This window comes from Oreochromis niloticus, linkage group LG17 (assembly GCF_001858045.2).
Source record: "Oreochromis niloticus isolate F11D_XX linkage group LG17, O_niloticus_UMD_NMBU, whole genome shotgun sequence".
NCBI classification, from domain to species: domain Eukaryota; kingdom Metazoa; phylum Chordata; class Actinopteri; order Cichliformes; family Cichlidae; genus Oreochromis; species Oreochromis niloticus.
The window spans coordinates 25409284-25697641 of NC_031981.2; the positions used below are offsets into that span (position 1 = coordinate 25409284).

General features: G+C 39.9%; 10 protein-coding genes and 1 long non-coding RNA gene across 14 annotated transcripts; 8 read left to right on the top strand and 3 right to left on the bottom strand.

The window, feature by feature from the left end:
- The first annotated feature begins 9757 nt into the window (after window positions 1–9757).
- LOC109195057 (uncharacterized) lies at window positions 9758–38753 on the top strand. Its single transcript, XR_002056728.2, has 4 exons — window positions 9758–9901; window positions 10143–10304; window positions 10371–10466; window positions 37841–38753. It is a non-coding gene; the product is annotated as an uncharacterized LOC109195057 (long non-coding RNA).
- Window positions 32346–35143, bottom strand: LOC102081150 (urokinase plasminogen activator surface receptor-like). Its single transcript, XM_019346491.2, has 5 exons — window positions 34933–35143; window positions 34557–34658; window positions 34302–34469; window positions 34035–34151; window positions 32346–32907 (listed from the first exon to the last, which is right to left on the bottom strand). Exons 1-5 carry the CDS (start codon window positions 34982–34984, stop codon window positions 32705–32707), a joined length of 642 nt encoding a protein of 213 aa, XP_019202036.1. The 5' UTR covers window positions 34985–35143; the 3' UTR covers window positions 32346–32704.
- Window positions 38754–48434: 9681 nt separating the features above from the next.
- lg17h8orf82 (linkage group 17 C8orf82 homolog) lies at window positions 48435–52218 on the top strand. Its single transcript, XM_003454038.5, has 3 exons — window positions 48435–48780; window positions 48873–48921; window positions 50978–52218. Exons 1-3 carry the CDS (start codon window positions 48616–48618, stop codon window positions 51463–51465), a joined length of 702 nt encoding a protein of 233 aa, XP_003454086.1. The 5' UTR covers window positions 48435–48615; the 3' UTR covers window positions 51466–52218.
- A 2833-nt stretch (window positions 52219–55051) lies between these two features.
- On the top strand, window positions 55052–63903 carry naprt (nicotinate phosphoribosyltransferase). Its single transcript, XM_003454037.4, has 13 exons — window positions 55052–55612; window positions 56731–56858; window positions 56946–57028; window positions 57351–57481; window positions 57900–58015; window positions 59281–59477; window positions 60749–60889; window positions 61027–61111; window positions 61212–61292; window positions 61386–61488; window positions 61870–62027; window positions 62331–62438; window positions 62576–63903. The coding sequence occupies exons 1-13, from the start codon at window positions 55357–55359 to the stop codon at window positions 62660–62662; spliced, it is 1674 nt and encodes a 557-aa protein (XP_003454085.1). The 5' UTR covers window positions 55052–55356; the 3' UTR covers window positions 62663–63903.
- A 2273-nt stretch (window positions 63904–66176) lies between these two features.
- Window positions 66177–107674, top strand: LOC100711065 (1-phosphatidylinositol 4,5-bisphosphate phosphodiesterase gamma-1). The gene is made up of 32 exons (XM_005468260.4): window positions 66177–68034; window positions 78919–79068; window positions 79816–79909; window positions 84433–84480; window positions 85321–85405; window positions 85554–85634; window positions 87712–87746; window positions 88122–88194; window positions 88284–88379; window positions 88666–88784; window positions 89384–89469; window positions 89631–89751; window positions 89868–90036; window positions 92203–92322; window positions 92431–92538; window positions 92633–92817; window positions 93479–93679; window positions 93923–94042; window positions 94172–94355; window positions 95282–95359; window positions 95996–96099; window positions 96180–96276; window positions 96364–96430; window positions 97905–98071; window positions 100785–100881; window positions 100967–101191; window positions 102187–102332; window positions 102869–102983; window positions 103084–103245; window positions 103378–103466; window positions 103976–104160; window positions 104288–107674. Exons 1-32 carry the CDS (start codon window positions 67764–67766, stop codon window positions 104346–104348), a joined length of 3939 nt encoding a protein of 1312 aa, XP_005468317.1. The 5' UTR covers window positions 66177–67763; the 3' UTR covers window positions 104349–107674.
- Window positions 107675–108810: 1136 nt separating this feature from the next.
- LOC100710799 (alanine aminotransferase 2) lies at window positions 108811–117739 on the top strand. Its single transcript, XM_005468262.4, has 11 exons — window positions 108811–109013; window positions 111922–112011; window positions 112345–112453; window positions 112569–112699; window positions 113753–113996; window positions 114356–114435; window positions 114525–114661; window positions 115989–116163; window positions 116241–116396; window positions 116680–116789; window positions 116885–117739. Exons 1-11 carry the CDS (start codon window positions 108903–108905, stop codon window positions 116988–116990), a joined length of 1449 nt encoding a protein of 482 aa, XP_005468319.2. The 5' UTR covers window positions 108811–108902; the 3' UTR covers window positions 116991–117739.
- A 5366-nt stretch (window positions 117740–123105) lies between these two features.
- Window positions 123106–127453, bottom strand: LOC109195050 (uncharacterized). Its single transcript, XM_019346485.2, has 6 exons — window positions 126929–127453; window positions 125752–126581; window positions 125331–125515; window positions 124916–125068; window positions 124679–124768; window positions 123106–123816 (listed from the first exon to the last, which is right to left on the bottom strand). Exons 2-6 carry the CDS (start codon window positions 126563–126565, stop codon window positions 123508–123510), a joined length of 1551 nt encoding a protein of 516 aa, XP_019202030.1. The 5' UTR covers window positions 126566–126581; window positions 126929–127453; the 3' UTR covers window positions 123106–123507.
- A 129-nt stretch (window positions 127454–127582) lies between these two features.
- LOC102082087 (alanine aminotransferase 2) lies at window positions 127583–137198 on the top strand. Of its 2 annotated transcripts, XM_005468263.3 has the most exons (11): window positions 127583–127711; window positions 128159–128248; window positions 128332–128440; window positions 128529–128665; window positions 129621–129864; window positions 130097–130176; window positions 130823–130959; window positions 131444–131606; window positions 132189–132344; window positions 132922–133034; window positions 134424–137198. In XM_005468263.3, exons 1-11 carry the CDS (start codon window positions 127613–127615, stop codon window positions 134509–134511), a joined length of 1416 nt encoding a protein of 471 aa, XP_005468320.1. In that variant the 5' UTR covers window positions 127583–127612; the 3' UTR covers window positions 134512–137198. The 2 variants fall into 2 exon arrangements, with proteins under 2 accessions (XP_005468320.1, XP_025755274.1); XM_025899489.1 differs by lacking the exon at window positions 128159–128248.
- Window positions 137199–179281: 42083 nt separating this feature from the next.
- adcyap1r1b (adenylate cyclase activating polypeptide 1b (pituitary) receptor type I) lies at window positions 179282–214391 on the top strand. 2 transcript variants are annotated; one of them, XM_019346486.2, is made up of 14 exons: window positions 179282–179636; window positions 194545–194684; window positions 199816–199909; window positions 204128–204241; window positions 204353–204456; window positions 204564–204661; window positions 205510–205642; window positions 205761–205914; window positions 205996–206056; window positions 206141–206210; window positions 206294–206385; window positions 207976–208105; window positions 208795–208836; window positions 209567–214391. In XM_019346486.2, the coding sequence occupies exons 2-14, from the start codon at window positions 194628–194630 to the stop codon at window positions 209954–209956; spliced, it is 1539 nt and encodes a 512-aa protein (XP_019202031.1). In that variant the 5' UTR covers window positions 179282–179636; window positions 194545–194627; the 3' UTR covers window positions 209957–214391. The 2 variants fall into 2 exon arrangements, with proteins under 2 accessions (XP_019202031.1, XP_005468323.1); XM_005468266.4 differs by having other exon boundaries at window positions 209580–209911.
- Window positions 213545–288144, bottom strand: ghrhrb (growth hormone releasing hormone receptor b). Its single transcript, XM_005468265.4, has 13 exons — window positions 287780–288144; window positions 274613–274721; window positions 256938–257048; window positions 251056–251156; window positions 241898–241995; window positions 241633–241765; window positions 225797–225950; window positions 225604–225664; window positions 224051–224120; window positions 220558–220649; window positions 220313–220442; window positions 220169–220210; window positions 213545–218944 (listed from the first exon to the last, which is right to left on the bottom strand). The coding sequence occupies exons 1-13, from the start codon at window positions 287879–287881 to the stop codon at window positions 218738–218740; spliced, it is 1410 nt and encodes a 469-aa protein (XP_005468322.1). The 5' UTR covers window positions 287882–288144; the 3' UTR covers window positions 213545–218737.
- LOC109195047 (uncharacterized) lies at window positions 225959–236932 on the top strand. Of its 2 annotated transcripts, none has more exons than XM_019346481.2 (2): window positions 225959–233946; window positions 234146–236932. In XM_019346481.2, the coding sequence occupies exon 1, from the start codon at window positions 230858–230860 to the stop codon at window positions 233780–233782; it is 2925 nt and encodes a 974-aa protein (XP_019202026.1). In that variant the 5' UTR covers window positions 225959–230857; the 3' UTR covers window positions 233783–233946; window positions 234146–236932. The 2 variants fall into 2 exon arrangements, with proteins under 2 accessions (XP_019202026.1, XP_025755269.1); XM_025899484.1 differs by having other exon boundaries at window positions 236557–236932.
- Window positions 288145–288358: the final 214 nt, after the last annotated feature.

Genomic DNA, 288358 nt, shown 5'->3' on the forward strand with positions numbered 1-288358 from the left:
GAATCAGCTTTGTCTTTCTCAGCTTTCTCACCCGATGGCCCGAACACGGACACGCTGTCGGAGCTTACCGATTCTGATGCGTCGGGTCCGCGCTGTGTTTCCGTCTTTTTTGCGCTAGATTCTGAGCTGCAGGTTTTGTCTCGCCAACCAAAATTCGCCGAGCCAGCAGCAAAAGAAGCAGCAAACTACGCTTCACATTTGATCAATGTCGTCATGAATTCCTTCTGACTTTTGCTGTTTTGCTTCCACCACGATAAAAATCACACTTCATGCACAGCTCTCTCTCTCTCTCTGTACTTCAAGAACAGTTTCCCGTCTCAAATCTCTGTTTTCTGCATTATTCATTCGCTTATTACCCACCAGTCTACCGTTGTTTACAGCGCTGTCGGCCGCTGTCTTTTTCTTTTCTTTTTCTTTTTTTCACTTAAATGACCTCGGACAAGAAAGCCTAATTTCTGCTGTTCAATGCTGAAGAAATTTAAACTTCTTAAAATTATGCAAAATTGCAGAATGTTGCAGAATATTTTTAAGGTTATCTGCGATAAAACGCCAGACCAGGAAAATCTCCTTCATGTTTTTCTGCGTTTTATTCTCAGTTACTTTCACACAAAGGCATCTGCTGTGATGTTCACAATTCTGATGAAGTCTCACATGTATCAGTACTGATAAATGATCAGAATTATAATATTTCTGACTGTCTGAGGCTAAATTGAATCGAATCAGGACTTTGAGAACCAGAATTGAATGGATTATAGAAATCAGTGATGATACCCAGCCCTAGTGAGCAGCCTAGGCCTGACAGAAGTGGATGTAGCTGTGGGTAATAAGAAAAGATATAAAGAACTATTGACAACTTTTTTGTTAAGTTAAGGACTGATCCGTCTGAAATTCATAGCCAGCTCTGACATGGTGCCAACAATCTTTGAATGCTGAAAAAACAGCAGTGTATCCAGAAAACACATTATATGCTGCAATAAATGCACTGCCCAAGTGTCCCCTCTCCCCACTGCCTTTCAGCAGCAGGCAGCAGCAAACAGGTCGTCAGAGGAGCCAAGATGATGATTAAGTTTAACATTTTCTACAATATTGACAAAGCAATTTAAGCACAAGTTTGTTAGTTAATAATTTAGAAATGAATATTGTCTGTATGGACTTCCCCCCAAAGAAAGTGCACATGTAAAACTGCGGTGTTAAGCGATGTGGTTGAAAAATCTGAGTGCGCCTAACTTTTGTGCCGGTACGCCTAAATTTTTAAAGTTAGGCGTACCGGTGCGCCCATGTCAAAAAGTTAGTCTAGAGCCCTGCATTACAGTAACTTTCACACTTGTCTGTAACATTTCACAAAAGAATTTGAACTCATCTTTGATAGAAAACCGATGACACAACTGATACAACATAAAGACTCACTAGTTGATTGGAAGCACAGGTTCTCCGCTCCCTGACACTGTAAAGTGGAGGTGCACTGACTGGTGGAAGGGTCACAAAAGTTGCATACCCCACCATTATTTGACTGAGAAGCAGGATCTGAAATAGAAAAGAACATGGTTTCATTTCAGAACAGAGACCCTTGCAACATCAGAATATTGTTTTTTATTGCTTTATATTATTCTTTTGTTTTCAATGACCAACATAGTATTTAACTTACTTGGCAGAGTTGCTGAGTTGCAGTTATCTGTGTCGCAGCATTGAGCAGAAGCCAGAGCACTTTGAAAACCCAGGTTGACTGAAAATGTCTGAGAGGTTACGGCTGGACACAGGGAGGAAGATGCACATGCCTTGTAGATTTGTGTTGTCGTAGTTCCAGATGAAGTAGCTACAAATTCAAAGTGCAGTTTGTTAATGTTGATGAAACACAAATAGCTTCACAGCAGTTGTAATTTCGTGAAAATATGAAATATGATATGAGAAAACATTACCTAGAATGGTAGCTGTAACACACATTGGTTCCGATGAGGAGCATGGAAGTAGTGCTGTGCTTGAACACGTCAAATCTGTGCAGGTTTGACACTGAAGGGCTCCAGCTGCAATCAGGAGAGAAACACAAAAATGATGATCACAATTTAAATATATAGCAAATATGAGATGTTTTGAAAGTTCATATTGGGTTACAGCAGGTTACAGTTGAGTCAATACTACTCACTAACTTTGGAAAAAAATTCCAATGTAAGATTAAAAAAAAGATTTAAAGCTTTAAATTAGACTCTTTTCTAGCTGCAGGTAAAATGAGTGTAGTTACCTGTGGAGGAGAGTGCCCAGAGAAGAATCAGAGAAAACATCATCTTCATTGTGATGAACAGGTCAGTTCTGCAGATTACTGGAATCCGTGGACTGTGATACTGAAGCTGAGGAGCATCACTGCACCTTATATACTGAACAGGTGACCTCAGAATCGGGTGTGTTTACATTTTTACAGCATCACCATTCATACATTCAACTCTTCTTTTGTCAAATCATTATGTCAGAGCACCTTACCACACCTTTCTTCTTCAATTCAACAACAAGTATTCGTGCATCAAAACAAACAGAGGAATGTTTTTACATTCTTAACCTTTTAATAAATGAGAAAGACCTTGTGTCATTCATTCTTCATCTTTAATTTTGATTTTTGAAACCATAATTGCCTTTTTGTTCATAAAATCCAATTTGTTTATAACATCTGACACTTCCAAATAAAATCATGATCTTTACAATCATGGCTTTACATTAATAAGTATTGTCCACTACATATACTACTAATGATAAATCCTGTCTAAATAGATCAGGGGTAATCATTATATTTGTCCAAGGACCAGAATTTTATCAGCAGAAACTGTGAGGGCCAGATGCTCTCATAAAGTAACAGACTCACATTCCCTGTACTGCAGTAAGCCACTAGAGAGCGATTGCAATATTTTAAGCTTCATATTTCTGAGGCTTATGATGCACGCAGTGCTTTAGTTTGTGGAGTTGTCAGGAGAACGGCCTGAATATATTACATGCATGAAAAAATGTCACTCTTCAAGAGCCTTAAATGTTTTGCAATCTGATGTAATTTCATACAAAAGCTGAAATTTCTTAGCTATTGAACAGCAGAAACTGGGCTTTCTTGTCAGAGGTTATTGTTGCAAAACAAAAAAATCTTTTTAAAGCGCACAGCCACACTGTACACACAATAGACTGGTGCATAAAGCATCTATGCATAACAAGCAAATAAGGCTGATAGTGATTTATGATGAGAAACAGCTTTTGAAGCACACTGGAAGATGGAGCTGTACGGGAAGTGTTGGTTAAGGTGTACTTTTGGAACCAAGACAGCAAAGATAAATTAAAATTCATGCTAATGTTTTTCAGAAATGAAGAATAATTTTGGTCTTTTGCTGCTGTTTGGTGAATTTTGGTTGGAGCCTGGAAAAACTTGCAGTTCTGGAATCTGTGCTTTCAGAGTCAACTCTGGCTTTTCTGTGGAAACAGGCAGAAGTGTTAGCTTTAATGCAGAAAACCATAGCTTTAATGAAGAATGGACTGATACGTATGTACTCATAGTGCAAACTTTTAGAAATGCTGTACCTGGGTGCCTCATTTGCAAACAAAGAGTCACTGTTGCTAAATAATAATGTAGTTTCATGGAAATCATACAGTTATTTGTCATAATGGTGCTTTGAGTTTGTTTGTCTATGAGAGGGACAAAAATCAGAGATCCAACAGAGAACAAAATAAAACAAAAGAAAGAAGTCCAAAAAGAATTATTAAATTGCTAACAAATGTTGTGTTTTTAATCTCAAAATCAATATAACACTATCTGAAAAAAATAGTGATCATTGTAGATGTCTATTTAATCAAATTATACTACATAATAGTTTTCACCCCTACTTGAATGCCAGTTGTTGACCATTTCAATATAAAAACTTGATTTTACTCATTAACACAGTACACACAGTGTGGTGCAGTATCTGTTGGATTTTATGTGTAAGTTGAAAGAAAAACATCAGATTTTCCTTGATGCAAGAACTAACAATAATGACTGGGAGGTAACTGTCTGAATAAAATACAAAACATTGATGTTAATCACTCTTTATTTTCTTGCACCGCACCTGCTTCATTCTTTCCTGTACAACTGGTTTTCTTGAGAAACTGACGGCTTTGCGATCATTGGTGTAAAACCTGCTGCAGGTGTGGCAGCTGCCTTACCTGATCAAGATCCATACTTGATCATCCATACGGGATGCTTTGTACAGTTTGTTCTTAATATGATTGTTATACACCTCAAACAGCCAAGAAATCATCTAAACCTCATTATCTACCATTTCAAGTGTTTTCAAGAACAATCATCAAGCACAGCTGACGTTGTAACTCTGTCACACAGTCTTGTTTTATTCACTGAATTTACCACACCTGCTGTTGTTAAACGGATGTCATTGCCACACTCTCTTTGTAATGTAATAATAGCACTATTCAAATCAAACGTACAACATGCTGTTTCTCAAGTATGATCATGTGTCACACACACCTGACCTACGTACAAGAAGTTCTTTTTGTTCCGGTATGGCTTTCTGTGGCGTAAAAATAACGCAAGTTGTTTAAGATGTACTTAATTATAGGTTTGGCCATTACAGTAATTCTTCAGCTATTTCCCTGGTATGTCACCTGCACCCCAGAGCCTAGTTTTCTTTTAAATATATTCTTCTTTATTACTATTCCTATACTGCTTTACTCTGTTCTTTTTCCATGTTTTGGATGAAACATCTGAAACACTACTGTATGACAAACATAAAGTATAAAAAGAAGCCTTTGATTGAAACTGCAAGGGCAAAAACACAATTTTTATGTCAAGCTTGAAATGGACACTTACAACAAATCCCTTAATATGTTAGATGATGAAAACTACAATATAAATGACCAAATGTTAAAAGATTTATGCACTGTGACAATTTTTTTTAACAGCGAAACTGGGAAAACATTAGGGGAAGAAAAGGAATAGAATAGCGCTTTATTGTCATTGTGCGATGAAATTGTACAACAACTGTGCATGGAATAAAATAAAATGTAAACAGGTCAGCAAGAATAAATAACAGTTAAGACGAGTATATGCATCCTCACATATATGCATTCTGTGAAGGGTGATGGTGATGGCATCCTCTATGAACCGATTTGCTCTGTACACAAACTGATTGTGGTCGAGAGAGGGAGGTAGGCAGACTCTGATGTACTGAGAACTTCTGAGAACTCCTCGTCCTCTAGTGGGTCCTGTGCTCTGCTCAGCACCATAGAGCCCTGCTGGCTAAACCAAACCAATTCTTATGCCTTCAGCATGACTGGTTTGATAATTTGTCAGTGATGGTCTGGGGAGGGGCCTCTACAAGCTAGGCAACGGCAGCCTGACTGCTATTAGATATCAGCAAGAAATCCTTGGGACCATTGTCAGACCCTGCTCTGTTGCTGTGCATCCTGGGTTCCTCCTGGTGCCCAGCGTCAGCATTATTGTTAGCCTCATGCAGGATCTCAGTCATGCCGTGGATCAAGCATGTCTTAACATTACAGGCATGCATACAAGCACATAGGGACTGTACAAACTACTGATACTGATACTAATGCTGCACTGAAATTTCTACAAAATGAACTAGCCTACAGCGTGATGGGTGGGAAATCTACCCACCATTAAATGCTGGCTCTTCTCTGGAACTTAATTTCCAATATTCAGAATTACATTACATTAATAACATTTCAGCACATTAACAGAAAACAAATGTCAGCGCCTAGTAGTCAGAACATCCACATCACCTTTTGGGTAGAAACAAGTGTTTGATGGGTCCAAATGCGCCTGTATTTCCCTAAGTGAAAAAACAAAACAAAACATGGACTTATCACTGAGAGTACAATAATGGTCCCTCTTATTTTAGCTTTTCTTCAAGGTAGCTTGTATCTATGAAATACATTGCAAACACATCACATTACGTTACACATACAAATATAAAATTTGTATTTACTGTTAGTAATATTAGAGACAGTGTTGCTACACAAAAGCGATGGCTCTGCACGTCATGTACATGAAGAAGTTATCATAAATGTCAAGGGTCAATCTCTGGTTCTTCCAATTTGCAAGTCTGTTGAATGGCCTGCGTTACTTTATTTAAATGACATCCACTATTTGTATTCTTGTTTTAATCAGATAGATTTGTAATGTATTATGTCTATTTATATAGGATATATTTATATCGGAAGTGTATTTCTGGCTGGAAAGTAATATGCTATTTAAATAAAGATTTGTTTGCTGTCCTGTATCTCTTTGGCCATTCCTCTACACTGTAACTACAGCAGACGAACCAACCTGTGCACTGCCTGGATTGACTACAAAAAAGCCTCGGACTCTCTGCCCCTTCATCAGGAATTTGATGGGAACGTGGAGAATAACACTAGAGGCCAACTTCAAGCACAAGTCAGCATAAGTGTGGGATCTACCAAGGATATGCTCTGTTCTCACTGCTGCGTAGAACTGAACCTTCTCAGCCATTAACATTAACAAAACTGGCTGTGGATGCTGACTACATAATGGAGGAATTGTTAGCCACCTCCTCTAAATAGATGTCATAAAGCTGTTTGCCAGAAGTGAACGAGATACCAGTTCATTGATCCACACCACTAAGATGGTAAATGGTAAATGGCCTGTATTTATATAGCGCTTTCTAGTCCCTAAGGACCCCAAAGCGCTTTACATATCCAGTCATTCACCCATTCACACACACATTCACACACTGGTGATGGCAAGCTACGTTGTAGCCACAGCCACCCTGGGGCACACTGACAGAGCTACTGCAATGACATGAGAATGTCATTTGGACTGCAGAAGGTAGTCAGAACGGAGGGGATTGCACTACCAGAAGACAACATTGCATACATCGAGAAAAGCTACACATACCTTGGAATCCCACAGGTAATGGGACCCATGAAGAGGCTGCTAGGAAAGCCACAGCAATGAAATAACTACAGAGAATAAGGCCTGAGGGGTCAGCTATCCGTGCAGTTACCCTGCTGGGATAATAAGTTGGCCAAAGGAGGAGACAGAAGCCACTGACATCAAGGCAAGGAAATGCTTTACTATGCATGGTGGGGTTTCACTCCAAGTCCAGCATCCTGAGACTGTACGCTAAGCGGCAGGAAGGCGGCCAGTGACTAGTAAATATGTGAGAACCACTGTCCAGGATGAAACACAAAAGATGCATGAGAACACCAGGGAGATGGCCACAACTGATCACGTGTTTAGTGAATATCTCAGGTTACTTCCATCTAGCCATCTGAGCTGAATTCATCATATATAGGCTGTTTCTGAGGGACATTGCCTAAGGATAATATATGATTCAGAGAGCTTTCACAACTCTTATCATTACTCTTACTCATAACTCTTACAGCTACATTTTGTACCATAAGTGTGTGGATTTTTGTGCCATTACTTTAACAGCCAATTACAGTACGGATTGGAGGATGTGTCAAGGCACACTGTCTTTACCAAACACAGGTTGAACACCATGGAAATGTTTCTGTTTTTATTTCTTCATTTTTATTGTATTTTGTTTGGCCTAAGTATGACCACCAGCATGACATGGAAAAACAAAACAATAAATAAAATTCATATCAGTTTCAAACAGATTTTTTTCTTGTTTTTATTTATATATTTTTGATTTATAAATTTTATCTATTTTGTTACTGGTTTTACATTGAGAGCCATTCATGAAGAATCCCTTATGCAGTAGATTGTTCATGCCTGTAAAGTCTTTAGTATTGTTTCAGTTAAATCTTCATTATTATCAGATATTGATACTATTTTTCCTACTACAAGGAATGCTACAGTTCAACATTTCACACAAGCCTTAAAATGCCTAATTCCCTTGATAATTAAAAGAAAAAAGAAAACATGCAGAAAGTATGATATATCGAGCAAATATTGGTATGTATGCAGTTATTTTTTTATTTGTTTTATATTGATGCCTTTTTATTGAACCTCAGCTTCAGACAGACTCCAGCCTCTTTTATCTAAATTTGGATTTCGTAAGCCAAATCAGGTCTTGAAAAAGGGGTTTTCTGAGCCTTTCTTATGCTTCACAAGGTGTATCAAGCCTTTTTATTTTCTTCTAATAGATAATATATATGAGTCCAAATAGAAGATAGATGAATGTTGTAGTTGTTAGAGCAGTATTACACAAATTGTTATCACAACAGCTGACGTTCCCAAGATTTAAGACGGGGAGACTTAAAAGGCTGGACACTGCTGTACAGATGTTTTCAGACAGGCAGACTGGAACTGAAGTGCTGATAAATGATGACACTGTAGATAACAATCATCATTTCAGATTTTAATATTTATAGAAACGATTTTTTTTGTCATTTTGCAAAAATCAGAAAGAAGTATTTAAAGATGCTTTAACCAGCAGGGTGTGTTTTACCAGTGGGTGTGTAGGTGTTTTTTTGACGTAGCAGCCTAGCTGAAATAGCTTCCTTATTTCGTCAAGAGCCTTTTCCCAGGCCAACCTGGTGAATACAAACACTTTCTTAATGGGTTATTGACTCAGCATACCATCTTGTGGTACAAAGTGTTATTACATTAAACTAAAAACACTTTAACAGAACACAGATATTTTGGACATAAAATCACCCATGTTGTTTTTACACATGCTAGTTAAAGCTTTAGTTAAATTTCCAAGGTTTTCAACAATTATAAAACATATATTTACAATAAGTACTTAAAAAAATCTGTTTCAAAATAGAAACAAAAATATCTAAAAATAGATCAATCTTATTTTCTAAAAATTCTCAAGATGTCCAGATAATGTTTTTCCCTTTTCTTTCTTTCTTTTTTTTTTTTTTTTTTTTTGCAGATTATAACAAGAATTTTGTGAGAAACTTTGCTGGAATAGTATGGGCTCAAATTGTGGTCATAAATATTTTGTACTTGTAAATCAAATGTGTATTTGTGTAGAGTTTTGTAACCTTGTAAACAGAAATATATTAAAATTTTATCTTTGTGCATCTATAGACGAGAATTTGTGTGTAAAAAGGATTTTTGTTTATAAAAATATTTACATGAGTCATAAATTTTTTTGTTAAGGTCTGGTTACAGATACAAAGCAAAAAACTAAGTGCAAAACTCTGCACTCAGGTTCCCTGGCTGGGTGTGGATTTCAACTTACACGTACAAATTTTGACCCTGTCAGCTTCTTGGTCAATGTCATGTCAATCACAAATTTAACAATCCAATCAGAGAACAGATGGGTTTGGCTGTTGGAGGGGTGCTTTACAGAGCTTCAGGTCCTGGAGGAATAAATGCCCAGCATTTCCTTCATCACCACGCGGTGTTGCCAACTTAGCGATCTTATCACTATATTTAGCGAGTTTTCAGACCCCCTTAGCAAGTTTTGTAATGAGTAGTGCGTGCAAAACAACAAGTCCAAGTACAGATTCCAAGCACTGTAGCTCCCGTGGCGATTCCTCCGCGAATCCCACACAGTGCAAGTGTCCGTGGAAGTGAATGGTGACAACTCCAAAAACCCCCAGACCCATCCGTGACTTCTCTCTGTGACTGACTCGCCACTCCCAACTCCTGGTGACACAAAACACACACAGCTCAGCATGAAATCCACAGCAGCGAGGTCTTCACTAATTCACACGGACATCTATACTTAACAGGTTTGAGACTAGGATCCAGCGCTGACCAGAGCTCAGCCACACTCTTAAATATGGCTCCCCTGACGAGCCTGATCTGCTGCAGCTGGCCGCAGATAACGAGCAGCAGGTGAGGCATCCTCCAGCGCAGGAAGACTTCCGGGTCGCGATTCCTCAGGTGACCCAAAACACCTGGGAGCACACACTGAGAGACGGGAGCAAAAAAAGAGAGAAAACAACAAAACACTACACACAGAAAGAAAATAAACAGGTACAAAAATTTATGAGCTCTGGGTCCTTAGACCCAGGCCATGACGGCATTATACTGAGAGATCTATGGTTTGATTTCTTTGCATGTGTGGGTTGGATTGGTTGTTACTTCATATCAATATCACCTTTAGCAAAAAAAATAATAATAATAATTCCCCTCTCAGTTTTGTCGGAAGGCCAGTTGGCTGGTACGTGAAGTGCACCCACAAGTCTGTTTTTAACTCAGTAATTCTACCCACAAGGGCTCGGCAGGGAGTGAGAGTCACAGGTGTCGAGCCTACTGCAACAGAAGGAGAGCCGGATTATTGTCAGGTAGAGAATACCGGAAGCAAGATGAGTCTTTACTAGAGATCATGCTTACTTGGAAAGTGAAGAGTAATGTGCTCCAAGGGAGATGCAACCAGGTGAGTATTGAGGTGAGAGGCGAAATGAATGAGCCCAAGATGTCTGACATTTTCTTCCTGTTGCAGTGATCTGGCTGAGCAGAAGAGCAGCCAGGTAAGATGTCTGAGCATTGTGTTCTTCCAGACCACTGAGGAAAAGCATCCCACAGAGAAATTAAAGAGGTGAGAGTTATTGTTAGGTTTATATTGTTGGATTGTCATTTATGCTTAGAAATATATACTCATATATGCTTAGAAGTATATAATCGTTTGTAGATTGAAGGAATGTCTTATCCTAGGAGGTCTGCAACAACCCTGTCTACCGTGAAAAGGGGAGTACGTTCTCTCCTCTTCCAGAGTGTTCTGGCATAAGTCACACACCTAGGGTCATGAGAGAGGTTGTATCTTCTCTTTCTGATATATGGTATAGCAAACACACCTATATCTGTTTAAGTATAAGAGCCCTTTGTTATGGTGGACCGCTGGGCTCCTACACCAGCTTTGGGGAGTCGTTCACAGGGTCACATCTTGACACACACACACACGCATACCTACACATACACACAAACTGGCACTCTTTGTTCACATGTATGCGTATGTGAGACGTCATATGTTAATGAACCTATACATATTCATGTAACCACAATAAAGAGCAGTGCTACAGGGGAGCTAACTGAGAGTGACAGGGGTTCGAGCATCAGGAGCAGCGCTCGTCACAGCTCTCTCCCTCGTGCACGAGATCATACAAAGAGCTCTGCCTGGTGTCCAATGCTTTTTGCCATTGTAGTAAAATTGTATCTAATTGTTCCAGCAAGGGGTTTGTGCTAGACAGACCCATCAGTTATGTGCATATTCTATCCAAGAGAGCTGTGTAGACCAGAACGAAGGGTTCTGAGACATGACACAGTAAAGGGCCCTCTCCAGTTCCTGATTCAGTCCTTTACTTTGAACATTACCTAAGCTTTGAGCACCTGTGTGTGCTTGTTAATTATGGTACCCTGTTTGGAAATGACGATACAGATTGGGTCTAATGGTTCCATGAGGTCTGTATCCTTCAAGTTCAGGTCCTCTACCAGAGGCCTTGGAGGTTGAAGGTCCTGCGCAGTATTTTTGCTGTGCCTTAGGACTGCCCTCCTTTGGAGGTCTCAGATGTTGTTCCTGGGACCTGTTAAAGCGACTTGCCCACTTCCGGTTACCTCAGAAACTAGTGTTGCCTAGTGTAACCACCTGCATATGTGTTTGGGGGGAAAAAAAGGCTTTGATTTTGCCACCCCATTTGATTTCTTTGTCACCCTCATGCCACCCTAAGAAAATTTCTCTAGATCCGCCCCTGCCGCTCGATCATGAAATAAAACCATAGTTAAACATAACTTCAAAGATCACACATGGCAGAGCAGATTCTATTGAAACGAGCATATTATGACCCATCTCACCCTGGTAGTTTTTGCAGTGTGCAAAAATTGATTAAAAGCGTACAGGATGAAACTGGTACGAAGATTAACGCGCAAACAGCTCAAAATTACCTCGCAGAACAGGATGCTTACACCTTACACAGAGCTGCACGCCTGCGCTTTCCGAGAAATCGTGTAAGAAATCGCAATAGCTGGGTTAAAGCCAGTGAGCTTAAAAACATAACATAACAAACTCCGGACCTCACTCTCACCTTGGTAACCTTGGTAACGGATCAGCATGACTGTCAGATCGCAAGGGTTTGATGTCACATTACCATCAAACGCAAGTTCGAATGTATTTAAAAATAATACCAGCAGCTGCTTCCGTGTGGATCTCGCCCAGCATCTCAATCTCGATGGGGCCTGGGAGGTGGCTCTCACTAAAATTTCATATCCCTATACATGGCTTAATCTCCCGAATGATAAGGCTTATTTTGAATGGAGGAAAAAGAGTGATGCTGAGCAGAGGCCTGATGACGTGGTTAAGGCAAAAATACGCGCTGGTTTTTATGAGGACACTAACACGCTGAGATCAGAGGTTGAAGCCTGCCTTAGGCGTATCAACTCGGATATTTATCTAAAATATCACCCAATTGTTAAAAAGTTTGAATTCACATCTGGAGGCATATATCAGCTGAGGTTTTTCCCACCGCTTGCATATATGCTTGGTGTACCAGCAGGTGTCTGGCAGCGATTCGAGCGCAAATTTGCCCCATATCCTGCAGATATAAAGGTGGGGTGTTATCACCTGTTCTGTGATTCTGATATAGCAGCGTTACAGCTCGTGGGTGATAGCTACTTCCCCCTACTGCGTACTGTCAAAATAGAGGGTAATTACGGAGATATCGTTACACTGTGCTTTAACAAACCAGACTATATTCCTGTCGCTCGCAAACACATCGAAAATATCCATATTGAAATCAAAACCGATCAGAACGAGCCTGTAAACTTTACCTATGGTAAAATGATAGTCAAGCTACATTTCTGGCCTGTCAAGGATCTGCCATAACTCATAACAATATGGATAATAATAGATTTATATGGTATTACGAAACACAGGCTGGTAATGGCCTGCCCCGGCTTTTCAGGTGCGCCTGTAATTTACGGACAAGGAATAGCATCTATTTTCTCAAAATTGTTTAGATTTGTAACCCCGTTCATAAAACGGGGTGTGAGCATCGCAAAACCTCATTTGAAAACGGCTGTGAAAAGCATTGCTTCAGATGTTGTCACATCATCACTCGGAAACTTGACTCGCTTGAACACACCAGAACAGCAAGAGGGGTCGGGGCTGAGCATCATTTCACGTAGACCCTTAAAACGTCCTCTGGGTCGAAGGTTGACAGAGTTTAAAAAGCCGAGGAAAACGGCCAAAAGGAGACAGACTGGTAAAACCGTCAGACGTACAGGACGCAAGTCTAAGCAAGATATTTTCTAAAAAAACAACAACAACAACAACAACTAAGAAACAAGCAACAATGTCTTTACTTCACAAGCGATCAAGCGAATGCACCTTGAGCGAATTGGATGTGTTTACAGCACCACTGACTCAGTTTTCAATCGAGGACAAATGTTATTCAGAAATTTTACCAGTAACAGCGCTCACAGATCGGGGACCTCTGGAATTTTATGTGCCTGGAAACGGGTTGCATTACCTGGATTTAAATGACACACTGCTGAGTTTAAGGCTGAAAATAACGAACCCAGATGGTAGTGATATTGATGCGGACGCTAATGTTGGAATTATAAATTACCCTTTAAGCACCATTTTCTCACAATGTGACGTGAAATTGGGTGACAGACTGATTTCACAAGCCAGCTCAACTCACCCATATAGGGCTATAATCGAGACATATTTAAATTACTCAGAAGAAAGTCTGAAAACTCAATTTAGCGCAGGTCTGTTTTACAAAGATACTGCTGGCGCCCATGACTCCCATGTTGTCACTAACGGACCTAACAGAGGATTAGTCCGTCGCGCCGTGTACAGCGAGCGTTCACCAGAGTTTCATGTGATGGGCCCGTTACCCTCTGACATTTTTTTCTGTGAAAGATTACTGCTCAATAATGTGGATTTGAGGGTTAAGCTCACGAGAGCCAGCGATGCTTTTAGCCTCATGGCGCCTCAAAATGCCAATTACCATCTCAATATTCTGGGAGCGTCATTATTCGTAAGGAAAGTCACAGTGTCCCCCGCTGTGCGCGTAGGTCACGCATCCGCTCTCATGCAAGCCAATGCATTGTATCCCATCTCCCGGATTAATGTAAAAACATTTTCAATACTCCAGAATTCACGGATATCACATCATGAGAATCTGTTTCTGGGTTCACTGCCCCAGTATCTTGTCATAGGCATGGTTAACCATGAGGCTTTTACAGGTCGATATGATTTATGTCCTTTCAATTTCCAGCATAACAATTTAGAGTTTTTGGCTTTGTGTCATGAGAGTAAACAAATACCAGCCAAAGGGTTTCAACCCAATTTTGCTGAGAATCACTCCGTCAGAGAGTTTTACAGCCTGTACACTGCTACCGGGAGAAACCTGAAAGATCTGTCCTTGTGCATTGACAGACAGGAATTTGAACAAGGATATACTCTGTTTGTGTTCAATATGAATCCGTCAGATGACAGCCAGGCCTTGTCACCGATAATAAATGGCAACTTGAGACTTGAAATGTGCTTCAGAAATGTGTTTATGCATGTTATGATTCCATTCTCGAGATCAATTCCAAAAGACAAGTTTTGGTTGATTATTACTGAGAGGTTTTACCTTTTAACATTACTCAAACGCTCGTTTAAACGGCCTACATATATGATCATAAATACAGATCCAAGGAACAAACCTGGAACTCACTGGCTGGCGATTTCATTAGATGAAGATGGAGGTGCTAGTTTTTATGATTCGTTCGACTTCCCACCAGATTATCCCTTTTACCCCAAAAGCATTGTAACGTTTTTGAAAAAGCATGCTAAACGAGTATCTTTCCATCAAAGACAGCTACAAGCCACACTGTCTACAGTATGCGGTCAGCATTGTATATTTTTTTTAGCCCAGAAATCGCGTGGAAAGACTTATGATGATGTACTTGCTTTATATAGCTCTAATCAAAACAAAATTGATAACATGGTCTCTTGTTTTATAAAACGATTTATCAGATGTGTATTAATATGTAAAGCTAGCAATTTTAATCAAACTTCGTGTTCTCTGAAAGCTTTTAATGATTGTCATTTGTGCTAAAATAATTTTCAATAAAACTAAAAAACGTTTCGGGGAAAAAAGTGGTGTATTGTGCTTTTTTTGTCAAATAAAAACATGAGAGATAATTAACTTTAAAAACATAATAATAATGTTTTATTTTTGTTTTTTGATTACATCAGAAATTTAACCATGTGGGTGATAAGGCAATTATCTTGCTTTTCTTCTTTTTTTTCTTAACAATAACATCTTCCTCGGATGATCTGTGGTATTCTCCTGTTTCTCTTGAATCTTTTAGCGCTGCTATTTCCCTTCTGGCCGATAAGTTTCCAACAGTGAGGTATTTTTAGATCCGCCAAAGTTCGTGCAAGCGAACTCCAGCCTGTTGGTTTCACACTTGCCTGAGAGCTTGCTAAAAACTTCATCAAATCGAGCATATGACTTCCAGGTATAGGCTTTTCTCTATGCATCAATTCTCCGTCCTCAGTCCATCCGCTGTGACCTTCTGATGCTAATATTCTACGCATTAGATATTCAGTGTTTCTCTTTGAGCGAGGGTTTATGTGGTTTAAAACGTTATGTCGTTATGATGCCTTGTTTAGCCTGGTAGTCTTTAATGTAAAGCTGTTTAGCCTCCTCACTTACAGCATCTGATGGGTAGCCTGAAGCTTCTTGTTTTTTGCGCAGGAAATGATGTACATAGTCTGTGAATATTGTGTTACTCTGTTTCTCAAAGTGCCATACCTCCATGATTCTACTTATTTGATATCCCTTTTCTAAGGCCAGGTTAAATTCAGGAGTGGTCCACACACCTCTGATAGCTCTCTCCTCGTTGCTATGGTTACACGCCCCCTCTTGGTTGTTCATTTCAGCACAAGTCCGACAGAGAGTAAAGAGAAGCTTTCCTGACTTTTTTTTATAGGGTAAAACGGGAAAATAGAGTCCTCTGGGTGGGTATACAACTGCTTTGATAAACCCAAAGTAGTTTTTAGGGTCCTGAAAATTTCGAAAGATTATTTGAGGATGACCTAAGGGGTAACGACAGGTGCTATTTACAAATGGATACAACGAGGTAACATCCACGTAACTGATTTTCTCACCAGGCCCAGCACTACAACGCAGTTGTGCTGGGCTTGTACGGCCTCTGAAGAGGGCATGGCGAGGATTCAAAGGCTCTGGTGGATCGTAACTTTTGAGAAAGCTGATTACACTCTCATCAGTACGTTTTAACTCGGTCCACTCATGCTCCCAGATTATAACAAGGTGCACATTAAGCTCAGCTCTCAATCTAGCGAGCCTGTCTTGAGTGGCCATGTTAATGTCTGAAAAAGAAGCACCTAACAGAGGGTTAACATCGGCCTGATTTGAAAAACACGCAACACACCCATGGAAGTAGCAACCCAAAAATTCCCACACGTATGTTTTACCGTTAATTTCGGCATATCCATCAACATAATAACTACCGAGCTGTTTTTCCCCTTGATTGAGTGCATGTCTGATAAAAACACCTTGTGTGTAAGAGAGATATTCGAGCCATTGAATTGAGGATGAGGAAAATGATTTGACCTGATTACGGTAATTTAGAGGGCATGGTATTGCTAAAGAATTCGCTGGCATGAAGTTTGTTAAATAGGTTTTTAGGCACTCACTAGCAAGGGTGTTGCGGCTGAAAGGATCTACTCCTGTCTCTTCAATAAATCCGTTTCTGAACAATGCGCAACCCCGAGCTAGAATTTCAACATCGTTTTCACAGTATAAAAGGGCCTCTTTCATGAAATTGAAGGTTCCAGAGCTGACTGAATCATACCATTTGTAAAATTCTTTCCTGCCCTGTGTTGTCATACGCTCGAGACTATAGGCAGAGGGGGGAGGATAAGGGCCTACATAAGTGATGTTTTGTTTCGAGCTGAAAGAATGGGGGGGAAAGCCCTTAATGCTGTCTGAAAAACCCATTGCTTTCGGGATAGCTGACAGGGGCATTGGGAGAAAACAGCTGGAGTCCATATAGCGCTGATTAAAGTCTGGGTCTGTAAAGCTGATCACTTGCGATCCTTGCATGATTAAGTATGGTTTTAAACCTTGCTTAACCATAGCCCTGAGAATAATGTAAGCATCAAAACCCTTAGCATTATGAGGATTAAAGATAGACACCTTAAAGAGGGGTTGTCTAAAATGAGCAAGAAACTTCAGCGCAATCCTCACCCTGCCACCTCCAAGATTTACCATCTGATGTTTTTGTACACACCAGAAAAGGGCTGTGTTCACCGTGATCATTTACAAACGTTTCAAAATCATAAAAAATCAGCTTGTCGTTATGTTTTGTCTTGTGTTCTAAAACCTGCATATAGCACTCGTGCGTTTGCTGATCACTTATTTTTTCCTGACGACAGATTGGGCATTTGCTCTTTTCACATTTGTGGGGTTTACCTTTTACCGCAACATAATAAAGAAGGGAGCACTTGAGACATTTTTTATAGAGTTGACAGTTGCTGACGAGTGTTTCATGCCTCTCAACTAGCTTTTTATGGTTCTGGAAACAGAGCGGAGACCTACAGGTGTGATTACAGTCTGGGCATAATACGGGAGACAGGATGTTGCCACTACATGTGGATTGCATGCAGACAGAGCAACGACCCTCACAGTAATGGGATAGAACATGGTTGTATCCAGTCTGACAATATTTGCATACGAAGTGTGTACCCATAAATCCTTTTAGATTTTTAATAGCGTAGTAATGATTGTCAAATAAAAATAAACACAGAGTTTTTTCGCTAGTTGCTGTACTAGTTTGAAATTTACAAAGGCTGCGATCATACTCGTTACGGTAAATACTATAATTTTACATTTGAGTAGCGTTTCGAATGTAATTATTTGATTAAAGCCCACAGGCGTTTGATCATTTAGACCAGCTTTTTGCTGAATTTCTCTAGCTAAGGCTTGTGCCTGATGGTCATTAAAATCGGGGTGCAGAAGGTGGGCGAGACTTACGGCAAAACATAACTTATTGTCAGGGTTATGGACCACGTATAAAAAACGTTTTGTTTTTTTTCACAATTTCGCTGTTGAGTATCTGACTAAGATGCCTCTTACCGCTACCGGAAGGGGGTCTAACGATCTGAGCTACGAGCTCAAGCGAGCCATCGCACATTACCGACCAATTTGACTGCACGGTTCTCAAGAATAAATCTTCAAATTCAGACAAATCATGATTATCACGTAAAACATTATTATGAAACATTATTTTGTAACTGTTGCCCTGTCAGCTCTAATTGTATAACATCACGTGGATGTGCATGCGAGAAAAACCCTGTTTGTTATTTCATGGGCACTCCCCATTATGCCTTGATAATATTGGGCGTAATTGAGTATATCGTCTGGAGGCGGGAAATTCAAAATTTCTCTAATTTCAACGTTATTAAATTTATTTCTAACAACTATAGACAGTTGTGGTGAATTGCTGGCGCAACTCTGCTCTGGATTACCGCCTTGTTGAAAGGAATGATCACGATCATTGTTTGCGGAGCTATGGTTAAGCGGCTCGTTAGCAGACACATTGTTTGGGGAAAAGACTAACGATTATTGGTGATTAGACTCATTGAAACGGCTTAACGACTGTAGGGGTAGGCTGTGGTTGAGTGGCTCGTTAGTAGATGAATGAACATTGTTTGGGGAAAAGACTAGCGATTGTTGGCTATGAGAATCATTGAAACGATTTTCATTTAACCTGTTTATTTGACTCAATAACTCTAGCGGTATTTGAACCTCATCCTGTATTTCTGCCAAGGCTGCTAAAGCCTAATTAAGCGTTATAAACGGATCGGATGAGGAAATGTTTTGTGTCAGACTCAGTTGAGAATGAACCGCGTCTGACTCTGTTTGGATCTCACTATGCTCCACACCCAAACTTTGAGAGTTATTTTGTAAGACACTTTCACTAGACGCTAATCGGGCTAGAGCTAAATTAAGCATTTCTAAAGGGTCATTATTATTGTTGTTGATCACATCAGGTTGCTCACTGCTCTGTGGAGGTGTATTCTGTGAATGAACAGTATTTTGATTTAACCTAGCTAACGCTATTTCTAAAGCAAGAAATGGCTCTGTAATATCATGTTCCTGGTTATCCATTTTTATTGAGTGACAAGAATATGTTAAAAAAACACCGTTGTTTGAAAAACAAAGAAAAAAAAAAGCTTTTTTATATGATGAGCGGAATTAATTCAGCGACGAGACATATTGCTCGAAGAGCGATAGAAGCCAGCTGATGCCGTCTGCGCGTTGTCCTTGTGGTCCTTATCCTTGTGGTCCTGCCGGTCGTCCTGTTCCTCCTGAGATGCTTAAGTAGACCTAACAGTTTGAGGGTTGAAACAAACAGTTAGTTATGTTAAATACAAAAGGATATTTCGTCTGCCTGAAGCGCTGCTCTGGATGGTGCTCCGGCGGGCAGGAGCACAAGGACCGACCGCGGAGAGCAAATCTTGCCTCTCTCGGGCGGACAGACGAATATTTTTCCCCGAGGGTCGCGGGAGAGAAGAAGCGCCGGTGGGTTTGGAGCTGTGGCCGGAAGAAGCGGGACAACCTAGCGTTGAGAACAGCTCATGCCTTTCCCAATCGGAAAGACGAATATTCTTCCCTGAGGGTCGCTGGTATGGGGGCGTGATGGGCTGGAGCACTGGTGAAGAAGAACTCGGAGTCCTCGGGAAGAGAGAGTTATCCAAATCCGAGATGTCTAAAAAAAGTTTGATAAAATGAAAAGAGTGTTAATGTTATTTTTTCTTGTACAATTAGCTGTTAAGACGGAGAACAAGAATGAAACAAACCTACCAATTTGATCGAGAGAATCACTGAGAGTAGAGGTGAGCACGCTTATTTCAGAGTCTAAAAAGAAATAACAACAAGTATTAGAAACAGGCAAAACAGTAAAAATGTAAGCATAATATGAACAAGAGTAAGAAAATGGGGTACCTGATGAGGCCATGATTGCTGCTAGAGTATAGTGTACTAAAGTACTTTTAACTCCGAATGTAGAGCTTATATATATATTTTTTTAAAGTGTATTCCAAGTGTTACAAACCCTATTTTGCATGGTTTTTGAAGATGAAAGGTTTGACAGAATGGTTAAAAGGAAAGTGCAAAAAATGTAGTTAAACAGGAAGATTAACACTTACCGATTGATATGCACATAAGGAAAGAGGCGCCGGGGGAAGCGGGGCGAAGTTAGACACGCCTCGGAGGCGGAGTTGGTCTCCGGCACAAATTTCGAAACGAGGTAAGCAGCATTCGGGAGCTGAGCCGGGGAGTAGGACAATCGCTTTTTCTCTGTACGCTGGCTCGGTGCGAGTAAGAGCGAAGGGAGAACTTAGACTTTGAGCTGAATTTGAGGAAGGGGGATCGTTTGAAGAAAAAAGACTAAGGGTTTTTTCAGGAGTTTTCCCCTGTTTTCGAATATACTAAGGTTTTTGGGTATAGAGGGTTCCCTAAGTTATTCTAGGGATTTTTTTTGTTGTTGTGCGTATTTGGCTAAAATACGGAGGGTTTTTTCAGGAGCTTATTTTTGCCTAAGGGTTGAGTGGGAGCCGCGAGAGTTTTATCGAGTTATTCTAGGGTTTTTGTTATTGTTGTTGTTGTGCGTTTTTTGGAGAAAGACGGAGGGTTTTTCAGGAGGTTTTTGGTGGGAGCCGCCATGCGCTTATTATGTTTGGGGTAGTTTTTCGGGGATCGCGAGTGTTTGTGACTCGGACTTTGATTCTCATTTTCTTTGTTTTCATATACAGGCTTTTTCTGAGTGGCATTGCCAAAAGATAAAATATGATCCAGATAGCTTTCACAACTCTTATCATTACTCTTAAGGTGTGTTCACACCGAACGCGATAGACGCGAACAAAAACGCGCCAGACGCCCCTAATTTGACGAGTCCACATTCGCACCTCGACGCATGTCCAATGCGAATCAATCGCACGTCAAAATATGCAATTTTGACGCGCGTGAACCGGAAATGTGGGAGGAATGTGGGAGGAAGTTGTGCCAGACGGTATCTTTGGAAGATGGCAGCTGTCGAGCTAGCGTTTGAAGAGAGAGTCTCCCTTCTCTATTTACTGTGGAGAGCAGAGCAGCGGCGTTAAGGACGTCCTCGCCGTACCTGGGTCCATCAGGTCCTCCAGAGGCGTGAGCAGTTTGGTGAGTTTCAACATTTGCTCCAGGAGCTGTGCCTGGATGACGGCCGGTTTTAGCGGTACCACCGTCTTTCACTCGCCCAGTTTGAGGACCTGCTGTCCCGCGTTGGTCCAAGCATCGCCCACCTAGACACCAACTACAGGCGCTCAATCCCACCTGCAGAGCGCCTGTCCATCTGCATGCGGTTAGTAAAAGTGTTTAATACGGTAGTCCTTTATTGATACCTGTGCTAATATATGCTAAACTATCGTTTATACACTGCTAACATGGCTGTGGTATGCTATCAGTGAATGCTGTCAGTGTTTACTGATAGCAAACTGTGGTATGGAGACGACTGTTTATAATATTTGTAATTATACTCGAAAGGTCTCATCAAGTCCTGATTTAATTCGATTTATGCTGTTATCAGTGTTAGCAATGATAGCATGGCTGTGGTGTCTATCAGTGTATGCTCTCGGTGTTTGCTGATATCAAACTGTGGTATGAGGACCACTGTTGGTAATCTTTGTAGTGATACTCACTCCTTTTTTTTTTTTTATTTAGACCTGGTTTAATTCTGGTATAGTTGAATATTTGTATATAATCCCCGCAGCTGTCAGACTCTATAACAGGGGTCAGCAGCCTTTCTTTAAACTGAGAGCTAGATGAAATTGTGAACAGTTTGGTTCATCTTTAGTTATATGGTTCTGTCTAGCATATTCTATCTTCATATGCTATGTCTTATCACAGGTTAATTTTTCAAAAATATTAAGAATGATTTAAGCAAGGAAAGGGCTACATGTCAACATACAACTCTTTATTTCTATTAATGTCTTACTTCATTCCTACCTGATTGACATGTCTAGGAATTATGAGTGATTGGCACACTGTAGGGGTAAAAGTTGCTACTGTTACGGGTTCGAAATTGAGGATGAGAGTAAAACAATGATAGTCCAGAAGAGGTCGTTCAAACAATTGATTTTAATGCATGCACGCCGCGTGGAGAGGTGCAAACTGCAAAACAGTTGTACATCTCTACCCAAAATACACTCTAGATTGCTTTTATAACATCAGGGTATTGTAACGCCCCTTCTTGCGTTTACAAGCACATAATTTGCATGTACAGAACATTCATGTATTTTAAGAATTAAATGCAAACACAGAGGTTCCTCCTTGTGGCATACTCTTCCGAATATGGTGATGACCTAAGGCCTTTGAGGTCACCATGGACTGGACATCCTTCCGTCACCTGTAACTAAGCAAACTCAAATACCACAAGAAGCTGAATACATTCAGGCCTTTGCTCAGCTACTATTTTACTGTAACAATATACTCAGCATATGAGTTATGATACATATATATTTAACTCAATCATTTTAAAGTAGTTATAACTGCACCTGTAATAAACATGTTAATATTTGATTAGGATAACCCCTATAATATAAATTATAACATAATGCCAGCAACTTCAATAAATGCTTGGATGAAATGATAATTAATGCAATGACAAAGATGATGGTTATATAAAATAATCCCTATAATTCTACAATTCCCTCTCTTGACGTCTCTTCCAGAGACGTCACTACACTATTCCCAGGTCCACTACCTTCGCTCTGACCCTCTCTAGCCGCCCCCTGACTCAGCAAATCAGACAACCTCATGTCCTCTAGATGGTCCAGCAATAAAACACCAGCTCCCACTTGAAAACACTTCATGCTTAAGTGGTCTCTGCTCCTTTTCTGGGTCCCTCTCTAGTGGAAATCTTCTCCTGTAAGGGATAGAAAACAAACAACCTTTCTCTGCTATACCTTACTAACTTACTGTGTTCATCTCAGGTTCCTGTCATTATTCAAAGTTGGTTCCCAATATCATATCAGGCAAAATCACAAACCCTACTGCCACGTCTGCTTTGTTAAGCTCTTCAGTTAGACTCTGTACCGGTTTGCCAATCTGTGTGTACATGCCTCTACACTTTTAATGTCTAAATGCACATCTGGATGTATGTGCACTTGTATGTCTATCTGCATCTATGAGTCAGTGGTTTTTCAGAAAAAAGGCGTTAAAGTGAAGAATGTTTCCTGACTATTAACTCCTGATACTGGAGGGACTTTCCGGGTTGCCCAACCTCTTAGGTTTGGCCTTTTACACTTTTACTAAAGAAATTTTAACAGAGCCCAAAGAGATTTTTATTTTGCTCCTGTGCTTGACAGGTTAAGCGAAGTTGTTTTTTGTTTTGTTTTGAAATTTTTCCCTTCTGTGTGTGTGTGTGTACATAAGTAAGAATATGATAATCAACATAAGATCCCTGGTTTGCAAATGATTTTCTGCCCCCGCTGCAGGGCAACATCATGTGGTGGTGAGTCTATGTTGGCTAGTTTAATACAGATATGTAACAGTTGCTTGATTGCATGGCCCACTCAGAGTTGCACAGTTTTAATGTATGTGGAGAGTGTTTTCACAGTTTAAACATAGGTTACTCACATTTCTAGCCTGATTGTTTCCCAATAAAAGTGAAATCAAACATTACATTTGATTTTACTTATGTATTATCCTGTTCTGGGCTCTATCCATTATATTAACTTTATTTAATCTCAATACTCTTTATGTGTGTGAGCAACGCTTTTAGTCTTATTAAACACAACCCAAGTAAAATGCACACCATCCCCATGTCAGCCTAAATCTCCGCTAAAAAGCACACTTCAAAGTTTTCTATCTGGATTTACGCCTCTTTTGGCCTCAAGCATATACATAACATGCCAAGGTTACTGTTAATGCCCGTTAGACAAGTTTCCATTATCTACAACATTTTGTTTCACCCGGCTCACCCTTACACATTTCCTGTTCACTTATTGCATATTTATCTTTAACACCATTTACCTCAGTAGTTGCTAAGCAGAAACAAAGCAACCTGTGGTCCACCTTTACCCTGTAAAATAAACCCCTGTCATGTTTGTGTCTGTAAGCATGTTTTGCATTCATTCATTACACTCCCCGCCATTCCTGCAAGTTAGGAGCTGTAAAGTTAAAAGCTACATCAAGTCCAGGCCTTTGGCCTGGCCTATATATAAATCATGTGTGTTTGTAAGCGTGCGTGCAATTAACCTGCTATGTTCTCATCTTCCCTCAACATGTATCACCTGGACACTCTCACCAGTGAAGCTTAAAACCTGTTTGGACGGAACATCAACTCTAAACAAGCACAGTTACGCATTGTGTATAAAATTAACTGAACCTGTAAATAGAGACATCACTGTTATGACAAACATAAAATAATACTGTACAACACGTTATTAATACAGTCATCCTAAGGCAGATTATATGATAACAATAAAATCTCTAAATCCCCAATCCCAACAGGTCCTGCTTTTAAATCTTCCCTGACTTTCCCTTCAAGTTCTGCTTTCTTAGTACAATAATTAGGTCCTCCTAATCCCATTACATCAGCCATATTGATTCCTTCATGTGTAAATGTCAGATTTCGAGCATCTAAAACTTTACTCTGTTGTGCTAATGATGTCATAGTGAACGCCTGCAAGTTCACATAAGCCACCACACTATGTGTAGTCAGAACTTTTAGTGAGTGTTCTCTCCCTACATGTGCTGTTTCCTATATTATTTTGGCCACCCCTGCTGCATGCTGTGCACATTTAGGGTGCCTTGCTTCTGTTGGACTCAACCTCATGCTAACCTACATAAGTACCTGTCTTAAGAGAGACCTCTGCACAGCTCAGACGCCAGTTGCAAGAGCTCTCTAACATTAGAATCATCAGCTGTGACTTATATAGTGTTATTTCGGTACTTTATACTTCTTTTGGTGGAGTAGCATCAGGAGAGAAGCTCCAGAGAGGCATCTTCCATGTTAAACACTAAATTATAACAAAAGAGATCTTCTCAACGTGTTGTATATTTTTAATATTTCCTTATTATTTTGTCATAAAATAAATCAACCAAATAACTTAAGCTGTGTGACAGCACCTTGCGTTTACGCCAGGCTGTGAGCTGCCCTGAAGCTACACCCCCTTTCACCCAATTTAATTTCTCAATCTTAGTTTAACTATTCCTGACCTTCTCCTTCTCTCGTCTGATCATCTCAAGTACGTCCTGTACCAAATTTGCTTCCTCTTTTCAAGCCCACATTTAATTACAAGCTCTAATACATTTGCCCTATATTGCTGTCTCGACGTGTTTCCTGTCAACTTAACAGAGTTATTCTCAGAACTCAGAGCTGAGGTTCCCCTTTTCTAAGTCTGTATGTTCTACAAGAGAGCAAGTCGGTAAACAAGTTTATCATCACAAAGGTTATTAGGTAAAGGTCACGTAGACATTTGCTTAGTAACCCTAAAAGAACACATTTCATGTAGCTAATCGCATATATTAACACCCCCCTTTTTGTGACACATCTCATGTGTTACAAACTCAAAATCCTTCACTCAGGTTAGGGAATTAAAAGAAAAGTTTAGTCCTATCATATTATGTATAAATGCTCCGGAGCTTCAAACCTGTATTTAAGGAATGAAATCAAATTAATCATCATGTCAAATCCTTTCTTGGCTCCATCCACAGCCTGCATCCTTGAAACGTCCTAGAAACAAAAACCTGTGTGTTAACCAGAACATCACCTTTTATACTCAGTTTCTCCACTTATGATCCAACCTGTGTTATAACAGAAAAGTTAAAACAGAACAATTATCAGTCATGTGTCCAACCTTAGTCCAGTCTTTTGTCAGTGTCCAGTCGGTCCAACCTATGGTCTGCCTGGTCCGTCCAGTCACCATCCATTTACACACATTCACTCACACGCATTACCATCAGGTATTGCTGACAGTGGAGACTATCTCGCAAATATTCAGTCTTCACTCTCAGCAACATCAACTCATTTATTTGTTTTACTTTGTTTTTAAGAAAATAGTTCTTTCTGCTTTTGGACTGGATTGGCTCGCGGCAATCCTTTTAGACAGAGAGTTAGCCTTCTCCTCTGCCTATTGTAATCTGGAGAAGGTCACCGAGAATTTTCAGCGCTGTTATCCACTCTTTTGCAGGCCTGCTTAGAACAAAAATGAGAAAAAGAGAGCTGATTATTAGCTCATCAAAACACAAAACAAAATCACCTGACAGGTTTTTTCTAAGTGCACTGTTATAGAAACTATGGGCCCTTTTAGACATGTCCATGTTTATCAAAACTCCCTCTATTAAAAATAAAACAACAACCTCAAAAATCTTCAACAATCTGAAATTTCACCCGTTCGACACACTGAAAACCTCGCCAAAAGCTGCACCGTTTCGTACACAACAATATCCCCCTTTAGGCACTTTACCATACTCAGATTCAGCCTAAGATATAAACACATTATAACAATGTGTCAACACTAATTTATAAACCTCTTAATCAAATTTACACCTCTGAACAGTCAACTTCTCCTTTAAGGCCTCAATCACACACACACACAGCAAGCTCCTCTGTCCACATTCACACGAGCTCTCAAACTTTTTCCATACTCAGCCATATCTCAACAATTTAACTTGGCAAAATAAATACATGTTTAAACTTTATCACATTATTCGATTATTTTCATTTTCTTTCTATACTAATCACTTACTTTGATCAATCAGTGCAAGAGCACTCCTGAGTCACTCTTATAAACACTTTAATCACTTTATTAAACATTCACACCATTCTATCACTCATACAAGTAGCAAGCTGATCTTCATTGCGTATGTTTGTGTGTGTTATTTTACATATATGGCTTCACAGTCTCACAGACACTTTCCCATTCTCCAGTTAAAGAGTCAGTTTTCTCCTTCCCCGAATTACTAACCCAAACTTTAATTTCCCACCTTAAATAACAGCCCTCCTGGTCTTCCGCCAGCAGTTAGGGCTTGCTTTCAGGTTCCTGGACACATCATGCTGTGAACAATTCAACCAGAAACTTGCCTTAACATATCCATTCATGTTAACCTGTAATTTCTTCCGACTGCTGCTTCTGGAGAATTGGTCCAGGTCTGCTTGCCCCTAAAAATAACAAAACTAAGACATTTTCATTATTATCACAAATGCTTAAATGACCCATTTCTCTATCTCTGGTCAGAAATACCAATTATGCCATGTATGTAAGCGTGTTCTTCCTTGCGTTTTATGTTAATTGAATGTAAGCTGCTTCTTCATTGCATCCTTATGTATTCATTGCATTTTCATGTATTCATATTTAATTTATGCATCTTTTCGCTGAGCTCAACATTCAATCTCACTTCTGAATCGTTTCGAAAATAATCTCACATGTAACAATTTGTATATGTGTGTTTTCTATTCATTAATATAATTGTCAGTTATTTTGATTATCTTTACCTTTTGTATTGTCTACCTCTTTGTTGTGATGTGGTGGACATCCCTAAACTATCACGAGTTCAGGGTTCAATTTCAATCCAATCATCTCCTATCTTCTCGCAGTCAAACTCGTCCAGCTTCATCTCTCACTGGTCCTTTTTCATTCACAGTGTCCTGTTCGGGCTTCAGAGCCCCAGCAAACACAGTGTGTTTCTTCTCTGTTTTGATCTTTCAGTATTTCCTCTTCCTTCAGTCTTATTTTCATTTGCTGTGTTTTCTTCTGCATCCATCTTTTCAGTCTTTTCTTCCAAGATTGCTCCAAGCTTGGCAAATATGACAGTCAGTGCCTTCAAGCAGACATATCACGCTGTTCTTCACCAGCATGCATGTTGCATCACGTGCTTTCTTCCATGCTGCTGGACTCATCAGTCGTTGTCAGTGTTACTGCTTTCGCCTGCACTGTCTTTTAGCTTCCGTTACTTCTTCACGTCCACGATGTTCTATCGGTCTTCATCAGGAAATTGACTGTCCTTTACGTGTCTTCTCGGGGTGAAGGACAAAGTGAGAGCTCAAGCTGCACAATTTCGAGCCAAAGACTGGCTTATTTTCTCCCAATTCTTTTAATCTACTTTTCTGCTGCTGAACTCAAGGTTGCAAAGTTGAAAGACGCCCACCTGTATTGACACACTAAACCATATAATTAGTAATATATGCATTTTTTCTTAAAGGCTTCATTTGCTTCATGTGCCTAGAGTTAACTCCTCTATCTCTCTGTGTTCTTTCTGTACACACTCAGTTCCTTTTATGGGCATGCATTTCCTGTCCCAGACACACACGGTTTCCTGTTTCTACAGCTTCTGCAGAGACTTCCTTTTAGTTTCACAGTCTACAAATAATCAGTAATTCTACTCACAGTAATTTAATCTAAGAGCCTTTGTGTTTTGAAACTAAAAAGAGGAAGGAACAGCGCCCAATTTAAACTGCGCGTGTTGTCACTCAACAACACACACACAGAAAATATAACTGTATATATTATCTCAAACTGAAACAGAACCCATCTAAAAATCCTAAGACATCTTACTTCAACACCCCAAAACACACATCGCTTACAGACATCTTTTTTAATTAAATTATCTCAAATTCAATTTCAGTTCTTCGAACCCAGATAACGGTCTTAAGTATCAACAGTTTATGTATCCTATCTCAAAACCCAGCAAAAATTCATACAGTCATGGCAAGAAATAAAACTTTACTTACAGTCTTGTAATAAACAAAACCAGCGTCTTAAATACAGGCATCAGCCATGTGTAGCAGTCTCTATAAACTTCCTATCAGTCTTACACAGTTTTACCTAGTACAGACACGTGTCAAGCAAACCCCATACTCATATTCTACAGTTATCATGAAATACTTATCATAATCAACAACAGTCACACAAATATAATAAACATAAACTGCATTTCTTCCCTTAAAACACAGATTGAAGTCGTCCTTGACCCTGGCTCTGCAGTCAGTCATTAGCCACTCATTCGTAAACAGGAAATGTCACTCTAAATAAGTCACAGGCATCTCATTTACATAGACACAGACACACTCTCAAAATAAACAGCCTGCTGAAGTGCCCGTGGCAGACAGAGCCTATATACAAACATAAAAATTATAACACAGAGACGTCTGATAAATTAAATAATATTTACAAGGCCTTAAATTGCACAACCTACATAATTTAGACAAAATTTGAATTAACCCTCCAAGGGACAAACTCCAAGTTTTTGATCATCAATGACAGTCTCAGTTCCAAACTGTATCTGCTCTAATCCCTAAATATCCTAAGTAAATTTAAAAGCGTCCAACGCCCAAGCTCCAAGCTTTACTGCCCAAAAAAAGTGCAAACACCGTTCCAAACGGTCAACTGATCCAATCAGTAGCTATTTTGGACCGTCCCCAGTTGTCCACGATTGCCAATCGGACTATCCCGTCCAACGGAAAATCCTGAGCGTCCCCAGGAAATTGGGAGCGTCACCTCCGAACAATGCACTTTCTTAGAACTTCCCACAGTTCCGTTCTACAGAAATTTACTTGTATTTTAAAGACATCCTATGAAACCACAAAACCGACTGTATTGATGTCCAAGCCCAGCTTTATATTCAATTATAACTGTATGACCATATACAGATTTCAAATGACCTATATCCTAAATTCAGTAGTCCAACTACTTTAACTTGTCCTTTTCCTATTTCCGTTACTTTTACCTATTCCTATTCAGTAGTCCAACTACTTTAAATTCTCTTTCCTTAGCAGTCCAACTGCATTTCCTTTAATCAGTACTGTCACTTAACCTTACATTATCATTACTTCAACTTCAATTCTCATGAGACTTTCACCAAAATCAAAACAGACCTTTACCAGTAATTTTCAGTGAGTAGACTTTCAATTTTGTCAGAACCAATTCAGCACTGTTTGGAAATAATTCAACAGGTAGTGCCTTACCTTTGAATAAGCCGGCTTATGTCCACTCACTTCGACCACTGACTCGTGTCTGCCTGTTTGAGCACCTTGGACCCTCTCAGTCTCATTCTCCAACTTTTCTCCCTCAACCTCGGCCAATGCACCAAATGTTACGGGTTCGAAATTGAGGATGAGAGTAAAACAATGATAGTCCAGAAGAGGTCGTTCAAACAATTGATTTTAATGCATGCACGCCGCGTGGAGAGGTGCAAACTGCAAAACAGTTGTACATCTCTACCCAAAATACACTCTAGATTGCTTTTATAACATCAGGGTATTGTAACGCCCCTTCTTGCGTTTACAAGCACATAATTTGCATGTACAGAACATTCATGTATTTTAAGAATTAAATGCAAACACAGAGGTTCCTCCTTGTGGCATACTCTTCCGAATATGGTGATGACCTAAGGCCTTTGAGGTCACCATGGACTGGACATCCTTCCGTCACCTGTAACTAAGCAAACTCAAATACCACAAGAAGCTGAATACATTCAGGCCTTTGCTCAGCTACTATTTTACTGTAACAATATACTCAGCATATGAGTTATGATACATATATATTTAACTCAATCATTTTAAAGTAGTTATAACTGCACCTGTAATAAACATGTTAATATTTGATTAGGATAACCCCTATAATATAAATTATAACATAATGCCAGCAACTTCAATAAATGCTTGGATGAAATGATAATTAATGCAATGACAAAGATGATGGTTATATAAAATAATCCCTATAATTCTACACTACCAATCAAATTATGATATGGTAAAGTTAAAACAAAACACAACTGACTGTTTTATATTATATCTAATATATATCATGTAATTATCCTTATAATTACAAAATGTTTTATGTAAGATTTATGTTTTGTAATTTAAATCTGACATCACAAAAGTATTTTGGAATTTGAATAATGTATTTTGTAACTGCAGTACACATAATACTCATTTTGAACAATTTTGTCCAGGTTCCTTGCCACCGGGGACTCCTTCAGGACCATCGCATTCAGTTTCAGAGTCAGTGTGTCCACGGTGTGCCAGATCACCCCCCAGATAGCGACGGCCATCTGGGACTGTCTAGTGGACGACTTCATGGTTGTGCCTTCACCTGGAGACTGGCGGTCCATCACAGAGGGATTCCAGGAACGCTGGAACTTCCCTCTCTGCTGTGGAGCTCTGGATGGGAAGCACGTCCAGACAAAGGCACCCCATATATCACATAGGAGACACACACATTGATATACACTTAAATATTTATTTCATTTCTTTTTTTGTGGTGCCCAAATTTATGCACCTGCTTGATTTTGTTTAAACAATTATTGCACACTTTTTGTAAATCCAGTAAACTTCTTTTCACTTCTCAAATATCACTGTGTGAGTATCAGTACAAAGATTAACCCACAGTGGTCCTCATACCACATAAGACACCACAGCCATGCTATCATTGCAAACACTGATAACAGCATAAATCGAATTAAATTGGGACTTGATGAGACCTTTCGAGTATCACACCACAGTTTGCTATCAGTAAACAACGACGGTATTCACTGACAGCATAGCACATCCATGTTAGCAGTGTATAAACAGATAGCTTAGCATATATTATTACAGGTATCAATAAAGGACTACCGTATTAAACACTTTTACTAACCGCAGGCAGATGGACAGGCGCTCTGCAGGTGGGATTGAGCCCCTGTAGTTGGTGTCTTGGCGGGCGATGCTGATACCGACGCAGGACAGCAGGTCCTCAAACTGAGCGAGTGAAAGACGGTGGTACCGCTGAAACCGGCCGTCGTCCAGGCGCAGCTCCTGGAGCAAATGGTGAAACTCACCAAACTGCTCACGCCTCTGGAGGACCTGATGGACCCAGGTATGGCGAGAATGTCCTTTACGCCGCTGCTCTGCTCTCCACAGTAAATAGAGAAGGGAGACTCTCTCTTCAAGTGCTAGATCGACAGCTGCCATCTTGCAAAGATACCGTCTGGCACAACTTCCTCCCACATTCCTCCCACATTTCCGGTTCACGCGCATTAAAATTGCATATTTTGACGCGTGATTGATTCGCATTGGACACGCGTTGAGGTGCGAATGTGCACGCGTCAAATTAGGGGCGTCTGGCGCGTTTTTGTTCGCATTCGGTGTGAACACACCGTTACTCATAGCTCTTAAAGCTAAGTTTGTGCCATTACTTTAACAGCCAGTTACAGTACGGTTTGGAGGATATGTCAAGGCACACTGTCATTACCAAACACAGACAGGACACCATGTAAATGTTTATTGTTTTTATTTCCTCCTTTTATATTGTATTTTGTTTGGCTTAAGTATGACCACCAGCATGACATGAAAAAAACAAAACAATAAATAAAATTCATATCCATTTCAAACTGATTTTTTCTTGTTTTTATTCATTCATTTTTCCTTTTTATGCATTTTATTATTTTATTATTTAGTCTTCATTATTTTCAGAAATTGATACTATTTTTCCTGCTACAAGAATTGCTCCAGTTCCACATTTCACACAAGCCTTTAAAACGCTTAATTCTCTTGATAATTAAAATAAAAAGTAAAATATGAAGAAAGTTTGATATATATTGAGTAAATATTGGTATGTATGCAGATTTGTTTTAATTTGTCTTATATTGATGCCTTTTTATTAAATCTCAGCTTCAGACAGACTCCAGACTCTTTAATCTAAATTTGGATTTCCTAAGCCCAATCAGGTCTTGAAAAAGGGGTTTTTTCTGAGTCTTTCTGATGCTTCAAAGGTGTTTCATGCCTTTTTATTTTGCTCTAATAGATAATATAGATGAGTCCAAATAGAAGATAGATGAATGTTGTTGTTGTTGTTAGAGCAGTATTACACAAATTGTTATCACAACAGCTGACGTTCCCAAGATTCAAGACAGGGAGACTTGACAGGTTGGACACTGCTGTACAGATGTTTTCAGACATGCAGCCCTTGACTGGAACTGAAGTGCTGATACCTGATGGCACTGTAGATACAAATCATCATTTCAGAATTTAATCTTTATAGAAATTACTTTTTGCCATTTTGCTAAATCAAGAAGAAAGTATTTAAAGATGCTTTAAGCAAAACCCCTCTACAGTAGGTAGGTAATCACAACATTAAATGGTAAAATGGTAAATGGCCTGCATTTGTATAGCGCTTTACTCAGTCCCTAAGGACCCCAAAGCGCTTTACACTACATTCAGTCAATTCACCCATTCACGCACACATTCACACACTGGCAATGGCAAGCTACGCTGTAGCCACAGCTGCCCTGGGGCGCACTGACAGAGGCATTAACCAGCAGGGTGTGTTTTACCAGCTCCCTTATTTCATCAAGAGACTTAGCCTTTTTCCAGGCCAACAAACATTTTTTAATGGGTTGTATTGGCTCAGCACACGATCTTGTGGTACAAATTGGTATTCCATTAAAGTAAAAACACTTGAACAGAACACAGATATTTTTAGACATAAAATCACATGTTGTTTTTACACCCGCTAGTGAAAGCTTTATTTAAATTTCCAAGGTTTTCAACAATTTAAAACATATATTTACAATAAATTCTTAAAAAAATCTGTTTCAAAATTCTCAAGATGTCCAGATAATGTTTTTCCCTTGTAGCCACTCTTCTAATCCATCTGTTCTATTTGTCATCTCCTGGGAAGTTTTTTTTTTTTTTTTACTGATTTTAATTAGAATACAAGTTGACTTTTGCCTGTGTAATACCACTGCTGTGTTTTTATTCTAGTATTAGTGTCAGAAATTGACATTTGTCTTACCTCAGTGAGAGAATAATACCTTACACACCAAAATCTGCTCACTATTTCAAAAAAGTTTATCACAAAATTCTTGTTCAGTGACAGCAAATTCAGCTGATAAAGCAACTGCTAGATATTTATGGGATTTTTCAATTTTTTAACAAAAATATTTCAATGAGGCTAATTGTAAAAACATTGCTGAGAGGGAGTATGGTATAGATTATTTTAATTTTCATTAATTATAAAACTTTTTTTTTCGTTGATGTTTCATTTTTCAAATTACAAAAATACAAAATTGTATGAAATATTTCAAGGAAGCAAAACAGGTTTGAAGAGAAGATTTGGTAAACTTACCAAATGCTTGAAAGCAGCGATTCTCTACTCCACTACACTTCACTGTAGAGTTACACTGAGTGGAGCCGGGGTCACATGAAAAACACTTCAGATTGTTCTCGCTCTGATCTGCAGGGACTGAAATAGAAAAGAAAGACAAAATCTTGCTCAAAAACAGAAAACATTACAGTGACTCAGATTTAACAGACCACATCAAGAAGATGGCAGGATTCCATCTGTTATTTAGCTTGTGTTTTCTTTTCATATAGAAACTCTAACTGTACTTGCCAGGCAAAATATTTAAGTTGCAGTCGTTTTTGTTGCAGCATTCAACAGATGCAGCTGCGCTCAAAATACCCAGGTTTGCTGAATATGTCTGAGAGCCTAAGACTGGACACGCGAAGTCTGGTGCACAACCCCTGATGATTTGTGGTACCTTAATTCCAGATGATGTCACTGCAGAATCAAAGTGGAGTTTGTTAACATTGATGTAACCTCCCAGTACATGTAAAAAAGTAAAAGATGGAATAAAGAAGAGACTACCTAGAATAGAAGCTGTCACGCAGGCCTTCTCTATAGTGCACATAACTGGGTTTGTAGTTAAACATGTCACATCTTTGCAGGTTAAACACTGAAGGGCTCCCGCTGTGAAGAAAAAAAGTGAAATTGTGATCACATTTTCATTCACATTCATGAGGATAGCTGGGTTTCACTTTATTGCTTGAAATGCTTTAACGGGTCTTATAATATACAACATACAATAATGGTGAGCAAAAAAAACTCTTTACATAGTATTTTCAAGCATGATTTGACGTTAGATCCAGTTAATAATTAGTCAGGATAACATTTATATTCCCTTTTAAAAAATTTTACAAACCTTACATGTTTGAAATCTAAATTTAAGAACAAGATGATGTACCTGTGCTGCAGATTCCGCAGAAGAGAGTCAGGGAAAGAATCAGCTTCATCATAATGTGAAGATTTGTTTTCCCAGATAGTGACACTACACATAAATGTATCCATTTATATACTCTACAGAGACTGAAAAACAAAGACAGACATCAGTTTCCCATAAGCTCCTCCTTCAAAAAAGAAAAACGATTACAGATAAGCCGATGAGGCAGTTTGGCCTACAGTGTTACTGCTACAGTAAGAGATATGACTGGAATTTAATTATTATTATTATCCAGAATGAAGATTAGTTAGTGGTTGTATTGATTAGTGGTTGTAATATTTGTATATTGTTATATGAAAAGTTCTTCAATGTTCTTGCCATTCAATAATTTATATTTAAATATGGATGGTTGTTCTATTTTTACATCTTAGGAAAAAAACAGAAGATGATATTGTGTGATAATAAATGTTTTTCTCCAAAAATGAGTGCTGTAAAACCTCAAAATTGCACTTTCCCTGCTCTCTGAAACATCATTAAAGATAAATCATACATTTATTATTTACTCAGAGAAAATTCATTTAATCAAAGAGGCTGTTTATACATGTTAAACGGATGTGTGATTAAAAATGTATTGTATTGTAGAAAAAGTGTTTCTACAAACATGACACATTAGAAGTCATAATATGTAAAAGTTAGACACTTGCTTCAGCTGCTGAGACTATTTTTTACTTATCACTAGCACAAACATTTGCTTGCTCTTCTTCAGAAATCCTTCAGATTGTCTTGTTCCAAATGCCACAAATACCTGCTTAGGCTCCAACCACAGCCTCACACCCAGAAAAATACAGCAGGTGTTTTAGAAACAGTTTCTTTGGAACGTCTTTGTTCCGGCATTTTGTCAGTTTTTGTCATTTTGTTAGTTTAAAGCTGGATAAACAACTTACATACATGCAACCTCCACAGTCACTCTTGTTGATGTTTCACTAATGCTTGAGAGAGTCTTTGCAGTGGAAGAGACAGATTCACTGTGTTCATAAAACCAACTCCAACAATATTTTGAAACAGATTTGCAAAACATCATTTTTTAAGATAGTTATAGTCAAGAAATAATACAAAGACTTCTTCATGTCATGGCTCATGTCCCCCAAAATAGTTTAGATTATGCCACAAATGTGATTTCACAACATGTTATTTGCACATGTGTGTATATATATATATATATATATATATATATATATGGCCTGTAAATGGTAAATGGCCTGTATTTGTATAGCACTTTACTAGTCCCTAAGGATCCCAAAGCGCTTTACACATATATATTGCATGTATATAACCCTCTCTGTTTGGCATCAAAACTGCTGCTTTGCCACTCTCTAAACAACGGTAAATACAGCTTTTAATTTTATGTAGCCCCTGACCTGAATGTTTCTGTTAAGTGAAAACTGCAACCACCTTCCACTAATTTTCCAGCTCAGTGGTGGTAATAACAAGTAGCTGTGCATTATATTCCACTGAATTATTGCTTTGCTATTTTTGTTAGTTGGTTGGTTAGGTATTTAAAACTCATGACCACAGCAAAAGTAGAAATTCAGAACCAGGTATTTAGTTCAATTCAATTTTATTAATATAGCACTGAATAACAGCAACAGTTACCTTAAGTTTGGTTATATTGTATGCTAAAGACCCTACAATACATGTTTAAGATCCCACCTCTCCATTCCTTTAGTTATATACTTTTAAATCCCACATCTACCCCGCTATATTTGACTTTTTGTGTGTTCTGTCTTTAATCATAGACTTGAAACACAGGTATCACTATTTAAATGTTTCACTAATGCAGCTGCATTCATAATCCTGAACATAAAACAGGAAATCTTTCGTAGTGTTGCATTTTACTAATCTCATTTAAATAACATATACTGTATGTAGGACAGTTCCTGGTTCAAATGAAACCTGAGACGTGAAAGGCCATACAGGACAAAAGAAAGAAAGGAGTTGTGAGACACAAGCTCTGTTGACTGCTGATATTTTGTTACTGAATCAAAAGTGCAAACAGAAGAAGACCTTGTGGTTCATGAGAAGGCCCTCAGCATGTTAAAATGCCTGCTGTACTGGTTTCCAAAAACATATTGCACCCTATAATAACACAATGGATGTTTTGAAGACGATGTCTGGAAACTTGTTTGTTCTAGCATTTCAACACTTTTTATTTAGAGCCGGTTTAACAAGTTTCATACATATAAGTCAAGATCCAGTTACTTTCTGCTGTGGTTCTAATGATTTCAATTGTGCATTCAGGGAGCACTTGCAGTCCAACAACAGATAGGTCTTATATATAAACGATGAAGTAATCATTTCCAAAAGTATTTTATGGAGAATGTTATCCAGGAGCTGTAACAGATGTACAGATAGAATAGAAATAATAGACGGATGCTTCATGTTTCATGTTGGATTGTGGCTCTGACATTCATTAATCCTCCACCTCCCTATTTCCATTGCTTGAAGAGAGATGATGCGTTTTAAGGAGCCAAGGTACTTGTAACTGTTGAATCTCCTGATCAGCCTTCTAGGAACTCCACCCCGTCAGTCCAGATCGCCTTCCCTCTCTTTTCACTCTTTGCCCATATGGAAAAGAAATAGAAAAAACTTACAAAAGACTTGCATCAGATGTGGCCTACTTTATGTAGTGAATCATATAAGGCTTATATGATTTACTCATGAAAGTGGCCACTTTCTCATTACTTTCATATATTGTTTTAGTAAGTATCCAAAACATACAAGTTTCATTTACATAATTTTTCAAGGGACCTTATATCTGTTTTCACTCTTGTTTGCTTTTCATACAAGTTTCACCCAAGACAGATACAAACTTTATAAGATTTATATATATCTTTTCCATATGGTAGGCGTTTTTGTGTCTCTGTCATTACAGGAAAAAGAGCAGATATGAGATCGGACGTGAACGGAGAGAAGACTCGAAGGGAGACAGCAGGACAGCCACATTGCTTCCAGAAGAAGATAGTAATAATAAAATGCGTTATTGTTGGGGTATAAAACTGTATGGCCTGATCCAGGGTCATCCTCTTTGTGAAGACATCTGTTTTCACATAGAGGTCCAGCAACTTGTCATTTCAACAGCTGAAGCAAATTAAATCTTTTTAAAAGACAGATATTTCAGATAAAAAAAGTTGACTTGACTTTTGGAAAAACCGGACAGGACATTTCAAAGCCCACAGTTACTCCCTTTCATTGTTGTCCTTTTGCAGATGTTCTAAAATATTAGAGAGGAAACAGGTGTTTTAAAATTATAATCTAAAATTAAAATGTCTAGCAAAAACAGCTGCAAGAAACAAAAAATGGACTTCATGTAGAAAAACTTTTTTTTTGTATGTAGGTCAGTTTTCGTTTCAAATCAGACATGACACATTAGAAGTCATAATACACAAAGGTAAGGGAGGAGTTGCAAAGAAAAATAGATAAGGTGTGTCAACTGCTGATATTTGTTTTTACAAACAGCTAGCTCTTCATGAGAAGTCTCTCAGTTTACCTTGTTCCAAATGCCGAAAATACCTGTTGCTTTGGGTTCCAACCACAAATCCCACACCCAAAAGAAATGGCAGGTGTCTTAGAAACAGTATCTTTGGAAGTTGTTTGTTCTGGCACTTTATCAGTTTTTGTTCAAAGCTGAATAAACAACTTAGATACATAAGTGAAGGTACAGCCAACCTCCTGCTGTGATGTAAATGGATGGCATTTGGGGACTGTTTGACTTCACGATTGCTGCTTTGCCATTCTGTAAAGCAAGGGTGTCAAACTCCAGGCCTCGAGGGCCGGTGTCCTGTAGGTTTTAGATGTCAACCTGGGTCAGCACACCTGAATCACATGATTAATTCATTACCAGGCCGCTGGAGAACTTCAAGACATGTTGAGGAGGTAATTTAGCAATTTGAATCAGCTGTGTTGCATCAAGGCCTGGAGTTGCCTAGTCCTGGCTTAGACCCTTTGCAGATGTAATTGAATTGTTAGAGGTTGAGGTGTCTCTCCTAAAATGATAGTGTTTGAAGAATGCAGCTAAAAGACTAAGAATTAGTAACTCCTCAAAAGCAAATGTTTGTACTATGATGAATTCAGAACTACCAGGATTCCCACATAACTGATAAATTCTTGATCCTTGAGTCATTTGGGTTTAAAGTACCATCAGATGTTTTTTTCTCAAACTCTGCATCATCACAAAACAACTTGGTGCATGATCGGAAACTACAGTGCTATCATTGTTTACTCTCTTACATAGAGTTCCAAAGCTATAGAAATACCAAATTAAAAATGGTGTTCTGAAGTGTTTTAATGTTGTATTTGCATGATCCTCAACATAAACCAGGAATATATAGGACAACATTTGACTATCTTATACATATATATATATATATATATATAAAAAAAAAAAACACCCAGCGCGCCCCTGCGGGCGGTTTATCCTTCAAGCTCGGGTCCTCTACCAGAGGCCTGGGAGCTTGAGGGTCCTGCGCAGTATCTTAGCTGTTCCCAGGACTGCGCTCTTCTGGACAGAGATCTCCGATGTTGTTCCCGGGATCTGCTGGAGCCACTCGCCTAGCTTGGGAGTCACCGCACCTAGTGCTCCGATTACCACGGGGACCACCGTCACCTTCACCCTCCACATCCTCTCGAGCTCTTCTCTCAGCCCTTGGTATTTCTCCAGCTTCTCGTGTTCCTTCTTCCTGATATTGCTGTCATTCGGAACTGCTACATCGATCACTACAGCCGTCTTCTTCTGTTTGTCTACCACCACTATGTCCGGTTGGTTAGCCACCACCATTTTGTCCGTCTGCATCTGGAAGTCCCACAGGATCTTAGCTCGGTCATTCTCCACCACCCTTGGGGGCATCTCCCATTTTGACCTCGGGACTTCCAGGTTATACTCGGCACAGATGTTCCTGTACACTATGCCGGCCACTTGGTTATGGCGCTCCATGTATGCCTTGCCTGCTAGCATTTTGCACCCTGCTGTTATGTGCTGGATTGTCTCTGGGGCATCTTTACACAGCCTGCACCTGGGGTCTTGCCTGGTGTGATAGACCCCAGCCTCTATGGATCTTGTACTCAGAGCTTGTTCTTGTGCTGCCATGATTAGTGCCTCTGTGCTGTCTTTCAGTCCAGCTTTGTCCAGCCACTGGTAGGATTTCTGTATATCAGCCACCTCCTCTATCTGCCGGTGGTACATACCGTGCAGGGGCCTGTCCTTCCATGATGGTTCCTCGCCTTCCTCCTCTTTCTTGGGTTTCTGCTGCCTGAGGTATTCACTGAGCACGCTGTCAGTTGGGGCCATCTTCGTGATGTATTCGTGGATGTTTCTTGTCTCATCCTGGACTGTGGTGCTGACACTCACCAGTCCCCGGCCCCCTTCCTTCCGCTTAGCGTACAACCTCAGGGTGCTAGACTTGGGGTGAAACCCTCCATGCATGGTAAGGAGCTTTCTTGTCTTGATGTCAGTGGCTTCTATCTCCTCCTTTGGCCAGCCTATTACCCCAGCAGGGTACCTGATCACAGGCAGGGCGTAGGTGTTGATGGCCCGGATCTTGTTCTTACCGTTCAGCTGACTCCTCAGGACTTGCCTGACCCTCTGCAGGTACTTGGTGGTTGCAGCTTTCCTAGCGGCCTCTTCATCGTTCCCATTCGCCTGTGGGATCCCCAGGTACTTGTAACTGTCCTCTATGTCTGCAATGTTGCCTTCTGGTAGTTCAATCCCCTCAGTTCTGACTACCTTCCCTCTCTTTGTTACCATCCGACTACACTTCTCCAGCCCGAATGACATTCCAATGTCATTGCTGTATAGCCTGGTAGTGTGTATCAGTGAATCGATGTCTCGTTCACTCTTGGCATACAGCTTGATGTCATCCATGTACAGGAGGTGGCTGACAACCGCTCCGTTCCGTAGTCGGTATCCGTAGCCAGTCTTGTTAATGATCTCACTGAGGGGGTTCAGGCCTATGCAGAACAGCAGTGGGGACAGAGCATCTCCTTGGTAGATCCCGCACTTGATGGTGACTTGTGCTATGGGCTTGGAGTTGGCCTCTAGTGTTGTGTGCCACATTCCCATTGAGTTCCTGATGAAGGCTCTTAGGGTCCTGTTGATCTTGTACAATTCTAGGCATTCCAGTATCCAGCTGTGGGGCATTGAGTCATATATATATATATATATATATATATATATATAAAACAAAGTCATTGTAGGTAACTTACACTAAACTACAAATTTAAATTAGATCTGAAAAAATATTTTAGTTAACTACAATAAAAATATAAAACTAAACTAACCAAAGTGATTTTGTGAACTTGCAGAATTTACTAAAATAAAGTAGAAAAATAGAGGAAATATTAGTTTTAGTTCCTGTTAGTTTGGTCAAAATGTTATTACAACTTGCCTGATTTATCATTTAATGAGACTCTGGATGTCTAAAAGACTGTAAATTAACTGCTTTCAAAAGCTTTTGCGTTTCTATAGCAACATTTGTGCTGGTTTTTCAAAACTGTGCCCCTGACACATGCCAGCCATATAATAATAATGAAAAAGTCTAAAACCAACAATGAAACTAAATAAATAAAGTAAAACTAAACATTAACATTGTTAGTAAAACTAACAACTCTGGTATGTAGGACGGTTTTTCATCCAAGTCAAACAACACATAATAGGATGTAATTACAAAGTTAACCACTGCAAACAGAAAAAAGCTTTATGAGAAGTTCAGTCTAAATGCTGGAAATGCCAACTACAATGGAGTCCAGGCACAAACCCCACCCCCATAATAACATTACAGATGTTTGTGATAAGGTGTCTTAGGAATTTGTTTGTTCTGGCATGTTATCAGTTTTCATTTGAGCTAGTTTAATGAGTAAGTAAAGATGCAGACACCTTCCTTCTGTGGTTCTAATAATTTAAAAGGTGCATTCAGGGAGAAAAAGAAAGCAGACATCTATTCTCTAAATAGGAAACAAGAAGCACTCCAAGAGCGCCAACCTCCACCATGCAATTCACTCTCAGGGCATTATTTACTTTTTAATGGAATATTGTAATTTGTGTGTAGTTTTTTTTAGTCTTTTTAAATAAAATTTAAGAAATTTATAGTGCAGTAAAAACAAGTGCAAAGTGCCAGCTGTTGTTATTTGCTATGTTGAAACCCATTTCAAAATACTTAAATACAAAAAAGTACTCACCAAATGAAGTATATTATGTGGCTATACTTTGTGTGTAGCATTCATTTCATTGTCTGGTAAAATTCATTGAAATGTTTACTGAAAAACATCAAATGAAAAAAGCTAATAATCACAAGTGTATAATAATAAAGATGTCTCCATTTAATTTATATTGTTGTTAGGTTATGCTTCATCTATCTGTCTATTCCTCCTGTCTGCTCTGCTGATGTACAGTAACAATGTTAATTTTCCAAATCTGTTGCTAATAAGGGTTATCTTTTCTTATTATCACTTTGACATTCATATCAATCTTCTGAACTTAAAGAATAGGCCAAAGGTCAAATGTGACATGATGTTTAAAATCATTATACAATCATTTCTATATGTTGACAAACTTGTAAGAATCATTGTTTCCACATTGTGGGGCTTTTCCGATCAATAATTCATTAAGTTTACCTTGAAGACTTTGTTAGATGTAAGCCCAATTTTACTGGATATTTAATTTGACCCCACTCTACAATGCAACACACCTTTTTTCAGAAAACCTTTTGAGCAATCGTTTTTATAGACAGAATGACATGCACGTATGCAAAATCTCAAATAAAAACCCTTTTTCTTTTAAAATTTCACCAGGAGTTATTATTATGACTGGGAAGCCTTGTTTAATACAGGAGCATATAATTACTTTAAGACCTATCCTAACAACTGGCGGGGCATCACGTTGCTGTCGGTACCCGGGAAAGTGTTTTGCCTCGCTCTTTTGAATCGGCTACGACACACAGTGAACGAACGATTGCGAGAAGAGCAGGCTGGGTTTCGGAGTGGCCGGTCATGCGTCGAGCAAATCTTCACCCTCCGCATGATCATTGAACAAACATTGGAATACCAAAGGAAGATTTCTATTAATTTCATTGACTTCGAGAAGGCTTTTGACAGCGTCCACCGGCCGACTCTATGGGCTATCCTACACCACTATGGAGTCCCTCACTCAGCAGTTTGTAGATGCCTTTCGTTGTCTCTACTCCAACTCCCGTTGCTGCGTGCAGACGGATGACGGCTGCACAGATTTCTTCAAGATCAATACTGGCGTCCGACAAGGATGCGTGCTATCCCCTTTCCTCTTCCTGTTGGTAATTGACTTCATCATGCGACGATCAGTTGACCAAGCTGGCATCGGTGTGCCCTGGCACGAAGCACGTAATCTCACTGACTTGGACTTCGCAGATGACATCGCCCTGCTGGGCTCGACTCAGGAAGACCTCCAAAAGTTGACCGCGGCCCTACAGAGGGAGGCGACGAAAGTTGGATTAAGAATCAGCGCCAAAAAAAACAAGGTACTCCGAGTTGGCTATGCACGTGCCCGCATTCCTGTCATGATCAACCAACAACGTGCTGAAGAGGTGGAGAATTTTACATATCTTGGCAGCATCATCTCGAATGACGGGGTCTCTGATCGGGATGTCGACGCCAGAGTAGGGAAGGCAGTTGGTGTCCTGCGACGTCTCTAACCTATTTGGAACTCGACCTCCCTGAATGTTAGGGTCAAGATCAGACTACTGAACTCTATCGTCTTCCCTACTGCACTTTACGCTAGTGAAACCTGGTGCTCAACAAGTGCAATTATTCAACACCTGAACGTGCTTCAACAACGTGGCCTGCGGCGAATCCTGAGAATTTCCTACCGGGATCGAATAACAAATGAGGAAGTCCTACGAAGAGCAGGCACCCGCCCATTAGCCGATGTTGTTGCAGAAAGGCGCTTCCGCTTTGCGGGCCATATTTTACGCCTACCCCCTCATCGCCCAGCTAAGATTGCCATGACATGGCGTCCACGCACTGGCAAGCAAAAGCAAGGCCGACCAAAGAGCACATGGCGTTGAACATTCATGGACGATCTGAGAACTGTCGACATTGCCTGGGACGAAGCTGAAGCAGTCGCTGCTGACCGACATCGATGGAAATCACTAGCTGCCCGATGCGCCGCCCGTAAAAAAGATTTTATGACCCGCCGGGCAGCGTCCGGGAAACCAAAAAAAAGACCTATCCTATAATGGTTTTATATATGATTTTCTGAATGATAAACAGATCCTAGAAATATTTCAGTGTGGATTTCGGGTGAACCACAGCACAGAGACCGCTCTCCTAAAGGTTTTAAATGATATTAGATGTAACTGGGACTCCCAAAAGCTCTCAGTCCTGGTGCTACTGGATCTAAGCGCAGCCTTTGATACAGTAGACCACGCTATACTTTTAAACAGACTGAAACACATGGTGGGCCTCTCTGGTGCTGTACACAACTGGTTCACTTCCTATCTCTCAGACAGAACTTTTATGGTGTGTATGGATACATGCTCCTCTAAGATCCATAAAATGACATGTGGTGTGCCTCAAGGGTCGGTTTTAGGCCCTGTACTTTTTAATTTGTATATGCTCCCTCTTGGCGGCGTCATCAGGAGGCATGGAGTGAACTTCCACAGTTACGCTGATGATACTCAGCTGTATATCTCCGTGTCTCCTGACGACACCAGACCAATGGATGCCCTTTTTAACTGTATTCTAGATATAAAATCTTGGATGGCAGAAAACTTGTTACAGCTTAACCAGGACAAGACTGAAGTTTTAATCATCGGTCCTGAGGCTCAGAGAGAGAAACTCTTGTCTAAATTACAGGCATTTTCACTATGCCCTTCACTACAAGTGAAAAACCTGGGTGTTATTCTTGACTCTGAGCTTGGTTTTATCCCACATATTAAACACGTAACCAAAATTGGATTTTATCATCTAAAAAATATAGCCAGAGTCCGCCCTATTCTCTCTCGGGCCAACACGGAGATGCTGATGCATGCTTTTATTACCAGTCGCATTGATTACTGTAATGCCCTGCTCTCTTTTTTGCAAAACTCTGCAGCTCGTGTGCTGACGAAGACCAGAGGGCGGGCCCACATTACACCGGTTTTACAATCGCTGCATTGGCTCCCCGTGTGTTTCAGGATCGATTTTAAAGTTCTTTTATTGGTTTTTAAATGTCTTAATGGTCTTGGGCCTTCTTATCTTTCAGATCTGCTTTTACCATATGAACCCTCGCGGACCCTGAGGTCCTCTGGTACTGGCCTTTTGATTGTCCCTAAAGTCAGGACACATACTCACGGAGAGGCAGCTTTTCAGTGGTTCGGTCCTCGACTGTGGAACAGCCTGCCGGAGGAGCTCAGGGCCGCAGAGAACGTTCATGTTTTTAAAAACAGGCTCAAGACCCACCTTTTTAATTTAGCTTTTAACTAACGTTTATTTATTTTATGCTTATTTATTCTATCCTGTTATTCTATTTATATTAATTTAGTTTTATCTAATATTTATTGGTTGTATTCTTATTCATTTTTTATCTTCTTACTCTGTTTATACTTATATTTATATTGTATCCCACTCTTATTTATTTTATCTTTTTATCCTGTTTATATTCTTATTAGGTCATATCTCCAGTGTTTCCTCGGAGGGGGCTCTTTGCCTCCCTCCTGCTGCGTGCCCAGCCTGGAGGCTGCGGTCTGTGACCGGCTCCCGGTGCAGACAGCTCCCTGTGATAGTGTTTCCTCACTTGGCTAGTGCGTACCCAGCCCAATTTTACTCTTTAAGTGTGTGTGTGTGTGTGTGGGGGGGGAATGTGTGTATCCATGACCTTTCTGTTAATGAGAGTGTGGGGAATGAGTGGGAGGGTGGGGTAGGGTGGGGTGGGCTGGGCTGGGCTGTTTTTAACCATGTAAAGCACTTTGTGCTACAGTTTGTTTTTTTTGTATGAAAAGTGCTTTATAAATAAAGATTGATTGATTGATTGATTGAATGATACCGGCAGCCACAGCAAACATGCCATTTCAGAGCCTGTTATGTCACCAACTCTGTTTGTTTTTTGGGGGGTTTCTATCCTAATGATATATTTAGATTTCGAACCCCTGTCCATCTCTTTGGTCTTTGTGCACATTTTGACTTAGCACCTCGAGGCAGCTGTTGTTGTGATTTCATGCTATATGAATTGAATTGAATTGAGTTTGCATGTTCTCCCTGTGTTTGCATGGGTTCTATCCAGGTACTCAAACTTCCTCCAACAGTCCAAAGACGTGCAGTTAGTGGGGTTAGGTTAACAGGTTACCAGCGACCTTTCCCTGGTGTGGCTGAGATAAGCTGCAGCTCCCCAGTGACCCGGGATAAGAGAACTGATGGATAAATCAAACTGAACTTGTAGACTTAAAGTGCAGGTGTCCGTAATAAAATTAAAACGTTTTATGCAGCTGCTCTCACTAATGATCCTGAACATTGAGCAGGAAGAACTTTATATGTATTTTATTTTATTACAAGGTGCTCTATGTGGGGCAGTTTTGGGTTCAAATCAAACACAATTCTTACCTTTAATATGCAAACGTAAGAAAGGAAGAGGAATGGAGGAGGGTTGCAAGGGGAAAAAAGGAAGCTTGTACTTCATGAGAAATCCTTCATCTCGTAGTCCAGATGCCCAAAATACCTGTTTCTTGCTACACTGGGTTCCAACTACAAACTTAAAAACAAGTTCTTGAGGACTTGTTTGTTTTGACATTTTATCTGTTTTTTGTTGTTGTTGTTTTTGAAGATGGTTTAAAAAGTTTGGTACATAATTAAAGATAAAGGCAGTATTCAGTGATTCTTTGTCATCCAACAAACAAATGCAAGAATGCTATCATTAGCAACCAAAACTACACCCTGAAAGAACTCTTGAGTTGTTGATGTGTATCTGGGATCTAATCCAGACAGATCAGAGCTCCTCTTCTACCAGTCTTCTGCTGCTGCAGGCTGAGTTCCTCTTCTGTCTCCAAAGTGCAACAGCTAAAAATAAATACATGAACAGTACAATGAGACTGATGCACTGCAAATGTACTGGCTTTATCTAAATCCAACTTCCTAGAGGATGCATTTAAATAAACCTGATCAGTCTTTCTTAAACAGTTAATATACTATGAGCTAACACTGTAACAGAAACAATGCATACTCTGTGGTTATGAAGTTAGTACCAGCTAATGCAACCAGTCACTGTCAGACATGTAACATCCATATACATTTGTGGTACAGTCGGTATTTTGTTCTTTCCTGTGCTTGTTCTATGCTGTACACCTGGCTTCTTGTAATTGCTATGGTTATATCTTCTCAAACATCTTCACATTTAGCTGATGTGAGAGATTTTACATGATGTTCAATATGAACCAGCAGAATCAGACATTGCAGAACCGGGTGCTGTACATTTAGCACTGAAAGAAGTCTGGCAATGTGGAATGGCGTGAGTTTCAAAGTAAAACTCAAATTTCAACTCAAACATTTTTTTTTATCTAGTTTTTTTTTTTTTTTAAGAGTTGTGCAGCTGTCGAGTAGGGGAACAAATACAAAATTTTGTTTGAATGGTTTTGAATTTCCTTTTTAACCAAAATAAAAAACCTTCAAAACTTAGTTTATCTTGCAAAGCTTTTGAAATTACATTTCAAAATTTTCACAGATAGTAACACAGACACTTTCCCCTGTCTCAGATGCTCAGCTGTTGCTCTTAGACAAGTGGACATTTCTCTCATTGTTTCCAAGAAAAAAATTGTTTTAATTTAATCTGCAATTGATTAAAGCGATACTGTGTATATCCACCTTAAAAAATCCAACTGACTTAAAAAACAATAAAGTCTGACTGACTGATAATAAAGACCAAATAGTATTAGATAAAACTGAAAGAATAAGAACAAAAGAATAATAATTGCAAAAAACAAAACAAACAAACAAACAAACAAACTGAAGAATAATGAAAATGATGAACTTGTAGTAATCATAACTAATTTTTTAAATATATCTTCCATTCACTTCACTTCATTCCTGATCCGTACGCAACACATGGATTTTCTCAGTTTGGATATGTCTGTGTTTATGCCTACTGACTTATTGTTGGGGGGCGGTCCTTTACTGCAGGTGTAAACTTTGCATGTGACAAATAAAGGCTTCATCCACCTATCATGTCCTTGGAGCATGGGGTTGGACTTCACAACTGCAACAGAAAAATTGCAAACCGACAAGTCAAAGACATCTGATTTCTTTCTTTTTTTTTTTTTTTTTAAGATGACCTGATTCTTATCAAAAAAAGTCTTATTTCTGTTTAATTACATTTTTAGATACGGTCCAGGAAAATAACAACACAGGTATTTAATATGCAAAGATTACACTTCGAATTCTATTATTCTTTTCTAATTTCTCTCATGAAATGTACGCGTGTTAAATCTGCACTGCAAACGCGTGCATGATATCATCCACTAGGTGGCAGCAGAAGAAAATGACCACATTGCACCACTTAAACACTTCCGGGTAACGTTTGTTCGATTGTAAACACTTGGGGGTTTAATCTGAGTTGTGTAAGGTGTACAAATAGCAGAAACACATAGGCTGTCGTTTGTGAAACACCACATTTTCGGTTCCCGTGTTTAATACGGAGCATATTTACCCTGCTCGGTTATGTTGTTCCTCCGGACCGCGGCTTTCAGCGCCAGAGGTCTGGCCTCTCTGCGCCGCGGGGCAGCCGGCTTAACCGCCTCCAGAGCAACCGCTACGTACGTCCAGGGCCAAAGCCCCACACCACGCATCCGAGAATACTTCTACTATATCGACCATCAAGGACAGGTAAGAAAGTGAACTAGCACTTCAAGAAGCAAACATCCAGAGTCTCCCTTTAGCATTAAACAGCATGTTAACTTTCATTCCTCTACTTGCAGCTTTTCCTCGATGATACCAAAATGAAAAACTTTGTCACCTGCTTTAAAGGTAACCAAGAAACATACAGCACAGACTTATTATTTGTGTTGACATTAAGAAATGACAGCGTTACAGTACACAGCAAAACTCTTGACTGGGCCCCCATTTCTTTATAATTGAAAATGGGCAATGTATGCAACGATTTATTAAAACATCCAAACATACATGGAAATACAGTTTAAGGCATAAACAGTTTGTATAATTCCAACGAGCTTGGAACCTCTCTTGGATTTTGGCAGCCTTTTGTTCTCTTCCCGCACTGCTTCAGTAATTCTGAGGTCCAGGCTCAGGGAAGACAGTGTTCTGTTCTTCCGTCCCATTTGGTACATAGTGCCGACAATTTGAGCCCAAAATGTAAAGTTTGGGTTCATCACTCCATACGACCAGTTGCCACTGATTTTTCAGTCCAGTTCTTGTGTAATAGTCACATCCCTTTTTCCCGTCCTTAAGAATGGCTTCTTGACATCCACCCTTCTATTAAGACAGTTTCTGATGAGGCTTCAGTGAACAATAGATGGATCAGGTGCCAGGCCAGGTCCCTCTCTCTGGTCCTGTGCCTGGTGCTGTTTTTTTTCTCCCCCTGTTACTTAAAGGTACAGCGTGTAAAATGTCACCACTATATGTTGGTAGATTGCATTTGACTGAATTCTGTTTTCTTACCCCTCCCAAATCACTTGTATTATCGTAGCTATAGTGACTTCTGTAGAACAAACAACTCTGGCCAGCGTTAATCTGTAGTAAGAGCAGGCAGTCAGTCCACTGTTTAGCTCAATCATCAGCATTCTGAGTGTCCACATCTGTTTATTCTGGAGGATGCTGCAAAACTTTAGGAATGGAGTCTGATACAAATCAATGAATCGCTTAAGCTCACGCCTGTCCAATGACATGATGAGTTTATGAGGATGTCCTGAATTTTTCTGTTGGTTAGCGGTGCTGTTTTACCAGTGTTAGCTGCTGTCAGCCAGCATTAATGAAACTTTCTTTGAAGTGGATCAAACCTTGCGGTGAACCCCAGGAGAACTGCCGGCTCTGACGGCATCCCATGAGATGTTGTTAAACAACTGGCAGGGATCCTCACCATGCTGTTCAACCTCTCCCTGACTCATGCCACCATTCCCACCTGTCTGCCTTAGCCATCATTCCCATCCTCCAAAAGACTGGAATAGACAGCCTCAATGACTACAGACCCATAGCCCTTACATCTGTAGCCATGAAGTGTTTCAAGCAGAAGGCCCAACAGCAGCTGCTGGTCTACCACTCCTCAGTGGAGATCGAGACCTTCTACTGCCTGGGTGTTTGGTACGCAGGGGCCACTACTGATCACAGGAAGTCCCACACCTCCAGACTCATGAACAGCTTCTTCCCTGGGACATTTAGACTGTTCTCATTGTTCTCTATCCTATAATGGATAATGGATTGTTCTCCCACACCCCACCCCTGGCCACCAACCTCACTAATCTGAGCCATGGTCTGAGTAAACCTCACCAGTCATGCCACTCACAAGAATGATGCACGTGATAATGCACTGCTTCCAAGCATGTTCTCCAGTGTGTGCCTATATTTACTTTTTGATTGTATATATTTCTCCTGTTTGTTATTTATTCCTTCTGTCTTACTGTTATACATGTACAAATGTTAAATGGTTATATGGAAATACTTCAGAAAATAAGTGCTTGAGACCACTTATACCAGGTATTTCAGTTAATTATAAAAATGTCTGGATTCTTGGATGCAAGGAGCCAGGCTAAAGAAATGAGAGGTAACTTGTGACATTTCACAGTACCGTACATTGATTCTTAAATTGCGCCCAGCTTGACTATATTGTAGTGTTGTACGTTAAACTGTACATTTAAATTGTGTTACACTGAGATGATAAATTGTGACATTTAATTATGGATTTAATATCACATTCTTATGTTATAATAAAAAAATGTTGTATACAAACTGTAGTGCAGTGTTCATATACAGCTGAATTATTTTATTTTCAAGTAAACTGCATTAATACCACTTGTGAGACCATTACTGATGCCCTCATTTTTTATTTATTTGTTTTTTTTGTTACCAGATAAGGAATTCCTAGTCTTCTTCTTCACTCGTCTGCGCATGAATCATAGTGGTCGTTACGAGGATGACTTCCCCTTCCTGTCCCTGTGCGGCAGGGAGAGGAATTTCCTGCGCTGCGATGACCGACCTGTGGTCTTCACCCACCTGCTGCAGAGCCCCACTGGACCGCAGGGCGAGCAGGAGCTGCTGTCATACTGTGGCGGTGCAGAGAAACTCTCCGTCCCGTTCCGCCCTGAGGCGCTGTACATGCATCCTGTCAGCGGGCGAGTTTACCACCCCTGCTCAGAGGTCTCAGGTGGGGTCGGCCTGGTCAGGTCGGCTCTGGCAATTGAACTCAGCCCCTTCTTTGTGTATACACAGGAGCGAGATCAGTCAGGACAGCCTACATACTTTGTGTGGGCAGGACAGAAGCACGCACTGACCAATGAGCTTGCAGGATACTTCCCTGTAGCTGAGCAGGGCAATGGACACCAGGGAGAAGTGGGATAATTTGGTAATGATTCCAGACTGAGTTTAAAATCTTCTTAGTGATGGGATGTGTAAATGAGAATCACTAATGAGTAATAGTTCCACCATTTTTTTGGCTTGCAAACAAAGAAATGGCTTCTTTTGTCTCCTTGTTTGAGGCTGTGGCCCACTAAAGGTGTCACATTTGAATTCTGTTTATGGGCCTGAAATGATGAAATTATCCAGAAGGTCAAAAGAGTACAGCGGTGTAATGTTTAGCACTGTTGCATGGCAGCAAGAAGGTACCTAGTTCAAATCCAGGCTGGGGCTTTTCTGTGGGCTGTTTGCTCTGTTGTGGTCTTCCTGTGCCTGCGTGGGTTTCCTCCAGGCTTTCCTCCTCTTGCTTTCTCCCACAGTCCTAAGATATGCAGATTTTAAGAAGGATATTATTTATACTAATGTTCAGAAATCTATTAATTAAGCTGTTCTCCAGAGGAAGCTTGAAAAGAAATCAGAGTTGTTGTATCACAAAAGAATGTGGTGTAAAACTGAGGTTGTTTTAACAGTTGTATATATCATATTATAGTTACAGTTTTTGCAAATTTAGGTGCAATTCCTTTTAAAGAAAGATTCAGATGTAGTCTCACTTTTAAAAGTTGAAACTTGATACAAATTCATTCACCATGTTGAATGCAAAGTCTAAGAGTATTCATTTGAACACTGTAAAATCACAAGCAGTGTGAACTGAAGTGTGCTTTGGAAATATTTTGGAATTAAACTAATAACATATTCCAAGGTTTAGTTTTCAGTTTATTTTTGTCACATTTCTAAAATTTTAAAATGCTTCTTACACACAAACCTATTTATGATTTGGTAGTTATGGAGAGGGCATTGTTTAACGCAGGGGTCCCCAATCCCAGTCCACGAGGGCCGGTGTCCCTGCAGGTTTTAAATCTCACCCTGGGTCAACACACCTGAATCACATGATTACTTCATTACCAGGCCTCTGGAGAACTTCAAGACATGTTGAAAAGGTGATTTATCCATTTAAATCAGCTGTGATGGATCAAGGACACATCTGAAACCTGCAGGGACACCGGCCCTCGTGGACTGGGATTGGGGACCCCTGGTTTAACGTATAGTTTACCTCAGTAATATGGTGGTTTTTACAAAGATGTCACTGTTTCATTAGTCATACTCCTCCATGCTGCCACATAGATAACTGTTTGGAAAATCTGAGGATCATAATGAAGGAAATTCTTCTTTTCTCATTTGAATCATGCAGGCAGCACGGTGGTGTGGTGGTTAGCACAGCTGCCTCACAGTAATCCTCACAAATCTGTCATCATGTTCTCTCAGGATACTGTGGCTTCCTCCCAATGTCCAAAGACATGCAGTTACTGGGGTTAGGTTAACTAATGATTCTACATTGCCCATGCATGTGAATATGAGTTTGAATAGTCTGTCCCTCTGTGTTAGCTTTCTGACAGGTGACATGTTCAGGGTGTACCCTGCCTCTTCCCCTGTGGCAGCTGGGATAGGCTCCTGCTGCAAGCTGCTGAGGTCCTGTGGCTGCTCAAGCCCAAATCATTAACCCTCCACCACTGTGCTGTGTATTACAACTAAACTTCTCCACTTTGCCCTTATCTGTCCAAAAGACATTGTTCCAAAAGTCTTGTGATTTGTTCAGGTGCAGCTCTGCAAATCTAAGCCATACTATCCTGTTCTTTTTAGAGAGAAGAGACTTTCTCCTGGCAACCTTCCAAACAAGAAATGCTTGTTCTATCTTTTTAATTTAAATTCTGTTGTCATAATGGTTAACATTTAAAATCCACATGCCTGTGGCTTTATGGTTTGTTTTTTTTTCCGTTTTCTCTAAGCATTGAGCAGTCTGACCTTAGAGTAAATTTGTGTGATGTTCACTTCTGGGAAGACTGTGGGAGTTTGTTAAAACAGCCCCTGCTGTGACTGGCCCTCTCAATTACCTATGGAAGCACTAAGGATGTGTAAGTTTTCCATAGGACTGCATGGAGTCCCGAGAAGACTTTTTCACATGACTCTAGATCAGGGGTCGGCAACCCGCGGCTCTTTAGTCCTTATTTTGCAGCTCCGGGTGGTTTGGGAAAATAGAAGAAGTATTTCGCTGAAGTGCATTTTATTTGTGTTTAGTTCTTTTTTTTTTTTAACTTGTAGTTCTAAATTGGAAGATTATTGTGACTTTGAAATATAAAAATAAAATTATATCTTATTATTTTTTTCATCGCTCAAAATAAGCGTCACACTCGCGGAAGCCGGTGTACCCGCCGAAACGCCGTGCATTTATCGAGACTTTCAACCCCAGATAGGCCAATTATGGATCTTCGGATCCACGTTATGTCGGCAGCTGTTCTCAATCGTGAACTATGTTAAAAACAAACACCGCTCACGCCTTACAGATGACAGCTTACAGTCCTGCGTAAAGATGAAAGCCTCGATTTGCAGATGCTGTGCGCCGAGGTTTGGGACCAGAAGTCCCATTGTAAACATATCACGGCAGATCCGACGATGTTTCCATGGACATGCTTTTCAGCATCTCTTTATTGACCACTTTTCACACACGGTTGTTGTACGCATACAGCCGCCTGTAGCTTTTCAGCTCACAGCCCGACAACACAACAGCAGAGAGAGCACAGACTTTAAGGCGGCGAGGCGCGGTTGCGGGTGCCGCTCAGGTGCGTCCGACTCCCATTCAGCTGCACTGCAGACCACGCCCCGCCACACACATTAACAAGGTAAAATAGATATTTAGGCAGAATTTTGCAAATATCTTTTTTTTTTTTTTTTTTTTTTAGCAGCATAGTGCTTTTTTTCCAATTACTTTTTAAAAGTCAGGTCAAGGCTCCAAAAGTCTTGACCTGAAAAGGGTGGCGGCTCACAACAGTTTTTGTTTGCTACATGGATCATTTTAGTTCAGCTGGGTGTCTTTCATTTTGTTATATTTCTTTAAGAGTTCAAAATGTGTTAATTACATAAATAAAATGTAATTTTCTCTGTAGCACTTCATGGATTTCATAAGCAACACACCTTAGTTGCTCTGTGGATTCTTTTAAAAAGCAGTTAAACCTTTCTGTTCAAACAAGCCTTTTGTTGATCGTATTTTATATTCTTTACATTATTTACATTTGATCTTTTACATTGTGTATAATGTCTATCGATTGTATTGTTTATTTTAATATTTGTGTACAGCGCTTTGTGACTGCCTGTCTGTGAAAAGCGCTTAATAAATAAACTTTACTTACTTACTTTAGATGTTTGCACAAAGCACAAAGGTAAAAAACACTATATACAGTGTTATCTTCATTTTAGATTTCAAAAAGTATTTGCGGCTCCCAGTGTTTTCTTTTGCGTGGAAACCGGGTACAAGTGGCACTTTGGGTGTTAAAGGTTGCAGACCCCTGCTCTAGATCATTGCGAGATTTAATTTCAGCTTGACATAATGGCCTGCAGAGAAAAAACTAAGACCAGTCATTACTAGATTGTTCATAACTATGCATCTGACAAATAAAGAATCTTGAATAAGGTTAAAACCGGAGGCTGTTTGCTGACATTTTGGAATAAATTTAGTCACAAATGAAGGATCTGCTTGCTGAAGGATCTCGCTCCTTCACAGCAGGTGGCCACATGGAAGCGATTCTTTGAAAGTGAATCCAGTTTTCATGATCCAAAATTGCGTTAGGTTAAGCGCATGACTCGTGACACGGGCTGACACTAATAGGAATCAGTAGACCATAAATGTGTTCGCCAACAAAGAGACTAACTGAAAAGTCTGAGGTGCAACAACGTGAGCCGTGGCTGTATTTCCCAGCTGCCCCGCTCCGTCTCTGCCTCAGGGGGTAAAGGAATCGGTGGGAGAACTGCAAGTCCCAGAGGTCTCGGCATCAGGGCTGGGAGAACATGGCAGCGCCGTCCGCCAGCAGCAGCACGTGCAGCGGGGTTATGGAGCGGTCTATCCGGGAACGGGTTCCCCCGCTGCTCACCGACTTGTACCAGTTCACCATGGCGTACGCGTACTGGCGGGCCGGTCGCCACGAGGAGCACGCCGTGTTCGAGCTCTTCTTCAGGGACAATCCGTTCGGCGGAGGCTTCTCGCTGTTCGCCGGGGTGCACGACTGCCTGCTGTTCCTGCGCAACTTTCGCTTCGCAGACGAAGGTGAGGAAATCAACTAACTATATGTTAGTGTCACTGACTACAAACTGGACATAAACGCTAAATTAAATAATAAAAGTCACGTTATTAATCCGCTGACGGTGACTTTTCTCTCCCGCGGAGCTCTGGTAGGCTTACAGAACTGGTTGCGCAATACTACTTATTATTTCTTAAGAACTTGAAAAGAGAAAGTAGCTGGACTTGTGTAAACTTCAAAAACTTAAGGAAGCCCAAGAAGCAACTGGACTTCTTTAAGTTCGTAAAGTCCAGTTTCCCCAAAGCCGTTAAGAATGCCACCATTTGTAACGTAGTAATCGTGTTACTATTTGTTCCACCAGTAGCAGCTTTGCTACTCCAGGACCGATTTAACTGCAAAAGGCACACAGGGGCGCTGCAACCTTGCTTTTATGTAGGAATATAAGCAAATCATCTGTAGCCCACTGCACATCTGCCTCAGACTGACTGCGAGGTGTTAGCGCTCTGTCTGTATGAGAGTGTCAGCGGTCAGTCCGAGTGGGACCACTGTTGATTTGGGATACACAGATATGCCAGTCCAGCATCAGTATCAGATAGCATGACAGCATTAGATGTTGCTCCCTATGCCAGTAACTAATGTTAATGTGCTGCCCTCGCTTTGATTTGGGACTGTTTTAATGTTTGAAGATGAGGTTTGCACGGTAGTACACAGCAGAGGAGCTCTGTTTCACACTGCCTTCCAAGGGGTGGACCTATGATGTTTCTTCTATTCATGTGTTGGAACGTGTACTTCAGTAAAAACAGGAAATGTATTTTCTCTACCACAAAAGCATGGTCTAAAGTAGCACAAAATCCTCAGTTAAGTACAACCACCGATTTCTGTGCAATACTTGAATTAATGCACTTTTTTAAACTTTAGCAGCTGCACAGGACCGCTGTGCCACGCTTGTGTGGGTTGCCTCCACAGCTACGCAACAAACATGTTTAGTCTAACCTTCATTACAGTCGCACCACTGATTTACAGGAAACTATGTGATTTTGTTCTGTTCCTGTGAGTGTGGGTGTGTGAGACAGGAGGACAAATAGAGAAGTGAGTCAGGAGAGTGTTACAGGGTTGTGTTAACATTTTGTGTTCATGGATCCAGATGTGGAGTTCCTGCGCTCTGTCATGCCTCCGGACACTGACCCTGCCTTCTTCCAGTTTCTGCGATGCCTCGACTGTTCGGGTGTAACGCTCCATTCCGTCCCCGAAGGCACTGTGGTCTTTGCCAGGGTGAGCTATGAGTCTTTAAGGTTAAACTGAGGTTCAAAGGTCACAGTCTGAGGGACTAACTAGTGCTGCATGTCATCACATCTGCAGGTGCCTCTCATGGAAGTGGCTGGTCCACTGCCTGTGGTACAACTACTGGAGACAAGTCTATTGTGTCTTGTCAACTATGCCAGGTAATAGAGTCATATTTCTGTTTTTCCTGGAAAAGTAACGTCCCGATTATTTTCCCATGTTGTGCCATCTTTAAAGCTACCCCGTTCACTCCGAGAACCTTTGGAAATATATTACTGAAGGATTCTATTTTATATTCAAAAGATTCAAGAGAAACTAAAGAAGTCTGTCAGACTTTTGGGGAAATGTAAATAAGCTTATTTGCAATATTTTGTTTGTTGCCTTCATGCAATATAAATGTCATATACTGTAGCTTCATTGAAGCAAAGCTAAATGTATACAATGGACCTCTGCTTCAATGTCCTGTCTCTTCTCTGTTGTCAGTCTGGTCTGCACTAATGCTGCCCGTTTCCGTCTGGCGGCAGGCCCCAAGAGGAAGCTGCTGGAGATGGGCCTCAGGAGGGCTCAGGGTCCAGACGGAGGACTCACCGCCTCCCGATACACACACATCGGAGGTGAATGCTGTGTGATTACTTTGTTTTGATCCTTGGCACTTTTGTGGATTTGTCACTTAAAGGCTTCTTTCCTATATTTCTTTAAAAATGCCAATATCAAAAATCAGAAATGTGATTTTTGGATATTGGCATCCCATCCAACAAAACTCATGAAGAGGACGCCTGTCTAATGAGAGGATACAAGCATCTATCTGTAACCTCTGAAGGAATGTAGCGATCTGGACTTCATTTCCGTGCTGTCTTACACAGCGTGTCTGCAGGATTTACTGAAATTCCCAAAGAACATTACTACATGACATCAAATGAACAAAAACCAGCATGTTTTGTGTTGAAAGAATGAAATGGAATTGAAATGTGGAAATGATTTTCTTCTGTTCTGCATTCACACAGAGACTTTAAGCTTTATTCCATCTTTCAGGGTTTGATCTTACCAGTAATGTTCAGGCTGGTTTCCTGTTTGGAATCCCAGTTGCAGGGACCATGGCACACTCATACGTAACTTCCTTTACCTCCCTGGAGGAAGTGTGGCCGCAAGTGAGTATGCGCACTCTGTCGTTATGTCATCTGAATGGAACCATACCATTCAGATAATTGCGCTACACATCTTATGTGTTTATACTGGCAAACCAGAACATGACTTCCATTTTACACTCAGCATCTCTGTAAAGTGACATGTTCCATGACTCATTAATGGAAATATCTTATGAGCCAATCACATGGCAGCAATGCATTTAGTCAAAATGATGTGCCATAGTTCAAAGTGAGCATCAGAACGGGAAGGAAAGTCGATTTAAGTGAATTAAAAGATGACTGTTCTGAAGGCAAAAAGACGACTCAACCCAGAACTAGCAAAGTCTACCAAAAAAAGTGGTCTGGGAGTTTATGTAAGGTAAAGGTGATGTAATAGTAGAGAGAGTACAAGAATCAGACCTCTCGGTGACAGTGGGGAGGAAGCACTTCCTCTTAACTTGATGAGATCATAGAGCAAACGTTAACAAAAGACACAAGAGGCCCCCCAGGTGTGGGGGCCTACCTCCCCTTACCACACTCCCTGCCGGTGCCTGATGCCCTCGTGCGTTGGTGGTTCCCGGTGTCTGGGCGCTCAGGTATGTACTGGCTCACTTCCGGTGGCTGCTTGACAAGGCCTGGCACCCGTGACTCGGTGGGGCCCTTCTAGGGGGTGGGGCACCCTCAGACCTCAGGCCTCTGGGCCCGGGGTTCAGGCCGCTCTGGCGTGGCTGGCTGCTGGCAGAGCCTGCAGGCACGTCACTGCAGCCCCCTGTGGCTTCAGCACCGTGGCTGCTGGATGACCCTCAGCTCTCCTCAGTTCTTTCCAGGAGGGTGGCGCGGCTGTAATAACTTAAAATAAATCAAATGAGTAATAATAAAGATCAATAAAGTGGACTGATATGGCAAAGCCATAATGACCCACTTGGAAAAATAAATCTGTTGAGCATCTTTCTTGGCCCTCAGACAATAATTCTGATTGCTGACGTACCAAACGGGACAGGCGAAAAAACCCAAAAAAACAGAAACTACCGGAGAGAGCTGACAAAAATGAACGACGTGCACCAGTGGCATATAAACACCACAGTCCCCAGCCACCTGAGTTATTACCACATTCAAAAGATTCAGCTCCCATTTGAACCCTAATTACAAAAGTAGAGAGGGTATCAGTCTCCTGAGGGCTGGTTTGACAGGAGAGGCACACGTTAGGCTCTCCTTCTGTTGTAATTTGGTAACTGAAATGCTCTATTGCATTTAACAAACTCTTAAATATCTTGTTTGTGTCTTTACAGACGCTTTCGGCGGTGAACGGGGACCACAATCTAGTCGATATCATTTCTTTAACAAAAGGCTGGCTGAGTCGTGTGTGTGAACTTCTGGGAGCAGAGCCTGGGAAGATCCATGAGGGAGAGCTGGCTGCTTTCTTGTCTTATGCCATCGCCTATCCTCAGAACTTCCTCCCAGTGATTGACAGCTACAGTGTTGGCTGGTAACTCCTGCCTTACATTGAATTTTTAAAGTTTCTACTGCATATATGCGATAAGGCTGACGAATTGGCAGTTTGGCTAATGAAAGCCAGAAAAATAAGAAGCTATAAAAACTAAAGGAACACTTTTTAATCAGAATAAAGCATCTAGTCACTGAAATTTCTGGGATTAGAGTTAAAATAATGACACAAGCCCCAAAACAAAGGTGGAGGCCACTGATATTTTCCCCTCATCTTTTCTGACTGATTTATTCATTGGTTTTGCATTTGGCTACGGTCAGCGTCACTACTTATAGCATAAGGTGATACCTGGACTCTACTGATGTTGCAGAGGTAATCTAACTCCACGTCGGTCTTCCAGCAAAGTTTCAAGTGCATGGAGGAGATTCCAGGAGACAGGCGGTTGCTCTAGGAGAGGTGGACTGGGCAGTAAAAGGTCTTTAACCCATCAGCAGGACCTGTATCTGCTCTTTTGTGCAATAAGGAACAGGAGGAGTGATGCCAGAGTCCTATGAAATGACCTTCAACAAACTGGTGTGAATGTCTCTGAGCTAACAATCACAAACAGACTTCACAAGAGTGGCCCTAGTGCCTGATGACCTTGGAGCCCAATTAGCATTTTCCATAGAATATTAGAACTGGCAGGTCCACCACTGGTGCCCTGTGATTTTCACATTTGAGAGCAGGTTCAGCCTGAGCGCATGTGACTGATGTGTCTGGAGAAGCTGTGGAGAATGTTATGTAAAATCATTAAACATGACTGGTTTGGTAGTGGGTCATTGATGGTCAGGGGAGGCATATCCATGGAAGGACACAGACTTGTACAGGCTAGGCAATGGCACCCTGACTTACATTAGGTTTCAGGAAGAAATCCTTGGACCATTGTCAGTCCCTTTGCTGGTACAGTGGATCCTGGGTTCCTCCTGGTGCAAGACAATGCCCAGTTTCATGTGATGAGAGTATGCAGTCAGCTCCTGGAGGATGAAGGAATTGATACCACTGATTGGCCCTCCGTACTCATCTGATCCAAATCAAACAGAACACCTTTGGGACATCACATTTAGGTCCATGCAGGACCAGGATGATTTTTAGCTGTTGAATCATTTTATTCAGTATCAATTCATTTGATCTTGAGCAGTAAAAGTGTTATTTGTAATTATGGGGAAAATTTGCCATAAAAGCTTCTAGCTCATAAAAGCCTTCTCTTTTCTCCATTCCCTAAACACAAAGCAGTTCAATGATCTCATCTATTCTGTGTGTAAATATAATTTCAGTAGCGGCCTGTTGAACTTCTGTGCTGTGGCACTGGTACTGTGTGAGCTGGGCTACAGGCCTGTGGGGGTTCGTCTTGACAGCGGGGACCTTTGCAAGCAGTCCCTTGATGTGCGCCGTGTCTTCAGGCTCTGCAGCGAGCAGTGAGTAAGGTGTCCTCCCGTCTGTCTTTAAACTTACAGTGAGATGTGTTCTGACTCCTCCAGACATCTGTGGCTCATGTGTCATTTTGTGTTGTTGCTTTTTGATTCTTCTCTCATTGTTCATTTCATCTCTGCAGCTTCTCCATTCCCGCTTTTGATTCCCTGATCATTGTTGGGACTAATAACATCTCAGAAGAGAGCTTGGCTGAACTCAACAGTAAGGTAAATTGAGTGGCCATGCAGAGTAAGTCACATTTTGTGACTTGTAAAAGCGACTCCCTGCAAGACTTTTTCATGTCATCTTGATGTGTCACTGTCTTAGGAGAACGAGATCAGTGTAGTTGGTGTTGGAACACATCTGGTGACTTGCACAAAACAACCCTCCCTAGGCTGTGTTTATAAGGTAATTTAATGAGAAGTCACACTTACTAGCCGCCTCTCTCCTCTCCTGCCATGTTAATACCTGGATGGTTTTGTTTGTTCCTCTGTTCATTAGCTGGTGGAGGTGAGAGGAAGACCCAGGATGAAGGTCAGTGAGGACCCAGAAAAGAGCACTGTTCCTGGGAGGAAAGCTGTCTACCGGCTAATAGATGCTGAAGGTGAGAATTATTGAGTACTACCTGCTGCAGCAGAGCTTCTTTCTCTGTGTGGCACAACAACAGGAACGCCACAAATTACTTGTTATAAATGATCACAGAGGCAGGTCCATGAATGGTAATATGATCCTCCCTTCAGGCAGAAGACCTGTCACACAGTCATAGTGTATAAGCTGCAGTGGAATAACAGTCTGATCTACTCCTTTCTGTGGTTTTTTTGTTTTTGTTTTTTGTTTTTTTTGGTCAAGGTGACGTGTGCCATGTTCTGTTTTGTTGTTCTTAATAAGGTTTTTTTTATTTTAAACTGTCTGATCTGTTTATTTAAGTGTGTATGAATATGTTCCTGTAAATCTATAATTGGTTTCTGTCCTTTGTCCTCTGCAGGTCATCCATTTCTAGACGTGGTATGTCTGGCGGTGGAGTCTCCTCCAGAGGCGGGACTCCCACTGAGCTGTTACCCCCTGGGATGTAACCACACCGCCCTCTCAGTCACTCCAGCTCGGGTCACCTGTCTGCGTCAGGAAGTGTTTAGTAAAGGACAGGTGAGGATGGGCCGCTCTCTCAAACATTAGCAGACAGCTTATGAAGAATTGTGGGATAATTACACTGAAGACATACTTTTTTAATCTTTGTGTCTTAAAGATTTTCTATTTAGATTTTTAATCAGTGACTAAGAACTTTACAAAGAACACCAAACGTATGTAATATAACAGCAAAAAAAGTACTTTCTTTAAAAACTATTTAAAAAAAAAAAAAAAATCACACTTCATGTACTTAACAGTACCAAACAAGCCACTATAGTGTGTGGGAGCTTTGCCTTTATGAGTGTCTCCAACATTTTCTAGGTCACACAGCCTTTGTGCAGCGCTGCAGAAACTAGAGCAAAGGTCCAGAGCTCCCTCCAGACTCTGCACCCTCGGCACAAGAGACTGCAGAAGCCGGATTCCTACACAGTAAGTCTCAGTACAAGCTGTACTGAATGCAACAGTACAGACCAACTTAGTCCTTCACTAAGATGCAGAAATTAACTCTCAGATTGCCTTAAAGTGAAAATGTCTTTACCTATGCCTGTGGCTTTCTCTTCCACTAGGTGGCACTCTCCCAGAAACTCCACAACATGGTCAAAGAGATCCAAAAAGGAAGCAGCAACAACACCAACTTTCTTTTAGCCAACTAAAGAGAATCAGGTGTTTCCTAAATTGCCTCACAGAAGTTCTTTTATTTATAAAGCATGCTCTGAATGAACCCTTACAGTGGGGACACTCTCCAAATACCGGAAATAACAGCCGTTGTGTCGCCTGGGTTAGTCAGATGTAACGAATGTTTTAAAAGAAGGATTAAAATAAAGGTGTTTAGTGCAAAGACAGACCATCAGGGTTAGACAGACTTTTAGACATATCCTTATAGTTATGTTTTCTACATTTGGAAATTTTCAACAATAAACGTCCAACAAATCTGAAAACAGGAGCCGCACTGTTAAATGAAGACATGAAAGTGCAGAAATAATCATATTCTCTGAACCAGACTTTGCTGCCTTGTTGCAGGTGAATAACATTAAGTTCATGTTAAGGTCATCTGCTGAAGAAAGACGTGGTTGGAAACTAGAAAACAATAAAAAGCTGCCCGTGCATTAATTTTTTTTCTTCTTCATATGAATATTATTCTAAACTTGGGACTAAGACTCAGGTTAGTGGATTTTTAAAATAAATCTGTACCTCAGACCCTTTGATCATGGTTTTGAAAAAGTGGAAGTAATTACAGGTTGATATTTTAGTTCATGTCAAAGATTATGATTTTGTTTGACAGTTTATAAGCTAAGGAAGTTTGAAGTATTTGTGGTTTCTTATCCATAACACTTATCACAGAAATCAACATTTTTATGTAGGTGAGACTAGACAGGATGGAGACACGGTTTTAAGGCACTGAGGAATATCGACATTTCAGGTTTAGGTTCATGACACTGTCATCTTTTCACTTTAGTCTAGAGAAAATCTCCAGATTATAGATTAAGTTTTCTTTGTCTACATGATATTAATGTAAAATGATTCGTATGTAATATGTAAAACACACACTTTTCATATTTAATTGTAAAATTCCAGAATTCTTGCAATGCAAAAAGTAAGTTATCTTCATATGGGCGGTGGGGGTCTTTAAAATTCTTACTGATAACTTGTATTTAACAATAAAATGTCATCTTCAATAACAAAGGCTGTTTTCTGTGAGCGAGAAATCCCCACTTCAGTTGTATTTACATCCTTGAACTTTCATGTTATATTACTGCATATTATAACACTTTTTTTTCTTTTTTAAACCAACAAGTGTATTGATTGTCATTGAGTGCTTGATTTATGGAACAGTTGTACCTAATGTGTTTTTTTTCTGGGCTCCTAATATGAAAATAAAATGACACAACAATTAGGTTTTTATCAAATATTTGCATTTATGTTTTGAAAAGGTATGCTCAAGATAAACATAAAAATGTAACAAAGAAGTTGTAAATAAAAAATAATATTCTTTATGTTAGTAATAAACGAGCCCAGTTTCGTGGTGATATGTTAGTAATAAAAACCTATTCACAACTAAAGTCTCTCCTTATCATCCAATGGAATGACTCAGTAAAAGATAAATGGCTGCTTGTGTTAAATTCACAGAGAAAAAAAACAGTTCTAAAGCTGGGTATAAGTCCTTGGACTCACCTGTAACTTATTTCTTTCAGCTGTTCTGACAGTATCTGTGTTTCTGTCCAGTGATGGTAAAGAAACGGATAATCAAAGACTGCAGCTGTTTCCAAGTGTTCTTCTCATTTACCTACAATCCAAACGTATGCAACTAAAACAGTATTAAATGTGCCATGATAACAATAAATTCATTTCAACATGTTTTTTTTTTTTTGCAGTTTATTGTTTCTTTGCAGGATTCATTTTAAGTTTGAAAAGAAGCAGCAGAGTAAAGATGGAGACAGAGTGTAATGGTGCTGCTCTTAGTGTAGATGTAAGATTTAACCTTTAGGTGATTAACTGAATGCTCACCATTCCTCTTTACTCTGCTTCAATCTGAAACCTGTTGGCTGCAATTCTCTACATCCCACCCCCCAAGCCTCTTTTCCTTACTGCTGCAGGACATGTGAGAAGAGTTCTCTTGAATTCTGATTGGCTGCCTGCTGACCAGTGGTAGTGGAACTGGAGATACACCCAGTGGACATATGGAGCTGATTAAACACAGAGAGGCAGTGATATCATCCATGACTGTCTCAGCGGTGGATCAGTCCACACTCTTTTACAGCCTCAGGGAGTCCCGCTAATGCACATTACTGAACTTTAGTCTATTTCACTACATAAATAATGGTCAGTAGTGTCAGTAGAGTTATTCCTTTAGTTACGGGGATCAGAAGGCACAAATCCTCTATCCAAAATTCCACGACACTACTTTTGAGCCATCCCTAATTTCTTTATATTTTGCTGGGAAAATAGAAAATAGGTGATTTGTTGAAATGTACAAACATGGAAATGCAGTATATAAGGCAGAGTTTGTTCTGTTCTATAGTTTGAAAGTCTGTATGGCATGACCACCTTTACTCTTCGGCAAGCTCTCTTGCTCTCTATAAGTAGTTTTCAGGAATAGTTCTCCAGGCTTCTTGCAAGACATTCAAGCTCTTCTTTGGATGTTGGCTGCCTTTTGTTCTGTTCTCTGCCAAGATGATCCCACACTGCTTCAATAATGTTGAGGTCTGGTCTCTGCTGAGGACAGTCCATGACTGATAGCGTCATAGATAAAACACTGCTTTGGGATCATTGGCATGATGAAAAACTTTCTATTTTTGTGTTCATGATGCCATCAATTTTGACGTTCCCCAACACCACTGGCTGAAGTGCAATTCAAACCCACCTTGTTTGTGCAAAGATACGACTTAATGCCTGTCAAACAGTCTTTTCTTTAGCAATTTGTCAATTTGGTTTTTTGTATTTGTGTAAAGAAATGGAAACAAAGTATGTGTTTTTGCCTCTGGCTGCTGGTAACAAAGTGTCTAAAGGTAAAATTTTAAATTGTTTCTTTGCTAAGTTTTCTGTTTCCTGTAGACAACACACTGGTACACTGCTTTTTATGATTGGCTGATAGGTCAGTGGTAAGTGACTTAAAAAACAAAAGTGGCGATGTGCATGGACAGGACTGAAAACGAGTGAAAAAAAAAAAGTTTGAAAGACCTTCAGAAACCCTGGTGAGCTATGGCTCAGGACCACTTTAAAAGTTAGAAGAATGTATTTTTTATTTTAAGAAAAATAAATGACAGGTGGCTCAAGACTTCTGCAAAGTACTGTACATAATAAAAGTGCAAAAGTTACTAAAGTTTTGCATTGTGCAGTAAGATGAGAGTCAATTTATTGTCCTGTTAGGTCCACATATATTTGGACCTCTTCTTCTTCTTCTCTATTTTCCCTATCCTTCTGTTAATTCTCTCCCAACCTCTCTTTCCTTCTTCTTTCTCCTTCTCATCCCCCAGTCCTGTCCGTTCTGGCTGTAATTACTTAAAATAAAATAATAATATTCAAATAAAAAAATAATAAAAAATCCTGATAAAATTCTAATAAACTATGACAATCAAGTGGACCAGTATAGCAAAAGGTCCACTTGGCAAAATCAATCTAACCAGTATTCTTTTTATTTTAAGGACATAAATTATTATATTTGGAAAGAAGGGGGCATATTAAATAGCACACGTAATTTGCAAAGTGCATCCATAAAATAAGAGCAAGATGCAGACATACATATTGGCTAATTAGTGCTAGGTAATGGACTGATAAGCCACTACAATTTCGCCCGCCAGAATTAAAGCCCAAAACTTAATGAATGGTCTGTTGTACACTGCAAACATATTGGTCAGATAACCCAGCAAAATGCTCCCAAACATGCTCCCCTTATTAACAGTATTAGTTTAAAACGAATATATTTATAATGTCCAAGAAATCTAAATTTCAGCTACGACAGAAAAACAAACCAAATCAAACAAAAAGAACAACCTCTAGCGACCTCACCAGTCGCGTAAAACCTTTGATTTACTGCTACTGGCTGACACGTCAGTGACCTTTGTAATTTGAACCGCACGTAACCTCCTGACATGCCCAGATCCCCGCTGAGTCCACTGTGCATTCGCTGCAGAAAACGCTTTCACCTGCAGCTCTCGTGGAGGCCGGCAGAGGTCGCTCTGTTCTCTGGCTTCTCTCCCTCTCTGGCTGTCCCTGCGACTCTCCCTCTACTCCCCTCATCTTCCCTCAGATACTGTACAGCAGGCAAAAAAAAAAAAAAAGTCGGATCAAGCTTTTCCGGTCTGCTAGCACTAATTTCCTCTCAAGACCTCTGGCGTTGAAGCTGAGGATACGCACAGATCCAGAGACAGAGAGCGACATCCTGGGGAAGGAGCAGCAAGGAGGACCTAGTGAAATTAACGGCACAGCCTCGCAGCCGTCTCGAGGGGTTTTCTACCACGGGTGAGTGGATCCTGCGCGCTGGGAGAGGAGGAACAGAGAAGGAGAGGGGAGCAGAATGCTTCGGCAGATGGGAGCGCTCCCGAGTCTCGTCGCGCCCGCTCCGTGCTCTCCATCCGCGCGTCTCTTCGTCTCCGTGAAGCCGCCACATAGCGGCCGCCGCTGCCCGTCCTCCTCTCCGCCGCCCCTCCGGGTATTGCCCGGCTCGTTATTACATAACCCAGCGTCTCTGTCGCCACCCCTGACTTGATTCTCTCAAAGCCGGCGGTGAGGGGATCCACGTCTTGTTTACCGGCCCAGCGAGAGCAGCGAGCGCCTGCAGCAGCAGCAGCAGGCGACGAGGCGTCCAAGCAGGATTTAAAGCCGGATCATCACGCTGTCTTGGACTGAAGGACTAGCAGGGTGGAAACCTGAGTCTGGCGGTGATGAGAACTCACCCCGAGTGGATTTCTCTGGTGTGCTGCCAGAAGCATCTGGAAAGGATAACACAGGAATACACTCCCCCCTCCAGAGTACCAGAGGATAGTTCACATCTCAGACGGTTCGGTGTTTGAGCTCTGCAGCTGCTGACTGATGTGTTTTAGATTGTGTTTTATTGGGGAATAGTTTTATCCACTCTGGCTGCCCCAACTGACACAGTTCATAACCAGATTTCCTCCTGACCCCAGTGGGCTTGAACATGTTGAATACCCCTAGTCCTTGATGCTTGCAGATGGTGACTGAGGGATAAGCATCCTATTCGAGAAATCACAACAGATTAGCAATCCAGCAAGGTTTACTTTTAGCGATGCAGTGAAGATGTGTGCAGCCAGATTCAGTGGCTGCCTCAATGGCTGTGCTGACGAGGCCCCCAGTAGTGTTGCAGGGGCTGCTGGTTCAGTCATGGTCTCCAGGATGCTGGACTGGTCTGAGGCAGGTGCCCGCATCCTCCACAGCCTGGAAATGGGCACAGTGATGACCATCTTCTATCAGAAAAAGTCTCAGCGCCCTGAGAGGAGAACGTTCCAGATAAGGCAGGACACGAGGCAGATAGTGTGGAGCAGAAACCCAGACAAAATAGAAGGAGAGAGTAAGTATAAAATTGGGGATGGATTTCTGGGCTTCCCCGGCCTGTGAAATGTTTAAAGTCAGTAATTCATGTTGGAAAGTCAAACAGTTCTTCTAAACTAGCAGCAGTGAAGCAGTTGTGCTTTTAAGGCTTTTAATGCTAATCCAGTGTTTGTGTCTGCCGAGTTTAAACCAGCCCGCAAAACATACATGTTTAAACCATGTAAACATCCGTCTCACATGTATAACATGCAGAAGTTTGGTTGAGTCAAACAAAGAGTCAACCTGGTTGAGCCTTTCCATCTTGGAGCTGTTCTGAAACAAGACCACAGATTCAGACAGCAGCGCTCCATATAAAACAACCTGAAGAACCAATCCCATAAACATATAGGTTTGGTCAACATCACAGGTGTCGAACTCCAGTCCTCGAAGGCGGCTGTCCTGAAACTTTTCCATGTGTCCGTGCTGCAACACACGTGGATAAAATTAGTAGATCATTATCAGAACTCTATGGAACTTGACTGCATGCCACTGTGAGGTGGCAATTCAGCCATTTGATTCATGTTACAGCAGCTCAGGAATGAATGAATATGGTGCAATAAAAGTACTTTTAGAAGTTAAAACTTAAATTTATTTAAACTTACTTGCACAAGGTTAGGGGTTGCCACCTCGGCATGCAGTCAGGTCTTGCCAATGACCTAATTTTATTCAGATTTGTGCAGCAGGGACACATTTCAAAGTTTCAGGACACCGACCCTCGAGGACTGGAGTTGGACACATGGTCAGAGCTGCTGATCAAAGCGCATGTAACACATTATTAGACATCTGAGTATGATGTTATTTATGCGGACTCTTTCAGCTCATTGTGAAACTCTCTACTGCTGTTTTGGTACCATTGTGCTTGATTCTCTCCTCTGCTCGCTGTTTTCTGTGTGGTTTAGGTTGATACCTGGCTTTTTTTTTGAGGCAGTAAATGAGAATTTTGGTTTTAAAATCACCATCACTTCATCAAGAAGTGATTTTTATAAAAAAAAAAATTCAATATTCTGATGTTCCTGTTCAGTCTTTACCTGAAAAATCTTCAAAATAGATTTTATGCTCTGTATAAAAATGGTTAGAAACAGTCTCTGATAGATGCAGTGCCAACACGAGACAGCAGATTTTCCTTCGTCAGTTACATTAAAGGCTGAAATGAAAGGTAGTGAACAATACAGTTTTCTCCAGGCGTTAATCTGCTGAACATGGCTAAGTAGCATAAGCAACATGAGCACTTGGCTAATTAGCCTATCAATATATAATTCACATTATCAGACTTATTTCCTGACCCCTGTGTCGTTTCTTTATTTACAATCATCCCATTACAAACTGTAGTCTTAATAAAAATGTTAAACAGTTAAACTTTCCAAATCTGTATAAAGCGTGCTCACATGCTCCTAGTATGTGTACGTTCATACGCTCCCTAACCTGCTGCACTTATACAAGATTTCTGTATCCTGTTATTAAATAATGAGAGCTCAACAGCAGGGGCAGTGGATCATGTGTTTGATGACCTGAAGCTGAGGCAGCAGCACAGGAAGGCCTTCTGTCTCGAACCGTCACACCCATGTTCACAGACCTACAACTACAACGATACATCTGCGGATGTGACAAAGTAGCTCCCATGACAAAGTTACGATTCACACAAATGAATGTTAATGGCTTTGTTTACGCTATATTTATGAGTTAAATGAAGGAGAATAATAGATCCCATAGAATTTCTTACACTTTTTTACCACCTCACACAGTACAGCCTCTGTCTGAGTGCTCACTGCTGATCCGTACAGAGAGAATACCTTGTTCTGAGAGCAAGGCATAATTGCATGATGTGCTACTGTGTATTTCTTTTTTTTTTTGGAATGGGGGGGGGCTACTGTAGGGCTATAAAAAGTGGGTAAATCTAGAGAAAATAGTTGATATAGAGATATGTAGTTGGCAACACTGCTGTAAATAAAGGATGCCAGGCATACAGAGAATTCTCTTTATTGAAAAAAGGAGAATCTATGTCTATTATTAAAAAAGAATATATACAAAAAACAAATATCCAAATACATAAAGTGATTACATAGTTAAAAAAGCATTATAAAAATGCAAAATAACTACAGCTAGTAAAATAACAATAATTGGGTGTCTGGCTTTATAGCAGAGATTTGATTGATTTGAAATATTTGTGCTTAGAACTCTTTTAGCTATTGAGAATAACACATTCATGCAGTATATGACAGCACTGTTTTCCACGAATCACATGCACAGATTCTGTATCAGAAGATGTTGAAGTATCAGCCAATGATTAGGTGTCAGAGAGAAACGTGCTGACAAGCAGAGAAACAGAACACCACAGTCTGCTTCCTCGGCTCTGTGTTCACGCTTTTAAGAAGTGATTACCAACTATAGACTGTATGTAAAAGATGGATATGGACACCTTCATGTTGGTCACTGGGCTGCAAAGTTTTTTAAAGCCTCAAGCTGAGCATTTTTGCAGGGGCCATTGTCAATAGAGACCTGTCCTAAACCACTTTCTGCTTTAATGTCCTAAACAGTGTGAAATCCACTCCTTGAAAACACCACCTTTAAAGGGGTTACATCTTTTAAATCCATCCATCCTTCCATTTTTTAAAATACAGTATACCAGCTGTGACCCTTTAAGTTACAGTTTATTGGCATATTTGTAATTTTTAACTGTTATGGCAGCAGGATAAAGGATAACAGTACAGTCAAGTGCCTAGTGAGGGCCTTATACTGAGACAGTGCAAATTTACAAAAATTACACGTTTTGTTGCTTTTATGTTAGCCAGTCTCAGTTTCTTTGTCCATAAGTGCACTATGGATAAAGAAAGTGAGGTTTTACAAACCAAATGGCACAAATATTTACCCACAGCGTGTGTGTTTGTGTGTACAGCACTTTCTTTATCCACAGTGCGCTTGTGGGCAAAGAAACTTTGACTGCCTAAAATAAAACCAACTTCAAAGTAAATGTAGGAAAAACTGGCTTTGAAGGTTTAGACAATCTGTTTAATCAAATTTCTTCTGATTTAAAACTAAATTTGTCCAGTTTTACGCTCTAATTCAGATTCCTTATAAAGGCTTTGTATTTAACAATTTTAAGAGTGAAGTTTGATTTCTCATGTAACTCATGGCTCAGTAACTGACCTTTTTTGGGGGTTTTGAGCTATGAGATTCCCTCTGTAGTCACTGGATGAAAACCAGACCTTCTGATGTGGTTGAAAGCTCAGGAAAAAGGCATTGTTTTGCTGGTGATGCAAAAAGCTCTGAAAGCTGGATGCTGCTTAAGCTTGGAGGAAAAACAATATACAGTTAACTGATCCTTTGAAAAACCATGTTTCAGGGGATTTCGTTCTAAGTGTTGCTGTAAAGTGACATTTTGCTGTGGCAGGCTGTTCCCCACAGTGTCGGAATGTCTCCCATCCCGACACTGTGACAGGGCCCTCAGAGGACAGACAGATCACGACCCTGTGACCTCTGTTTCCTCCAAGTCAGCCTGCCTGTCACTCTCAGCACACATGCTGCTGCATCTTTGGCCAGCTTTAGCTTTTCTGCCGGCTGCCCAACCTCCTGACTGACTGACTGGCGAGTTGTGGGCTTAGATGACTGAGGCAGCCTATTGGAGTGGAGTCAAGTGGCAGTGGTAAACTTAAAGCAGGCGGCTGTCGTTGGGCTGTTGATTCGTCCTGTCTGGGGTGTGGACGCTATTGTCTGCGTCCTGGATTTTGTAGCCCGGGGGTGGATTTGTTACAGATTCTGTTAGCACTGAGAAAACTTATGGTATTCACAACTGGCATGATAGAGTTTCCTTCTGTCTGCCATGTGTTATTTTAACTCCAGCAACTCTTCAGAGGCAATGCAGCACCCTGACAACCAAGAAAACTGAGGTTTAAAATAGGTGTCAGGTGTTGTATTTTGATCCAAGCCATGATTTTTTTAAACCAAACCAAGTAGATCATATATACAAATATATATACAGTATTCTGTACGTCTTGGACAAACGAATTTCTGTGAAAAATTGGAAATTGATGCAGCGATTTATTGAAAGCTATCCAAACATAAATGGATATATAATCTACAAGGGAACAAGAGAATGGTTCAGGACAGCCTGATCTCTCTATGGCAAGCTTTCTTGTAATTTCTATAAGTGTTCTTCATGAGTAGCTCTGCAGGCTTCTTAAGCTCTTCTTTGGATGGTGGCTGCCGTTTCTGCTGTTCTTTGTCAAGATGATCCCACAGCACTTCAATAAAGTTCAGGTCTGGACTCTGGGGAGGCCAGTCCATGACCAATAATGTTCCATTGTGTTTTTGTATATAGGTATGCTTTTACTGCATGTGTTTGGGATCATTGTCATGCTGGAAAATGGGGCTGCTGCCAATCGGACATTTTCCATGAAAAGCAGCCCTAAAGCATGACATACATTTGAAATTAGGATTCACTACAGGATCTGTTGCCACTGATGTATATTAAAGTTATTGTGTAATTTGGCTTAAGAATGGCTAAATAATAAGATATATTCTGTTATTTACTTCGTGAGGGTTTCGATCATTGTCTGTTGTGTGACCAGCAGAATGAAATTATTGTAACCACAGACTGTAAGTAAAAGATGGTTCCTGGACTTCTCTGCATTTCATTTTTCACAATCAGATGCTGCCACTTGCTCTGCAGATGATGTCCAGTAGGTGAAGAATGAAGGCTTTATTAATACTGTTTAGTTATCTGCAGTCGCTCCTCCACTCTCCTCCCCCAATCTTTCTCTGAATGCTCAGAGGCTGATTTAACCTTAATTGTAAACCTTGCAAAAAACAGCACCTTGGCTAATGAAGGGAAAAACATTCAAGTGTGAGCATGTACAAAATCACAGAGAACGCCTACACTGTCCAATCACACTAAGTCTACACATTCCCACAACAATGAAAACACCGCTTTTACACAGAAACACAAAAAACCTCCCACTGGACAAACCAGTAGATTCTAGGAATTCAGCAGGTCTCTTTGACCTTAGCTCCCACAGCTCTTACTCTCAGCTATCCATGTTTATCCCTCCTCCTCTCGCCTCTCCATTTTCTTCCCCCAGCTGTCCGTTCTCATTTTCCAGCCCCCACACATTCACCTAAACACCCTTCTCATTTCCAGATTTTCTCTGACCTCCCACATTATTTTCTCGCTCTGCTTTCTTTCACTTTCTTTTTGCAGTTACAAGCTCATTTATCTCACGCTTAGACCATCATGCTTACGGAACTGACATCTTTTCTTTCGTCTCCTCTCACCTTCCCCTTCTCTCCTGCTTTTCTTTCCTTTGTTTTCGTTGCTTTTTTCCTACTGTTTGCTCAGCTATGTACACACGTGCATGCTTGGATTCAATGTTTTTTGTCTGAGATGAGCACTTTGGCAAACAGTGGAGGTATTAAATCTTGAGGCATAGGAAGTGTGGGGTTATCAAGGAGTGTCTCACTTCCTGCCTCAGATTGAAGGGCCGAAAACAAAAGGCCTGGCGTCATCTACAGGAAGCAGAGACATGGTCCACAAATGAGGAGTTGGATGTTTGAGATACTCAGGGTGATTTGAATCAACAAGGAACAGTTTTGTTCTTGATTAAGGTTAGCCAGAGCTCAGTTTATCTGAAATGTGCATATGTAACATCACTGTGCTGAAAAATATAAGATTGCTCTCAGAGGTGTCGATTGTCCTCCCATCTTTAAATTTTTTCTTTAGCTCCATTAAGCCTGGACCATACAGAGTACAGAAAAGTAGCTTCAGAATCTGAAAAATGAAGTCTGCATTCTTTATAATGGCCAGCAGGGGGCAACTCCTCTGGTCACTAAAAGAAGGTTGTAAATAAGTATGTGGAAAAACGTCCCCTTTGTTATTTGATCTGTGATCTCAGTAAATGTTTTCCTTCTAAATTATTGTCTCCATTAGAGTGAAAAACGAGGATAGAGCCAGGCATCATTCAGTTCTTAGCAGTTAATTGAATTTTAAGTTTAGGTATGATTTTGGCTTTTAGTATTTATGAAAAAAAAAGTAGTACTATCAGCTTTAATCCAGCTAAAATGACGTTAACGCCATAACCGCATTAACGTGACAAATCTCCGTTAGCAGGTTAGCACAGATCGCTGCATGGCGCTAACGTGTTTGCAAGCTAACCACGCTAATGCGTTGACGTCGTGCAGTCCCACCCATGGGACAATAACTCGCTAACGGAGATTTGCAGCGTTAATGCGGTTATGGCGTTAACATAATTTTAACGAGATTAATGCTGACAGCACTAAAAAAAAGGATAAATTGTATTTTTGTATTCATTTTTACTATCAAGCTCTCATTTTCTCTCCTCTAGCATGCACATTTTCCCTTACAGCAATCCACTTTCTCCCCTCCTTCACAGCCAACTCAAAATTTAGTTCAGCTACATTATTTGGTTGACAAGATCGGTCTAAACGAAGTAAAAGGTGTAAAAGGTTTTGACAAGTGAACCTGCCCATTAGCAGCGGTAGGTGCTTTTGTGTACAGATCACCAAAGGTGTTTCACCTCACCAGTCCTGGAGCACAGTGTTGGTTGGCTTCAGACTCTCCATCGCTCCCTGCATGGCTACCACGCATGGCTACCACGCATGGCTACCACGCATGTCTCTTTCTGAGGATGCTACATAATTACCAGTAGACCCCTACCTCTTTATACATGGGCCTAAATTATTGTCTGTTGTACGCAGTTTGCCAGTCTTTCAGTATCTACATTTATATCTAAATGAAAACTAAAAAGTAAAGAAGAGAGACGAGAAATATCCTTAATTGTGTTGCATAGTTTGTCCATCAGAGGGCACTATATCAGTCAGGCTGTGATGACCAGTTATATGAATTTGAAGTGCCTGAATCCAGTTCTGCAGCTGTGTTGGTCTGGGAGTTGGGAACACTGGACACTTAAAGACTGCTGAGTTTCACTGGCTGATTATTAGATTCTGCCATGATTTGGGTTGTGACCTTGATTCTCTTTTGGTGAGATTGGTTTATGGCCAAGCAAGAGAGCATCTAATATCTGTCTTTCACATTTCTTAAAACAATTTTCACTCACTGCCCAAGGTTCATTAGACTCCTTTTTGAAGAGAATTGTTGGCACAGCATACAACTTTAGCGATTAATTGTAGAGAACACTGCTATAACTTTTAGAAGTTGTCTTCATCCACAGCCTTTCCCACTCATTTCTCCTCCTCTTATTAACAGTAAACATCTGTGAATTACAGTAAAAAATGGAGATCAGAGCCAAAAGTGGGGCAGCGTGGCCTTTTTGATGCTTTGTATAACTACAGCAAGTGCAAGAGATCACATCATCGACCCAGAGTGCATTGCTCATGCACTGTAATGACAGCTTCCATAAGTCATAATATGTATTAAAGTGGGATTTTCAATTATTTTTTAAATATTTAAATTCCAAATTTGTAATCTCCATTAAATTTAACTTCATTTTGCCTTGTCTAGCTGGGCTGTACATCTTTGTTTGGATGCCAGCTGAGTTCATCGATAATGAAAGCTTAGAAGTTTTGTGCAACAGTAATACTATTAGTCCATGTTACGGTTATGTCATATCAAGCTTTCAATGAGGAGTCCTTCTAACTGTTCATTTAGTGCTTGTCTAACCTGAACACCTTCCTCCCTTCAGTTCAAATTCTTTGACTTGCTGTAAACTATTTGTTCCAACTGGCAGGAAATGATGTCACTAGCTGTACCAGGAGAAATTAGTTTCACTGGAAGTCCACCGCAGCTATCAGTGGTGTGTGGTTTTAGACAGCTATGCACGAAGTGGCTTTTAGGAGAGTTTGTTCAGCCAGCGCCCGTCTAGCACTGAGTACTGACAGCAAAACAGAAAATTTTTTAAGCTGCTCTCATGATAAAACAAGTGATTATATCTCTTCTTATAATGAAGGTTTACCTTGTATTTTCTTTCTGTGAGGCTTTGACATTACCTCACACTCCTACATACTAAATGTGCAATTGGCCCTTTGGATACTTCCCCTCATGTCTCCCTACTTATTCTTTAAACTTTACATTGGATTGCAGAGCTTGTGTGACTTTATCACAGCTATGTTTACAGCTCAGGCCCGGATTAAAGACTGTAATATGTGTGATATCTATCAGTCTCTGCATACTGCGGAGTGGGAAAGACTGGGTGTGTGCCGCCATAGTCATGGTGAGCGAAGTGTGACGTTTGGTGAGCTGAGCGCCTGTTTGCCTTATTGTCCAGCGTCCAAACTAAATGGCAGGAAATAATAACGAGAGCGAGCAGAGGAAAACAAATAGGAGGTTTTTGAGGTATTTCTAAAATTAGTTTGGGAAGAAAGTGACTCAGCTTAGACTGTGAAGCACTTTGTATAGCTTCATGACTGATGCATATAGTGAGGCATTTTTGTTTTTTACATGTCTAGCTTGAGGGATATAAAAAAGGCCATGGTCTAAAAAGGCAAAGTTTTATGATGCATCAGACAAACAAAAATAAAATTAGACTTAAAAAAAGTAGGTTTTGGCGTTGGGCTCTGACTGGGTCTTTTCTTTTTCAGCCAATCTGTTGCAGACTTGCTGCTGTGTTTGGGATCACTTGATAGTTGGTATGCGGTGTTTGTGCTTGTATGCTTTGTGCATTATGTGCATTATGCATTATGGCCAAACATTTCCACATTTGTCTCTTTTCTTGTCAGAAGTCTTGTGGTTCATTCAGGTGTACCTTTGAAACCTTAAGCTCTGCTTCTATGTGCTTTTAGAGGTTTTTCTTGGTCCTCATTTGTGTGAAGACTTTTTCACATGACTGTACATGATCATGAAGACCGCTATTACGAGTTACCAAGCAAACATTAGCTGTGTTTGCTCTTGGTTTAGTTTGAGTGCAGCACCAGGTTAGTATTTCCAAGTTCAAACAATCTGGATCTTGTTTTTAAGTTTCACCATGATTTTCACTTTGAGACAGTCAAAAGGATGTATGAATCATTTATGTTTATAATGGTGTTTTTTTACATCAAAGTTATTATTTCCATGTACTGAAACCAAGCAGGTCTTCTCTGGTTAAGAAATTGCTGCTTCCAGTGCTGGACCCCATCTCAATGAAGTACGGCCACATTTCCATCTGAGGAAAATGGCTTTCTCTTAATCTCATGCCAAACGTGCTCCGTGTCATCTCCACATGCAGGAGGCTCAGATAGGAACCAGATTTCTGTTTGATTCCAGATTATTTACAACCTGCTGAGGATGGCCTTGGCTTGATAAAGACCCGGAACACTGTTCTTTCCCCTGCTGTGTGTTCCCTGTTGTGTATCCCATGCAGTGGACATTTTGGACAGATAACTTTTTCCTGGTGGGATTTCTTTTGATGCCAAATGGGAAAAAAGCTGTTGGGCTTCTGCTTGATTGCTGTTTTTATTCGGAAGAAGCTCCTCTGTGGTGGAAAAATCACATCCAGGCTTATAAAAGTCACATTCAGTTCAAGTATGTGTGTGCTACAGTGGGTCTTTCTGTGGTCTGTGAATGGCAGAGCATTTTTGAGACTATGTTTATGTGTGTTTGCACAAGACATCTGCTATGTCAGTAAGCTGGGGTTTTCTTTGTGGGTGTGTCAACTGCTGCCAGTGTCAAAGCAGAGGCCGGAGTTTACATCATATTCGGCGGTCTGTCACCCGACTCCATAAGCCTACCAGTGGAGCTTTCACTGACTGAGCCACAAGTGCGCATTACATCTATGAAAGCCTTTATATGATACAGGAAATAAGCCAACAGTTAGATTGAATGTAAATCTTCATCATATACACAAAACTGCTTGACATGTGCTATAATTGGAGAAATAAAAAGGACTTATTTATACTAACTTTATGTTATGAAAGAAGACTGCAGTGCCTACAATATGCCCTACTGGTGTAATAGTTACAGAATAGGACTGTGTGCTTACCCTGATGTTGAATTGGCATGTTTGCTTCAGAATCCCAGAAGAAGTTCCAACCATCAGAATCAAAGTAAAGTTTTCTCATGTTTGGTTTTGTAATTCTAACCAAAGTTTATCTCTATTTATGTTGTTTTCGTGGTCACCATCTGGCTACTTGCACAGAGACTACAGGTACAAATTGGTTTTATAGCAGGCAGAATCTTTTTTTGTCCAGATGCTTAAGACTGAGACCTATCCCAGCTGTCATAGGGCGAGAAACAGAGTACACCCTGGATTCTTGAAATATCGTTGAGCATCCTCAGTACATTTTAATTTAGTTAATTAAATAAATTAAGTAAATTTTGTGGCTTAAAGCCATGATTATAAAAATGGGCCTATTTTATTTTTCTGTTTCAATGAGTTCAGAATATTTCTAAGTAATCCCCGTGATTCAAACATTTAGCTCTAAACTCGCATTTTGAGACATTTTTCTTTCTTCTCTTTGCTCTGTGATGTCATTGAGAACAGATAGACCTAATATGGTCATCTCAGGCACACAGCTCTGGCTCTGAGTACAGAAGCCCCACCCACCTGTTATTCAAAACTTCTGTTTCAAAGGAGAAGCCAATCAGAAGAGAGACTGAAAGTATAATCTCACACTGTTAATAATGCAGAACTACTAAAGTAGAGTCTAAAAATAAAAATACATTAGAGAATCTTTTCCCCTAATAAGGTGGAAGGAAAGCGTAAACATCGGTGTGTTTGCAGACATTCTGCAGACAGCAGAAATGTTAGTGTGTGTTTTTGGGCTCTCACACACAAACACTGAGCATTTGTTCAGCTCTTCAGCAGCAGATTTCTGTGTGTTTGGCAGGGAAATGAACAACGTGCCAAAGTGTGATTTATGGTTGTTCATATTTGCATTCATGCAACACAATCCTTCCTTCCTCTCTCTCTCCCTCCTACAGTCGACATACGGGAGATCCGGGAGCTGCGGTTGGGGAAGGGCTCCCGTGATTTTGAGCGCTACCCAGAGGAGGCTCGTAAGCTGGACTCCACCCACTGCTTTATAGTGCTGTACGGCCTGGAGTTTCGCCTCCGGACCCTCAGTGTAGCTGGTCAGTGTGTGTGTATATAAGCTACTGTCTGTGTATGTGTACTGATGATTCCCAAAGTGTTTTCACAGCTACTGTTTGTTTTTTCTCACAGTCATGTCTGCTGCTCAACTAGAATTCACATCACATCACATAACATATTTTCTGTTACTCATTTTCTCAACTTTAATTATCTTAAACAATCCGTTTAGCACTGCTGCTTATTTAATTACTGTCAAAATGCCACATTTTGACACAATCTAACAATGTGCTTGGTTTCTCTATCATGATGTTAAGGCTCTAGTGCAAACATATGTTGGTGGGCCCCTGGTGTTCACTGTCATAGCCTACAGTATCATTATTTACCCAGAAACCATATAAGCAAAGCTTAGTTACGTAATCAACTTAAAATCACATCTTAAAATTTGATTTTCAGATCAACAAAAATAGAACAACCATGTTTTATATTGTACTGTAACTTTACAATGAATCATATAGACCTCAGTTATAATAAGTAAACCTGGAACCTACGTGGGTTTAAAACTACTGGTTTCCAGGAGAAGATGTAAATCTTTAAAAGAACAATTTTGGGCGAAAATGAACTCATATTTGTGTGTATGTGTGAGTGTTTTTAATAGTTTTTGATACACAGATTATATTTGTTAAGAGGATCCTTTTTACTGTTGGGTATGGTCTTTTATTTCTGGGGGGAATTCAAGACAACAATAAAACGACTACTTTTTTGCTTGCTCTGTGACTTTGTGTTTGTAGCCTTCAGTGAGGAGGAAGTCAACATGTGGATCACTGGACTCAACTGGCTAATGATGGACACGCAGAGGGCACCGGCACCACAACAGATTGACAGGTTTGTGTGTTTGTGTTTGAGAGAGCTGTAAACCTGAGGGTTCATATACACAAATGGATACGCTCCTATATCAACACACAAATCATTCCTGTCCATCATCTTAAAGGACAGTTTGTGCTGGGAATGTTGAGGAACAGCAAAGAGCCTCTCAGATTTATTACAGTTGGTCGTCTGATCACATCAGTGTAGCTTTGTACCAGGATGACAAGTATCACAAGAAACCTGTGGCTAACATCAGAAGAAACTCTGGATGAAAATCTGCATTATGAGTAATAATAAGAGCAGATCCCCGGAAGGGACCGGTCCGGTCTGGGGGATCTTGAGGATCAGGACTGTCCGGCCTTTGGTTAGCCATTCCGGCTGTCTCTCGTCGACTAGCAGCTGGTTCATTTGTACTGCCAGAAGCTTGTGGAGTGCAGTCAGCTTCTTCAGCCAGTAGGTGTGAACCATGTCGGGGACTGGTGCTGTCCAATTCTTCACACTGAAGACCCTTTCTTGGATATCTGCCACTGTGATGGTTACTGGACCCTGTTTAGGGAGGTTGCTGTGGTCTGCCCTCAGATCCACTAGCCCCTGAGCATTGCCATTATGGGTTGCGTCATTCTCCCATAAGCTCTTTCAGTATTGCTCCGTCTCAAGCCTTGGGGGTGTTGTTCTCATAAATTCACATTAACTACTTACATCCAGGGTCTAGCTATAACCTCATAGATTTGAAACTGAAAGTTAGAAATTCCTCCTCAAATAGTGATCTAGTTGGTGCAGGATGGTGATATAGACACTCTGCAGCTTTGCTTTACATAGAAATATGTCGAGTGTCCTGATTATATTTAATAATAATAATGGATTGCATTTATATAGCGCTTTTCAAGGCACCCAAAGTGCTTTACAATTCCACTATTCATTCACTCACTGGTGGAGGCAAGCTACAGTTGTAGCCACAGCTGTCCTGGGACAGACTGACAGAAGCGAGGCTGCCATATCGCACCATCGGCCCCTCTGGCCATCACCAGTAGGCGGTAGGTGAAGTGTCTTGCCCAAGGACACAACGACCGAGAGTGTCCGAGCTGGGGCTCGAACCGGCAACCGTCTGATTACAAGATGAACTGCCAACTCTTGAGCCACGATCGCCCTAAATATTTGATGTAAAAAAAGTTTATAAGAATCATTTTATATATTTTTCCATAGTATTACATTTGAATTTAACAGTTCAATCTTTCAAATAACGGACAAATATTTATGAAATTATGATACATTTGTGAATGTATTTTAACAATCTAAATATGCATATGTACAGACAGATACATTTAAAAAACAAGAAAATTATGTTTTATTACATTTACAGTGATTTTATGTTATTTTACATTTGAAATGTGACATCAAAGTCTATTTATGTAAATTTAATGATATTCTAGAAGAACAGAACAAAACTGTAAAATACACAGTAAAATACTTTTATATTACAATTTTTTTTTACAGTGTAGTGTGTTTTGTGACAAACCAGTAATATAGGTATATTCTAACCTGCTCATTTTTTATTGTGTTAATATAAGATTATATGTGTAGGAAACTTAACTTGTAGTCTCTTGTGTTAGTAGTATTTATGTGAGAACCTATTAAAAAATTTTTGGCTTTCTGATTTCACTCCAGTTGATGTCAGTGATGTCAGTTCGACGTAATGGATGTGTACGAAGTCAATAAAGGAGCAAGTATGCTCTCTTTCCTTCCCTGGAAAAGGAGTTTGGCTGGTTGATTATCTATAACTCATTTAATCAGATTGATTAGTTAAAAAGAAGTTAACCCCACTCAGAGTTATTATGAAGAGGGAAGTTTTCTAAAGAAGGCTGTAAACATGCTTTTAAATGCAGTAAAGTAGATTGGCCAGCTGGGTTCAGCAGATGCTATAGGTTAACAAGTAGCTTTTCTTTAGTCAAAACCTAAACATGAACTCTTAAACTTTTTCTCTAATGCCCCATTTCAACAGCCCAACAGGCCAAGCCCCATACCCCACATCTTGTATCGATTATTAAAAATGAAAAAAAGATCTATGTTGAATTTCACTTAAATAGGGGTGAAGATAATCAGTGCAGTAAGAACAGGAAATTCTAATTTTCTTTGGGAAAAAAACAGGAAACTGTTAAACAAAAACTAAACAAAATGAACAGGAAAATCATACACCCCCCTCCCGCTCTCTTCCCCAAAACTAAAACTAAAAAAAAAAAAAAAGCTTTTCAGTGCCTCACCTGCAATGTCTCTGCATCTCACGTTACCTATACATTCACATCATTTGGTAATCATTTCTTTAATTCTTGTTGTAGTGGACAGCAAGAAAGAGGTGCAAATGCACAGCAGCCACTCTCCATTATGGATGAGAAGCAATGCATAACTTAGGGCTTTTTGGCAATACAGTGTGTAGAAGGCAAAACAAGACACACATATGTGTGTATGTGATTTTGGTCGACACAAAGAGTCTTCAAATCCTGAGGCTTCTGTTTTTCTGTGAACTTGCAATTGGATTCAGGTCAGGTGATTGGCTGCGTCATTCTAGCTGCTTTATTTTCTTTCTCTGAAATAAATTGAGAGTTTTCTTCTTGGCTGTGAGTTTGGGATCATTGTCCTGCTGAAACTTCCATCCCTGTTTTATCTTCATCATCCTGATAGATGGACCCTGGTTTTTCACAAGAATGTCTCAGTAAATTTTCCATTCAGTCTTCTAGCTCTGCACAAGTGGTCCTTGGCTCTGGGGAAAGTTCTCTGTCTGAAATCTTGTGGGAAGCATCTGGTCGTGGTTCGCTTACGGTGAAATGATGTTCTTTCCACTTCCAGATTATGGATCCAACACTGCTCACTGGAACCTTGAGTAGTTCAGAAATTTTTCTATAACTAATACTAACAGTATATTTTGCAACAATAACTTTGCAAAGGTCTTGAGAGAACTCATTGGTTTTACCCATCATGAGATGTTTCTTTTGTGACACCTTGGTAATGAGACACCTTTTTATGGGTCATCAGTTGGGCCTGAAAAAGCTGATTTTAATTTGCACTAAGTGGCAGATGCTAGATTTCAGCTGGTGTCCCATGCCTTTTTGCACCTCCCTTTCTTTAATACTTATTTTCCTCGCTGTGTATACATGCGGAAATTGGGTGGTTTTTAATATGAAACATTAAATTGGACAATGCTCCCCACAACCACCAAAACGGGAGGCCATTTGGTGCCAAAAGTACAAAACTGAAGTAATGGAAACCATTAAAACTGTCTATATTTGTGATAAAGTGACATCTGGGTATATCAAAGGAGTGGTGACCTGGACAGAAACGGAATTGTGAGTCAGCGGCGAGGAGAAATATTTGTTTTGGGATGAAAATATTTGCTCCAGACAAATGTGCGGAGGCCGTTTTTTGGCTTATGTGGTGAAAGCAGAGGAACAGAGAGGTGTTGTATGGCAGAAAGACAGTTTTGTTGTCTACATAGAGAGCACAGTTTATGTTTGGAAATGGTCGTAGGGAATGAAATGGATAATTTTATCTATTTATGAAGTTGTGTAAACTGTTTAAGGAGAAGAACCATTGGCTGAATACTTAAAATACACACAGGCATTATGACAAAAGTCAACTTCAATGTCTTTGAAAGTTTAATAGTTAAGCAAAAAGGGAAACCTTGTATAACATTGGTAATGTGTGTCTTCATGTGTTTTAACACTGGAACACTAATTAGATTGGCTTTGTAATGTTACAGTATGTTGTAAGTAGCACTAATATTGAAGGCATTAAAAGTGAAACTTTTTCATTCCAAATATAAATGATGATCTTTTTAAAAGAAAGAAAAAGAAGGATACTCTTAATAAAAGACAATAAAAATATCCTACTGGAATGACTGGGCACTATGACCGGCAATGTTTTTCATGGAAATTGTGCAAATTTTCACTGTATGTTGTTATTTATTTCTATTTCTATTCCATTTTATTTATCTAGCACCAAATCACAACAGCAGCTGCCTCAAGGCACTTTATAATGTGAGGTAAAGACCCTATAATAATATAGAGAAAACATCAACAATCAGGCGCAAGCACTTGGTGATAGTGGGAAGGAAAAACTCCCTTTTAACAGAAAGAAAGCTCCACCAGAACCAGGCTCAGGGAGGGGCGGCCATCGGCAGCAATCCCAAGTTGTTAGGAAATGAGCATACAATGGATAATGTTCCTTCCTCACACTAAGAATAACCAAAATCTACAACATGGACTTAGTGTTTTAGTTAGTATGACCAAAAATGATGCACTGGGCACATTATCATCAGGAAAGTGTTTATTAGTTTTACCTAAAATAGCATGACTTCTTTTCAGAGCACAGTCCGTCAGAATACTTGTTCTGCTTCTATGTTAAAAGTTAAAACAAAGTCTGAAAATATTCAGTGTTTTCCTTTAACTTCAGTGTTTTAGCACAGTATCCAGAAGTTGTGTATGTTAGATTTTAATGCTTTTAAAAGTTCCTTTCTCTCTCATATTAATTTACCCTCTCTCCCTCTGTAGGTGGCTGAGGAAACAGTTTGAAGTCATGGACAGGAGCCATGAGGGCAGGTGAGTGACTTGGAGGCCTTCAGCACCCAGTCTAACTTTCAGAGCAGCCTATGACGGGTGCTCATTAGTGGGTGCCGCAGCAGGTGGAATGACGGTGAAACCATATTCAGATCTCATCAAAGAGACTCTGCCAGGGACCTGCCCATACACCTCCATGCTCCGAGGCATATATCACGCAGACTCCTTTAAATCCAGGCTTCTGTTTGGGTGGAAGCTGCTCCAGGACAAACAGCCTGCCACCCCCTGATAAGGAGGAGGAAGTGATGTGATGCGATGCCGGGAGAGGGCAACTTCCTGTCTCCAATGAAAATAGTAACAGTAGCTAGACAGAAAGAGGTGGGCGGTGGCAGGTCTGAGACCAGTAGTGATAGCGGTCATTGAACCCAAAAGATCCCAAGAGCACTGACCTAGATTTTTTTCACTCTACCTGCTTTTCCAGCTTCCTTCTGCAATCTCTTATTGATTTCTGAGGTTGCATATGTTTTTTTCTTAATCTCTAAGTGATTATCCATGTGCGATTTGTCTATGAAAAAAAAATTAACGTGAAAGACATCAGCGGCTCCACAAAAGCTCACGGAGTCTGCTAATACACTGTTTTATCAAATCATGTATTTCTATTTTTGACCATCAGTTTAAAAACTGTTAAGGCATTGTTAAGTTTACTTAACATTGAGGATAAATGTTTTCACATTGGAAAGCGCCCAACTTTTCATGTAACTGTATGATATTTGCCACCAGGTGACTCACTCTGAACAAACTAGATGATTTTTTCATGTGCTGAGTTTAGATTCACTGCACTTGAATAAGGTTTTTCTTTCTTTTCTTTTGTTCCCTTCCCAGCATTACAGTGAAGGATGTGAAAGCTCTGCTGCCTCAGGTCAACTACCGAGTGCCCAACATGCGCTTTCTCAAAGACAAGCTACAGGTTAGAGTGAAACATAAGTCTGAGGATCATTTTAATGTTTGACTGCCTGCAGCTTCTTTGCCTTTTTGAATTTGCTCTCCTGCATGTTCTGACTTGACCACAGCACTGTTTGGTGCCACTGTAACTCACACCAAACCCATTTACACAGGAGGTGGAGGCCAGGAGCGACCTGTCATACCCCAACTTTGCACAGCTCTACAGAACACTGATGTTTGATGCACAGAGGAGTGTGAGTGTCAGATATAAAGCTACATACATTTGCAGAGCACTGGAGGAAGTATTAAAATCTTATACTTAATAAGTATTATCATCAGGATGGAAAAGACAGTAAAGAAGTTTTTTCTTAAGTCACTATTATAAACCATATACTAAATTTTATGCAAGGAAAGTTTTACTGTTCGAGTGGTTTCAGGGGGTGGGGGGAGTGGGGGGTACACTTTGCCACACCAGAATGTGAAATAAGCCAGCGAGCTTGAGCTTGAGCTCAGCCTTAACTAATGATATGCCGAGTGTATATGGAACTCATTATTGGAGTTTGGATTTCATTAAATGTATATGATGAGATATAGTAGGTTGTTCACCAGCTAAAATGTCTCATGTCCTCTGGAGGATTCATTTTGACGTTAGGAACTGTAGTTCAATATCAGCAACTAGCGCTATAAACTAAGCATGCTACGTCCTGTGACGTTGTTACCAACAATTTTCATTTTGATCAGAAATAAGCTTACTGAGACTCAGTTGCCTTTTTTAGGATGTCATTACATGTTGTTAGTGCTTCATAGCTACGGGGTGTTGTACAGCATGACCCAAACTCATGAAAAACTTTCAAGAACCTTTTTTTTTGTTGTTGACTTAGCAAGCATAGACAGTATAAAGGAAATGGAGCTGCCATGATGTCAACCATCAGTTTATGAAGTAACTTTTGAATCCTCAAGATAAACGTTTTCGCTGGCTTCATCTTGGTTGCAATAAACTTGACATGAAAGGCAGGTCTGACTGAATCTGAAACCCACACTCATTGGCAAATGATGGCACTAACAACTCTTTAGGCAGTTAGCTTGCTGTTTCCCACGGGTCCTCCATTTTGAAACATAGCATGTTTCAAAACATGCTCCTTAACATATGCTATGTTAAGGAGCTAGCAAAGTGTCCGTGTTAGCATGCAACGAGCACACATTGGTTTTGATACCTAAAACCAAACAGAGGAATCCTGTTCAGGCCATTTTATTCAGGAAAGCGTTTCTTTAGACCCATGTTAGGCAACTTATTTATCACCATATCATGCAGCACGATTTTAGTTGTTTTACATTCTTCAGTTCTCTAAAGCTCTGGCTAATACAACAACAATGTAACATAATTGTTTTGAAAACATTTGTAGACAAAATTAAAGAGGTAAGGATGAGAGTGTTAGGTAGGGTTGCCAACTGTCCCGTTTTAGCCTGGACATGCCATATAATAAGCAAAATTAGTTTGTTCCTTATTAATGTCCCCGGATGCTTGTGTCCAGTCACAACCCACATTGATTACCTATCAGGCACACCACATGAGAGGAGTAACACGTGATTCGTAAAAATAAGGTGCCGTAGCATAATAAACTGGGTAATTGAAGCCTGTATTTACAGTATTTTATTTGAATATTTTTTTTCTTTTTTGCTTATTTTTCAAAGAAAATGACCATGTGACTTCTGTTATGATTTACTTTATTTTTCTTTATTGTTTTATAAAAGGCATTGAAACAGATTACCAACATTTTACTGCATTTTTATTATAAGAATATGGACATAAAGTACATATTAGACTTTGCCCAGCTGACTGTGCATTGTGCTTCTGGCGCACCAGTGTCCCTATTTGATAGTTAAAAAGTTGGCAACCCTATGATTGGGACATGGGCAGAGAAGCGATGGGGATATATTGGTCAAAGGATGTTAACCATTGAGCTGCCAGGCAGGAAGGCAAGAAGAAGAGAAGATTCATGAATGTAGTGAAGGAGGACATGCAGAGGATTTGTGTGACAGAAGAGTTTGCAAAGTATAGGGTGAGATGATCCACTGTGGCAACCCCTGAGGGTGTAGCTCAAGGAAGAAACAACAGCAATATTTTATATGTTTATACAGTATTATATTTATCTGTTGATTATTGTACTTAAATATCACTTAGCAAAAAGTTTCAGTAGCTCAGAATTCCGCTGAGTAAACACACCAGTACTGATACTTCCTCTTCTGCTCTCATGCACGCTTTGCTCACTTTGTCCTTTACTGCTCCCTCCCACCTGTCCATCACCTGGTTCCTTCCCTTTTGTTCTTCAGATTACTGAGCAGCTGGAGCTCTCCTTCCCTCTGCGGTGAGTCCCTCCACCTCTTCATCCTCAGTGTCTAGTCCTTCATCCTCACATCCCCTGCTATCCTACTCCTCCTCCAGTTTTCTCAGTTTATCAGGGAAGTCTTGCATTTCAAATAGCTTTTCTATATGATTTGTCACATTAATGGAATTTAATAATTGTTTTGGATGTCCAAAAAAGTGAAATGTTTTCTTAAAGTTATGTATGTGATGGGGCGGTGGTTTAACTAGATTTGGCAAACGTAAAAAAAAAATACAGAAATGTATCACATTGAAATTATCTGTCACTGAAATTCTTGGTGTATCATGCCTGCTTTCTCATTCAATAGTACTTTCATACGTCTGCCATCTAATATCTTGTAAATCACTGTCTTTTCAGAAATGTTGACAGACCAGAGCTTTGTCAAATCTCCCTCTATGACTTTCAAAAGTTTTTACAGATGGACCAGAAGGTACAGTAAAAATTTAATGCCCATCAGCACACAGAAAAAGCTTCCCAAAACCGCTTTGCACTTACTTTTCTTTATCCGGCTCATCTCAGGAGTCCTGGGCATCAGATCTGGGTCGTGTCAGGGAGTTTCTTATGGGCTACATGAGGGGGGCACCACAGCCTGAGCCGATGCTACAACTGGATGAGGTGACACACTAAAAAAGCACAAAAAGTTAACCTCTCAACAATCCACCAGGTCATTGACAACCTCGTTGTACGGCTGCTTTTGTTATAGAATCACATGTGAAAAGTCAATGCTGGTGTTCCAAATGACCAAAGGAAAATGGTACATTACTGAAGTGAAACCCTAACCTGAGATGAAATGCCATTGGCCTGATGGATGTTCTCGATAAACTTGAGCATACAGTCAAATCACATTGTTTTCCTGACAATTAGATCTTTTTGCTGTTTTTTGTTTTTGTTTTTTTTTTAGTTCCTGACCTTCCTGTACTCTAAAGAGAATTCTGTGTGTGACCCTCGTCTTTCACCCGTAGTTCCTGATGACATGAAAAGGCCATTGTCTCAGTACTGGATCTCATCTTCGCACAACACGTAGGTCTCACAGGAAATCTTTCAAGTGCACAAATATTCATAATTCAAAGTTTTTTCAGGGAAATCACAAATAAGAACGTGTTTTAATCTAAACACAGATGACACTTTAAAAAGTTCAGTGATAAACTACCAACTTTATTATTATAGAGGGCACGTCATTAGAGACTGAGTTTGCAGATAGTAATTTTATTCTGCTTGGTAATATTTTTAGGATTTTTATACATTTTTTGAATGTTCCAATGCAGAAGTGAAAGGGATATTGCTGTTCTTTGACATCTAATAATCAAAAATGTTGAGGTAAAGAAATTGAAAATCATCAAACAAAATCCTACAGGACGTACAGAGATATTTAAAATCCTCAGATTTGCTGGTAACTGCTGAAAACAACTCGATTCGATATTTCTGTGGAGATTTAAAAACTGGAATCTGTTTTGTTTTGGGGTTTTTTTTGGCTTCCTAGTTGCATTGAGGGGTAGTGCTGGAGGTTGCTAGTATTTTTTTCTTTTTAAATATCATTACGGTATATTTTTACTTGCTACAGTATTGGTTATTCTATAACTGCTGTAACAAGGTTGTTTTCCACATTCATGCTTTTTCAGGTACCTGACAGGTGACCAGTTTTCCAGTGAATCATCTCTAGAAGCCTACGCTCGCTGTCTGAGGATGGGCTGCCGCTGCATTGAACGTAAGCGAGATGTTTTTTAAACTCACTGGTGAACTACGCCTTCCTGCAGTTTATTACATACATAGTGCTGTTCCACAAGCTTTGGGTTACCCAATACAGGCTTCATTTCAGGGTCTAAAATCTTAACTATATGTTTGATTTTTTTTCATTTCTAATCTAAGTGGACTGCTGGGATGGACCTGATGACCTGCCAATCATCTACCACGGCCACACCTTAACTTCCAAGATCAAATTCCTGGATGTGCTGCATACCATCAAAGAACATGCCTTTGTTACATCTGAGTGAGTACATGATTGTGTTCATTTACTGAGCAATACTGCTAAAATAGCAGTTTAAAGTAGCGACTGAATCACCATTTAGCATTAGAGCTCTTCTACCTGCTGTTGTGTCTTTGCAGGTATCCTGTGATCTTATCCATCGAGGACCACTGCAGTGTGGTCCAGCAGAGGAACATGGCCACGCACTTCAAGAAAGTTTTTGGAGATCTGCTGCTCACCAAACCGGTTGACAATAACGCAGAGGAGCTTCCTTCGCCCTACCAGCTCCGCAGGAAGATCCTCATCAAAGTATATACTCAACACCTCAACACTGAACAGATTTTTCATTTTAAATTGAAGTAAATATCACACAGTGATGTTTGTCAGGTGGTAACAATGTGTGCAGAGATGTGAGTTAATTCAGAACAATGGAGGAGGTGTAGATAATGGAAGAATAAAACTATTTTAAAAGCAGCCTTAAAAATAGGTTAAAAGCTGTATTGCCATCAGCTCTGTATATATCTGGTCAAAAGTTTCATCATATCCTGAAAATTTACACCACATGTTCACCAGAATACTTGACTATTCCACAGAGTGGTAGATAGAGTAGCTGACAGTAATTACGATGCTGCCCTCAGTTCTCTGTCATCAGCCCCAAAGCACAGCGTCCCACCCTGTCTATGACCAGCCAATCCTTCCTGATTATAGGCTAGAAATGCACGCAAGCACAATTAGTCTGCCTATAGTTAAGACAAAGAGTTACTTTTGGCCATTTGATAAACAAAAATCTCTTTGAAGTTTAAGTTAATGAAATGCCACCTACAAAAAAAACGTGTTAAATCAAAATTATTTTCCTTTGGTGAAATGTCAAAAAATAGTTTTATATTTATACAGTGGTGTGAAAAAGTGTTATTGCACCCTTTCTTTTTTCCTATTTTGTTGTATGTTTGTCACACTTAAATGTTTCAGATCATCAAACAAAATGTAAATATTAGACAAAGATAACACAAGTAAACACAGCATGCAGTTTCTAAATGGAGGTTTTTATTGTTAAGGGGCAAACCTTAATAATCGCCCTGTGTGAAAAAGTGATTGCTGTGAAAGCTGTGGGACTCCAGTGAACCATAGTGAGAGCCATTATCCACAGATGGTGAAAACATGGAATAGAGGTGAACTTTCCGAGGAGTGGCCGACCGACCAAAATTAGCCTAAGAGCGTAGCGACGACTCGTCCAAGAGCTCACAAAAGACCCCAGAAAACAACATCCAAAGAGCTGCAGGGCTCACTTGCCTCAGTTAAGGTCAGTGTTCACCATAAGAAAGAGACTAGGCAAAAAGCAACATAAAGGCTCTGTGGACTGATGAGACAAAAGTTAAACTTTTTGGAAGGTTTGTGCCTCATTACATCTGGTGTAAAAGTAACAGGAACATCATAATAACAGTGTGATGGTCTGGGGCAGGTCAGGACCTGGAAGACTTGCTGTCTGCCAAAACATCCTGAAGGAGAAAGTCCAGCCATCTGTTTGTGACCTCAAGCTGAAGCACACTTCAGGTCTGCAGCAGGACAATGATCCAAAATACACCAGCAAGTCCAATTCTGAATAACTTAAGAAAAGCAAAATGAAGACTGAATCCGACTGAGATGCTGTGGCATGACCTTAAAAAGGTGGTTCATGCTGGAAAACCCTCCAATGTGGCAGAATTACAACAATTCTACAAAGATGAGTGGGTCAGAAACCCTCCACAGCGCTTCACTACCAGTTTTCACAAATGCTTGATTGCAGTTGTTGCTGCTAAGGGAGGCCCAACCAGTTATTAGGTTTAGGGGGGAATCACTTTTTCACACTCCCCCCCCCCCCCAACAATAAACCTCTTCATTTGTCTAATATTTAAATTTGTTTTATCTGAAACATTGGACAAACAAACAAAAAAAGGAAATCAGGAAGGGGACAAACACTTTTTCAAAAAAATTGTATTATTTCTTGTCTTTGTTCTTCCAACATCCCTAGTACCAAGTATCACATATCAACCATCACTGGCATACTCCTACCCCCACCTAGGCAAGATATATTTTTTTCCACACAACTTGCCATAATTTAAAAAGAGAAAGAGGTTTCTGATTATGACAAGAAACTCAAGAAAAACTGCTTTGGGCATGAGTGCGGCAATATAGTACACTGTTTTGATTTGTATGTGTAGATTTTTCTTCCCCTTGATTTTACTGAAAAATGGCTTGTATGTCATGGCATGGTGGCCAGTTCTTTGACATAATTTCGGACCGTGTTGAAATCGCAGAAATGCAAAGATTGACAGTTGCAGTCCCTAAATGGCGATGACTGGCAGTGAGATCACTGTTTACCTTGAGCTGTCAATTGACATTTCAGATTCCACATTAATGGAAAATACATCTGGTTGAGATTTTCCTGTGACAGTAAACTTGTGGGGCTCAGCATCTTTCTTTCTTCCTCTGTCACAGCACAAGAAGCTGGTGGAAGGAACCCTGTATGAAGAGGTGACGTCAGCCAGCTACTCTGAAAACGACATCAGTAACTCCCTAAAGAACGGCATCCTTTACCTCGAAGACCCCATTGACCATGTGAGTTTGTGTAAGCTTGGCTAAGTGATTATGAAGAAAATATACTTTTACCTCTAACTCTAGCTATACTGATTATTGTGTATCTAAAATGTGTGTATCCATTTGCAGACATGGACGCCACATTATTTTGTCCTGACCAGTAATAAGATTTACTACTCTGAGGAGACATCTCATTATCAGACAGCTGATGAAGAGGAGGATGATGAAGGAAAGGAGGTAGAAAAGTGACACATAGCAACATATGACAAAACTTGGTGATTTCGCAACCAACTTTGGTATTACACCCTCATATGTCTGTGTAATTGGTCAGGAGTGCAACAACAATGAGCAGCACTGTGCAGAGCGCTGGTTTCATGGGAAGCTGGGTGGAGGACGCGATGGCCGTCAGGTGGCTGAGAAACTCCTGCAGGAGTACTGCGAGGGCGGGGCCAAAGACGGCACCTTCCTGGTCCGGGAGAGTGAGACGTTTGTTGGAGACTACACCCTCTCCTTCTGGTCCGTGTGTTTTCTGTCATAAAATAGCTGATAATTTAGCAACACAATCTGGTGCAGAGAAAGAAAAAAAACAACATTTGTAAAATAGTTTGCCATTTCATGATCAGACATCTCAAATTTAAATGATCTCCAAAACCCTCTATCCAGGAATTTCAGAAAAGGTTTCTAATTTTCTTGAAAGTTGGTATAAGAGTTTCCTTTACCACACCAAATCCATTGAAGCTGAGCAGTAAGCAGCATCCTTTAAAACACCGAGGTGATTCTATTTTCCAATAAAATGAATCTCAGGCTTGTAGCGATCATACCTTTCCTTGGAGCTTGTCTTGGGTTGGACAGTAATGATTTTGTCCCATCCAACCCTGGGAGAGACAGTGCCAAATATTTGGTTTAGTCATAGAATAATGGAGCCTGTGCAAGACATTAAATTGAATCAATCTGTACGTGGAATTAACAGAACAGCTTTGAAAACTAGACAGACTTTAAAAAAAACGTTAGCAAATAAGGAATCTAAATGTTTAGAAGTTGGCTACAAGAAGAATAAATCATAGACAGTTCAGGGACCCACATACGATAAAACTCTGACCGAAGAAGATGGGACTTGATTTGAAGTTGAGAGAAGGAACCAAATCACAGTACTAATGCAATCTTATTCGCCCTTCAGGCGCTCTGGTCGGGTCCAGCACTGCAGGATCCATTCACGTCAGGAGTCTGGCTCCACCCGCTTCTACCTGACTGATAACCTGGTGTTTGACAGCCTCTACCGGCTCATCTGCCACTATAGAGACACGCCGCTCCGCTGCAACGAGTTTGAGATGAGGCTGGGAAACCCTGTACCTCAGCCGAATGCACACGAAAGCAGAGAGTGAGTGACTGGCATCTTAATATAATAAAGTAGAGGATAAATGTATTGATACTTTAGTGTAAAAATACATTACAAGTTAAAGTCGTGCATTAAAAATGTCCTGTAATGTAAGCAAAATGATGCTAGAATAGAGGAAAAAATATGAATCTTTATTATTGATGCCTTTAATATTTATTGTATTTTATAGACTGCAGGTACATAATTTGTTACATAATTTGTACATAATAGTTTGTTGTTGTTCAGGTGGTACCACTCCAACCTGTCCCGTGTTCAGGCTGAACACATGCTGATGCGTGTGCCCAGAGACGGAGCTTTCCTGGTTCGAAAACGTAGCGAACACAACTCCTACGCCATCTCCTTCAGGTAGAACTCGACACACAGTAAAGGACAAAAACACGAGTTCTGGTCTCTGCTCAGTTCATTGTAAAAGCCAGCATAAAAATGTCATTTATTTTTGTCTATAACTCTTTTTTCTTCTTTGCATGTGTGTAGGGCAGAGGGTAAGATCAAACACTGCCGTATCCAGCAAGAAGGCCGTCTCTTCATGTTGGGTAGCTCGGCAGAGTTTGAGAGTCTGGTGGATCTGGTGAGCTACTATGAGAAACATCCTCTGTATCGTAAAATGAGGCTCCGCTACCCCATCAATGAAGATACTCTAGACCGGATGGGCACCACGGTTGGTCAAGACACAGCTCACTTCAATGCATAACCTTGTTGTAGAGTATTGTGTAAAAGTCTTAAGCACCCCCTCATTTGTTTTTATTTTCCCTCCAGGGAGACAGAATTTAATGAAATTTTCCAGTTTGGGCAATGGCTGCTTTTTCACTCGTTTTCAGTCCAGTCCTTGTACCGGACCATTTTCAGAGGAGTGTTTTGATTGTTTGTTCAGCCATTCAACACGGACCTGTGAATTATTCAAACATAAAAATGCATCTAACTCAAGGCACGAACCTGTGTTGTTACACATAACAGACAACTTGGCAAAGAACGAATTTTACATTTTATCGTTTGGCACTTTGTTACTAGCAGCTGGTCGCAAAGACACATTTCACTGGTTGAATCACGAAAAATGCACAGTGAAAAATCAGACATATGCCAAATTACAGAAGAGCTGGACTGAAAATCAGTGGCAACAATTTTTATACACTATTGAATTTCAGCCAGTGGGGATGGGGATCTTAATAGAATTGATGGAATTATGTAGAAAAGTACCATCAGATTTTGATCAGTCATGCAATAGCATCTGGAAAGCACCTGAATGGCAGCAGGTGCTCATACTAAATATTCACTTTTATGCTTGTTAAAATTGTACAAACTCGGTTTTTGCATGATACTACTACTACTCATCAGGAAATGCTACACAACTAAGTTAATTTCCATTTGTTGTTTAGTCTATGTCTGAAAATAGCAAAGAAAAAGGCAGAGCTTCTTGTCTGTATTTCCTGTTAAACATGCACACTGTTCCAATGGTGGATGCTTCTATTAAACACGGCCAAAGTCAAATACTGATGTTAGTGCATGTTGAATGAATTTAAAATCAGTCAGGAGTAAGAAAACAAAAACAAAAATGGTGGCTGAAAACTTGATTATTTATTTTTCCAGGAGCTTGACTATGGCGCACTGTATGAGGTTCGCACTCCTCATTTCTATGTGGAGGCTAATAAGATGCCCACAGCACGGGTGAGTGTGACTGGAAACACATGGCCTATGGCCCTAAAGTTTAACGGGTTTATTTATGGATTATCACATATTATCATATTCTTTAGTAAATGATTAGTAGTTTTAATTGCCTTGTTTTGTATGGAAACATTGTCTAATAGCCATTGGCAGTAAAAGGCAGCTCTCTGCAGTAGCAGCTCAAGTACAAAGTACAGGAAATGTTTGTTTTCAGTCAGGTATTAGGAGTCCAATGTCCTTCTTGAGGGGCTAACAGTAAAACTACTGGCAACAAAGAAGAGAGTGAGGTATGTGCTTTTGAAGGCTTGAACCAAAAAGAGAGACTGTTTATTTAAAAAGAGAAAAGCTGTGACTGAAAGAAACAAACGAAGAAAGGACAGAAGGAAAGAACCAGCGGTGTTTTTAAGAGTGGATCAGTTTTAAAAACTGTAATTAACTTTGGCGCCATCAAGCGGCTGCATCTAAAACACAATGTGGCATAAATGCTGCAATGAACTCAGTGAAAGAAACACATTTGATGCTTCTTATCGTTTTAATTTACGTTTCAAACCTCCGTGGCATTAGTTATGTCTCAAAGTGCGTTCTCATTTCTCTAAAACTGTGTTTTCTTAATCGCATGTTTCTCCCGACATGTTTTAGTGTACGGTCAAAGCTCTGTATGACTATCGAGCTCAGAGAGAAGACGAGCTATGTTTCCCCAAACAAGCACTCATCCTGAATGTGGATAAGCAGGAGGGCGGCTGGTGAGTGACCCTCAGGTGTACATGTACCTTCTTCTGTGTTTTGTATACCTTCCTGCCGTTGATATGCGACCTGCCTTTAGGTGGAGAGGTGACTATGGAGGAAAGAAGCAGCTGTGGTTCCCTGCAAACTATGTAGAGGAGGTCCCTAGTTCCCCCACCAGAGAAATGGATGAAGCAGTGAGCTCTGATTCACTCACTACTTTCAAATGAGCTTCCAGCTTTCACTGTGCATTATTCTAACAAATGTTTATTCTTTTGTGTCAGTCCACAGAGAACAGTCCTCTGGGAACTTTCCTCAAAGGCTTCATAGATGTACCAACCTGCCACGTGGGTTAGTAGATAAACGTTCTTATACATTATAGTTTTATCAGGTATATTAAATAATTACTGCAGGAAGGGACTAGTTCCTGCTCAAAATGATGCTGAAATTTAACCTTGATGCACAAGATCAGTCCACAACTAGGATCACTGACTGTTTACCAGAAAAATTCATTGGTTTTACATGTCATATTAAAAAAATATTATTTTAAAGAAAACAATTTCTTAAATGCAAAAGAAAAGAAATAATAAGTAAAGTAGTGTCAAATAAAAAATTCTTGGAATGCTTTCCAACATTAGTAGGAGGCAAAAAAAGGACTCTGACAGTATTGTATCTCCTGAGTGAGGTAATTGTGTTTTTTGTGTGAAATACATACATCTTGTAAACCCCAAGCCCTTATTTAAAGCTGGATAGCTGCTGTCAACCTTTAGCTACCAAATTGAAAGATGGTTTCAGACTAAGTTAACAGTTGATCTGATTCAGTGTTTTTGTTGAAAAATTGGGCGTTACTTTTTATTCATACCCATGCCTTGATACATTTCTACTGCAGGTGTATTTTTAGTCACAAATGTGGGTGAAGCGGTCACACTTACACGGTGACAACTGAGCGCTACAGAGTTATATCAGTATTGAAGTATTAAAGTAAAAACATTAGCATCACAGATTTTTTTAATGCTCTTTTTAGATTGCTCTGTGGAAGTCCTGTTCTCACTCCTTGCAGTTTTCCATTGGCAGGTTTGCCCCTGATGTGACTTCCACATGTCTCAACTTTCATGTGGAAATCCTTAATGGTGAGAGCTGGATTCAAAGAGCCCAGTGTCCATTCAAAGCCTGAAAGTGGCTCGGGGAAGAGGCTTGTTGTCTCCGTCAGGCAGTCTTTTTACCCTGGATGGCCTTTCTTAAACAACCCCACAACACATAACTCTTTGAATAAAGATTTTTCACTCACTGCCTGCCCCGCTCGTCACATTTGTATCCTTGAGACTTCATCATCTTCACCAACATGAATTTTAAGTTCAAGATCTCTGTGTTTTTATCGTGCGTCACAGAAGCAAGAAAACAGAGCAATGTAAAAAAAAATTTAAAAAAACGCATCATGGGTAGCGTAGATGCAAAAGATGATGAACTTGAAGGTGAGATTGGCCGAAATTAAATTAGTTAGGGTTTTAGATTTGTATAGATTCATTAATGAAAAGTAAAGCTCTGGGCTCTTACCTAGGGATAATACTGCTTTCCACATGTAGATGATACTCGGGTCAAAATTCAAAACCAGGAAGTCCGGCCAGTTGTTTTAGGGCTGAAGAAGCCGCTTGGATGAGCGGTAAAATGTTTTCATAAACCTAAAGAAGTCCAGTTGCCTTCTTTTCCAGCTCTCAAGACTATCATGACCTGGATGAATGAGAAACTACACAGGCATATTTATCCAATTCTAACTTTTTCCCTCACTTTTTTCTCGTTCCACTTGTACCTCCTTTAATCTCTGCAGTGGTGCATAAAGACGGAAAGAATTCCCGGGCCTTTGTGTTCACTATCCACTCCCAACACCTCTCTTCTCATCCGGTCCAGACTCTGGACGTAGCAGCTGACAGTCTGGAAGATCTCACCGGCTGGGTCAGCAAGATTAGAGAGGCTGCACAGAATGCTGATGCACGAGTGAGTGCAACTCCGCACACATACACGGATGAGTGAAAGCACATCTGTTAGAGTTTTTGCTACTTGAATAATTAGACCACAGATCGTCAGGACTTCACTTAATGACTTCCCTTGCTGACTTGAAAGCGTGACAGAACCTCGACTACGCTTCAACTCACAACTAAATTTTGTAAATAGCACTATTTATGACTATATATATGATGTATGTGGCTTAAGTATGAATGTTTTTCAGATGTTTGTGTAAAATGATTTGTTTTATCTTTATGCTTGATTTAACTGGATGTTTGCAGTGTTTGTCAAACTGACTTATGGTTACTTTTTTGATCATAAAGCAGGAAACTACATATAAAAAGTTTTAGATATTAGGAAATGTTCACATCTCTAAGGGGAGTCTGCATTTATGGGTCCGAGCCCATGGTGAACTTAGCAGTTTTGTCTAGTTGACTATCTAATTTTGTGGGTGACAAACTGAAAGATTAATGGGTTGGGGAGTTATGTTGAGCTTAAATTCACAGATTTCTGTGCTATGAAGGGGGCTCTCTCTTTACCTGGTAAAAGCACTTTAGTCACTTGCTGAGGACATCATCGGCTTCTGAGAATGTTATATTCAGATTTCACTTTAAAATTGTCTGCAAGCACCACATTTTCATGTCTTCTTTAATACGTTACAGCAGGGGTAGGGAACTTCAGGCCTCAGGGGCCGGTGTCCTGCAGGTTTTAGATCTCACCCTGGGTCAACACACCTGAATCAAATCATTAGTTCATTACCAGGCCTCTGGAGAACTACAAGACATGTTGAAGAGGTAATTTATCCATTTAAATTGGCTGTGTTGGATCAGGGACACATCTAAAACCTGCAGGACACCGGCTCTCGAGGCCTGGAATTCCCTACCCGTGCGCTATGGTGTAGTGTCAAACTTGGACACGCCCTCAGTCTGCTGCCCCAGCAAATCACAGCATAGATGGGTGATGTTAAAGGTATTTAGTCGTCTCTGAAGATAGACAGTTTCTTCTTGTAGAAGTCCACTTTAGGAGAAGGAACACTGAGGTTCTGTAATCCTTGGTTGTCTCCATACAGAGCCTGGGAACGGAAATAGGGATCACTGGTGTTGTTGTCCTCATGCCCACAACCAGTTCCTAGGTCTTTACCTCATTAAGCTGCAGATGGTTGTGCTTTGCTGCACTTTTCTTCACCAGCCTAAAGTCTTTGGGGTGAAGAGAAAGGGAGATAGGACAGGAGATATGTCTCCTGTGTTTTGTGATCAGCAACACATAAGTCTGTGAGAAACACATAAACTGTGGGAATCACTTTGTTGACTCTCACATGCCAACTCCCCAATTCTTCGACTCCACTGCTGTTGGCTGGCCTTAAACCAGTGATGGTCTTCAGACCTCCATCATGTTGTTTTGCTGAGGTTTCCACTCCAGCTTCCTCCTGTATTTGTCCTTGGCCTCCCTGTCTTATGCCTTCAGTTCATTTTGAACTTCTCTCACTGCCTCCCTGTTGGCAGACCTCAAAGCTGTGCTTTGATGTCCTTTGTTACCCATGGCTTGTTGTTTGGATAACACTTCACAGTCTCTGTTGCAATTATGGAGTCAGTGTACAAATTTATGTAGTCTGTGGTTAATTCTGTGAGCCCATCGATATCCTCCTACAGATTGCTTGGCATTTAGTCACCTCAAAACAGCCCTGGAGAGCCACAAAAGCATCCGCTGATTATTTCCCCACCGTCCTTGTGGTCATAGGCTATCTCTTGACTAGAGGGGCATTGCACAGGGTGATGTGAACCAGACTAAGCGTGTGGAGGGGGAGAGGATCAGGTTTGGAGCAGATCTATTGTCCTGTCATCTTTGGTGGGTCCTGTCATCTTTCACCTGGGTGAAGGTGGTTAATGCGGTGTCAAAGGTGTTGTCGTTAAATTCTCAAGCGATAGCAATAAATGCACTTGGATGTTTTGTCTGTAACTGGGCTACGGCAGAGTGGATGGTGTTAGATGCAGAAGTGGGGCTGGTACACAGAGGAAGGTATTCACAGCATTAATAATGCTGTAGTTTTTTTTATAGATCTCTTGCAGCTATGCTTCTGATAATTTGTCTCCTTGGAGTAGGTGATAGTAGGTGAAGGCACACGAAACCTGAAGCAGAAAACCTGACTTAACAGTTGATAAGCTGATAAGCACTGTCACAATATTTCTAACTGGGGATTTAGGTTCAACATGGCAGTGGAGAAAGCACTGCCATGTTGAACATGCTTCATATCCCCTCAAGATGCTTGAATCTGTTTCCCAGTCCACTGTTTACATCACAGAATGATACATGGGGAACTTAGCTGGAAGTTGCTGTCAGTTTAAGTTGATATGAGAGTTGTAGGTGGGTTCATTCCAAATGGGATTCCTAGAAGCTGCTGAAGCATGTTTTCGTAATCAAACTGCTACACCACCAGCAATAATCTCAGCTACAGTGTGAATGTACAAAGTTTTCTACAGGACATCCTTGTCAAATAGTGAAACTCCAAACTTGACAGTTTCCTTATACTCTGTCAGATAGATGCTGTTATAATGTTGGTTGTTTATAGAAAATATGGCTAATGTTCTCACAAGATGATACCATGTTGTTGTTTTCATGTTGTGAAAACCATTTGCAGAAGAAAATGTGACAGATATGTTTAAGAAATGTTCATATTTGTATGGTTGTCTCATCTCCATGGTAACAGATGCAGGAGGAGAAACAGATGGAGAGGAGGAAGAAGATTGCAGTGGAGCTGTCGGACCTCGTGGTCTACTGCAGACCTGTCCCCTTCAATGAGGACAGTAAGGACCATACCATTTCATTTCTTTTACCATTGTAAACTGTTGCTGTATCCATCTCATGTCTCACTTTCTGTTTAATTTGCAGAGATTGGGACGGAGCGAGCATGTTACCGGGATATGTCCTCCTTCCCGGAGACGAAGGCAGAGAAGTTTGCGACCCGTGGCCGAGGGAAACGCTTTCTGCAGTACAACCGTCGTCAGCTTTCCAGGATTTATCCCAGAGGACAGAGGCTGGACTCCTCCAACTATGACCCTCTACCTATGTGGCTCTGTGGCTCCCAGCTGGTTGCACTCAATTTCCAGACCCCAGGTCAGTGTGTGGATGCATTACTGTAGAGAGCCTTTCTGTCCACACAGTGAGTCCAAGACAGCATGGGTTGATGGCAAGTTGTCAGATTTTCCTCATCTCAGACACTAATTCATGTCTGTTCTCAGAGAAAGCCTCCTCCCAGTGGAGGAGGCCCCGGGGCAGACCCACCTCACCTGGGAGGGGCTCAGGAGGCATCCTTGTCAGATGCCCGAACCACCTCAACTCGCTCCTTTCATTGTGGAGGAGCAGAGGCTCTACTCTGAGCCCCTCCTGGAGGGCTGTACTTCTCACCCTATCTCTAAGAGAGAGGCCAGCCACTCTTCGGAGGAAGCTCTTTTCCGCCACTTGTATCCACAGTCTTGTTCTTTTGGTCACTACCCACAGCTCGTAACCATAAGTGAGGGTGGAGATGTAGATTGACTGGTAAATCGAGAGCTTTGCTTTTATACTCAGATCTCTCTTCACCACGACAGACCGTTACAGCATCCGCATCACTGCAGCCACAGCACCAATCTGTCTGTGGATCTCCCGCTCACTTCTACCATTACTGGTGACCTGTCACCCTGGATACTTAAACTCCTCCACTCGGGGCAGGAACTCGTGCCTGATCTGGAGTGGACACTCCACCTTTTCCAGCTGAGTACCATGGCCTCAGATTTGGAGGTGCTGACTCTTATTCCCACTGCTTTGCACTTGGCTGACGCTTGCCCTCGGGCACGCTCCCCGGGCACGCTCCCCGGGCCTGGCTCCTGGCTCCAGAGCAAGTTATCCCTAACAAATTCCTAACAAATTTGACTCTAATATAGAGCAGTGGCCACTAGGGGGAGGCATTGAAACAGTGTAACATCTGGCTTATTTAACAGAAAAGCTCATATTTGCCTCTAAGAACAACAGGCTGCAGTCTGTCCACATACTCAACCTGTGATGGTTCAGTAATCAATTAGTGATGCTAAATACGATTTTACACTCATTCTTTAAAACCTGTCTGTTTGTAGATAAACCCATGCAGCTGAACCAAGCTTTGTTCATGCTCGGAGGTGGCAGCGGCTATGTTCCCCAGCCTGACATCATGAGGGATGACACGTTTGACCCTTTCGACAAGGACACATTGCACGTGGAGCCAATCACCATCCAATTACAGGTCAGATTAACTAAGCAGGATAGAGGGAGTTTGATTGTACAGCTAACAATAAGTCAGTCTTGAGAGAAAGCAAAGGAGCAGTTCACATTGTCCAGGCATGCTCCTTTCTAGGTGAGAACAAGCTTAAAACTACATTTTTATTGTTCTTTGACCCATAATGAAAGTTAATGGAAGAAACTGACAATAGCTAGAGTTAGAAAGGCCACAAAGTCATACTCAGCCACAGTTTTGGTAGATCAGGTTATACAGAAGGTGGTATTTTTGCTCTCCCTTTTTTCGATGGGGAGTGAAAAAATATCATATGAAGTCAATTATCTAACAATATGATCATTTTGAGCTATCTGATCTGCAAGTTTGCTGGGAAATATTAAACAAAACCTAATTTTTGTAATCTTATGAAATAGTGTATTGATGGGATTTCAGACTGCTCAGGAGCCAATTTCAGCTGATTTCTAAACAATACAGACCGATTTTACTTTGTCTATAAGTGTCCGATTTTCCCACTTTCTTGCTTATTCTTGCTCTGTGTTTCCCAGGTGCTGGGTGCTCGCCATCTGCCTAAGAATGGCCGGAGCATTGTCTGTCCCTTTGTAGAGTTGGAAATCTGTGGAGCCGACTATGACAGCTACAAGTGCAAGACAGATGTTGTAGGTAAGACAGCTGCTGCATAGCAGCAATGAAAATGCAACATTTCAGCAGTTTATGTGCACTCACTGCAGTGTTAACCCTCTGCTTTTCTCTACCCTCCCAGCTGATAATGGTCTGAACCCTGTGTGGGTGCAGAAGCAGTTTGTGTTCGATATCCACAACCCCACCTTCGCCTTTCTGCGCTTCACCGTCTACGAGGAGGACATGTTCAGCGATCCCAACTTCCTGGCACAGGCAACCTACCCAGTCCGTCTGCTCAAAACAGGTGAGTGCGCAAATGTCTCCAGAATACAAACTTATACGTTATTTATTTTTGTATTTTTTAGTTTGCAATGTTTCTGGAAATATTTCTTAATCTTAATTTACATTGAATTGGTTTAATTTTCTGTTTTACCAGGCTACAGGAGTGTACCTCTAAAAAACAGCTACAGTGAGGAGCTCGAGCTAGCGTCCCTTCTGGTTCACATAGAAATCGTCAATGCAAAGGTTTGGACTACTTTATCTCTGCAACAGACAGGACATCTGAATAAGAGTACTCTGCAGGCATGAGGGAAGATTTTTGGTTTCCATTTGTAGTTCAAGGTTTTGTTGATGTGGAATCTACAGACTTAACGCCTGACTTTCACCGCTGTGAGATACATAGCCACAAATAACATCGTGTCAGCAAATAAAGTTCACTATGCACAGTCATATTTGATCATTTCTGGATCTGCAGTTAGCAGCACTGCTGTTAGTTGAAGCTGAACACTGCCATCTGAACGTGAAAATTCCAGCGTGAAATAACCTTTTTGTACACATCTTCATCATTATTTCCACAAAACAAATATCACACAGCCTCTTTTTTCAACTAGGCACAAAAAGTCACAAATTCACGAATCATTAAAAATTTTCAAAAATTTTGATTCATTGCAAATCCACATTTATCAAATCCCACTGTTAAGTATTAAATTGTGAAATAAAGCTGTTGCATTCTCTATCCACCTTGTGGCTACAAGGAGGAAGACGATGAGAACTTGTACACGTCCATCCAGCGGTTGCGAGATCGAACCAGCGAGCTGTCCAACCAGGTTTCTCTCCTGGAGAGGTCGGGCTCAGCAGACCTGAGCTATCAGCAAAGTCTGGAGGAGCTCCGAGCCACTCAGGACCAGCTGAGTGAGCTGGTGGAGGCTCGCAACCGCAGGTTAGTCCCTCAGCTGTGGCTCCTGCAAGCTTTAATTTAACGTCTCCAAATTGCACCTGTATCTGCTACATCTGCTGTCTGTCTGTCTTCCACTAATCTGTCACTGTTTTTCTTGCTGCTCTTTCAGGCTGATGGAGAAGAAGAGAAGGGAGAAGCTGAGACAACAGGTGATAGCAAAGCGCAGCTAATCCACCAGAGAGCGCTAAACTCCAACACAAACTGTGCCTGATAGGTTGTGCTGTGACAGCCTGAAAAGAACGGGCCCTGCTCCAGGAAGCATATTCAATAAACTGTTAGTCTGATAAACTCTTAGTTTATTAACTCTGATATCAGAAGCTCAGTTTTCAGTTTCAGAACAGCTCATAACTGTTTCCTTTCTCTACTCATACGCATGAGTAGAGAAAGGAAACACTCATCCCTGTAGATCAGATACCACAATGCAACAAGTGAATATAGTGCAGAGTCTCAATTTTAATCAAGTGAGTGGAGGAATGTGAACAAGTGCCAGTGCTGACTATGACATTTATCAGGAGGGGGGAAAAAAGAGTCATTTTAATTTGCTTGGACCACTCTGTTATCATTACAGACCTTATAAAACTTTTATATGAAATCTTAATTTTTCTATCCTGTTCATAGTCCTTTACATGAGATGTGGATCCAAAACGGAATCAAAAGGCATAAGCTGGGAATTTACCAAAGCTGAATTCATCCAGGCCCGAGCCAGTCTGAATCTGTGATTCTTGTCCATTTTTAATCTTTCCTGTTGTGCAAGTGGACTCCAACCTGGACATAGTTTTTGATCCATTATGGAGCCTATCATAGGCTACCTGTGTGCAAATTTGGGTCTGAATTGATCCAGTGAGAAAGATTCAGGTGATGTTTAGTCGAAAACATCAGATTCAAACTCTGATTTTCAGACTCTCTACCATTCAGCCTGATGTTTGACTTTAATTTAATGACTTAATGACTGAATATCAATCTGTGAACAAATTTCAACATGAAATCTACAGAACAGAATGCATTTTGCCTAAAAAGCCACTTTAAAATACATTTTTAGACTCTTTCAGCCTCATCTTCACTCAAATATTCTCATCATCTCCAACATCTGTGACTGACAGTATGACTGATTGAAGTTTATTGACCAGTGTGTTGTCTGTCTAACGCTTTATACAGATCAATTTAACATAAACTGTGATTGCTACAGAGTAAGTGTTTCCAGTGCACTCAAACTGTCCGACAGGCTGACAGTTACACAACTGTCCACAGGGTCACAGAGTTAGAACGATGGAGAAGAGATGGATCTGAGTGAGGGTAAAAGCGCTCAAATCTAAAAACAGCTAACTAAGGTCTAACTGGGATTTGTGTTTTCCTAAAAATGTAAACTTCCTTAAATTAATTACCTCTGCTATGCGCTTTCATAGTGAATGAGGAGCTGAATCAGAGTGTCAGTCAGCTGATTCAGCAGCAGCAGGACATTGAGCAGGTTTAGTTCTGTTTCCCTGGTGACTGAGTTTAAGTTAACTCGCTTTCTGGAACAGAAAACCTGGACTTTCCCTCACCTCAGGGTTAACAAAGAGTTGTTTGATAAACCTGCTTCCTGGAGTAGACTCAAGCAGCTTTCTACAGCAGCTACATGCAATCCATTTAGAAGTGAAGAAAACATGTTCTTTGACAAGAAAATGTCAGATAGTATAGCACCTTTCTGTGCTGAGGGCAGAATGAAAAAAGTAAACACAAACATAAGTATCTCATGGACTGAAAAGACATAAAACTAAGCTATAAAAACAATCATGTTCTAAAGGCTGAAACATATTAATTGCAAACTGGTGTTTCTGTGACAGATTTCATGAAAAGTAGATCGCTTAACAAAAATGCAACGCGTTTCTAATACTTCTCGCAATAGTGTCCGGTTTTGAAATAGAATCTGGGGAAGTTTAAACCATTGGTAAGGAAAAGAAAGTGTTTGAAAATGAAATATTTATGAAAACAGACATTTTTCATTATTTTGATGGACCAAAAGTTATTTTAAAAGGAAAAACAATCAGTACAATAACAAATAATGAAATTATTCTTAAATTATTATTTGCCATTATTATAAAGAGTCATTGTGGGAATCAGCAGTAAATACAGCTAGCACTTTTTCAAATGCAAACACAATATAAATTTCCATTTGACAGTTTCAGATGAATGCTGTACAGTTTAAACAATAATTTACCAACAAACTTCCCCCTGAAATTTGCACTTACTGTGTTTCAGGCTTTACCAAGAAAAACAGGATAAAATGGGAGAAGAAAACTCAGGTTACACAAATGTGGGGAATGAAAAATTAAACTGTTTGTAATGGATGGAAAAGGGATTAGAGGGCACTTGTAGCAAAAAGGAAGTATCCTGTATGTGCCTTTGTTCTTGAGTGTAATTACTCTTGTATTTAAGAAAGAACAGGAGCTCTCTTTACAACTGGAATAATTTCCCTTTTAGGGAAAACTATCAACAGTCTAGAGGAACATGCTCATTTGGTTTGGACCACTACTCATGAAATGAGGTTTAAAGGGATCTAAAGACGCAAGTCTGTTCCTCCTAATCAAGACCAAGTCCTTGGGCGATCACTTGAACTCTGCCTCCAGTTGGTGGGGGCTTCTGTCATAGACTTTCTTGTTCTGCCGGGGAGAGCACAAATTCTCACCAAACCATGTAGAGAAGTTTTTTTTTAATACTTCTTCAAAGGGCTCTAAATTTATCTACACTACCTTCAGAGAAGTGTGAGAACAGTGAGTGCGGGAGGGGGGAGGAGACGAGAGCGCTCCCCTGGATGTCTGCATAGGGGCTCAGATGTGTTCACCTCTACAGGGACACACCTACAAATAAAGGGCTATCACTAAAAAAACAAACAAACAAGCAAAGAAGAAAACCAACAGAAAAAACCTAGTAAGGCACTCTTTTTACCTGCCGGCTCTGATTTCATGCCTCGTTTCTAAACCATCGATCAAGATCAGTTTCCATCATCTGACTTTAATCAACAGATGTGGCCCAACTGGTCCTGAATTTGCCAAAAGCAGCTTTGATTGGACCCTCTGCATGACTTCATATTTAACCACCCACCCCTGTAGCTACTTCATCTCCTCCCCTGTCTGATTTCTCATTGTATATAACTTCTTTTATTTATCAGACAGATGTAGATCCTGTTTTAATAGATTAAAGAACGTGCTACAAGGATGCTAGCGGACTTCAGATTGAAGATACTATAACTTTATGTAGAAATTATTATTGTGTACCTGGAGCTCCCTTTAACTGTCCCCGTAGACACAAACCTCTCTCTTTCTCCCTACACTGCAGTTGCACTGGGTAGGGACTTCTATGCAAAGGTCATCGTTTTGGCCTATAGCCATTGTGTATTAGGCGGTTGACTCAAGTTGTGTTTTTCTCTCTGCACCTATGCTAACTGTCCAGTATTACAGTAGTACTCTGCATTGCAAATCATGTGCAAGTTTCCATTTAATAAAGCTCTTTCATGTAATTACCAGTGTGTCTTTTCATTTTAAAACAGAAATCCAGAAAAAGGATCACAGTTTTTTGTTCATGTATAAATTTTTTAATAATTTGAAAAAATGCATTTAAACAAATTTCATTTCGGACTAAGGCACGGCAACCAGCCGCTCTCCACCTAGCTCCACCTAGCTCCCTCTTCAGGTATGGCTCCAGGGTGGGGCCCTGGTTAACCCTCTCTGGTAACTTCACCCCGTGGCAGGAAAGAGACAGTCTAGCCCAAGTCTGCTCTGTTGTATAAAAGCTAAACTTAAACATTATATATGTGTCAAGTAATCGATAAGCAACAATTTTCATTGAGTCATTATGTGAACCAAACCAAGAACTGTTTAAATGCTGCTATGCTGACAGCTACCAGTTAAAGAAAATGCAAAGTCATGGGATAGCACAGTCCATTTCATTCCAAACTTTCCAAAATATTCTATTTTTGTACTTCGTCATAGTTGTCTGTAAAAATATTTCCCACTTTAATTTCATGTTGTTTTTTAGTTATAATTTTTTCTCTGCACGGTGTTTATCCTTATTCCTGTGTTGCATTTCTAAAGAATAGTTGTTGCCAAGCTTTTTATCCTTGATCAGCAAATGAAGCAGATTTCTATTCAATTCAAGTATTTATTGTCATTGTCAAGAACAATGAAATTGTGTTTGGAGCTTCTACAACAAATAATAATAAATACTAAATTCCCCTTAGACCCCTATTCTGATTTTGTCAAAGCATTACATTACCAGCATTACAAAGAGCTTGTTCAACAGGGAGTCAAATGATAAAAATATTTATTTACCCTTATTTATTTATTTGGAACATGCTGATATGTGACTGGAGCCCCAAAGTGTAAAATAAATAAGAGTCTTATAAAATGTTTGGTGTCATTAATAACTGCAAAAACAGTTACGTATTAAAACCAGAAATTTCTAAACTATTGTGATCTATTTAAAAATACAAGTTAATATATTAAATATTCTTGCTTGGGTTTTACATGACATTTTCTTTTAGACCAGTACATAGGTCTCTTTCTGGTGAAAGGATTACGTATTAAGCCTGCGGTCACATTTCGTTCTTTGAAGTGGTCCACCAGTTAGCTATTCTCTAATTTGTTCTGATAGAAAGGAGTTTGGAAGAAGCAGTGCCTCTCTGGCAAAGCTCCTCAGACTGCAGTAGTTTTAAGTGGACAGCTCCAACATTTGAATTCAACTGTTTCATGAAGATGACTTCTCTTCAACATGTGAACCCCACAGTGAGAGGGATGAGAGACTCTCCACAAACTATGCTTCAGAATCTGGCTGAACGCATCAGAAAAGACATTTCACTGGTAAGTCCTGGCAATCAGCTCAAACTTATATATCCAAAATATCTTTCTTTTAAGTAAAAGTGTCTGTGGAATAAAGTAAATGAAAGCTCTGTAGCAAACACCGGGAAAGACTAGCCTCTCTTCAAGTGGTAACGCAATGTATGATTTTTTATTTATTCATTTTTATAATGTGTAGCCAAATGTGTAAATGAGAATGCATACATTTCCCTACAGCAGCTGTAAATATAGATAAGTTGACAGTTGCCAAACTCCTTGATTTACACATAAAAGGTATTTACAGATCTGTCACAGCAAACAATCACAAAAATCACTTGTGACAAGACTTGCTTACAGGATTTACAGAGTTATCTACACACTCTTAGATCTGCTGAAGAGTGCTAAATTAGAATAAAAGTAACATAAAGCATCTCAGTAAGGTGACAACATGCAACTACACTACACGGCTGTGCCTTAGGTAGTGAAGCAGGTCGTCTACGAATCAGAAGGTCTTACAAATTGAGAGTTACAGATTCCTGTGGAGAAGGAATTAAATACATTTTTCTTTGATTTTTTGTTAAATTGTTTATTTTTTTATTGGTTGGCACATGGTTGTGAACAAATGTCTACATCTTCTCCACATACGCAGTAGTAGTGTTACACCACCTTTAAAGGTGAAGTCTTTAATTTTTTTTACATTTTTTAATAGTGTACTCATAAATATATAGGAGGTTAGTGTGTAATTACATCTTCCAACAAACTTGTTGTTTAGTGTCAGGGTCCCACAGCTTTACATCCCCTTCAAAGACAGTTTCGCTAACAGCAGCAACAACAGCAGTGTTACCGACAGAAAAGTTCAGCATATCGTCAACAGCTCACCTGTGATTGGTCAGAAGATCCGTCTCTGACTCGTACTGGACGCCGTTCACAAAGTTTTACAGCTTCTCACCTGGTGTTGACAGCAGAGGTAAACTGAGGACTGACACTGAGGGTTGGAAAAACTCTGCACTGAAGCCGGATTCAATCCACACAGTAGCAGAATCACACAAGCCAGTGGCAGCCATTATGGAGGTCTGAATTTAATGTTTCTGATCTCTGTTGGCTGAGTAAAGCATGTTTGTCCTACAGCAACCACTGTAGCTAGGATTATACTCTTGAATTGGGAGGGGTAAAAAAAAAGAACTTAGTTAGCTGCAATCAACAATCTAGTGACCTCTAGTGACTACATTTTACAGACAGTATCCCAAAAGGTTGATTCTGTTCATCTGGATGTAGAGTTTTCAGTGGGAGAAACGTTTCGTCACTCATCCAAGTGACTTCTTCAGCCTCAGCTGACTGCAGGTTTCCCCAACCTTATATCTAGTGCATTTGCACAATAAGCCAGCCCACTGAATGAACAATGGGCTGTGAGGTCAGTTCCTTATTCATTAATATGCAGATATGGAACAATTGAGACGCATTTTTTCTAAACACGGCGTCTCCGTGGCTTTTAAACCCCAAAATACGCTGCATCAAAAATTGGTCCACCTCAAGGATCGGGTCCCCCGACACAGACTAATATAGCGTACGCTGTTAAGTTCCAGGAGGACTGACAGGATTTATACAACCTCTGGCGAAGTGGATGGCACAACACAGAAGAACTACCTCGTCAGGCCAGGACTCCGCTGTCTATTCACACCTACAGGCCAGTGGACACTCTTTCAATGATGTACACATCCTGGACAGGGAGGAACGCTGGTTTGAGCGCGGAGTCAAGGAGGCCATTTACGTGAAAAGGGAAAGACTGTCTGTCACCATCTTACAATGCTGTGATTGCAGCCATTCCCCAACTCTCTGTGAATGGTACTCATGGTCATTGATCAGTGTTCTTTAATCGATGGGCTTTGATCAGTGGTTGTTAATCAATGGTCATGAGAATTTGCATATTAATGAACAAGGAACTGCAGCCCATTGTTCAATCAGTGGGCTGGTTTCAGTTATTGTGAAAATGTACTGTTTATAAGGTTGGGGAAACCTGCAGTCAGCTGAGACTGAAGAAGTCACTTGGATGAGTGACGAAACGTTTCTCTCACCGAAAACGCTGCGTCCAGATGAACAGAATCAACTTTGGGGGATTTACTTACCTGGATGATTGAGCATGCATCAAGACATTTACAGACTGTAACTTGAAGCTATTTTCTGCTGCTTTCTCTACATCTAAATTCTTTTTTTTTTTTATGCATGGTAAACTTAACTTATCAAACTCTTGTGCTATACCCACTCTGTCTGTAAGTTATTGAATGTGAAGTCACCTAACTTAGCAGGTTAAGTAGCACCCCTGAATGGATGGCTGTGGCTCAGAGGGTAGTGGGTCATCTACTAAGCCGTAGGGCAGTGGATCAGTCCCTGATTCTTCAAGTCTGATTAACTGAGTGTCTTTGGGCAAGATATTAAACCCACAGTTGCCCCTGATGTATGTAAGCATATTCGCAGAGCACACACACAACAGGTTTGCAGCAATTTTAAACATAGCAGAGCTGCTTGGATAAAATCTTTGAGGAATGGAGAGGCAGCAAAGCTGAAGTCTCAGTGAAAGAGTTAAAGCAAAAGCTTTAAATATGACAGAAATGGCTCATTTCAGAAAAGAACTTCAAGGGTTACTTAAGGATCAAAGAGTTAAGGAAATTTGAAGATGAGGAACACACTTCTGTAGTCCACTGACATTTTGATTAACCAGCCTGGTTAAAATATTTAACCAGGCTGGTTTTCATTAAATCAAAGAAACCTTCAGCTGTAATGAACATTCAAACTGCTTCTTGATTTAATTGTCTTAACTGAGTTGTTTCTCTACAACTGTTAGCGATCTTGGGAGCCGAGAACCTCAGAAATGTTGCGAGAAATGAGAAAATGTGATTCGCAGAGAATTGAGTCCTAAACATGTGTTGTCCTGCAGGGGGCACAGAAACCCTTCAAGAAGGTGATTGATGTTAGCTCTGGTGATCCCCACAGAGCTGATTTACAACATGTTTCATTTCTTCGACAGGTTAGTCTTCATTAACTGTGTTGCGTAACTTTTTGTGTTGTATAAGCCTTCCTGTCAAACTTGTGTATCTGTCATATGAGTTATGATTTTTTAAGTGTAATCTTATTTATCCATTTTATTTTCATGCGCTTTATTTATGTCCAGTACTTTTTGCAGTTGATGTAATGTATAGTGATTATTGTTAATTCCCGAGTTTTATATTACTCTTGCATTCTTGCACCATACATGTCATATATTTGTAACCATGTCGTCTTCTTGATGTGTTAAAAACACTTTCTTTGTTCAAAAAAGCTTGTCTACAAAGTCCTCTCTAAATCTGGCCTACTTCCTCAGGTCTTGGCAGTGTGTGTACACCCTCAGCTGCTGGAAGACAAATGTTTTCCTCTGGATGTCAAGATAAGAGCTCAGAAACTCCTGGAGGCCTGTGATGGAGCAAGTGTGGGTGAGGGTTGAAAAATGGAAAGATTTTTATGTACAAACTGAATTTTAAACTTGAGAGTCTGGGATTTTAACACACATGTATATTGAAATATACTTAAATAATTATAATTTGATAGGTTCATACACTGCATCCTCTGGTCTTCGTCATGTGAGGCAAAGCATCGCTGAGTTCATTAAGAGAAGAGATGGAGTTCCTTCATATGCCCAAAACATCTTTATTTCTGCTGGCTCTCAAAGGGCTATAATGGTATGACTATGAACAATATTCGTACTATTTCTAGTTTCACAAATGCCACTTAATCAAACATGTCAAACATCAAGGGAGGCCACACAATAAAACACATTTTAAACAAGATGCAACATCCAACTAGTATCCAAGCCAAGACTGTCGATCATAAAAGATGGACAGAAACACCATTGTTAGCCATTAGCTAATAGCAAGCTTGGTTAGTAAGCTGGAAAGTGCAGATATCTGAGTGAACACACCTATCACTCAGACCACACACCCACAAATCTTTAGGGTTTACCATCACTCAAAAAACTGAAATTGGATGGTTATTACATTTACAAGAGTCTAACTTGTAATTTGAACAAAATAATTTGATGTTTCTATAGTGAACATAGTTGAAACATATACGATCTGCATGAAATTCAACAGCATAACACTTGCTAAATTTATTCTTGTTGAGATGACGTAATACAAGCTAGCAAGAGTGGTTAGTTGCCTGGACTTGCAATATCACAAAATCATTACAAACCACAGGAAAATCACTCACAAGAGGCAGAAAAGCATACACACACCGCGTGTATGCTATTGCTATTTATTGTTCATAAATGACTTTCTATTAGCATTAAGTGCTTTTGCTAGACTAACGTCATTTGCATGGCTTGGATCAACTCAATTAAATTAAGCTGGACTCAACTGCAGTAAATAAGTTGATTCATCATTAATTAATTAACCAGCTCAAGTACATTAAGTTGGAATAACAGAACTGCATAATGCTGAAATAAAGCAATTTAATGGCATGGAAATCCTTTCCATTACTTTTTTATGTATCTTCTGCTATAGCACACTGTAGTAGAGGTTTAGCTTGCACATTTTATATTTGCACTTAACTGAAAAATAATATGATTTGTATTAATAATAACGTCCACGTAACAGTTTTACTTTGTTTTCTGCTCAAACAGTCTTTTTTTTTTCATTTATTTCTTATTTTTTTTAATAACCTGTAGCAAAAAGTGACAGAAAAGATTGCTCTCCCTAAAGGAAAAATTTAGCTTTTTGGATTATTGTTAAAAGATTGCCGTGAAGCTGTTGGCCAGTGGTGAGGGGAATACTCGGACAGGCGTGCTGATACCTGCACCCTGCCCACACATGCTGTACAATGTGCTAGAGGAGGCTGGGCTGGTCTTGGTACCGTACCAGCTGACAGAGGAGAAAGGGTGGGCTGTAGACCTGGACAAGTTGCATCAAGCTTTAAAGGCTGCTCGGGGGAACTGTGAGCCCAGAGCTATTTACATCAGCAACCCGGGAAATCCCACAGGTAAGCAAAACACAGTAGCTAAGTGAAATGAGAATCAGAATCAGCACACCTTATTAATCCCTAAGGAAATGATGTGGTTACAGTTGCTGGACAGCAATAATACAATGTATTAAAATGTTACAAAATATTAGAAATAGCTCTAATATATACAAATAGCTCAATTATAAATATCCGGAATATTAAAGAGATTAAATATATATGACTGACATTTTACTTTAGATTGTAAAATGTAAAACTTTGATATCTGTTATTTTCTCTGTAGAGGATGTGCAAAAGGGTGTAACTATTGCACAGTACTGTGCATTAGATGGAGATACAGTCTTCTTTCATCACTGTTTATATTACCTTTGTCTTTCTAGGTCATGTGCAGGACAGGAAGTCAATAGAGGAAGTGATTCAGTTCGCAGCAGCTGAGAGACTCCTACTGTTAGCTGACGAGGTGACCATGAGCTGTCTTTTCAGATTGGCCTTTTATTATGTATTTGCCAGGTTTTCTTTATCCACCAGTTTCTTTCTTCTGCACTCCAGGTGTACCAGGACAGCGTGTATGGGAAGGACAGAGAGTTTATTTCTTATAAGAAAGTCCTGTTTGAAATGGATAGAGAGCTTGCAGAAACAGTGCAGCTGATCTCCTTCCACTCCATATCCAGTACCTGCATCGGGGAGTGAGTTCTGTCTCTTTTGTTTGTCAACAACAGTTTCCAACAGGATCCAAGACCAAAGTTCTAGCTGATGGCTGAATGGACAGCGGTGGCGACGGATCTGATCTGAAAGCTGCAAAAATGTTTTTTTGTTGTTGTTTTATAAAAGATATTTGTATTAATGTGATTTTAGGCCCGAGTCATTTATAAATATCTTTATAACTGAGAAATTGCCAGTCCACTGTGGACCAGTGGAGGTAATGGGACGCCTCAGGCAGTTTTGCAGGTGACCAGCCACGGCGTGGCTTGGCAGGACCAGCAGGTGTGGAAACCTCTGGCTTGGGAGGAGGCCTCCAGATTTGTACAGAAAAACGCCCCTTCCGGTTCTCTATCTATATATGACACACTCAGCTCTACAAGCTTTTCAGAAGTACATGGAGATCTGCCCAGCCTGGGAGCCACCGCCACTCCCCTCTGAGGTCCTCCCCAAACTGCAGCCTCAATTCATGTTAAAGCCATTTGCCTTTTATCTATTAATAATGTAGCTGTGCTCTTCTTGTATTTCAGTTTTGCTTGCAGCCGCTCTACATGTACTAGATGCTCCTGCTCCGTGTCATTTCTAAATATGTATATCTGTGACTTTGTGTCCTCTTTGAGAGTTTGTGTTATATTATGTTCAAATGTTTAAAAAAAAGTATCTCTCAAAGAAGAAAGCTTTAAAGAAGAAAGCTTTGTCACTATTCTATTAGTGAAGAGTGTGTTGTCTCCACAACACTGCTTTCCTCCTGAGGGACCCAGAGCTGTTTCAAGGAATGACTTACTCAAAGTTTCTGGAAGTATAAAAATATGCACCTTAACTTGTGTCAAAACGTTCACCCAACTCAAATATGCACAAAATGTTTTTCTTCATCCTATGGTTGAACTTAGTGCAGCTGTAGGCTTCGTTTTTATTGGTTGCATTACAGCGCGCAGCGGCTAAAGTTAAACTGGTTTGAACTTTGACCACAGCATGTGTGAGTACCTCTCGCTTGCACGGTTGCGCTGCGCTTTGCTTGACGCAGGAGTAAACCATTATTGTGCACCACAAGGAATAGAAATGAATGTGTTTCTGTCCTTTGTGAAAAGGGCTTTAGGATTCTATAGCATAGCTTGTTTATGCAACCATGGAGTCGCCCCGTGCTGATCATTAGAATTAATGTAGGCTAAATACACTTTGATATATACTTTCAAGCTTCACTTTTCCTACCTGCTTATACCATGCATGCATTTAAATTAATAGTTTAGACATTTCTCAAATTTTAAATGCATTATATTGATAAATAAATTAAAATAATCTGTGTCTGGATCTTAGGTGTGGTCTGAGGGCTGGATACATGGAGGTAGTTAATATGGATCCAGAGGTGATATATTATTTTGATAACACCTTGTGTGGTGATATCAGTACTCCAGTCACAGGACAGCTTGCTTTGGATCTTATGGTCAATCCTCCACAACCTGGAGACTCATCGTATGACACATACATACAGGTGAGGAAACAGCAAAAGCCAGCATTTGTCCTTTGATTCACTCTTACTTTCCATTACCTGTTGTTCTGTTCACAAAGGAGACCTTCTTCACCTTGGCTACTATGTCCCGTAATGCTCAATTGGTTCACGAGCTCCTTAATAAACTGCCGGGGGTAAGGTGTCAGCCAGCGCTTGGAGGAATCTACGTTTTTCCTCGCCTGCACTTACCATGTGGGATTAAGGCGCAGGCCAAGGTGGGAAATGTTCCAGAAATCTTCCATCCATCTTCCCCCATCAGTCTATTATCAATGTTAATGGAATACCAAGTCTCTTACCATTAAGTTTAGCCATTACAAATGACTGCCAAACCATCATTCTTACTTGAACCTGATTCCACCTTTATTTCCTACAAGGCTTAACCCTGAAAACAGACCATTGAGGGATTGTGAAAAAAATGAGAACATTTTTTTTTAAAGTATCATTCTAATGGTACAAAAGTTGAAAGCCATACTGTCTTATATGCACTTCTGTTTTCAGTTACTGGGGCTGAAAGCTGATGTTCTGTACTGTCAGAAATTACTGGAGGAGGAGGGTGTATTAGCTGGCGCAGGTGAACATGGGGAAATGACTGACAGCTTCCATTTGAGGTCAAGTATAAGAAATCATAAAGCCCTTTGAGCTGTGTACTGCATGTTGTATTGCTTCAAAAAAGCTGACTCTTGTTTGTGGTGCTCTCCCACAGATTATGCATCCTAGTTCCTCATGACACCCTGGTAGAGGTCCTAGCTCGCCTCGCCTCCTTTCACTGCCGTCTCATGGATGGCACTGTGACCCCAACAGCAGTGTAAAGAAAGAGAAGCAAGAAAATATTTCAATGCAACTTAAAGTGCCCTGTGGAGGAGGATGGCCTAAACTAAGTGTAAACTTGAGATTGGTCAGATTCATGTGAGGTATCTCAAGAGGATAACTCAAATAACTGTGTATATAACTAAAATAATAATAATAATATTTTTTTTTAGAAAGATTTCAGTGTCATTCTGCAGTAGTAACATCTGCTTTGCAACAGTTCCAACAGTAAAGAATTTAGCCAGAAACAACATAAGCTATATTGAAGTTTTGACATGATGCTCATGATTCTCAGTAGTGAGCTTCTTCTTCTTCTTCTTTCGGCTGCTCCCTTATTGTGTGTACTACAGTAAATCATTGGTGTCCATCTCATTCTGTCCTGGTCTCCTTCACATGCAATACACACAGAAAACCCTTCTTCTCTCTTTATCTGGGCTTGGCACTAGGAGTAAATTGGCTTGTGGCCCCCTGTGACTGGGTTGTGCATGCTTCTATTGAAAGAAATCCCCTAAAGTTAATGTTTTTAATGCAATGTTTTTAGACTGAAAAAATATGTCTTAGAATTCGTATAAAAAATTTGATTAAAGCATAGGTGGATGATATCAAACAACAAATAAAACTGATTTTTTGGTTTTCCAGTTAATGTGAACAAAGCTAAAAGTGACGCTTTTAGATGAATTATAAATGTCTAGGTCTTCATTGATTCATATGTGTTGTGGAAATCTGAAATAAACTGAGGTGCACAGAAACATGTTGTCTCTATGTGCTTTATTTACCTTTGCCAAGGGGTAAAAAACAGTCAAGCATAACAGGATTTTGCATGCTTTTTGACTGAAAAGGAATGTAATTGTTGAATTTTTATAACACATACATGAACATGTGGTATATCTGAAAGATTACATGGACAGAATGAAGCATAATTAACCTTGTGTTGCAGATGGATCTCAAATGTTCTCTTGACTGAAGTCTGGTCCATTTTCAGTGTCTGCTTTACTGTATGATTGCATTTGTCTCTGCACATCAGGGATTCTCACATGAACTTTTACTGAGGGGAAAAAAGTTTATTTTCTCATCCTTCCAACACTCATCCTCCATCTTTGATCAGCTAATGTGTCTACGTTATCTTAACCATAGCTCGGTAGGTATCCAACAATTAGCACACAAGTACTGTCATGTTTTGTATGTGGCAAGCAGGAGATTGGATCCAAATACAGGACTTGCAGGACACAGAGGGATGAACTAAAGCTTTTATTTTGCTGTAAATAACTTACTACAAATACAAAAATAAAACTTGAAACTATAAAACTCAAACTGAAACACTACAAAATAAACCAGGAACTGACAACTAGGAATTAACTGGGAACGCGGAAGGAAGAAACACAGTATAGTGAAGGTACAACACAACAGCTAACAGGAAGAAACACAGGACTTAAATACAGAAGCAGGACAATGAGAGGATGGGAAACAGGATGTAAGATAGCTGGGATGAATCAGACCTAACGAGACAAGGGGAAGCAAAAGCAGACACACTGAGCACAGGACAGGGACTATCAAAATAAAACAGGAAACACGCGACAGGCACAGAGGCATGGATTTGACACTGAACAGAGGGAACACGGAGCACAGGGACAGGAGTAACAAACTGTGACATGAGCAGTGTTGGGTAAGTTACTTTAAATTAGTAACTTAGTTACATTACTAGTTACTTCCATCAAAAGTAACTCAGTTACTTCAAGTTACTCGTTACTTTCAAAGTAACTAGTTACTAGGGAAAGTAACTTTGGTTTTACTCAGACTTCTCTTGTTAATGTGTTGCTTCCGTAACTGGATACCCAGCAAGATTGTCAGTCTTCTAGCTTGCTTACTTGCCACAAGTGCACTGTGCCACCTACCAATAGAAAGGAAAAGATAATGTGCATACTTCCACGAGAGAAATCCCACGCCTGGACTGTTGTTGACCGCCGCCATGATTCTAGCCTGCTTTTTACATCCAACACAAAAACTGCAGTCGTGGTGCTTTTGATTGTACTCAGAACTCAGAAATTCTGCCTTCTGAATAGGAAGATGTAGGTAACACCAGACTGCAGATGAGCTGCATACAGAGCTGGACTGGGACAAAAAGTCGGCCCGGGCATTTTGACTAGAGACCGACAGCCATTATAGGAAAAATCATAAAGCCTTTGAATAAAAACAAACACTGTTGTGACAGTGATGTACACTGTCTTGATGGTATATATGTATCAATCTATCAATCGTTTGTTGTAAGACTCAGATAATTATTTATTAAAAGCGAGACATTTTAAATGAGAATAAGAAAGTATTTCTTTGTGCCCCCCTTTCCCTGTTAATGCCCTACCTGGCCCCCTGGCAACACTTTGCTAGACCCGCCCCTGCACAGTTACCAGCTGTCAGCTACTTAGAAAAGGATGCTGGTGTTATTTGTCTCTCAGAAACAGTTCATAACTTCCCTTCAACTCATCCATGTCACCTAAAAAGTTAACCTGTTTCTCCATCACCTGTTCAACTCTGATGATTCAGTAAGGACATCTCCTGGTTTCATCTGCATGTTTCCCTGTCACCAGATAACCAAACCGATATCATGACCAGCAGCTTTACAGCTGTGGCTCCAGCAAACATCAGCTGATACTAGAAATTAATATTAAATAAATTCTAACAACAGCTGATCAAGCTTAAACGTGCTGCTGTTGTTTAACGCGACATCCGCTGGTTTCCTCTTTCTGGCGTAAAGTGGGCGATAAACAAACAAGGGAGAAAAGCCGATCAGCTGATCATTGATCAGTTTCATGATTGAAGTAGAAACAGGAGAGGGAGGGGAAAGAATGAGAGAAGAAGAGGCAGCTGTGCAGCTTCAGCTTTGTGTCTTTTTCATTGTATCTGAAGTCCGGGACAAACTGTGTTCCTTTTCACCTCAATACGAAACGCATAATATTTTCTCTGAATACCAGACAATTCCGTTTTTTTACAGGACGGTTGGCAACTCTAATAATTAACCGTATGAATAAAATAAAGTTCAACATCAGTAACATAGCACCCACACAGCTGTATAGAAACTCCGTCATGCTAGCTAGCACGCAGTATGAAAAAGTCAGCATAACGAAAATAAACTCCACCTAAACTTGGTTTATATCTGACCCAGATAGACTGCAGGTCATAACTTCTTACCTGAAGTTCAGTTCACCTGACACTCGGACGGGCGGCCGCTTCGGGTCTCTCCTCTTACCTCCCCTTTCTCTCATCCACCTGTTGGCCTCCACCACTTGCTAATGTTACTGAATCTGTGGAAGCTCCGCGATAGCCACCACACGAAGTAACGAATAACGAGCCTATCTAAATCCCAGTAACGAGTAACGCGTTCCTGATTTTGGCATAATAACTAGTTACTGTGCTCGTTACCACAATAATAACGTAGTTACTGTAACGCGTTACTTAATAACGCATTAGTCCCAACACTGGACATGAGACACGACTGACTGAGGAACAAGAAAATAAACATGAAGACAGAACTAAACCTACAGTAAACACAAAACATAGAACAACTAGAGCTAGAACTACAGAACCATAAACCAAAAGACTAGCAATGATAAACCATGATGAAATCAAAGATTAATAACACTCGGTCACTGATCCAGGACCGTGACAGTTACATGCCAGCTAGCCCATCTGACCCAGGACCATCCTCTGTACCCTACAAACACTGATGCGGTTGAGTTTTCTGTCTTCCTTTAGATATGAAGTGATAGCAAAACTTTAATTTTTTTTCTTTCTTTTAAATCGCAATCCTTCAGTCAGAACATGGTATATCATCTGTAGATGATTACATGAAGGATGAATAAAAGATTTAGTGTTGCTGTATCTGATTATACTTTTGAACTTAAGGCCCATTATGTCACTCAGTAACAAGCAGTCAGTTTTATATTTAACCCCCAGACTGAGCTGCTTGTCACAAGGTTAAAATATTTCTTTTGTTCGTAAAATAGGAAAAGTCTTAAATGAACAAGTTCAAGTTCAAAGAATAGTAGACTTCTCTGGTGAACATTTATAAGCGAAAAACATTAACAGACTGCAGAAAAACTACAAAGGATTCAGATTTAAACATGTGCTGATATCCAAATATGTAAAATTCATTTTAAGATTTATGTATACAAACGCGTCACTTACCACAGTTCAAAAAGTCATATAGACATTTACAGATATTAAAAGCAGTTTAACCATTGAGGCACAAAAACGTCAGATATAATGAGATAACACTATAGCGTTACCACTGGCAGACTGTGATTAGTCTGGAGTGTACCAGTCAGCAGCAACTTTGAAGGAAAGGAGTGTAGCTGAACCTCAGATTCAGGAGGAACAACATGGTTTCTGTCCTGGCCATAGATCTTGATCACCTTGATTCAATAATGGACATTTGTTGCACACAGATGTTTTGCTTCGGCAGCAACTTAAAAAATTTAGATAAATCAACACAAGTTATCCATATTCAATCAACCTGTGCACTATGTGTTGCTACAATGTTAATGAAACATGTTTGGATGAAGTAATTTCAGCCCTTGGAATATTTGATCCTTCATAATTTTCTCACCTCAATCCAACACCATTCAGTAACTTTCAACCCAACACTACTTGGCCACGTAAATACTACATGTTATCTTCGTACACTCACAAAAATAATACATTGGATGAACGTAATTTTATCTTGCCACTTATATTCCATCTAAACAAATCATGTTATATTAATCCATCCTGATTGTGTTGTTTCAACACGATATATGTTAGTAAGTGTAACATAATATTAACATGAACATCCAATTAATGTGAATTTTAATTCAACCAACATTTTTGTACCAAGTTAGTCCAATTAAATTAATCTACATTCATGTTATATTGTTTAAACACTTTGGCACATCAAAAGCCAGTCTTGTTACATTAAGTAGCAAAATATTTGTTTGTTACACCAATGGTAATCTTGTTGAATCAACAAATGTAACTAATGTCTGTAGTACATGTTGTCTTCATATTACATAATGTCCCCCCCAAAATCCAACAGATGTACAACAGCTTCCAATCCATCAATCCCCTTATTGTCATTTGGGCTGCTGAGGGGGGTGGGGGGGGGGGGGGGGGGGGGTGGCATAACCCAGAGGTGATGGGGCAGGGTACATCCTAGACAGCTCACCAGTCTATCACATAGAGACAAGCAACTATTTGCACTGCATGACTTTTAACTGTAGAGGAAACCCATTGCACACTTCGCCAGATTTTCGTCCTTGACAGGTTAAAGCACAGTATATAGCAACAGCATACACATGGTGTGTTTATGGTCGTCTGCCTCTTATAAATCCAGTGATTTTGTGGTGTGGAATCTCGTGTGATCCTGTGAATGTCATGAGTGCAGGCAACTAACCACTCTTCCTAGATTGTATCATGTCATCTGAACGAGAACAAACAAAGTTGTTGAATTTCATGCAGATCCAACATGATTTAATTGCGTTCACCCAAGAAACATTACATTATTTTGTTCAATGACAAGCTAGACTTTTGTAAATGTAACAACCACCCAAATTCCCTTTTGTTGGGTGTATAACCAGTTGATATTATGTTCTAGTATCAAATACACATTTCTTTAATGGAAGCTGTTTAACAAATTGTATTGCTCCCTTCCACGATGGTTGCCAGTATCCACTAGTAACCTTTCAAAGCAAAATGTCTAAGTTCACTGCAGTGACAGAAGGTAAATTTGTAAACTGACATTACATCTTCACTGAAATATAAATCAGCAGTTAAGGATTGTCAGTTTTTCAGTGTTTTGTCAACTCAATGACAGCATAGGAATGAGACCTTATAGCTTTCTTTCCACACAGGTTACCATCTTGAAAGAGAACAATTCAAAACATCCTGCTTAAGATGTCAAGATTACATTTATAATTGTTAATGTCAAATTAACAATTATAAATGTAAATTATTTAACATAATGTTAGTAACCATCAACACTAAAATAAATTACTGGATTGGCAAACACCTTCCTATTAACATTATCATTAACATGATGCATTTTAGCACAATTACTAACAAAAGAAAATAAAAATATCACTTGCATGTCACAACCTTTATTGAAGAGCTACAGAAATAACAGTGATACAGTGAATGTCAAAAAGTCCAGCACTGATCATACTGCGACATCTTGGTTCAACACATGAAACCATCAAAGCAATCTTACACCAACTGAATTAAACCTAAAATGCTGTTTCACACAGCCATGATGGGACTACTTAGGCTGAACAACTACATTTCTTCACTTTTGAAAACAAATAAACCAAAATGTAAAAATGTGAAAACTTGTACAGAGAGCAAAAAGTAAAAGAAAAAAACAAAACAGGCCCTGTTCACATGGCAGTTACAAAGTACACAACAAAGATTTGTCTTGGAAATTGAACGTCCAAAATGTAGGAGAACCAGTGAGAGAGCTAAACACCTTGAGTGCACAGCAACAGTGAACATTGTTTACATGAGCAGTTTTGTCTTAAAGTTTTGTGCTTTTCTTGAGAGTTCAGTTGCATCCAATCCCATTACCACCTTCTGAATCACCTCAAAGGTGTAGCGGAGCTGTGATGGGTAACTCATGTTGACAGAGTAAAGCAGTCCGAAAAGCATGGCTACTGCAATGGCCACATTATCCAGGTCCTTAAGAACCACCACACCCTCGATGATGATGCCAACATCAAAAGAGTAATTGCCTGGTGTGTCTCTGGAGACATAGATGCCCACTGTTGTTTTCTCTATGGCACTCAGTGCAGTGGCCTCAGTCATGTCCTGGTTAAAGATAAAACATTTCTTTAAGCACAACTTGTATTTCACATGAAGGGCATTCAAGCTCTGCATTAGTTTTTTGTTAGACAGACACTGGCCCACCAGCAAGCCAGGTTAGGTCACTCAGAAGATTTTAGATGTTCTTTCAGCCTCACAGCTGGGCAAATTTTGTTCCTCAGACAAAAGCTGATGTAAAGATTGCTTTCTCCCCTTCATTTTTCTGGAAGTTGTTTGTATATTCCTGGATGATTTTCATGATAAACCTGGACTTGTTACACTCAAGGGCTGCATCCCAGTCCACATTCTGGCCTTTTCAGACAGCACAAATGAATGAATTCAAATTTTATTTGTAACATACACTGTACAATATATAGTGAACTGCTTGTGTCCAAGCTGCGTACAGGCTGCAGACGTGGCCATGCCATTCCACGGCTTGGTTTCAGCATGGGGGGGTCTAGCCACAACTCTTACTGGATACCGGGTGGGAATCAAACTTGTAGCACCCGCTCCAAGGGTGTGTACCCTTCCCACCAGAATCTTCCTTCTTTCACTAGAATCACAGGTTTGAGGTGTATCACACTAATGTGACCCCAATTGTAAGAGGAACAATACTTTTTTCACTTTGCGGGAGAGGTGTCATATGGATGTTTCTCAACTTTCATAATAGGGGGCTAAGGAGAACAAGTGGAATGTTTGGACCCCATATGTGACAAGTTTAACATTTTGTTTTAATCTCAGTATTGGAATCCCTCTGCCAAATTATTAAAGAGGACTACTGGGCCTGCCTAGTCCAAGGATAAATTTATGGTTAACTGAATACATTTTGAAATGTTGCAAAGCCACAATGTACTCATACAACACTCACCGTGTACTCCTGCATGAAGATGTCGGGATTTTCATTCAGATAGACGCATAGTCCTTTGATTAGGGACTCCCTACAAGCAACAATGTCATCCTTAAGAATCACAACAAAGAAAATAGAGATATGTGAACTCAAACTTTTCAGTAGCACAGAGGAAATGATGATGATCAAATGATGATCAAAGACAAAAACTCTTGAGTTTTCTTTTATCAGTCATCAAAAGCCATTAAAAATTCTTACTGTCATCATGGCAGCTATATCCTTTAGCTTTTTGCCCTGCTGCCCTGATCTCTTTGCAAACACTTTTAGCAGACTTTCAGAGAGATAGTCAAGCTGGGACAGAAACCTTGACTGCAAAGGCATGGTTGTGATGCGCTTGAACTCTGCATTTATCTGAAACGACATTAAATTATTGTCAATTCAATTCAGTTCACTTTTATTTATGTAGCGCCAAATCACAACAGCAGTTGCCTCAAGGCACTTTATATTCTACAGTAGATCGTACAATAATGGCAGGTACTGGGCATGATAAGTCATCTGGGCTATGCTGTGCACACATCCTAATGAATTCATTACCTTTACACATCAACACATATATGACACAACTAGTTAAGGGATTTTTCTATTGTTATTCTCCTTTCAGCACTTAGATTACCTCTGCTGGATGAAAAAGACCCGGCCATCTCTCTTGTAAATTGCAGATCATGGGAGCATCAAAAATGACTTCTTGTCTTCTCAGTGCAAATGTTCTGTTCATTTTACTCATAACTGTCTCTCTGTTGTTGCGCTTCTTCACATCTGAAAGGAGTTCGACCCTCATCTTCTCAAGGGACTGTTTACTTCAGGGGTCCCCAATCTCAGTCCACGAGGGCCGGTGTCCCTGCAGGTTTTAGATGTGTCCTTGATCCATCACAGCTGATTTAAATGGATAAATTACCTTCTCAACATGTGTTGAAGTTCTCCAGAGGCCTGGTAATGAGCTAATCATGTGATTCAGGTGTGTTGACCCAGGGTGAGATCTAAAACCTGCAGGGACACCGGCCCTCGTGGACTGAGATTGGGGACCCCTGGTTTACTTTCTCCAAATGGAAGAGAGGGGCAGTAATCCACTTCACCCCTCTTTGGTCGCTTAACATCAAAGGCAGGGGAACATTTCTCTGGTGGCTTATTTTTCAAGGAATTCACACATACTTCAGGACATCCTGCTTTCCAGAGATGTGTGCGGTAGTTTGCTAACTTGTATTTGAGGCTCATCTTCCATCCCGCATAGCCACTGGGTGAACCTTTTTCTTTCAAACATGGATGCTTCAGGATAAGGGCCTCTGCAACTTGGTCAAACTTACTGTCTGTGGGGTAGACTGTGTGCTTGACTACCTCCTGGATTAGACCCTGCAAAATGTCGGACTTAAGCTTTGGATCAGGGATCAGCAGCATACCATTTTCTTTAAATGCTACATGGGCCTTTGCAAGCTTAATTTCCACATCATATGTGAAACAGGGAATGCAAAACAAATCTGGCCATGAAGACCGTGATGATGTAGACTCTGGAGATGAAAGACTCACAGTGCTGTCATCACAAGTAGATGTGTCATCAGGAGCACTCGTTGATGGAAAAGAAAACCTGTCTTCACCTTGGTCTTGAGGTTGGCAGGATGTGTATACAATTTTGATTGTTGCTTTGTTTTGTATTTCTGCCATTGAAGTTAAGTTCACAAACTCATTGCCAAAAAGTGTGTCCATGAACTGTAGTCGGAAGGGTTCCATTATTTTGCACTGAGTCTTTATTTCAGCCTCCAGTTCAGTGACAGTTGAAGGCAGACCAGGAGAAACCATCACCCTCTGACTACTGTCTGGTCCAAGGATAACTCTCAGAATAGCTTGAGCTGTCATGGTCCTACTTCACTCTCTGTTGCGAAAGAATAGGAAAATGTCATTAGGATCACTTTTACAACAAACCTTATCTTTTACCGTTACAACCCTTAATACATTTAAGACAATGATAAGAAAATCTCACCACGGTGCAGTTAACACTGTTGAATAATGTAACTGAACAGTCAGTTTGCAAACTAATTAAAACATAGGACCAAAATATGTTTGCAGTGCCTCAGAGATAATTGTGACCAATTCTTTATTTAATGCAAAAATTACATCGTGACACACTAGACATTAAACTACATTTGGCTGTGATATGGGAAATATTCGTTCAGAAAATCAAACTACACCGACAAAAAGTAGTGGCAGGCAGCAACTTACCGAAATAAGTAGAGCTGGGCAGCTCAACTTGACTGGAATCTTCTTCTAGGGTTTATTGGCGGTTGGCAAACAGCAAAATGGTGCATTACCGCCACTAACTGGTGTGGAGTGAGGACCGAAATAACAAAAATAAAATAAAATAAAATTAAATTAAATATTCAAATTTTCCCAAACAAATGGGTCTGCCATACAAACCAAAGTACAGCCTGATAACTTTCACTTATAGAGCTCATGCGAAATAAATCAAACAACTCCAACTTCACTTTCATAATTTGACTGAAATGGCAACATTCCTCACCCCCGATCAAAACAACGCTAGATGAAATCTCGTGCGATATCGTGAGATTTGGCACTGCTTCATTATTGACTTACTTCAATTGAACGTGATATGAACAACTTAATGTACCCTCCCTGCAGATCATGTAGTTTCTACACTATTTAGTTACACCTGACTTTAAAACATGAGGCAGTTGAGTTAAATACACCCAAGATGATTACATAAATCCAAGAGCTGGCCACTCCCTTTTTTTCAGTGTATAAGGCGCTGAATAATCCGGCACCATCTTATCTTAAAGACCAGACTCATCAGGGGGCGGGTATTCTAAATAAAAAGTACCCGCCTCCTGAGTGTATTTCCAGGCCTCTCACTGGACCTTGATCAGTTAGACAGTCGAAGCAGGAGAGATGAGCACTGTGCAGGAAGTGAATTCCAGGGTGCGTGGGATCCGAGCCCCAGTGAACCTGCAGGGTCTAGCTGCATGCATCTCAGAGCAGATTGCACAGGTGAGTCAGCTGTAAAGTCGAGAAACACTATAAATTATGAGTGATTGTGTAGCAGTTTAGCACGGAGAAAGAGTACAGCAATATGGCCATACCTACTAACTGTCCAAATAAATTATTTATTATGTGTGGAATATAGACATATATATATATATATATATGTTCAACTTATTCAAAGAACAGTTACTTGAAATCACTGAAAGGCCAGCAATTCCTTGACCTCCACATCAAGGTGGGGTGTAAATTTTTAACCACAAGTATAAGTTATGGCTGTGTCATGTATGGTTAATATTGAATTCAGTCTCTTGGCTATAGTTTCACTTAGCCAAGGGAAAACCGAATGTCAAAGGGTTAAAAAGATAAGTACATGACTGGCAGATAGAATTTAGCTGTCACTAAATTTATTAAAAAAAACTGTCAGTATTGATAAACAGTGATGTATTTTTCCAGGGTGTAAAAAAACCCTTCAAGAGTGTGATTGATGTCAGCTCAGGTGATCCACACAAGGCAGGAATGCCGCCTATCTCATTTATTCGCCAGGTTGGTGTTTTATGTTTCATCTGTGCATTTTACCTGCACTTAGCTGTCAACCTGAGCCCATCACTTTCTGTTTGCTTTCTTAGGTTATGGCAGTGTGTCTGTACCCTGAGCTCCTAAAAGAAAAAAGCCTTCCTCTGGACGTCAGGCAGAGGGCACAGAAGCTTCTGGACATGTGTTCTGGAGGGAGTGTGGGTGAGAAAAACCAATTAAATCTGCAAGCAATGCACAAAGTATGTATAAATGCTTCTGCTGGCCAGTCTAATCACTTTGCCTGTGACAGGTTCATACTCCACAACCTCAATAGGTTTACCAGAAGTCCAGAAAAGCATTTCTGAATTTATCACAAGGCGAGACGGTGGGGTGCTTTCTCATCCAGAAGACATCATCTTAACTATTGGCTCACAGAAGGGTTTGTCGGTGTGTCACTTTATTTTGAACATTTTAATGAAGGTTTCTTTTTGTTTGCTTTTTAAAATAAAGCTACATATTTCTGCTTTGTACAGTATATTAGTTACGTAAGAAATGCTTAAAAATTGGCCAATTCTTGGAAAGGTGTTCCAACAGATGCAATCTGTGAGTGATGTGGTGTGTTTCTTAGCAAATCATTCTATATTCTCTGGACCCTGACAGTCCTGGGATTTGAGATGCAGGCCAACCATATTCCTTTAACTTTAACTAGTAATGACTTTATGATAGAAATGTAACCATTTGACAAAGCCAAGAAAAAGGAAAAGTAAAATGCAGTAAAAGTTAATGTACTTCTGCAACTTCTTCACTTAAGATGTTGCAGAAGCGAACAAATACAGGCTCTGAAATGTACTCAAAGTAAGTAAAAAGTAGCTACTTGAATGACAATTCTACCATCTATTTTTATGAATAGGTAACTGAACCAGCTGATATCTTAATATAAAAATATTATTAATATCAGCAGATGAGAATACAAATGTACTTAGCTTGGATCTGTTATCTAGGATACAAGCAGTGAATGAAAATTTTTAAAAAAAGCTATTTTGACTGATTTCTATTTCCTACACCAACAGTGTCTTTATCATAGTATATAATTGGTATAAAGGAGGACTTGAGTGAATGAGTCTAAGCTGTAATCAACTGTCTTCAGCTTAAATTAAAATTAATCTCTGCTATGCTTGATGTAACCCAACACTGACCATGAGCACCGCCGCCACTGTGTATCAGTCCCACACCGTTCCTTACGGTGAATTCACCACTTTGCTGCAACCACATCTGTTTATCATGCACAAAACTATCCACTATTTTCATCTGTTATTATTATTATTATTATTATTATTATTATTATTATTATTATTATTAATATCATTATTATAACAAAAACAACATCTGTTTTGCACTATAGGTGTTTTTGAACCTGCTTACCAGCGGAGAGGGCAAAACTCAGACAGGTGTGCTGACCCCCATGCCCTGTCCACATACTCTGCCCATGCTGCTGGACATGACTGGGCTGGCACTGGTTCCGTATCGTCTTTTTGAGGAACAAGGCTGGGCTGTAAACCTGGATGAGCTGCATAGAGCTTTAGAGGCAGGAAGAGTCCACTGTGAGCCCAAAGCCATATACATCAGCAACCCAGGAAATCCTACAGGTGAGCAGCCCATTGTTGGTACATCCTGCACAGCTTTTGATTTATTCTATATTCATGTAAACATTAAGAGGATCATCATCGTCCTTTTAAAACTATATTATGCTAAGAAGTCAATTGTCTTAAAGCCTAAGAGTTAAATAAAAACTCTATGTTTGCAAACTATGTTTGCACTGCACCTGTAGATTTGTGGTTAACAGAAGCTCATTCAATAATGTGGCTTTCCCCCCGCTAGGTTACGTGCAAGACAGAGAGACTATTGAGAAAGTGATTCGCTTTGCTGCTACCAACTGCCTCATCATACTGGCTGAAGAGGTGACCACAAGCAAAACTTTTATTCTCCCCTCAAAGAGAAAGATCAGTCTGGCTGTTTTTGTCTGCCTGTTTGTTAGCAGTCTAACCTCCACAGTTTTCAAAATATCATGTACAAAGTTTGTGTGATGGTAGCTACCAGTAACCGCTCGAGCTGACTTAATGTTTGTGAAAATCAAGTGAAAACCAAATATAAAAATCAGTAAAAAACTTTATATTACCCACAGTTTTTTATAGATTGTCTTTTATAGATTCACTTTCATTGCTAGCATCCAAGGTTGACTTCAAGAAACCATGTTAAGTAATATGTTAAGTTATATAAAAGGGCATGGAGAGAGCTATACAACACTTTTTACTTTCACAATGATGCTATAATGTTTCAGAAAATCACACATAAGCAAATTCTACTCCAACCATATGGGTAAAGATAATAAAATACACCATTTTAGTATGTAATCCTTCAAGATCATAGTTCCAAGGTCAGACAGCAGTGGGCTGTTATAAAAGCAGGCTGATGTCAGCTCGTTGTAATAAAAATATCATAAAACCTCATTGTTTTGGTATAGCCCTTGCCCTTTCCAGGAGTTGTGCAGGTTTTCAGTCTCAAACAAGTTCACTTTTTCTTTTGATGTTCACTTGTACTGTCTAGGTGCACCAGGGCAGTGTGTATGGCCAGGACAAAGAATTTATTTCCTACAAGAAAGTGCTGTCTGAGATGGGTAAAACTTATGCTGAGACAATGGAGCTGGTGTCTTTCCATTCAATATCCACAGCCTACATAGGAGAGTGAGTGTCATGCTATGCCCAATGTCTAACCTCAACATGTGTTAGTCACTGTCCCTGTTATCCCAATGTCCTTATTAGTTAGCTCTAGTTTGCAGATATCTATGTACTTGTACAGTTTATGGATGCAACTTTCTAACCAAGCCTGCTACTGTTATCTGATAAATGAACACTCATGTCTAAATATGATCACTTTTGCCTTCAAATATAATAACTCTAAAATGGACTTTTTCTTAAAGCTTCAGAGCATAAAAGTGGGTGGCATCTCAGTAGGGTCCATTTTTAATATACAGATCAACTGAAAGTTTATTCTGTCACTCATCCTAGTCAGTCACTGGAATGAGTTCTAGAAGCATTTTCTCTCCCTCTGAAAATGCAACGTCCAGATCAATACAATCAACCTATTGGAATTTCCTTTCCTGAATGATTGAGCATTCATCAGTGTTAATCAACGCTATGCATTAAACTCTGCATTTGCTTTGTTTAGGTGTGGTCTGAGAGGAGGGTATATGGAGGTAGTCAACATTGACCCAGCAGTGAAAAAGTGTTTAAATTTCACTCCCAGTGCTCCAGTGTTACCACAGCTGGCACTGGAACTTAGTCTTAATCCACCTAGACCTGAAGATTCTTCCTATAACTCATACACACAGGTAAGGGGACTATCCTATGGTAATGTCTCTATTTAATCAAAAAGGATCTCTGGCAAATTCATTGTTTTAAAGTGTAACCATGGAGACAAAACTATTATTATGTGGGAAAAATGAAATAAGGAGCTTAAAAAGAATTAACACATTCACAGAACTAAAGGGAAATGCAGAGAAATTAGATTTGCTGTTGGTTTATCATCATAAGCCACAGTATTCACATTACATGCTGTCACGGTATGTTTAGCAAATGCTTTATAAGGTACACCGACTCAGCTGTTTATTAATGCAAATATCTAATCAGCCAAACACATAACTCAACTCAATGCCTGTAGGCATGCAAACATCCTAATAACACTTGAGCTGTTAAACCTGCAGGGTGGTTGTTCCTTTCCCTGATATACTCTGTCAGGTGAATCCAAAGTCTTGTGAATGTTTACAGCATTGGTGCAGTGTTAGCATGACTCAGTGAGCCATAGCATCCACGAGGATATGAAATACAATATGTTGAATAAAACTGCAATTGAGTAATTGAGTGTTTTCTAAGGTACTCCCCAGCTTACAGTAACGTTTGTTTTATTCTTAAAGGAGATTCATCATATTGAGGATACTCTTTCCCAGAATGCTAAACGAGCACTTGAGTTTCTGAATAGAGTGGAAGGGATGAGCTGTCAGCCATCAATGGCAGGACCCTTTCTTTATCCCCGGGTACACTTGCCACCTCACATGGTAGAGGAGGCCAAGGTGAGATTTCAAAGATAAAAATATGGATGTTATTCTCATTGTGTGACTGCTTTTTTTAAATGCGATTTCAGGGGACTTTACATTCCTACTCTTTTAAATTTCAGGGGTAAATTTTCATCCGATATGTTTTTACAGCTTTGCTTTTCAGATTAAAATAATGTAAAACTAAAAACCCACTGTAGTTTGTATTAGCTTATAAACTACCCCACATCACATCAAATTACATTTCCAAGTTTGGGAGCATTAATGCACGCTGAAGAAAAAAAGATCTTTTTTCACTTGGATCTCACCCAAGTCACTTCTTCTGTCACTTGGGTGAATGAAAGAATCAATTTAGTGGGAGAAGCATTTTTGCATCTCCCACAACTTGGATGAGCTACATTTATAATCTACCAAAAGTCAGGATTTCAGTCAGGAAAAGTTAGGATTTTTCAAGTGTTCCCTTCATTTTTTGAGCAGTACATACAAGTAAAAAATTGAATAGTTAACATTAAAAATCCAGTATTTAATTGCTCGCATTTGTATGTAACAGCAAAAATCATAAATTGATACAATGCTTTACTGTCTTTAATTTCAGAGGTTGGGAGTGAAGGCGGACGTGCTTTACTGTCAGAGGTTGCTGGAAGAAGAGGGTATTTGTGTGGGAGCAGGTTGTGAGAATGGACAGGAAGATAAAAACTATCACATCAGGTAAGATTTTATTTTATGTTTCTAGTCAGATCTTTGATTAGTCCGTAGTCCCCTAAACCTGTGATTTTGTGAAATTGTGAAAACATGTAGAGAATGATTTGTAGACAAAATAAACAGTTTGCTGATGCTATTGTGCTAACCATTATCTCACTAACATTTTTACTTGGGTCTTTTTTGATCGCCAATTGCTTAATTTTATTGGAATTGCATTCTCATTCCTACCACATTATTTAAAGAGCTTTTTCAAAGACAAACTGTATGTAAAAGATGGAGTTAACCCACGAACTGTCACTCTTCGGTTTCTGAAGCCTCAATGTTAACATTCAAGTCCCTAACTGTGTTGTTTTTTTAAGCCAGAAGTTGGAAGGTGGAGAGTTGTTAACTAATGCTAGCCCGGTTGGTTAGCAAGGTGCATTAATGAACTGCACAGTGAACAGAGATTCATCTGAAACGTGTTTGATGTGTTGATAATTTTTTTTTTCCTTTCGATGCCTTGTACATGTCATTAAACCTAATAAAATAAATGCTTCATTTGAACAAAAAAAAAAAAAAAAAAAAAAAAAAAAAAAAATGAACTGCACAGGAACAACACAAAGACATAGATATCTACTAATAAATAATAAAATAAATCAGTTTCACAGATCTTTCTGTGAAGCCATGCTTACTGGCTAACACTTTAGTACAGATTAAAGTGTTATATGAATGTGTGTGAATGGGGAAACACGTCTTGTAGTAAAAAAGTGCTTTGAGTGCTCAGTTAGAGCAAGTGCAAGAAATGCTATTTAAGTACTAGTCTATTCCACTAATCAGATACTAATAATTAGGTTCTAATAACAATAACAATCTGGATCCTTTATTTGTATCTTTATGTAATGTAGGGCTCTATTTAGTTTTGCTGTATATCTTTAAATTGGTAAAATCGAGCAAATGTGCAATATTCCAAAGGTCAAATGCTTGGTGGTCTAAACCAGCGGTCCCCAACCTTTTTTGCGCCACGGACCGGTTTATGCCCGACAATATTTTCACGGACCGGCAATGAGGTGTCGCGGATGAATACAACAAAATAAAACTAGTGCCGGTACCGAAAAAAAGAAGATTTATTCATAACACACTTGAAAAGACCCAGGAAAACCTAGTTAACGATAAAAACGATAACAAAATAACGTTGAAAACCGATAAAAACCCTGAAAACCATACATTTCACACCTGAGCCTCAACTCTCGCAGCCCGGTACCAAACGACACACGGACCGGTCCGAGGCCCGGGGGCTGGGGACCGCTGGTCTAAACACAATGTAAGTAGTTTTCATGTGACTGTTCTTTTTCAAGGTAGTATATGTTAATGTTGTGTTCGGTATGTTTGGTGTGTTTCTTTTTCCTTCTCTCTCAGGCTGTGTATTATGACTCCTCCTTCCACTCTGGAGGAGATCTTGGCACGACTTCGTTCTTTCCACCATCACCTGCTGGAAAAACTGTAGTTACATAAAATCAACTGTGAATGCTACTGCATAAATATAGATTTCTTTAAGCCTTAATCTATCATTTCAACCAGATTATGCACTGATACTGTGCACCAGCAGTTTAGCCACTCTCCCTTTCACACCTTTCCCTAGCAAGCAAAAGCTCCCTGACGCAGTCCCAGGAGGAACCACAGATCTCTTGAGGGTTATGTCAGTGGGGCATTTGGGATAAAAATAAATGTTAAAAAATTTTTCTAAATCAAATATATGGCAAATCCTTGTGATTAAGGGAGTCGTTGAAAGCAGCCCCACCACCCTGCAGTAGCTGATTTGGGTTAATTACATTGACGTTAAACTGTTGGGAATTAAAACACCAAGTTTCTAATAGTCTGAACAAACCATGTGAATTAATTTCATGAACATCATGAAAACCATTGTAATGCAAAGAGGGACTATTAAAAGCTAAATGTATTCCAACTAACACTGTGCATGTCAATAGTTTAACTTTTCATATTCAATTTTCTGGTTTCAGGGTTCACTTTTTAAAAAATATATAATTACTTGTCAATATGAAAATGACACTTAATTGGCTGTTTTTCAGCTTTAAAGAAGTGATTAGTTTACAGCAAAAGGAGAATTTTAGTGATCACTGAAGTTTGTGTAAAAGTAAAGATTCCCAAAATGTTTTGAAATAGAATATTATGTTTATAAATAGCTGCTAGTCTGGTGTGGAGATGCCATGGAAGCAGGACAGATCTGGACATAAGCGAAAGCATGAGTGATAAGTAAGTGTTGGCAGTGAACTGGTTGGTGCTGTCTTCCAGGATGGGCTAAAGTTTAGTTTAGTTTAGTTTAACCTTAACTAAACTAAACTACACTACACTGTAGTTTAGTTTAAAACGCATAATAGCATAATGCAATAGCAATAGAGAAACATGACTTGAAGTAAAAAAAGTGCCACACCATGAATTTTGCTCTATACCAGAAAATCCTGAAGAACTGTGTGGCCAAAAGTTCGTGCTCTGAAGCTCAAGCACACGGCTTAGGAAGCAGGTCAATGATCTGAACCACAACAGCAAACTTCCCACTGAATGGCTAAAACAACAAAACAAAGGTCTTGGAGTGGTCTAGTCACAATCTGGACTTGAATCTGATTGAGAGGATTTGGCATGACCTTAAACAGGCCATTCATGCTCGAAAACGCTCCATTGTGGTTAAATTAAAACAATTCTTCAATGAGTGGGCCAAAATTCCTCCACAGCCATGTGAAAGACTCATTACTGGTTATCACACTTAATTGCAGTTCTTTGTGCCAAGGATGGCACTGGCAATTACTTTTTCACACATGGCCAGTTAGGTTTGGATAGCTTTTTTCCCTGAATAAATTAAATCATCATCAACCATCAACATAAAAAACTACATTTTGTACTTATTCGTGTCATTTTTGTGACAAAATTGCAAAAAATGAAGAAAAGAAGGGGACAAGTACTTTTTCACAACAAGTCACTACTCGATCTTTGTGTCCCACCTTAAACTAAACTTCAATTATTAATATTTTTTCAAACTCAAATCACCACTGTTACAAAAAACAGATTAACAAACAACACACATGTCCCGGTGTAAAGTTCAGAGGTAACTAGATGGATTTATATTGGATTACCCTCTGCTCACTGGGAGCCTCAAACTCCCAAACTTTCCTTTGTGTCATTTAGATCGAGGAAGTTTGTAGTTTCATCGCGGTAGGACAGGACTCCTCTGTGTCTGAGATGGCAATGGGGAGGAGTCTGAAAGGAAGAATGATGGAGAGCACCAATTTAAACCATGCAAAGGAGAGGCTAATTGGCTCAAAGAAGGCAAGCGAGAAGATGATTGGACGAGAGTAATGACATCAGTATTTAGATTGACAGTGTGAGAAAGCAGTAGTCATGTAAGGTTTGTAACTAAATCATCCAAGCTTAGTCCTGATTTTTTTTTCTTTTTCCCTTTTTCCATTTGAGCCTTCAATGTTGTGTGACAGCTTTCTTTTTAAGACCAGTCTTCCTGTCCACTGTCAACACAAAGTTTGATCAACATGATGCAAGCTGTACCTAACAAACAGGGTTTAAATGCACAGCAAATGTAGAAGTTCATTAAAGCTGAAACATTTCAGTGAAGTGAAAACGATCTGGGAACATTATTTCTCTATTCACAATTACATGTTGTACTTGCAGTATAACAGGCAAAGGTTTTGATTTCTTGCATACTATCAAATGCACACCTATGTGTCACAGGTTACAGCTACTTCAGGAATTCTTCAAACGTATTCACTTCACTGTACCATTTGATTGTGTTGGAGATTTCATTTTGAAATGATAACATCTTAAACTTTATCATTACTTTTCAGTCACTTACCCAAGTGTTTATTTGTTAATTTATACTTTTTAATGTTTTTTTTCTACATGTGTGTTTTCATAAAAATCTTTTTGGGAAAATTGCTCCAAACAATGTGATGATTTCTGTTTTGTTCAAGATAACTATAAAAACCAAATATATTTGATAAATTCAATCTAAAGGACATCATTACAAGAAAAACTGAAAAAATGACTCCTGGTCACCACCAGGAGTCATTGTCAGCTTTTGCTTTAAATATGCTACTTTGCCTGTAGGTGGTTGGTTGCTGCTGCTGCTCAGCAGGAGCAACAAAATAAACAGTTACTTGGAGGAGAGTGGTTGGTCTGTGCTTTCAGCTCTGTTTTATCTGTCTGTGTATTGTCAGTGTCCTCTCTTCATATCAGTTATAAATGTATTTTCCTCCACATGTGAAAAGTGTAGGTTGAAATCATGTTAATATCCATTTAAAGGCTGAAAGAGAAAGGGAAATATCAGAAATCTTAAAATGTATTTCTAAGTTGCAAATGAACTAAATTTGGGTAAGACATGAAGACAATGATAACACGCACTGACTCACAGGCTGGAACACACTGCTACAATTCCTGAGCTATCTGTTTTCATCCTACATGGTCTTTGGCTCTATTATCATAACAGCTGGAGGACACATCGTGCAAGCAAGCTTCTGAACAGCCTGTGCATTTCTGTTGCTTGTTTGTTAGTAGGCGTATGTTAAAACTGCAATCACATTTTGTGATCATTCTTAATTTGTAAGATTACCAAATTTGAACCTCTCTCACTACATGACACTGAACCACCGTTTTGGAGCTGTGACCAAAGATACTATAATTCTTCAATGTGTTTTCATCCTGTTTTGTCAGATTGTTCATACAGCACATCCATGATGCTCCAGCTCCCTAGATGCAGTAATGCAATGATCCCATGGATCTACAAAGTCAGTGTTTGAAATTTGCAGGGAGTCTAATTTATTCCCTTGAATACAACTTTGGTTGTTAGGCAGGCCAAAATCCCACAGTGTACCAGGCTTTCCACCTAAGGACTGAATTTTATTTTCAGTGATTGTTTTCAGAGTTTCAGTCTACAAATATTTCTTAAAGCCATGACAGAAAAATGTAGTTTACTGAACAATTTCTGATCTCTGTTATCATATTAACAATCTCTTGGTGGTGGTAGAGAGAAAGAACTCCAGCCACACACACCTACCATTGCATTTTGGCCATTCACATTCACTTCATTTGCTCTGCACTACCTGACTCACTGGGCCCTCTACAATTTGCATACCACCAAAAACAGGTCCACTGCTGACGCCATAGCCCTGACACTACATACTGTCCTCTCACACCTGGAGAAGAGAGACACGTATGTGAGAATGCTGTTTGTCGATTACAGCTCAGCATTCAATACCATCGTTCCCTCGAAGCTGGACAGGAAACTGCAGGATCTAGGACTGAGCAGCTCCCTCTGTAGCTGAATCCTTAACCTCCTGTCTGACAGATTCCAAGTGGTCAGACTGGGCAGCATCACCTCATACCCCATCATAATAAACACTGGTACCCCACAGGGGTGTGTACTGAGCCCTCTCCTATACTTACTCTACACCTACGACTGCATGGCCACAAGCAACTCCAACATCATTGTGAAGTATGCAGACGACACTACAGTGGTGGGTCTTATCACCAAAGGTGATGAGACGGCCTACAGGGAGGAGGTCAGCACCCTGACATACTGGTGTCGAGACAACCATCTTACCCTCAACATCACAAAGACAATAGAGTTGATAGTGGACTTCTGGAGGTGCAGAGAAGCACACACCCCCATCACCATCAACGGCGCTGCTGTGGAGAGAGTGAGCAGCTTCCGTTTCCTAGGTGTACATCTGGCCGAGGATCTCACGTGGTCAGTACACATAAACAATACAGACCTTCTACCGCTATGCCATTGAGAGCATCCTCACTGGATGCATCACCACCTGGTATGGCAACAGCACCGCTTACAACCGCAAAGCTCTCCAGAGAGTGGTGTGGTGTGCCGAAAGGATAATTGGAAGTGAGCTTCCGTCCCTCCAGGACATCTACAGGAAGCGGTGCCTGAGGAAAGGCGCGGTGAAATGCCCAGGAACAGCATCCGAGATCTCTGTATATATATATATATAAAACATGATGACCTAACTACTGACACACACACAGACACAGACACACACACACACACACACACACACACACACACACACACACAAACACACACACACACACACACACACACACACACACACACACACACACACACACACATTTAGGTGAGTATATGAGAAACACTGATGTCACATGCATTTTACAGACACATGTAATGAATTACACTTGACTGCAAAAGAATAAAGTGAAAAATAGCAATGGGAGCTGGCTTTGTTTCCATCCGGAGGGACTCCTCCAGCTTTTTTCTGCCTGGAGTTCAGCCCAGTGAGTGAATAACTGAGCTTCAGATCACAGGCCATTGGCTGGCTGCTCATTACTGAACGATGCATTAAATTCTCAGTTGTAAATAATGTGATGACTGCTGTGCAGGTCTCCACAGTTACCCAAATGAACTGGCAGCCATCTTTCTTTATTTTCTCTGCTTCATGTCTCTCTTTACCACCCAGTCTATTCTTTCACAAGGACCATTTATTGTCCCGGTTCAGTTTTGCACATGCTATGTAATTATTCCACTCCAGTTGCTCAGGGGAGAGAAGAGAGAGGGCTCATTCCTCAAAAGTAAAGCCCCACAACCCTCCTCAAATCCTGCACCCTCCATCTAGCCTCCATCACCCAGGGAAACCACAGAATGGCTTCACAGAAATTCAGAGTCTTCAGCTTTACTGGAAAGAAAAAACAAGGTGAGAAATTAAACATTCATCATGTTTAGTTCTATTCACACATAGATCTCACAATTAAAAACCAAAAGAAGGATATCAGTGTACATTTGTTTTCTATTTTATAATGGTATTACACTGAATACACTGCAAGCCATTTTTACCCAAAACTGAATGATTACCCAGTAGTTTCTCACCTTAGTGTGGTGCTTTGTAGAGTAATGGCAACTATGGACATGTAAAAAGATCTAGGGAATTAAGCTAATTGTCTTTCTTGCTCAGAGTTGAAGAATATCAAGACAAATACAACTCATATGTACAGTTCACACAGAAATACACCTCTTGCCTTATGCATGCAAACTGAAACATAAAGAATACAATTTGCGAACTGTTCCTCTAATATGGCTGAAAATATAACAGTAAAAGTCTCCACATACTAAGATCCTGACTTACACACATGTAATTACATACAAATGTTTAGATCAACTGTTTTAGATGCAAAAAACTAAAGTCAACTGAAGATAAACAATTAACTGTATATATATGGAAACTGTAATAATTCAAAAAAATCTATTTTTTATAGAGAAGTATGTATTTTTTCAGCACTTTCACAACAGGAAAGAACATATATCTGTAGCACCACAGAATCAATAACTGAATTGATTACCTAATGAATGCTTTTTAATTAATACACATCTGCGTTTAACTGAATTTTTTATAAAGAGATCAATATTGTTGTCCTGAAGGGCCACTTCAGACCCTTTGGTTTATGAGATTTTCCAGAGATTTTATTGACAGACGATTACTAAAAATAGGTTATTTTTTTCTTTTTTGTTTAAGCCCTAATTACTGTGACAACCACCAAAGAGCTTTTGTTGTTAACTTCAGACTTCTTGTGTTTGTGCCAAGGTTGCTATGAAACCCAGGCATCATTTGGATGCCACTTTTAATTTTTCCTTACGTGTTTTCTCCGGTTTCTCAAATGCAATTAGATCCTTGTATTAATCCAATCTCCACCACCAATTGTCTGTTTGTCTGGCCATCTGCCGCCTGTTCAGCCTGTCTGCCTGCATTTCCATTGCAGACATGATAGCAGTAACACACATACAGTGCAGCACATCTGATGCACCTGACTGTAAACGCAATATACAAACAGAAGGTGACAAGAGTAAGCATGCAGGCCCAAACTAAATCTGCTCGAAGTGGAGGCGTGTTCATTCCACAAGGAGTTACAGCAGGAGCTCACAAGCTGTTGTGATGATTGCAAAACAGATCTGATGAGATGAACTGCTTGCTTTCATTCTCCTCATTTCTCTAGTCTCACATGTATTTTTTTTCCTTTCTTTGAACTCTGTTTGTCATCATGGATTACTATTATTATGATAATAACTAATGATAGCTAATTAAAAACGTAATGATGAAGATCGATAGATATACCCCCAATCTTTTAAATTTTAATTAAGTACATGTAAAGAAGTGTTTGTCCTTAAAATGAAGACTGCCTTCTAAATCTGTATATGGGATGTAAAAAGCCCTTTAGTAGCCCTTTTCTGACATCGATTAATGCTTTGGTCAGGATGGACGGATGGCTGAAATAGATCTCAAAATTTACCAAGGGGACTATTATTAATTTATTACGAATAAAGAGTGGTAACTTTTAACCAAGAATCCTTCCCTAACATTAACACATAGCAAACATAAAAAACAAATGTCTTTACTGGTAAAAATGAGTGAGGTGATCTGACATCAGGAGCTTTATGATGCACATGCATTTGTTGAGTCTTCCAGGTGTTGATTATATGAACAATTACCAGCTATGATACAAAACTATATAGGAGGTAGAGCAGGTCATCTACTAATCGGAAGGTTTGTAAACCCTGGCTACTCCAATCTGCATGCAAAATATCCTTGGGCAAGATACTAACCCCAAGTTGCTCTCATTTGTCACAGTAAAGGGTGCTTGTGTGAATAAGGCCAGTTGTATAAAAGACTTTGAATGCTCAGGTAGAGCAGAAAGTGCTATATAAGAAACAATTAGTATTTAACAAAACACTCTTAAAACAAACATCACATCTGTAGTGCTCTTTCTCTGCACTGAGCTGTTCTGCTGCTCGCTGATCACCTCTCTTCTTAAGAAAGCTTCAACAACTCCTTCCCATAGCTTCATGTTATGGCTCATCAGCTTTATCCCTTTGTAGTTACTTCAGCTCTGCACATCACCGATGTTCTTGAATATTGATACCAGTAAACATCTTCTTCATTCCTCAGGCATCCTCTCACTCTCCAAGATTGTGGTTAAAAAGTCCACTGCCCTCTCTCCTTGATAGCTCCATACCTACTGTGCACAGGTATGTCATCTGGACCAACAGCCTTTCCTCTCTCCATCCTCTTCATATCTGCCCTCACTTCCTTACAGATCCTCTGCACTTTCTGATTTAATAACTATCCTCTGTCTATTCTCCTTGCTCTTTCATTTTCTTCATTCCTCAGCTCTTCAAAGTACTCCTTCCACTTTCTCAACGCACTCAATTATTTTTATATTTTGCAGAATAAGTTACACATGGCTTATTGGAGAGAAAAGTCCAATGTGGGTAATGATAACAAGTCTACAGTCTTCAGAGACTCATGATCACTAGTGCCTTTATCATCCATCATTAGAGAGGCGGATGTGAACGCTGGCGCCACAGAGCAGACACATTTCACACACATGCACTGAAAACACACAAAAGTGACCTCTTGAAAGCCCTCCTTTGTTTATTTTCCTGAACGTGTGAACATGTAATGAGTGGGCCGAGGATGTGAAACACCAAACATAATGTAATGCATGTGTTTGGTTTGTATGGTGGTCTTATTATGTGTGTGTGTGAACACAGTCACAGGCATGTTGATTGGCAACATTCATAAGATATAAGGTAAATATTCTTTTTTAAAACCAATTACATACTTATACTTATTTTAACATCTTCTTACAAAAATGTCCACTTAACATTGATAGTCAACAGTGTATATTCTCTATATATTTATCAATAAAATATATCTTTACTGGTTAAGATAATGTGTTTATTTTTATTTTCACAGCCTGTGTTGAAATAGATTTTATTAGCAGTACTGATGCTTTGTGACTCACTTTTTATTGGCCTTTTTGGATGTAATTTATTTCTATGATCCTATAACTCAGCTCTTGCAGTAAGATTGTTGGAAAGATGTTACAATCCATGCAAAATCATTTCATGACCATTCTGCAGTAGCTGCTGCACTGATTAACTCTGTCATTGTGTAACACTGTACAATACCACCAGGTTTAATATCAAGAAGATAATTACCAGGAAACATCAGCAGGAATATCAGGCTGCACTAATGTTAGGGAAAAAAAATCTGTTAATGATTTTTTATTTAGTAATGTATTTAAATTGTATGCATATGTTTCTGTTGTGGTTTCTGTGGGCGCTTCACTGGGTCATGAAATGTAGTTTCCCCCTTAAACATCATTTTAGATAACACAGTGATATTTCAGTTCAGTTTTTTTATATAGCGCCAAATCACAACAACAGTTGCCTCAAGGCATTTTATATTGTAAAGACCATAGAAAAATAGAGAGGAAACCCTAACAATCAAACAACAACCTTTCAGCAAAAGGAAAAACTCCCTTTTTAACCCCTGTGTGTGAAGAGGACTCTCAATTTATGTGAACAAATTGGAGTCTTTTACATAGATATGATTCAAACCACTGCAGCGCTGTACCTTACTTACCTACCGCATGCTCCATTCTCTGTAATTAAAATATGGTCAGCAGTACTCAACGCTGCACTGAGGTCTAGTAGGAGAAGCACAGATAAGAGTCCACTATCTGAGGACATAAGAAGAGCATTTGTAATCTTCACTAAATCTGTTTCTGTATGTGATGAGCTAATTACACCTGTTTAAGACAGTAAGATGTTTGAAAGTGTTTGAGCTCATGTTGAGATTGTGGATGTTCACAGCTCACAGCTTCTGAGAAGCGATCCTTGACACAGTGTTGCCATGGATGCCTTCTTTGAGGGCTCTGCTCCATGTCTTTGCATACATTATTTATTACACATAATGCTTTTATTTAGGGTACATGTTTTATTACTGTACAAATGTCTATTTGTATGTATATTTGTCTGTCATCAAAAAATGTAATGTGCAAAATAGAGAATCTACATTTCCTGGCTCTATCTTCTTTTAATGTTTTAGCCGTAGCTGTTGAATACCAGCAAGCGATGTAAGGTATTTACTGGAAGAGTAAGAGATACCAGCTGGTGAGACTCCAGGGGGATTTGGCAGGTACAAGATATACAGGGATGAGTGACATTGAATAAGCAGGTCGGGGTCAGGGGTTAGACAGTTAGCATGTTGTTCACATTTCCTGCAGGTATACTTAATCCTGTCAGAACAAAGAAAGGGAATACATGTGGAGATGGCGCAATGCTGAGAACTAAAATTCTTTCTGAGGTGCTGGAATTTTTCTGGTTGGTCAATCTCTCCACACCAGAACTCAAATGACTTGATACTTAGATAGTTAATACAATTTTTTGACTATAGCTACAATGTATGCTAAGAGAATGGGCTCATTTAGGGAATCTGCAGATGATGGTGAGGACAGTGATGCAGAGGCAGACACACTGAAGAGGAGTGTTTTTAAAAATCTTTCATAACTTTGGTGTTTTAATGCTTCAGGAGTTGTGCTGGTGGTTCAGTTGGTAATTCAGATTATAAAAAGATAATGACCTCTAATATGAATGTCATCATTGACCTTAAATGACACTAAAATTTTCTTTTTTTAGTGACTTTTAAGATCAAAATTCAAAATTGTAATTTTAAAACCTATGCTGTAAATACAGTGAAACAAGAACAGATCAGTTAAATTTCTAATTGTAATATGATCTTCTTTGAAACCTCCTTATGTTATATATGCTATTTTATCATTTTTCCTTGATGTGGACTGCAAGGTTCCTTTCTTTCATTTACATTTATTACCAGTGTACTTTCTCCCCTGTTAACACCTTTAATAAAGGTACATAATAATTCGAAGCTACCTGAAGTCATTGATCTAATGCTTTGACTTGCACAATTAGCAAAGAGCCTCAGAGGTCTGCAGCACCCAGCTTTCTATTACTATAAGTAGCCACTCTGCGTTTGTCATCAGCTTGTGTGGCATTTCTTCTGAGTGAAGTAGTGTCTCTTTCACACAATGTCTCCCTGGAGATGTTTTAGGCTTGATCCATTTCCATTCCTTTACTTTGCCAGCCTGGAGCCTGGAGACTGGAGACAGGCTATTGTTGCTGCTGCTGTGATGCATGTGTCTGTGTGTGTGTGTGAATAAAAGACTGGGGGTGGCTGGGTGAGACTGTGGCTGTTGTGGTTGAAAAATTATCCTCCTCAGGGCTCAGTTTTTGTTGTGTTTAGTGCGTCATAGTGACATTGTGTGATACTGGAAATGATCTGTAGAATATACACAGCTTAGAAAGTGGTTATTACAAATGCGTAAAACAGAAACCAGGACTTCATTCAGTCCGATTAAGCAGACTGATGTGATTCTGGTTGTCTGCCTACCTGCCTAAGGTCGAAATTAACGGAAGTAAACACTGTGTACGCCCACACCATCTCCCTCCCATGCTCTGGACAGTGGCTGAATCATCAAGTCATCATCATTCACAGGGTACCAGCCACTGGGAGGACATACAACCATCATTCCTCCTTGTATTAAATTAGTTATATACACTGAGGGCAATAAAGCTGAGCAATTTGCAGCACTGTTGCTTTTTGTTATCTAATACTGAATAAAAGAATACAGTCTAAAAACCTTTATTTTTCAGACATGAATAACGTCAGATAACATTACTGACAGCTACTGTATTTACATTTGTCTTTATGAACACAAAATGTCAAGCTGTTGAATCAACTTGTGATCAAGGTTGTTTTCAGGTAAATTAGCAAATCAAATCAGTACTCAGTCTATCTTACGGTGGCCCTGAGAGGCCAAACGGACTGCAACTTAAGAAAACACCAGCAATAAGAAAAACGCTGCAAAAGCACACAAAACACAACGGAAATAGGAAAACGAAAACGGAAATAGGAAAAATAAAAACAGAAATAGAAAAAAACGAAAACAGAAATAGGAAAAAACAAATTTCTAAAAGCACAAGGGAAGTGTTTCTGGGGAGACAATAACCCAACGGACCAGTTGCAGGAACCAAAATGTGCTAAGAATTGCGCTGGGAGACATGTCGGTTTTGTGAGGAAAGAAAAGATGAGAGGTAAGTGTGTTAGCCTAACTATTAGCCTAAAAATCCGTCATCAGTATTATATGAATCATGAGATTAAAACACACTTACCTAGCATGTTTTGTCTTGATGCATTCTCAATCATCCAGGAAAGTAAATCTCCAAAAGTTGAATCTGTTCATCTGGACGTAGCGTTTTGTGGGAGAAAGTTTCGTCACTCATCCAAGTGACTTCTTCAGCCTCAGCTGACTGCAGGTTTCCCCAATCTTATAAACAGTACATTTGCATAATGACTGAAACCAGCCCACTGAAGGAACAATGGGCTGTGAGGTCAGTTCCTTAATCATAATTATGCAAATTCCCATGACCATTGATCAACAATCACTGACCAAAACCCACTGATCAAAGAACACTGATCAATGGCCATGAGTACCATTCACAGATATTTGGGGAATGGCTGCAATCACAGCATTGTAAGATGGTGAAAGATGTACCCTTAGGCCCCCTCCTCGATTCAGAGATGGTCTTTCCCTTTTCACGTAAATGGCCTCCTTGACTCCGCGCTCAAACCAGCGTTCTTCCCTGTCCAGGATGTGTACATCCTCATCCTTGAAAGAGTGTCCACTGACCTGTAGGTGTAAATAAACTGCAGAGTCCTGGCCTGATGAGGTTGCTCTTCCGTGTTGTGCCATCCACTTCGCTAGAGGTTGTTTGGTTTCCCCGATGTATAAATCCTGGCAATCCTCCTGGCACTTAACAGCATACACTATGTTACTCTGTTTGTGTTGGGGGACCCGATCCTTGGGGTGGACCAGTTTTTGGCGCAGCGTATTTTGGGGTTTAAAAGCCACAGAGACCCGGTGTTTAGAAAAAATGCGTCTCAACTGTTCCGATACTCCTGACACATATGGGATCACTACAGGTTTTCGCTTGGGCAGCGGTTGTCCTTCTCTCCTGGATCGACTGGAGCTTTCTTTAGGTGTCTTCCCAGCTTTGACAAAAGTCCAGCTGGGATAACCATATTTACTCAGGGCCTTCTTGATGTGCTGTTCTTCTGCCTCCCTGGCCGCTGTGTCAGTGGGGATGGTGTTCGCTTTGTGTTGTAGCGTCCTGATGACACCCAGTTTGTGCTCCAGTGGATGATGAGAGTCAAACCTTAGATACTGATCCGTATGCGTAGGTTTAAGGTACACGTCAGCTTTTAGATGTCCCCCATTACTGATGGAAATCTCACAGTCTAAGAAGGCTAACCTGCCACTTTTCATATCCTTCGCCATCTTACAATGCTGTGATTGCAGCCATTCTCCAACTCTCTGTGAATGGTACTCATGGCCATTGATCAGTGTTCTTTGATCAGTGGGTTTTGGTCAGTGATTGTTGATCAATGGTCATGAGAATTTGCATAATTATGATTAAGGAACTGACCACCCAGCCCATTGTTCCTTCAGTGGGCTGGTTTCAGTCATTATGCAAATGTACTGTTTATAAGATTGGGGAAACCTGCAGTCAGCTGAGACTGAAGAAGTCACTTGGATGAATGACGAAACGTTTCTCCCACAAAACGCTACGTCCAGATGAACAGATTCAACTTTTGGAGACTAGCATGTTTTGATTCCTGCAACTGGTCCGTCAGGTTATTGTATCCCCAGAAACACTTCCCTTGTGCTTTTGGAAATCTGTTTTTTCCTATTTCCGTTGTGTTTTGTGTGCTTTTGCAGCATTTTTCTTATTGCTGGTGTTTTCTTAAGTTGCAGTCCGTTTGGCCTCTCAGGGCCACTGTACTATCTCCTTGAGAAAATAAACATAAAGAAGAATCAATACATACATCTGCATGCAGACTGGAGCAGCCAGGGATCGAGCAAGCAACCTTCCAATTGGATACTAGATGACCTTCTCTACCACCTGAGCTGCAGCACATTGGCGTTCTCCCCATAATGTGAGCAGGTTAGGAACATGGCTACCTGGAAGACATCACATTTCTGTTGTAGGCCATTGAGAACAAGGATACTCGTGCTGAGAAGCAGCTGAAGCTGTCTGTGGCACCTTCGCTCAGGCCCTGTATGAGAAGGCTGACATCACTGCCCGGTGGAAAAGGCCTTGTTGCCGTGAGGCAAACATGTTATCTACTGGACTACTGTGCTATCTGAAGGACAGGCACTGATTCCCTGATCCTGCACTTTTTAAAAAAAAAAAAGCGAGTTATGGTTGAGTTTAGGCAGTGAAAGGGATTGTAAAGAAGAATTAGTTAGGAAATAAAGGGGGAAATAAGGTTCGAATGAGGCAGTCTTTCCCATGTGGGTTTTGAAGTTCTCTAAAATGGGAATGTTCTCTCTTGGTGGTTAATTTTGCACTCAGGGTGCCTAAGCAAACAACACCTTGTCCATAACATGACAAAATGGTCTTATATTACTATTTGAGATGAGAAAACGTTGGAACTTTAAATCTTATGTTAAGAGATGCCTTTGTGGTAAAAACAGTTTAAGAGTCAGAATTTTATTTAACACAGCTGAAAATATCTGTGAATTTATTTATGCCATTTGATGGGTCCCTTTAAGTGTTACTGTCCATCACCAGACCCAGACTCAAATATTTTTCCTCTTGAATAGGTGGAGACCAAACCAGAGCAGCAAAAGAGCTACCAGCAAAATTGTAGCATTAACAGTCAGTTAATGTTACAGTTTTACACATCATTTATTGTCCTCCTTTAGTCTTTGACAGGAATCAATGAACAATGATTAGGCGGATGTTTGAGTGCAGACGGCAGCCGTTTTTAATCTCCTCCATTGGCTCATTCATTAATTGTTTTGAACAGGCTCAGTGGTGAGCAGCAGTTTACTGCTTATTTATACATGCTATCAAAAGCAACTTTGCACGTCATAAAGCGTCCTGCTTGTTGCCATTAATTACCTCCGTAAGTAGTTACACCTTGCTGGATAGCAGACAGAGCAGATCACAGCAAGACAAATACCAGAATATGTGATCAACTGCTATGTATGGCACTACATGGGGGCACAAAGTGATGCTGTAGCATGATTGTTATTCTTAAATGAGGTGAAGCTGAGAAGGAAATGAGGCTCTGTTTGGTTGCCATGGTGATTAGTTATCCGTAGGTGCTACAGAGGACACTGTGTTCAGAGTGTCTGTCCAAGAAAGTAACAAACATTATATTTTTACTCTGTAGTTTTAATCTAGTTTTGTATATAAAGTTGAACATAGAGCATCTAAGTGATTGTTTATTAAAACATTTGCCCTCAGTTTTAAGCTAAAAAAATCCCCATGACAGCTCTACTAAACAATAGCAATGCAATCCTGTTGTCAAAATGTGTTTTCTCCACTTGTCATGAAAGCTAAGACTGTGTTCAGCTCATGGGTGAGGCAATAGCTTTCTGCAGGTATTCCTCATATAGACCAGGTATTGACCAGATACTAGATATTGTCTGTCTTGAGTGCAGAAGTTAAAAATGATCTGTCAGATTTAACAGTACTGTCTGTGCTGTCCATTCAGAGAGCCTTTTTTTTTTCATGTCAGCCTTATGTAACAATCTGGCACCTTTCTGTGGAGTTTGGATGTTCCTCCCATTTCTACATGGGTTCTCTCCAAATACTCTAGCTTCCTACCACAACACTAACAAATAGAGTTAGTAGGGTTAACTTTATTGGTGATGCTAAATAGCAGTTAGTGGCAGTCTGCCTCTGTTAGCCCAGTGACAGACTGGTGACCTGTATATGGCCTACCCCACCTCTTGCTCTGGCAGCTGGGATAGGCTCCGGTCTCCCGCAAACTTGAACTGGATGAGCAGGTGAAAATGGATATATGCGTGTAAATACCTATAGCAGTAGGTTTGTCTAGGCGCTTACTATCTACATTTTAGTAATGACTAATCTGCCACATGGTAACAATTTATACTGGCCCTCAGGACCCAATCCCGTATAATGATAGTTAAAAAATAAATGAATAAAGATATTGTACACAACAGTTACAGTTTTAATCAATGAATCTTGATATACAAAGCAATGTCTTCAGCTTTTGTTTTGATCCAGAGCTGAATTCTAGCCTAGAGAATAACTTTAGGCTCATTCAGTCATTTCTTCCTGATTGAGCCATGATCTTTTAGAAGTGACATTTTAAAATCTGACCTTAGGAATGCAATGGGTTAGCCAACAGCCATGGTGGACCTGACTCTGTAACGGTATATTAAGTGCATTAACTGTCATAACTATTACAAATGAATTCTGTATCTATTACAAATTAAAAGCCCATGAACATTTCAGTGGACATAAACTATTGATTTTTTTAAATTGAGTTTTTAACAAGGCATTTCTTGTAAAAACATCTCCTGGAAAATCTTTCGGAAAACTCATATTTTGTATGTAATCATATATAATTTTGCCATCATGTGCTATTGACATAGAACAGGACAGTAGAACAATGTTCAGAGGTTGACCTGATTAAATTGGTACTGGTGTTATTCAATGGATTCCTGTGTTTGGAAAATTATACAGCTTTTTCAAAGTATACATTCATAAATCATAAAATACTGACTGCCCAATATGCAAGCATGATTCTAACAGGGTATCTTTATAGTGGTGGTCTGCCGGTGCCAAACCTTTCACTTGTTCTTATACTTGTTTTGTATTAGTGTAACATGTTCATATGTGGCTGTATTAACACCCAGTGTGCTTTTTTACATAGAGAGATGGGGATGGTGAGTTGCTCTAGGTGTAATTTTTGAAAAATGATCTATTTATTGAATATGTTGTGTCTACACATAACAGACAACCAAGCAAAAAACAACAACAACAACAAAAAAACAGAAAAACCCCAAATAAACAAAAAATACTTATAAACTGAATATTTAGGCATATTGTTACTAGCAGCCTAAAAAACAAACTCAGTCTTCCCAATTCATTGGTTGAATTTACAAAAAATGCCAAAAAAACAAAACAGTTTGACAAGAATAAAGCAATATTTTTTCCCAACCATGATACCAAAGAAGCTGTTAACCCCAGATGTGGTATAATTTGTTATGGCGTGGAGTGTGTCCTTAAAAAGGTTGAGGAAACTGGACAAGTAGAGGTCAAAATAGAACTGCCAAGCCTCAAGAACCATCTACAGCAGCTGAACACTATCTTTGGCATTGAGCTGAATTGACGTTGGAGATTTTGATTAAATTATGAATGTAGTAAAATAACATCATATTTTGAATGCGGTACCATCTGGTAAGTGGCAAAGGCTCCATTTTTACCTCCAATGCGGTGAAAAAATCTCTGAATTTGATATTCAGCACTGATCTGTATCTGCAGCTCTCTGCACTTGATAGCTGACACTTTTTAGATAGTATACATGGAACAATTCACCCTAGAATTAATGTCAAAGTACTGATGGAAAACTGAGAGCCAGACATGTAAGACAAATATTACCCTCTCAGCTTGTAATCATCAAATCTCCCACTTTTAAAAAAAAATATTCTCCAACCAAAACTGATAGCACAAACGATTTCCCTTTCTTCTATTCTGCTTCTTTTCCCCTAAACTTGTTAGTGCTCTTGCCCCATCTGTCTCCATCCTCTGTTTACATAGCAAATCGTTTTTCTTCTGGGCCCCTGCAACGATGCATGACCCAAACACACGCACAAAGTCAAATATTTCAGGACAGTAAACAACAAACAAACAACAAAAGGAGCTAAAAGTGTTTCGGTGCCTCACCCCCTCATTTCCTGATCAATGGAGGGCATTGAGCCAGGTTCAGAGAAACGACCCCTGTTCATTGACCTCCTCTGACCCAGAATAAACACGCTCAAACATTCTGACAGCAGCAGGGAGGACTGGTTGAAACAAAGAAGTTGGACAGTGGGCAAAACAATGATCCCAACTAGGCAACAGGATTTTTTGTCACGGCACTGGTGACCCAGTGTTTGTGTTTTGGGGGTTCAGCTATACTCTTTGAATTATGGTTTTCTGTTTTGTATACAGTTCCTGGTTTCTAGCTTTCTTTTCTGTTTCTGCTCTCTGTGTGTTATATGCTTAGTCTTAGTTTTATATCTTCCCTGTGTCCCACGTCTTGTTACTTTTGTCTCTGTGCTTCATGTTCCAACTGTTCCAAAGTCTGTCATGTTTCTATGTCTCAGTGTCAAGTCCACGTCTCTGAGTTATGCTTCCTCTTTTACTTTGACAGTCTGTGTCCTTTGTCAATGTATTCTGCTATGCTTCCTTTGTCTTGTTATGTCTGATTTGTCCCAGTTGTGTTCCCACCTGTTCCCATTGTCTCATTGTCTTGCTTGTGCATTTAAGCCCTGTGTTTCCTTTTGCCCTTTGTCGCGTCATACCCTCTCCGTGCTGTGTTTTCCCCCTTCGTGTTCCTGATGAAATTCTAGTTTTCAGTCCCTGGTTTGTTTTCCTTGTTTGTGTTTCTTATTTTCTAGTTTCCAGTTTAGTCTCTAGTTTTCATGTTCTAGGCTTTGGTCTGTGTTTTGTGAGTTTATTTTCTATGGAAAGTCTTCTCAGCAATAAAGGCTGCTGCTTTAAGTTCTCATTCCGTGTACGAGTCCTGCGTTTGGCTCCTTCATGCTGCCTGCCACAGCACACACCTTGAAAAAATTTCTTTCTCTTTAGCTTTTCTTCACAGTTCATTTAGCAATAATGTGTTACCTTTTCATCTCACGTAATATTTGGAATCATCTAGATGAGGAGGAAGGAAGGAAAAGGGCAAATATAGCACAATACGAAAGGTCTGCACAATAAAAAGCACAATATAACAACAGAAATATATTCATTTTACTATGCCTTGAATGCAAAACTAAAATCAAAACAAAGAAACTCGTTGAATTTTGTGAGGATATCCATTACCAGCAGTTTAACTCAAAGCTTTTTGGATAGTCAGAGGAAGTCGTGGTTAATAATCATTTATTGAATGAATAAATCTAAAACTGCACTGCAATGCTGATGAATATGGGAACATTTCCACCCTTAAATATTTGAGCTGGCAGAAAAGCACAGGCACTAGGTCTGTAATCTGCTGTGCTATGTTGTGATGAATAACTCTCTCTCTGTGCATATGTGTGTTGGGTTTGTGTTTGTAATTCACTGATCCATCTGTTTTAGTGTGCAAACAAGTGAGAGTAGCAGTTACAGAATCATGTGGCTCTTCATCTGGCTTGCTGTCAGCCTCTCTTTCTCTCACCTGGCTCTATCTGTATGCACCCACCTTCATTCTGTGTACACATTTGTCACCATACCACATTATACAAACGCGACACAGATAAGTGAGGTGGTGTAGTGCTGTTTCAGGGATACTACAAAGTAAAGAGAGTCTTTACAAAGACAGACAACTGTCCCAATAAAACTGAGACAAAGCAGGATCCAGCAGTAGAAGTTACTTGAGGGCAAAGCTGCTGGCACCAGAAAAGCACTTATTGGCCTACTTATTTCTTAAAATAGCTTATTTCTGTGATTGTGTGTTTTTGAGATTATTTTTGTCTATTGGGGTGTATAATATGTGCATGGCTGCCTGGTCCCTGTTACAGCCACATTATTGGAATTAGGCAGATTAATGAAGCTATTACACCTGATTTGTACTGTGCCCGAGTCCACCTAAATTAGTCTCAGGTCCACTTCTGTACTGTGCACCAGCACTGTGTACCAAGCATCTCAGGAAACACTGTGATACTGTTCAGTGAAAGCCCAGTGTCAACATGTAGTCTTGGCTGAAAATTAGTTTTAAATCAAAGTTATAGAATTTGACGATTACTATTGTTTGATCATCACTCTGTGAGCCACTCTACGAGAGCACCATTAACGCTATAGTCACACGGAAAAACAGTTTTTAGAGAGCATAGCACACCAAAAGTGTTGCAACTGTTTGCAGTGACCTTGTTGCCTTTTGAAGTGGTTGCTTTGAGGTTAGGGACCAGGTCTGCAACCATTTGCAGTCACATGTCATTCTCAAAGTGACTTTAGTTCATCAAGATCTGTTCCCATCTACATACACAGAAATTCACATTAAACAGAAAATGCAATTAACTACTCCAGTATCCACCCAGAACCTCACAGATTTGAAACTGAAATTCACAAACTGACATTAAACACTGCTGACACAGTTGCTGCAGGACAGTTTTGTGATGATGAAGGATCAAAGAAGAGAGAGTTATGAGCACTAAATTGTTCGTGTCAGGTATTGCTGACAGGAAGTCCTGACATGTGTTATTAAAACGGTAGCAAAACAGATTCAATTGAATGTGACTCTAATATTAACAATAATACAGATTTTGCTTTATGTAAAAGTCAACAATATAAAACAACAAGAACATAAACTCACATAGGAAAAAACAACAACAACAAAAAACCACAATAAGAAAAAAAAGAATTTCAGTCAAAGTTTAATATCAATATAGTTCGTGTTGAAAATCCTTCACGTCTAACATGTTCATTAAGCCCAGGAATGTTGACCGTGTAATGACCTATATCTGATAACATTAAGACCACTTTTTGGCATTCAAATTTGTGTTGAATCTTAAGCACTTTAATCAATTAAAGAATTCAGGATAGGCTGTTGTCAAGATACATGTTGCTAAAATGGTTGAGCAGTAAACCCTGTTTCCTCTCGACTCTGCTATCTGATAAAAATGTCTTAAAAAAATAAAGTGTAACACAGCGTCAGCAAAATGGACAACTAAGTTTTCTAAACATGATGAGACAGGAACATGATTTACTATATAAAGTCCAATGCATTTTAACATGTTAATACAAATAAACAAACAATTTCATAACATAATTATCTATCAAATCAAAGCTGTTGTGTCATAAACATGTCTCATTGGCTTACTTTACTGGAATGATATGAACAGTATTTGTTCCTATGTGAGAGACTGTCTGTAGGGAAACAACATCAGCATTGGCTTATCTGCGTTGTAGATTTTACCACACCACAGACAGACTGACCACACAAAACTGTTCTGGTGAACCACAGCCTACTTTTATCTGGCGAGATAACATTGATGAGCCAACATTATCTGCTATCCTGCTGATCTGAACTTAAGCTGACCCAGGTCAACTGTCTGGGGTTTTTTTTTTGTAAATATTGTATGGCTTTAGGTATAGCTGTGCAATAATGATGTCACTATGAGGTTTTGTTTGTTTGTTTTTTCCTCATATTTACAAATAAGCAATATCTAAGTTCATTCACTGATAATATATGATTATATACTATAGACTTTATGTGATGTATGTGATGGATTTTTCTTTCGATGACAGCTCCTCAGTCCTGTGACTTTGCTGAAAGTCATCTAATTACATGCAAGTGATTTAAATGTATATCGCTTTTCCTCTGTCATTTAGACTCACAGTCTACCCTTACCCATTCTTGCCCCCCACGCCCCACCCCCCCAGTGAGCAACATGGTTTGCAGGCGTGTGTGTGATCTGAATTTCAACATCAGTGTCTGTCTCCGAACAAGACTCCTGAGATTTTGCTGCCGAGATTTCTTGTTTTCTCTCCCCTTGACTCCTCCTCTGAAATCGAACAATGCGATAACATCAGTCAAAAGATTGCTAATCACAACAATGTATTGCGCAAGATATACTTGCCGTAAAAACAGAGTTAATTCTGTCCTTGCAACTGCGGCATACAGACGCTCCCTTAAGATTATGTAATGCACTGTGTGGCACACATAGTACATATCAAACTCATCAGTAGATTTTCACTGCAGACCGAGTCCTCCTCCTGCTGCTGCTGTCATGGGAACAAAAGCTTAGTCTGAATTGTTTTTGGTTTCCAGGCTTATGAAACCTTGAATGCTTGCTGTTAATTTATCTCTGCTCTTACCTGGTATTATCACAGTCATTTCACTTTAAGAGGTATTTAAAGCAAATGTGCCAATATGTTATTATTGCTCCTGGGTAGTATGTAACACAATATGGCTTAAAAATAGGATAGAAGAGAAGCTCATTTCAATTCCTTTGACATAAATAACCACAGACTAGTTCACAATTTAGTAAATTTAATCCTCAGTTTTTCCTGACAGATGCAATTTAGAAATGGAAAAAGAAAACCTTTCAAATGCTGTGCTACATGTATTGTACAAATATTTTCAATGATTCCTGCCTGAATAGGTTGGCAGTTTGTGAACTGATTGCAGTGAAATTCGTAATACAGTTTTTCTTTGCTGGCAATCCGTAACATGGAGAGCATACATGGTGATGACGTGTAGCAAGAGACTACAATTGTGGTTAAGTTCATGTAAGGTCATTTTGAGGTTTAAAATATATGATTATTTTGAAAATTACACTGGTGTATTTACAGATACAAAACAACTGTTTAAAATTAGAACACATAGTTGATCAAGGGGTTCCATGTAGGGGAGACCGGGGATAGTTGTAACGTGGGTCAGTTGTAACACTTCCAATTTCTCCAATCAGGGCTAAGTTTCAAATGATGTGATTCATCCTGTGCATGCCCAATTCAATTCTGCTATCACATGTGAAAAATCAGCACATTTTGTCAAACACAGACAATTTAACACGAAAAAAAGTAATTTGTATGCCAAAAAGTAAGTTTTTCTACTTTATTTCAATTTCTAATAGCATTATCTGCTTTGCAGTTAAACTCATCAAACTTAAATTATGTTATTTGTATGTCTATGGGGATATATTCTGTGTAGGTCTTTAGTGCTAATGTTTTAGCCGTTGGCTGTAATGTTAGCTAGTTCATGGCTATAGGAATCTGGGTCAGTTGTAACAGCAACAGTCTGGGTTAGTTGTAACAATAATGCAGATGTTACAACTTACCACACTATTACTTTAACTTATATTAAACAAGTTGGGGCAACGACATCAGCAGAGAGAGGTTCACTGGTCACCTTTGTATATGTGGTTAATGCCATTGGCAACACAATTCCTCCACTGTTTGTGTTCCCATGCATACATTATGCAGACCACTGTGTCAGAGATGGACCAGTAGGAAGTATTGGTAGTGGAAATAAATCAGGATGGGTGCAAGAAACAGATTTCCTCATCTTCCTGAAGCACTTTGCAAACCACACCAAGGTAAGCCATGATAAAAAGTAATGGAATTGCGGTGCTGGTGAACAACTACATTTTTTTAGCTTCATTGTTATGTTCAAAATTGGTGCAAGAGTTGTAGGTTATAATGCCCACTGAGCCAATGAGGCCAAACTCAAGGAAGACCAACCAAAATTAATGAAATATTCAGTTGCAGAAAATTCCATCATTTGTCTTTTTTGGGGGGTTGGAATATGTTCAAAAGCTAGATTTCTGCATTCTGTCACACACACATAGCTACATAAATGGCTCTAAGTGCATTCATGTGTTGAATAAACAAAGATTACATGTTAATGTTTTGTCAGTACCCTTATTTCATTGTGTTACATTTCACCCCAGGATATGTTACAACTAACCCAGACTATGGGGTTAATTGTAACACTTCACTCTTTGTGTTTGAGACCATACCATCCGATGGGTAATTGTGCTGCAGAGAAAATAGCTGGACTATTTAATAGCAGAGACATGTAAATACTTTGCATTACATTTTGAATCCACTACCTTAAAAGAGCTCCAATTTACAGACAGAAATGTCAAAAATGTTACAACTATCCCCGGTCTCCCCTACTTTTGATTTAAAAAAATTTGAATGGAAATTAAGAAGGAAAGCGTTAAGGAGGTAAGTATCTGGCTGTTTGCCTCATTTATGGATTTCAAAATGCATATTTGAAGTTGAGCAATACAAAAATGTGAACATTTCTTAAAGCAAACTGTAGCTTCCCTGCAGGTGTTGTACATTTTCCTATTCCATCATTTTCAGATGGAGTGCACCACATCATTATTCACTTGTGGTCGTTCTATACTTTTCAGAGGCCCTCAGTTCTGCCTTATTGTCCTCTGTGTTTAAGAACCAGAGTGGACTGCTGACAGGAGCATGCACACAATTCTTGCCTCACTGTATTTACAGTGTCAAGTATACTTACATTAGTCAAGTGAAAGAGCAAATGATAAAATGTTAAACTGACTTTATGAATAGATTCCAAAGTCCCTCGGGCCTGATCTTGATCTCTGCCTATCTGACCATCTTGATAAAACTTTCACTGTACGGTATATTCCTCACATCTAACTGCTCACATTAAATTTGCTCTTGTTTCTCTGTCTCTCTCTGTCTGTGTCTTTGGTGTGTTTGAATAACACTGTAATTAGTTGAAATTAGTTGTCATTTCATGAATGTCCCTGCCACATATGTTTTAATGTCCTGTATTCCTTAAACAGTAAGTGTTGTTTGCATTCCCACTAAATTTCCTGCAAACATTTCAAGGTTTTTGGAGACCGTTTGACTTCAGCATACCCAGAACTTTGACTGAGGTGAGAAATCTAACAAGCCAGATGGTTCTGCACTCTCTTGGAAGAGACTATGATTCCAAGCTGACCAGCGGAAGTGAACTTCGTAATCCAGCACCAGACAATTAGCCCTCCTTCACCTCCTTGACAGGTCTAAATTGATGGACTTCCCACAGTTCTGAGTAAAAGACTTCCTGCCTCCTCTGTCCTCTGCTTCCTGAAAGTGGTTTTAAAAAGAGTTTTGAAAGGTTCAAAATTAATGAAGTCTTGCTAAAATTAAGCTAAGAGCCATTTATTGATGATACAATTTGATTTTTACCAACAGAGTATTACCAAAAAATTGATCACCTAAGTTTCTTGTCATAAAATGTGGAAAATGCGGGCAGACATAAAAAAAACAAGTCCTTTGGCTCTGTTAACAACACTCTGACAAATGTGGGGTTTTTTACTAGAAAACCCAGTGTATGAGTATCAGGATGCAGATTTTGTAAATTATACTTAATTTAAAAAGTCTCAGAGTCATGTTTCCTATAGAGGAAAAATAATAATCACATCAGGACTAATCAAAATTGTGATATATTCTGACCATCATCAGTTATTAATATTAATTCAAGAAGATGGTCATAGCAGGCCAATCTTAGATATTTTACTGGGTTTTGTATGTGGGCTATATGGACCACACAGTATTGCAGATGTTATGTAGCAGTGAGAAAAGCAAACATTCTCTCTGTTCTAATTGAAATGCGTGTCAGTGGAGCCTCCGTGTCTATGCTGTTTCAGTCTACCATGCAGCTTCAACAAGCCCCACAGAGAGTAGGTACAGTAGCAGTAAAGCAGTCAGCTAGACTGGAGTTCAGGGCTTGACAGGCACATCATCATATGGAACAGCATCGTCACTGGGGTGTGAAATAAAAGCTATGTTGATTCTTCTGTTTAAGCGAGAAGAATGTCAGTGAGTAGTGAGTGCCCTTTAGTGATTCACTGGATCATTTTATTTTAGTCACTCTTCATACAGAAAACAGAACATATGTATGCATAAAAAATAAAAACACTCTGCATGATAGCCTCCCTGACAAGTGTATTAAACATTATCTGGATGCTACTGTCACATGATCAGACTCTTTAACCTGACCTATGTGTTTAGTCTGTCGCTTTTTTAAAAACTTCTCTCTCTCCACCTGGGATTCTTAAATATTAATAATGTATATTATAATTATGTTAGTTTGAAATTTTCTCTCTGTTCATTTGAGATTTTGTTTATAGTTAGATTCCTTTCACGTCACCCACTTTATTCTGTTTCACCAGAATGACTCTTTCCTGCAGCATCTCCTTAATTTAATTAGTCCCTGACCTCTCAGCTTTCTTTCGCCGCTCTAGTTTATGCTCACTGAAGGCACTTTACATTTAAGTGTCATGTCCGAAATTCATGTTCTCAGCCATGGGGCTTTGAGCTTGGTCTGTCACTGCCAACGGACAGCATAGCCAATTTCATTAGTCAAACAATCCACGAGAAAATGACCCCAGCCCAGAGGTACCTGACTGAGAGGAGACGGTAGCGTTCCAAAGAGGAATCGAAACATAAACTGAGTACAACAGACTCAACTCAGACAAAATGACCATTTCTTTTCATATAAAACTAATTATGAATCATTCAGTTAATCATAAGCCTTTGGTAGATATTTTACAAATTACACCCTTTGTTTCAACATATGCTTCACACTCATTATTGTACTATTAAATATAATTATTAGTCATGTCACAGAGACATTTCTTTGCACTTTATGATTAAATTCTTACATATTGTAAGTATGGCACATGCTGTAGACACTATTTTGAGGACATGGAACATGACAAGCCACAATCCTCCTCAAACCTGTTGTTTATTGAAATGCCAGTGAGTTAACATGAACTACCTGACATTTCCAGTGGCCGGTTTGGAGCATGTGGAGAGGAGGTTACAGCAGTGTCATCTTTCATGTAAAGTGGCCTTAGATGACACACCAAGGAAAGGCTGTGGATTTACAGCCATAGTGTTCAGAGCGAGAGAGCTCATCCTTCTTCTCTGACCAAGCATGACTCTTGAGAAACCTTTTGTGTTAGAGATCAATTTCTACCCTGTCATTAAAGAGTTTCTACTTAAACACAGCTCAGTGTCTTGTTTTATTAGTTTATCCTGTTACAGCTTTTGCACATTTAATCTCATTGATAGTTTTTTATAACAATAATGGTCACAAATCTCTCCTAACTGACTTACAAGACAGAAAGACTGAAAGCATTCTGCACAGTCCATTATTCCAATGAGATCAGAACAAAGACAAAGTCAAAACAAGACAGCGCAGGCAGCCTCTGCAACCAAGCAGACTGACAGATTATGTGTTTCATAATGTGCTGCATGTGATTTGAAGGAAACGCACCAGGAAGTTTAAGTTTGCATTAATGGCTCAGTCACATGAAAGTAGAAATAGGAAAAATCAGTTATTGTCCGGGGAGTGTACAAATTTTTGTTTTACAATTTGCAAATTATTGCAAGTAGATGTGGTGAGCAACATTTTTTTTTTTTTTTACTTTATTTTGCCACATTCTATTGCAACGGGGATGCACAGATCACATGATGGGAGGCAATCTGTCTTCTACTGTCTGTGCTGATGAGTGTGAAGCATTTTTGATGTATCTTTTTGGAGCAGGGGACTCAACTAGTTGTAATCTGGATATATATAAAATAAGATTGCTGAGCTCCAATGTAATTTTGCAATTTAGTTATCATCCTGTGAATTTCTGTTTAATGTGATTTCAGACAGACGGCAACTGATTTGTGACTTTCACAATCACAATTAATCATAATTAATTGGAATATTATCACAAACATATTGCATGTAATTGCCTGCTTGCGTAGTCTAACAGCAGACTAACATCTTATTGCTGTTTTATGAATGTCTTGATGCCAAAGTGGCTTTGAAGATGGCAACTAACTGTATATGGTTGTACACGTCTCCATCTGTAAAATGAGCATCTCAAATGCAACAAGAACGCATGTTCATTGGACACAGTTACAATGATTTTTGGTGTTTTCCCTAGTGTGACTGTGGCATTATCTATAGTGTGCTGTGTTTTTTTTTTTAAAATTACATACATATTTGAATATTATACATCATGAATCATTTTTTTCTGAATGAGATACTAACTGATCAGGACATTCTAAAAATTACTTGGTCTTAAGTCTGTTTGGACTATAGTGTAGAGGACTGGTGCATCACCTGAGGATGAGCTGTTTTGGACAAATGGTTAGACCCTTTGTTGTTAGCAGTGCAGGAGGTACCTCCATGGGATTTTATGCATTGAACTAGTATTTGGCAGAAAACCATGTGATGAACCACTAATATGTAGACTCACTCACATGAGACTCACCCAGCGCTGCTTGCCTTGTTTGTCCTGATGGAATGCCAGTGCTGTAAATACATCTAGAGACATAGCCACATATGCAGCATATGGGGCAAGCTAGGTTCCACATCTCAAAAATGAAGCCTACACAATAGTGGTGTGTCATGCACAAAAGCTTTTCAGTTAATCAGAAGAGCCAACTCCCATTGGCTCCCCAATATTTTTTTAAAAAGAGGTTTGTTATGTTGCCATAGTGTTTAACTGTCTTCCCACATACATCGCACACATGCTGAACATAAACGTAGTTATGACCTGTGAACAAAGTCAAGATTGTGTGTTTTGTGGTCTAATGTTTTGTGCCTCAGGTTTCTTATTGGCTCACACTCTTGAGGAGCCATAGGCTACTGAGCATTCATATTTGCCAAGTAAGGCTAAAATATGAGGCTACAGATGATAATAAATTAAGAGCCATTTGGGAGCCAAAAGAGGGAGCCCTGCCTCTGAAAAGAGCTGAACTTCCCATCACTACTACGCAACACAGAAATACCTTAAACCTGTGTCTTAATAGCCAGCAGTGGTATAACTACTATAGTTACAAAGACGTCCAGCTTTATATAAGTCTATTACTGCCTGTTCCTTGGTTTCTCAATCAGAACCTAAGATGGTGGCAAAACTGCTCTGCTCAAGACTTCAAAGGTAAGACTTAAATAACCAATGGACAAAGTCCATTTGTATATACATTATATTACTGATAAAAATGACTTAATTGAAGAGTTTCTGTGATACACGTCCTGATGCATAGATGTCAGATCCCTGGAGGTGATACTCAGGATGTAAGGCCACATTAATCTAAATGAAGATGGTAAATAGAGCTGTACCTATCCTATATTGATGTGACCATTAAGGGGACATCAATCAAAAACACTAGGCCATTAAATGTCAGGGGACCAAGGTCATAGCATTCTTTAACCTTTGCCAGATGGTTTGCATGACAACAGTAACTGAAATAAATAGGAATTCAACAGTGAATTCCAGGTGTGCCATTGGTATGCAGTGTGTTTGGTTTGGTGAGGTGTGCTCACTTTAGCCCATTACAGTGGGGAATGAGACACAGGCATCACCCATCATTACTGTAATTGGTTAAATTGTGGCTACACATACAAGTATTGCTCTCCACCTGCTGCCAATTTAACAAGAACATCCGATGGATTAAAAAAAAAAAAAAATCAGCAGTTGAAATAAAAGTGTAAGTGGTAGAAGCATATGTTTATGTTCCACCTCCTAGAATGATAGACTTTGACAGGGTGTGCACTAGAAACGTGTGCTCCAGTATAACCACAGAAATACGACTACTAGAGTAAAAAGTTAAAGGAAGAACTTAAACATTTTTAACTGTGAGTTTTTGCTGTGATTTTGAATACAGCCCTCAAAGAGTGCATGATTTTAGTTAACACTGTTCCTTTGTTTTGTTCTTTTGTTCTCAACAAATTAACAACAGTGTATTATAATTATAGACTATTGTGTAATTGTGTAATTATACACAATTATAATTTTTGAATAACTGTCAATGTGTACTTTAAGCGTCCATTTAATTACTATTATGTTACATACACGATGCTGACACAGGAGAACAATAAAGATAATAACAATTTAAAAACACGACTGAAGGAGACCATACATAATACAGGAATCATTAAAAAACTAAAACATTCCTCTTTATGTTTACTTAATATTTTAATGCTTCTACCACAAACAACATAAACTTCTGACATTATAGCAAAGAGAAAAAAACATAGAAAGTTTGATTTGCTCCTTTGAAAATCAACAGACCAAAACTACAAACCTACACAGTTAATATAGCTTTTGCACTTAAGAAAAAATCAAAGCAGAACATTTCTCAATGTTAAGGATGTATCATGTTATAGAGCTAAAAACAATTTAACAAAAGAAAAACTGGTATTTAATGCATTCAACTAAAGTAAACCATCAGTTTAGTGCACACACACACACTCAGTACTTTACACTTTTCCTCCCACTTGTAGGGCCTCTTCTCACCCATTGTGAAAAGAGGAGAAGAATCTGTAGTATTCTCACCCCTCCTCTGCTCTGGATTGATTTTATGTAGCGTTCCAAGAGGAGAGTGAGATAATGAGATCACAGCATGCATTTTTCATGGACAGGATGAAAGTGCAACAGTCACGGTTCCGAATCCACATTTCAAATTAAACTGCAGCCCACGTCCCTCCCAGAAGAACCTTTGCCTCCGAAAATGAACTTATCCTTCAGCGTTCGGCCTCCAAAGTGAAGACAGTGATCTTTGCCAATGGCAGGACAAAGGCGGGAAGAGACAATGCTGTCAAACTAAGAAAATCCTTGTTTTTCTTTAAAATGGCTTGATTCGTAAAATACAGGACAGAAAAGAAAAGATGTGACGTCAGTGCTATCACGAGGAATGCAGATCTGACAACGCTTTATCCTCTAGAAAGTAATGATCTAAATCCTTAATTAAGAACATGGAAATGTAATCCTCAGCGAGCCAATGATCGACATTTTGTGGTGAAATAGTTTCATTTGTCTGTTTCTGAGGATCAGTTTAGACCAGGGGTGGGCAATTCCAGGCCCCGAGGGCCGGTGTCCCTGCAGGTTTTAGATCTCACCTTGGGTCAACACACCTGAATCAAATGATTAGTTTATTACCAGGCCTCTGGAGAACATCAGGACATGTTGAGGAGCTAATTTAGCCATTTAAATCAGCTGTGTTGGTTCAAGGACACATGTAGGGACACCGGCCCTCGGGGCCTGGAATTGCCCACCCCTGGTTTAGACTGTTCAAACAGAGGGTTCTAACCTGCAAGCTGCCATCTGTAGGCAGCCTGAAAATAGACTTGCCGACATTTCCTCTTGCTGTGTGACAGTGCAAAGGAGATGCACAATAACAGTGATTACATTCTGATAAAGGGAGTAATTTCATTGCAGTGGGCAAGGGCTGCTTTGTATGTCGGAGTGAAGAGAGCATGTTTCAAAATCATCAGATGCCTTGATCTAAAGGTACGTCTCAGCACAGAGACACAGAGTGTGGATTCAGTCAAAGTTCACACAATTCGCTCTGTAGGCTTCACACTCCTCTCATGTAAGGATCTCAGCCAAACTCTGAAGCCTTTAACCCTTTTCAGTAAAAATCGCAAAACACAGTGGCACCTGCTTCTCCTTGTCTGTGTTTGCTGTGTACAAGAATACATGACAGGATTTATGAGGTTTTTCACCTTTAGAGTTCCAGCAGTTGCTGAGCACTGGTATACTGCTTTATTTATCAGTTATTTTCATATCCATACCCATAAACTAATTTTGTATTTTTCTTCACATCTCTCTAATGGTTCTGATGAAATACTTGACAGGACCACCAAGAAACAACTGAAAATATCGATTTACTACCGTTTTTTGTGGATTATCACATTAAGATTGATGAAATTGTAACAAGAAGAAACATCCCTTCATGTAAGTAAAAGTAATTGGTTTTTAAAGAATCTGTGGTGGACTGTTACCACTGCAGCTACATGTTCTGAAATAAATTTCCCAGCTTCTCATTTGCTTTGCTCATTCCTCCCGCTTTTTTTCACAGAGATCATGATATTCTGGTCTCATATATCCTGAATGATGGCTGACACATTTGTCTGTGCATTGCAAATTGCATATGGACATATTTTAAAAGCTAGAGTTTATAAGAATAGTAAATTACACAGGGATACACACACACACACACACACACACACACATACAATGACAAATTAACTCTGGTGCCACGTGTTTCTCATTTCTCACTCTGGCCTGTCAAGCTGGGAGATCAGCTCTTAATGGAAATGCTGACTGTTTTATTTAAGCGCCAAATGCTCTTCTCTTTGTTTGGACTGTTAATGTCTAACTCTTCACTCCGCTTTGCTCTGAAAATGTCTATGAAAGGTTTTCTCTTTTCTTTTAACCCAGTGTTCTAGCTTGTTTCCCATTAAAGTGGTGTCTTGGCTTTCTTCAAGCATGAAGATGCACCAGATCTACACCCTAAGCAGTTAAGAGTTATGGCCATACCAGTGAGACAGACTTTCACTAGTAGACTCTAATCCTTGAGTGAAGGTGAACATGAGATCATGGAAATGCTGACTGTGTTACATATCACGAAAGTGTTGTAGTAAAGGTATATGTTGTCATGTACTAGCAACTTGAATTGATGGTGAGTGATAAGTTATTGAAGTAGCATTTGTAGTTCACTCCATCCTCAATAACCTCTGTGCACAATACACCTCAGCGTTGCTAATTTTCTGCAGAGTCAATGGCTACAAATTTCAAAATATAGAGCAGGGGTCCCCAATCCCAGTCCACGAGGGCCGGTGTCCCTACAGGTTTTAGATGTGTCCTTGATCCATCACAGCTGATTTAAATGATTAAATTACCTTCTCAACATGTCTTGAAGTTCTCCAGAGGCCTGGTAATGAACTAATCATGTGATTCAGGTGTGTTGACCCAGGGTGAGATCTAAAACCTGCAGGGACATCGGCCCTCGTGGACTGAGATTGGGGACCCCTGATATAGAGAGTCCAAATCTTGTGACTCATTTTACAGTGGCTATGCTTATCCTATACATTGGGCATTGTAATAGCCAGACTGTATCTAACTATTTGGTTATCTCAGACTGCCTATCTGAAGTCAATGGGTTGATTCAAACATAATTAAGCATACATTATACAGTTTGTCCCTTTTAACCAATACTTGTTCCATAAACTCCCCAACAGAGAGTGGTTTTTGTGTTTTTTGTTATATGTTTTTTTTTGGGGGGGGGGTAAGACTTTAAGCAGCGTTTTTCGGTACAAAGTGGTTTTACACAAAAGTATAGCGCAGCCCTTCTTCAACTTCAGTTGACATATCTTCACCACAGTGCATTAAGATTCAAATGAGCATTAGAAACAATACTTATTTCTTTAAATTCTGTTAATATCTCATTTTAACTTCAGAAGGTTTTAAACTCTTTTCAAACTCTGAGATTTACAACAAGTATAATTAAAGATGAAACAATGAAGATGAAAAATGGGCAGTGTCTTCTTACTACAGATGCCATTTTTAGGATATTTTCTTTCTATCTACCATAAATAAATTGCTGTTGAGTTTAATCTGAGTGACTGGTATAATCAGGAGTTCAATCTAGTTAGTTTAAATTTGTGAATGTGTTGCATATAATCTTTTGTCTTGTATAACCACTACAAAAATGATGAACCTTGTATGTTAAAACTGGCCTTTTGGAGCAATCTGGAGACATTTGTTGGATTCACCTGTTGCTGGCTGTATTTTATTACATTCTGGGATAAAAAAAAGTTTGTCTTGTCAGGTTTGATAATTATCGTACAGTACCCCTCCTGTTTAGGTGGGCACAGTCACCCTGTTTTTTCCCCTCCTTTGCACTGTGCAAACTTGTCCAAAGCCAGTTACTCACCACACACTGAGGGAAAAAAAATAGCCAACTAAAGTTTAGGACTTTTTTCAAAGAGCCCAAACACAAGAGATGCAGGCAAGGAATTATGGGTAAAGGACTAAACAATAATGGGGGGGAAAGTATTTGATTTGTTAATTTTAATTTTGAATCACTGTGTATGCTTGTTCACTGGGAAGCATTGCATGTTTCTGACAAGTACCACCATGCAGAGAGACTGCTCATTAGAGTCTCCATGGCAATGGGGGAGTGAGGAGGAAGAGTGGGGAGGCTTGTGAGGACCCATGTGGAGATCTCCATTGATCTGGACGAGACTGTAGCTGGAGAGGATGATTCACTCACTCGCTCAAAAAAGAAAACAAGACCACAGAGTGGTGAGAGATTATAAGCACAGCCCGGAGAACGTTCTTTAAAGAAAACAGAGTCATGACTTTCTCAAATTCACACTTCAAATCACAGTTTTGTAACTGAAGACCTGACTGTGAAAGAGGCTGCTAATGAGACTGAAGGGCCATTTTATTAACACACTGGGTCAGTGTTCTTGTGTCATCCATACACAAGTTTATATGCATAAAGACAAAAAGTATCATTAGCAGCTATATTTTTAACAGGGACTTGACTATCAAATCATTAGATGTAAGGCTTCATGAATAGACACAGCCTCCCAAAACTATTCACTTGTCTGTCTCAGCCTCTACATCTTCTTGTTATTGAATTTTAAATCCTTCTCATCATATTCATGGTCTTGAATAATGAGTCCCCATCGTATTTTGAAGAAATCATTGTACTTCAGGTGACCCCAAACCATCCCTTGATAGAATGTGCACTGGATGCTGGGAGCTTCCCATGGCGCACTCTTTTCTCTACTCACCTCTTTTCACTCTGCATTCAATCATTAACTATTATTACTGTCTAGCTCTCTTCCACAGTGTGTCTTTTGTCCTGTCTCCCTCCCCTCACCCACAATCCATTGCAGTAGATGGCCGCCCCTCCCTGAGCCTGGTTCTACTGGATGTGTCTTCAAGTTAAAAGAGAGTTTTTCCTTCCCACTGTTGCCAAGTGCTTGCTCATAGGAGCTTATCTGATTGTTGGGATTTTCCCAGTGTTATTGTAGGGTCTTTACCTTAAAATATAAAGTGATTTGAGATGACTGTGTGTGTGATTTGGTGCTATATAAACAAAATAGATTTGAACTGAATTGAAAATTTTGTTGAAAATTTTCATCTCAAACCTTCTCTTGGCTCATGTTTTGTCTATTCTTGGTGTCTTCTTTCTGCCACATGATAGCATTTATCTCTGCTAATCATCGACCCTGTGTATTTTTATTTTGAACAATTCAACCCCCGTTTTCCATGTGCTAATGTATTTATATTTGCTTAACCACACTTCTACAGGAAGCCATGAGGTAGTTCAACTTCACTATCCCACCTAAATGTGGTAGGAATTCATATATTCATTTATTTTTATTTTCATTTCTGTCCAAAGTTGTTGCAATACTGCGTATCGTTTTTCCTTTAAAAATACCTGTGTGTTAGCCTTGGTGTCAACCTAGACAGCTTACTGTCCTGTAAATCTCACATCAATGAGCTTACCCGTTCCTCCTATTTCCATCTATGCAACAATGTCCTTCTTTTTCCACCCAGTCTGCATCAATTCTTGTTCATAGTATCGTTACCTCTTGCATGGTCTCCCTCAAAAATGACCTCCGTAAGCTTCAGCTGGTTCAAAACTCTGCTGCCCGCATTATTACCAGTAACCCCTCCACCAGCACATCACCCTTCTCCTTCAGGAACTTCACTGGCTCCCTGTGAAATTCTGAATAGTATACAAGCTTCTTCTGCTCACCTTCAAGGCCCTTCATAACCTTGCTCCTCCTTACCTGTCTGACCTGTTAAGCACTACCTCTTCTGCCTGCTCACTTCGATCGTCTTCTTCTATTCAACTTGCTGTACCTTCTTTCTGCCTCAGCACCACAGGAAGCAGAGCTTTCAGTTGCTCTGCTCCCAGTCTGTGAAACTCTCTACCCCCAGATATAAGAAACATCAGTTCTCTCCCCCAGTTTAAATCTCAACTCAAAACATCTGTTTAAGTCTATATATTCACTGTGATTTTATTGTTCATTTTATCTTCTGCAATTTTAAATAAAATGTATTATTTATTTATTTATTTATTTATTTTTTAAGGTTTCTCCCAACTAAACACTGGACGTTGGATAGACGTGCAGATCATGTCTATATTTATCTGTCGGTCCAGCACCAATTCTGGACATCTATACGATATCCAAACTAGGAGCCTGCTCCAACTTGGAGATGTCCGCTGATCACTCTTCAACTGTCCAAAAATGACTAATAAACAACGTCACCTTGTGCAGTGGTTAAACTTTTAGAACCAAATATCATTGTCCAGACTAACTATCTGACCAATGTCTTGTGGAAAGTTTATGGTTGTCTTGGTCACGCGGTTCACCTTTAGCGTCCTCGCTGTTTCACGGATTTTTTTTGTGCAATTTTGCATGCTTTTTTATTTTATTTTTGACAGTGCATTGTGTTCTACATCCTGATTGGTTGTAGACCATTGGCAATCAATCTCCTCCGTGCCGTGTCTCCTGTCCAGTACAGAATGTGTTCATCTTGTCAAATTTACATAAATCTTCGATCTATAGCAGTGTGACTCTGAAGTGTACTGTATGTTTGTAAGTTTTCTCCCCAACAAACACAACAATGTCAACGAAACGTTTCGCACCGTCAAAGACGCCTGCGGTAGCACCCAAAAGGCAGAGGAAGATGTTAACCATCGCACAGAAAGTTGGACTTCTGGACATGTTAAAGGAAGGTAGAAGTTACCGTATTTTTCGGATTAAAAGGCTCATTAAGTGAAACAAAACAGTCAGATAAGTCAAACTTTACTCAACTCATTCTTCTTGATTCCTCTACTTCCGTACCATCGAATCATTAATGTTAAATTCTCTCGCAGCTGCTGTATTCCCATGTTCTGGACCTGAAAACAGGGTTTGATCTTTGGTTTCATTCTATAATACTGGACTTATTTTTCTACCAAGGCTTGAACTTTGAGAGTGTTTAAACAAGAGAGAAACGTGTGAAAATGTTCATGCCTGTCTGAGAAAAGTGTATAAAGTGTGTAGTGAGGGGTTTTACAGCCTGAAAACATCTATAATAATTGTAAAAAATAAAGCTCATTACTTCACTTTTACCTATCGTGGGTTATTTTTAGAACATAACTCCCTCGATAAACGAGGGACCACTCTAACTGAAATTGTTTTCCTTGAAGCTGAGGAAAGTTTATCTTGGGTCACGTTTCTGCATATTGCAAATAGTGTGGCTGTGAGGCTATAAAATTGACTTTAACGTTTAAGACAGCTTAAAAAATCATAAGTCAGAACAGTGAGAGAACGACATGGATGCAGTAAAAACTTTTCTCAGTAATAGCATCAACAGTGCATGCTTTTGTAATCACAAGTCAAATTAAGCATATATCACACTAAACAAATAGCAGTATGTGCACCATGCCTTTAGGAAATATTGCATGTGAGCGATGATGTTAATGATAATTGGCCTACTTATATACTAAAGAATTTGAAAAAAAGTGATAATGATAATGATGCATCATTAATGGTATAATTTTTCTTTTTTATATAGCAAGCCAATGTTACATTAACTGTTTCCTACACTTGTATCCATTTCTATTTAAGAGTTTAAGTGGAAGAATGATCAAATATTTTGCTTTCTCATGGCCCATATGAAAACTATTAAAGAGATGCATCAATTCTTTTGGGAGAAGGCCATACAATTAACACATACTACTACTACTACTGCTAATAATAATAATACTAATAATAATACTAGTTATAGATAGACAACAGAGGCAATCAGAGAAATGTATGAGGTATGCAGAGATTACAAGCTTTACTTAAGAGGATAAGCTATCTTTTGGTCGGAAATCTAAATTGTTTAGTTAAAAAAATATGTAAGAATGTCGGTTCCTGGCCATTTTCCAAAAACAGGGCACAACAGAAAACAGTTTTGGAAACACTGCTCTGGAATGACACTCTCCAGAGGCACTCGGTTATGTAGGTCTTTAATTCACATTGTTGTTTAAAGGATTGGATATCAAGAAAGCATTAGGTCTAGAATGAATATACCCAATGTAATAAAAGACCTTTCTTCACAGGATCATATTATAGTAACTTTAAGATCTTGGTCAAATAATTATTTTATACATTTATTAGCGTGAGAATGAAAGCATAACAGACAGAGACAGAGAGACAGGCGAGGACACTGAAGGAATTTTGCTGAAAGCTGCCTGGCCTTAAATGCCTCTGATCCTTTCAGCGTGGGAAATGGACATGTTGCAAATATTCCTTCCCAGACCTTCATAAATAACGGTGGATTATAACGCTCTATTTTTGTTCCATTTCTCTCTCCTTCTTCTTAGAGCTTCTCCTCGGACTCCCTTTCAGGCAGAAACTCTGTTGCTATGGTGATTTCAATCGCTGGTATTGCTACAGCATGATGAGGGGGATATGCTGGTGGAGCGGGAGATGCAATATATTTATATTCTCGAGCATTTACAAGCGGATGTCTCTGCCAGCATTTATTGCTCTACTTCCTCTATAAATGCAACATTCCAGATCAGACATCAACACTGCAGGATGTAGAAATGAAAAGGTAAAAAGAATATTAACCTGTTCTTTAAGACATGAATTCATAAAACACTGGCCCTGCAATAAACTGTGGTGACCACTGTTGGGGTTGGTAAATTACTCAAAAAAAGCAATCTATTATACATTACTCGTTACTTTTCTTAAAATACAGTAAGCTACTTAATTATTTGTCAGAGAAAGTAATTTGTTACATGTCTTGTTACATACTTTCTGTGATGGGAAATGCATTGTCTCATAATACCACATACCAAAAAATAATAGCTTTATTTTAACCTTTACATATCAATACAAAGCAAAGTTGACAACCAGCCAAAAGAGACTTTAAAGTGATCACCTCAATGATTCTACTTTAGAAACACAAAAAGGTACAAAATTCTACCTAAGATTCTACAAAACTGACTGTTGTTGTGTTAGCAACATAATGCAGTTGTTTCTGTCCTGAATACAGTTGGCTTCTTACCATTCTGCTCTCATCCTTTTGTGTAATAAAAACAAAAGTAATTTCTATATCCACTCTATAGACTGTGCCACTATTTTCCTCGTCTGACATCTGAACTGAAATCTGCTGATTGTCGCTCTAGTGCAAGTGGAATTAATAAGTGGAACCGATAAGCAAGCAGACTAACAATTCCAAAGAACTGAACTAGTGGGAACTGTTTTCTACAAGAACTGGTTCTTGATTCCCTTGATACACACCAGTCAAGAATTACATCTCAAATCCCCCCTTCCAAGATAAGGACAAAATTTGATGATGCATGTGATGCTATTCTACATGCATATAACTACACGGGAAAGTGATTTTACTATTACTAAAGTGATATTGTTAATATATGTGATCAATACATAGAATAAGGAAATTTGCCACTTGTCACACTTATAATGAAAAGGTAATAAGCCATCAAGACACTCTGGCACTTTGTTTCAGCCAACCCCATTGCGGGTTAATTGTCACTAGGTGTGGGGTAGGTTGAAATGAACATCACAATGCCCATGAATTTAAACCAGGGATAGTTAACGTGAATGTTGAGCAGTGAAATTATAGAATTTACAGTGCTTTAATAGGCCTTAATTAAAGATAATAAATTCCATGACTGTATTTTGAACTGGTACATCATTTTCCAACAGATAAACTGAGTGTAAACATGTGGGGAGATAAATTAAATACAATAATATCAACATTACTCTGACTTGGTCTCTGTTTTAAGTCTTGATGCATGCTCGATAATACAGTTTTGAAAAGTTTCTGAGGTCTCCATTTTCAAGTTTCTAGTCTTGATCTAGAAACCCTGTACCTCACTTAGAGCCATACAAGTCACTTATGACAAATGCATACCCCTGGTTTGCCAGGGGCGCAATATTTGCGAGTTAAGTTTGTTAGAAAACACATGGAAGCCATACTTGGGCTGGCTATTGGTTTATGGCTCAAAACAAACCATTCTGACCGCTGAGACAACCATCCCCAAAACTGACCTCTTTATACATTTTAACCTAGAGACCACATGGCTTTAGACAGCCAGTAACAAACTGATTCAATCAAAACTACCTTCATCTTTTTAGTAAGTGTCCATTTTTAAAATGACTATTATTGTGTGATACTTTCCTAAAGGAAAAGGCTGATCTGTGACACTGTGCACTGATTTACTGATTTAACAGTGGCTCTGTTAATTTAGTGAGTTCAGTCTGAAGGTCAATAAATGGGTACATGGGGTGTTTGTTCTTCTTGTGGATGTGTGTGACCTTTGGGTTTGCAGAAAGGTATGAGGTCAAGTCAGTAGCTTCCACCTGAAGGAAGCCTTGTGATTGATCCAAATCTCACTAGCTCTGTCTCCGTAATTTTATCACCAGCATGAGTCTAAGTAGATTTGTTTCTCTGAGCAAACCAGCTCTGCCCCTCTCCTCTTTATATTACATCACACTGCAGTGATGGAGTTTAATCAGTTCTTTATACTATACAATGCTCCATTCCTCTTGCTCTAAACTATTTCATTCCCTTTTGGAAACTCACAACCACCATTCTGCTCACACATATTGAAATAGCCGCTACCAAATTTTTCCCACCCCAGCATCCTCACTTACCCCCAACATCCAGCAGCACTCCACATCCCCTTGCAATGAAGTGGCCCAGTTTCCATGGCAACCCCATACACCAGCATATTATTCCCCTTTCAGAACTCAAAAGAGGATCAATTAGTGATGATGTCATTGCGTCAAGAGAAACACTCAAATCCCGATCACGATTGCCCGAGAGCGGCCAGTCCCAGCCTCCGTGTGTGTGTGTGTGTGTGTGTGTGTGTGTGTGTGTGTGTGTGTGTGTGTGTGTGTGTGTGTGTGTGTGTGTGTGTGTGTGTGAGGGGTTTTAATGGTACATAGTAATTTGAGTGCAAAGGAAGATTAAAAAAAAATAAAGCAAGGTTAGATTCTTCTCCTTGCAGCTCAGACTGGAAGATGAAGGCAGACTTGCGGTGCCTGAGTCACCACCACTACACACTGTGTGGGAGGCCTGGATGGCAGCAGAATGGAGAACAGGAGCAGAATGAAATCCACTGATTATCAGCATGAGGGTGAGATGAAAACGAGACATGGAACGAAGTAGGAAGCAACATGTCAGGTGCAAGTATTACATTTCTCCTCAAGGAAAAAGTAGCACAAAAATGTGCTGCACGTCAACTAGAGACCTTGCTCTGCCATTTTTCTGATAGTACAAATTGATAAAATAACTCCCATCATACTTCTATAACCCTCCAGCAGCTCTCGCACCTTTTTCTTTCCAACCTTTAACACAAGAACAGAGAATACTGAGGAGATCTTTGGTGAGTTCATTGCACCAGTGAAACCAATAAGTCATGCTAACAGTGTGTGATTACAGGTCATACATATATTTTTTATTTCTCTCTGGAACTGGATTTGGTTTTGGACTCTTTCTTTTTCCAGTAGACTGACATTTTGCTTGTTTTTTCCATTTTTTGGCAGATGAGCAGAGTTTTACAACAACTGCACTGGGCAAAACCAGTAAACTTGAACAAATATACTTTTAGAGACACTCTTCTAAAGGCTCCCTGTGGTGGAGGTGGGGTCTCTGGCTCTGCTACAGTGGAGGGGTGGTGCAGTAGGCTTGAGAGGCAGTGCCAGGGTGGCTGGCAGGGCAGCTGCTGCCACTCAGTAATCAGACTCTTCCTTTTCAGTGATGGTGGGGCTCGAGAGAGGAGCTGAGTGTGGAGTGGAGAAGCAGCTGAAAAGAATTCCTACTGTCAGGAAAAAGGAAAAAAGTATTGTGGCAATAAACACCATAAAACTGTCACCTGAGGCTACATAGGGTCTATTCATTTCACACTCCCCCTTCCACCTCCAAATGTCATTAGTACGGAAACTGGATTCCCAAAGGCATACATAACTGTGTTTTGCAAAATGGATTGGATATTGATTGTGATGTGCAAATTAAAGTAGTCAGCGTCAGGCTTCTGGCTTTTTGATTTTTTTCAATAATTAAGTCTGTCTCTAATCATTGCCAAATAGGGGAATGTTTGTGCTGTGGCAAGGTACAACATTTGACCGTCACATGGTTAAAAGCAAAGCATAGAGTTTGATCATGAGACTGATCCCCACACTGTTCCACCAACTTATTAAACTGAGGTCAGTCCATCCCTTATAGCAAAGGCAACCTACGGCTTACGAGGCACATCTGGTTCTTTTGCTGCATGCGGCTTATGAGCCACAGGTTAGAATTAGAGTTAACCATACATATATATTATACTATACTTTTTTTTGTTAGCTTTCACTAGCAGTCAAAAACTAATGTGTACACTTATGTGTGTATTTTTATTTTGTTAAATATGAAAAAAAATTATAGCAGAAGCTCCCGTGTGTCTGGCCAGAAAGAGAATACCAATGTGTTTATTTGGTAGTTCAATGAAAGGCTTCAATTATCTTGTTGAGTTTTCTTGTTTGTTTGGTTTTTTTTGTACTACTTTAACACTAAAGTGGCCTTCTAATGAGATGGCAGTGCCAGCAGTGGCCCACAGCTCATTTAAGTTTGAGATCCCTGCATATACTATATTTATTAATTTATCCTTTCCTAATTATATCTGTTTTGTCTGGCAGAAGAAACAAAATGTCTCTTTTGATGTTGAATATTGCATCAGAATCAGAATACTTTATTGATCCCTAGGCCTGCCTTAAAGGCTGTGCAAGGCAGGAGCTAATCACGGCCTCAGTTCTATGGATTTGCTCACCCATTCAAACATAAGTGTCAAAGAACGGTTGAAGAAAAAGAACATGTGCCATCTGTGCAGCAAGTCCAGTTGTGAAATTTCGTTGCTACAAAATATTCCACAGTCAACTGTTAGTGTTATTATATCTGTGGAGGAGTGTGGTCTGTGGCTCCGCTACAGAGGAGGGGTGGTGAAATAAGTTCAGAGGGCAGTGTCTGGCAGAGCAGCTGGGACCAGTTCCCTAATCATGCTCTGCCTATTTCAGTTACGCCAGGACTGGGGGCAGAGGAAGAGCTGAGATGGAAGAGAACAAGTTTTTGTTGTGTAATCACACTGAAAATAAGCCATCACTTCCCTGCAAACACAGGCTCTGCTTGTGTGTGTGTGTGTATGTGTTGTATTATGTCTCTAACACAATTGTGTTACAGTAACAAAGTGGAAGCACTTGGGAACGACAGCAAAGCAGTCATGAAGTGGTAGGCCACGTAAAATCACAGAGCAGGGTCAGCAATGCTGAGGTGCATAGTGCACAGAGGTCAAGAACTTTCTGCAGAGTTCATTGCCAGAGACCTCCAAACTTCCTGTGGCCTTGAGATTAGCAAAAGAACAGTGCATACTCAAAATGTGCTCATCTAATGCAGCACAGATAACATCTTGGAGAAGCTCACAGCGGTCGTGAGTACTCAGACTATGCTCTTTGAGCACAAAATTGATAACATCTCGTAGAAGCTCACAGCTCTCCAACAGGAGATTGAGAGACCAGTGACAGACATTTATAGTAGATCATACTTTCCTAGTTTCAGTAAAAGAAACGTAATTTTTCACCATACCAAAACATTTTGGACAATTTCATGCTCCCAACTGTATGTGAAAAGTTTGGGGAGGGGCCTTCCTTTTCCAACATGACTGAGCACCAGTGGACAAAGCAAGGCCCATAAAGACCTGGGTAAGTGAGTTTGGTGTGGAAGAACTTGACTGGCCTGCACAGAGTCCTGACCTAAAGCCAACAGGACAACTATGAGGTGGATTAGAGCAGAGCTGGCCAGCTAAGCCTTGTCATCCTCCAGGATGACAAGGCTTAGCTGTCATCCTGGAGGATCACATGATGACATCCTCCAGGATGAGGATGTCATTCCTCACGGATGTCATTCTGTGAGGAACAATATTCTTCCTGATTAAAGTAACCAGGTGAAGCAAAGTGGTGGGCCCTGGCCAGGTCCAAGGTTTTCCACTTCCTGGATGTGCTGCGTGACCTAGGCCTGCAGTGCCATGCCTCCAGCTGCCTCCAGTCATCTGCTTGTGGTGCATTGTGGCGAGCTCTGCCACCATCTGTGTCAGTGCTTGCAGTGGCTGTTATAGAGTATAAGTCCAATATTTTTTTCTGCTGTTGGGTAGTGTTGGGCACCAGTACAGTATTTCTGTGTCACTGTGCGTTCCCTAACACAGACAGTCAGACACAACACTTTTGTTATACTTATTATTACATTACACACTATCTTTAATGATTTTTTTAAACAATGCACAGTTCACTCAGTGTTATCAGTTGTCGCGGCTTCCCGGGCTGCCAGTCCAAGTGGATGTTGCACACCTCAGTTCCGGTGCACTACTACATGAATAGAAGTAATTAGACAATAGCTGCAAGCTGTGCCTTCCTTTGTCTCCTAGCAATGCCCCCTAAATCCTCTGTTCCACCCCTCCCCTTTAGCTGAGGCAAAACCACACCCTGCCACCAATAAATTTATAAAAAGAAAGATCCTCTTTAAATTTTGGCTTTAGAGAGGAGGTTTTGCAATCATTGTCTGTTGCAGCAACCATTCTTCAGACACACTGAGGCCTTACAGGTGTCTAAAGGCCTTGTGTGGAATTTGCTTCCTCCGTCTCATTATGTGTCCTGTTTCGAGCCATGCATCCCAGCTATCTCTCCTTGTTATAATGAGAGTATATATTATCTATGTCTCTCTCTGTTTATTGTTCCTTCGTCCCTTATGTCTTTGTGAACCCTAGCCTTATATCTTCCCACTCTGACTTCCCCAACAAATCTGTATCTCATCGCTTTTCTTTGTGTTTTTGATTCACTTACTCATTTCCATGTTTGTTGTAACATTTGGACTATCAGCATTAAATGCTTATTTTGAGTTTGACTCCTGCCTTCTGTCCTTTTGGGTTCACAATTACCAGCTCACACAGCCAATACATGACCCAGAGTGGGAAAGGTCAACAAACATACAAAAACGACATGTTAATTCTGTTTGTAATTGAGGTGGTCCTTCTGAAATAACCACAACATACTCATATATATGTGTGGAGTTGTATCTAAATAAAATGCAAAACAGGTAATTCACCTTTACAGAGTGTACAGTGCACAATCAGTATCAGAGAGGATTAACAGGGTAATGAGGCACAGAGGATGCCAGTCAGACACTGACGAGGGTGGGGGAAAGAACAAAAGAGGGAAATAAAAACAGAGAAAATTATATGAAGGAATCAAACTGAAAGAGGTGCCAAGAAAAATCTGATAAGGCAAACTGAGAAACACATAAAAAATGGGAGAAGCCATTAAAAACCCATAGATTACTACTGCCATTGTCTTTGCACAGACTTTGCCAGTATTCATCAAATGACTATCGTAATGCCGCACTATCTCCTCCCAGTAAACACACTTTATAATCTTGGAATGGGAGGCATAATTAGCCTTTTGCAGGAAAGGCACCCAGTTACATATAATATAAAATGTCTTAAGCAGCTTTAAACACATAGTGTACTAACATACGGTGTCTAAAATTATCTTACAGATTTTATGACGATTTCTCAAAAAATTGGAGGTGTAGATTTGTAAATTGACTTTATTAGCACAGCTGCTCACCTGCATCACACTTTGATATATTTATATTAAAATGGTCACGGTCGCTGTCCGTGGTTCTGATCTCTTTTGTTTGAGCTCTTTGACCCGTTCTGATGCCTCAGAAACAATGGACACACACACACACACACACACACACACACACACACACACACACACACACTTTCTTCATGTTCCACCACATCTCTGTGTCTCTGTGTAGAATCAGATGAGACTAGATAATTTAACACACCCCGTTTATGTCTCACATCCATCATGTAGAATTGGATTTAAGCTTCCTTGCGCGCATGTGTGAGAGTGTTTGTGTATGGATAAGAGAGAGAGAGAAAGAGAGAGAGAGAGAGAGAGAGGGGGGGGGCGGGGGTGTTGATAGCGAGTGGACTAGTTGAAATGCGCGGCACATTCTTATGTGGAAGACGAGACGAGCAGGCAGCAGTCCTTAGGCCAAGCGACATATCAGCACTTAACAACCGAACAATCTCCACGCACGGCACGGGAAACCTCGTTTCATTCCTTAATCTCTGCCCCAAAAGCAAAATTACCGCATTCTTCCAAGCGGTAATTCCGCAACAAACCCAAACTGCACACCGGCTGGAAGTTGCATCGCCAGGAGCCACCGGGGAATCTTGTACCTTCACAGCCCCGCCAGGCTTGATTTGTCTCCTGTGGTGTGCGCGAAGGGGCCGCGGCGCAGGAGTTCTATTTGGAGCAAATTGATAAAATGGTAAGATTTGCGGGGGGAATTCAACGAATCACATTTTAAGTGGTTAAACGCTGCATGTAAAGGGAGGAGAATGGAAGTGAGCGTGCCGGGATCTTGCGGCATGTGTCGGATGATCTCAGTGAGGAGGTTCCTATCAGTGGCTGCCGGCAGCGCGCAGTTTGCACACTGCAAAGGAGAAGGACCATCACTAAGCAATGAATATGAGAAAACAGAAAGACAGGATATTGGAGCAGAAAAACACATGTACAAAATAGCGCATTGTCTATGTATTCGTCTGTGAACATGAGGAGTCTTTAATATATTCTGATTAAGTAATTCTTAAAATGTTCTTAAAGTCAATGCTGCATGAGCTCTTTTATGGATAAAGCAGTTTCCTTTTGTGTTATCCAGTCCTCCGTCTGTTATTAGAGTATTCAGTTCAATTACTCAAAGATAAGACTAATATTATCCTCTATTCCATAATTTGGCACGCACACACACACACACACACATATAAATATATATATGTGTGTGTGTGTTTATATACATACATATACGTGTGTGTCTGTGTGTGTGTGTGAAATCCAGGCCTTTGGGTAAATGCTGTGTGTGACCTTGTAATGCAGCCTGCTGTCGCTGAATAACAATTGCGGCTTCTCTTCTTTCTGTGCCTGGCTGGTTTGGGAGGGTTAAAGCTACACTGAAAAAGCTATTCAGTCCCAGCCGCCTACATCTACACGTCTGTTGTGTCTGAATGATGGCAGAAGATGTGTTTCCTCTCAGCACTTGTGTTTCTTAATGTTGGGGAGGAATATGTGTGTGTGCAAGTCTGCGTCCCTCTGTTCTGATGACATTATAAAATGCTGTTGAGTTATTTATTTACATCTCAGAATGCTCAGCTGCAGCGTCATTCATAAGACTCTCCACGAATCTTGATTTAAGGCCAGAAAAGGTGCGATAAGTAATGCTCTGTGTTTTTCCATCCGAACATGCGTGAGAACTGTTTAAATATCTGAGTTGGTTTATCCCAAAGTAAAAGTGCGTATGCAGTTCTAATTTGTTTAAATTTACAGGTCACATACAGCTCAGCATATCAGAGAAACCACAGAATCCTGTTTAGATTTGCTTGACTTAAGAGGAACAAACATTCCCATAATACCTCCTGCAGGAAAGTGAGGAGACGTTTAGAGTGTAACAGCACAAGTAGGACCAAAGAGTTTTTCTGTCCTTTAGATCTCAGTGATGCTGACATTTAAATGACCCAATTAGCCTTGTTGTGTTGACTGGCCTGATCAGCAGAGGAAAGAGAAGAAAAAGTCAGGCAGGAGGAGGAGAGGATATTAGGCATCAGGCCCAGTCTCAGCAAGGCAGCCTTGTAACACACCCAGTGTCATGCATGAGCGAGTGTCATTTATAGTTGTATTGAGGCGATCCAGTTCCCATGCAAAAGGGTGAACACAATAAAAAGTAATGTCAGTTTTTAAATATTTGCATGTATTGATCATTATCAGAAATACTTGCCACATCCATGTCTGCAATTAATGGTATACGATGGTTGAACTGAATGTCAAAGAGAGCACATTTTAATGGCTACACCATCCAATCAAATGGGAGATATCTGGATGTGATGTGCATCATTTAATGCACACAAAATCCACAAAATTTTACATTTGAACTTTATAAATTTGACCAAACATGGAGCCGCCAGCAGAGTTCTTCATATTAGTACATATCATTCTGGACGATAATTATTGATGTCGGTTTAAACAGATTATGAAAAATGGGGGAGGCTTGGGTGTCTGCATTTAGGGGACACATTGAGTAAGGGTTCTGGCAATTCTCCCCAATAAATTTTGGGTATTGGAGACTTATTTTTTTTCTGCATTGTGGTTTAACTTATCTAAAAGAAAATCCTTTTTTTTTTTTTTTTAAATGTAACCAGGATATGCTGGTTACATTGAAAGGCCTTTCACAATGAAGACCTGGTTATGGTAGCAGCCATGCATACACAAAACCTTTTAAAATGTAATATAAATTTCAAGATCTATATCATGATATATGCAAATGTCCACAACTAAAAAACAAGGTCTTTAAAAAAAAATGCAAGTCTTCTTCACTGTGGTCCTTATCATGTTTATTTATGCCTAAATGCTAAATTCACCAGTGGTTAGAAACATATTAAAAGTTTTGCGAGTAAAAGTGTTACTTTGCAACAGCCCATGTTGCAAAGTAAGAAAATAGTGTTTTACCTAGAACTGTCAAAACCCTTGGTGTAACTGTTTAAAGGAGTGTAGCTGATAACTTGAACTGTGACAGAGAAAGGTACAGAGGTACACTGAAAGTTTATCCACTTTCACTTTTTTGTTTTCTATAAGTGGTCAGTGATTAGACTGCATTCCATGGAATGCAATGGTGCAACTGAAACTAGACTCAGTAAAGACAGTGGTATGTATATACACTATATCAAAATAATTAATCACAAGAAGAAAAATATTCTACAGTGAGGTTTCCTGGCATTCTTGATCACTTTTAGATATTAATTCTTAATGTCCCTCATTGGATGTTCTCCCTGCTCAGTAAAGATACATAAAAACGTGATTTACCTTTCTGTCCTCTTTTGTGTTTGCCTGGTTTTAGACATGAGTGTAACAAATTGGCACTTCTGTCTAATATCAGGCCCATTTGTTTGGGGAAGTAACCCGTCTGGATGTGCCTGAATGTCTTCATTAATGAATTTATAAACCTCTCAGTTTTGACTGTGGTTACTATTTTGGGGGATTTTTTTTGGATCATTCTTAGGACTCATGTACATTTCTAGCCACAACACTTGGGCTATAAACTCCAAAAACAGAGATCTACAACTTTACAAGATAAAATAAACTTTATTAGTCCCAAAGTTGGGAAAATCACATTGTTACAGCAGCAGAAAAAAATGTTTCATAGTGCAGTGGTTGTGTGTTAATAACAGCAGGTATTAAGTATTGCACATTGAGATATGTACAGCCTCCAGTGTTTGCATATGCGGTGTGTTTTCACATGTACATTCACTGCTTAGCTGGTATTTAGACATTTGTCCTTATCCCGTTTCCTTCTGGCTCCTCCGTGGTTATTTAACTGCAGTTATAGTCATCACAAAAAATGTAGTGGCTGTATTCAATGAGATTCTTTTATGTTTTTATTTTTAGTATGCAGGGGTTGCTCTAAATATTGGGAGGTGATCTTTCCAGCTCCCCAAAATGACACATGTGCTTTGCAGTTCATTTCAATTCAAGTTTGTTAATGCTCCAGGAACCTTTAACTGTAAATGACATTGAAGTAATGTTACTATTTCAATACAATATGTTGAGCATAGCATTATTCCAGGCAAGCCGCAAAGCTCAGCCACTATTACAGGAGATCAGCTGATTTTCTTTTACACATCCAATTGTCTGTTTCACATATGGGCGTTAGCTGTATGTCCTCAGTTGCTGCACATCTGCAACTCACCACCCCATCTGTCTTTCTGTGCCTAACCCTTTAAAACCTGAACCAATGAAATAACTGCCAGAAATCTTTAATTTTTTGATAATGGAGTGTTTGTTGAACCTTTAGACAATATATATATAAAAATAGATTAATTTTTACTCTGCATATATGATTTCAATTTTTCTATTACATTTGCTACATTTGCCATATTTTTGCAATTTAGTCATTAAAATGTGTCATGCAATTTATATAATTTTTTGAGGGTAAAAAAAAAGTCACGCTGATGATGTAGAAGTCTCAAAAAACTCACAAAACACATGTATTAAATACGATACGCTTGGCTTTAAAGGACTAAATATTGTATCTGGTGTCACTGTTTACTCTGAGCTGGGCTTTTGATGCTCCACTCCATGTCTGCAGCATTCCCAGTATGCATGTGGAATTGTGAGGCGGTGTGTACAGTCCACAGACCCATACCAAAAAATGCAAGTTGATAGAGGTGCAAATATCACTAAGATCTTTTGACTGGCGAACAGTGTTTGACCAGCATCAGGATCATGGGTGGCCAAGGCTCATTGATCCACATAAGCAATGACAGCAATGTCGGCCATGTGGTCTGATTCAACAGATGAGCTACTGTAGCTCAAATTGCTTAAAAATGTAATGCTGGTTCTGATAGAGAGATGTCAGAATATACAGTACTTACCAGTTTGTTACATGTGGGGCTGCATGGCTGCAGACCAGTAAAGGAGCCCATGGTGACCCTTGTCCACTGCCAAAAGCACCAACAATGGGCCTGACTGTCAGAACTGTACCACGGAGCAATGGAAGAAAGTGACCTGGGCCACTAGCGCACACCCTCTCTGCCATTTTTGTGATGGCAGAGTGGACTCTGCTCTTCTGTTGAAAACCTGGCACTAGGATGCACTATGGCCAGTGGAGGCAGTGTGATGCTTCAGTTCAATTCAATTCAGTTTTTTTATATAGTGCCAAATATCCACAACAGTTGCTCCAAGGTGCTTTGGGAATTTAAGAGGTAAAGACCCTACAATAATACAAAGAGAACAGAGAAAAGCCCAACAATCATATAGCCCTACAAGCACGTTGGCGACAGTGGGAAGGAAAAACTTCCTTTTAACAAGAAGAAACGACGAGCAGAACCAGGCTCAGGGAGGGACGGCCATCTGCTGCAACCCAAGGTTTTCTCCTGAAAAACCTTGTATATACCTTGTGGATGTTACTTTGACACGTACCACCTACCTCAGCATAGCTGCAGACCATTACAGCCTTTCATGGAAACAGTATTCCCTGATGGCTGTGGCCTCTTTCAACAGGATAATGCTCCTACCATAGCAAAAATCATTCAGGAGTGATTTGAGGAACAAATTGTCGGATTCATTGACCTGTTCTTCAATCCAGTCGATCTCAATCCAACCAAGCATCTGTGGGATGTGCTGGACAAACAAGTCCAATTCATGGAGGCCCAATCTTGCAAATTACAAGACTTAAAGGATCTGTTACTAACATCTTGATGCCAGATACCACAGCTCTCCTTCAGGGTTGTTTTGGCAGAAATCAACTTCAATATTAGGCATTCTGTCATAATATTATGCCTGTTATCAATTATGCCACACAGGAACCAATCAAAATCAAGGTAAATAGCTGTCTCTCTGTCTCATTGTGTTCACAATATTGTAATTTGAAAGGCATTTTATTTCCATTTAAATGTATTTTGTTGCCACAAACTAGTAACGTAAAGCTCTGCCATTATGTACATTTACATTGTTTAATATGCAAATGCAAACATATGCAATAAAAAAGTATGCACTGTAAAGTAGGTCAGACCATTAGCCTAAATACATCTGGAAGAAATCTAACAGTTGTCCAAACTGAATATTATTGATAGGTAGCAGCTGTAACAGTAACAGTAGTAACTGTACCTAGTGAGAGTGCAATAAAATGCAGCTCCTGCATGCAGCACTTGCTTCCAATTTTATTTAAAGTGAATACTATTGACTTCCAACAGTGTTTATACAGATTGGTATAAAACTGTTTCACACAGGTGACTCATCTGAGCTTTGAGAGAGCTTTTAATGGAATTATCGGACAAATGATAAAACCCAGAGTGGGCTCCAAACAGTCTAATATGTTTGTATGTGAAACTTATTCCAACTAAACTAAACTACACCATGATTTGTACAGCTTATGGCTGCAACCTGCAAACCAAACCTGCAAATGTTAGCTGATAATTTGTGTTCACATATGTCATCTCAGGCTCCAAAAACACACCTGCCTACAGCCAGGTTTTTATAGCCATGAAAATTGGCAAGACGGTCTGTGACACTCACAGAGAATCTGGCTGTTTAATGACTCTTAGTTATGGTGCATTTTGAGGATGGTTTAATGTTATTTAAAATGTTACTTTCTTTTGCGCTTTAAAAAGCCATTGCCTTGGCCTTGTGACTGCATAATTCCCAACAGAATTGTGGGAAAAATGGGACATAATAGGAGCGAGAAACCAGGCCAGTTTTCATACTGTCTTTTCTTCTCTGTCTCCTGCTCTCCATCCCTCTCTCTGTAATGCATGAACCTCTCTCTCCATCTCCAAAATAATGAAGACTAAGTCATGTCTGTGTATATTAATTCCTCCCATAATTCCTTGGGCTAAATATAGAGCCAGAGACTTGAGTGACTTAGTGAGATATTCAGTGGGAATTAGACAGTCCGGTGGTGGATTAACACATGAGATAATTAATCTTGAAGCACAAAAAGAACATTTCATTTTTCTGAAAAGAGGAGTAAGCACCTCCTTGATTAGAGATAGAAAGAGAAGAATAGGTTTGGTTTGAGGTTCTCTTAGTGAGTAGAGGGGGATAAGCCAGTGCATGCCTCTTCTCCCGGCCACAACAGCTGTCAAAGCTTGACCAGAACACATCCTGGGGGGCCAGACTGCTCTAACTAAAATCAAAGGTGGCTCATGCTTTTTGCAATCCTGCTTTTTCTCCATGTCTCTTTTCCCTCTAATGATACATCTCATCACTGAGAAAGTGTCTCTCGGCACCGCAGCAGTGTTACAGGTGAGTGATCATTAGGATATCCTTGCTTCTCCTTTTCCTTATGCCGGAGAGAACCAATTCCTCTTCTCCCGAGAGAAGAGTTTTTCTCAGCACAAACACCCACATATTCATAATGCAGCTCTTTTTCGCCAGCCTGCTCCCCTCTTACTTTCTCCATCCCTCCTTTGCTCATTCTCAGTCTCTTGGGTGAAACTTTACACGAATGTTTATTCAAAGTACAGACCGCAGTCTCCACATTGTGTGTATGTTTAGTTTGGAGAGTGACTGTGTCTCTGTGTGTATAAGTGTGTGCTTTTTTTAATTAGGTATGTGCTCTTTAGACGAGGCATCAAACATTACACACATCCAGGCTGACACTGTTCAACATGAAAGCCGCTGAGACTCATTAGGACACTGATTACAGCTTGGGGAGGAGAATTCTGAGCAGCTGCTGAGCTTAAAGGCAAACACCCACACACACATGTGTGCTCATGGGTAACAATATGTTTGTTTTTAAGTAGGACCAGTTTGGTTATTATTTAAACAAATGTTTGTGAGTTGATCACTTTTGGTGCTATATAGAGATTGGTAGTGCTAATACATATAGTCAATTCAATGTGTCCAAGTATGATCGTGTGAGATCGTGCCCTCTCTAGACTCCCTGCTGGCCACTGGCCACAATTTCCCAGAGTTTCTCAGTGTTGTTTTTCATGTGATGTTTAGATGCACAGGAAGAATGTGCACAAATTTCTATCAAGAGAGTTTCTATAGATAACTTCACAATGAATTACTGCTTTTAATTCTTGTTTCTTCTGTTGGGTATTGGACAGCAGTATATCTCCTTTCATTAATCACAGCTATTGCTCCTTTGCCCCCGGCTTTCTGCTTCAGCTGCTACCACAGTTGCACTGGTTGAAGTGTGGAAATAGTGTAAATCAAATTAATTTGATAGTTAATCACACAATTAAAAAATGTTTTCCAGTAATCATCTTGCAAACATTCAAATCCAAGAGTTCAAGAATGAATATTAACGCTGTCTGCTTCCACAGCTTTTTAGATTTCTGTTTTCCTTCGCTCTTATTCAAAGTTTTTAATTTATTTTGGTTCTGTGAATCACTTTGTAACTTTTAAGTGAAACATTATAACCATTCTGTCATGAACTTATAGCTGTCCTTTCCAACTACGCTCCTTATGTGTTTGTGATTATTGACCACACCATTGAACATGGTTCCAGATGGTCTTAAGGTGTTTTTGTAGACTGGAAATGTGTGTTGGTCACAGCCATGTTGATTGATCATATATACTCACAGTTACATATATACAAACACAGTACATATGTAACTACAGTATATGACTATGGCAATGTACTGACCAGGAGATGAGTACACTGTGGTCATAAAGGGATGGAAATGGTCATCAAGAGTACTTGGTGTTTAAATTCAAATACTCAGTTTGTACTAAGGAGCCCAAAACATGCCTAGAAAAAATACCCCACATTATTACACCACCAGCACTAGGTTGAACAGTTAATTCAAGGCGGGATGGATCCATGATTTCATGTACTTTATGCCAGATTCTGACACTATCATCTGAATATTGCAGGAGAAACAGAGACTCTTCAGATAAGGGAAGATGTTTCCAATCTTTTATTATCCAGTTTTAGTCAACCCATGTATTTTGCTTGTAGATAATGGAAGGGGACACCCGGTATGGACTTCTATTGCTGTAGCCCATCTGTGTCAAGGTTCAACATTCAGAGCTGCTCTTCTGCATATTTTGGTAACAAGTAGTTATTTAAGTAAATGTTGCCTTTCTATCATTTTGAAGAAGTCTGGCTGTTCTTGTCTGGCCTGGAGATTTGTGAAATTTGTGTCTCCATTATTATCAGTGTTGTGTTACTGTAACAATACAGACTAACTTGTCAGCATCCATTTTAGACATATTCAAGCAGAAATGTTGCCATGAACCATTTTTGAACTACGGGTTGATTCTGTTCAACAGTACAGTCATTGCTCTCTGATGGGAAGAGGCAAAAACACTCCTTCCTCCCACGCATGATCATGTTTGTACTGAGAAACTGTAGGTCTGTTCTTCTCTGGGTCAATGTATTTGTGGGAGAGAGGGAGTGTGGGTTATCTAAATGAATGGAGTTGTTGCTGTATGAGGCAAGGAGGTGCTGCAACAGCTCTGCACTCCAATAGGATTTTACCCATTCGTAAAGGAATAAATAAGAAACTCAATGTGCAGCAGTCGTTTTTGCTATTTTTTATATTTATATTTATGTTTATAAATATAAATATATATTTATATATATAAATATATATATATATAAATAAAGTTGATTTATTTGTTGCTCATTTATGCAAGCAACAAATAAATCAACATATCTACAATTATACTACGATGTGACTTAATACAAGTCCAAGTGTAATAAACGTTGGAGTAGCAAGTGCGGAAGCAAGTTCCTGAGTGTGTTTGATGTCCTTTGTGATTGATAGGACAGTCTGACTTAAAACAAACAAACAAACCAAAAAAAATATAGACCAGAGATGCTGCTGACAGAAGGCTTTAATAGGGAACACGCCCGCCATTGTTCCACTACTGAGGTGAAATGTAGGTCATATCTGGAGTCTTGTAAATAAAGATGGCACCAGAATTTCCTGCATGTTTCAATAATAATAATAATGATAACAATAATAATAAAAGTATACCAGTGTTTTCATTAATGTCTCATAAGGTGAAGTGACACAACTCAGTGTGCTGTTGCATGTATATTTCTCGATCACTATTGCTAACTGAATTGCTGGCTCAGTGCAAATCAATTTCATTTCTTAAAACTACAGTTTATGATGTCAGAGGTTCGAAGCAGTGTCAGAAGCACAACATGCTGATGGTGTACCAGCGCTCATGTCTATACTGCTTACTGTGGAGGAAAACCTTTGCTGCACCCTTTGAGTGGGGCCTGTTGTTGCCACAATTAGACAATTCCCATGTGTACATGAATAAAGCAAGAGCTCATCCATGAACCTGCAACTAATAAATCAGCAGACGGGATAAAATACTGCTTTCCTGGTGTTTAATTTCAAATCAACTGAAAAGAAAGACCAAGACGAGCGTGTCAGCTGCAGTCGATGGAGTTGGCCTCAGGCAGTTCAGAGTGGGAGGTGTCGACAGTTCCGGGTGCCTAGTTGGAGTACTGGAGTATGGTTACACTGGCAGCAATCTAAATATTTACTCTATCTCTCATTCACTGAAACTGAAGCATGGTTTAGGGTCAATGTTATGTATCAAATCTCAAACATTTTTAATGTGCAGTGTGTTTGCTGTTTACAAAATCTCCCTAAATAGCCACACACGTGTAGATGTTGGCTTTTTCCCACTGAGTTTTAGTTTCTGGTCTTGTGGACTGCATTGGCGGGGCATACAGTATGTTCACAAGGTGTGTTCAGACTGTATGCAGTCTGAGAAAGAGACCTATCAAGTCTCCAGTATAATGAATTTCAGCTGAACTTGAGTTACTTTATATACAAAGGTTTTTCTAAACTGATGGGACCGTAAAGGAAAGTGTTCTTTAAAACAAAGATACAAAAATCTGATTCTAAGTCTGTGTGTAAAGATCTTCATCTGGGGTCAGGTTAACAAGAAGGTCTTTATTAAGAATGAAGTAAACTACTAAGTTGGCATTTGGTGGTTTGGTTACATTATGGGACAGTGTGTTGACAGGACAGTCAGAGAAGTGAGAATATCAGACGATAGTGTTGTAGGTGCTTTCCTAAACATTCCAGTGTTATGGGAATGAAACTGAAGTCTTAGGTTTTTGTTTTGTTTTGTTTTTTGTTTTTTTTCTCTACACCTTGGTAATATATCATCAATGCTGTGATGCATGGTGTTGTGTAAAATAAATGAATTCATGGCAGATTGTGCTTTAGCACTTACCATGAAAGCTTTTCTAAGGAAGAGCATTAGAAGTGATTGAGGTGGCTTTGGCAATGAAGCAACTCCCATTCATGTTGAGTCTTGTCTGTTGTGTGTGTGTGTGTGTCCTTCTTACTTCAAACTGTAAGTGAAGGTAGTGTTTGTGTGTAGCTGGGTCTAACAGCAGGACTTACAAACCGACTGATTTTAGACTTTACTGATTCTGCTGTTTCTACTACGTTTTTTTGGTGTTTATTGTATAAGAGATAAATAGAAGCACATTAGAAAACTTAAGGTGCACTATTTACAGTGGAGCTCAAGAAGGAGCAGAAAGAGGTCCCAGGGCCACGTGGTCCACTTTAGATCCAAACTCAGCAGCTCTCTCAGCGGTTGCTCTTGACAACAGCAGAAGGAGGGGCCTGTGCTGGCAGGGCTTTGGTAAAGTAGGAATGCCAAGATGCCAAATTCTCCCTGTGGGATGATGCCCCAGGCCCAGTCCTGATACTTGGCTTTGTTCATGCAAGCCCTCTAAGCCTGCAGCGTCACGGTGCATCCGTGAGGGCTCACACATGCATACACATGGGCTCTTTACAGGGACACAACCTGACCTGCTGGTTCATGTACAGTTTGAATACTCAGTCATTTAATAGCAAGACAGTGACTTTGTAATGGTTCACAACTGATGCTGTAAGGGAAATAATATTCTTTTCTTGGTTTGCAAACTGCATTTCCCTATGAAGTCAAAACAGAATATGCTCAACATATTTATGTTCTCTCCTTCAGCACATGGTTAAGATGAAAGGATGTTTGGTGCCTTTTTCTCAAAACATTATTAACAACGTTATTTATGTTAATAATTAGTTTTCTGCCTGGGAACTGCAGATTCAAGATTTTCAAACTGTCTTTAATGAAGGCCTACCATACAGTCCACTGTAATGTCTCTTGCTTGGTCTCCAGTACTTGGAATGAAAACGTCCATCACTTAAGCTGTGCTGGCAGCCTGAGTCTCTTCTGCACAGCAGTCACAGTACAAGAGTTCTTCTCTATGATAATAAATCTGAAAATAGAACTGACTGACAAAACTGTGCTGAATATGGATGAGTGAAACCCTGACTCAGCAATTTAAATCCCACATTAAAAACATTTGACGTACTGTAGAGATAATTTTTTCAAATTAAAAAAAAAAAATATATATATATCAAAACATTTAGAGCGCTATTGCTCTTTGTGTTGCAATGCAGTGAGACTAAAGATATCATGTGGTTCAAGCAGGTTTTGTCCCTACAGCAAGATAGCTGTTCAACATTTTCAAATTGATCCTCAGTGTAAGGTAAGGAAGAAAATTTACTGAATGATACTCAATTTCTTCTAAGAGAAGAAACGGTCTGTTTGATGAATACGACTCTTCACCAACTGAGAGAATTTATCTGAGAGCTTTGTCTGAGAACACAGTGACACAGCCATGGGTCTTTTGGGCTTTTTTTCTTAACAACAATAAAGCTGTAAAAACATACCCCCTTTCTCATTTCCCACATCTTCAGTTCTCATCTTTCTGACTTACATGTTACTCTCGAGAGACATGAGTAGGGAGGAGTCCAGGCAACAGGAACTATGTGAAGCACCCTCGCCTTGCAGTCTCATTTTAAAATGCCGGTTTAATATGACATGTGGCACAACTGCAATAATAATTCATTTCCCAACCACTGCTGCTCAAATATAAGTGTTCATTACTTTAAAAAAAAATCAGAACATGGTGTAATGTTACAAGATTTACCTTTTTAATATTGCACACACACAAACTGTGATGGGCAAAAGATTTTTATCTTCATAAGTAACTAACGAGACTGCAAGACTAGGCTGACCAATCTGTGCAATGCCTGGATTGATTACAAGAAGGCCTATGACTCAGTGCCCCACACCTGGATCCTGGAATGCCTAGACCTATACAAGATCAACAGGACCCTAAGAGCCTTCATCAGGAACTCAATGGAGATGTGGCGTACAACACTAGAGGCCAATGTCAAGCCCATAGCACAAATCACCATCAAGTGCGGAATCTACCAAGGAGATGCTCTGTCCCCACTGCTGTTCTGTATATGCCTGAACCCCCTGTACGTGTACTGACTACGGAATGGAGCAGTTGTCAGCCACTTCCTGTACATGGATGACATCAAGCTGTATGCCAAGAGTGAACGAGACATTGATTCACTGATCCACACCACCAGGATATACAGCAATTATATCGGAATGTCATTCGGACTGAAGAAGTGTAGTCGGATGGTAACAAAGAGAGGGAAGGTAGTCAGAACTGAGGGAATCGAACTACCAGAAGGCAACGTTGCAGACATAGAGGACAGTTACAAGTACCTGGGGATCCCACAGGCGAATGGGAACCATGAAGAGGCTGCTAGGAAAGCTGCAACCACCAAGTACCTGCAGATGGTCAGGCAAGTCCTGAGGAGTCAGCTGAACGGTAAGAACAAGATCCGGGCTATCAACACCTAGGCCCTGCCCATGATCAGGTACCCGGCTGGGATAATAAGTTGGCCAAAGGAGGAGATAGAAGCCACTGACATCAAGACCAAGAACTTCCTGACCATGCATGGAGGGTTTCACCCCAAGTCCAGCTCCCTGAGGCTTTATGCTAAGCGGAAGGAAGGGGGCCGGGGACTGGTGAGTGTCAGCACCACAGTCCGGGATGAGACAACGAACATCCATGAATACATTAGGAAGATGGCCCCAACAGACTGCGTGCTCAGTGAATACCTCAGGCAGCAGAAACCCAAGAAAGAGGAGGAAGAGACGGCATGGATGGACAGGCCCCTGCACAGTATGTACCACCAGCAGATAGACAAGGTGGCTGATATCCAGAAATCCTATCAGTGGCTGGACAAAGCTTGACTGAAAGACAGCACAGAGGCACTAATCATGGCAGCACAGGAACAAGCTCTGAGCACAAGATCCATAGAGGCTGGGGTCTACCACACCAGGCAAGACCCCAGGCCCAGGCTGCGTAAAGATGCTCCTGAGACCATCCAGCACATAACAGCAGGGTGCAAGATGCTAGCAGGCAGGCATACATGGAACGCCATAACCAAGTGGCTGGCATAGTATACAGAAACATCTGTGCCGAGTATAACCTGGAAGTCCTGAGGTCAAAATGGGAGACGCCTCCAAGGGTGGTGGAGATTGACCGAGCTAAGATCCTGTGGAACTTTCAGATACAGACGGACAAAATGGTGGTGGCTAACCAACCGGACACAGTGGTGGTAGACAAACAGAAGAAGACGGCTGTAGCGATAGATCTAGTGGTTCCAAATGACAGCAACATCAGGAAGAAAGAACACGAGAAACTTGAGAAATACCAAGGGCTCAGAGAAGAGCTGGAGAAGATGTGGAGGGTGAAGGTAACAGTGGTCCCAGTGGTAACCGGTCACTCCCAAGCTAGGCGAGTGGCTCCAGCAGATCCCAGGAACAACATCGGAGATCTCTGTCCAGAAGAGTGCAGTCCTAGAAACAGCAAAGATACTGCACAGGACCCTCAAGCTCCCAGGGTTCTGGTAGAGGACCCGAGCTTGAAGGATTGACCGCCCGCAGGGGTGAGAGGGGAATTTTTTTGTTTTGTTTTGTTTTACTAAATTTGTAAGAATCTCAATTTGTGTGTAGAACTTTGAGATGAAAAATTATTTTAATCCATTTTGAAATAAGGCTCAGGTTACATGACAAAATGTTGCAGAAGTGAAGTACTGTGAATACTTTCTGGATTCACTGTAATCCTGCATACATGCATTATCTGACAAGCCTTCCTCAGTTCAAATTATCATTCAATTCAGGGATCAATTCATCAGAGGATAGAGGATATGAGGAGGCACAAATTAGAGAAATGGGGAACGCCTTACTATCACTTGTATTGTTTCCTTTCAACAAAAAAAATCACAGCTATAAACTCTATATTTCCTTTATTCTTCGCATACACATTAGAAATGTGCAGTGAAGTGAAATCACTTTAGTTCATTGACTCAGAGTGCATTGTGCACAATCAATACTGCCTTTGTAAAACATAATGAGCCTTAACACTAAAACAAGTCCAAATGTCTAGGATTTATTTTAAAGTATAAACCTAAACCCTTGAGTCCTGCATTGAGGGGATCCTGTGGGTCTATCACATTGTGTGGGGTATTTTGCTGGCATGAATTAGGTCCATTTGACAGTTTTTTTTCTGTTCTTATGCTAATTCTCTCTACCAGTGGACAGTGCCTCGAGGCATGAGGTCAGTGGCTTTTTTCATGTCGGTGAAAATGATGTCTTAGGGTGTGGTCTTTACAGTCACCAGATCTCAGTTTTATTCAGAGGTGTTAGAAAGGTCTTTCTACCACTCATCAAAGCAATGTTCTATTGAAAGCAGTCATTAAACTATGCTGTCTGTCTATAAATACTAATGAGATGTAATGTAGACATGCTGTTTCATACTTTTCCACACTTGTGATTTTCAGATCCCAAGGTGAGGTGACATCCCATCACGTTTAGTGCTGCAAGAGGAGCTTTTTGTGTAGAGGAAACTCCTAAGAAGTAAAAAATGTCTGGTGCAAAGATCAATTCACTGACCCTCACCCTGCTCTTCCTTATGCCCTCGGTAAGTGTTCTTTCTTTACTCATGTCTTATAAATGGTTTTATGAAAATGTGTGCAGCAAGGCTAACTGCTCATGTCAAAGTGCTTCTGAAACATTAATATGCAGACACTGCTGAAGTGAATCTCCACCTGTTGCAAACAGAGATTGATTTTCACACACTTGTACACTAATTTACTTAGTTAGAATAACCATATGGAGTATCTGCATCAATAATTCATTGATCAGCATGTGACAGGAATAATGGATAACGATGCATCCTCATAATTTATTCATGGATTGTTCAGCATTATTCCAGCCTGTTAACTGCATGAAGAAAGAATGGCCTCTCTTGTCTTCTGCTGCAGTTACAGCAGATGTATCATCACCTGGGCTGAGGTGACAGAGAAACTGACAGACTGGCTTTTTTTTTTTTTAGCAGAAAGTAACAATTAAGGATGAAATGGGAGGAATAAAGAGTAGTGGAAGGCAAGGGATGCAGAAGAGAGTAGTTAGTATTTACAAATCGTCACTATGTATGTAATCACTCATACACGCATACACAGAAATTTGCTCAACTTTGTAAACATAAACCAGTGTTATGGCTCTCTAGCCAGATATGCCAACTTTATTTATGGTCCCCTTTCCTTTAATTCTAAATCATACATTTGCAAGCTACAGTGACCGTTGTTTTATGACTTGATTGTTTTTTGCTAGATGTGTATGTTTGTAATGATAGCTACAGCTAAGCTCAGTTTAATATCAGTCTGGTTCAAATATTTTTATTAAGAAACATGTACAATGCAACTGAAAACTTTTAGATTGAATATAGTGCTTCAGTTTTACAAGTCAGTGAGTGAACGATGCTGCATATACCCACACAAACCAGCGCTAACCAAAGACAAGGAAATTTATATAGCGTCTTGTTCTGTATAACAGAACAAGACAGAGCAATGGTTGCCAAGTCTGTTCAAAACCCTCCATCTGGCACTAAGGACATATGGAATACACATACAGGATTTAAAGGTTGACATGTTCTTTTTCCGCCAGAGAAGAATACAGATAGCGCCTAGCATTAACACAATACAAATCCATTCCCAACTCCCAATTCATTCACAGTCCTTTCTGAGACAATTCATGTTTACTTGTCTCAGTTCTTAATGCATCATTAATAAATTATTATCATTATCAATATCATTAATAATATTACATGCTTTTTCCAAATGCAGTCTCTCAAACACAGGTTTAAATTATAAGGTGCTCTTGTTTCATAATTATTAAGATGAGTCTTTAGAACGTGTCTGACCTTCAAAGAAATCTCTCAAATATCAAAAAGTTGCAATCCGGTCTAAAATGAAAATAAATACAGAATAAAATGAATTTGCAAAACTTATAAAGGCATATTTTATTCACAATAGCACACAGAAAATGTAAGGAAGGTATTTAGGCTTATTTAATAAATAAATAATATTTAATAATTATTTAATAAAGAATAACACTTTCTTTGGTTAATTTATAAGAAATAAAATAAGTAATATGTAAAATAGGGATTTAAAACAAATCCCTATTTATCTCTTTTATTTTTCAATTATTTAGTTTTTTGATGGGAAAAACCTGTAAACTAGTTCAACTTCATTCTGAGCTTTTGTAAAATTCACATTATATTACACTGAAATAAGAATAAAAAACCATGATCAAGTGTAGTCAGACAAGCAACCTATTAGTATTTGATACTGATCTGATGCAGTGTGACCAAGGGCAGACAGGTATGATATAACCACAGGAGGTTACAGAGCAGACATAAACAGAGGAAGCCAAATACACTGTATTTCTTTGCCTCTCAGGCCACTTATCATTTTAATACCTCTGCTTCCTATGAATTAGACTCATATGCACTTAGAGAGCAGTCCCAAAGTCTAAAATCTAAAGCAGTTAAAAGCAGAATGTGGAACTCGGAAGGATGGATGTTTTTCTACACCTTAGAGTTTAATAAAATTCACAGCCCACATTTCAATCACATCCCTACTGCAAGCCAATGAAGTAAGTAAAGTAAATAAAGTAAAATTTTATTTATATAGCATATTTCTAGATAAAAGATCACAAAGTGCTTCACAAGGTATAAAACAAAAACAGTCAAAAGTTAACAAAATGCAATTCTAAAAAGATGTGTTTTTAGCTGTTTTTTAAATGTAATCACTGAGTCTGCAGATCTTAAGTTCTGAGGAAGAGAGTTCCACAGTCTGGCGGCCACAGTGGCAAAAGTTCTATCACCCTTGGTTTTCAGCCTTGTATGCTGAATAACAAGTAGGCCCTGATCACAAGACCTCGGGGACCTACTAGGGACATAGGGCTGTAAAAGTTCAATGATGTAGGCTGGTGCTTGTCCTTGAAGAGCTTTAAATGTCAGAACCAGTATCTTAAAATGGACTATAATATATAAGCAATGGTGTATAAGCAATGGTGTTACATGAGAGTATTTAGATCTTTTTGTCAGAAGCCTTGCTGCAGCATTTTGGACAATCTGCAGACGCTCCAGGGAGTTTTTGTTTAGACACGTAAACAGTGAATTACAGTAGTCCAGTCGTGATGAAATGAATGCATGAATAACAATCTCCAGTTCAGTATGAGATACTATATGGCTCAGTTTAGAAATGTTTCTTAAATGATAGAAGCAGGACCGAACCAGAGATATGACGTGGACATCCAGGGTAAGAGCAGAATCAAAGGTTACCCCTAGGTTCCTGATAGACGATTTCACAAAAGTTGAAAGAGGACCAAGAGCATTCATTATGTTAGGTACATGTCTGTCTGGAGCACATACAAGGACTTCAGTCTTTTCTTCATTAAGTTGGAGGAAGTTGTCAGCCATCCAACCTTTGATGGTTTCTAAGCACACATTTAGAATCTGCAGCTTAGAAACATCTTCAGGTTTAAAAGACATATATAGCTGGATGTTGTCTGCGTAGCAGTGGTAGCGAATGTCCTCAAAGGGGCTCAAAATATGCTGGAGAGGAAGTAGATATATTAAAAACAATAAGGGCCCCAACACAGAACCTTGTGGCACACCATAGGACAGGGACGTGGAAGATGACCTGTACTTAGAGACCGCCACAGAAAAGTATCGTTCATAGAGATACGAGGAGAACCACTCTAAGGCAGACCCACATACACCAACCCAGTATTTCAGCCTTTCAAGCAAAATGTAATGGTCAACAGTGTCAAAGGCTGACGTGAGGTCCAACATTAGGAGTACAGAACACTTTCCTGCATCGTTTTGCGTCAGAATGTCACTGGAAACTCTAAGAAGGGCTGTTTCAGTAGAATGAGCTCTACGAAAGCCAGACTGAAATTTGTCAAAGATATTATGTTTGTCTAAAACTGCTGTAAGCTGCTTCGCCACAACCTTCTCTAATATCTTAGCAATTAACGGAATTTTTGAGATTGGTCTGTAATTGCTGGTGAGAGATGGCTCCAGCATAGGCTTCAGCATAGGCTTCATGAAGTCAGTTTAATGTCTACGTGAACGAAAATAAAAACATTATATTTTAGTTAAATGCTAAATCTAAAACACAGAGAATCAACAATTGTTATCCAATTGTGTGATTTATCAATGCACAAAGGTTTGCTATATTTAGCAACAGCTGAAATGTATCTGTAGCCAAAGTGCCCAATACAGGTGTTTCCACTTGTTTTGCTAGAATAGATCCCTTCTATTGATTAATGGATGTAATTTTCAGCAACTTTAACCTGAGTAGAGGTTTAATCAGACACTAATTGAAACACGAGTGGATGTTCTTGACATTTTAACCAAGTGGTTTCAATTTCCTTTACTTGAAATGTACTTTAGTTTGCAAATCTATCTATATAGTAAATGATTTTTGACCGAATCTATAAATCACCAAGCCTGATTATCCAAATTACTGGGATAATTATATTTAGTGGCTCATTAGTCCATTGTACATCATCTCATAATTACAAGATAAGGTCTGAAAATTTTGTGAGTGTACATGCAGTGCACTACTAGTACTTACATCATCAAAAATTAAAGCATATGCTTAAGTTCAATTAGGGAGATCTTTAATCACTCATCTGCCTTCTTTCCCTGCTTTTCTGTTTACATGTCTACTGCTTTCCCACACTGTAAATCTCAATACTGACGTCATTACTCTAGTCCAGTCATCTTCTTGCAGGCCTTCTTCGAGTCTGTCAGTCTCCACTTTACATGGTTTAAATTTGTGCTCTACGTCATTCTCCCTTTCAGGCTGTTATCTGTGCAACCCACCTCCTTCCCAACTCCACCTCACAAACACCTCAGTCAGAGCTCCATCCAAGTCTCAGTCTTCATCTTCACCACCACCAATCTCTAGACTCCACAGAGTACTGTCCTAAATCCTATCACTGCTGGGATACTTCCATGATGGGTCATCGGAGTCTAATACATTCATTTCTCTATCTCAATAAATCATCTTGGGTTCTTCCAAGTGATCTCTCCTTGGAAGAACCCAAGCCGCACTCAGTGTATGCCAGATGTTTGAAGCTTATCCATGTTATTCAGCAGATTAATATTCCTCATGAAGCTAACACGTGAAGTCTCCTGGACTGATGCCAGCACAGAGACATGTTCCTATCAGACACCCACCTTCATCATCACCATGGTGATCCTCACCATAGGGGCTGTAAATGATGTGCCCCTGGTCATAACCTCCATGTCTGCAGTCGTAGCCATGCAGTCATCCGTGTCTGGATGTCGTTGTGATGTCTGTCTTTAGTGGTTTTTGAGCTATTGGAGAGCACAATTATAAATTTCACGTCTGTGGTTCAGAACAGATGGGACTAAAGCTTGGCAATGTGTGGTGTGAAAAAGGCTCATCTTTCCTGACTTGTTTTCATGAGATTAATGTCGTCCTGTGGGTCAGAATGAAGAGAGAGCCAGCAGCTCTGAAATGATTAGTTTAATTGGTTGGGTTTTCAGACAGATCCCAGGACTTAGACCTCTCCCACAGTGGAGTGAAACACATGAGTGGCTAATGAAGCAACCAAGCATTTTACCTTTGAATCCTTTCTCTGTGCTTGACTCTCCCTCTCTCTCTTACTCACACACACACTCTCTCTCTCTGTGTGTGTGTGTCCCCGTGTGGCTGTGTATTGTCTTCTAGATTTCAAGCCAACAGGTTGATAACTGTGTGATCAAGAGGGAGCAGGAGAAATGCATGGAAATGATGACCCTGGAATACAACAATCCAGAATTTGGTGAGTCTTTGTTGCCTTCATGATAATTTTTTTTTATTAGCTATGCAGAAATTAAAACACAAGCATCTTTGGGTTCTTCATGCTAATGAGCTTGCGATAATTCCACAAACTGTAGATGACTCACCTGATCCTTGGGAAATGTTTTTTTTTTAAAGAACTTCACAGTTCATAGCCTCTGTGCTTGATTTGAAGCATCAGATAACTAAAGCTGGGCTGACAGAGAAATTAGGCCACAGGAAGACTGTATTTTTGGAGCAAGGGAGGGGCACGTGCTTTAGTTGTTAGTTTCTTGTGATGATGCTTCTGAAAATGAAAGTTGATCAGTGAGTGACAGCTGTCTCCCTGGCTGATTAGATGATGAATGAGGGGAATATTAAAACGATGGGCATGTTGTGCCAGTTCTCCTTCGTGACCTTACTTTCTGACTAGACTCGCACAGTCAGAAACTAACAGTGAACTGTTCCATATTCAACAACCCTCTGTCATATATAAGCATATATAAGCAGCAGCCTTGCCTTTTATTTTGTCTCCTCAGATCATTAATGAAAAACGTTTGTTATGTCTTGTTAAAAACTTTGAAATGTTTTGTGGTGCTAGAGTTTAGATAATCTTGCAGAGTAAACTAACATAGCTACCTAAATACTTCCCAACTATTGTGCAACCGTTGTGGGAGTCTAGCAGTTATTTTCAGTGTTTGCATATATAGATTCTCTGTCATATTACAAAGATTTCAGCAGTGGTTGAATTTGAGAAAAAAAACATTCACTTTTTCGGAAAAATTCACTGTCAAATACGAAGAGTAGGTTTAACAGACACACATATATAACCATATCATTAACGTATGTGTGCAGCTATTTTTTTACAACTGCAGTTTTATTAATATCTGAAAGGAAAGCTCACTGGTTAAAGCAGTGCTTAGACTACATTGTTAGAGCCTGATTCACCTCCCATTTCCTAATGGTCTGTGCTGTCTGCTGCTAGTCTGCAGAACATATTGTTAAAGCTAGAGTAGGCAAGATGTTTTTGAAATTCGTGGACTATTAACCTACTGCCTTTTAGCAAATGTTAACTCAACTAATCTTTGGGTAGATTTAGGTCATATCAATTTTTTTCAAACCTTGATACAATACATTCATGATGTTTCATTTCATTAGCTGCATGTGATGGCACTAGATGGCACTAGAAATCATAGAAATAATTCAGTATTTCAAGTATTTCTTTGATTAAAATAACAGTTTAGTTTGGAACGTGTTACACCCAGCACTCGCCTCTTGAAGAAGAAACCTCTGGCAAAACAGGCCTAAGGGAGGGGCAGCACAGAAGCAAATGACTCGGGCAATTGAAACACACACAGAAATGGCAATTGCACTGAACTGAGATGAGCTAGAAGTTGATGTCATCATGAAATTGCTAATAACTGAAAGTCATTTGAAAGCTCTTTAGCTGCGTTATCGTCACCAAACAAAATCGCATTAAGTCAGGACTGGACTTTGTATCAGAACAAGATGCTTTAAAAGACAAAACCAAACTATATAACCAGTACTACAGAACTTCAGACCAGTGCTAATATTAAAACTTTAATGATAGTATAAGCATGGAATACAGAGCCCATTGTACTATTTGTAAAAACCAGTCACAACTATCACTAACAACAATGTCCTGAAAACAGAATTTAAACCTGATGTACCACTTTACATGCTTTTTTGCAGGAATCTCTCCATTTCTAACTCAAGGTCTGCTTTAAGTGAGCTTTAGACATTTAAACTGCAACACTAAATTATTTGCAGTGAAAAAAGGAGAGCATCAGGAGCAGAAGTTGAATGGCTGAGTTCTGCACTGATTGATTATAATTCAAGCCAGGGTGTTGTTGTGCAGTTACTCTGTTTAAAGAACTCACCCCCGTTCTGTTAACAGTCAGGGCTGGGGGGCTGGGAGGAGGTGCTGGCCGTCGGATTGGGGTCTGGGATGCGGGGCCTCCCCGCTACTGCAGATAAGGAGGCGGTCTGCTTTCCTCCACCCCAGAGAGAAGGGTTACATCTCCTGGGTCTGGGTACGGTTTGCCCCTCTGGGGGCAGGGGTACCCGGACCTTTGGGGAGTGTGAATGTGTGTACAGTGTCTATTTCTGTTAGTCTCCACATCGGGTGGGTGCCGAGTATTTGTTTGTGTATATGGGGGTGGGAATGCACGTTTGTGTCTGTGTGTGCCTGTTCGTCTGTGTCTATATGTCAGCTTGGGTCTTAGACTCCACCTCTCTGGGAACATCTCAGGCTCTCCGAGGTATGGAGACCTATCTCCCTTCACCACACTCCCTGCCGGTGGCTGATACCCTCAGACGTTGGTGTGTTGGTGCTTCTTGGTGTCTGGGGATGGGCGCTCATGTATGTACCGACTCACTCCTGGTGGCCTACTGGCGGGGCCTGGCGCCTGTGGCCCGGCTGGGCCCCTTCCGGGGGGTGGGGTGCCCTCAGGCCTCTGGCCTCTGGGCCTGAGGCCTGGTCCTCTCTGGCACAGCTGGCTGCCGGCAGAGCCCGCGGGCACATCACTGCAACCCTCTGCTCCGTGGCTGCTGGGTGACCTCTCGTTTGGGGCTCTCCTCAGCTCTTCCCAGGAGGGTGGCACGGTTGCCCCCCTGGTGGTCCTCCTTGGGTCCTCGTATTCTGGGGCCTCTGGATGTCTGGGGCCTGGATCTCCTCCATACCTGCTTCATGCCCTGGGGGACGGGGCTATGGCTCCCCACACTCCCTAGCAGATCGTTACATGGAGAAACCTTTTGAATACAAGCGTGCTGATCCACACAGGTGTGCACACAGGTGTACACACGGGTGTTCACAGACACAAACTACACCTTTCTTGGCTGCTACCTCAAAGCACATTGTGCGCTGTCGATCTTGCGTACTGCACAATAACATGTAATATTTAGTATCTACTGTTATCTACTGTTAGCTAGTTTATTGTGTTGGTGTTGTATTTATTATGTTGCTCTTTCTTGTTTGTTTTCTCTTCTGTTTTTTCTTATCTCCATACAGGTGATCCAGGTGTTTTTTTTTCCTTTTCTTTTCTTTTTTTTTCTTCCCCCCTTTCTCACCATCTCTTCTCCCCTCTATTTTTCTTTCTCTCCTTCTCTTTCTTTCATTTTTTCTCCCTGTCCTATCCCCAGTCATGTCTGTCCTGTCTGTAACAGCTGAAAATCAAATCAAATAAATACATAATTATAATAAAGGTCAATCAAATGGACCAATATGGCAAGGCCATGGTGATCCAATTGGTAAAGTAAAGCTGCTTGGCATCTTTCTTGGCCTTCAGACAACAGTTCTGATGGCTAAAGATCCAAACGGGACAGGCAAAAAAAAAAAAAAAAGAACCGTTCTTTATGTTGGTTCACTGCCAACATAAAGAACGGTTCAGTAGAACACATGGGGACTAATTACTTAACATTTACTCACTGAGTTTCATAAGTTTGTGAATACCTTTTTCAAAAAGCACATTTTGTGGGGTTTAAATCGAGAGTTTAATTGAAATAGGTCTGTTTTTGTAGAACTTCCCTAATTGCAATGGGACAAATCGTGGAACAGTATATATTTGAAAGCCCCCTGCTGGACAAATATGGCGGCACAATCCCAGAATAAATCTAAAAGGTGGCTTATCACTATCATATTTTATGACACAGAAGAAAAAAATATGTTTTTGACCAGGAACAAATTATTTGGTAGCTTATCAACACAGCTAACTGCTATCTTTTTAGTGTTTTTCGTTGGAATGTTTGACATAAAACACACCACATCATTAAATTAGGGCATGCCACACTGATGTAACCACACACGAAATATTAGTTATATTTAAAGCTAAAATATCCAGTTGTTTTCCAGTTATCTTTTAAAACTGTGTCTAATCTCTGAGTGACGTGTAAATACACTCAAACAGAATAACAAATTAAAAGGTTCGAAGTCTATGAGACTTGCTCCTTGATTTCTGCTGCAAACCGATCCCTGTATAAAAGTGTCATACAAAAAGATGCAACAGCAAAGACTATTTTTTACTACTATACTACTATCATGTAGTAGTCCGATAATTGATTTATTTAGTCCAAAGACCAGTTAGATGGAAGCAAAGAAAAAGTACCTGGTCAAAATGTAATTTGATATGGTAGCAGTGATATGAAATGAACATATGGCTTTTTGGACTTGAGCACTGAGCTTTTCTCCCCGTTGTGTCCCCAGACTGCCCGTGGTTTTGGGACAATCTGACGTGTTGGCAGCCTGCCAGGCTCGGGGAGGTGGTTGAGGTCAACTGTCCTGAACTCTTCTCTCAGTTTATGAGTGAAGAAGACTACGGTCAATTTCTATACATTTATCTTTATATTTCAGACTGCTCTACTGCTGTGGAATTACATTGGTGTGTTTGGCTTGTTTACTGTAAGTAAGTAAAGGGCTCTGTGTCTGCAGAATTGGGAAAGGTTAGCCGCAATTGCACTCCGTTTGGTTGGTCGGAGCCCTTTCCCCACTATCTCGATGCCTGCCTGTACGAGGAAGGAAACAGCACCCACCCTGTGAGTTAAACAGCACCTCAGCATCTGCAACTGTGTCTAATGCACAGTTGTATTTGACATTTTCTATATGTGGCACTCTTTATTATGTGTCTCTATCACCATTGTAGGACATGTATTACGTGTCAGTGAAAGCTCTGTACACTGTGGGCTACAGCACCTCTCTGGTCTCTCTAACCACAGCCATGGTCATCCTGTGCAGGTTCAGGTGAGAAATACTGTACGTCTTATAGGAGATAAGACTGACTTTAAACCAGATCAAATGCATCTGCAACAAGATTAAAACCACTGACAGGTGAAGTAAAGAGCACTAAGGATCTTTGTAATGCAATATTTTTGTGCCATTTATGAGTGAGCCTGTGAACGCTCATTTTCTAAAGTTGGTGTGTTGGAAGCAGTACAAATTATTAGTGTGAGGATCTGACAGACTTGACTGTATATAAACGATACACATAGTCATAGCTTTTCCATCACTTTTTTGACTCAAATGAGAGACGCTGACACTAACAAGCTTGGTCAGTAAACGGCATACATAAACTGCACAGGTTAAACACGCAGATACCTGCTAATAAGTCTTTATTACCACACCACAATAAACACTAAAATTTCACTCACCAAAACTGAAGCACAAACTATTTGGGTAGTCTGTTCTGCTTAGCAGTCCATATTACTTATCAGATAAAGCCATTAAAATATTCCCAAATATAGCAGAGAGGTCCAGTTCAGTGATTCACTGTCAAAATAGCCACGCCCCTAACTTCAGATTTAGAAAAAGCCAAATAGGTCATATTACTGATATTACACTTTGGACATTTTGCTATGAAAGTCTCTGGGGACACACACTTTTGGAGCCAGCCTCAAGTGCTATATACACTAATTAATCTGTTAGAAGCAGTGGTACTTACGCTTCTAACACTGGTATCCTGTCTATGTGTCAACAGTGAGTCACAGTGTTTTGCAAAGCAGCACTTGTGTGTGTTTATCAGGGCAAAGAAAATATTAGTTACAAAGGAATAAATTGTTATCCTGCGTGTTCACATTTATTCCTTCACACAGGAAGCTGCACTGTACCAGGAACTTCATCCACATGAACCTCTTTGTGTCATTCATCTTAAGAGCTATTTCTGTCTTCATCAAAGACGGTGTGCTGTATGCAAAAGAGGACAGCGAGCACTGCTTCATACACACCGTGAGTAAAACAAGCTGCACATGTGCCAATAAAGCAGGCTGTACTCATGCTGGTGATGGTTTGTGGCACCTTTGCTGACACTCTCTTGCACGTTGCTTTTATCTGTCTTCTCTTGAAGCTGGAGTGTCGAGCGGTGATGATATTCTTCCACTACTGTGTTCTTTCTAACTACTTCTGGCTCTTCATCGAGGGTCTGTATCTCTTCACGTTACTAGTGGAGACCTTCTTCCCTGAGAAAAGATACTTCTACTGGTACATCATAATAGGCTGGGGTGAGATGTCTAACATGCCGTGCTATCACTATATTCATATTTCCAAATGTCATGTTGTTTACTTGGTGATGTTGGTTTCAGGGACCCCGACGGTGTGTGTGACCATCTGGGCAGTGCTGAGGCTGCACTTTGATGATATAGGGTGGGTTACGAACAACACTAAGTAGTGTCTTATGTTTTTGTTGTATACGTGCCGAACATCTCATTTTATCGTCTGCGCTATTAGCTGCTGGGACATGAATGACCATGCTGCCATCTGGTGGGTGATAAAAGGACCCGTGCTGGCTTCAATTATGGTGAGAAGCCAGGAAGCAAAAACACAGTCTTTCTTTTGTCAAGTATATTTGTATTACTTTTATACAACTGGTTTATTCTACAGGTCAACTTTGTGCTATTCATTGGCATCATCGTTATCCTGGTTCAGAAGTTACAATCCCCAGATATTGGTGGAAATGAATCCAGTATTTACCTGTAAGTACTTGACATTAACATAAGGTTTCTTATTAGATCAGTTAAGATGTAAATGCATTTTGCTTTTAATGTGTTTAATGTCCCTTTTGTGTATTTAATATCATTTTATACCATTTTGTGATCAGTGCTAAAACATAACAAGTGTTTCATTGTGTAATTAATTAAGGAGAGCGTTTCCCCCTGTTTCTAAGTTCTGGAATTGTCATGCAGTTTGCTTGTAATATTACGTTTGACTTCTAACCTGATGATTATTGCAATTATTTTATATTTGGACTTTGATTCTTTTGGATGTGTGATGCAGTTGTCTTTGTTTGATGGACCAGAATATTGTTATGGTTTAGCTATTTAACAGGTCGCCATGACCCGTGTGGTGTTTAATGACTGACAAAAGAAATTGAGTTCTTTGGCTCTTCAAACTGCACTGTTAAAAAAAAAAAATCCTAAAAAAAACAGTAATATTCCGGCAGCTGGGGCGCCAAAATAATACCAGAAAATAACTTTCTCATAAAAATATTTTCAGTAATGACAATACAGTTTGTTGCCCTAATTTTACATGGGATTTTGCCTTTTTCAAGTGCTTTTAAACATTAAATTAGGAACATGTTAATGTGATTAAACAATGAAATTACCTATAAACAAGGTCAATGAATGCGGCAATATGAATAATAATACTTAAATGTACAGAAATATACAGTTAACAGTTGGTTTAAATAATAATAATAATAATGATAATAATAGATTGCATTTATATAGCGCTTTTCGAGACCCTCAAAGCACTTTACAATTCCACTATTCATTCACTCTCACATTCACACACTGGTGGAGGCAAACCACAGTTGTAGCCACAGCTGCCCTGGGGCAGACTGACAGAAGCGAGGCTGCCATATCGCACCATCGGCCCCTCTGGCCATCACCAGTAGGCGGTAGGTGAAGTGTCTTGCCCACGGACACAACGACCGAGAGTGTCCGAGCCGGGGCTCAAACCGGGATGCTGCCCGTAAGTCATTAGAATTTGAAGTACTTGGAGACAAATTCAGTATTTCTGCATCTTAAAACTTAATATATATGGATGACTATTTAGTCCAGCTGTCCATCTATACATTTTGGGGGCGCTGGAGCTTTGGACAGTCTATCACAGGGCAATCACCATTCACACTCACATTCATACCTACAGTCAATTTAGAATCAGCAGTTAATGTAACATGCATGTGTTTGCACTGTGGGAGGAAACTGGAGCCCTGTGGCAGCTTGGGTTAAGCTCCATGATTCCTGGAACCCTATTATTTATTCTCCAAGTTAAAGTTCTGATTTGGCAGCTTTTCCAGAGCTCACTCTGATCTGACTGTGGGGGAAAGTGTTTAGTTATAGATATAGAAGTTACAGATATGTTAGTGACTGAGTATAAAACCTTGAAATGATTAGAAATGACTGAATAGAATGAGGCATATTTATCCTCATGCATGTATGCCCTACTGTAAATTTAATCTTCTGTGTATGTACTGACTGCAGTGAGGACTGACACATTGGTAGAACAGCTCTCTCATTATGATGGTGATGATGATGAGTGTGTTTCATGCGTTTGCTTTACAGGAGGTTGGCACGCTCCACTCTGCTGCTGATTCCTCTGTTCGGGATCCACTACACTGTGTTCGCCTTCTCTCCTGAGAACGTCAGCAAGAGGGAACGTCTGGTATTTGAGCTCGGGCTCGGATCCTTCCAGGTAACCATTTCCCCTGCATAGCCTAATGTAGGCAAGGATAATTTCTGTGTGAACTGTTTTCAGAATAAAACTTTCAGTCTATATTATGGCAGTGCATCTGTTTCTTTCTACTCTTTGATCTGTTTTTATAGATGTTGTTGTCTATGATCTGTATTTATAGGGAGACAATATCCTTAATATTAGCGCAGAACCTCTGCCCACCTCCTGTTCAAACTTTTTCTTTATGGGTGGCAGCCAGTCAGAATAAATTTGACTTAAGGAGAGTGAGAAGGAAGCTAAAACAACTTGTTTCACACAGAGGGTGAACTGAGGGGATGCTTCAAGGCCCAGTAAGATTAATAATTTGAAGTCTTAAGTTACAAAATTCTAATCTATTAGTGTCTAAGAATTAAAATCTGTATTTTAATGTATTTTAATGAGCAAAGTCGGACTAAACATTTTTTATTTTTATTTTCAAATCCAAAGTCAAAATTTAGAACATAATTTTTGCTAGCAACATTTATATACCTCCACTAGAAGGCAGCATCTTGCAGCGTGACTTAATCACCCTGCATATTCAGCCATCCATCCTGAGCTGAAACTGCCACATTCATGGTTACAGTCAAGCAGAATGATCCTTGACTGCATCGTGTTTACTTTAGATGAGTTAGTCTCTTTGTCTCATGGTCTGACCTTCTGTGTTTCTTCAGGGCTTCGTGGTAGCCGTCCTCTACTGCTTCCTGAATGGAGAGGTAAATCTTCTTTATAGCAAGCTATCACCACAACACATTGTGCTGTTATACAGTACTTTAATAACACCAGAGTCTCTCAATCCAAATATATACACATGAGATTTGAGGTTTGAGTTATGAATGTCTGGATTGAATAGAAATGCACTTTATTTTTGGGGTCTCCACCAGACATTTCCTAATTAAGTCAATATTTAAAGAACTCAATCTGAAGTTAAAAAATATCATTTACAGTCAAAACATTTTTACTATTAATATTTTTATTTTTTTAATGAATTATGTCACCCTTCTGCAGCACCACATGGTCTGTCTACAGTTTGATGCCAATCGAAATGCTCTTAAACAAACACTTTGCAGTTCTGAAAACCACATAAATAAAGAATGAAAAAGGAACATGTAAATATAAAAGTGTTAAATAAAAAAGGATCGTAATAATAAAGTTTTAAATATTTTCTTACATACACTTTCTTTAGTTTAACAGGTTGTAAAAAATATGAGGGGTAAAGGGAGTCTGGCACATCTGCATTTTCATCCCTTTAGTAGAAACATTTTTTTGGAGCTCAGCATTTTCTTAGAATAGAATGCATGACTAATTTAACTGTGTGTAGATGTAAAACCATGAGACTGCAATTTCTGGTACAAGAAAATGACTGTTTACAGTCAGAAATGTAGAGCCTGAAGGCACTGAGCTTGTCTCTTTCCAGCGAGGTCCATTAATAATGACCTTGTGAAGTATATCCCTCAAGGTGCAATCGGAGATCAAGAGGAAATGGCGCAGCTGGACGGTGAACAGGTACTTTGCTGTGGACCTGAAGCACCGGCATCCTTCGTTGGCGAGCAGTGGGGTGAATGGGGGGACGCAGCTTTCCATCCTCAGCAAGAGCAGCTCCCAGATCCGCATGTCCAGCCTGCAGGCCGAGACTCCAGCCATCTGAGCAGCACCGACGGGGACGCCAAGTCTGATGACGCTGCCGCCTCCGGACCTGACGCCGCCAAACCAACAATCCTCCCAATGACCAGCCTCACCAACCCGTTCCTCAACCCCTACCCCAACCCGTACCCCGATGAAATCATGATGGAAACCCAACTCACCTCCAGCGACCCAGAACAGCCACTCGTCTGAGTCCGCATCCCCTGAAATACGACCAAACCTGTCAGGTGAATTGAATGACACGTTCAGGTGCAGCCTGTAGGTTCACTCTCCTGTTCTGGAACCCCACTAAATAGGCATGTGTGCCGGCTCTCTCTGTATATATTGTATTGGTGTTCAGAATTGTCTGGTGTTGCAGTATTTGCTGTGCAACACAGAGGGACCAAAGAGCTCTACAATACAGTATGTATCCCATCACACTGATCATTCCAGTCTGTCTGAGGACACTTTGGTCTTCAGGTTTCATGCTTTTCTCAAGATACATTTTAGATGACTTTACACTTAATTCCTTAATTAATATCCCAGCTCCTGTGCCATGAAAAGTGATTTAACTGAAGAAAGTAAACACTGGTGACTCTGATGTAAATATTTTACCGGGACACGCCGCTGGATTTAAACATGAAGATTAGTTTCCTATTAGCTTGTACAAACTGTTGTCCTCTGTGTCCGACGCTTATCTCAACTGGGACTTTGGATTTTTAACAAAAAGATTGTTTTACACACTGTGGAGATGTGTGAAAGATGAGGTTAAAAAAATAATACAATAAATAAATATTAATAATAATTTGTGTCACATGGAAGTGAAGCCTGCCCCAATCTGAGGATGTAAATTAAGGATAAGTGCTGCTGCTACTCCAATTTATTCTGGTGTGGGTCCTTAGCCCTAAACACCTGGAGTGATCTTTTAAAAGAAGCTGTATATTTAATACCCTGAACATGAAGGAAAGTTTCTCTTTGTCAGCCTCTTTATCAGTGTTAATGACTGAAGCAGGGACTCTAAAGCAAACCTGGCCAGTTTCATTGGCGTCATACCCACATTCAAAACAATCCCTCCTTTGTCTCCTCTGTTTCAGTGCATATAAAACACTGAAAAAGCCGTCCTCCTTTTTTCTGTCAATGACTGCAGCACCCGTGATGCACAAACAGTGACTGTGTGTGTAAGCTTAGTATTATCATTCGTAGCCTCAGCTGTGACAGATTTAAAACAATATAAAGGTAGTTGAAGACAACTTCTGTCACAGAAAAATTTCACCAAGAGGTAAACAATGAAAAAGCAGTATTTACTAGATTATTATATGGACATATTTCTGGGTAATATGCCATTAAAGTTAAAAATATGTATCATGTTGATCTTCAGATGTGTCCACAGTGCTAAGGTTTGCTGAATGCGACCACAAACAGGCCTTTTTTAAAAGTCTGAGGACACTGATGTAGTCAGCACGTCTGTAGTTTTAACAGCCGATAGTACAGAAAATGTCAATGAAAATGAGCACACGACTGAAATGTCATGAGTTCAGTTGCTTGCATGAAACTGCATTTATTGTCCACGTGGGTTGTTTGTGAGAATTCAGTGTTTTTTTGGATGTTTTTTTTTTCTTAGGGTTTTTAGTGTTTGTCAGGCTGCTGTGGAGCTAATGTGCTACATGTAGCTCCTCCACAGCCTATTGCAGGAGGAAACTGTGTAAAACTATACTGGTCTAAGTGGAGATATAGACCATGAGAAACATCACAGCACTTCTTCTTTCGGGCTAAAACCTTTGTATTTTTCTCCTGACAGAGGACCATTTGAAAAATCTGTTTGAATTATTTTGATTAATGAGGTTTTCTCCTCGTTGTAACAGCTCTTTGTTACTGATGCTGTATGTGCTCATTCTGCTTAAAGACAAGTATGCTGAGATGGATGTTACTTATACCGAGATGGTAATTTTCTCATTCCAAAGACAAATGAATCGGCTCTTCACTGAGTATTTGCACGGCCGTATCTGTTTGCGATGCTCAAGTTCGCATTGCAACTGATGTCACTGCAGATTTTTCGTTTTGGTCTGACTCAGCTATCCTCTGAAACCCCTTGTTTGACTCTACTTTGTGTCTCCAAAAGTGCCTTTAAGCACAAAATAAGTATTTTGACTTCTGTTGATGAGTTCAAATAAAAGGAGATTTGTCTTTTCTTTTCAAAAAACTAAACTGCAAAGTAAAGGGTTTTTCAAAGTGCTTTTACAATGCTTCACACTAATTTTAACCCTGGAGGCCTTCAAAATCCTTAAAGCATGTTAAAGGAGACACAGAGAACATGACCAGTTAGTGTTGTCAGTAAAGCAGTGTTACAGTATAATGGCTTCTAAATATAGCGGCCATTGTACAGTGTAGCACAACATCACATCTACACACTAATAAATGCTTAATTTAGTGGGCCGTTATGGGGTTTTTTGTTTGTTTCTTTTGCTTAATGGCAGAAACATGAGGAAAAGTTCTCATGAGCCACTAAAGAAGCAGTTAAGCGGTTGACTTGACTTGACTAATGATTTTGCTTTTTGATTTGTTGTTGGGGGATTTGCAAAAAACAAGACAGTTTTCTTGTTTACAGGAGATAAACTCTGACTATTAAATATGAAAGACAAACAGGACCTTTAAAACTCAAAACCTGATTAAATTCTTTGATTAGCACAATGAATTTTTGCTAAGTATGTCACAAATACACATTATTTATGACTGATAACAAAAGAAAACCACATCTCCTCAGTTCAGCATGTTATCATAGTTTGAGCTGTTTTCCATATCAGCTGTTTGAAGTTACACCATAAATATCGTTTTGGTGATTTACAGGTAAGAAGATGCCTTATATTAAACCCCAAAAGTTTAATAAAATAAATAACTTGGACCAAAAAACCACTTAAACAGGTATTTTAAAGTAAAGATAAAACTGTACTAAACAAATGTGTGTTTAGGTTAAATTGATTAGGCTCACTTGAAAATTAGTCAAGTTAATAAATTATTTCCCTTGCCACAGTATTGTATTAAGCTGGCTGTCTTTTAACTTTGAGTTTTAAAATATTTAGACTTTTGGGGTATTTTGGTAAAAATAAACAATACAAATATATATAATTAATAATGAAAAATTAATAAATAACTTAAAAATATCCACTTAACATCCTACACATTACCAGTGATCCATCTAGGGTTTAAAGGCAGTGTCACATTTGGATATCCAACTTATTTTCTAGAATTTTTAGCCAATTGCGATACCCAAAAAGAAAAAAAAAGTTGTCTATTTTGTGTATTGATTTCTAACATGATATTAAAATGTAGCCAATAAAATCACATTGATACTGTTTGTAACTGTAAAAGTGTCATTTCCCCCCCTAAACTTAAGGCGTCTTTGGACCTGCAAATATTCACTTTCTAGGAGTTCAGATGAGTCAAAAGCAAAGACAGAAAAGAAGGGCTGACCAGAAACTGTGTTGTCCTGCTAATCTGCTGTGTATGCATTTAGTCTGAGCTAAAACAATACCAGTGCAGATGCAACAGCAGCCATAGGGGGCCCTGGTTCATACAGGGAAAGGGCTGGTCAATCACCACCTCTGCTCTGGTTCACTTGGGGTCTTCAGTTGAGCTCATCACAAACATTTTGACAATCTCACCATTCCAGTTTTAAACCATAAATTTATGATTTCCTTTAATGTTAAAATTAAAGTTAGAGCCTTAGATTGCCAGTACTATGTTGATGTCAAACAAAGATGTTGCTGTTACTATAAGAACCTGTTGTTTTTGACAATGAAGTAGTTAGTTAAAGTGTTTGAAAGGTGTGTAATCAACCTTTGTGACTAAATAAACTGCAGTGTAAATGTGCAAGACAGAAACAAGCTGCCTGTTGTACCTTGCAAAAAGTTTTTGTGGTTCAAAGTAAATAGCTGTCATTTAAAAACTGCGCTGTGATTGTTCTCATATTTTTATTTTTAGTAAATGGTGATTGTGTTTGCTAAAAGTATAAAGCCTCCTGTAATGCCTCTGTACTCTAATCGGCTGATGCATGCGCTTCAAAATGTTTTGATCTCATTTGACCAGCAGACGTAATCACAGGGGAGGGTCGGGCTTTCATGCCATTAAGGGAATCTGAGCTGTGTCCTTGTTTTAAATCCCTCAGACGAGTGGGTGAAGCAATTAATAAGCTAGAACACAGATATTGGGTTTCAACTGTGAATGCTTTATCAGATTGTAGTTTAACTCCCATCAGGACCCATTAAATACTTTTCCTTTGAATGTCAATGTTCACAAACATGAGGAAAGGTACAGTGCCATAAAAACTGCTGGGTTGTTTTTTTGTTTTTTTTGCATAGCATGACAAGAAAGTTGATTTCTAATGAATTTCTTTTTTGACATAGGCTGTCTCTTCAGTTGCTTTATTGTACTGATTGCTATGGGGCTCAGCAGTCTGTGTACAGATTGCTGAAGGTAAAATTAACGTGAAGATCTCTGCTATGAGTCTCCTCCTGTCTGCTCATGAGCTCCTTTTTATTTGATCTCTCTCACTGCACACTACCATTTTAACTTTTTTTTGTGTGTGTGCACATTAGAAAGGTTTTTGTACATCATGTAAATATCAACAATAAATGTTTTTAACTTGTTGGTTCAATGTTGTTTGTCAATGCTGTCTTGTAGTTCAAAGATGTAAATCTTTGAACTACTATTATATTTTTTAAAAGACTGCTATATAACAACTGAGTACTCTAGGATTTAATCAGGGCAACATCCAGAGGGGTCAGAGGGTGGCACCAGCCCTCTTCTATGTTTTTTTTTTAATATATATTACCCAACATTTCCTGTAGGATTAGTATTTAGGGCCAAAGACACCACCAAAATTATAGTTAATAATATTTCAGGATGGTCCACTGTCATCAAAAGAATAATATTTCTTTCTGGTACTATGACTCTGTTTCATGACATTAAGCAGCAAGCAAGTATAAGATTTACCACAATAGTCACCTGAGATTACTATTGTGGTTAATAGGTGCTATTTAAAAAAACAAATGAAATGAAGTACAGTTGAAATAATTTGCTCTTCATTACCAGTTGGACATGCAAACAAATATCAGCTGAGCATCAGCTGATGTGAGCTGACACTCAGCACTCAGCTGATCTGCTGGGCCTGCAGCATGTGAACTAATGCTCTGCTTGATTAAAAGCCAGCCTTATACTTTTATATCCCCTCCCTGAAGAAGCAAAGACCAAAGCAGAAACTTGCACTCATGTAGTAAACTGGAACCTGCAAGAGAAACATTCACATCACACTTATAAGTAAAAGGGGAAAAAAACATTGTCTAATTCCTACAATGTAAAAGACAATCTAAACTGCAAAGTCCACACAACATACACAGCTTTTTCATCCTTCATTAGAATAAAAATTCACTTCCTAATTGCACAATTTTTAACAGAGCAACACATTTATCACATAGCTCAGCAAAAGCATGTGGTACAGTATCACAGTCTTACTGGGTTACACAGAGTTTGGATGCAAACTTAAAGTCCAGCTGAACTGCTGGGAAACATCGAGCTATACTGCATGAGAAAAGGCACTATCCTGGTAAGTAGCTGATTAAGGTTATATGTCTTTCATGGACAACACTTTAAATGTGTACACATGTACATATGTGTGTATGCAGTATGCACTCTACATACATGTGTAATTCCTATTGTGTCAAAAGACAGATACCACATCAGTACTCAGTTATCATACTAAAAGCAGCCTATCAATCAAAATTCTTTATTAGAGGAAAGAGGTTCTAGATCAGTGTTGGCATTAGCATTAGCTTAGTAATTGGTAAATAGACTTATCTGAACCTATGCTAATAAATAGGAACATGTACACAAACACTTCTTTTTCATTTTCAACGTTTTGTAATATTACAGTATATAAGAATAAAAGTAAGTTACATGTATGTACAGTATGATACAAAAAATGGGGAATGTAAACTGTATGTATTTGTAGGGTCTACCTTACAATATAAAGCGCCTTGAGGCGACTGTTGTGATTTGGTGCTGTATAAATAAAACTGAATTGAACTGAATTAAACACCAACTTGGGAATTTAAAATTTTAAACATTTAAACTATCTTTCATTTACTATGGTAAGAAGGCCATTTACTGTGGTGGTTATAGAAATCTGTAAGTCAAACTGCAAGATCGTAAAATATATGTAAACTCTATTTGAAGTCTATTTACATTCACACAGAGACATTAAAACAATAATTTCACAATAAATAGATTTTACAGTGTAGTGCTCCAGATGTGCACAAGTGCACTGTGCAATGTGTGTGTATAAACGTGTCTCTCTGAAACTTGATTACAATACAATACCCAACGTTCGAGATACCATTAATCACTGTTCACTAGAGCTCTTAAATGCCACAGTGAACATGTATGTGGGACCTTTTCGGCTTTGTCTTTTACATCCCGATCAATCACAGATATAATTTAAGTTGAAAGTACCAAAAACAAAAAACCCCAAAAAACAAAATCATCTGTTTGAGGATCTATGTTGTATTCAAAAGAAATTTTTTGAATAATTTTGAGACTGAGAAACAGTACCCCTACAAAACCTGCTTACATTAATTTTTTAGGGAACACATGTTTAGGTCCTCTTTCTGATCTGAACTCTTTGTTTGTATTAAGTACATGAAAAAGTAGCCTCAGGTCTATAGTCGTATCAAAAGTGTCTGCAACTAGAGTAGTGTCTTTTGTGAACATATCTCCAGAGTTTTCATTTTTACAAGCAGCACCGCTCACTATGTCATGTGTAACAGCAAATATAACTGGCTATGCCATCTGGCTATGGAACAGGAAGCTGCTGATGGAGCAAGTGTTTTTTACTGCCAAGAAAAAGACTCCGACATTAGCCAGAGCTCTGTTATCAGCTACTATCAGTGCTAGCTTGCTAGTCTGGTTCCTAAGTTACATCTAAATTTCAATGTGATGATTATTGTTGGATAGCTTAAATCAAAATGAAAAATCTGAACAGCTGCCTAATGTCTTCTGAGGAAGTGGCCAGTGTTTTAAGTCTTAATAAAATTTGAATGTATGTATCCTTGTACGATTGTGATGGGAACATTAGGGAACATTGGGGAACAGCAGTGTTGCATGCTGGCTTATTGTATTTAAACATAATAAATAAATTACCACTTTTTAAAATAATTTCAGGCTGTACTTCAATATAGAAACCCTTTGTGTCTCTTACTTTATCTGTCATCACCACAGACTGTATATAAGACATGTACACAGCCACCACAACATCACCCGATGGTTACTGAAGTCCTGTTAAGCTTCGAGTTGAGCAATTTTACTGTTGCCATCTTGGTGTTTCGCTGACGACTTAGGAGCGGCTCAGAAATGAAATCAAGGATATCAGTGACTGACAAGCCGCTTCCAGAATAAGTCTTTTTTCTGACGCTAACAATGACTAACTCAAACTTGAACAAAATTAACTTCATATTTTAGTCATTGTGAGCTGAAACTACTGAGTCAGTGCATAAAGTGCCCCAAGAGGGAGCTAATTTATTTATTATGTAAAGTCTACATTAAAATATATTGACCACCTTAAGGTGATAAATAAAACTAAATTGAACTGAATTAAGCGTCATTTTCTCATTGACTTCAACACAGGTCTTTTTGCAACCAGAGGAGTTGCCCCCTACTGGCCATGAAAAAAAGCAAATGTAAGGCACTTTTGCACTGGCATCACTTTTTATACCCCAAAGCTATGTCCACCAATAACACGTGTTATTGTTTACTTCAGCAGTGATTTAAAAACTAACTATTGTATCTACAGGGCTTTGGTAAAGTCTGGTGACTGACAAAGAAAACTCATTTATGAGCTGTGCTCACATTAGAATTAGCAAACAGAAGAATATTTAGTAAAAAGTACATGGTCGTTTCATCCTCACCCTGTTTTCATCTTCTTTTCTGTCTTTCACTAACCTGTTTTAAAAACTATGTATGCTCTATATATCTGTTTTATTTTAGACATATTCTGCTTTTCCTTTTTTTTCATATACTAAACTGTTACAGTGTTGAATGGTCATAATAACGAAAGCTTTTAATAACGAGGTCACTGGCTGAAGAAGGAATCTACAACATAAGAGAGAGGAGATCTCCCGAATATGATCCTCTGCTGTTAGGGGAGAGCCAATCAGATAAAAGGAGGAAGGAGTTTGTTTCAAACAGTGGATGGACAGCACTAAAGCCCAGTATATGACAATAAGGATTATTTTGAACTGTCATGCAAAGCTATTCTAGTATTGTCCAAATATAAAATTATGGAGCTAGAAATGAGCATAACAGGTTCAGTTTAATTCATGTTTTCTAATCAATAAATAGATTTATCAATACTGCACAACCACTAAAGACTAAACGAAAAGGGGTGATACAATTTTCAGAATTTTAGAAAGGTTTAAAATTGATTCACCTGTAATTATACATTTAAAACTGTCTGTCTTGTGCCTGCTTGACGCAACAATGAAGACATATGCATTTTGTTTTTGCCCATTTCCTTTAAAGAGCAGGTTGGAAGAAAATAATAAGCAAAATACTAAAACATTCACCCACAAAACTGAGCAGTTCAAGACTTGGTTTTGTGATAAACAAGGCGAGAAAAAAATTTGGTGGTTGTGAGTAAGATGTGGAGGAGGGGCCCCGGAGCATAAAAAGAAAATGTAAAAAAAAATGACCTCTTGTTCTGCCAACATGATATCTAGTGTCATCATGGAGAAAAGTTAAATGTGAAAGATGTGTAGGATGTTATGAATTAATGAGCTGACGGTAAGTGTACGGTAAGCCTACAAGTCCCACACTTCTAAAAACAAAAAATGTAGCATACAAATTAGGAGGTACCTCAAACGTTCAACAATCAGGCTCTGTGGTTTAGTCTCTGCTAACCAGGCAGGTGTAGAAAAGGACACAACTACTGGTGCTGTCGGCTGTTTTTCACACAGCCGACACGTTGCTGTGTGTGACGGTGTTGGTGAGGGCGCGTGTCTCAGAGCCTGGCCGATCTTTTGGGCTGGATTTGTCCAGGACAGATATCTGAGTGATCGTGCTGCTTTCAGTGAATAGGGTGCGCCGTCGTTTACTGTAGCTCAGGTAACTCTGAGTCTGCCACTTCCAAAACCTCTTCTTGAGCTCAGCCTGCACCTGAAATCAAGATGGAATACATACATTCCAGATAACTGCTTTTAGAAGTAGGAAATACACAATGTACCTGCATGAAGCTTTCCAAGTGTTTTTTTCCCCCTACCATCTACAAGAGAACTAAACTAGCTAATTTTAGCCTTTCCAGTATGCACATCTTTGTTAAATATGCCTCATCTAGTAAAAGATAGTAAAACAAAATGTAATTATTTCAAAACACTACAAGTCTTTCTTGTTGCTACTCAGGTGCTTTTAATCTGATTAGTCCTTTTCTAAGGACGATGATTAAATGGCTCTAAATAGTCCTCATTGGTCAGGTGCCTATAGATTATGAGGTTCCTGACATCTTATTAGTTTATTCAATTCCCTTCAGTTTTATTTCTACAACACAACAGTTACAGTAATTGTAACATAGTGAAATTTGATGTAATACAGAAGAGAATCCTGTGAGTGGCACTTAGCAATGGTGGAAAGGAAGAAATTAAGCTTGTGCATCCAATAAGGAACATCTGTAATCAGTCTTCTGGCTGCTTTCCCTGATGTAAGGCTGCTTTTCTGTTCTTTACATCAATACTGCTTTCCCACACTGTCAAACTCAGTGCTGTTATCATTACTCTACTCCAATCATCTTCTTGCCTGCCTTCTTTGAAACAATCAGCCTCCACGTTGCATAGTTTAAAAGAACAACCTTCATTTTCACCACCACCAGCGTCTAGACTCCGTGGGGTCCTGTCCTAAATCCTGTCATTGCCATGATGGGCCATCGGAGTCTATTGGCCAAATACATTAATTTCTTTATCTCAATCAATCATGCTCAATTTTTCCAAATGAACTCTGTTTATTGAACTCTGGCAGAACTAGGTTTGGGGGTGGTAGTTATTGACTGCGACAAGTTGTCGGGGGAAGGGCAAAAAGAAGCAAAACATGGAGCACATAGAGAGATTGTGCTGGTAATTCCACTAAAAGCTAGATTCCTTCAGGATGGACCTGATACTGATTCCACCAACCCTACTTTGGCAGACTCTTTACTGCAACTTTCCACATTTAATTAAGGGTGCTGTACTGCAGCACTGTTTTGTTTATTTTATCTCTGATTTGCATCATCTGTGCAGTTTTATGAACCGTTTAAATGAAAAAAAAATCTACAGTCAGACCATATATGACTATGACTATGAAATAGTCCAGGCATTACATCTCGTAATGTTGTTTAGTATTTACTTTACTTACCTCACCATTCAAGAAACAGTAGAGCAGTGCCACCACAAAACCCTTGAGAGCAGAGATAGAGTATTCAAGAGTATTACATATGCTTTCATGACATATATTTATTCTTTTTTACCTTTATATGTTGATGTGTATTTTGGGTTCTACCTGGAAGGAACCCACGCCGAGCTCTATGAAGATGCGTGCCTCTGTCCCTGTGTTTTCTGGCAGGAAGGCAAACACCATGTAATGCATCCCGAATAGTGGGATGAGCAGCAGAGTGGACTTGGCGAGCCTCCTGCACACACACATGCAAAACACAGACACATTCTACACATGCAGATTCACTATCCCCTGTGACTTTATATTTGTTCTTTATGCATTCTCACGCAGCAGCATTTATTCTGTCTCACTTGAAGTGACTGGTATCATTGCCACCAACACCAGGAGACCTAAGCTTCTGGACCAGAATACGGATTACGTTGATGAAGATCACGAAGTTAACCTACATGAAACAAGTGGGAAGCACAAAATTAGTAATGTATCAGAATATTGTTAACATTTAACTAGAGATGGAACATTTGACACTTAGGCTGAAGCCTGCTTCACTCTGTTGAAGCAGACTGGTTCAAAACACCGTGTTGAGGCTTGAATCAAACCTCTGTGACCATATGACAGATAATGCTTGAGGCTTCATACGTCACAGTGAAACACTGGAAGCTTGGTGATGGGTTCAACTCTTTAGCCCTGTTTCATTTGTTATAGGGAGATGAAAAATGTTTGGTGTACTGCTTTGCAGTGTTGCAACAGATCTTTTTTGGCATTAAAAGTTGCCAAAAACCTTGAATCATCCCTCCAAAACACAGATGTTGAAATACTTATCATCTTACTTAACAGTACAAACCTGTCATAACAATCTAAATTATGTTTTAAGTAGCCTGATAACAGGACGACACATTAAACACTAGAACTGCCAGGCCGGGTCATCTTGACTATTTTCATCTAATATCTTTTGTAATTTTAAAAAAAGATCAATTATTGATTGATTGATTGATTGATTATTGGTTTGAACAACTCACACTTACTTTGTTATGTCTAAAGACTTTGATATGTTTATTATGCCTGTAGCCAGCAGACGTTATCAAGGGGTTAGCCTGTAACTAACTCTGCCTTATACCTAGTACTGTGTGCCTTTGTGGACAGATTTCTTTTGAAAAAGATATTTTTAATTCCATTAAGCATTTATACCTGGATAAACAAAGAATATTAAAAAAACTGACTTTGCCTAAAGTGATTGCAGCTTCTGCCCTGTGAGAGGAATGCGCTTTCACCTCAAAATGACTTGATATCATTCATGAGAGGATGTTTGACAAGTTTGATAAGTAATAAATAACTAATTTACAACGGTTAAATGCAGGAAATCACTTTTGTTGCACGACCCATTCAGGCCTGCAGTAGCCTAATTATTAATATTTTATCTAACTACAATCTCTTATATATATTTAAAAAAAAATTTTGTGAGTCTTTATGTCAAAATGTGGCTGAACAGTAAGTTTTGCTAGGCAACCCAGCATGCTGGAAAAGTGGTGTTGCATTAATTCCTATGTCATTTTGACCCTGTTAAACATTTTATTAGCAACTTGACATTTCAAAATGTTGTATCACTTTCATGTGTGGGCAATAATTCTTAGAATGAAGACGCCGTTGAACGACTCAGGAAATCATTCCTGGCCGTGGCCATCTCCCTGTACAACTCCTCCATCGAATATACTGTAAACACGCAACAGTTACACCCTTTTTGCACATGCTCTTTTCTACTCTGTAATATTCTTGATATCTAGTTACAACCACCCCTGTTAATCCTTGATATTTATAATTGACTGATTTGTATATATTGGTGCTATTTCTTAAATTTGCAAAATCTGTAACATATTGTATTGTTTAAATAGTTTAGTCTGTTACTGTTACTGTCTTGGAGCAACTGTAACCCACACAATTTCCCTAGGGATTAATAAAGTGATTCTGATTCTTAAGATTTAATTTATCTCTTTTGTTTTGGAACTGGAATCACTGAATTGTGTGAATCATTTGGAAATTCGTGGCTGCTATAATTGCACATGAGCACTAGATGTCACTAGTAGTATCTGTCTTGGAGGCTTTGAATCTTTGAATCTTTTTTCAGTACAATCAGGAAGAAGCCTCAAAGTTTCCGTCTCAACGTGGATGTATTATTTCTTAGTATTTTCTGTCTAAAGTGTTTAGTTCGAGTTATTCTGTTTTACACTCATATGAATGCCCCTAGATTTAGCTCATTCATGTGTCAGGATTTCCTCATTTAGCTATCATTATCTCTTCCTATTTTATTTTTGGTAGCTGTACTTGTCTGTAGTGGTTTGCATTTACTTTTACTTTCCCTGCTTTCTCATTGTCTTGATTGTCTGCACCTGTTTTTTCCCAGCTGTGTCCACTTTCCCTGATTGTCCTTCTGTGTATACATAGCGCTGTCTTCTCTCTGGTCCTTTCTGTCAGTGTCTGTTAACCTCTCCTGCATATTTCTTGCCAGTTGTGGATTTTGTTTATTCTCCCAGTGAATTTTTTGCTTCTCAGCAAAGGCTTGTTTGCCTTCGTCTTCACATGTCTGCATTTCAGTCCAAAACATTGCAATTCATGACAAAACATTGGCACTAAACATGGACCCAGAAGATCTCTGGGGAAATATGAGGATCTTTAGGATTTCCTCCTCAGTTTAAAAATCTATGGACAAGCCTCTCTCAGTGGGTCTATCAGCTAGTAGGAATCATTTCCAGCTGTCCTGAAATGCTGCAGTCTCGAACAATTTCAAGTGTGTGTATCTCCATGACCCAGATGGAAAGACAATTGTAGTCAATTAATCTTACCCGGCCTTATTCACCAGAGTTAAATTCAGTCTCTTCCCTTGATCTTACATATTCTCAACTGCTGCTCCAGACAGCCAGCTCCACAGCACTGCTGCAGACACCAAGCTGCCACTCACCAGTCTCAGCCCCAGCTGTTTCCCATCCACACAAGAGCAACCATTAATGGAACACTTCTGCTAAATATCCCAGATGCACCACCTTTGGACACTCTAGAGTCTTTCATTGAAAACTGTTGTTTGGTTTCTGGATCATCTAAGAAGATGTACCGTTTACCACCAATTTTGATGGCCAAAATCCGTTTTTGTGAGGAAGTTGACACTTACTTTTTGAGTTTAAGGTCATTGGTAAAATTGCAAAATGCATGTACGAGTGGTTTGAATATGACTTTCATGGAGCGATCTAAAAATAGCAATGCTGGAAACAATAAAAGAGAGACCAAAAAAGCCACTGCACAAGCAGATGCCCTTAAAGAAGTCGAAATATAATCAAGTAAGATTTTAGTGACTACGCATGTGCAAGGAGAGGTTTGGAATCTAGACATGATTCCCTTCAGTCAAGGGCAAATTATATGAGTAAGAATTGAGAATTTGTAACCCCACTGTAAACACACATATACACACCATAAACATATGATGCAATAAGCTGAAACAAGTGCCACAATATAAAGGTACTTTATAACACTGCAGAGAGAAAAAGTGATAATATGAACATATAATAAAATAAATTCTAGAGTCAGGAGGGATATGGGAGCTGTAATAAGAGTCTTAATGAAACAAACATAACACAATAGCAGGAAAACCAGAGAGATTCTGATTTAGTCATTTCTGTTGACCTTCTGTGCATTGACCAGGTAGAATATGACTCAACTCTCCCTGACTTGTTATTGTCACTCCTAATGTGAAGACAAGATAAGTGTCTGCAATAGCAGCCGCACAGTCAAAATGCAGGACTGTGCCAAGATTGAGGACTCTGATAATCCAGCAATGGCTCCCACTTTTACTGTACTCACCAGTAGTGATGCAGTTATTGGAGCTTTTATGATCCACCAGATGAAGGCCACATCTGTGTCATCCCAGCACCTGAGACACACAACAGGCAGACATGGGGGGGGGGCAAAATTCAGTTCCAAACCCATTATACTGTACACCTCATCCCAAAACATACAACTTACCACATTACCACTGGCTTATAAGGCTGTTTATAGTATCTTTGAATTCTTTAAACAATCAACAATATATATTAAACTTAAAACCAATAGCAATAAGCTAATACATTTTTAGTACTGTGAAAATATCTTGAGCCATTCCGCATTTCTTTATATTTTGCTTCCAAGGAACCAGATTTTCTTATAATAATGTCATTTCTGAAAGTGGTATTGACTGCAGTCCTGACCATCTTCAGGAGATTTTGTTTGTTTGTTTGTTAAGCCACTTCATACTGACATGAATCATACAGGTATAAAAATACACCTAATTCAAGGGAGGAACCAGTGTTGTGTTTACATAGAACAGACAACTTTGCAAAAAATCAATGTTATATTACAAGTGGAGAGACAGACACCCTATTTACTTTTTAAGACTATCCACAGTGTGTCTTTTGTCCTGTTTTAACCTCCTCAACCCAACCTATTGCTGCAGATGGCTCTCCCTCCCTGTAGGGTTTTTACTTTGCAATACAAAGCACATTTAGTCAAAGGGTGTTGTGATTTGGTGCTATATAAATAAAACTGAATTGAATTAAACCTTATCTTTAGGTAATTTGTTACTAGCCTGACACAGGATGTGAGAAAAGCATCAGCCCCTTCAGTTGAGCCATCTGCTGTTAACTGAAGCTTCACCAGAAATGGTCTCAGTTGAATGTTGGCAGCCATTCTTAAGGAACAGAACCAGGAGAAAAGACTGAGGTAGGCACAATGACACAAGAACTGCACTGAAACTGGCAATATTAGTGTGGTGATGAATCATGGTATGTCCATAAAGAGGAGGTCAGGGGAGTATCTACAGTCATTTGTAAAACATGGTGGACGCTCTATTATAGTTGACAGAGAATGGATCAAAAAGCAGTCAATTTCCAAAGAAGAACTTTGGAGTGTTCTTAAAGAAGCCCGGAAAACTATTCCTGAAGTCAAAAAAATTACAAGAACACTTGCCAAAGAGGTTTCATTGCTGAAGAATAAAGGTGGTCATAGCAAATGTTCACTTTCAAGTTCATTAGAATTGTACAAACTTGTTAGAGTTTTTGCTTGTATACTGTATTTTCACTTGTATTCAAACATGTTTCAATAACTTGCTCCAAATAGTTCCTGTTTTCATAGCAAAAGATAAAGAAATGAGTCATCCTCGAGAGTTTTGTAAAGCACTGTGGGTGTGAATTACTTTACAAATGAATATATTATCAAAAAGCCTTTTTTGCAACTATGAGTAGATCACAAAATATGTTATTTTTATTAAAATTTTATGTTTAGTCTAAAGTTATTTGAGTGTGTATGTATTATTATTATTTTTTGTTATTTAAATTTTCTCTAATTTGATATTGTCTTGATATCCTGCAGCTGTTGCTCACCCCCTGTTGTCGTAGAAGTTTCGAGTTAGAATCCAAGCTGTTATGATTACCGTCGGGAGACCTGGGAGGCACAAACAGAGGGACCTGATCATTAGGAAAAGAACTAAAGTGAAACAAGATGAAAAACAGGAAATCACATGAAAGGAAACAGGGACATATGATAGACCGGGATGATGACGAGTGAGGTACCAACCCCAGCCAATAAGTATGTACCACCAGAAGTATTTCTTCTGGAAGACAAATGTGAGAGTGAGCAGTGTCTGCAGGTACATGCCCTCCACCAGGAGCCAGAAGTAGTTAGCCAGGATACTGAACTGGAAGAAGGCCACGGCTGATTTACAGGATCGCTGTGGGACAAAAAAAACCAAAAGATTCCTGAACATGAGTTTCATCTGAAAGGCTCATTTATCTTTAGGGACAGCAGCAATAAAACCCATAAATTTATGAGCCACAGCGATGTTCAGAATTATAAAAAACATAAGACTTTAATGTTACAGGGAAACATCCATTTCCCTCCACACATGCTTACTTATTTATACTCATTATAATTAATGATCAGTCTCATCCTCCTCTTACTAACACTATGTCTTTTAATATTTCTGGAATGGTTCAAATATAGTTTATTATAATGGCAATCTGTTGCCAAACAAGATGGTCACATTTCACCTTAAACCTGCACCTCTTTAATAATCAGTAGGTGGCGGTTGCAAAAAGAAGTCGAGATGTATAGAAGAAAAATGCCTTTAGCTTCCTAGCTAAACACATTCCTGGTGGCTTTATGGTGTCAGTCACTAATTTTGAGTCCTATTAAATATAACATGTGCCATTAAAAGAGTGAGAGGACTCAAGTAGTAGACCGGTTAAGTCCCTTATTAACAAGCAGATGAATGAGCAACAGGGATTAGACCTCCTGAGTGAGGAGGGGGAGCGATTCCAGAGTACTGTATAAAATCTGCAGGTTGTTTACAAGGAAGAGGAGATAGCGATGGAGCTGCATTTCAGGGCTACCATTTGAATCAAAAAGGAGAATAAATCATCAACTATCATTCACATATATCATTCACACACATGTTGCTCATTTTAAGATGGCATATCTGATTAAATTTGAAATTGAATGGTCACTAAAAGACACTGCATGCATGAAATCTTTTGTCAAATCTAAAAGAACAGACTGAAAAAGCATGCTGACTTTGACCTCGAAGTTCTACTTCTACCATCATTTTTGGTGTTGACGAATTCTCCCACAGATTTTAATTCATTCACCGTGTCACTTTCTTGTAAATGCTCTTTTGCTATTCCAAAATGGAAACTGGCTTTTAATGGCTAATTGAAGTTTATAAATTATATTACCAATAAATTGCCTTTGTCTTAAGGGACTTATTAAATTTAAATTATTTAATACTTGAGTCTTAAGATGAGGACTTTGAGATATTTATTTTGCTTGTAAATAATATTCAAGCTTGTTACTGTTTAACAAAATATTTTTGGATTTAGTTTCCCTTAAGTCCAGCAAAACTGGTACACTGTCTATATCTCAGAATAATTTTGATATTCTTGTCTTTTTCTGTTGCTGTGAGCTAAATGTCAGAACTCTGAAACAGCTGGCAGCCAAAATAGTGTTTGGGGAGCATGGCATCTGGGATGAAACACTCAATGCATCACAGAGTTGTTGGCTTTTGAGTGTTGCAGAAATCACACTGATATGGAATTCCATAAAGGCTATGTGCTTATGCAATCCTTAAAATTTGTTAAATAATCCAGTTATGAAGCTTCGTGAATTATTTCTTTCTTTTCACTTCCACTGAGTAGTGAAAGCCATAGAGGGTTCTTAAAACGATGTGCCTGAAATAAGGCGTTCTCGCTGGGTATAGTGTGCCTTGACCTTCTGGTCAGTTGATAGCTGGTGGGGCAAGTTAGCTGTTAGACCAGCAGGAAGGGACTTATCTGAAAACACTGGAGCACTTTTAGGCCATGTCTTGATAAATTGAACAGATATTTGAAGTTTACACATCTACATTCTTGCCTAAAATCACCTTAAAAGTTTAATTTGTTCAACAGAAACAGTAGTATTTCAAATGTTACTTGTAGTTTTCACTACTCTGCCATTTTCACCTTTCGGGTGTTGGACGAAATGCATTCTGGGATACTTGGGTGAGTCCACTTCCTATTTCACACTATGACAGCTTCATTCTATCCAGACAATGGTGGTAAAAAGCATGTTATATGCATAAAGCATAATAAATAACTTGTTAGCAATCTGTTGCCTAATTCCCTGTAAATTTCTAAAGAGTAACCCTCAGTTAGATTGTTCCCACCAGAAGGAATGCCCACTAGTCAAGGTGTTTTAGCTCTAGTTTTGCTCTCCATTGTTTCTGTAATTTTGTTCTATTTTCTTCACTAGTTAGCTGCTAACCTTTTGTACATGATATTTGATACATCTGGGCAGTTCGTAATTAATACATAATGTATTACTGATTGATAGATTTCACTGTGAATCCTGTTCTAGAACCATCTTCTTATCCATATCTAGCCTTACCCACTGTATTTTTCTTTAAAACGTGTTTTTGTTGGTGTCATGAGTAGGCTTTTTTCTTTTCATATTACCCACTCGTTGTGCCTCACAGCCTTTCTACGAGTCATGCTGATGTTCTGGTGCTGGTCCCTGATACCCACACAAGAGGCACACTTACCAGCACTCCAGACAGCCTCATCAGGAGAAAAACACAAAGGGAAACACCACTCATTTATGCTCTCACTGGCTCTTTGCTCAGCCATTCCCAGCATTTCAGTCTTGCTCCTTGCTGCTCTCTAAGTTATTAACCTCATCAGAGTCTATATCAAGAAAACCAAACACAGCTAACCAAACTCATTGCTACAGTTTAGAGAAACCTTTCAGATGGAAGATGGATATTTAATCTCCCTTTTTTTCTGCAACAGTTTTACCTAGTAATTGTAAAAAGAATACGGCTGGATAGAAACAATAATCTAACTTGTACCGACAGATTAAATTGAAAAACTATTAAATTGGATTATTATTTGGTTTATTATTTCTTTATTGTTTCAAAGGGTCTTACCAATAAATCTCATACCATTGGAAAGCCTGTTTATTTGGTTGACCTGTGACAAGTGCTGATTGAAGAATGGGATACCATCCCACTGCAGTAGTGTGTCCAGATTGTGACCAGCATGAAGAGGTGGTGCCAGGCTGATTCTGCATATTGTTCTTCCACATGCTACTGAGACCCCTGTTTGTTTAATACATTGTTAAATTGCCATCATGTCTTGTTTCTTCTGAGAAGGTTTGACATGTAAAGTCTGAAGAAATAATTGACCAAGTTTAGTTACTTTTTCCAAGATTACTTGTGTAGGAATGTTTAGCTTATTTTAGAGTTTAGGAATGTTTTAGATAGGATAGAACTATTGTAGAGACACTGACACTGCCCTGGATGTAATAAAGGCCTGACTGTGTCATAAACTTAGGAGTAGATTTTAGGAGACCCTCCCCCAGTTGAACTGTGAATGTAAGACAAAGAAGAGTTAATGCTGAGTGGAAATTCCCCAGAGAATACCTGTGTGGGGGTCTCAACATTTGTAACTTGATAACTGTGGTCTGGAACGGAGATGGGGTTTTATGACCTCCGGGGAGTCACCATATAGAGACACACACACCTACAGTGCTTTAATTCTTACGCACCCACAACCACATGCACACTCACTCACGTGCACACACATACACACAGGTATGCGGACATAGTCACTCACGAGCACTCACATAGACACGCGGGAACGCGCACATGTAGGCATTCACGTGCTCGCACACACACAAACATGTAAACATAGTGCTTAGTTTTATGGCACCTCGTAGAGGGATTAGAAGGGGGGTCACTTATACAAAACTGCATGTAACAGACAAAGGAGTTGAGATCTGCAGAGAAAGTCCGGGGTTCTGTACATCTCCCTTCTAGAAGGTATAATCAATAAGTGTGTATTAATAAAGGTATTGTTAATTGACTACTGAGTCCCGGTGTTCTTTCTGGAGGCCTGACAAATATACGAACCGGGGTGAAACTGCTTTTTGCAACAGTTTTGGTGCCGAAACCCTGGGATTTGCTCGAGGCCCAGAGAGGACGCATTGGCAGAGCTGAGATCGTGAAAACGAGGCGAACAGAGAGCCGGCTCAATCATTTATAAGGTAAGCACCACCTGTTTATTTTCAAAGTGTGCATATTGAATAAAGTCTAAATTATCTGTTCGCCAAGTTGAGCGTATCTCAGTGTAATTTCACTCAGTATGTTAAAGAAACGGTGTTTGATCAGTCTTAGTTAGTAATTAATAGAATCGGTGTTTCATCCGTGGCGGTGTGTGATCCGTCTTAGTTATTAGGAAAAAGTGGCGGTGTGTGATCCGTCCTCCGTGCGTTAAAGCAGGAAACGTGTGTTACTATTAGTTAGAAAGTGGGGCTGAAAGGCCTCGTCGCAGCTCAGGGCTGTGTGTGTTCCGGGCTTGGTAGCTCCACCTATTCTCGGACGCGGGGATAGGATCTGTGGGACAGGAGATTCCAGGGTGGTTACCTAGGGAACCGGGGACGCCTTAAATAACTAAAGCTAGGTGTTGGATCCTAGTCGCGGTTGATAACCTGCATGAGAGTGGGGGCAAGTTGCTTCGTTAGTGAAAGCACGACGGCTTGGCTCACCCCACTGACTGCAGCGTTAGTAGATTGCGTTGTGTGTGTGAAAAGCGCCGTCTCGTCTGAAGTACGGGAGTCAATTAAAGTAACAAAAAGAATTTGTGTCTAAAAGTGTGTGTTTGTGGTGTGTAGAAATTGCGGCAGGAGGCCATGTCGCGAATTGTTGCAAACTGTGAAGTCAATTGGGGGGTTGAATTTGGTTTTATTTTTTCTGGGGAAGAGAAACTGCGGTATCCAGTCCGTGGCGCAGTTTGAATAATTCGTGAGGCAAATGTGGCGCGATCTGATGATTGTGAGCCTAATTGTCCTAGTTTTGTGAGGTGTGAGCGGACGGTACCCGCTCTTGGTGCTGACTGGGGCGTTGTCCTGGATCAGCAGAGGAGGAAGTGTCCTGCAGTGAGTTGTGAAGGGGACTGCGAGAAGTAGGAGGTGTGCGATAGCCAGCCTCAGGGGGCGGACTCATTTGTGGGACGGAGGAGGAGTACCAAGGAGAAGCTCAGAGGGCTCCGAGGAAAACTACAGCGACATCTGGTGGTAAGTAAAGGGAATTTCAGGTGAGTTAAAATAATGACTGAACAACAGGAGATTATTAGAGAAGGAGTGAGGAGTCCAACGGAGGGAGAAATGCAATGGAAAACTGTTGAGAAGCAAAAAGAGAAATTAGGGGAAGCATTGAAGATCACCATGACAGGACATCTAACAGGTAAGAATGGTAAAATACTGGAAGTGGGGAAGGAAATAATGAGTGTATGTGATCAAGCTGGAATAAAAGGTGACATGCGATACTCTCTTGCAAAAGTTTTGTTGGAAGCGGCCAAGGCATCTGAGGAGAAGGAGGAGAAACTCAGGAGAGAGTTGGATGGAGCGAATATCTTGGAGAAGAGGGGAGTTAAGGACCGAATAAAGGAGGAGGAGGAGAAACGAGCCAGGCTGGCTGCATGGGGAATCAGCTGCCAAGGATTGGAGCACTGGATGAGGGAATCTGTGGAAGAGGAAGGTAAGTTGAGACTTGATTGTCTTCCACATCCCCAGCCCACGGCTCCTCTTTTTTCAGTATGTCCTCCTCCATATTTCGGTAATTATCCTATGTTGAGCATTAAGGATGGCAGCATGGAGAATGAAGATGGTGTGGTGCTGCGACTAACTGGAGGGCAGGTTGAGTGTGAGTATGAGGAGCAGCACCGCCCAAGGCCGCAGCAACAAATGATAACAATAGGACCTGAAAAGACAGCGCCACCTGCTGCTCAGGTCCAGACCCACCTGGATCATAAAGAGGAGGAGGACGAGGAAGGGGAAGAAGAACGGTCCAGTGCAGCAGGAGCAACAGCTAGGTCTCCTCCGGAATTATTAGCCGGAGAGGCAGAGAGATTGGTGGAGATGCTCCCACCCATCATTGATGGAGGGGCGGGTTGGCTGAGACAACTTGATAAAGTGACATCAGGCACACAGCTCGCCCTGGGGGATTTTCGAGCCATAGCTGGCCGGTGTATGACAGTTACTGCGCTGGAGGAAATCCAGGTACTGGCAGCTGTCATCACTAGACCAGACTCTACACCCTTTTTCAGAGTGCAGGAGCAGATTGGGAATGCTGTGCGGCAACAATATCCAACCCCAAATGCGGCTGCCATTACAAAGTTGGAATGGAAGCCTGATCAAAACCCCAGAGATTATGTAGAGCAGGTGAAAGAGAAGTGGATACAGAACACAGGTTACAATCCTTCTGCACGTGGTCTTCACCAGGTGTGGTTTAGAAAGGCAGTATTAGAAGGGATACCAGAAAAGGTAAGAGAAAAGATTTTGGATGTCCCTGATTTAGAAGGGGCAGACACACATCGCTGGGAGAGACATTTGGTGCATTATTTGGATAAATACAAGCAAGGTGAAGATAAGAAAAAAGGGGAGTTGGAGGAGATTCAGGAACAATTGCTTAAGCTGAACTTGGGAGAAGCGAAACAGAAGGTAAGTGAAAAGAAAAAAGAGAACAAATTAACTGATTTATCAAAGGTGATGGTAGCTCAAGACTGCCCTCCTGTGCCTAAAAGGCCTGAATTTAACCCAAATATTTATCCAATGAATTCCTGGACACATTATGATGGTTTGCAGAGTGCACCCATGGCCAGCTGGGGAGGTAATGTGTGGGCCGGTAGAGGCAGGGCAAGAGGCCGTGGTGGCTCGGTGGGGGCGAGGGGCACCTGGGGCTATGGAAGGGGTGCGCCTGGAGCGGGTCGTGGGCCTAGAGGTGTCTGTTGGGTGTGTTATCAGCCTGGGCACTGGGCGAAAGACTGTCCACAGCAGCCACAAATTCAACAGCAAATGGTCACGCCTCAAGCAGGAAGGGGTGGTCCATACTACCAGGCTCCAAACCCACACATGATCCCTGGACCGAGACCTCAAATGCCGACCTGGGAGGCCGGCTGGAACAGCCAGGACTGGCAGCAGAGACACACCCCACAGGGAGGCCGAGGAGAGGGGGGAAAGGCGGACCCCTTACTCTCACTGACGGTGAATGGACTGACTCTGCCGTTCCTTGTTGATATGGGAGCTACTTATTCAACCATCCAAGAAGTTCCTGATAACACTAAATTATCTGGGGACGAGGTCAGCGTGGTCGGCTTCTCTGGGGTTTCAATGACATTGCCAGTGACTGTTCCTTTAAAGACTGAAATTGGAAAGCAAGCGGTGGCTCATCCATATGTTATTTCAGCGCAGGTGCCTGTGAACTTGATGGGGCGAGACCTGCTCATCAAACTGGGAGCTGTGATCATGTGTGGGCCTGATGGTTTAACAGTGACTCTGAAGGATGGCACACAGCTTCCTTGTGTGGCCACAGGTACGAGAGGACAGTGGCTGCTCTCTGAGGACATTGATCGTACAGCAGAAATCTACTGGGCCCGGCTGACGACCTCTAACGGCATCCTGGCACACTTCCAACTCTGGCTGCCCTGGATCATGGCCCTGGACGTGTATGCTCCACCCATTGACCCATACCACGTGACACTCTTTTATGATCGCGAAAATACTGAGTGGTATGAAGATCTGTTCCATGAATTCCTGGAGGGGAAGGCATGGCAGGTCTCTACCAGAGATATTTATGTTGGACCGCAGGGGGTAGCAGCCCTGGTCCATTTGTCGGAGGAACAAAAGAGCTGGTTCCGAATGGGTGATGAATCTGTGCCTCATGTGTCTCTAGCGGTTCATTCTGGACATCAAGCGAAGGACTTAGGTCCCATGATGCGTGTAGCTTCACGAGCAATTGATTGGCAACTCACACAGATTCCTGATGTTTCCTTCTCCCCAAGTACTAAAACATATAGAATTTCAACACCCCACACAGATGACACTATATTGGAACATCGTCACATTCGTAGGACACATGGCAGGGAACTGACAGATCATCCAGAGGTCGTTAAAGGCCTCTCACAGTTGCCTCACACTGTGGTCACAGGTGCCTACGGATGTTGGCTTAACCACCTGTTCGCCTGTGACCTTTGAACTTGAATCTGACATTCCAATATGGCGTCCGCAGTACCAACATTCACCACAGGCAGAGGACGGCATTGCAGAGACTATTGAAGGGCTGTTAAAGGTGGGGGTGTTGGAGCCTTCCACGTCTCAATGGAACACGCCTATTTTGCCAGTGGAAAAGCATGGCACAGGTAAATATCGTATGGCTCATGATTTGCGGGCCATTAATGCTATTTTGAAAACTAAAACTGTGCCAGTTCCTAATCCATTTACTGCATTGGCAAATCTCTCCCCAGATCAGCATTGGTTTACATGCATTGACCTGGCAAATGCCTTCTTTTGCTTACCTTTGCACCACTCTCTGCGTGATGTGTTTTCTTTCTCTTACAGGGGTCAACAGTTAAGGTATACTCGGTTGCCACAGGGATTTGCTCTGTCACCGGGGATTTTTAACCAGGTGTTGAAGCAGACGTTGGAACCATGTGTGATGCCGGCTGGCTGCACTCTGGTTCAATATGTTGATGACCTCCTGATTGCCGCTCCCATGGCAGACGCTTGCTTTCAGGCCACCATGACCGTGCTCAGGAGACTGGCAGAGGCGGGCTTTAAAGTGAGTAAAGACAAATTGCAGTTGGTGAGACCACAGGTGACTTTTTTAGGGAGAGAGGTGAAACAGCATATGGTGGGGATGATGGCTGCTCATAGAAGTGCCATTCTCTCCCACCCGCGGCTGGAGACTGTGAAAGAGATGCTTTCCTTTTTAGGTCTCACAGGCTACAGCTGGCAGTACATTCCAGACTATGTGGGCCACACTAAGCCTTTGCGTGACTTGGTGAAGCAGCATGGAATGAGAGACCTGACTGCTAAGTTGAACTGGACTACTGAAGCTGAACAATGCTTTATTTCTCTGAAACAGGACCTTTCTCGAGCAGTAGATTTAGCTGTGCCAGATTACAACAGGGACTTCTTTTTGGATGTTTCTGAAACAAAAGGGGTGGTGAATGGCGTTTTGTTTCAGAAAAAGGGGGAGGTAGACAGGTTTTGATGTACATCAGTGTATGCTTAGACAACATGGAGAAAAGGCACCCTACATGCACTCAGCATGTAGCTGGAGTGGCAAAGGCCATCCAGAAAGTAGCACGTATAGTTAGAGGACACCCACTGAGAGTTTTAACAACACAGTGTGGTGGCTTATGTTAACTCACAGGCCTTCACCATGACCCCACTTAGACAACAGAGGCTCAGCAAAGTGCTGGAGGCCCCAAATTTGACTTTTACACATGAAGGGATAAACATGGCAGACCAAATGGGGTCAGGGGAACCGCACGACTGCGCTCAGGCGGTCTGGAAAGAAGACAAGACAAGACCAGATCTCAAAGCGGAAGCCATGGAAGGAGCAGAGGATCTCTTCACAGATGGCTGCTGCTTTAGGGACGAGAAGGAGGGGCTCAAGGCAGGCTATGCAGTGGTAAGTAAGAGAGGGGAGCAGCTGGAGGTGATCAAAGCAGCAAAGTTGGAAGGGCAGCAGTCAGCGCAGAGAGCAGAGGTGATTGCACTGATTGAAGCCCTTAAATATGCTCAAGGAAAGAAGATAAACATTTACACTGATTCAGCCTATGCCTTTGGAGCTGCACATGTGGAGCTGGGTCAGTGGAAGAGAGCTGGATTCCTCACTACCAATCAACAACCAATCAAACATGAGAAGGAGATGAAGGCGCTGGAAGAGGCGCTGGAAGGACCCCTGGAGGTGGCAATAATAAAGTGCAAGGGCCACGACGATTCGGCCACCTGGGTTGCTCGAGGTAATCGAGCAGCAGATGAAGCAGCCAAAAAAGTGGTTGGTTACACAGGGATCAGACAAATGGTAAGTATGGGAATGGATTGGGAAGAAAATCCAGGGCTGGAACGCGAAGACATCATAAAAGAACAGGAGAAGGCCTCTCCAGAAGAAAAGTCACTCTGGAAGGAGAGAGGAGCCATAAAGGTAAGCAACATTTGGAGGGGGCCAGATGGAAGACCAGTGTTGACGGCAGATATGGCAGAGAAAAAGATCAGAGAAGCTCATGGTCTTGGGCATGTGGGTGTGGTCCAGATGGAGAGGAATCTCTGTCATTGGTGGCACCCATTCCTGAAGGACATGTTGGGGGAGCATGTGCGAACCTGCCTTATCTGTGGCCAACACAATCCTAAACCTACAGTGAAACCAGAGATGGGTAAGTTTCCCCTGCTCCAGAGGCTGGGGCAGGAAATAGTGATTGATTATACAAACATGGTGACACCAGCGAGGGGCTTTAGATAGACCTGCTGGTATGTGTGGATAGTTTGACAGGGTGGCCAGAGGCGTGGCCAGCCCGGAGAGAAGACAGCACAACAGTCATTAAGTGTTTGATAAATCATTATATTCTCTGGCATGGATTCCCAGAGAGAATTAGATCAGATAATGGGACACATTTTAAGAATAAACATTTGCAGGAAGTGGAATCCATGCTAGGGTTGCAACACAGGTTTGGGACCGTTTATCATCCACAGTCTCAAGGTAAGGTTGAGCGAATGAATCAAAACTTAAAAAATAAATTGGCTAAGATCTGTGCACAGACCAAAATGGATTGGGTTGAGGCATTACCAATAGCCCTCATGAGCATTAGATGCTCAGTAAATCAGTCTACCGGGTTCACTCCTTATGAGCTGTTCACCGGGAGACAATTTCCTGGACCCACTGCAGGGATACCAGCCTTAAGACAAGAAATGCCTACATTTGAACATTTAAAGCAGTTTAAAGCACTAAAAGCTCTTGTCTTAAGTTTTACATCACAGGTGACGGCGGGCCAAGGACAGGAGCAGACGGTGCCAGAGGCGAAGTGGGTGTGGCTGAAGGTTTACAAACGGAAGTGGAACGAGCCCAGGTGGACAGGTCCGTTTGAGGTGGGGACCAGGACCTCACACGCAGTTCAGCTGAAGGGGAAAGGTGAAACCTGGTACCACTGGAGCCAGTGTGCTGTAGCTGAAGAGCCTAAGCGGTCGGAGAGGCTCTTTGCAAAAGAAAAGAGGGGGAACTCGGCTGAGACCCCTCACATGGATCCCAGCCCAGGGACAGAATAAATCCCTGATCCATGCAATGACTGAAGGGTAGTCTACCCCGGAAGTCGAAGAAAGAAGAGCAACAGAGGATCGCACAACCCAGAAGATAAAGGTGGTTTTATAAAAACAAGTGAAAAGTGAAAACTATATTGAATAAAAAGGGATAAGATAAAAAACAAAACAAAAAAACAAGATGGGGTTATGGGGAAATTGGAAAGAATTGGTAGTGTTAGGAGTGATGACTGTTGTTATTGTAACTGTGATTTTTCTTTTAAGCGAATTGCCCAGAGACAGACTTGAATCCACTTCGGCGACTCCACCATCACAGGCCACGGCGAAGCGAACCAAACGTAGTGAAACAGGTAAATCAGATGAGTGTTTGGATTATTATGGCGGTATAGAGTTGGACTACGTTAAAGGGTCCACTACCTCATATACATTCGACCTTTGTGCTGTCATTAAATGTAGAGGCTTAAACAGTTCATGGCGGGGATATGATGTCTGGGTAGGTTACAATCCAATGGTAGATATAGAGTGTAATAATCAGAAGCTTGGCTACCCCTATCACACTTATTGGAAGGGCCCTTGTGACCACTGGTCTACCATAGTGGAGTATTCTGGCACGTGGCGCCCCTACAAGGACACCACGTGGCAGAAGCTTGGGTTTCAGCGGGACTTCTCAGCTGGGCAGAACCCATTGACCCTCTCACTGAATCGTTGGTATGACACTGTGTGGCCCGCCCGATCTGTGGTGTATTTATTTATAGGGGCAGATGTCTCAGGGAAGGATCCATACGGTTTGGTTAAAATTAATTTTAGAGATTTTGCACACGGTGTGGCTGAAATAACTGCATCAACACCTCCCCCACCATTGCCACTTTCTGAATCGGGCCCACAAATAATCGAGGTAGATTATACAAGACTAAAACCTAAACAGCTCATTTCAATGGCCACTGGCTACTGTGAAAGCAATTTATGGCTAGACTGGCTTATCCAAAATGCTAGGGAACAGAATGTTTCAGATTGTGTGGCGTGCGCAGCTGCCCGCCCACATCTTTTCACAGAACCAGCTCCTTTACATCCTGAAGACCAGTGGAGATTTGAGTGCATGCTCAGACTCACTGGAGAAGCGGTTTCTGAAGGTAATTGTACTACATTAGCAAGTTTGTTTCCACCAATAGGTAATGATACTGTACTTGGTCCCTTCACGCCAAGAAGAGCCAACTACACGTGTTTTAACTTTACTGTGTCTTTTCCTGACAGACATGAGCATGAGGCCGGGGAGATTAACACCGATTGGTGCACTGTGACGTACCTGGCCAGAGGAAAGTTATCAAGAGACACCGGCACCGAAATAGGCCTGTGGGCACGTGCTGGTTTGTATTATTATTGTGGTGGGTATAGATTGTATGTTAGAATTCCTAGTGGGACTTCTGGTCTCTGTGCCATGGTACGTTTAGGTGCACCTCTTGTTTTAGTAGGTGAAAAGGGGGTGCGGCTGGCTAAGCCCGGCACCGCTCAACTGACAGCCAGGCGGAGACGTCATGTGTTGGCCAAACGGTCATCAGGATCGTTTGACCTTACAATAGGATCACCAACATATATAGATGCTATTGGAGTGCCTAGGGGTGTGCCTAATGAATTTAAGTTAGCTGACCAAATTGCTGGAGGATTTGAAAATCTTCCAATAATTTCCGCATTTTTTCCAGTAACTCCTAGCAAGAATGTGGATCGTATTAATTATGTGCATTATAATGTCCTGAGATTGGCGAACCTTACTAGGGACGCAGTTGAAGGACTTGCTGAGCAGTTGGGTCCAACATCTTTAATGGCAGTACAAAATCGGATGGCGTTAGACATGTTGTTGGGAGAAAAAGGGGGCGTTTGCGCGATGTTTGGGGATATGTGTTGCACCTTCATTCCAAATAACACAGCTCCCAATGGCTCTGTGACCCGAGCGCTGGAAGGCCTGAGGACCTTGTCCATCACAATGCATGAGCATTCAGGAGTGGATAACCCGCTGGAAGCGTGGATGACCTCTGTCTTTGGGCAATGGAAAGGTTTCATTATGTCAATTATGGTTTCTTTGTCTGTTTTTACTGGAATATTAGCGACGTGTGGGTGTTGTTGTGTGCCTTGTATCAGAGCCTTGTTCGTAAGACTTATCAATCGTGCTGTGGGAGAATCTGATCTCACTTATACAAAACTGCATGTAACAGACAAAGGAGTTGAGATCTGCAGAGAAAGTCCGGGGTTCTGTACATCTCCCTTCTAGAAGGTATAATCAATAAGTGTGTATTAATAAAGGTATTGTTAATTGACTACTGAGTCCCGGTGTTCTTTCTGGAGGCCTGACGAATATACGAACCGGGGTGAAACTGCTTTTTGCAACACTTGACAAGTTCTGATTATAGCTTTAAAACATACTTCTTGTGTTGCACATTTTGGAAGTCATTGTAATTGTGGTGCTGCCAAAATAAAGGGCTATTTTGAAAGGATCACTGCCTTTTCCCCCAACTATATTCTTAACTAGAAATTGGAGCACTTGTCCAAGTAACCCAGAATTTTTGACACACTTTTCATTAGTGATTATCATGAAAATAGTTTTTTTTTTCTTCAAGGTTAGTTTTGGAACTGGTGCATTAGCTCAGTCCCTGGCTGCGCCAGTCTGTATGCCGATGTGTCTTGGGTAAAACTGAACCCCAAATTACCAATGCATCCATGGGAGAATGAGTTTTTGAATGATATAAAGAGGTTAAGTTGTTAATCCAAAATGCTGCAGCAAGAGTACTGACAGGGACTAGAAAGAGAGAGAGAGCATATTTCTCCTATATTGGCTTCCCTTCATTGGCTCCCTGTTAAATCCAGAACTGAATTCAAAACCCTGCTCCTCACATACAAGGTCTTAAATAATCAGGCCCCATCTTATCTTAATGACCTTGTAGTACCATATCACCACATTAGAGCACTTCTCTCTCGCACTGCAGGTTTACTTGTTGTTCCTACAGTATTTAAAAGTAGAATGGGAGGCAGAGGCTTCGGTTTTCAGGCCCCTCTTCTGTGGAACCAGCTTCCAGTTTGGATTCAGGAGACAGACACTATCTCTACTTTTAAGATTAGGCTTAAAACTTTCTTTTTTGATTAAGCGCACAGTTTGGGCTAGTTCAGGTGACCCTTAATTCCACCCTTAGTTATGCTGCAATAGGTGAAGGCTGCTGGGGAATTCCCATGATGCATTGAGTATTTCTTCTTCAGTCACCTTTTTCACTCACTATGTGTTAATAGCCCTCTCTGCATTGAATCATACTTACTATTAATCTCTGTCTCTCTTCCACAGCACATGTGTTATCCTGTCTTCCTTCTCTGACCCCAACTGGTTGCAGCAGATGGCCGCCCCTCCCTGAGCCTGGTTCTGCCGGTGGTTTCTTCCTGTTCAAAGGGGTCTTTTCCTTCCCACTGTCGCCAAAGTCCTTGCGCATAGGGGGTCATATGATTGTGGGGTTTCTCTCTATGTATTGTTGTAGGGTCTACCTTATAATATAAAGTGCCTTGAGTTGACTGTTGTTGTAATTTGGCGCTATATAAATAAAATTAAATTGAATTGAAGTACCACACTGACAATTAAGTAACATTTACTTATCTGCATCTGGGGTGGATAGGAAAAAAATGATCCAAGGTATATTTTTTATTGAGTTTAATTCATGCTGCAGAAGTACAAAAGGGACCAAGCACTCTAAAAACTGAGGAGTGATATTATGCTCATTAGTTCTTCCTTATTGCAAGAATGAATCAGAGGGGGACCATAAAGAGCAGTCAGTGACGTCAGTCCCGAAGTAGTGGATGGGAGAGGATATGTGTACATATCATATTTTTATTGTTAGCTTGCTATTTACACAGGCACTGTTGCCAAGTAACAAAATAAAAAATATAATAAGTCATGCAATTAATTATTTTCCACATGGAGTAACCTTCCCTGTGAAGGCCAGCAAGGTGGCGCTCTTTTATGTGGAGGCTGCATATTTCTTGCTGTGCCTCTGTGGATTCTCTCTGGGTACTGCAGTTTTCTCCACTAACTGATGGCTATCAATGTAACCCAGAATGGATGTGTGCATACCTGCCCAGGTTGTGTCTCCCTCGCAAGCTATGAATGGACAGAGTCATAGCTTGAGAGCATCCTTGTAACCTTTCACTAGATAAGCAAAAGAAAATGGTCGGATGAAAGAAAATACTTTTAAAACGTGAAGTGTAAACTGTAGTGGATTACTTGTTTTGAGTAATGACCCCAATCTTCAGGTTTTACTTTTAGTTTAGCTATGTTTCAGCTAGTTTATAATTTAAAAAAAATAAACATTGATTTTAGTTTTTAAGTTTCTGTATTAGTTTTACTATTTCAAATGTTTAAAATAAGTATTTGAAATGGTCAATCTTACTTAGTGAGTCACCTTTTGCAAACAGCTGACTCACTAACACATAGACACATCCACATATCCACCCATCTATCTCTGTCTTGGGGGAACTGGAGTCTATGAGCTATATGTTTAATGAGAATGGAATATCTATATCATTAATGATATGCATCAATGCCTCCACAACCTAAAAACTAAGGGAGTGTCCCACTTTAGCTCATTTTGCAAACTCACAATATAATTTCAGTGAGTTTTTTTGTTTTTTTCTGTAACCTAGTTTTTAATTTTTTTTCACTTAAGTAAAATAGTTTTTCCATACTATCCTTAATCCTACTGCTGGTTTTCTTAAGTAAATATAGTGCCTTTGATGGGCATGGAAGATGACATACTCACTGTAGACATAAAGCAGTGGTCCATGTTTTCATCAGAAAAAAGGATAGCGTCTTTGATAAAGACAGCACTCGCTCTCAGGATGAATGAGAAGAACAAGTTCATGTGGATGTAGTTCCTGGTGCAGTGAAATTTCCTAAAGAGTAGAAGAAAAAAGAATGAAAAAGAATGAATCTGTTTGGATACATTTTCATTCACTATTTTATTCCAGTGTGAGTCATTCAGTCTAAAAGAGTCTAATATTTTTCAATGAGACCTCCAGCATTACCTGAAGACAGTGAAGACAAAAATAGCTGATATAAGAGAGATGAGGGAGGTAGCGTAGCCAGCAGTGTACACCTGTTTGAAGTTGGAGAAATATGTTGTCTGAAAAAAAAAAGAAGTGAGTGTGGGTTAAAGGAAGGGATCTCAAAGCTGCACTGTAGGTGGCAGACAGCTGGTGTTGTAAGCCAACCCTTTTGTTCAACAATGGCAGTTCTTAGTGGACATAGATGCCTTATTTCACTCCTCTTTCAAACCATCTGAATTTTCTGTCCAAAATGTGAACATTGGCATCCTCGAAAGAGTGACCTTTTCCATTTTTCATTCTGTTTCTCCCTAGTTTGTGCCTGACCTTCTTTCCTACCCATCGTTGCTTATTGGTGAAAGCCCATTTGGGATAACACGTGTTTTGAGAGCTTTCTTTACATGTATGTGTTCTTTTTCTTTCCCTTCTGGCTTAGTGGGGATGCTTTCTGCCCGGTGTTGTAGGGTGCTGATTACTCCATGTTTGTGCTCCAGAGGGTGGTGGGAGTCAAAGAGTAGATACTGGTCTGTGTGTGTGGGCTTGTGGTAAACTTAAATGTTGACTTTTCCCCAATGTGCACAGCACAGTCCAGAAATGGCAAACTATTATCCTGAGAACCTAAACAGACATTAGCTAGTATTAACCTACTGCTCATTCACAACCTTCAAGTGTTCAATAATGTGACGAGATAATGACCCATCCGCCTTTTTTTTATGTTTGTCTTTATGAGTTGTTCATTGAATAATGCAGCTGCTACATTTGATGCAGCCTGAACCAAATTCACTGTAATACAACTCTGGAGAAATCTATTTAGAAATAGGCGGAGCAGTTTCATTATTAACACTGATGCCCAGAATACCAGCAGCTGCATTAATATATTTCACCTCTCCTGTTATCAGTGGCTACTTGATAAATTAGGAATCACATTTAAAACATGCTTGTTCTTGCAGTCCTGTGAAGAAAAAGGATGTTTCACAGGATTCCACACAGTTCTCCTCTGGATTGTGTGCACTGGCCAGCCCCCAAAATTTGCCACCCCCAGGGGCCTCCTACCAGAAAGACTGTCCTGTGTTGGTAATAATGTAATAAGGTTGCAGCAAAGCTGGCACCAATCCATGGACAGATCACTGGCACATCTCAGAGCCAAAATAGAGACAAGAAACAGTTCACACTCTTACATGATCTAATTTGATTTTGACTGATTTGTCTTTCCTGAACAAGTTAACTCCATTCTGGTAGAGTGAAGCTTTATGCCAGGGGCAGGGTCTGTGACCCAGCATTTTGAGTTCATTCTGTATTTTTGAGTTCTTATGTTAAGTTTGTGATTATAAGTCCTTGTGTTATTCTTAATTAGGGTGTAGCTGAGTTTTAGTTCAGCAATCATTACTATCATTTGTGTCCTTGGTTTTTGTGTCCTGTTTCTCGTCCAGTCTGTCATGTGTGTCTGTGTGTTCCACATTGTCAAGCTTGTATTGTCATGTTTACATCTTTCAATGTTTCCCATTTTATTTTGAAAGTCTTATCTTTCATTGTTCAGTGTGTTTATTTTTCACTCTTCCCCTGTGGTGTCATATTCATTTGAGTCAGCTGTTTCCCCATGTGTTTCCACTTCCCTGATCACCTCCTGTGTGTATTTAAGTCCTCTGTCTTCCTTTGTTCAGTGTCAGGTCATCTGGTTTCCTTCTGTCCATGTCACATCGGGTTAATGGATTTTCATGATTCTGTTCAGTTCATGTTTTCTTGTCATACTTACTTGCAAGCAGAATTATTTTGTTTTCTTATGTTCAGAATTATGTTCATGTCATGTTTGTCATAGTCAGTCCTTGACAGTTTAGGTTTTCCCAGTTTAGGTTCTAGTTCTAGTTTACTCGCCCCTGATCGCCTTGCTTTATTTTGTAATTATGTTTAATCAGGCAAAATAAATGGCTCGCCTTTTGTTTAATCTCAGTTCCATCTCCTTCCGTGTCTGCACTTGGGGGATGATCTGATATCGTCGTGTTGGTGTTGTTCCCAGATCATCATGAAAATGTTGTTCCAGGTTCAACATTGCAAGTGACCAATCACATTGTTGTGACGTTATTCTTTTGCACGCCAAGCCATTCGTGCATTTATGAAATTCCAATGTTGCAAGGACAATATAAATTCTGCTTACCGTTTATTAAAGGGTTAGGGTTAGGATTGGGGTCAGGGTCCGTTGATCGGCGGACAGAGGCGGTTGCTCGCAGCTTAAGCACAGTTTTTTGTTTTACAGCAGTTTTTTCCGAAGTCGCAAAAGTATGACGTCACAACATTCTGATTGGTCACTTGCAATGTTGATCCTGGAACAACATTTACTATGATGATCTGGGAACAACACCAACACGACGATATCAGATCGTGCGCACTTGGGTCCTCCTTCTTACTCCACACACAGTCAGCTCCCGCTTACCATGACGCTTTAGGCTGCTTCTGCTCAGCTCTGCTGAGAATTATTAAAGCGATGGTTGGGACTTCCAGTCAATTAATCAATTGATCAATCAGTTAAAACGTATTATAAATTTCAAAATCCTATCTGGTTGTCATATGTACTAGTGATGGTGAGATGATTGAGATGATTCCTCGTGATGAACTGAAGCTTTCCATTCAACTGGTCGACTCATGGTTCGAAGCACTGTGATGATTCATTTGCTCTACTGCGCCATCAAGTGAATGATTCTAGTGAAACAGGCTCAATGATTATAATGATGTGATGTGTAACCCTCTAAACTGAATAAATAAATAGTTTTCATGGTTATTTATCCCGAATATTGTCTCAGTATGTCTGATACAAAAGATACAGTGGAAACTATCAGGACAGAGTTTTGGTATGATTGTGTAACTGTGTAATCATGCTTATGTACATCTGGATAATGACACAAACTAGGTGTGGTGCTTCACTTTTTAATAAACTAAAAGACAGAAATCAGATTATAGGATCTGTGGTGTTGTTTATTTATATTATGGTACTTATCATTTTTCGATATTTATTACCGTGTATATACCTTATTAGGAGAGATGAATTTAAAATGTTGGTTCCATCGAAGAAGAAATGCTCAAGTAACTATGTAATACTATGTAAGACGTACATAATCCAAATCCACAACACAATGTGATTGGGCAATCATTTTTTTTTCGAATCTGGCGCAAACCGGCGAGCCAGTTTCTGAATCAGTCACGTGGTATGGACTGCTCGCGAGGCCTCGAACGTCACTGCATACGTAATCAAAGCAAGCCTTCACAAAAATTCCCCCGAGATTACACGACACACGCTTCAAAGCTTCGACACACAGGACACATCACTAATATGTACACATTTTCAGTGATATCACCTTTAATAGCAGGAAATTAACTCGGCTTATAATTAGTTTTCGCTTTTTTTTGCCAAATGTTTCAAGTAAAATATATTTGACAACAGCATAATAAAACTAGAAATTCTATTTTTGGTGTGCCACCTCAATATTTTTTTTTTTTTTTTTTTTTTTTTAGTTGCCCCAATATGGCCAACCCTATGAAAATATTCTGGAGTAGTGATGTGTCGGTCGCAAATGAAACGGCTCTTAGAGCCGGCTCTTTGAAGTGAACAACGTGTTGTTTTTTTTTCTTTCTCTCACCCTCTCTCTCGCACTTTTTTCCGCTTCACTCTGCACGCGAGCCTTGTGCTCTGCACTGGGCAGAGGGGGGAGGGGCGGTAGTTACACTCGCAGTAGCACAGGAACAGAGCCGAAGGGTGAGAGAGAGAAAGAGAGCCAGGGGCAACAACGTCACATTAGAAAGGTATAGTGATCATTCACAACTATTTTCAGTTGCGGATGATAAAGGATTCAGAAAGTTTATTCATGCAGGCCCATATGACAGAGAATGTGCATCTTCTTCTTTTTGTTTTCATATTTTAATTTATATTTAATTGTGTTGTGGTTTGCAGTGTTTTGTGTTGTTTCAATTTAAATTTGTTTAAAAGGAAAAAGCTGAAAATTTAAATAGTTAAAAGTTGAAATGTAAATAGTTGGTTTGTATATTATATGATTCATTCATTACATTTTATGTGGAGTGAGTAAATAAAAGCAGTAGCGGTTTTTGATACGGGCGACACGGGCGGTTGCCCGGGGCGGCATCGTGGTGGGGGGTTGTATACTATGCCTACTCTCTCTCTCTTCATATGTGTGTGTGTCTGTGTGTTTCTCTGGTGAAATTCAGTATGGTTCCGACAACAGTTTTATGTTAATGTACATGCCTTAATATGTTTTATGTATGTGTGTGTGTGTGTGTGTGTGTGTGGGGGGGGGGGGGGGGGGGGGTGCAGATGGAGTGTTCGCCCAGGGCGCCAAACAGGCTAGGACCGCCACTGAATAAAAGTATATTTACGGTGGCCCCTAGAGACAAAGCACCTACAAACTCCAAAACACGTAAAAACTCCAAAACACATAAAAACTCCATAGTACATACAAACTCCAAAACATATTCAAAACACAACAGAAGTGCTACAGGATGCTAGGCGCAGTGTTGAGCTTTTGTTACCTAGTGGCTACACAAGCCAGGAAGTACCAACGACCGGATTTGGTGTGTGGTAGTAGTAGTTGAATATATGTGTATAAATACACAAACAATACACATATGCTTTCAATTGTGTAATTTAAGTGATCTAGGTAGCTCTGTTTTGAAGTTCAGTTAACGCTAGAAATGTGTTATGGAGTTTGTACGTGCTTTCTGGAGTTTGTACGTGTTTTGTCTCTAGGGGCCACCATATATATTTATATATAAACATATATAAATAAAACCACGTTTTTTTTTTTACATTAGTAATTCCTTTTGTGCATAATTTTATATTGTTGTTAATAATAACAAGCTGGCAGCCAGTATCAGCAGCTCCGACCTGACCGAGTCCCTTTTCCTCTTTAATAGATGTTTCTCTGTTGCTTTTGTGTTTTTGTTTTTGTTTTTCTGTTGTGGAGTGCTTTCCCCCACAATGGAGCTCAGAATTCTATGGACAATGGTGTTCTTTATTACATTCTTTACGGCGTCTTTGTCCGGAGAGCGCGTGGAGGTCCGACCTCCCATTGTTTACAGCAGGGATCAGCTGTTAGCCCTCGGAGCCTCCGCTGCCATGCCTACCGCCGAGCAAGCTAACATCCCCCGCGAGGTGAGGAGGAAGAGACGCGGTACTCGGGCCGGGATCGGGCGTCGCAGTAAAGTAAGGAGGTACCGGCCAGCGATTCCATCTATTATTATGGGGAATGTGAGATCTCTCCCCAATAAAGCAGACGAGCTGGCGGCTCTTACCCGACATCAGAGGAGCTACAGGGAGTGCAGCCTGATGTGCTTCACAGAGTCGTGGCTAACTGCGCTAACTCCGGACTCACACGTAAACATGGATGGTTTTCATCTGATCCGGGCCGACAGAACAGCGGAGAGTGGTAAGAAGAGAGGAGGGGGTCTGGCTGTGTTTGTGAACGATAGATGGTGTAACTCTGGGCATTTATCTATCAAAGAGAAGCTATGCTGTAAGGACATTGAGCTGCTAGCGGTTAGCATGAGACCATACTATCTACCGCGAGAGTTTACACACGTGATTATGATAGCTGTGTATGTCCCGCCCTCTGCTAGCGCTGCAGCAGCCTGTGAGGTCCTGCACACTGTAACCAGCAGACTCCAAACACAGCACCCTCAGGCCCTTTTCCTGATCTCTGGGGACTTTAATCACATCTCCCTGTCCTCCACTCTCCCCACCTTCACCCAGTATGTTACCTGCCACACCAGAGACAATAAAACATTGGACTTATTGTATGCCAACACCAAGGAGGCATACAGCTCATCACCTCTTCCTCCCCTGGGGGGCTCAGATCACAATCTGGTTCATCTCCAGCCTGTGTATAAACCTCTAGTACACAGAGAACCAGTAGTGAAACGCACAGTAAGGAAATGGTCGGCAGAGACTGAAGAGGCCCTGAGGGACTGTTTCCGTTCTACTGTGTGGGACAACCTCTGCAGCCCCCTGGAGGATGACCTCAACAGCATCACAGACTGCATTACGGATTACATGAACTTCTGTGTGGACAACACCGTACCCATCAAAAAGGTACGGTGTTTTTCTAACAACAAGCCATGGATAAATCCTGAAATTAAGGCTCTCCTCAAGGAGAAGAAGAGAGTCTTTAGATCTGGAGACAAACAGGAGCTGAGAGTTGTTCAGAAGAAGCTGAAATGGAAGATAAGGCAAGGAAAGGAAAACTACAGGAAGAAGATGGAAGAGCAGCTGCAACAGGACAACATCACAGGGGTTTGGAACAGCCTGAAAACAATCTCAGGACAAAAACCAACCTCCCAGGCTGCAGGAGACCTGGGGTGGGTGAATGACCTAAATAAATATTTTAATAGGTTTGATCAACCACCCACCCCTCCCCCAGCATCGTCCCCCCTGCTGCAATCTCCTTCATCTTCAGGGACTGCCTGTCCTTCATCTCAGGACTTCACACCTCTCAGCTTCACACCTCCCAGCTCCCAGTCATTACACCCACTCCCGGCTTCTGTGGACTCCAACATACACACCCCTCCCCCAAAACCCACTCTCTCCATCTCAGCACTTCAAGTGAGGAACGAGCTTCGCAAGATCAAGGTGCGTAAGGCTGCAGGTCCAGATGGCGTCAGCTCCAGGCTCCTGAGGTGCTGCGCAGATGAACTGTGTGGCATCCTAGGTTATCTGTTCAACCTGAGCCTGTCACTGGGGAAAGTACCACAGCTGTGGAAGACCTCCTGTGTGGTACCGGTACCAAAGACCTCCCATCCCAAGGACCTCAGCAGCTACAGGCCGGTAGCCCTCACATCGCATCTGATGAAGACCCTGGAGAGGTTGGTTCTAAACCATCTGCGCCCCCTGGTGAGGTCTTCATTGGATCCGCTGCAGTTTGCTTACCAGCCTGGCATTGGGGTGGAGGATGCCATCATCTACCTCCTGCACCGAGCTCTGACTCACCTGGAGAAGCCTGGAAGCACTGTGAGGATCATGTTCTTTGATTTCTCCAGTGCTTTCAACACCATCCAGCCACGACTTCTGAGGGACAAGCTGGAGCTATCGGGAGTGGACCACCACATGTCCCAGTGGATACTGGACTACCTCACAGAACGTCCACAGTATGTGAGGTCACAGGGCTGTGTCTCTGACACGCTGGTCTGCAGTACGGGGGCCCCACAGGGAACTGTGCTGGCACCGTTCCTCTTCACCCTCTATACTGCAGACTTCTCCATCAACTCCCCACGCTGCCACCTACAGAAGTTCTCTGATGACTCTGCCATAGTCGGCCTCATCACAGGTGAGGACGACTCAGAGTACAGACAGTGGACTCTGGACTTTGTGGACTGGTGTCAGCAGAACCACCTGCTGATCAACGCCGGGAAAACCAAGGAGTTGGTGGTGGACTTCCGGAGACGCAGACCCACCACACTGACACCGGTGAACATCCAGGGAGTGGACATTGAGATAGTGGACTCTTACAGGTACCTGGGTGTTCACCTGAATAATAAACTGGACTGGAGCCACAACACTGATGCTCTTTACAGGAAGGGTCAGAGCAGACTCTACCTGCTGAGGCGGCTGAGGTCATTTGGAGTCCAGGGAGCGCTTTTAAAGACCTTCTATGACTCTGTGGTGGCATCTGTCATTTTTTACAGTGTAGTATGTTGGAGCAGCGGTTTATCCGCAGCTGAGAGGAAGAGGCTGGATAAACTCATCAGGAAGGCCAGCTCTGTTCTGGGATGCACCCTGGACCCAGTGCAGGTGGTGGGAGACAGAAGGACTCTGGCCAAAATAACATCTCTGATGGACAGAGTCTCCCACCCCATGCATGGAAATGTTGCTGAACTGCAGAGCTCCTTCAGTGACAGACTGCTGCATCCTCGATGCATGAAGGAGCGTTTCCGCAGGTCCTTCCTCCCTGCAGCTGTCAGACTGTACAATCAGAACTGCTCCCAACAAACATAATGTTTACATCAGCACTAACTGCAATAAGTTAACCAACTGATTAGCACTACAACCTGGTTTGCCTCTTATCTTATCTTATCTTATTTTTACTTAATTTAATAACTGTACAATACTCTGTATATAGTAACCATAACCATTGTCCTTAATGTAAATATTTAAGAAAAATTGTGTATGCTTCTGTTCTGTGTCCTGTGTACTGTCTGTTTGTATATGTATCTTTTTGGCTGCTGTTACAACCAAATTTCCCCTTGTGGGACAATTAAAGGATTATTCTATTCTATTCTATTCTATTCTATTCTAATAAATTAAAGCAACAAAACAACCGAAAGAGCCCGGCTCTTTTTAGTGAGCCGAGCCGAAAGAGCCGGTTCTCTAAAAGGAACCGGAAATCCCATCACTATTCTGGAGACGCCCTTGTTTATACATAAGGACCGCTCAATTATAGTTGATAAAATGCAGATTTGAAGATTACATGTAATCCCATCATTTTTAAGATTAGATAAGATTAGGTATATGTGTTTAGATTTTTTCATTTTGATTCATATTGTGAAATGTCCTGAAAAACAAACTAAGTATATTACATTTGTGTTACTCAAATGCAAAATGAAAATTATCAGTAGTTTTGTGCAGGATAAACAGGTTAGCTTGAGATACTGCGGTGAATTCACAGAAAAGCACTGGTTACAGTGCTACCTGTGCTACTGTTTTAGTAGCACAAGTTTCAGTTACCCTTTGTACAAAAATAGCTGTTTTTCAAGTAGCTACTTTTAACTTTATTACTTTGAGTGCATTTCAGAGATTGCACCACTTCATTTTTACTTGAGTAAAAAAGTTGATTTGGTACTTAAAATTTTACCATAGTATTTTTATCACAAGTATCTGTACGCAAGTAAAGAATGTCTGTACTTTTGCTTCCTCTGGAATCAACACAGCAAACTAAAATAAAATGAAAACAAACAAAACATAGTAAATAAATCACAATATATACAGACCCAGACAGTCTTCTGCAAACTGTAGCTGAAAAATGTGCAGGGTGCTAAGATCATTAAGAAAACTTTAATATTTTTATCACAATGAATTCTCTTAATATCAGCAGAAAAAAATCCAGCAAATAGTCCTGGATGTATAAGTCAGATTGAGGAATATCTACCTCTGGTTCGGTTTCTTCATCCTCTGGAATCTTACAGGCCTCTTCATAGGATGGGTAGAAGTCCGACCATCCTTTCTCAGTGCAGTTCCTATAGATGTAACCTAACACACACAAAAAAAATAAATAAATAGATGAAACTCAGCGGTTTATGCCAAGGCAAATACCACCAAAGTGTGGTATTTCAAATGATCCTGTTATTTGTAGACAGAAGTCTCATTCATCCCTTTTAAATAGGTTCCTTTCTTACTTTTTCAGTCATTCACATGTCAGTCCTAAGTGGCCTAACAAATGAAAAATATTCCTCTGAAATGACTTTGAGTTTAACATTTTAGTTTTGCTCATTGTTATATTTTCTGCATAGTCTGTTCTTTATTTACATATTCTAGCTATAGTTTATATTTTTTGTTTTCCGTGATGTTATATCCAGATTATGTTTTCTTTTTGAAGTTTAATTTATCATTTATTCCCCCAAGGTTTGTTTCCCTGCCTTTCTGTGTTCTCTGTTTCAAGTCTGCATTCCTGTGTCCAGTATGGAGGACCAAAAGGGCCACATGCATTAAAATAAAGAATTTTGTGCTTCAATAATGAATTGTGCAATAAAATTTGCATTAGAAAATTTATTTACAAATTCATTTTTATTCTTTTATTTATTTAAACAATTGTCCATGTGAACAAAAAGAAAAAAAGGTTATTCTGCCAGGTGTTATTCTTGAGAGTTTAACAGCAAAACTCAAACAGTGGATTCACTTTAGATTCATAAACTGGAAAAAACATTCCAATATAGCTGGATGAGGGTGTTCTTTGACTCAAGACTTTTGCACAGTGCAGTTGTGCAAATTACCAGCAACTAACCCCCCAACCCCCTTTCTTCCATTTGCCAACCAAAAAACAAATGGAAAAAAGTGTAAATGGACTGGAATCAGGGTTATATTCCTTGCTGTGTGCATCGGCACGTGCATTTTAAAAACTGGGACACAGATGCACAATAAGAAAACATTCATCCATCACTCTTATACACCAGCACCTCCCTATAAACACATGAATGCACATGAGCACAAATATTCTGAGAGTTTATCAGAAGAGATACTGCACCACAGCTCTTAAGATTCAATGGGCCACTCCATCTTCCTGTTAATAATGTGAAAATGCACCTCCTATGAAGCAGGCACGTGAGAACCACTTGTAAATGCTGATAACATTACCACAGATACAGTACATAACTACTGCTTCTACTAAAAATTACACCTTCACCATTTTAAATTTTGTTTGTCTGTCTTCCATTTCAGTTGATGAACCACTTCTTATTTTCTTTCTAAAATTTCTAACTGACAGCATATGCAACTAGTTTTGCAACTTTTCATTAACTGAAATTTAAAATGTCCATATATTTAAACAGCTGTGCGTTTCCCAGCTAAAGCAGAATTACAGATTCCATATAGAAAGCACCTACCTAACTAGTCAGAAGATTCAAACTCAGGATCTTCTTGCTGTAATGTGAGGTGAGGTGAGAGTTCTAACCATTGCACCACTGTCCTGCCATTTAACAAGCTTTTATTGATTCAGCAGTTTACGCAATATAATTCCACCCAGCAGAACACCATACCACAAACGTTACGGGTTATGATATGGGCACTTACATTTCTAGAGCTGTGAACAGCAGGCTGCTGAATTAGATATATATGTATTTGAGGCTGATTCCCTGGTCACTTGCCAAAGTAAATTAGTTGAAAATCATGCCATTCCAGGAACTGTTCAATTGATCAATGTTTCTCTACCGACAACAAAAGTCAGCTATTCAGGATTCATATATAACATGCTATGTCATACGCTGATCCATGTGAGAAACTGCCTATTATGCTTGCAGTCATTTTGGAGGAGCATCAGCCTTTTCTGTAGCACCTTCAGTCTTTTGGGATGCTGTGGATCAAGTCACATATTTATGTTTTGTTTGTGTACACATGAATATAACTTAAATGGTATGTGACTTCTTTTCACAAGTGTAAATGCTACTGGATCAAAGTGTGACGAATTATCGGACAATCTCAAACCTTCCTTTTATCGAAAGAGTAGTTGTAAAACAGCTAACTGATCATTTAAAGAAAAGTGGTTGATTTGAAGAGCTTTAGTCAGGTTTCAGAGCTCATCACATCACAGAAAAAGCATTAGTGAAGGTTACAAATGATATTATGGCCCCAACACTGGAGTCATCTGTGTGATTGTCCTGCTAGACCTCAGTGTTGTGTTCAATACTGTTGACCGTAACACGTTAATACAGCGCTTAGATCAGGCCATAGGAATTACAGGTACCATATCACTCCAATAGAGCACTTTGTCCTCAGACTGCAGGCTTACTTGTGGTTACTGGGATATTTTAAAGCAGAACAGGAACAGAGCCATCAGCTTTCACCTCTTCTGTGGAACCAGCTCCCAGTTTGGATTACTTTCAACATTACTTCCACTTCCAACCCTAACTGTATGCTTTTGATAAGCATATAGTTAGGGTTGGAAGTGGCCCTAAAGTGACCCTAAATCCTTCCTTGATTACATTGCAATGGGCCTAGGCTACTTTGGCTACTTTGTTTACATTTTACACAGGATTTAAACATAAAAATTTTGAAATTGGGATTGTATTTTGATGTTTGTGTTATTTTAGGGCATTAAAATAGCCCATTCCATAAGTATGCAAAGTGAGTAACATTTTAGTTGATCTCTTTAAACTGTCACTTGCTGGGCCAGGCAAGTCAAAATCCTGAATAAATCCAAAGTATTATTTGGAGTCATAATTTCTACTTTATCCAGTCAATGAATGACACAAATAATATTAGTCATTCCCTCATACACTTCATACACTAATACAATAGCTAATTTTAACATTAAGTTAAGGTTAACATTATTAACTGCCTGTGAATCCAAGGTTACAACAAAAACAAGAGATTAGAAACATGTTTTTATTAGATAACTGTAAGTATTAATGGAGATGAGGCAGGTGAAGGCTGCAGATGCTGGATTTGAATTAGCTGAATTCAAAGCAATGTTCTCCCACCATTGCCTGGAGTTAGAATAGTGGAGCTCAGTCACAGTGACCCTTATGGAATAAATGATGCACACAAGGTCACCAGGTATATGGTGCAAGTTTGTGTTTGTGAGAGGAGGATACAAAGTTTACACTTAAAAAAAAAAATCTGTTTCACTATTTGAAAATGCCTGTCCGACGCTTAAGCACAAGCGAGGAGAGTGTGGGTTTGAGTCGTGGGTGGATTTAGCGTTATCCAGCTGTATTAGCCTCAGTATAAAGTGGCATGTAGAGCCTGCAGGCCTGCAGCCGCAGCAAATGGCAGGATGTGAATGGAGGTTGAAGGCCAAGGCTCCAGGGAGGGCATTAGAGCTCACAATGCTATTCCTATCGAGCAGAGCCAACTCATTCCTGAAGGAAGGCTTATACAGTGAACTCTTTGATTTTCCAATTCATTATATTCTCCCACTGAAAAGCCTGGATCACCTGCACAGTTACAGAGCTGGACTTATCGGTACTGCCTGTGGAGGAGGAAATCCAGTGGGGTCCGAGAACCCACTAACACTGAGTTATGAGGTCATCAGCAGCTACCTCCGCCTCCTGATCCCTCCATGCAAAATATACGCTTAACTTTCACTCACAAGCTCCTCTGCATTTTTTTCTTTTTTTTCATTTAAGCAGTGTTTTATTCAACACTGGAAATTAGTCAAGTAAATCTTTTCTACACACAGCCTCTCACTTACTATGCATGTTCTCTGCTGCAACTACTTATTCTGTTTAGCAACAATTTAGCAACACAGCTGACACAACAAAAGGGCAGGCACTCAGTCACCAGTGATCTTAGAGCTATTTGATCAGTTCATATGAAAGTTTCATATCCTTTAGTACATTCAATAAAGCCACAACTTAACTTTTATAGTATGGATACTTTTGAAGTACAACATAATGAAGGTTTCCTAGCATTTCTGAAATCGCGTGGCTTAAATACAGAATTTAATTCAATTCATAAAATGTGAAACAACAGTCGACTCAAGGTGTTCTATATTGTAGGTAAAGACGCCACAACAACAGAGAGAAAGCCCCAACAATCAGACGACCTCGTGTGAGCAAGTACTTGGTAACAGTAAAAAAAGGAAATATCTCCTTTTAATAGGAAGAAACCTTCAGCAGAACCAGGCTCAGGGAGGGGGGAATCTGCCGTGACCACTTGGTGGGTGAGGGGAGTGAGACAACACACACTGGAGAGAGCCAGAGAATGATTAATAATGATTAAATTCCAAGTGGTGTATAAACACAGAGAGGGAAGAAGACACACTCAGTACATCATTGGAAATCCCCAGTTGTTTAGGTCAGTTGCAGTGTAACTACGGGGGGTTCAGGGTCACCATATTTTAAGCCTAATCCCTTAAATGTCTGTCCCCTAAATCCAAACTGGGAGCTGGTTCCACAGAAGACGGTAAATTCTTCTGCTAAAAAAGAAAAAGAGACAAAACAGGTAAAATAACAAAAATGTAATTCAAATGTAGTTGATCTTGGCTGTAAGATCTCTTCCCTTTGCACTTCTATACCAATTTTACAGCAATGCAGAGAACCTTCTGGGAGTGCATTAGAAAAGTTGCTTATCTAATGTGCACTGTTTTCAAAGTAAACTGCAAGTTTAGACATTGTTACGATCCATGATCATCTCCCGTGTTTGTTTCCATGGCTCCTGCCATAAGAGTGGGTGTGGGTGTCTGCAGGTTTCCCTCCTCCCTCCTAGGTGTGCGTGTGGGTGTGCTGTTGAGACAGGTGGAGACTGGAGAAGTTCCAGGGATTATCGGATGGCCTCTTAACCTCCAACTCACCTCACCCCTCCCCTTTCTCCTCTGCAACCAGCAAAGAGCCAGCTGTTTACTAGTAGCTTTGAGTCTGTGTTGCTCACGTGTTCTTGGGAGTGGCAGAAGTAGGGAGTCACACCTATGTTGTGTCGAGGTCTAGGCAACCCCAAGGCCAGGGTTGTTAAAGACATTTAGTGACGACATTACATTTTGTTTCAGTGGCTTATTTTTACATCTCATGTCTAAATACTGATATCTTCTTTGTCATTGTTTATCTTTCAGATATCCAGAAATGCATGTTTTTTTTTAATTCTTAGTTGTGTCTGTATCTATCTGTCAGTGATTTGTTGTTATGAGAGACTGAAGAGAGTCTATTATGTTTTCTTTAAACCAGCCAGCTGGATGAGTCAGGGTTCTGGAAAAGGTGAGGGTCGTGTAAACAGTCAGGACAGCATTACTTTCTACAGTGTGCAGTCTAGAAAAATGTAGTTTTTGTAAACCACTCAGTGAAAACATAACATTGGTCCTCAGAGATCTCTAAATATACCACAGTCACTTGCTGAGGTCTGAACTGAAAATGGACAAATGCAAAATTATGGTATTTAGGTTCAAATCTTCCTTTTAGTGGCGTCTAAAAAGAAGAAGAAAATCATTCTTTTGTTGAGTTCGCTCACACACACACACACACACACACACACACACACACACACACACACAGACAACATCAAGGAAGAAAACACAGTACACGCAAAAGCAGGAGGATAAAAAGGTCGCCATGACTGTTGGCAGCATTATTAATCACTTTGCTGTCCTGCCTCAACCAACGCTGATGTGAGTAGTTCTGCTGCAGGCCAAAATATAAAGTACAAATGTGATTCCTTGCAGTTTATATCAAGTTAGGATCCCTAACATAAGAAAATTGTTTTTAGATCATTGAAAAACATTGCACAAGCATCCCCAAAATGTCCAATTTTGGCACAGTAGCAATTATTTAAATTAGCTACTTAAAACAAAGAAAACTAATCATTTAATTTGTGGTGAAAGGGACTTACCTTGGTTATTAGGCAAAAGCTGCCAGATGCCAGAGGCACATGAGATATTGACCACCTGTCCCACCTCAGCATGATACCAGCACTGAAGGTTGTCCCAAACTGTTGGACAGCCTAACAAGGAAAGACAGTAATTACCAAACATTATAGAGTCTCAGTTAGCAGCACTAATACTTTCACAGCACAGGTGAGAACAGAAACATTGAATATGGTCAGACCATCATGAAAACATCAAACAATTGCAATGTGATTGAAGTGCAGATTTTTAGCATCAATTCCAAAACTTTGCATTAAAATCTTAGGAATTACAGGTTACAGATTAGGAATGACAGATTTTCGAGCTGTGTTCAAGTGCTCAAAAATGATTAGACGATTGATTAATAAGCAGTTTCATGGGCAGGGAAGACCTGTTCTATGAGCAGACATAAGCAGATATAACATATAAAGTGGATTCAGATTGTTGAATTTTTATTTCACTTTAATTTTAAATATGAGTTCAAAAGAGATGCCTGTGCAAGTGAGAGGAGTTATCATTAGATTAAAAAAACATGAACCATAAATCCATGAAAGAGAAAACATTTGAATTGGCCAACTCAAAAACTGATGCATTCTTAAAAAGAATAAATGCCAACAGCACCAAAAAAGTGCATGATGATAGATTTATTTACATAGTTAAGAAAAAGCCTACAAGTCATACAGTTGCATTCACAATTGGAAGTGATTCACTTGATCTTCATTAGTTTGAAACTGAAAGCTGGCTGTTTGTTGACTTTCCGGGCCCTGGTTGCCTAGGTAGCCCTTGGCAAAAACGTATTTACTACCAAGTAATATCTCAATCCTTGCTGTCATTGGTAATCGCTTAAGCTGTTTGCCAGGAAGTTGAGAAAAGTTTATCACCAATTTGTGTCACCTATAGCTGCCAAATGTCGTTCACTATCCATAGTCTCTGGTCACCACATCACTGCAAATCATTCCTGGTATGGTCAAAAGGTAAACCAAGAATGTTCTTGAGGAGGCAGGTGTTTCACTTTCAAAGTGTAAAATCAAGAGATACCTTCCTGAATGTAAAAACAGAGGTTTGCAACAAGGTGCAAATTCCCTAAAGCAAAAGAACAGGATACTCTTCAATGGCAATGTCAGTCATCCTTCAGCCTGGTACAGCATGCTTTTATTAAAAGTAGTTATTATATATAAAATTGAATGCAGAGAGACCCACAAACAAGCCACAACTTAAGGGAAAATAAAGGTTTGATAGACATCTCAAGGGAGGAAATGCAGCATTTAGTAATATCCATGTGTTCATGTACTCATTCACTGCATTTGGATTTTTATCCAATTATTAGAAACTATTTTATCTTTTAATACGATATTTCAAATCATGTGTGTTTATCCAATAATTTTGAGCCTCTGAAAATGTATATGTATAAACATGTACAAAAAGCCTATAATTATTAAACCCATCCATCCATTCGTTCTCTTCTGCTTATCTAAGTTGGGACGCCTTTATGATTTCACTTTACACATATTATTCAATTTTTTTTAAACATGAGTAATATCCAGTGACTGTGGTAACAGCACACTCTAAAAGAGTGTTACAGTTAAGGTGAAGGTTTTGTTTTTCAGGGGATCTTAAAAAGTAATGTGATACTTACCGGGTCTTAAAATGAGATAAATACAATCTCAGCTGAACTATAAAGCATGATACATTACACTGTGTCATTATTTATTTAGCAGAAGACAACACAACGTGCAGAACCAGTGTGTGGAAACACAAAGCACACCGTTATTGCTCCAAGAGGAGTTAGGAGTGTAAGTAAGCAAGTGTGATCACCTTTATAAAAGTAGGCATTTTAGCCATTTGCTAATGTGGCTTCAACTCAAACTCTACAGGTCTCAGTTAGTATGTTAACTATTAAAGTTCATGAGAGCACAATTAGAAAAAGATAAATCAAGTATGGCCTGTTGGTAAGACAAGACCAAAGTGGACATGTTTGACTGTAATGCAGAGAGCCATATTTGGTGAAAACCAAACACAGCATATCTGCACAAACATTTAATAGAAACTGGCAAGCATGTTGGTTGAGGAGATGTAATTTTGGGTTTGTTTTGCGGCCACAGGACCTAGATACATTTAAGTCATCAACCATGAACTCCTCTGTATGAAAATGATTCTAGAATGGAGTGTGAGGTTGTCTACCCGGCAGCTAAAACATGCTTTGAATATACAGTTTGTTTTTTTCATTTTGATATACTTTGTTAATATAATTAACCTGAAATCACACAAAAACCATAAAAGTGGGAAAAAGTTAGATTTTTTTTACTTTGACAAACCAACCAACATGTTTAACAAATCATTTTCAAAACTGGAAATGCAAATATATATTGTAAATGTTTTAAACTTATGCACAAATTTTGAACACAACAAAGTTACATACATCTATTTATATAACAATGCAGCCAATGTCTCGGCTGTTTTTTGTACAATTATTTAAAACTCTTTACAGAAACAAACACAACACTATACACTAATTACACACTCCAAACACACTAAATGTCTCACATTTCAAAACTCGCTCTCGCTCTCTCACTTGCTCCAGTCACTCCCCAAATTTTCCCCTTTTCCTAAGTAACCAAATGCCACATGTTGCCATACTCTAAACGTAATGACAATGTTCAGGAAAAAGCATTGTGCAAATTATTTATCATAACTCTGGTTTTACTCTTACAATTTAAAAACTGGTATGTAGTTTGAAGTATACAAGGTGAAATGGAGACTCAATAAATCAGGCTGCATCTTGCTGTTACATCATCTTAAAAGAGTCATGTGATTTGGACACACCGGTGTGCCTGTCAACTCCAGATAGAACTATGTATAAACAAATGCTCAGTGAAGCAACATTTTGAAGCTGAGTGGGCCAAAATTCCCCTAAAATGATGTAATGGGGTCATAAAGTCATAGAGAAATTACTTCAAGTTACTACTGCTAAAGTTGGGTCTGTAAGCTATTGAATCATGGGGCATACTCAGTTCTTTACAGCACTGCAGAGTCCTGTAAAAAAAGAAGTATGTAACATGAATGTTCCTATGTGTCATGTTTGTGCCATGCCATACAGTAAAATATTGTATGTCCTGTTGTTACTCCTGTAGCGTAGTTTTAGAAGTTCCTTCGTTAGAACATTGGGATTCTGCAGGTACTACAGGATTCAGGGGTGTTATTTTTAACTGGGTTTTCCCCACTATGGGAAAGTGAAAAGGCATTTCATTTGGTGTCGTCCTCAGCCCTCCTCTCTAGCCACACTCTGTCTCTGCTGTTCCCCTCACTTGCCTGATGAGCTCTCCCTGCAGTCTGCATTGCTCCAAGCGAGGGAGGCATGGAGAGGGTGGCAGGGTATAAAAGAGAGCAGTAATGAGGATTCCGTCTCTCCACCACCACGTCTCGTACATCAAAGCTCCTTGCTCCTGTGTCAATTAAAAGAGCTATGCACAAAGACACCCCACCACTCATTCATAATAAAACACAGCTCTTGGCTAGTGCTGGAAGATTGGCTGCCAAAGCAGTGATGAAGCAGACATTGGACCCCCGTAATCCCCACCACACCCACCGGCTTCTGCATCATAACTATTGTCCATGAACGCACTAACCTAGACTAAGCATATGCTGTTTTGAATAAAAACTGCATGATGCTATGTTGTTAATGTAAATTCGTTAATGACCTTGCAAATAATGAACTGCCACAAAGAGACTAAGGACTGGTTGGTACTAATGAATGCAGTGCTTTTATTCAACTTTGGTGTGTGTAACTGCACTCCATAGGCAAGATGGAACCCTTCATATGTGCCAATAAAAGCATTACAGGATGACGCAATCGATGAATGGCAGGTTCTTCTTATTCGGTATTATTAGTTGCGATTTGTGTTCTATTAACAGAAAGTATCCATAGCAGAAAGACCTTTGTTTTTTCATGCTGTCAGTAATTACTTCCATCAGAGACCCCATAATTCTAGTAGGATCAATGGTCTGTGTGACAGATTGTTATGTAAAGAGCATCATTATGCTCACCATGCATGAACATCTTACTGATGCACACCTTTGCACATTTCAGCATAATAGGCCCTATGGCAACAAGGCAAACAAAGTCTCTGGTTTCTAGGTTTGTGTCACAGGTTTTTTTTTCATTGTCAAACAATGTGATTTTTCTCCATCATAATAATGCATTCATACCGGGCTGACATAATAAATAAAACAAAACAAAACAAAACAAGAAAGCATCCTAAGATATGCGCACATGGTTAACAAGATTACCCAAAGCCTTAGCGTAATATTTTGTTGCACGTTTGCAGAGATTAGTTAAACACACACACACATACACACAGTCTGAATTGAATTAATTGAAATTTGTTTTATTATTAGATACGATTTTCTCTATTGGTACAAGAAGATACAGAAAATCTGAAGTAATCAAAAGTATGAAACAGGTTAACCCTAACTTCTTAGAGAGAGAACACGAAGAGGTGAGGCTTATCAAAAATTAACTGGTACAATTTAATTCACACTTGGTATGTTTGAGACCAAGTTTGTGTTGTGATACAAATGGAATGCAGCAAATAGCCCAATTCACCTGCTACAGTAAGTGATACTGTGCAATGCAGTACTTTGGTAAGGTAAAGATTTGAATTTTGTTGCTCTGTTTTCTTAGATATGTGGATTGGAATTTTTGTAAAGCGGAACCCTCCAGGGATAAAGTAAGCTGCAGCGCGAAGCTGATTGCTAGGCTTCACCTTTACTAATTCAAGTCACTCAACTTGACCACTTGACTATGTTTGGGTTGTCTGTGCTTTTTGGAGCATTTCTAAGGAAATTATGTGGTGATTATTAAGGCCTACTGTTTGGCATTGGCCATCCAAGAAGTTGATGGACGATTTTCTAACTTTTCTTTAGTCTGTTACTAATTAGCAGATGTGGAACTGTGTGTTTTGCAGTTTTACAGTTCATAGATACAGCCTACTAACCAAGTTTGCTACAATTAACTGATAAATATGCACTTTAAGCTCTCATGGGCACTTATGGCTCAAAACATAAGGGTAAAAAAGATCAATGAGAATTCAAAAAGCATATACAAGTAAACAGTAACTGTCTGGATTAGCCTGATGAAGGTTTAATCATTTCTGACGACAGCTGAAGGAGAATTACACTAACTTAGTGTCAGTTAAAACATATTTTCTGTATACCCCTTACACTGCCTTTACAATATCTTGAGATTATTCCTATCTGGTTACAACTACCCCCTGCTATCACTGTCTGGTGTTTCATGGTTCAATAAAAAGCATGTACATTGCTGCTGCTGTGACACTATTACTGATATTACAAAAAAGGGACCTCTGATACATGTACCACAATATCAGCCCTTTATTATCATTGCATTGTGATGAGGGAGAATAAGAGTTGGAAAAAAAAACAGAGCATGAGCAAAAACAAGAGACAGAGGACAGATACTCAAACAAAAAGTTCTTGAACAGAAATCTTGAACGCCACATGTGTAGTTTCACTGACAGATTAGTCAATGTTTTATCTTCTTTTAAACTGAGCAGACATTTTTACTCCCCAGACGCATCTAATCTCCCTCCTCCGTCCTACACAGACTTTGAACTGCAGATAAAAAAGCACCTGTTTAGACAAGACAATGTCCTTAGCAGCCAGCATTTTACTGAACAGTTGTCAGCAACAAGTTACTAAAGCCAAGTGACAATGAAGTTAAAATTACATGGATGCGAATTGGTACAGTATTGTTCAAACGTCTTTAGTCACTCTTCATTTCTTCATATTTTGATGGGAAAATGGGAAATTGGTGCCTTCTTGAAACATTTGCAAACATAGATAGAAATACAACATATAAGTCAAAAACTGAGTTTGTACAATTCCAACAAGTTTGAAAGGCGATATTTGTTTTGACCACCTCTATTCTTCAGCACAGCCTGAACCTTCCTTTCTAGTAATTTCTTTAACTAGTCTTTGGGAATCGTTCTCTAGGATTTTGAAGGATATTCTGAAGCTACTCTTTGGATGCTGGCTTTTCTCCCTGTTGCCTTTCCTTACTGGCTTCTACAGCCACCCTTTACTGACACCTTTTCTGATGATGTTGGAATAGAAACTGTTCCCACAAAGTTAGGAGCATGACATTCTCCAAACTGTCTTGGTGTGCTGAAGCATTAAGAGTTCCTTTTACTGGAATAAAGGAGCTGAACTAACTGTGAAAAAACAAGCCTATGACATAATAATAATAATACCCCCTCCACTTTGTACAAACTTTGCACTTGGCACAAAGCAGTCAGGCCAGTACTATTCTCCTGGCAAACACTAAATCAGACTTATCCATTGGATTGCGAGATGAAAAAGTGTAATTGTCAGAAATGGAGACAGAACATGTCTCCATTGCTTTGAAGTCTAGTGGTGACATGCTTTACACCACTGCATCCAATGCTTTGCATTTTGCTTGGTGATGTTAGGTTTGGATGCAGCTGCCCAACCATGGAAACCCATTCCATGAATAATACCATTAACAGCTAACTGTGAAATATTTAGTACCGAGGGCATTTCACGACTGGACTTGCTGGACATGTGGGACCTTATTGGCAGGACCTTGTGACACTACGAGCATTGAAGGTATTTGACTTTGTGACATCGGATCCTTTTCTTCAGAACAATGTTATTCCATTTGGGTTATGTAATGTTCCTGCTACTTTCCAGAGTTTTGTGCATAATGTGTTAGCTGCAGTAAATAATTGCAAAGCCGGTCTGGATGATGTACTTGCCTACTTGTCTGCCCACGTGAAAACACTGTCTTTAATCTGTTTCTGGAAAGCTTCACTCACTTCGTTTCGATGCCTAGGCAGGCTGCCTTTGAATCTGCTAAGGCATTATTGTGTAATTTGGCAGTTCAAGCCACAACCAATTTTACCCTTCCCTTTAAACTTAAAGTTGATGCTAGCTTATCTAGTGCAGGCACTAAATCATCCCATCTGCTACTTTTCCAAGTTAACAAACACAAGCTGAACAACAGCAATACTAAAAAGGAAGCTTTTGCCTTGATGATTGCTTTGCAGAAATCTGAAGTATACATTGTGGTGATCCCATCTTCTGCAGTATTTTAACCTGCAGATTGATCATAAAAAGATACTGAAAATGTAATTGCAGATATCTTGTACAGACCTTTCAAGTTATCTAAATTAAACACTATTATTAAACATGATGTTTAATTTTTGCTGCTGTTGTGTTTTGTTTCATTTTGTGTAACTCGTGTGTTCTTTTGCAAATATGTCTGTATTGTATAGGGAGAATGTGGGCTGCTTAGACTGTGGAGGTGCCCAGCTGTGATTGTTGTAGCAACACTACAGCTTACTGGAACCAAGCAACATAGCACGAACAGAACTTATAGCTCTAAACCTAAAGTACTAGGTCAAAGACGCAGGACCATAACACCTGTTTTAAGTCCAAATCCAACTATATTTCAGTTTTCCGCATTTATCCACTCCTGTTACATTGTGCTTTACAACATACAGATTAAGGCAAAAAAAACCTTCATGTAATGAGTCTGCATAAATTTAATGTGTAAAGAAAGTACCTATATTTCCCAGCAGTTTTCACTAACATTTTCATTCACAATAGCGGTTCATTGCATGGAAAAAAAATTTAGTTACTGTAATTCATAATTTTCACAAACCCACAGTTTTCCTCATCAGTAAACCAACAGTAGCTTTTTGTGTCAATATTAACACAATCAGATTATTTTCACTGCTAATAATTTAATAATGAATTTACTAAAATATCAATGAATAATGTCAATCTGACAATTGGGATACTACTATTACTATGAATGTATTTGTCATGGTCCCTGTGCCTGCTCGGCTGGCCCTGTGCGGCTACATGTGTTGTTTTTGCTTCTCTCCTCTCTTCTCTCCCTCTCTCTCTACTCGCTGCCTGGGCGGAGCTCATAGTGGGCTCCTGGCCTTCACCACCTGTAGGCAATCACCTGTGGCTCCTCACCTTGATTGGTCTCGCTACTTAAGGCTGTGACTGAGAGCATCTCGCCGCTGGACTATTGAGTAACGCTCGTCAGTGCTACTTTAGCCTCAGCCAGTTTTTGAGCTCTCTTCGTGAAAGTTTCCCGTGTTAACTCTTGTTCTCTGTATACAGATTTCTCGTGCTTGGTTTGGAGATCTGGACACCTAAGCCTGTTCGTGAGTGCCGTAGTGAGAGTGGCGTGCGTGAGGAAAGGACCTTTCCAAGCGCCGCCCTGCCCGAGTGGGGTGGAGTAAGAGAGGACACTTTTCCCGATTCTTCCCTGTACCCCTGGGAACCCTGGCCCCTTCTCCTTCACCAGCGTATAGTGCACCAGGAGTGTGTAAATAAAACCTGTTTTCTGTGATTTCAGTCTGCGCCGAGTCCTCCCTGCTCCCTCGTGACAGTATTTTAGATTTAGCTACTCAAATTTTCTTGAAAATTAAAAAAAAGAATAATTTGGAGAACTCTGTGAAAGTAAGGAACAGTGATTGTACAAGAATTTATGCAATAGAAGTATTTTGGCTGTTTACAGTCTGAAGCAACTGAGCAGCATGGTGCAAGTGTATGAAGGTAAGAAATGGGACAGGGCTCCAGAGTCTAAATACTGGTAGTTATGATTACACTTAACAGATGGCTGACAGAGACTTTGAGTAAGGCTCTGTACCTCCAGGAAGAGATGTAAAACTGAGAGTTCCACAAAAAAATGGTCTGAATAGTGTAATAACTGGCTATAGGAAAATTGAGAATAAGAGGATTGTACAAAGGTGGAAGTGACAGAACAGAGAAGCAGGAATAGCCCAAACATCAAGCTATGCAGACAGACATGAGGAACCAGATCACGTAGTTTTTTTTCCCTTTAGACTAACTGCTGTAGTATTAATATATATTTTATGAATAGTATATAGCAAATTTAAACTCCAAGTACAGCAACTGTACACCAACCCTAAGCCGAGGTTTTGGAGGAAAACATTTTTGGGGGTTTTTTTGTTTTGCAATAACAAAAAACAGTTTTAAATTTCAGCTGCCAAAACTATCTGCCAATGGACAGCTGAAAGAAACAGAAAAGGGTAACAGTGTGAGTGGTATGTTTCCTGTTTTGGTGTGCTTTACATGTCCTATTTTGCCCTTGACTGCCAAATTGTCACTCTAATTACTGCAAACCCTGTATTTATTCATTTAGTAGCCGTTGCCTTTTGTTCTGGTTTTTGTAACAATGTAATACTTAGACTTAGATCCTCCCATGCTTTATGTGGCATATCGGGCGGCAAACGAACGCCACCAGGCTCGATCTTGTGCCCGGGTTTCAGCTTCTTCCAACGATATATTCGATGTCTTTAGGTCTTGATGGAATGACCTTCGCCAGGTGTTGCGGGGACGTCCTCGTGGTCTTTTAACGCTCAGGGGTTGCCAGCGCATCACTGTTTTTGGAATCTGTGCGTCATCCATGCAGAGGATATGGCCGGCCAGTCGGAGCCTTTTGCGTGCAACGATGTTGTGAAGTTTGACTGTGCCACTCCTTCGCAGGATCTCCTCGTTGGTGATGTGGTCGGTGTAGCGGATCCTCAGAATCCGGCGAAGACATCGCTGCTGAAAGACGTCGAGCTTGGTGTTGATGCAGGCCGACACCTTCCAAGTCTCGCTGGCATAAATGGCGGTTGGGATCACAATTGAATGTACAATGTAATACAATGCATTATTTCTAGTTCTCTTTCTCTAGTTCATGACTCATATTGCAATTTGCTGGCTATCTCCCAACCTCATTTAAACCAAATTTGTACATCAAACTTTTAATGTAGCATCACAGCATCACTTCATCTCTCTCTTCCATGTATCTTCTTCTGTCAGATTAACTCTCTACATCTCCTTCCTCGTGTTATAAACTTAAATCTTCTTCCTTTGGGTTGTTGAATATTGATCCATGATTTTTATTGTTGTCCTATGTTGCTTTGCCAAGAGCTTTTCTTTTTCATGTGCCTCCTGCATTTGCCTCTCTGTCACACTGTTTGTAAGAGTTCAGTCTTGGTCCGTGTTTTAGTTTATTTTAGTTTTACTTTTAAGGGTGAATTCTGATCATAGACATTGGATGTAGCTACGACAGCTAACTTTGTGAAGTAACATTATGAGGCCTTGAGATTACCATCTTGGTGTTTTAAAACCGGGTGTGATCTGATAGCGGATCTGATAGTGAAACCCACATGCATACTGGCTTGGCAATCAAGTCATTAGCCAATGTGGCTTGAATTTTGGGTCAGTTGGACTCAGTGTTTTAGTCATTATGATCCAAAATGAGTGACTGAGACCATAAACTCAGGAAAGTGATCAAGTCTGAAGACTGTTTTCCCATATTCTATAATGGCTTCATAATACTTGTTCTGTATATGTGAAGTATAATAGGAATGACTACTTAGTAGTCACGTCTTTTGGTGTCCATATCTGTGTCTGCAACAGTGTATAATAAAGGCTTAACACTGCAAGTCTTTCTGCAACAATGTATAAGGTACCATCTTGATACAGAGTTATATTGGTACACTGGTCCCCATTAAAAATAAAATACAATCAAGTTTAAGTGAAAATACATAAATGCCAGAATTGCATTCCTCTACTCAGAGAGTAACACTAACCATTAAGTACAGTCACTGGCTACACACACTAACAGCAGCACTCCACTTAATGATCTGAGCACTTGTTAAATTGCTAAGACATTCTCTCAGTGGCCTTAACAATAGCCTCCAATGAGCTATACATTTTGGGGGCTAGAATAACCTGTAAGAATGATTAAAACTGTATAATGACAATAAACAAATTCAAAAAGTTAATATTCTCAATTTAGGCTTTAAAGGCAGAAATTAATCAAAAACTGTTGCAGAATAACTACCATGGCGTTTGAAGTGAATTAGTAGGGTGAGTGATCTCGCCTAAAAAACAACCAGCTCCCTTTTCTGACCATGTAGAAAGAAAACCAGATGTGGAAGTACCAACTCTGTCCAAAGTGCCCCTAAGGTTTACATTTGAACATGGCAATCCTAGCAGAGAAGAAGAGATTTAAACTAATATTCCATCCACGGCTCTTTGGATATATGTTTAATTCTCTCTATAAATTGTATTTCATCTGCAAATTGGGTATAATCCTTTCTTCAAGATGATCCAACTGCTCACAACAAAGTCCAGAATAAGAACAGCTAATACCTCACATTTGATATCTTCCTTACACACTCACTACTCTTGGGATTTTTTCCTGTGTGTGTCCAATCCACTTTGTCCACACACTGCCTTTCCATTTTTGAGAATGATTTATGTTCCAGTTTTGTTTCTTTCCTAATATCGTTTGTTATTCTTATGTTTGTTAGGATTTGGACATGCTGGGGTTTGTTTCTTGCTCCCTCTCCAAGATTTCTGATTTCTGTCAGATTTCTGGGTTCTCTCATCAAGCCAGCATATTTCAGGATCAGCTGTGGCAACAGTTCTTCGCTAGATCATTGTCTCTGCTATTGTGGTAACGTAACCTATTGCTAGTGACTTCAGATAATGCATTCCTTAGATCTGACAAATCTAAGTTTCCTTGTTGGTCTCCAGCATTCCTGAGAGTTACATTTCACCCTCCAGAAGAATTGAGCCATTGCCAAACACTTGCTCACCTGCTTCTGATCTCACTTACCTGGACTCCGCTGTTCCACCTGCGCACCCGCCAGCACATTCTCCCCTGCTCAACAGCCGCAGTCTGCCTACCTGCAGTAAACCATAGTCATGCCTACAGTGTGAAAACTAAGCTTCACCTCCCACTATTGCTGATTCAGTATTTGTTATCAAGCCCGGCCTCCTTTTAAAATTTGGTCTACCTCTTCGTGCACTACAATCATCTGATAACAGTTCGTATGATGGGAAGGAAATAGTGGAGTGGTCTATAAATTTTGAGGAACTTAGTTATGGACATTGCTTTTTATCATCACATTCTTGTCTTTTGGTGGGACAAAACTAAACTGTGTCCAGTGCAAATTTGACATGTAACCAGTGTAATGTAAATAACAAAAATGGCAATAATGTACTTGAGTTCATTCATGATGCATTTCCTGTGGACGAGAAGCACAGAAGTCCTTTAACAGCTCCCTCCCAGTCCAGAAAGAAGTGCCTGGTGACACTTAATAATCTGATTAGATTCAATCTAAAAACTCATGTGCTGGCTTGTACAAGGATCCTGCATATTGCTGCATTTATTTATATTTTAAATTGTACAACCATGTCTTTAGTAATTAAATTAAATATAGGAAAAAAAAAACTTGTCAAACAAGCTATACTTGTTTTTTCTCCACGGCATGTGCTCAGTTTGTACCGGACAGCTAGAGTAGCTGTGTGTAAAGGTTCAAATGAAAGAGCAAATCTCCTTTTTCACTTCCTTATTTCATTCAGCTGTGCCATTACTTTTTCGCATGCTGGGACTCTGTCCACACGTACACGGATTTCTTCTAAACGCAGCTTTTTCTATGCGTTTCGGTCTTTTGTCCACACATAAACTGCGTTTTGGGTCACTGAAAACTGAGATTCTTTTTTCAAACTCCTGCTACGGTGGAGATTTTTCGAAAACTCAGTTTTTGCGTTCACATGTGTACGAGGAAAATGGAGATTTAGTCAGGCAATGTCACAGGTGTGGCCTTTTTTGACGTCATGCTCTGCGCAACGTTGTTGTTTACGTGAGATTAATTTCTACAATAGGGGATATAAACAAAATTCTGTTGCTGTTAATCTTACTTTCTGCAGTCTTTACACACTTACACATACACATGTAGCTACTGTCCCTCCATTTAGAAAGACTGCTTCTATGCGCCATCTTTGTTTACTCATTCCCTCCCAGGCTTCTGATTGGCCAGCATTTCTATATGGTTAGGATTATATTGCCACCTGTTGCTTTGGCATTTTCTTGACAGTGTTTGACTTTGTTTTCTACGTTTACATGTGGACGGAGATATTTTTCAAAACTGCATGTGTGGACGTTGCCTGGGACAAACATGCTATCACAGAGTGATAATCAGTGTTATTATCCACACCTGTGACCTCCATTTTTTTCATGAACAGTGATGTTTTGAGATTTTTTTCGTTTAGTGTTGCTATAACTGCAAGTGAAAGACAAATGCAGTGATGTTAACTTCACTAAATCTAATCCTGAAATATAGCCATGCTTAAGGGAAACATCTCCTGAAATGAGCAAACATAAAAATGCTCGAATGCACATTTCTTTCCTGTCTCCACTTCTTTGTGTTTTCATCCTGATCCACATTCCCTTAAAGGTTCTCCTTTGGCCAGCTGTGGAAAAACATGGTTGAGTCTTGAACTGATTAAGGGTGAATTTTATTGTCAGCCTCCATGTTTGTGATAGGCACACTCTGAGACAGGCATTTTTTAAGACTGATATTTGCATAGAATATAGTATTTGATATTTAACTTTGACTCTCTTTTGATTTTCACAGGTTTTTTTTTTCATTTTTCTCTTTTCATTTTGTCTTGTAAGCCTTATAATCTGTATAATAATAATAATAATAATAATAATAATAATAATAATAATAATAATAATAATAATAATATATTGTGTATGCATGGGGCTTCAATTAATATACAACCCTTTTCATCTATCTAAACTTTTTGCTCTAAGGACTCTCAGCTAAACAACATTTTATCATCCTTCCGAACAATAGTAAAGCTGGCGACTTTTATTTATTTGTTTATTTTTTTTAAATCACGCTTTTACAGTATTTGAGTATTACTATTAGAAGTGTGGCTGCTTTGAATGACAGGTTTGGTCACTTGTGGCATTAGAAAAACAACATGTTGGTGGCACAGAATGCTAATTTTGAAGCTTTGAGATGTGATTGTCCTGCCCCTCGCAGAAAAACAAGGTGTGCCAGCTCTAACCATGATGCCCCAGGTCATTGGCTAACGGCTTGTGCTGACAAATTGTTGGCCAACGAGTGTTTCATACCACAATCAATCCATCATTTTGAAACATGGTATGACAAAGATTTACAAAACAAACTGAACTATTTATTTAGTATGACCCCAAACAGGAGACTGACCCCATAACATCACCAGAGTTCACAGACAAGAGGTACTTTTGCATTGGCTTCATTTTTCTGACTGAGAAAGTATGTCCATGTTTTATACTTTATGGCTAAATACTTGAGTTGATGCTTTAAAGTGTGGATTGTGTAATTGCAAACGATAGTTTATTTCACGTAACTTAAGCCCATATTTTATAATTAGTATCTATATGGAAAGTACTTGACTGCGAAAACAGTTCTGAGGACATTACAAGATCATCCTTATAATTTAACAATTGGAAACAGAACATGCAACTTTCTCCTTTGAAACAACACAGCCATCTCTGACTCAGCATTGTGAGCATCACATGGAGGATTGATTTGGAACACATGCTCTGCCAGAGGATGACTGAGGATGACACCCTCTTTGACCTTCCAGATGTCAACTATCTTTGAAACTATCTGTCTCACTATAAGGAAACAGCAATCCAGAAAAACCAGAAGATAACCACTAACCTCAAATCACTGTGTGTTGCTTCATGACATTATAAGACAAACATGGACTACGTAAATCAACAGTACTCATTTCCTAAACGGAAAGAAATTCCAGCATTTTCTAAAGTCCTAGCGTGGGAAAGGCTCCACAGACCAACATAAAAAATGATCATTTTCATTTTTTTCCAGGTTCTTTCAGATTTATTTTTTAACAAGACTGTCATCCCACAGCTGCTCAGCCACATGCTTGAGAAGTAGATGCCTATGCTCCATAAGATCTCTCTCTCTCTCTCTCTTTTAATTTACATAGGAAATATCACAGTATGGAGTCCATAACACTACAAAGCACTGGTATCCGATACTAGTCACATGCATTGCTCAGGTATGATTTTGGCCGAAGACACAATCAGTCTTAAAATCCTGAAGGTTCCTTTTATGAACTCTGAGCTTTAGTTCTTTTCATAGACTAAGATTTGGATTCAGGTCAGGTGATTGGCTGGGCCATTCTAGCAGCTTTATTTTCTTTTTCTCTTGTGTGTTTGGGATCATTGTCTTGCTGAAATCTCCATCCCCATTTTATCTTCATCATCCTGGCAAATGGCAGCAGATTTTTATTAAGAATGTCTTGGTACAGTTAACACTTTACAACACAACCCGCAAATAAGGCGCAGGTAGCCTGTACTTAAGTACAATTTGCGAGCAACAAGTCAGGTTTTTGCAGGAAACAATGAAACAATTACAATGTAAGTACCCTGTACTTATAGGTCTAGTTAATGAGTCACCTGCAAGACCCATAAAACAATCAAACAGTTACACTGTAGGACCCATGACTAAGGTGCAAGTACCCTGTAATTTCATGTAACAAAAATCCAGCAAATAGCCAGTTGCCTGCAGTGCAATTAGGCATGCAATGTAGGCAAACGGCTGGAAAGACAGCTATAGCTGGAAAAGATTTAAATTTACTTAGGATGGGAAATGAGTAGTTCATAGGGACAGCTCAGGTTTAGATGTCTAAAGGACAAAAATAGAAAGGCACGGCTGCCATCAAAAAAAATGTATGTCTTCATTTCTGAAGGTTGTAAGATTATATATATTTTTTTTGTCTATGCCACCCTAATCATTCTTTTCAAAATATATACTGCATAGCAGTAATTTCCTTGTTTTGATTTTAACACAAAATTTCTTAACTTGAAAATAATTAGTTGTTATTGGTAGATGCTATCAGATTAAATGAAAATGACGTACATACTTCATAAAAGGACTTCAAATTAAAATTAGGAACTTGTAATCTGTTACTGTATTAAATTAAGACATTAACTCAAGGCTGAGGAAAGTGTGATTTTCTTCTTTTGAAAATGTTTTTTCCCTGATAGTACAGTGCTAAAACTTTGTGTACAAGTGTTTGCTTAGTTGAAATAATTGCACCTTAAATATAATTATAGATTTCAAAACAGCTTTAACAGGGCAATGTTTTTAAGGTAATGCTAAGTTTAAAAAAAAAAAAAAGAAGCATATCATAAATAATAGTTACATATTTAGCACACAGGCCGGATCTGTTTTATCTATTAACAGTCATAAAACCAGTGTCCCTCACAGATGTGAATCCATTAATCTTCTCTTGCTCTATTGGATTGATGTATAAAAATATAATTATTAAAAAATGTAATATTTTTAATAATATTGATAATACCAACTTAAAGTAAGTTTACATTTACAATTTAAAAAGTGAACTACAAAACACTCCTTTAGCCTTAATTACCTAAAGTTCTAACATTTAATTAATTTTTGATCCCTCTTATTTTTCTGTTCTTCAACATTAAATAACATTATTACTTAATTACTCTTTCTGTCTGTCTGATGACATCACTACTGATATTTCCACGAATAACGTGACGACTATGGACCCAGCAGCTCTCAGCCCCTCATGATTTATGAGGACAGGATTTATACAATGCAAAAGTTGTGCAATCAATGGTTGAAAAGGCCCAGTAAGGAATACCAGGGAGCAGTTGCTCACAGTCTACACAGACTGGTTTCTGGAGTACCTAGGTTGGCTAAGCGTTTGACCTTGACCTTCATTGTAAGTGCCCAAGATCAAAGCTGAGTTTGGAAAAAATAACCAAGAACCCATATTGAGTAATGTATCATATGAAAGGGCATGGAGAGAGCTGTACAACACACTTTTTATTTTTTTCAGTACAATACTCCGTGACGTTAGAATCATCACAAAAATACACACTGCATGAATATATCTTAAAAGCTCAGAATTCTCATGTAATGATTTTGGCCAATTATTTTAGCCAGTTCTGCTTTAATCATGTGGGTAAAGATTAAAAAATACACCATTTTAGTATGTAATGCTTCACGGTCATTGGTCAAATGTCAGACATCAGCATTGTGGGGGGGCTGTCGAGCTCTCAGAGTGCTGTTGTTGTAAATGGTTTACACTTACATACAGTTAGCCACATATATATTTGGTGACTGACACAAGCTTTGTTTTTGTTTTTTTTACCTGTTTACTGAAACATAATCCAATTATAGTTGTATAGTTATAGTTATATATGGACATAATGTGTAGACTCAACTTTCATTTGAGGGAAGTTTAGGAGTTTCACCTCCTTAACCTGTGCATGTGCCACCCTCTTTTTAAAGGGACCAAAAGTAATTGGACGCTGCTAACAAAACATCTAAAAAATCCAGCACAATTCTGGAAAAGCATTCTTTGGACAGATTAAATCAAGCTCAACCTGTACCAGAATAATGGCTAGAAAAAAAGTATGGAGAAGGTGTGGAACAGCTCATGGTTTAGGTGTAACTATAAAACATTAGAGCACATTGTGTTGTGTGAAATTTTGAAAATGTAGCAGTATTATAAAATATCATAACTAAAAAAGGTGTTTTGGTTATTCTTCTGAAAAGTTTGGAAGTATCACAACATATGGCTTATCTGCCTTATATTAAATCTAAGGAATACTATTTTAATATAACACTATAGTAAGTGTTAGACCTTGTTGAGACTGTATATTTGTCCCCAGTGGGAAATGCTTTCCTACCATGAAATTATCTGTTCCCATTGTGAGATTAAAACATGGGCTGACCTGTCTTAGCAGAGTGGTTATTCTCCTCCTGCTCGAGGATCTGATAACATTCTTCCTCAGCCTTCATGTGTTGAACAACCAGAGCACAATCTGGGTGGATGGCCTCTGTCTGAAAGCGAGAGAAAAATCTTTATCACAGTCCAGTAACACAGAAAGACACACAGAAGTGCAGAAATAATTCGACATAATTTTCTTTTACATGACATGATAATGGCGCAGATAATGTTATTAATCAGTAGTTCAGTAGTTGTTCCATTTGTGTTTTGGACTTTGTTATACTATTGACCATATCTTAAAGAAATATCATATGGAACCTGTTGTTGGCCTCTCACAAAACTATTACTTATTTTTTATAATAAAGGCTTTAATGAGATATATTGTAATGTAATATTCACCACATAGAACAATTTTTTGAGTTATATATAAAAAATATTCAGTTTAACTGTTTTAGCCTATAGTAACAAAACTGGAGCATCAACATCAGGAATATGTGAGCACCTTCTTCTGTACACAGAGATGATAAGGTGATGAAAGTTTGCCATATTTGCATCTGTTGTCCTCTCTTTGTCTGCCCTGTCCTTTTAGAAACAGGAAAGACCACTATTACCCTAATAACCCCGGTAACAACAAAATTGTCCGTGAATCACTACGTTATCGTTGTGGAGGGGTTTGTGTGTTCCAGGGATTTGAGTGGCTGTGTTTTCAGTGGGCTTTTGCCCCCATGATAGCGTCTCCCATGGTGGACTTTGGACTGCCTCGAAGAGATTCTGGCAAACTGTCAAGCGACTCAGGAGGGGAAAGCAGTGGTCTACCTGCACTGTGCATAGTGCGGGTGGAGCGCTGCTGACTTCGACTGAGAACATTGTTGGGGTTGGAAGGAATACTTCGAGGACCTTCTTAATATGGGTGGGTTTCAATAATTGATTTATCGATTAAAATCAATTTTAGCTTTAATAAAGCAATATTGATCCATTAAAATCCTGAATCGATTTTTAAATATATATATGTATTTTGCCAGAAACGCTAGAATCTCAGGTTAAACCTCACAAAAGTATTTCAACAACCATCAAACACAAAATCACACTTCCTGCACAGCTCTCTTCACCTCTAAGTGTACTTCAAGAACAGTTTCCCATTTAAAAATCTCTGTTTTCTGCATTATTCGCTTGCTTATTACACACCAGTCTACCATTGTGTACAGACAAGAAAGCCTCATGTCTGCTGTTCAGTACTGAAGAAATGTAAACTTTTTAAAATTATGACAAATTGCAAAACTCTTAGCTGTGTCTCAAATAAAACCTTTGTAACTTTGCACTGCTTCACTTCAGCAGGATCAGGTAATGTTCATATGATGATTCATGGTTTTCTTCAGTTTTCTTCAGGGTCTTTTAGGATGAGGGGGACGACTTGTCTATCTCTGGGGGTGAGGTCACTGAGGCAGTTAAACAACTCCTTGGTGGCAGGGTCCCTGGGGTGGATGAGGTTCGCCCTGAGTCCCTGAAGGCTCTGTATGTTGCAGGGCTGTCTTGGTTGACACTGCTCTACAATGTTGCGTGTAGATCAGGGGTGGAACCTCTGGATTGGCATACCGGGGTGGTGGTTCCCACCTTTAAGAAGGGGGATCATACTTCTCAGCCTTCCCGGGAAAGTCTATGATAGGCTGCTGCAAAGGAGAGTTGGTCCGGTAGTCGAACCTCTGATACAGGAGGAACAACACGGTTTTCATAGTGTCATGGAACACTGGACCAGCTCTTTACTCTCTCAAGGATACTTAAGGGTGCAAGGGAGTTTGCCCAACCAGTCTACATGTGTTTTGTGGACTTGGAGAAGGCATTTGACCATGTCCCTCTGAGTGTCCTGTGGGAGGTGCTTGGGGAGTATGGGGTGTCTGGCCCATTGCTACAGGCAATTCGATCCTTAAACAACCATTGAAAGAGCTTGGTCCGCATAGTCGGCAATAAGTCAGACTCGTTTCAAGTGGGTAATGTACTTCGCCAGGGTTGCTGTTTGTCACCAATTCTGTTTGTAAAAAGACAAAATTTCTAGGCGTAGCTAAGTGGTGGAAAACTTTCACTTGGTTGGTCTCAGAATCTCAGCTCTGCTTTTTCGCAGATGATGTAGTTCTGTTGGCTTCATTGGGTGATGGCCTCCAGCTCGCACTGAAATGGTTTGCAGCCGAGTGTGAAGTGGTGAGAATGAGAATCATCACTTCCAAATCTGAGGCCATGGTCCTCAGCAGGAGGAGTGCTCATACCAGGTCAGGGACGAGTTCCTGTCCCAAGTGGAAGAGTTGTCTTGTTCGGAAGTGACAGCAGAAGATCGACAGATAGATTGGTGCCACAGCAGCAGTGATGTGGATGCTGTTCCAGTCCATTGTGGTCAAGAGAAAGCTGAGTGTAAAAGTAAAACTCTCAATTTACTGGTCTATCTATGTCGCTATCCTCAGCTATGGTCACGAACTGTGGATCAAAAAAACAAGATCACGGATACAAGCGGCAGAAATGACCTTCCTCTGAAGGGTGGCTGACATCTCCCTTAGAGATAGGGTGAGAAGTTCAGCCATCTGGCAGGGGCTCAGAGTAGAGCCGCTGCTCCTCAACATTAAAAGGAGCCAATTGAGTTGGTTCGGGCATCTGACAAGGATGCCTCCTGGGCAAAGAGGAAAGCTGAAGCACAAAGATATAATAGTTTAATGTACAGCCTGTTTATTTTTACAAGCATTGCATTGCTTATCAATGAGTATCAAATATGCAGACTATTTATAATTACTGCGAAAAGTCAAGTTTTGACAGTATTTTACCAAGTAAACTGTCCACAAGTATACCATGCTCAGTCTCTGTGGCACATAGTTGGCCTTTGGTCCACCATTTCAGATGGAGTCTGGAAGAAGCTGACAAGGTCTCTACTCACTGTAACAGCACCATGTGATGGATTACTGCCACACCTGTTCTCAATCAAGAAACCACTTGAATAGGACCTGCCGGACGAAGTGGAGTAAGATTCACAAAAGCCAGATATCATGCAGCAATCCAAGGAAATTTAGGAACAAATGAGGAACAAAGTAACTGAGATTTCTCAGGTTACAAAGCTATTTCTAAAGCTGTGGAACTCCAGCAAAAAACAGTGAGAGCCATTATCCACAGATGGCAAAAATGTGGAACAATGGTGAACTTTCCCAGCCAACCAAAATTAGCCCAAGAGCGCAGCAACGACTCATCCAAGAGGTCACAAAAGACCCCAGAACAACATTCAGAGTTCTCCATTCCTCACATGCCTCAATTAAGGTCAATGTTTAGAAGGGCCTGCATCGCACAGTTCCAAGACGAAAACCACTGCCAAGCAAAAGGAACATAAAGGCTTGCCTCTGTTTTGCCAGAAAACATCTTGATGACACAATCTAAAAACAACATTGTTAAACAACAAGCTCATACTGATGACCTTATAATGTGAGGTAGTGCTAAATTTTATATAGCACAGTGATAAAATAGCAAATTATAACGCAAATGATTCAGTTTGATGCAGAAATGTTTATGACATCTTATATAGTGACAGTTGTGGGTATTTGTCACAAAAAGAACTGCTGTACAGTTTTATGGCGAACCATAGGTTTTTGAGCAATCCTTTATAGCCCCAGGTCACACAACATCTAGCCTGAAGCTCTGTCCCGGCAATTCTCCTCTTTGGAAAAGGAGCTCCAGAGGAGTCTCTGATCCTTCCAGCCTCCTGCACCATCAGGGCGATCCCTTGGGAGGTCAAGTAGGCCATACGGGAGGTAAAGCGCCTAGAACCAGATCCCAGGACAGTGCTGCTCCACTCCAACCACAATGAGCCAACAAACTCGCCTGGGTCGAGTTTGTCCACAACAGCCTCACCTCTTCGGTGACTGGGTTATCTTCTTTTGAAGCGTCCCTGGCTTATCAGCCACGGCTCTTTCCGGCAGTCGAAGGTGAGCATGAAGTTCCTTCAGTTCAACACTATCTCTCCAGGTGCCACCATCTTTGGAGGACCAACCTGGCGGACCAACGTAAGACTCCTGCACCTCCCTACAAGCCTGGACAAAAGGTGTGGCTCACCACGAGGTATGTCCTGGTCCAGACCGATTCCAGGAAACTGACTCCTAATTTATAGGGCCTTTTGTGATTGACCCAATGGTTAATCCTGTCTCTGCCAGCCTAAATTTAACGTGGAACATGCAGATTTTAAATGTCTTCCACGTATCTCAGCTTAAACCTTACCTTTCCAGTCCAGTTACCTGTGACTCTGGATTACCCTGCCGCTACTTAAGGCAATGGCAGACTGTTGTTCTCCGCTGGATCATTGTACTTACCTCAGTTAGTGTAGCCAAGGCTCTCCTTGTGATTCCTGATTTCTCTTGACGTGATTCTCTAGTTTCCTAACATGTGTTTCCTCTCTATGTACAGACCTTCTTGGATTTTTCCTGCTTCCCTCCAGCCCCATCGAGTGAACATGAGCGTGAGTGGACCTCAATATATTGTGAATTTCAGATGAGTGAGTCGCTGCTAGTGTGAAGAGGAATGTGGATGTGTTTACCTTCCTCTTGGACTTAACCTGGATTCCCTGGAGTCTCTATTCCCCCGTCACTGTATATATGTTTATATTTCACCTGGTGTCCCCATAAACCTGTCTTTGACTGTACAATTCAAAGTGCTGAGTCCAGTCTTTGTGATCATGACATATCCATTACATGCAGACACTTTTATAGGAAGTCAATCAACAACAGTACAACCTCCTCACCACGCATGCACACTTTTTTCACTGTTTAACATAACAAATTGGACCAAATTAAAACCTACAATTTTAATCTGTCTGGGTTTTTTTTTATTCACTTCAACATGCTAACAGCATCTGGAGCTCCATGCACTCTACATGCACATCTTCATCTTTCTGCACTCATTCCTGTGAAGCATTGCAAAATATTATTACTTGTATAGTTAAGTAAAAATATAGAATAGAATAGAATAGAATAGCTTTTTATTGTCACTGTTACAAGAACAGTGAAAGGCAGTTTGGCATCTCTCCATGTATCTGCTGTATTACCAAAAATATGTACTATTCACTGACAATGGAGAGTGATGGAGGAAATTTTTACTTTATTATGTGCACTAGCAAAAGAAGCAAAAAGATTTTAAGGCTGAGTTCATTCAAATATTTGATTTTTTATTTTATCGAGAGTAAGGCATCATATATATAGAATAATATGCTTGTAGTGGCTATCCCGTGATGATCAAAATTTCTCTGAAAAAAGGCTGTTAATGAGAACATGTATGTTGTCATGATAAATCAGAGACTTGTTCATCTCTGTTTCCACGCAGAGCACTGATCATTTATGATCTCAAAGCAATGAAAGCAGAAACAGTGGCTGTTTGTGTCACACGCTAATCTCCCATCAGTCTGAGGTCAAAGACCAGAGGTTTATCCACAATGTGCAAGTGGAACAAGAAAAGGCTGCTAGCCTTTCAGCCTGATAAGCTCAGGCCATTGTTAATGGGACATAGACACACCGGTGAAATGGAGACAAGCTGCAGTTTCCAATAGGATCCAAGCCAAGCATGCTTCCAGTGACAATAGCCAACTGCAGACACAAGATGGCAGTGACACAAAGGATGGGTGGAAAAAAGGCAAGAAAATGTATTAAATGAAAAGGAAGGGATTGTTTTCACTTTTATACATTTTAATTTGTATCTTTATTATTTTGGATGAGGCAAGGTTCCTAAGGGAACATTACTTATACTTGATTGTGTGACTTTTTCATGAGGTCAAGATAGAAGATTTAATGAACATCTCACCAGTGGAGTCAGGCAGATTTTGTTTTTTGAGATTTTAGTGACAAAATGAAGTTTCAATTTATCTATTGACATGCTTTCAACATTCTTCTTCTCAGTGCACATATTTGCTTCATTCTCCCTGTGACGGTTTAGAGAATCTACTATTCAAAGTCAAAGTAAACTTTGTCATCTCTGCTATATACCGTACAATATATAGAGAGATGAGATGACGACGCTCCAGTTCCATTCAGTGCAAAAAAAACAACAATAAATATAATAAGAGTAAGAAATAAATATACCCTTTAAGACAAAGGTAAGGGGAGTAAATATAAACTTTAAGACAAAAAGGATCAATAACAGTCTAAATTTACAATTTATAATTGAGATTTAAAGTGACCTTGAAGTAGTTTAACGTGACCAACGTAGCAGCTTTACAGTTTACAGTATGAGTGATTTAAAGTGACCTCGAGTGAAATAAAGTGACCAACAAGGCAGTGGTATGTGGAGTGCAATAGAGTCAGTTAATGGTTTGTGTGGGTGTGTGGGGTGAGGCGGGGGAGCCGGTAGTGAGTTCAGGAGTCTGATGGCTTGTGGGAAAAAGCTATCTTGCAGTCTGGAGGATGCTGCAATAGCATCTGCCAGATGGGAGGAGGGAGAAAAGTCCATGTGAGGAGTGTGAGGGGTCAACAAGGGGTGTGAAGGGTCAAAAAACAATACCCCGTAAAACACCATAAGAAAACACTGAATTTGCCAAAGATCAGCCGCGGCCTGCTCGTGGCAGCACCACGAGCCGGAAGTCCTTTTTTATTTTGGATGAGGCTTTCAGAGGTTGGAGTCTTGAAATGAACCCCTGGGATGAACTGTAACGAGCACCCATGACAGCAAAAAATGTGGGTGTTTGACTTCCTCTCAAAGCGTTGACATTTGCTGTCAAGGCTTCTCTATTTTTATTTATATTCACGCCTTCTCAGGAATGTGAACAGGAGGACGTCAGAAGCTTAGATCTATAAAAATCTGAGATTATAGTAACATGTGCATGTAGATTCCAACAGCATCTGGAATCTGTAGTTAAATTTGTGTCATACTTTGCTATCAAGTGAGAAATATTTTTTTTTCATTTGTTTGTTTGTTTTTTGCATGTGTGGGGGTTTTTTGGCATGCAATTAATTTCTTTGGATGTGTTTGATTCAAACTGTGTGAAGAAGCTGTAGCGGAACACCTGCCTGTAGATCAGATGGTGACACTGCAGGGGAGTGTGACATTTAACCCAGTGCTCTCACAGCAACCCAGTGACACTCACTGCTATAGGGCAGAAACTCTTCTTGGCCTAAATCAGGATTTGCATAGCAAAAATCCTTGGGCAAGATACTAACCCCAAGTTGCTCTCGAATGCGTCCATCAGAGTATCATTGTTTGATAAAAAGTAATTATGTAGAGGAAAAACCAAGCATAGAAAATGCTTTATAGTTCTGTAAGTGCTTTGAGTGGTTAGAGTAAAACAGTGCTATATAAGAACTAGTCCATTTTACATTTACATCTACATTTTTTCACATTAAGGTCACCAGATGGCAATAGGTTGGGTCGGCTGCATGATAGTTCTTGATGAATACAAGTAAATGAGGCTAAATGAAACAATTTGGTGACTGGCTAAATTGTTGTTTTTGCCATAAAAAAAAGTTTTATTTTACCCAGAAATTGCAAGAATTCAGCTAATGCATTATAACTGGTGAGTTAATGATTTACAACGGGACATATTCCTTTGATGGCACCAGTTTACACATTTCCAAATATACAGTATAAACCAGTCAACAAAAAAAAGCTTACACGATTGTGTATATAAGAATTATGCGATTGTGCAGGTTGAAGGTAACGTGTGTCAGGACACATGCCTGAAAGTAAACTGGTGCTCTGGCGTGAGCTGGCATAATAATTATCATAACTTTTCCAGTATTTCGTTCAACTAGTTTTAATCACATAATTATCTAGCACTGCCTTAGATGTCAGACTACAATCCTTGTATAAAAACCTTCTTCTTATGTTCCATCATTAATAAACATAGAAGCCCGTCTTTCCACCAGCTATTTTCTATTTTAAGTACTGTTTCTATCAGCCCTTTAAAAATATTACTGTACACGAGGGAGGAGAATTCACAGTGAAAATATTAACGTAACGTATTCCATCTGGGTGGCCTGTTAACTCCTACATCATGAATAGTTCAAACCTCCGGGAATAACACATGAGTGCGCGTGGCTGAAGACTTGATCTGGCAGCACAGCCTCACTGTGACACAAGACAGTGCGTTCTTATCTGCCCTGTAGGCTTATAGAACAAACCTCCTTTATACAAGCAAGATCGTAACATGACATACTGTCTGATGGAGCCACACAGGGTGTCAGTTTCGAGTGTAGTGATGTGCAGTGAACCTGGAATAGCTCATATGAGCAACACAACCTCGCTGATGGTTTCTCTCCTTTAACAGATGCCGAATAATAGACTCACTCAGAGAGAAGAGCGTGAGTGTCATTTGAGCAGCACTTTAATTATTGTAACTCTCCATCCTAACTGGCAGCAGTTTATGTGGCTGTGGTGTCATTTAAATCCAATCACTGTCTAAAACAGGTCATTATTGCAGGCGCCTCCAGCCAATCTTTAGTCAGTTCCACTTGTTAGCATTCCTTTTTTTAACACTGGTCTCTGAGTCTGTCTGTCTGTCCTCTTTGTTAAATATCTCATATGTTCGTAAACATGCATGTTTGCTTTATTACTAAGGGTTCATATTCATGTCTGTACAGCAGATAATTTGCTAGCACAGACTGTAAATGAAACAGCAAACCCAGCTTCATCTAAAGCTAACCCATAGATCCATAGACCAGCCCTTGTCATTTTCTCTTTAACACTTTGTACTTAGTTTAAGATCTGTAATATTTTGATAGAAACTTTTTGCTAAAATTGTGATCTAAGGCTTTGGGAAATACTTAAAGAACTCCAGCTCAATCCATGCACTTGTAGTTGATGAAAGAAAGTCAGGGTGCTTCCTTGCCTCTGTGATGGTATTTAGATTAATGTGAGTTATATTTTACTCCGTTGTTAAGCTCAAATAAAAAAACTTGAAAAGGACACATGTTTATCTTACTGTAAGTTCCAGAGGAGTGAAAGGATTAAATCAAATTAAATAACAATTTTTGTATACTTTTTACATTTTTAAATTATCTAAATTGCTGCCGTTATATAAACTACTTTCTTTAAAATCAGACTTTCTTATACGATACAAGAAGGTGAACCATCTGTATGCTGAAAATCAACTGTGAAGTCAATCTTTTCATTTCAAGGCACAAAAGCCCTTCCTGTCTTTTCAGCAACTGAGTTAATGTCACTCATTATTTGCCCCCAAAAATCAATTGACTGCCTTCGGTTTCAATACAAAAACGCAGCCATCAGAAGGGCACTAACAGGATGACGGCACATTTCCTCATGTTAGCCTCTCTGCACTGGTTACATGTGGCCTTTAGAATTGATTTTAACATTTCACAGCTTGTTTTTAAGGTAAAACTTGCCTTAGGCTGGAGACAGAGGGTAACAGGTCATTTGATGTCTAATGGGAGAGGCTTCTGCAGGCGATAGGATAGAAACGTTACAAGCTGTTACTCAAGACCTGCTATTAGGATATTAAAGGTAGTTGTATTTGTATTTTTCAAATAGAAAAAAACTGAATTAAAATCTCCCTCCATGGCATGCAAACACCAAGCACTTCTTCTCTCCTTGGTCTTCAGTGTTTGTATGTGGCCAGTCTTCATTATTTACATTCATGTTTATACTCACAGCAGGGAAGAAGAAGACAGCTGTGGTTGTATAACTCCCTTCCTTGTTATGTAGTGCTTGTAGATCAGAGGAACAGTGTAAAGCCATTAGCAGGGATGTCTGTGGCCTCACTGGTGTGCGCATGCACTCAAAATGGGAATGTAGTGTTGAAAAACAACTTCATGGAGATCAAAAACTAAAATTTCAAAGCTGCACTGTACTGTACTGTATGTGTGCCTCCTATTATCAAACAAACTGGGAACAATTACCTTAGTCAGCACTGGGATATCTTTATGATTTACTTTTTAGTCCACATTATTACCATTTTGGTTCACTCAGCATTCTCATAAAAATCTCTGGCTAAATTTTTCATCTCTTATAGAGACAGACTTGCTGGATGACAGAAGAATCAATATTGGACTTACTTACCCCGAGTACACCAGCACACCTCTTCACCTAAAAACTATTGTTGATGGTTGCCTGGTGCATATGTGCTGGTTATGGCTAATAGTAACACCTTGCATGATGCTAAAACCATTTAGACTTGCACTTGAGTGCACTCAACTTGTTAATGTACAAGTTACAATTTTCTCTGGATTTTTTTTATTTTATGTTATTCATTTTTCTTTTCATTTTTTAATTGCATCATGTGGCTCAGTAATGTGTATAGACAGTGTTTGGAATCCAGGGACAGCTGCACCAGTATAAGTTCTGATAATGGGTCTGAGCATTATATCTCCATACCTAACAGCATTTAGAGTATTTATTGGCTAGCCTATGGAAGTTTATGTCCTTCAAAGACATGCTTCCTCAGGACCTCACGGCAACCTCTCTGAGTCTGTTTCTGTCTGGTCAGAAACATGCACACGTAGCCTACTGGAGTTTTTGTAGGTCAGTGCAAGTGGCAATGCTCCTCCTGTTTTTCCTGGTACAATTCTGCTGCTTGACTGATGCCCTTCTATAGCCCTGTCCAGCTCACCTAGTGTTATGACAAGTTTTCTGATATTTCCTCCACGCACTTGAGATTGTACTGGGAGACACAGCAAACATTCTTGTGACTGCACGTATGAATGTGCAGGCCTGGAAGGCGCTGGACTACCTATATAATCTCAGTTGGCTGCAGGCGCCATCTCATGTTTGCAGACTAAATCAAGATCAAGTGTTTCCATGTGATCATTGTAAATGTTTTTGGACAAAAGCCTTTGTGTCAGATATGGATGGCAGTGATTTTGAAAGAGAAAAATGAAAAACCCTGTCACTGCACCTTACACTGAAAATATCAGCAATAAAGTAATAAAAGGCAGTAATTTTCTGTTGAATAACGTTTTCCAGCACGTCAGTAACTCACAAGAGACACTGATCTTGCTGTCATCTATAAAATGATATATAATATAAGGAAAAAGGGGTTAAATGCATCTTGAGTCTATGACAATCTGATTTTTTTGTCTGGAGCAAAGAGCTAATAAATGAAGAGGCAACACAAAGACACAAATCACTCCATAACCCCAAAAGAAGAAACTCCACAATGGTTTTGAATCAAAGTTCATATAAGGACAAAATGCAAAAGAAATGTGCTTCACACTAAATTGTTTACGCCATTTGAATTTCAAACCCCCACATGCATAGTAGAATCAGGAAAAAGGAGAGAAAATATTTCTACGTTCTCATTACTGCCAACTTTTTGAAGCCAAAAGCAGAGAAGACTCAAGTGAGCAACGAGGGTTAATGGAGTCACAGGAGATACTATTTATTCAATATTTATTTGAGCTATATGAGTTTGTTCTTTGAAATCCAGTCCTCCTCTTGATGGCTGAAGTACATCTCAAATTCTACTTTTTCGTTATAAAGGAAAGAAAAAGCAAAGCAGAAAAACAAAAGTCAGACAGACATGCAATATATGGCTGTATTGGTTCTTAAGTCACATGATTTGTGGCGATTTGACACCACTGGAGACAAATTAGTCATCTAGCAAGTAATTATCATCCTAGTTCGAATCAGATGTGCCAGACAAACATGAACGCAGCAGGTCAATATCAGAAAACAACTCCTCATCTACACGTTCTGTGATTATGATGGATGCGGTGTTTCCACCTTAAATTTTTAGAAATATTCATGCAGATAAGTTCATGATTACATTGGAAGCAAAAAATTATTATAACAATCTAATTTATAAAATTGTTTAAAACATGCTTTTCTTCTTATTTATGACAAAATAAATGTTAGATGTTAAAATATTGATGCAAATGTATACAGTACAGATTTTGATCAAGTATTTTTTATATATATTTTTTATTTTATAATTTAGATGATGTGTCTATTGCATTAATAGTTTAGTTCTTTACAAAAATGCCAGCGTCATGTATAACTTACCATTTGCACAAAGGTCCAGCTAATGTAAAAATGAATTTGTTTACAACAAAATATGGAGAAATCTGCTCAGGTAACATTTGGGGAGAGTTAACGTATATGATGGTGTAGCAAGAAGATGGAAAAGAATGCAGAGTTATCATCTGGTTCTTCTATACCTTTCCAATTAAGAGTCTTAAGGTTGATGGAAATCTGTTGCTCAACGGTTTGGCGTTGTTTGGTTTGTTTGCTTTGAACGGTGCATGCCTTTTTGTACTGATTGTACATGTAACTTCTTTTTGTATTTTCTTTACATGGCAGAATATAACAGCTCTGGAAATCAACATCTGAAGATTATTTACTTTGATACACAATGAGGGAAAAATTAAAGTCAAGTATACACACACAACAAACTGACACTCAGATATTAATCAATACTGATATTAAATTTTTAAATCATATTCGATACCTATTTGCCAACAGTGCTGTCTTCGCCTCCTCCAGCTGATACAAATCTTCACACAGCACCTCTTTTCCAATAATGCATCTTAAATGCAGACAAACTCCTCTCACCAGCAGCTGCATTAGTTGATGTTCACAACACTTTAAAGAATTTTGAGAGGCCAGTAAAGCTCCCATTTCCACAGCATTTAACTATTTAACTATTAGCACTTACTCAATAGATATATCAGCCATCTGTTTTCATTGAGGTAGTGACAAATGACTAATTGCTAATAATAAAAAGCATTAGGCAGAAAACCTTATCAAGCCTGCCTGCCTATAATATTATTACTGTAGGGTTACTATCGTTTTTGTTTATTTTATTGTTCATATTGTATTTGTATTCTACTTGTATTACACAAAAATTTGTATTACACAAAAAAAATACCTGTTAGTCTCTAACTTCTAATTTACAGGGTAAGGATCCCTAATTCCCTTTCCCCAATGCTCCAACAAAAGCTACACTCATGATAACATGTAAACCCAATGTACAGTCCCACTACAATGAAAGAATTTATAAATGTACAAAGTGAATAAAAGTAAAAGTTAATAAAAAGTAAAATAATGAATGTTATTGGATTGAAAAATAATTTTAAAATCTTTTAAGTCATGTCAGTATAAAAACAATGTGACTGAAATCGTGTTAAAATCGCCCACACAGACACATTACTTCATGTCCCAACTCTCCTTATGATAAGATAGATGAGGTTAAGCTGTGCGTTTGCGGTGGACTCACCGTTTCCCAAACAGCTGACTGCATGAACAGACCCAAGTAAAGAAATGCGTCCGTCCATTTCAATCGGGAGCTTCCAGAGATAAGCATGCTGTGCGATGACATCTATGCTCGCTTTTAAAAGTGCATGTAGAAAAGTAGAAAAAACAGATTACAACAAACTATTTCCTCCTTAAATTTCCACGACTGGCAGCACCCAATGAACTGAGCAGCCGGCTGACAGTTTGCCGGTATTAATGCCGCTGGGTTTCTCTCCACTGTCCGGTGAGTGAGACAGTGCGCATTTACACGCGGAGAGGAGCCGGTGCTGGACAGAGACAAACAGTTTGCGCTCCTCCCTGAAATGGAGCAGAACACACAGACGCAGATACGCGCTGACAAGAGGGAAGACAGCGAGTGGAGTCTTCACGAGCAGGAAAAACGGTGTGTTCATAGGTTCGAGGTTTTTACTCTAATTCCATAAACGGATCACACTGAGGATAATTTTCAGGCTCCGTACTGCCATGCAGATGTATCTCCCGAAAAATGTATGCACAAAAGTTTAAACATCATTTTGCACTGAATACCTGTTTTAGGAAGGGA

Bases quoted from the DNA above. Each gene is read 5' to 3' on its own strand.
- lg17h8orf82 (XM_003454038.5), top strand. From the start codon at position 48,616: ATGTTGTTCCTCCGGACCGCGGCTTTCAGCGCCAGAGGTCTGGCCTCT. The intron at 48,781-48,872 runs GTAAGAAAGTGA...CTCTACTTGCAG, and splicing joins ATATCGACCATCAAGGACAG to CTTTTCCTCGATGATACCAA. The intron at 48,922-50,977 runs GTAACCAAGAAA...TTTTGTTACCAG, and splicing joins CTTTGTCACCTGCTTTAAAG to ATAAGGAATTCCTAGTCTTC.
- LOC102082087 (XM_005468263.3), top strand. From the start codon at position 127,613: ATGAGCACTGTGCAGGAAGTGAATTCCAGGGTGCGTGGGATCCGAGCC. The intron at 128,441-128,528 runs GTGAGAAAAACC...TGCCTGTGACAG, and splicing joins GTGTTCTGGAGGGAGTGTGG to GTTCATACTCCACAACCTCA. The intron at 130,960-131,443 runs GTGAGTGTCATG...TGCTTTGTTTAG, and splicing joins TCCACAGCCTACATAGGAGA to GTGTGGTCTGAGAGGAGGGT.
- ghrhrb (XM_005468265.4), bottom strand. From the start codon at position 287,881: ATGTCATCGCACAGCATGCTTATCTCTGGAAGCTCCCGATTGAAATGG. The intron at 224,121-225,603 runs GTGAGCAACAGC...TGTGTGTCTCAG, and splicing joins AACTTCTACGACAACAGGGG to GTGCTGGGATGACACAGATG. The intron at 220,650-224,050 runs GTGAGTACAGTA...TGTTTCATGTAG, and splicing joins CAATAACTGCATCACTACTG to GTTAACTTCGTGATCTTCAT.
- LOC100710799 (XM_005468262.4), top strand. From the start codon at position 108,903: ATGAAGATGACTTCTCTTCAACATGTGAACCCCACAGTGAGAGGGATG. The intron at 109,014-111,921 runs GTAAGTCCTGGC...GTTGTCCTGCAG, and splicing joins TCAGAAAAGACATTTCACTG to GGGGCACAGAAACCCTTCAA. The intron at 112,454-112,568 runs GTGAGGGTTGAA...ATAATTTGATAG, and splicing joins CTGTGATGGAGCAAGTGTGG to GTTCATACACTGCATCCTCT.
- naprt (XM_003454037.4), top strand. From the start codon at position 55,357: ATGGCAGCGCCGTCCGCCAGCAGCAGCACGTGCAGCGGGGTTATGGAG. The intron at 59,478-60,748 runs GTAACTCCTGCC...ATATAATTTCAG, and splicing joins GACAGCTACAGTGTTGGCTG to TAGCGGCCTGTTGAACTTCT. The intron at 61,112-61,211 runs GTAAATTGAGTG...TCACTGTCTTAG, and splicing joins TGGCTGAACTCAACAGTAAG to GAGAACGAGATCAGTGTAGT.
- LOC100711065 (XM_005468260.4), top strand. From the start codon at position 67,764: ATGTGTGCAGCCAGATTCAGTGGCTGCCTCAATGGCTGTGCTGACGAG. The intron at 92,323-92,430 runs GTGAGTTTGTGT...ATCCATTTGCAG, and splicing joins TCGAAGACCCCATTGACCAT to ACATGGACGCCACATTATTT. The intron at 93,680-93,922 runs GTGAGTGACTGG...GTTGTTGTTCAG, and splicing joins AATGCACACGAAAGCAGAGA to GTGGTACCACTCCAACCTGT.
- LOC109195047 (XM_019346481.2), top strand. From the start codon at position 230,858: ATGACTGAACAACAGGAGATTATTAGAGAAGGAGTGAGGAGTCCAACG.
- LOC109195050 (XM_019346485.2), bottom strand. From the start codon at position 126,565: ATGACAGCTCAAGCTATTCTGAGAGTTATCCTTGGACCAGACAGTAGT. The intron at 125,516-125,751 runs GTAAACCAGGGG...GGGACCCCTGAA, and splicing joins CTCTCTTCCATTTGGAGAAA to GTAAACAGTCCCTTGAGAAG. The intron at 124,769-124,915 runs GTAAGAATTTTT...GTGATTCTTAAG, and splicing joins ATATAGCTGCCATGATGACA to GATGACATTGTTGCTTGTAG.
- LOC102081150 (XM_019346491.2), bottom strand. From the start codon at position 34,984: ATGATGAAGCTGATTCTTTCCCTGACTCTCTTCTGCGGAATCTGCAGC. The intron at 34,659-34,932 runs GTACATCATCTT...TTTTCTTCACAG, and splicing joins CTGCGGAATCTGCAGCACAG to CGGGAGCCCTTCAGTGTTTA. The intron at 34,152-34,301 runs GCAAGTACAGTT...TTTCTATTTCAG, and splicing joins CAACTTAAATATTTTGCCTG to TCCCTGCAGATCAGAGCGAG.
- adcyap1r1b (XM_019346486.2), top strand. From the start codon at position 194,628: ATGTCTGGTGCAAAGATCAATTCACTGACCCTCACCCTGCTCTTCCTT. The intron at 204,662-205,509 runs GTGAGAAATACT...TCCTTCACACAG, and splicing joins GTCATCCTGTGCAGGTTCAG to GAAGCTGCACTGTACCAGGA. The intron at 206,057-206,140 runs GTGGGTTACGAA...CTGCGCTATTAG, and splicing joins CTGCACTTTGATGATATAGG to CTGCTGGGACATGAATGACC.